Source organism: Oryctolagus cuniculus, chromosome 3 (genome assembly GCF_051225735.1).
Source record: "Oryctolagus cuniculus isolate XC-2025 breed Fujian yellow rabbit chromosome 3, ASM5122573v1, whole genome shotgun sequence".
Lineage (NCBI taxonomy): Eukaryota > Metazoa > Chordata > Mammalia > Lagomorpha > Leporidae > Oryctolagus > Oryctolagus cuniculus.
The window spans coordinates 183,840,184-184,092,500 of record NC_142869.1 but is presented as its reverse complement, the minus strand read 5'-3'; the positions used below and the strand labels follow the sequence as shown (position 1 = coordinate 184,092,500).

Genomic DNA, 252,317 nt, shown 5'->3' with positions numbered 1-252,317 from the left:
GAAGGCTGGCAGGTGGGTCTCTCTGCCCCGGCACCTGTAGTGGCCCCGGCCTTGCTACCCAGTCATTCCCTCCTGGGGCAGAGATCCCTGCGCCTAGGGGGCCTCTCCCTTCCGGAGGCTCTGAATGGAACTGAAAAGTGGCCTGGGGCCAGCGCCGGCTCAGCCGGCTCAGCTGCCGCTCCTGTGACGCCGGCGCCCTAAATCAGGACCAGGGTCCCAGCTGCTCGGCCGCTGGTCCAGTTTCCTCCTGGGAAGGTGTGGGGAGATGGCCCCTGCCACTCATGTGGGAGACCAGGATGGAGCTCCCGGCTTCCGCCTGGCCGACACCTGGCTGTTACAACCATTTGGGGAGCGAGCCAGCAGATGGAAAACCTTCCTGTGTGTCTCTCATCTTCCTGTTGCTCTTTCAAATAAAGGAGGAAAAATCTCTTAACCATCAACAGCAGAGTGGGCCAGTTCGTTGGAGTTTCATGAAAATGCACATTAAACCTTCAGCAGGCTGGAGACCGAACACAAGTCTTCACTGCACCCACAGGCCAGTTCCACTCGAAGAGACAAACTCCAGAGTGTCTGCTGCCTATGCGTCCTGAATCTCCGTGTCTACTCAGCACACTCGTCTTTAGGCAGACACAAACGGCACGCACCATGCACACTTGCACGCTGCGCTTCCTTCGCTGGCGCTGATTGTCCCAGTCAGCACACTTGCTCCTTTCCCACAGCTGTGTACTAATCCACTGTCTCGCGGGCGAGCAGCCGCCGCTCCTCCTGCCCGGCAGCCCCTCCCTGTGTGCCCGCCACGGCAGCCTGCCTCTCTCGGGGAGTCATCGCCCCACTTTCGGTCCTGTGGTCTGGGTGGGGAGGACCCGCAACTCCGCTCCGGGTCTGGACAGAGAGGGCTTCTAAAAAGGCCGTGGAAATGTGTACTATGAAAAGGCCATGCGCAGACCTTCAAATTTTGTACACCCAAATAAGCTTACTTTCTAATTCCATTTTCCCATCAACTTCCCGGAGTCCCCGTGCACGACCCAGCTCTGGCCACAGACTGGTTCAGAGGGTGGACTCTGGGCCGGTACTAGGGCAGTGGCAGCCACCGCCAGGACTCTGAGTTATTGAAGGAAGAGAAGTTCTCTCTTCCTGGAAGACAGGCCTGGAGTCCTGGCAGCCAGAGAATGAAGCCAGCCCAGAGAACCAGCCAAAGTGCGGAGGGAGAGGGTGCTTGTCCTGGGCCCTCCCTCCGCCTTGAACACCAGCCAATGAGTTTCCTTTGCCTAAGCCAAGTGGGGTGGGCTCTCCACTGCCTGATAGAGAGGCTGGCATAAAGACTGGGGAGTGCCAGGGACCCTAAAATCCAGAATGGTTGGCGATCCCCGTTACTCAGGAACGGAGCAACCCATTACACCGTGGCCACGCAGAAGAGGCCCAACGAAAGCTGGCGAATTGGGGAGGCCGAGAGACGAGAGCCGGGGGCTCTTGGTTCCACTTTCAGTTAAGATCCCATGTGACCGCTGCTGCTGGTTGCCGCTGCGTATCCCGCCATCTGGGTGCGTGGCAGGACAGGCGCCCCACGGATGTGGGGCCGAGATAAGGGGCTACGCTGAGAAGCTCACTCAACCCCGGGGAACAAGGCGACACCAACAGAGGGGCCACGCGCAAGGCTGACTTGGGGCTCCCGGAGGACTCGATCCCACAGCCGTTTCAAGTCCCGGCCCCTCGGTACCAAGATCACAATGGGGCTACACCCGAAGGCTGCAAATCCCAACCCGCAGGGAGCGGGCTCGGCTCGGGGCCAGGATGACCGCCGTGAGTGGGAGGGGAACTGCCTCCCAGCCCTGCCCGCCGCCCAGAGCCAGCGACCTCAGCCGGAACCAGCAGGGCCCTCAAACGCCAGCGACTTGCCTGGACTGAGCGCCGACAGCTCGCATCATGCAGCTCGAAGACCTGGGTGTGAGAGACGAACCCCCGTCACCTGTCCACTCTAGGACACGCTTGGACTTGGGCAGGGCAGCGGAAGCGACTTCACGAACCATCCTGCGAGACTGGGTGCCCGGGGCCAGCGCGGGCGGGTGGCTAACAGTTCCTAGCTGGCACAGCCCTCTCAACCTCTCGGCCAGTGATTCAGCCGCCCGTCACAACCTTCCCGCACTTGCTTCAGCCGTCGTGGCCACGCCTTGTTAGGAGCGCCTAAGGACCGCCAGGTGCCCGCACCCACCTGCAAGCTGTGAACGCTCACCTGTGGTCTGCTCACAGCCAAACACCTCACCTTGAAGGTGAGCCGAATGTTTAGTTCTCACGCAGGAGTCGGAGTCTGAGAGGGACCGTGGCAGTGGGGCCCAGACCCTTCTGGGGAGTCGGAAGGCTGGGCCGTGCACGCAAGATAAAGTTACTCTCGGACTGTCTACCTCCATTTCCCCTTCTCTCTCTGGGATTCCTGGAGGATGAGAACTACCGAGTGCTCAGTCCACCCAAGACAGTGAATTCATGGCGTGTATTTCTGATTTTTTTAAAAAATTTATTTGACAAGTAGAGTTATAGACAGTGAGAGAGAGAGAGAGAGAGAAAGGTCTTCCTTCCGTTGGTTCACTCCCCAAATGGCCACTACGGCCGGAACTGTGCTGATCTGAAGCCAGGAGCCAGATGCTTCCTCCTGGTCTCCCATGGGGTGCAGGGCCCAAGGACTTGGGCCATCCTCCACTGCACTCCCAGGCCACAGCAGAGAGCTGGATTGGAAGAGGAGCAACTGGGACTAGAACCCGGCACCCATATGGGATACCGGTGCCGCAGGCGGTAGATTAACCAAGTGAGCCACGGCGCCGGCCCCTGTATTTCTGATTCTTAAAAAAAAAAAAAAAAAGAAATTCTGCATGTGCCCCACGGAGGACACTATCCCAGGTGGGCCCAGCCAGTCCTAAAGGACGAATACTAAGCAGTCCCAGCTACGCATGGGAGGCTCCTGGGGGCCAGTTCAGGGATAGAAAGCTGAGTGCAGGTTGCCAGGCACTGGGGAGTGGGGCAGAGGAAGAGCAGGGCTATTTATGGCAGAGAGAGAGAGATGGATGCCAGGAGCCAGGGGCCAGGGGCCAGGGGCCTCTTCTGGGTCTCCCATGTGGGTGCAGGTGCCCAAGTACTTGGGCCATCTTCTGCTACTCTTCCAAGAGCATTAGCAGGGAGCTGGTTCGGAAGCGGAGCAGCCGGGACTTGAACCGGTGGCCGTGTGGGATGCCAGCACTGCAGGTGGAGGCTTAACCTCTGTGGTCAGTGCTGGCCCCAGAGTTTCTGTTTGGTAGATGAAAAGTGGTCAGGAGCTGGATGGCGGTGTTGGTGCGGCAAGGCCTGAGTGTACTGAATCACACTGAACTGTACACTTAAAGATGGTTAGAATGGTAAATAATAGACAAGAACTAAAACAAAAACACACAAACACATGCAGAGGGCAGGACGCGGCTTTGTTAGCGGAGGCCCCTCGGGCCTGCTGCCCACGACTCACGTGGAGTCTGGTCAAGCGATATTGGAAAGCTGAAGTTCCATGAGCAACAGCGCGGAGGCAGAGAGAGGAGACACGGCTGGAACTTAGAATCAGGGCAAGAGCCAACACCTTGATGACTCTCGTAAAGGTTTACGTGTTGAAGGATCTTTACCAACTTTATGAAAAATGCACATTAGGAAAAACCCAGGTGTGGGCATCCGGTGCGGTGACCATGTTGCCTGTCGGGATGGCCACGCTCCACATCCGAGTCCTGGCTGTTTCTGACCTGGCTTCCTGCTCACCTGCACCCCGGCAAACAGCAGGGCCTGGCTCCAGGAGCTGGGGCCCTGCTGCCCACACAGGAGCCTTGGCCTCACTCAGCCCTGCCCGTCTGGGGAGAGAAACCAGCAAAGGAAGAACTCCTCTGTCTTTGTCTCTCTACCCTTCAAATAAGAAAATAACATTAATTTTTTTTTTTTTAAGATTTACTTATTTGAAAGTCAGAGTTACACAGGGAGAGGAGTGGCGCAGAGAGAGAGAGAGAGAGAGGGAGGTCTTCCATCTGATGGTCCACTCCCCAATTGGCCGCAATGGCTGCAATGGCTGGAGCTGTGCCGATCCAAATCCAGGAGCCAGGAGCCTCCTCCGGGTCTCCCATGGGGATGCAGGGACCCAAGCACTTGGGCCATCTTCTACTGCTTTCCCAGGCCATAGCAGAGAGCTGGATAGGAAGTGGAGCAGCCGGGTCTTGAAGTGGTGCCCATATGGGATGCAGGCGCTTCAGACCAGGGCATTAACCCACTGGGCCACAGTGCCGGCCTCAACATTTATTCTTTAAAAAGGAAAAGGGATGCATGATTTCAATTGTTCTTGCACCAAAATAATCTTATATCTTAATTCCATTTTTCAATGGACTTTTTGAACTACCCTCCAATGAACTCATCTGCGTCTTACAACACCCAGTGGAGTAGGTAAGTTTTACGGCTGAGCAAAGTAGACAAACCTCCGGGGGGCAGGTGGCAGAGGCAGCGCCGGGGCGCACAGCCTGGGCTGGCCCTGAGCTCCCACAGCGTGCGCCAGGCCGGCTCTGCAGGGGCAGGGCCTTTCTCTTCTTCTAAGCACCTCCTTCCAAGTGCCTGAGGCCTGAAGGGGCCCCGAAGGGCGTCATCAGAGCTCAGAGGCCCCTTGCAAGAGCTGGCTCCTCGAACGAAGGCTGCCCATCAGCGTGGGCTCTGGCTCTGTTACAGGTCCATGGCATTGGCTGGCAGTGAACAGCTGGGCAGCACCTGCCCTTCCCGGGGGTCATGCTGTCAGAAAAAGCAGCATCCGACACACAGGCTGGGGTTGCTAACCCACGGGTGCCCTTCAGCCCTGCCGTGCCTCTGGCCTTGGCTGCAAACGGGCCGCGCCAGCATGCCCAGCCCCAGGAAGCGGCTTCCTCCCTCCGAGGCCCTCTAACTCCCCTGGACTCTCCTTCCTCCCAGGGCCAACTCTGGGGCAGCTGAGGGAAAACATCGTGCAGAATTACCTGCTGCTTGGAGCTGTCTTGGGGTGCACAGTCCCAGCAGCTCCCCATGCCCAGGCAGGAATATCATTGGTATCTGGATAGGAATTACATTAAATTTATAAAAGCTCTGGCAGGGGCAGTGCTATGGTGTAGCGGGTAAAGCTGCTGCCTGCGGTGCCGGCATCCCACATGGGCGCCTGTTCAAGTCCAGCTGCTCCACTTCCGAGCCAGCTCTCTGCTATAGCCTGGGAAGGCAGTAGAAGATGGCCCAAGTCTTTGGGTCCCTGCACCCACGTGGGAGATCCCACGCAGGAGGCTCCTGGCTCCTGGCTTCGGATCAGCACAGCTCTGTCCATTGTGGTCATCTGGGGAGTGAACCAGTGGATGGAGGACCTCTCTCTGCCTCCCCTTCTCTCTCTGTGTAACTGACTTTCAAATAAAAATAACAAATAAATCTTTTTAAAAAAAGGCTCTGGTAGCATGCGGACTTTAATAATGAGTTATTCTAGTCCTGGAACATGGCACGGCTTTTCACTGTCTGATGTTGTCTTCAACCTCTTTCGCTGGTGTTTCGTGATTTTACTGTAGAGCTCACTTACTTCCTTGGTTACGTTTACTCCGGGGGTGATTTTTGCAGCTATTTGGAATGGCATTGCTTGTCTCACTTCTCCCTCAGCAGATTCAGCAATGGCGTATACTGCTATGATGCCTGCACGTTGCTCTCGTCCTGCCTCGACTGATCACGGTCCTGATGAGTGGGTGGGGTCTCCAGGTTCTTCCATGAATGGCACCAGGTCTGCTGCAGACCAGGGCAGTCCGACTTGCTACTTCCTGACCTTTCCCGCTCTCGCCTAACTGCTCTGGCTGCACCTCCAGAGCTGTACTGAGAAAGACGGTGGAACTGGGATTAGGGGAAGTGAGTTCTACTTCCCCCCGTTCTGTATGATGTTATGGATTTGTTGTATTTGGCCATTATTGTGTTGAAAATACATTCCTTCCATTCCTAATTTTTTGAGTTTTTGTTTGAATCCCGAGGGGATCTGTATCTACTGAGATGATCCCACGGTTCAAGCTCACTCCAGTTCTGACCAAGCTCCCCCGTGAAGTCTCCCTCATCTGGGAACCCCGTGTAAGAATCTAGGAATCTGAGGGGACTTCACAGCAGAGTTTAGGACCTGGACACCCTGTGGGGCAAGGCTGGGTCCCCCCAGGTAAGCAGTGCACCCCATTTGCTGGTGCAGCTTCAGACTCCCCCTTTTCCGGGGAGGGCCGCCTTAGAAACTGCACTCAGGGGCCAGTGCTGTGGCATAGCGGGTTAAGCCTCTGTCTTTGGTGCCAGCATCCCATATGGGTGCAGACGGTGTCACCAGGACGCGGTGTGCGAGGGCGGGCAGTGGGCTCACCCTGGATGGAGCAGGAGGCAGACGGTGTCACCAGGACGCGGTGTGCGAGGGCGGGTAGTGGGCTCACCCTGGATGGAGCAGGAGGCAGACGGTGTCACCAGGACGTGGTGTGCGAGGGCGGGCAGTGGGCTCACCCTGGACAGAACAGGAGGCAGCCAGTGGTGACCAGCACGTGGTGTGTGAGGGCGGGCAGTGGGCTCCCCAGGTAGCTGGCTCCAACCTGAGACACTAGACCTGGTCTCAGCAGATGAAGCATCCCGGCGTCCACACAGCCTCGTGGCTCCCCTGCCCCCCACATTCTTCACAGGATGCATCCCAATAAAAGCCACCTGCCCTCAGCCCGGGTGGCAGGGTCTGTTTCCAGGGGACCCAGACTAGGACAGTGACCTGTGGGCTGTCTCTCACAGTGGGGAGACAGGTGGTCAGGATAATGGACTCTACATGTGAGATCCTGAAGCCCATCAAGACCCTACCTCCTACATCTGAGACAGTGCTGTCTCTTCCTTCCCTCCTTCCTTCTTCCCTCCCTCCTTCCTCCCTTCCTTCCTTCCTTCCTTCCTTCCTCCCTCCCTCCCTCCCTCCCTCCCTTCCTTCCTCCCTTCCTTCCTTCCTTCCTTCCTTGATTTTTATTTATTTGAGAGGGAGAGTTACAGACAGAGGAAGAGACAGATCTTCCAGCCAGCCAGTGGTTACCTCCCTAAATGGCCGCAATGGCCAGAACTAGTCCAGGTCAAAGCCAGGTCTCCCATGGGGTGCAGGGCCCAAGCACTTGGGCCATCCTCCACTGCCTTCCCGGGCCACAGCAGAGAGCTGGACTGGAAGAGGAGCAGCAGGGACGAGGCTGTGTGGACGCCGGGATGCTTCTTCTGCTTGTGACCAGGTCTGGTGTCTGTAGGTTGGTGCCAGATGGCTTCCAGGGTGAGCCCACTGCCCGCCCTCGCACACCGCGTCCTGGTGACACCGTCTGCCTCCTGCTCCAGGGGAGCCCACTGCCCGCCCTCGCACACCACGTCCTGGTGACACCGTCTGCCTCCTGCTCCATCCAGGGTGAGCCCACTACCCGCCCTCGCACACCGCGTCCTGGTGACACCGTCTGCCTCCTGCTCCATCCAGGGTGAGCCCACTGCCCGCCCTCGCACACCGCGTCCTGGTGACACCGTCTGCCTCCTGCTCCATCCAGGGTGAGCCCACTACCCGCCCTCGCACACCGCGTCCTGGTGACACCGTCTGCCTCCTGCTCCAGGGGAGCCCACTGCCCGCCCTCGCACACCACGTCCTGGTGACACCGTCTGCCTCCTGCTCCATCCAGGGTGAGCCCACTGCCCGCCCTCGCACACCGCGTCCTGGTGACACCGTCTGCCTCCTGCTCCATCCAGGGTGAGCCCACTGCCCGCCCTCGCACACCGCGTCCTGGTGACACCATCTGCCTCCTGCTCCCTAGCTGCCTTGCACCTGCCACCAAAGTGAGCTTCCCTAAATCATGACCTCGCCCTGCTCAGGTACATCTGGTGCTTCCTTCTGCCCACCAGACACTGTCCTGGGACAGGGGATAGAGCAGAGCCGGCTCCCATGCAGTGGACCAAGCACTGACAAGAGGGCACGGTCAGTGCCATGGGAAGGGAGGCTAAGAACTTCCTACGAGCCCCAAGAGCGGTGCCCAGCACAGCACTGGTCAGGGAGGCAGAGCCTGCCGGGCGTGCCTGGGACCCTGCTGCTCCTCCTCCTCTGTGACACCTGCGTTCCTGGCAGCAGCACCAGTTCCACCCAACACCCCTGTGCTCTCCGAGGCTCCCTGCTGACGGACGTCACTGGAGTTTCTGGGAAGGTGATTTTATTTTTGTAAAGTTTTTATGTATTTATTTATCTGTATTTATTTGACTGGCAGAGAGAGAGAGTAAGAGAGAGAGGGAGAGGGAGAGAGGGAGGGAGAGAGAGAGGCAGGGAGGGAGGGAGAGAGGGAGGGAGAGGGGGAGGGGGAGAGAGAGAGGGAGGGAGAGAGGGAGGGAGGGAGGGATGGAGAGGGAGAGAGGGAAGGAGGGAGGGAGGGAGAGAGGGAGAGAGGGAGGGATGGAGAGGGAGAGAGAGAGAGAGGGAGGGAGAGAGAGAGAGGGAGAGAGGGAGGGAGGGAGGGAGGGAGGGAGGGAGAGAGAGAGAGAGAGAGAGAGAAGTATCCCATTTACTGGTTCGTTCCCCAAATACCCACAACAGCTGGAGCCTGGCCAGCGGAAGCTGGGAGTCAGGCGCTTGGACCACGACTTCCGTGTGGGCTGTGGGACCCCAGCATTGGGAGCATCACTGGCTGCCTCGAGGGTGAGCAGACTCGGGAATGCGGGAATCGGCAGGGGAGCCCGCATCCCAGACAACGCCTGAGCTGTGGTGCCAAACGCCAGCCCTAGGGAAAGCTCTTTATTATCATTTTAAAAATATGTATTTGAAAGGGGGGGAGGGAGGGAGGGGGGGGAGGGATACCAGTCTTCCACACGCTGGTTCAGTCCTTAACCGCCTTCGCTGGTTCAGTCCTTAACCGCCTTCGGCAGCAGGAAGCAGTCTCCCGCGGGGCTGGCAGGGACCGCGGACTAGGCCATCATGTGCTGCCTCCCGGGGCATCGGGGACTGGAAGCAGAGCAGCCAGGACTCAGCCCGGCTCCCTGGTATGGGATATGGGTCCCAAGGGGTGGTTTAACTTGCAGCACACAACACCTGCCCCAGGCAAAGCTCTTCAAAGATTGCTATTGGAGACCACACCCCCTCCCCCTCTCTCCTGGGTCCTGGCTACTTGGGCAGTCTGGTACCCAGGTGTGGTGGCTGGAACTAAGGCAGCCGTGTTGTGACTATGCAGGCATTGTGAAATGTGGGCAGTTTGTGGATGGAGGAGCAAAGGAACCGGGCCCCTGATGACCTCGCAGCTCCCGACTAGCCCTGGAATGCCCACCTTCAGGTTTCTTTCACATGAGCAAAAGTAAATTTCTTTCTGGTTTAAGCCACTGTTGCTGGGGCTTTTCGTTAGAGTCTGCTGGGCCGACCCTGGATGAACGCAGTCCTGGAGAAGGTGCCAGAGACAAGGTGGGCCAACGGGGCTGCCAGGGGGCTGCAGCCAGGGGCAGGACGGCCAAGGGCCGGCTCTCCCGAGCAGAGGGGAAGAGCGGCAGCGCAGGGGCGGAAGGAGACTGTGAAGACCCTGCAGCCTTCCCAAGGGCTGCGCTCAGCCCGAGGGAGGGGGCCTGAGAGGGAGGGGCTGGGAGGCCCGCAGGGGGCTCTTCGAGCCTGGAAGACAGGCTTCCGGGGTGGCTGGCCCCAAGGGAGGGGCAGAGGAGCTGAGCCAGGAATCAGGCGGGAGGTCCAGGCCTGGAGGCCTTGAGCCTGGCCCGAGAATGGGTCCACGAAGCAGCAGCAGGGGTCAGCAAAGGCCGTGGCCGGAGCCCAGGGCGGGAGTCAGACACTTGGTCAGCCACCCACCTGCGCGGGACCCCTCGGCCTCTTTAATTCCAGTGTGCCACCTACACTGGGGGTGTTGCCAGGGCGGGTCCCTGGGGCTGAGCAGACGCTCCGCGGCCAGCTGTGCGCTCCGGGTCTTCTCTGGAGTCTAGGGACCGAGCGCCGCCCCCACCCCTCTGCTCTGGCTCCCGGGCCGCCGGCCGGAGGGAAACCACCCCTCTTCCTCGAGTCTCCTTGCGCTGCCCCGGCAAACTTGGCTCCCGTTACACAGGTGACTGCAGGAGCGGGGCAGCCGGACTCGCTACGCAGCCGCCACCTGGCTACAAGCCGGCGCTCCTGGATCCGCAGCGTCCGCCTTCCGCCCTGCGAGGGAGCGGGTGGCGGGGTCGGACCCGGACTGTCCCCGCTCTCCACGCCTCCTCCCGCCCGCCCTCGGCTCCCGCGCGCCGCCTCGCGCTCCTCCCCTGCGCCCGACTCCGCGGAGGCGGCGCGGTTCCGCCAGGGCAGGCGCGGCGCGCACGGCGGCGGCGCGGGGAGCCGGGCTCAGCCCCGGCCTACGAGCGCCGCGGCCCTCGCCCACCCCAGGCCGGCCTGGGGGGCCCGCGGGGCGCCGAGTGCGCGTCGGGCTGGGCCCCGCACCCCGGCACAGGAGCGCGGGCACGGCGCGGCGGAGCACCAGGCATGGAGCCCGCCCGGGAGCCGGCCCGCGAGCCCCCAGCGCGGACCCGGCCGCCGCCGCCCCCCGCCGCGCGCCCCGCGCCCGCCCCCGCCGCGCCCAGGCCGCGCTCGCCGGCCGAGGCCGAGGGCCGCGGGCCCGAGGGGCTGCTGCGGCGATCGGGGTCGGGCTACGAGGGCAGCACCAGCTGGAAGGCGGCCTTGGAGGGTAAGCGCGGAGCGGGGACCCTCGCCGGGTCACAGTCACCTTGGCCAGCCTCGCGGAGGGGAAGGCGCGCGGCGCAGCGCCGGGACTCGGCTAATTCATTCATTTCGGGGCAGGCGCCACTCCGTGGAGGCGACGCGGGCAGGGAGGTAACGGGAGACCGCTCCGGTCACTGCCTTGACCCTGCCTCTGCTGCTAAGTCCCTTTTTGACCTTGGGACGAGCTCCGCTTCCTCGTGCGGGAAGGGGGACCGTCCCTGCCCAGCACCCACCCTCCCCGCGCCCGGAGAAGCTGGCCTGAATCTGGCAGTGGAAATGCTACGGGCAGAGTAACAGGAGCGGGCGCCCTGCGGGCCGGTGGAGGCGGCCCTGGTGGCGCCGGGCCCCGGAGGCATCTCCGAGGGGCTCTTCCTGGCAAGGTCATGGGTTGCCCCCACCCCCTTCCACTCGGACGGGCTCCGGGCTCGCCAGGAAGCAGTAACCAACGTGGGAAGTAGGGTTCAAGTTGGAGTTCTTTCAGGAAACTTGTGTTGGCTGCTGGTGTGTGCTGTGGGAGATGGAGCTGGCAGGGAGCGCGCCAGGGCTAGCGAGCTGGCTCTCCTGAGGGCTGTCAGGGTGCGCCTTGGATCCCCAGGGGCTGAGGAGGACCTGGGCAGCACTAACTAGGGGAGCCCAGAGCCTGGGCCAGCTGTCCTTAAGGAGGGAGTGTCAGGAAAGGAGGGCTTCCTGGAGTAGGTGACCACTTAGGAGTGGAGAGAAGAGGAAACAGGGTACCAGGCCCCAGGGAGTGACATGTTCAGGGGCCTGGTGGTCACGCTGGCCTGTCCCGGGAGGGGGTGTCAGTGTTGAGCCCTGGAGTGCATGCTGGGGGCCAGGTGAGGAGGGTCCCTGAGGGACCACCTGGGCCTTGCTGGGGTTTGGACTCTGCTCTGAAGAAGCTGTAGAGGGGCTGAGACGGTGCAGCTGCCCTCGGACCACTGGTGGCGGCTCCAAGGTGGAGCCCGCCTGGAGGTCGGGGGGAGGGGAGGGCTGGCCCCAGCACCTGCACCAGGCAGCTCCGGGCTGAGGAGGGAGCGCATTGGGGGCTGTGAAGAAGGGGCAGCGGGCAGGTGGCCGGATGCTGGCTGGGGACAAAGGAGACACAGCAAGTGGAAGGACTGATGAGAGCTCTGGGCTGGGTGGAAGTGAGGCGGACAACGCCCCCTGCTGGTGGCTGGCTGGGTTTGCCCTGTGACCCCCATGCTCCCCTCCTACCCAAGCTGTTTCAGTCCCTCACTGGCATTTCTGCAAGGTCTACACTAACTGTAACCCTGACCCCCAGAGGGCCTGCTCCCTGCTTCTGCCCCGGGCTGCCCACCTGCCGTTAGGCTGGAGAAGGGGCTGCGCCCTGGACGGGCAGGTGACTCAGAGACCCCCTCGGGCTGCTTGGTGTCTACCTGCCGGCCAGCCTCGTCTCACCCGGCCTGCCTGGCTCCCTGCCTGGCCTCGCTCTGCGGCTCCCGCCCACTGCTGTTCCCTCCATCTCCTCCCCAGCCTTTGCAGGCTGTGGGTCCTGGGTGCTGGCACCTCGGGCCTGTGGATGCTCCCACAGAAGTCTCAGGGCTGGAGCCCGAGCGCCTCTGCTGGTTCCCCAAGGGACTCCGGGCCGGGACTCCCAGGCCAGGACTGGACCTTCCCAGGCAGTTACTGAGCTGCCGGTGCTGGCCTGTACGCTGGCCTCGCACACCCATTTATTCTGTAACATCGGGCACAGCCCTGCACCTGCTGAGCTCCCAGTGCAGGGCTGACACCGTGAGGGTGCAGAGCTTGCAGCAGCGTGGCTGGCAGGGTTTGAGACTTTGCGCCTCCCACGGCTACAGACAAAGGCCCTTTGACTTCTCGACTAGGCCAAGCTGTGTGCTCCTAGGGGTCTGTGCTGCTGCCTACGGTGTGCCGAGCACTTCTCCAGCACCTACGGCGTGCCGGCCCCATGCCGAGGGCCTGGACGGCAGCTGTGGTGTTGAATCGACACCTGTCCCCTTGCAGGGGGTGGGCCCATTTTCTTATAGGTGAGGGCCGCAGCGTCTGCCTAGGGACACGCCTTGGTAGCTAACACAAGAGACCGCCGTGGGGTTTGTCATGAAGCTTCAGTGACGTGGAAGGTCTCCCCTTTCCTCACTGATGGAGGACATCAGGCCCTCGGAGGCTAGCCGTGGTGATCTCGCCCCGGCTGCTAGGCAGCCTGCCACTTCTGGGATGGCCAGGTGTCCCCTCCTCCAATCAGAGAGCTGGGGTGTGCGCCCGGGGCTTTCAGACTGTCCTCAGATGGACAACTGGCTCTGTAAGCAGACAGCTGAGCAGAAGTTCCCAGGATGGAACCCCCACCCCCACCCCCAGCCTGTGGGTACAGGTGGGAGGGGTGACCCTGAGCTCCTGCCCAGGTTCTGGGTTCTGGAGGTGACCGGGACGGGGGCGGGAGAGGGGACGTGGTGACTCTGCAGACCACAGGCTATGGATTTGTCGGTGCTCACTGATTCTGAATTTTTAATGTTGAAAGTGTCCTGATTAGGCCTCAACCCACAGCTTCCTGGTCAAAACCACACACATGCATTTAGAAAGGCCTCTGAAAAACCCAGAAATGGCCAAGCTCCCCATCCGATAGTTTTTAATAGTCAAGCTTGTGCTCGCTGGGCTGTGCCCGACGGCTCCGAGACGTCAGCCAGGGGCCTTCTGGGGGTGTGGGTGTGAGGGTGACGGGACACTGTCTGGCCCTGGGAGTGAGGCTGTCCCCCGAAGCTGCTCCTTCTACTATTTGGCTACATCACCCACATTTAGGAACCTAAGCAAACTGCACCCTCAAGGCCCATCGAATACAAGCGTGGACCTCAGTACAGTGGGAATGACACCTGACCTTTCGGGAGAACTCAGATGGAGCCGTCAGAAGGATACACCAGAGTCCTGCCCCGCAGTACCTCAGGCTGTGACCCTGTATGGACACACAGTCATGGCAGGCCATGAACGGGTGTCCTGAGAGGACAGGGAGTGTCGTGTGCTGGCCGGACAGAGACCACGGGGAGCTGGGAACAGGCAGCCCCCAGAGCGAGCGTGGCTCTGCTGACACCTTGTTGTTGCACTTCCAGCCCCCAGACCCGAGGGAGCTGCTGTTGCACCCGCGTATGGCCTTGCGAGGGCACCCCTGGAAAGGCGCACACCATTGTTTAGGGTCGTCTTCTCGCTGAGGGCAGACAGCACGCAAGGAGTTGGGACTCCCTAGCATGTTCTTTCTCTCCACGGCGCGGTGTCCAGAGAACTCTTCCCCATGTTGGAGTGTCGAGTCCCAGCTGCTCCACTTCCAGTCCAGCTCCCTGCTAATGCACCTGGGAGGCAGCAGAGGATGGCCCAAGTCCTTGGGCCTCTGATAGTCACATGGGAGACCCTGATGGAGTTCCTGGCTCCTGGTTTCAGCCTGGGAAAGCCCTGAGTGTTCTGGGTATTCGGGGAATGAACCAGCAGATGGAAGATCTCTTTCTCTCCTTCTCTGCCACTCTTTCAGATAAATAAATCTTTAGAAGAAATATACAGCCTTAAAAGGAGGGGTAATGGGACCAGGGTGAGAGCAGCACATGAGCTGGCACGGGAGGAAGGAGGAGGGAGGCTGGGTACGGTGACCTGCCCCAGGCAGACGCCACGCAGCTCCGAGGGGTGAGCCTGTGACGAAGCTGCCTCCAGCAATGGTGCGGCAAGAGGAGGGCAGGCTTGCAGTCACCCACCAGGACTCCTGGGCCCCAGCAGCCCACCCCTTGCTCAGGAAGGACTGCCGTCTGTTGGACTTGCAGGCCAGGATGACAGACTGCATCCACGCCTTCACCCTCTCCCCACTCAGAAGCCCAGTAATACAACAGCACAGACTTTTAAGCCATGAAAACAACAGTGACAGGAGAGGGGGCACTGGCAACAGAACTGGGAGCCGGGAGCACATGGCTGAGTGGTGACTGGCTTCAGCGCACTGGGAGGCACGGAAGCCACACTAGTCACAGGAGAGGGCTCCAAGGCTCCGCGGCTGTCGGCAGGGGGTGAAGATGCCCAAGCACCTGGGCCGTCTTCCACTGCTTTCCCAGGTGCATTAGCAGGGAGCTGGATTGGAAGTGGAGCAGCTGGGATTCAAACCGGTGCCCATGTGGGATGCTGGTGCTGCAGGCCACGGCTTTTGAGAGGGGGTCTTCACAGAACCACGGCAACAGCAGCAGTGTGTTGGAAGTTAAAGTATGATTGCAGAAATGAAAAACCCAGTAGAAGGGTAGGAAGAGAAAGTGGAGATATCTTCCAGGAAATATAGCAAAAAGGCAGAGAAAGCAAACAAGAGAAAAGAGGTGAGAAATTTGGAGGATCCATCCAGGAGATTCAACATTTGAGTAATATGACCCCCAGAGGGAAGTTAGAACACAGAGAGGGAATCAGTGACACAAGCAAAGGAGGGTTCCTGGAACCAAAGGACGTGCCTTTCCGCACGCAAGGCCTGCTGCCTGCTCGAGTAGACGCACCATGCACGGCGGAGTGGTGTAGCATCCTGGAGATCAGGAAAGATCGGCAAGATTCCAGAGATGGGAAGATCAAGCAATTCAACTTTGAAGGATAATGGACAAGGACAGACTTAGACTTTTCTCCGACAGCAACACTGGCGCTGGTAAACAGTTATGCAGTGCGCTCCCGCTCTGTGGGAGAGCCACTGCTGACCCAGGAGACGCAGGCCTCTGAGGCCGTGAGTCCGGAGATCATGCAGCAGGGCACCTAGTGAGAGGCTTCGCTCCTTGCAGCTGTGCTGTGCTGTGCGGTGCTTCTCGGGAGTCTTGGGCAGCTGTTGGCAGATAGGCCCCACTGAAATGAGTAAGACAGGAGGAAGACATGGGCGAGAGAAGCTGCTAGAGAAGCAACCCAGGAGATGGCCAGAGAAATCCTCAGGGTGTGGGATGGGAGATCCCAGGGTGGAGCTGGGCTTGGGAAGCGACGGTCAGATTGGAGCAGGTGAGAGGGCTGCAGGGGGTCGTTCCCTGAGCAGGTGACAGACCGGCTGTCTCTTCCCCATGTCCGCATGCTGAATCCCTAACCCCATGGGATAGCATTAAGGAGGTAGGGCCTTTGGGAGGTAAACAGGGTTAGAGCGGGTCATGAGGTAACTCCTGGGGTGGGCCGAGTGCCCTTTGAGGAGGAGTAGACCAGAGCTTCCTTTCCCCCAGGGGGGAGCAGCAGCCGTCGGCAAGTAGAAGAGCCCTAGCCCAGTCCCACGAGCACCCCCAGAACTGTGAGAGAGACAGTCTACTGTTCAAGCCCGCAGCATTTGATAGCCGAACTGGCTCAGCCAAAGGCGAAATACATCCAATTCCTGATGCAGTCCTGTAATCTAAGAGGAGTTTGTGGGTTAAAATGCTGGTGAGCACACAGAAGACTAAGCAAAGGAAAAAGAAGGCCACAGTTAACTAACAGGCAAACTGGAGGTTTGTGGGAAAGAGGTTATCCTGATACCTGTGTGGCTTTTCTGGGAGTGCCCTGTAGGCCATCACACAGTAGGACACAGAGCGAGTATCACACACAGACTGAGAGAGAGAGTGGAGGTGAGCGGGCAGGCTGGGGTGGGAGTGCCCCGTAGGCCCTCATCACAGGACACAGAGCGAGTACCACACACAGACTAACAGAGAGAGAGAAAGAAAGCAGAGATGAGCAGGCAGGCTGGGGTGGGTGTGCCCTGTAGACCGTCACACAGTAGGACACAGAGCGAGAACCACACACAGACTGACAGAGTAGAGGTAAGCGTCAGGCTGGGGTAGGTGTGCCCCGTAGGCCCTCATCACAGTAGGACACAGAGCGAGAACCACACACAGACTGACAGAGAGAGCGGAGGTGAGCGGGAAGGCTGGAGTGGGAGTGCCCCGTAGGCCGTCACACGGTAGCACACAGAGCGAGAACCACACACAGACTGACAGAGAGTGTGGAGGTAAGCGTCAGGCTGGGGTGGGAGTGTGCAGAGAATTGATTCTTCATCGTTGGGGAGGAACGCAGCAAGTTATGTCTCAGCTGGGAAAGTGGCGCAGTACTGACCTGCACCTGCCATTCAGAGAACTGGAGCTGGTACCAAAGTCAGCTGCGGGAACTCCAGCGGTTGCTTGACAAGGGGCAGTGTCATTAGGAGGTCCTTACGTGGAGACTTCCAAAAGTTCTGGATGCTTTAAATCCATGCTTTTCTGACTATCCTTAACGATGGAAACAGGTTTCTTTCCCAAATCCTTGGCCAACTGCAGAGCAGATGCAGGACGACGCGTGACCATGCGCTTGGACGTCAGGGTGACACATGGCGGCGACCCCGTCCTCTCCGTGTTGGAGCTTACATCATCGCGGAGGACGGCGCCCTGGCTGCGCCCACACTCATGCACGACTTTTTTTTTTTTTTTAAGATTTTATTTATTTATTGGAGAGGTAGAGTTACAGACAGTGAGAGGGAGAGAGAGAGAGAGAGGTCTTCTATCCCCTGGTTCATTCCCCAACAGACCGCAATGGCTGGAGCTGCGCTGTTCCAAGGCCAGGAGCCAGGTGCTTCTTCCAGGTCTCCCACGTGGGTGCAGGGGCCCAAGGACTTGGGCCATCCTCCACTGCCCTCCTGGGCCACAGCAGAGAGCTGGATCAGAAGAGGAGCAGCCAGGACTGGAACCTGTGCCCATACGGGATGCTGGTGCCACAGGCGGAGGATTAACCTACTGTGCCACTGTGTCAGCCCCTCATGCACAACTTTGATTGACCTGACTAGTCAAAGAGTCCAAACAAAAACACCTTTAAAAGGGAGTTCACACCTACGAATGCCTAAGATAACAGAAAGTGAAGACCAGCAAGTGATGGTGAGGATGGGGGAGACCGCAGGCTCGCACGCGGGGACGAGGGTGGAGAGAGACCGGCCGGCTCGCACACGCAGGCGGGACTGTAAGCCGGGCCCGCCACCGTGCACGACCACTTGGCAGCTCCTCAAAAAGTGAGCAGCAAGCACTCCCAGCACCCACCCGAGAACTGAAAGCAGTCTCCGAGAGACTTCCTGCAGCTGGCTTAGGAGTGAGTGCAGGGGACTCACCGGTAAGCGCGATGCGGCACAGCCACACAGTGGGCACTCCTAAGCCGTAGAAGGGAGTGAGGTCAGACACCTGCTGCCCCATGAGGACCCTGGAAAGCACACGCTAATTGCAATCAGCCAGACTCTGAAGGGCAACGCTGTAGGAGCCCCTTATATGAAACATTGGAGCAGGCGACTTCAGAGGACAGAAAGCAGAGGCGACTGCCAGGGCTGGGGAGGGCAGTGGAGAGGAACCCATGGGTACCGGGTGCCAGTCTGGGAGGCTGGACAAGTGTGCAAGTAGACAGTGGTGATGGTTATACAATGTGGTGACCTTACCACCACCAAGTGAACACTTAAAAAATGGCTAAAGTGGCCAGCACTGTGGTACAGCTGGTTAAGCCGCTGCCTGCGATGCCGGCATCCCATAGAAGCACTGGTTTGACTCCTGGCTGTGACACTTCTGACCCAGCTCCCTGCTAATGCACCTCAGAAAGCAGCGGAGGATGGTCCAAGTGCTTGGACTCCTGCACCCACGTGGGAGACCTGGGAGAAGCTCCTGGCTCTTGGAGAACTGGATGGAGTTCCTGGCTCCTGTTTTTTTTTTTTTTTTTTTACAGGCAGAGTGGACAGTGTGAGAGAGAGACAGAGAAAAAGGTCTTCCTTTTGCTGATCCGAAGGCAGGAGCCAGGTGCTTCTCCTGGTCTCCCATGGGGTGCAGGGCCCAAGGACCTGGGCCATCCTCCTCTGCACTCCCGGGCCACAGCAGAGAGCTGGCCTGGAAGAGGGGCAACCGGGACAGAATCCAGCGCCCTGACCGGGACTAGAACCTGGTGTGCCAGCACCATAGGCGGAGGATTAGCCTATTGAGCCGCGGCACCGGCTGGCTCCTGGTTTTAGCCTGGTCCATTGTGGCCATTTGGGGTGTGAATCAGTAGCTGGAAGAGCCCCCCTGCCCCATTTCTTCCTCTCTCTGTAACTCTGCCTTTCAAATAAATACAAATCTTTTTTTAAAATGGCTAAGTACATTTTGTGTGTGTGTGTATGTATATGTGTGTGTATATATATATATATATATATATTCTACCACAATGAAAAAAAAGTCTTTGAAAAAACCCTGTGTTGAATGTTGAAAAGAGTGCCTTTGTGAAATACAAACTAGGAATGCTGAGTGATGACAGGAAGCGAGCACAGACAAAAAGGGAGGCCCACAGACCAGAAGGGTTTTACTGAGGGGAGGGGACGGATGGTGCCGGGTGGGCGGGTGTCAGGAGGTGCCTGGAGAAGAGGACATGGGGAGCAACGACGCAGGGCAGGGCACCCCGTGAGGGCACCGCAGGGCCTTGGGAGCCCGTGTGGCTGGAAGCCGGGGCGGAGCACAGGCGGGGGGCTTGCTACACCACATCACCCAGCTCCAGCCGCCAGGCTTCTCACTGTGGGGCCTGGGGTGCGCGGCCAGAGAATGACCCCTGTCTCTTCTCCTCAGACACCACCACGCGGCTCCTGCTGGGGGCCATTGCTGTGCTTCTGTTCGCCATCCTGGTGGTGATGAGCATCTTGGGTGAGCGTGCATGCCAGCCTTTGTGCCATTGCATGTAACACTCCTGTCCGAAGCATGCTAGCAGGTCACGGAGCGGTTCTGCAGGGGACAGGTAAGTAAAGTGCTGTGTCTGCCGTCGGAGATTTCTGCCTACCGTAATACACTGACGCGTGGACTGTACCTGCTCTGTCATTTTATTACTTTTCCCACCTTTTCCGTCTCCACTGATTTGCTCCTTTATTTGAGAGGGAAGGAGGGAGGAAGGCAGAGAGAGTGAGCGAGTGCCATCCACTGGTTTGCTTCCTGAATGTCCACAACGGCTGGGGCTGGGGCAGGCTGAGGCTAGGAACCTGGAATTCAGCCAGGGTCTCCCACGTGGGGGGCAGAGACCTGAGTACTCGAGCCGTCACATGCTCTTTCCTGGGGTGCACATCAGCAGGAAGCTGAACCTGGAAGCAGACCTCGGACTCAAACCCGGGCACTCTGACACGGGATGTAGGCATCCCCAGGAGGGTCTTCACTGCTAGGCCAAGAGCCTACCCCCGCATCCCTTTTATTAAGCCGTGCGGGTGAAGCAGAGGTGCTACCTAAGTATTGTTTCCTAGATGCTGTGAGAACTTGGAAGAAACCCGCAGTGCGTGGGGCAGGTGGTCTGGGAGGACTGGAGAAGACCATCTGGGGATGACAGGCTCTACAGCTCACATGTGTTCAGCAAACATTTACCGAGCCATCCTGTGTACTGGGCCATGATCTAAGGAGCCAGCAGAAGGAGAGAGGAGGGAGGGACTGACACCGTCTCTTGTGCCCAGGGCTGAGTGCAGCAGTCGAGGCAGCACTGCCTACTGTCCCAGTGAGCACCAGTGGGGACAACCAATCATTTGTATGAAAACAAAAAATATGCTTATAGAATTTGCAGCTGTCACAATCCTAAGACACAATCGCATGCAGCAGATAGGAAAAAAAATCAAGATTAGAATTAGTCTTTAAAAACTCCGATGATGAGCCAGAGCAAATGACATGCACGCTGAAGAAGTAACTGTGTTTCTGTGTTTGCGCTCCAAAAGTGCTTTCCGCGTGTGTGGGCACGAGTGAGCCCTGGCTTGCAAGCAGCTCACAGGACAGGAGGCTGAGCGTGGCTGACCTCCTCTCGGCAGGGAGGCCCTTCGAGAATCCGACGGCCGCCCCAGGCGTCTTCCCCAGGAACCCAGGGACGTGCGCAAGTGCACGGGGCTGCAGCGCGTTCACTGAAGCAGTCTGCAGACTGGAGAGGCCGTGACATCAGTGTCACTGTTGCTGCTGGCAGAGCCGCAGCTGTTATGCCCCGTCTGCCCCATTGCAGAGTTTCGGGGGCACAGTGGGGTCCAGTCGTGAGCAGGCGGGACAGAGAGCAGACCCTAGGGGAGGCGCGGGAGAAGCCAGGATGGGGGGAGCCTGGGGTCCTCCCTCAGGTGGGAGGTAGCAGATGGGACAGGTTTACTCTGGGTCTCTCCTGAGGACAGGAGCTAGACGGTAGGTCTAGGGGCAGGAGAGCAGGCTGGGATTCAGATCTGCGCTCCACGGCTGAGGTGTAGGATGGGCTGTGTAGCCAGCCAGTGAGGGAGGGCGTGGGTAATGAGGGCGCCCAACCTTCCTGCTGCAGAGAGAGGCTGCCTGGCTTCCAGTTCCCTTCCTGAGTTTCTGGGGTTCCATGCCTTGGGGAGCTCCGACAGCAAAGACTGTAACCCAGGAGTAACCTGGTGCGCTCCCTCAAGGTGATGAACCCGTGAGCCTCCCAAAGCCCCTCCTCTCCCCACTCAGTCCCCAGCCTCTCGCCTCAGCACTGTCGCTGAAGGGCCCCAAGGTCGAGGTAGGTGGAGGAGCTGCAGAGGGGGTGGGCTGGGGTGGGAGGGGCAAGGCCGTGGCTGGGCACCGCGGCTGGTCCTGAGCCCTTCCCCTCCTCCCTGCAGCTTCCAAGGGCTGTATCAAGTGTGAAGCGCCCTGCCCGGAGGACTGGCTGCTCTACGGAAGGAAATGCTACTTCTTCTCCGAGGAGCCGAGAGACTGGAACACGGGCAGGCAGTACTGCCACTCTCACGAGGCCGCCCTGGCTGTGATTCAGAGCCAGAAGGAGCTGGTGAGTGTCGTGGGGTTGAGGCTGGAGGGCTCTCAGTACCCCTGCCCTCGACTCTGGGGAAAGCCACTCCCCAAGCCTGCGGTGTGCCCCTGTGACGTGTCCCCAGAGCCCGCAGCCACTGTGCAGCCCTGGTGGGCAAGTGAGTCCCAAGGGGCTGAGCAGGTCACCTAGCAGCTATTTCCATGTCCACTGTCAAGGCCACAGACTGAGCTAAATGCAGTAAGATGCAAGAACTTGAAAATACAAGCACACTTGTGAAATGTGAAAACACATTCTGATTTTCAACTGGAAACACCCCAGATAGTCGAATCAGAAGACACGTGAGGCGGCGCTGTTGTGGCACAATGAACTAGGCTGCTGCCTGCAGTGCCGGCATCCTGTGCTGGAGCGCTGCTTCGAGTCCCGGCTGCTCCACTCTGACCCAGCTCCCTGCTAACGTGCCTGGGAAGGCAGTGGAGGGTGGCCCAAGTAGCGGGCTCCTGCCACCCATGTGGGAGACCCAGATGGAGCTCCAGGCTTCTGGCTTTGGCCTGGCCCAGCCCTGGCCATCATGGCATTTGGGAAATGAACTAGCAGATGGAAGATCTGTATCAAATTGCCTTTCAAAAAACCAAATGAAAAAAAAGTGATGGGGCAGGCATTCGGCACAGTGCTGAGGATGCTGCTAGGGAGGCCGGCATCCCAGATCACAGTGCCTGGGCTTGGTCTCGGCTCAGCCCGCTCCAGCTTCCTGCTGCTAAGGCACACCCTGGGAGGCAACAGGTCCCTGTCACCACGTGGGAGGCTCAGAGTTCCTGGGTCCTGGTTTTGCATGGCCTCCCCTGGCTGTTGGGGTCATTTGAAGAGCAGGCCGGATAGGAGATCTCTGTTTGCCTTTCATGTAAAATAATAAGAGAAACACAATTAATTCTCTCCTGGCCATTGTGGCTTTTGAACCACAGTGGTGTGGCCATCCAAACTAGCAGATTATCTAAAAATCACTGTATGTTGGCCTAAGTCCGGAAGTAGGCAGTTAGAAGTACAGTTCGTCTGAGTCCATCAGCAGGCAACCCCCAGGCCTCCTGCAGGTCAGGAGAGCCAGCACGCTGGGACCACCGAGCTCGAGAAGCAGCCCAGTGCGGCTGGGGCCCCGGCGTGCACCCCTTCAGGCTGTGGGAGACAGCTGGCGGAGCTGCGTCTCAGCAGTGTGACTGCAAGGGAGTCCGTGAGCCTGGCTCCGCCCTCTTGGGATGGGGTGGGACATCAGCCATCCTGCAGTTGTCTGTCCACCCTGGGAGCCAGGATCTTCCAAGCAGAGGTTGGCTTTGGAATGAGCGAGCGTCTGACTCCAAGTTTTCCCTCTTTCCCGGGTGCAGGAGTTTATGTTCAAGTTCACGCGGAGGGAGCCCTGGATTGGCCTGCGCAGAGTTGGGGATGAGTTCCACTGGGTCAACGGGGACCCGTTTGATCCGGACACGTGAGCTGAGGCTTCATCTTCTGGCCACCGAGCTTAGCTTGGAGCACCCCTAACTCCCCAGAGAGCAACACTTGGTTTTGTGCGAGCCGGGGACAGTGGTCTCTGGGTCCAGTGTGCGTGGCAGACACCCTTTCCCGGGAGGGGATCCCCTTCTCTGCCTCCTGGGGAGGTGGCTCTGCCCCACGCACCATCAAAGCTCCCTGGAGTCGGAGCCCAGGCTCTGCCAGCTCCTCCACAGCCCATTCAGCCTGAACCCGGGGCTGGCGAGGGGAGGGCGTGCCCGGGCCGTCCTGGCCCCACTGGCCAGAACTCCGTCCCATGACCGTGCCCAGCTGCGAGGGAGGCTGGTCGTGAGCACCTGGTCTGTTCTCTTCTGGCTGCAGATTCACCATCTCGGGCCCCGGCGAGTGCGTCTTCGTGGAACCCACCAGGCTGGTGTCGACCGAGTGCCTGATGACCCGGCCGTGGGTGTGCAGCAAGATGGCCTACACATGAGGGGGGTCGGGCCAGAGGCTGCCCCTCCGCCCAGGCCTGAGCGCGCCAGCTCTGGCTCCGAGACCTGCCTCCAGCAGAGCTGCTGGCCTCTCCGAGGTGAAGTAGCTGGGGGGATGGGGGTGGTCTCTGCCCCGGCCCCTCTCCCAGGCCCCCGAGCTCCTGGTCTCCTGTGTCCCCAGGCAGGTCCTGTGGCTCAGCAGTTAAATCCCTGATGCTAAATACTGTAGACATCTGTCCCCCATACTCACGCAGGCGCAGGCACAGTCCCCCTCTCAAGCTCAGTCCGCCTTAGCCAGCCCCCCAGGTCATTCCCTCCTTACTGCAGCTCTGGTGCTTTGGGTAGGGCAGGGCGGGGACCGATCGGGTTGCTGTGGCCCAGCAGGCCCACTGTCCCTGATGGGGTCTCTCCCACCTCGGCCAGTCCCCTGCATCCACTCTCTCTGCCTGGCTTGGGGTTCTCGGGCAGGGCCCCTGCTATGTCCGCGGTGCTGTTGTCTTGGTCACTAACGGAATAAAGAGATGACTGGCATCCCAAGAAGTCTGCTGGCATCTGTCCTAGGGGGAACAGCAGAGGGGCATGTGTCCTCTGCCGGTGCAGGGGACACCAGGCAGATGTCTCCATGCCCCAGTCTTGGTGCAGTGGGATGAGCTGCTGTGTGGGACACCCAATCCCGGATCAGAGCGCCAGTTCGAGTCCTGGCGCCTCTGCTTCTGACCCAGCTCCCTGCTAATGTGCCCTGGAGGCAGCAGATGACGGCTCCGGGGCTGAGTCCCTGCCACTCAGGGAGACCCAGATGCAGTTTTTGGCTCCTGACTTTGGCCTGACTCAGCTCCAGCTGCTGTGGTCATCAGGGGAGTGAACCAGCCAATGGAAGATCTGTTTCCCTCTCTCACTCTGCCTTTCAAATAAATAAATCTTAAAAAGTGCACTTCTTCTGGTGTGGCAGGTACAGTGTGTAGAACTGAGAATAGAAAACATATCTGTGGGCTCAGGACATCACTTAATCCTTCAAGGACACCACGTTATTTGAAGATGTTCAAGGGTTAGTTCTGGCTCCTTCATTACTGTTCAACTCGACACGACCAATGCAGTCTCACCTGTCACGTGCTGGTGCCATGCCAGGCAGTGGGATCCAGGGAGCACACAGGGAGCAGGGGACACAGAAAGCACAGAATGTTCTGGAACACAGCTGAGGGGTGGTGTGGCTGGCCTTAGGGGAGGTGAGGTGGGGTAAGTGGGAGGACCAGGTGATGATCCTCTTAGGCTGGATAAGAGTTGGCAAGGGTCTCCTGGCCTCTTCCGGATCCCCTGGGTCTCCTTGGGGCCTGTGGAGGCTCCCAGTGCCCCTCCTCTCAAACACACTCCCTCTCTGCCCGGCCTGGATGAGATGCAGACCTGGGAACTGAGTGTGGCCCATTTCCAGAAGAGTTAAGGAACCCAGGCCCTGCTGGGCTCTGCACAGTCCTTTTGCTCTCTTTTTCCAGTGTTCAGACAGCACTGCCCTCTTGGCGTCGTTAACTTTCTGCTTTACAATGTTCCATGTGAGAGGGGTAGCTTGTGGGGTCCTGTTCGGGTTTACTGGGACCCGGGATGCAGGGAAGTGTAAAATGAGGGTGGGGTGGGGTGAAGTGGGGCTCCTAGCACACTGAGGGGCCGAGCACTAAGAAGGAAGTGGTCAGCTGCTGCCTCCGGTGGGTGCCATACCTCCTACCCGTGTCCTGTCGTGTCCTCCTGTTGGAGACAGGGAGGCTGAAAAGCAGGACCACTGCTTCCCATGTGGCATCACACCGGAGTTCTTCAGAAATGACCACAGGAGAGGAAGCTGCCTTGGCGGGGCCCTGCTGTCACGGGGAGTTGGGGAGGGCACCTGGGGCCCCAGGACCTTCCCTTGGCCACACCCGGGGGTCCAGGGAAGCAGTGTGAGAAGATGGGGGCCTGGTGAACCTGCAGTTTCCGTGCAGTTAGCCAAAGCCTGCTGCCTGCAGCTGTCAGGGCCCCCTGGGAGATCAGCTGCCCTGCCCTTGATGTGTCCTGGGACCACGCAGCCACCTCGGACACTTTCAGCTCAGCACGTCCCCCCCCCCCCCCCCACCAGGGTCATCGCTGTGTTTCCCTGTCTGCTTCCAACTGAGGAAGGAAACACAAGGTAAAACACTGGCACACCCAGCTGCAGAGACGTAGAAATCCTCCTATAGTTGTACTTCAGCCAGACCGCACAGCTCAGCTCCCAGGGCTCCCTGGGGACAGCACTGAGGGTGGACGCCTGTGAGTCTGTGTCTTGACAGAGAAGTCTAGGGCCCTTCCTGAGTCTCACTCTTCACTGCCTTGAGCCGAGTGTTCTTTCTGAGGGCCTTCCTCTGGGGGTAGTGTGATGAGCTCAGAGCTCCTGGTGTAACCGCTGGAGTGGGCTCCGCCTCTGCAGACGCAGCAGCCCATTCCAGGCCAGCCTCAGACACACTGGCATGACGGGGATGGCGGGGCAGTTTTCTAAGGAGAACTTCCTAGGGTGGTAGCATCTGGCAGACTAACTAGTGTCTCAATTTTTTCTTCTTCATTTTATTTGAAAAGGAGAGGGGGAGGGGAGAGAGAGAGTTCTCTTGTCCACTGGTTTACTCCCCAAATGCCCACAACATCTGTGCCTGCATCCATGTTTGGCCAGACCAAAGCCAGGAGCCTGGAACTCAGTGCAGGACTCCCATGTGGGGGGCAGGGAGCCCAGTCCTGGAGTCATTGCTGCTGCCTCTCAGGGTGCGTCTGAGCAGGAGGCTGGGTCAGGAGTAGTGCTGGGACTCCCCAGGTACGGGATGCAGACACCCAAGAAGGGACTTCACTGTGCCAACGACTGCCCTAGTCTGTCCCTGGTTAGCTTTCCTTGCAACCGTGCAAGGCAGTACTGTCACCCCTTCTTATAGCTGAGGAAGCAGTCTGGAGAGGTTAAGAGGCCTGCTCGACAGACACAGGCAAGAGGTGCTGAAGCCATCTTTGAGCCCAGACCCAGCCCCACAGGATACTGGCAGGTGCAGCTCCTGCCCGGCTGCCAGCTCCGAGGAGGGCGGGGGCAGAGGGGTCCATTCTGGGAGAGGACACGTGTGTGACTGATCCCTTTTCTGGGGGCTTCATTCCATGCCTGTGTGAATGACCCTCAGGGAGGGGATGCCTCTGGGACAGCAACAGCCCCTGGCCCCCTACCCCCTGTCCCAGGCCTGATTTGTGAGTCACCCTTCATGGCATCCAAGCACTCCTTCCCCTGGTCGTCAGCCTCTACATGGCAGGGATCGTGTGTTGCTGGTCTCCTGGTGGTCCATGGAGAAGATGCTCAAAGATGGCCACGTGGGGCCACTAGGCTGCCGCCATCGTCTTCATCACCATCATCATCATCTCCTGACTGCTGTGGTGGTAGCTGGCCATTGTCAGACTCATCTTCTGGGCTCTGGTGGGCACAGCCTGAGTTCAGAGTCAGAGGCAAAGAGAAATCTTGATTGTTTGAGTCTGATGAGCCCACTCAGTCTCGCTAGGCAAGCATACACTGAGTGGTTGCAGGAAGGGTGCATCACATGCCAAGCCCAGCAATAAGTAGACAGCTGGTGCTGGCGCTGTGGCACAGTGGGCTAGGCCTCCGCCCGTGGCACCCACTTCCCATATGGGTGTTGATTCAAGTCCCGGCTGGTCCACTTTTGATCCAGCTCCCTGATGATGCTTCTCTCTGTGGAACTCCAAGTCGATCAGTGACCTGGACTTAACCTGGACTAGTCGGGCCACATCTGGGGGTGGCATGTGTCACCTGCAGCCATTCACTGGCTAGGACGGCTGTGAAAGACTGAGAAATACAGTCTCACTGTGTGTTTGTATACACAGACTCTTCGTGAGTCGATGGCTTTCATAAATCTTGAAAAATCCTCCACCTGCATCTCTGTAGATACTTCTCCTCCTCCAGAATCCCAATTAGGGCTGCTAGATGAGCTTACACTGGCATCTAACGTTTAGCTGTTTTCATTCTTTTTTCCTCCCTGTTCTTCAGTCTGGGCATTTTCTATCGGCAAGTTTCTTTTTTTAAAGATTTTATTTATTTATTTGAGAGGTAGAGTTACAAATAGTGAGAGGGAGAGACAGAGAAAAGTCTTCCATCCGCTGGTTCACCCCCTAAATGGCTGCAACAACCAGCCAGCTGGAGCTGTGCTGATCCGAAGCCAGGAGCTTTTTCCGGGTCTCTCACATGAGTACAGCCTTGGGCCATTTTCCACTGCTTTTCCAGGTCATAGCAGAGAGTTGGATCGGAAATGGAGCAGGTAGGACTCGAACTGTCACCCAAATGGGATGCTGGCACTGCAGGTGGTGGCTTTACCCACTATGTCACAGCGCCGGCCCCAAAGTCTGCATTTTTAGATAATGCACTTTTCAATTTCATTTTGCTCCTTTTATATGTTCCATTTCTCTGCTGAAATTCTTCATCCTTTCATCCACCAAATACATCTTTTTCTCTAACACATTCAGCACAAGTTATTTTAACATCTGTGGGTCTGCTTCTACTGATTATTTCTTCTGATCGTGGGTCACATTTTCTTGTTCCTTCCCATGTCTTATAAAACTTATTTTTAATAAAGATTTATTTATTTGGAGTCAGAGTTACAGAAAGAGAGGGAGGGAGACAGGTAGAGAGGGAGGGAGAGAGAGAGAAAGAGAGAGAATCTCCTATTCACTGGTTTACTCTCCAGGTAGTCACTATGATCAGGTTAAGCCAAGTGGAAGCAAGGGGCCAGGAACTTCACCTAGGTCTCCATGCAGACGGCAGGGGCCCAAGTACTTGGGCCATCTTCTGCTGCCTTTCACAGGCAGAGGTTTAGACTGGAAGTGAGGCAGCTGGGAGTTGAACCTACGTCCATATGGGTTGCTGGCACTGCAGACCATGGCTTTACCCACTATACCACAATGCCACTCCCATCAAGCTTATTTTTAATTGAGAAATAATGAGATTCAACACCCCTTCATGATGAAAACGAAGTCTACAAGGTTATATATATATATATATATATATATAAATCATAAGCCAACAGCTAATAACAGACTGAATGGGGAAAAGCTGAGAGCATTCCCCTCAGACCTGGAACAAGACAAGGATGTCCACTTTCTTTTTTTTTTTTTTTTTTTAATTCTTTTTTTTTTTTTTTTTTTTTGACAGGCAGAGTGGACAGTGAGAGAGAGAGACAGAGAGAAAGGTCTTCCTTTTCCGTTGGTTCACCCTCCAATGGCCACTACGGCCAGTGCACTGCGCTGATCGGAAGCCAGGAGCCAGGTGCTTCTCCTGGTCTCCCATGCGGGTGCAGGACCCAAGCACTTGGGCCATCCTCCACAGCAGAGAGCCACAGCAGAGAGCTGGACAGGAAGAGGAGAGACTGGGACAGAATCTGGTGCCCCGACTGGGACTAGAACCCAGTGTGCTGGCACCGCAGGCGGAGGATTAGCCTATTGAGCCGTGGCGCTGGCCAGGATGTCCACTTTCACACTCTGACTCAATGCAGTACTGGAAGTATCAGCAAGAGCAACTGTGCAGGAGAGAAAGATAAAAGACATCTAAACTGGAAAAAAGGAAGTCAAAATACCCATGTTTGCAGATGATGTGATGCTGTACATGGAAAACCCAAACACTCCACTCAAAAGCTGCTGGAATTGATAAACCAGTTCAGCAGGTTACAAAATAAACATACAATACTTAGGAATAAAGTTAACCGAAGTGAAAGTTATCAAACATTGATGAAAAAAATCATCAAGGACACACAAAATGCAAACACACTCCTTGCTCATGGTTTGGAAAACCAGTATCATTGAAACGCCTATACTACTGCCTATACTGCCTAAAGCACTTCACAGATTCAATGCAATCCCTATCAAAATACCAAAGGCATTCTTTACAGAGTTACAAAAAACAATCCTAAAATTCACATGGAACCACAAAACCCCTAAGTAGCCAAGGCAAGAAAAACCACGCTGAAGGCACCACAGTACCTGATTTCCAGACATACTGCAAAGCTACGGCAACTCCTGGCACAGAAACGGAGACACAGATCAGTGGAAGAGAATAGAGCCCAGAAGTTAATCCAAGCACATACAGCCAACCGATTCTTGACAAAAGCGCTCAGACCATACACTGTAAGGTGCAAGGGTAACGTCTTCAACAAACGGTGCTGGCAAGATTGGACGTGCAGATGTCGAAGAATTAAATATACTGAAACGAACAAGTTCACACACAGTTTGCACGCATGTGCGCACACAGCCCACGTTCCTGTCAACAGAGAGACCCTCTGCATCATTCCAGAAAGACAGCTCGCATTCCTCCCAGGTCAGCGCCCCTCCGAGGCAACCACTGCTGGGATTTCTCTCACTTCATTTTAGTGCTGAGCAGGTGCTCTCGAGAGCCGTGCGGGACAGCATTTCTGACTGTCGTGCGAACTGTTGCCGGTGGCAGTCTTAGTTGTATACCGCCCGTGGCCAAATCAGCTTTTAACACTTTTCTACTTCTGGTAGCCGGTGGGCTGTTAGGAATACTCTTTGTTCCTTTCTCCTGGGCGACCACCTGGAAGTGCAACTGCTGGCCACAGGGGAGAGTGTGGGCTTAACTTCAGACCAATTTGCAAGGTAGCTGTGCCACTGCCACTGCCATAGCAAAGCACGACTTTCCTGAACACTTGTCACCCGCCCAAGGGGATGCGAGGCACCTTGTTGTGTGTGAACGCACACCTCTGGACGCCAGCGCTGCTCAGGACACATCAATTCAAGCCTGACCCGTGGCACCTTCCCCTGTGAAGGGAATGCCCACAGTCACTCCCTACAACAGGCTGTGTCCTAACGAATGGTCTGCAGCTGTGAACTCACAACATTCTGCACACTTCTCCTCCCAGGGACGTGTTTCATGAACGTTTTCTCCGGGTCAGCAACTTATCCATTTTTAAAAGATTTATTTATTTATTTGAGAGGTGGAGTGAGAGAGAGACAGAGGTCTTCCATCTGCTGGTCCACTCCCCAAATGGCCGCAACAGTTGGAGCTGCGCCAATCCAAAGCCAGGAGCCAGGTGCTTCTTCCAGGTCTCCCACGTGGGTGCAGGGGCCCAAGGACCTGGGCCATCTTCCACTGCTTTCCCAGGCCACAGCAGAGAGCTGGATCAGAAGAGGAGCAGCCGGGACTTGAACCTCCGTCCACATGGGATGCCGGCACTGCAGGTGGAGGCTTAGCCCACTACGCCCCTACCTATTCATTTTCAAAATGATTCTTGATGAGATGATTTTAATTTTGATCAAGTCCGTTTTAATGTTGTTCATTTACATTTATTTGCTTTTTTTAAAAAGACTTATCTAGGGGCCTGGGGAGCCACCCCCTGCAGCGCCGGCATCAGCCGCAGCACCAGCTCCACCCCCTGCCCGTGCGCCGGGGAGAGCAGCAGAGGACGGCCACGGGAGACCTCGGGCGAGCCCAGGCTCCCGGCTGTGGCCGGCCCGGCCCTCTCCATGGTGGCCATTTGCGAGGAGAACCAGCGGACAGCGCACCTCTCAAATAAACAATCTGAGAGCGAGGCAGAGCGGATGAATGCACGTTCACGCCACGCGTGGCCGCCCCGCACTGAGACACCCACGGCAAGTCTGAGAGACCCCCATGGCCTCTGAGACCCCACGGCGAGTCTGAGAGACCCCCCCACGGCGAGTCTGAGAGACCCCCCCATGGCAAGTGAGACCCCCACGGCGAGCCTGAGAGACCCCCACTGCGAGTCTGAGACCCCCCCATGGCGAGTCTGAGACCCCCCATGGCGAGCCTGAGAGACCCCACGGTGAGACTGAGAAACCCCCCACGGCGAGCCTGCGACCCCCCACTGCTAGTCTGAGACCCCCCCCCATGGCGAGTCTGAGACCCCCCACTGCTAGTCTGAGACCCCCCCCCCATGGCGAGTCTGAGATCCCCCCACTGCGAGTCTGAGACCCCCCCCCATGGCGAGTCTGAGATCCCCCCACTGCGAGTCTGAGACCCCCCCCCATGGCGAGTCTGAGACACCCCCCCCCCCACTGCGAGTCTGAGAGACCCCACTGCGAGTCTGAGAGGACCCCCCCCCACTGCGAGTCTGAGAGACCCCACTGCGAGTCTGAGAGGCCCCACGGCGAGTCTGAGACCCCCACGGGGAGTGGCCGCCGCACCACCCGGAAGACACAGTGAAGAGCAGACCCGGTACCTGCACCCGCAGGTGGAGGCCTCCAAGCTCCCGCCCGAGCGCCCGCCTTCCGCCTCTTTTATAGGGCCGGGGGCGCACGCCCATTGGCCACGCCACGGGGCGGGGCCTGAGCATGCGCGCTGGGCCTGGCTGCCCCGGAGCGTGCTGGGGGGCGGCGAGTTACCTTGCGGGGCTCCCCGGGGCGGACGCGCTAGTTCCCGCTCGCCGCTGACCCCGGGGCAGCAGGCGGGAGGGCCGGATCCGCAGGCTGGACTCCGCGGCAGGCCCAGTTAATTTCACTGGGGCTTTGTTGATTAAAACATTTGCCCAAGCTTTTTTCTTATTAAGATTCTTTTATTTATTTGCGAGGCAGAGTTACAGAGAGAGAGAGAGAGGCCCTCCATCCGCTGGTTCACTCCCCAGATCCGAAGCCAGGAGCCGGGGCCTCCTCCGGGCCCCCCACGCGCGGGCACGGGTTAATTTACGGTTATGGAGCAGAACAAGGAATGAAACGTTGACAGCGTGGGGGTCCTCAGAACAGCCCAGGGCGTGAGGGTCGCCTGGGTGGGCTCCCCAGGGGGGCTGGGCCTGGCTGATTCTGACCCCTGCAGGGTCAGGGAGGTAGGGGCTGGCTGGGGTGCGGCCCTGCTCCTGGTGGCTGGGGACGGAGCGGGGCGGGGGAGGCCGACCCTCGGGTCTGGGAGGCGCTGGCGTTGATGACGGACTGTGGAGCTGGGCTGTGATGGGAGTGGGGGCCACCCTCAAGTCTGGGAGGGGCTGGCCATGACGACCCTGGAGCTGGGCTGTGATGGGAGTGGGGGGCAACCCTCGGGTCTGGGAGGCGCTGGCGTTGATGACGGACTGTGGAGCTGGGCTGTGATGGGAGTGGGGGCCACCCTCAGGTCTGGGAGGGGCTGGCCATGACGACCCTGGAGCTGGGCTGTGATGGGAGTGGGGGGCAACCCTCGGGTCTGGGAGGCGCTGGCGTTGATGACGGACTGTGGAGCTGGGCTGTGATGGGAGTGGGGGCCACCCTCAGGTCTGGGAGGGGCTGGCCATGACGACCCTGGAGCTGGGCTGTGATGGGAGTGGGGGGCAACCCTCGGGTCTGGGAGGCGCTGGCGTTGATGACGGACTGTGGAGCTGGGCTGTGATGGGAGTGGGGGCCACCCTCAGGTCTGGGAGGGGCTGGCCATGACGACCCTGGAGCTGGGCTGTGATGGGAGTGGGGGGCAACCCTCGGGTCTGGGAGGCGCTGGCGTTGATGACGGACTGTGGAGCTGGGCTGTGATGGGAGTGGGGGCCCACCCTCAGGTCTGGGAGGGGCTGGCATTGACGACCCTGGAGCTGGGCTGTGATGGGAGTGGGGGCCCACCCTCAGGTCTGGGAGGGGCTGGCCATGACGACCCTGGAGCTGGGCTGTGATGGGAGTGGGGGCCCACCCTCAGGTCTGGGAGGGGCTGGCCATGATGACCCTGGAGCTGGGCTGTGATGGGAGTGGGGGCCCACCCTCAGGTCTGGGAGGGGCTGGCATTGATGACAGACTGTGGAGTTGGCTATGATGGGAGTGGGGGCCACCCTCAAGTCTGGGAGGGGCTGGCCATGATGACCCTGGAGCTGGGCTGTGATGGGAGTGGGGGCCCACCCTCAGGTCCAGGAGGGGCTGGCGTTGAGGACCCTGGAGTTGGGCTGTGATGGGAGTGGGGGGCCACCCTCAGGTCCAGGAGGGGCTGGCGTTGAGAGAGCTCTGGGTTCTGCAGACAGAGGTTTGTGGAGTTGGGCTGTGATGGGAGTGGGGACAGGCCTTGCGGAGAGTGGGGTTTGCATCTGCTGCTCTCACAGGAGGCCAGGCCACGGCTGCAGGGCGGCACCTGCGGCACCTCCCGGGATCCATCCTGGGCGGCGGCCAGAGGAACTGAGGCTGGCGTGGGAAGGGGTGAGGTTAAGGGCTGTGGGGCTGAGGCTGGTTGGGAAGCAGGGAAGATATGGGGGAGCCAGGGGTTGGCGGTTGCAGGACCGGGAAAGGAAGCAGGGTGAGAATGCTGAGGGGAGAAACCGAACCCTGGCTGGCCTCCTCCGAGCCTGTGCCGCCGCACAGAGGTCGGCAGTGACAGGACCTCAAGACCACACAAACTTCCAGCGCTGGCGCGGGCGCTGGACATCTTAGGTTTCCCATCATCCGGGGAGGCCGGGCCAGAGCAGCTCTGGAAGTGGTCGTTCGTTCGTAGCCAGAACCTCTTGTCTTGTAACCCGTGGGGCTCTGGGACAAAGGAGGGTGCCAGGCGGGTACAGTGATTCCAAACAGTTTAATGTAATTCCAAGACAAAGTGTGATTACATTTCTACACATATACAATATGCATATGTGAGTTTACAAATTTTAATTAATAACTCGTTTCACCTCAGAGACCGAAAAAATGATCAGAAAGAAACTGTGAGTAACAAGCTATAACAGTTCACCACACGGGACCCCTCTCACCCTACAGTTAGTAATATTACAATTAAAATAACTATATTCTTCTATAATTTTTTTCTGTTAAAATCATCTCATAAATTTACAATGCTATTATTAGTTTCCAAGACTAATATAAATTCACTCCATTTTTCTACAACGAAAATGATTATTAATTTAGAAGCACACGACGTCAGGATGAAAAACACAAGCATTTTAGTAGCAAGGACTTGATCAGTTAAGAATTAGTTTCCTGGTAAAACATTCTAAAGCCAAGTAAAATATCCATTCTTATAACATACCTATAATATGAGACTAAGGAATAGGTTACATTTAGGTCTACAACACATTGGTTTGTCTTTAAAAAAAAGTAGACATTTATAAATAAAAAAGAAAAGAGGGACAATTCACATAGGAAAAAGAGGTACACGAGAGAATACTGTCGCACGCAATAATTTTCACACAGATTAACATGGATGAACGCTTATTACAGAAACCGTACAGTGAGGGAACACAACAGACCAGGGCTTCCAGAGGGCTACTGAGATTGGGCTGAGATGATGACCTTGAGGAGGGAGCCACGCTCCTCCGGCTGGTGCCTGGCCGTCACCAGGTCTCCTCTCTCCTGTTCTCATTCTGGGGAATGAGTCTCTCCACCCAGAGCGTCCTGAATTCACGGGCAGTTGAAAGGTAAACATTTCTACGGAGCGGTTCTTTCTATCTTAATGGATCTCATTTTTGGAAAGTTGATATAACATCAGGGGCTGCAGCTCAATACGTGTGGTCAAAGCAAAATGGGATGGAAAATTCCAGTCATTCTGATTTGCTGTCCCCTGTCTCTACACCCTTGATGCTGGGGACCGAGAGGGCCATGTGGCTCCACTGTGGGGAGGTGGGTGACAGGGCCTGGCGCCAAGCCTTGGAACAGCCTGGGACACGGCGTGCTGGCCTCACACTCCAGTGCTGCCCCAGCCTCTTCAGCCCCCACTCCCTCCTCCTCCTCCTCCTCCTCCTCCGTAAAGCTATACTTGTCCTATCAGGAATTTGGTTTGATATACACACACACACACATATGCATCAGCACCTACATCTACACAGTGACTCCACGGCACGAGAAGTTCTGCTGCCCCTGGTATGACTTTCTTGTCTACTTCATTTGGTTAAAACACACACACACACACACACACACAAAGGGGATGAAGAGATGCTTTGGGAGCCAGAAATGATTGTGCCCTGGGAAGTCCACAGAAAGCTTTAAATGAGCAAGAGCAGAAAAGCGAGGAAGTGAGATGCTGCGGGCCCCAGCAGACTGGGAGGCAGGGCAAACGCGGCGGAGGGGCAGGGTCGGAAGTCACAGAAGGCTACGAAGCATGGGCACGGTCAAGTCACTTTCCACCTCCCAAGTTCTTCCTTATAACCTGAGCCGAACTATTTAAACAACAGTACGAAATCCAGGGCCCTGCAGCCCGGCAGGCAACCATCTAACAGCGAGGCGAGACGACCCCTAGCAGAAGTGGGCCCCTGCTGCTGGCTTGTGAGCTTCCTGGGCGTCTGTGGTGGCAGCAGCGCGGAGGCAGAGGCGGCTATGGGGACAGCGACTCAACACGAGTGTGAGTGTGAGTGTGAGTGTGGTGGGGGTCACAGCATCAGGAAAGATTTGGACAGAAACTAGAGTGAGCAGTGGTAGAACCCCTTCCCAGATACATTTGTTTTTCAAAATAAAAAGGGGGGGGGGTAATTTCTATACCTCTAGGTTTAAAAATATGGGTACAGCCCCAAAGACAAGGACATAGACTTCATTTGGTTAATCAGTGCAAGGGGAAGACATGCAGGCGTGAGCACGGGAGTTGGAGCAGGGGGGCGAGATGAAGAGTGCTGAAAACGTCTGACAGCAACAATTCTAACAGGACCCTGCCACGCGAACACATCGTGGACGCGGCTCACGGGGACAAGGACACGCGTGGCTGGAATCCAGGCGTTCCCTGCTCCCAGGTGCTTGCAGCGTTCAGGCTCCCATCTGCTGCAGGAGCGCCCCCCGGATCACAGCGGGGACTCTGCAGCTCGCTTGCTTGTGGTAAAAGAGGAAGCAAAATTAAAAAAAAAAAAAAAAAAAGGAACTAGAACTCCCAGAGACCCTGGCGTGTCCTCAGTCCGTCCCTGTGTGGCACTGGGGCCGACTCCCACCTCGGAAGTCTCCTTGACACTGCCGATCTGCTGCTTAGATCGGGTGGCAGTGGGACGTCCACCCCAGCTCCTCCTGCCCACCGCCCCCCCACCCCCAGGCCTTCTGCCAATTCCTTGGTGCAGGTGTGCAGGAGTGACACCTGCTCTCACACTGATTTGTTTCACATGAGCAAACGAGATAGAAAACCTACACAATGAACAGAGGCCCAGGGGACCCAGGTGACAGCTGTGTTTTGGGTCACGGAGTCCCAGTGTCTTCTGCCTGCTGACTGGGAGTTCACGGATCTGTCAGTATCAAATCAAGGGAAAAGCCAACGGGCCAGGGGTCTGCTCTCGCTGCCTTCTGCGGCCTCTTCCCGATGTCAGAGAGGCCCTGGAGACAGAGCTGACACACGAGGCGCGAGAGCTTCGCCCCGGCTCCGGCTCCCCGCTCAGCCCCGCCTACTCTGGCCGTCCCTGCACATCCTCTCGCGTTGGGCTACGGACACACCTGCCCTGGGCAGACCTGGCCCCAGCCACAGAGGCAGCCACCGCGGTCTGAAGACATCCGTTAGAAACAGAACTTCGTATAAAAGTACCAGTTTAAATGTAAACTACAAAACACGTTAACTATGAAACATAGCCAGAAGTATGCTTACGTATCCAGGGTTATTCAGTCTGCGCGTTTCAAATGTGACTCTCTTGATACCTTAGAAGGCTAACAGCATTTCACAGTAGCTAAAAACATCTGTACTTCACACGTGCATTTGAACGTCACCTTCGACCGCAACACCTTCTCCTGGGTTTGATGAACTACTTTCCCAATTCACTTCAGCTACAGTGGTCAGGGTGTGCACGCGGCATTATTTTCAGCCCACACAGAATTAATTCATAGTCGTTGAGTTCCCAAGATCAAGCTGGCTACAGGATTTCAGAAAAGGCTAAGACCAGGCTGAATGCCCACATGTGAGGTAATTACTGGCGTCAGGCCACAGCTTGTGTAAGGTAATGTATCGAAACCTTCTGAAGAGCATCGTAGGCGTCCGGTCCGGATCCCACCACGGCCATCGACGCCGCCAGGAGCCCGACTTCGGAGGAAGAGCTGGGCTTGTTTCCGCAGAGTCCGAGTCCCAGGGAGTCCAGAACGTGTGTGAACTGCCCGAGAGTTGGGGCCGACAAGCCTGCAGCCGTCAACAGCAGGTTCCGAGAGAAAGGACACGCAGCCTCCCCGCAGCCGAGCAGGCGTCTCCTCAGAGAGAACGCTTCCTCAGAGCAGGGCTGTGCCTGCCCCCGCCGCCTCCGCCACTGCCCATCGCACACCTGGGCGAGACACCCGGACAGTCCTGCAAACTGGAGCGTGCACCCGTTCCTCCGAGAAGGGTGTCTGTCGCGACAGAACGCTGGGCTCCTCTTCCTCAAAGTCTTCTTGCCGTTCTTCTTTGTTGACTTCTAAGAAAAAAGTTCCGGGACACCAGACCCACACAAGGTATTTACACATTTGGCGTGAATCCTGCACCTGCTCTGTCCCGAGCTGAGTGGTGGATCTACTGCAGAGATCAGAGTTGCCACGGTAGTTTTCAAGTGCAGTAAAAAATAGCATTTTGAAAAAAAATATAGACCTTTAGTATTGCCTTTCTAGAATTAACTATAAGCAAGACAAAATTATTTTCTTTTTAAAAGAAGAAAAAGAACATGTTTTTTCTTCACTCTTTTTAGAGTTTGTTGTAGCAGCACTGCTAAAGCTAGTTGGTAAGCTGGAAAGAAACCTACAAGGAATTCTAAATGCAAAAGAAACTCCCCAGAGGTTTCTCACTGACCGTCTCAGCCCGCCCCTGCGCGCAGCTTGGCACCTGCTCCGCACAGACTTTCTGCTGAGGCTCGTGGCGCAGGGGTGGCCCTCCCGAGAGCTGGCAGCCGCGACCTCAGCCCTGGAGCTGCCGGCCCACGTCCCAGCCTGGCTGCGCCCCCTTCCTAGCTTGGTGGCCCCAGACAGCTCAGGAGCTGTGCAGGCCAGCTGCCTGCCTGGGAGGGGCCGCCGGTGCCAGCCTCAGAGGTGACTGTCAGACTCGACGAATGGAGACCAGCAATGAGCAATGGCTAGCACAGTGTTTGGCACAGGGGACAGGGAGCACTCACCGCTGGCCCATCAGGATTGAGGCCACTCGCCGCTGTTAGTCAGATAAAACAAACAGAAATCCCGTCCCGGGAAAGGCCGGGTTAACAGAACATTGACTAGAAACTTAACCACGTCGTCGCAGCTTCCTCATCTGTACATGGGGGTGGTGTTGGGGGCGGGGCACGGCTCTATGAGGCCTGGAGAAATGAGAGCAGCCAACGACTGCCGCTGAGACAACCAACGCAGGGCTCCGAGACGAGGGCTCGCTCGGGGCTCCGGGAGTGCAGCTGGGGGCGCGGAGGTGCCGCAGTCTGTACGGGAATCTGAAGGGAAGTGCTGGCCTACAGGCAGCTCTCTCTGGAACTTTTGGGGCCACCACACGAGCCATGACACCAAACGCCTGTGAGAGGCTGGCTTCTCTCGGGCTAAATTCCATCTCAGGGCCCAAGATTGCACTGAAGCTGGCCTGCAGGGGGACGGGGCAGGGACTAGGGCATCGCACGAGAGTCCTGCCGCTCCGAGGGCAGCACGAGGCCCCCCGAGAACCCCACGCCTTCCTTCCTGACAGCAGCAACATTCAGGACCATGCCCACAGCCTCTCAAGGGACGCGTGCAGGCTCGAAACACATGCAAGAGAGGAGAGACAAGGAGGGATGGGTGGCATCACCAGCGTTGTCATTACTGCCCGAAGAGGAGTGGGGGTGCCAGCTCGTCTGCCTCTGGGGTTCTCTGAGAAGGGGCTCTTTGGCTACAGAAAGGGATGGCTTCACCTTCCTCTCCAACTTGGTAGGGACATCTCTGGCCTGCTCAGTGCGGAGGCTTCCCCGCTGGCAATCTGCGCAACACACCAGAGAGAGCACACACACAGGGAGAAGCCCGCGACGTCCCCGCGGCTGGGACGAGCTGCGGCGGTCACTGGGCCAGCACCGCGCGTGCCCGGGCTGGGAGCTCTGCGGAGGTCTCCCCGCCAGCCGAGGGGGCCTGGCTATATCCTCCTGTTTTCTTGTCCTTGCAGCCGTATGGCAGGCCGGCCGGCCGGCAACAGCGACAGTCCCCCGTGCCCCCTGCCCTTGGCACTGACCAGGATTGGCCGGGGGACCCGTGCTGTGCCAGCCACCAGGAACCATCTGTAGTACTTCCTTAAGCCTCCTTGTCTCCTCCCTCCAGTTTCCAAGAACGACTGCTCCACTCACTCGCACACACGCACACAACCATGTCCTCTGCCACAAGTACTCACAATGAGGCTCTGCGATTCCCAGATGGAGTCGGGGGCGTCCTGCCGACAGCAACGGTGCTGACCCCCGTCTCCCACCGCCCGACACCCTGGAGCCCTCCAGGACACAGCCCAGCTGGCTTCCGCGGCCTGCGAGCGATGCAAAGACCGTCGGCTTGCCCCACCTCTTCTCTTTCCTCTGAATTACACTGACCGCTCGCTGCACGTCCCCGTATGAACCGGCATAAAGCCTCGGCTCTCTCACCCACTGGCCTGCCCCCCCCTTCTGGGAAACACCCACACGTCACAGAGACATGGGTGCCGACGCCGAGACGGGTCAGGCTCGGCAAGCAGAAGCAAACGGACCTGAGGGTTGCACGGCACCAACCAGATGCTGCTCTCGGTCTGTCCCCTCACCTCTTCCCTTCTGAACCGTCGTCTTCAGCGCGGAAAGAACTGAGTGAAGACCAGAGGATGCGCCATGTCGTTTGTGTCTGGATCGGGATGAGGCAGGCATCCCTGTGCTGGAGGGTGGGGGTGGGGGTGGGGTGCGGGGCTGGGGGTCGACGACGGGTATGGACAAGGACGCCGAAGAGCGCGCTTCTGCTGGGGCTTCCTGGGGGACTTCTCACGAGACAGCTCGGCCTGGGACTGCGGGAGCACCACTGGTGAGGCCTAGGTGCTCCCCAACATTGCTCGCACAGTGGTGGGCTGGCTGTGGGTGGCCGTCACACACAGTGCAGGGCACCAAGAGGCACAGAGGCCAGCAGGCAGCTGTGGGTCCCACCGTTGGCTTGCGACACCCAGGCAGCTGCTGTGTCTTGTTCAGGTCTTCTCTGGCCCACTGTGACTGTGTGTGGGGAGGGGCCACCCATGGGGCACGGGGCGGACAGGATGGAAGGAGTGGGTGGTGTGGTTATGGGGCGCAGGGAAGGGGCGGGAGGCTGGACGGTCCCGGGGAGGCACCACCTGCCCATCGCTCTCATCAACATCACACCCCTGGCTTCCAGGAGGGACCGGTTCCTCCTTGTGGAAGGGGATGACCGTGCTCCAGGGGTGCTGACGGGAAAGGAGCCGGGGCCCACTGTGGACACAGGGGCTGTGAGCAGCCAAGGATGCAGTCAGCAGGTGTGAGGCGCATGGAGAAGCGGGGCGGGGGAGGCGTGCAGGCGCTCAGCAGTCAGCGAGGCAGCACCCCGTCTGTGAGACGCTTCCTCAGGCACGGGGGACGGCGCAGACGCAGCAGTGATGGAGGCGGCCCGGCCTCGCGCCCAGTCGGGGCTGTGAACAGCAAGGGCTCTGCTGCTGCTCCAAGCTTCCAGCCCGGGGGAGCTTCCTCCACGGCTCTTTGTGGAACAGAGGCGACGGGAACAATTTCCCTAATTCCGGATCTTTCCTTTTTCTTCTTGTCTGACAAAACTGGACATCGGTCTGTCCCTCCAGTCTACTTACATACTCACAGATACATAATAAAATAGGTTTAAATAGTAAAGGGAGAACAAAGATACTTGGAATACATGTGCATTTAAAACCCTGACTAAAATATCAACATGATGATAATGATCATAATTACAATGGCAGTAACAAAAATAATTAGTACACTATCATCTTTATGAGCAGCATGGAACTTTCATTCCTGGTCTGGAAGAAGACGAGGAAGGAAAACAGGCGAGAGAGCAAGAAGCTTCCAACTTAAGCAGACAAAAACGTTTTCTTTAAGATGGAAAGAACATTTTGTGTTTTTCGCTAAAGATCGGACCGGGAAAGAGCTGGAGCTGCACTGTGCGGGAGGCCCAGGGTGCCAGCCGATAAGGCAAACTGAGGCTCACCCCGGGCACGCCCCGTGAGGAGCTCTGAGGGGTGCTGCTGCCCTAAGTCCTTCACAGGTGGATCTGCAGGCAGGGGGTTCTGGGAGGGCTCTGGCTCCAGGGTCCCCGCAGTCTTGGCTCCCCTCACCTCTTGGAAGCAAACATTCTCCTGCAGCCTCAGAACAGGCAGTTCCCTGCCTCTGCCGCGGCCCCCAGGGAGAACATCTCCCCGCTGGGGCCTGGCACAGGCACAGCTCCGGCGGCCGCGTGGTGATGCCACTGAGCGTGTCCAGGCTTGAGCAGGCCTCCGCATGCCTTCCAGCCCAAGGCCTGCAGCTGAGGGGTTTCCCGTCGGGGGACCATTTTCTTTAGAAGTGAGGATTTAGGGTTGGGGTGGGGGAGTTTCCAGAGTCACTTCACAGCTAAGAGCTAAGTAACGGCTTCGTTACTGAGTTAGGGCGGCTTTCACTACAAAATCGCTTTCACAGTAGCCCGCTCAGAGGGGCTGCCGGGATGGGGGAAGATCTCTCTGCACCTCGGAAACCTGGCGGAGGGGCCCCGTGAGGACTCAACAGCGACAGCCACCCTTTGGGCCGCACTCCCCACACTCCCGGATTTCACAGTCACTTACCACGACCAGAGAGGGCCCGCCCCGCGCCCTGCCGCGCCGCCAGCCAGCGGGCTCGAAGCCTGAGAAATCTCCAGAACGCATGGCCGCAGGAGCACGCGGGGCAGGGCGCGGGTTTCTTTGGAAGCGTAACTGTCCCTTGGGAGGGTCCTCCCCGGCAGAGCAGGGCCCTGGGCACTCTCGGAGGCGTCCCTCAAACCTTCTGCCCACCACTCTCCTCCAACATCAAAGCCAGGAAGGCGTCCTGGGCAGGCCCTGGTCACGCGAGGGAGGAAGCAACAGCAAATGGAGCTGGTGGTTGTCGCCGGAGGGAGCATCTGGTGAGACTGTGAGGGCAGGACACAGCCCCCCAGGAGCTGTGGGGCTTCCTGTGGGGTGGGGGCCAACGCTCCTACAGCTGAGGGCACAGGTGAAGGCTGGGGGGGGGGGTCCCTCTGGGTCTTTGCCCCGCAAGCAAAACTCAGCTGAAGCCACCCGACTGTCAGACGCGCTCCCTGGTGGCTCATCCACGACTCTGCCCCTCCAGCGGCCACCAGCTTCCCTGACACCCGCATGCGAAGAGCCCAGGAAAGACCACGGGCGTGAGAAAGAGAAAGGAAAAGAGAGAGCGGAGTGAAACGTGTGACCACGGCGGTAACAGAGGAGCTGAGGCTGGGCTGGCCTCAGCCTGGTTCTTGGAGTACCAGAGGAAGTAAACCCTCACACCGCGTCTGTCGTTCGGTAAGGCACTAGGAGGGAGCGACGAGAATGGAGACTGCGCGGCTGTGCCGGCGGCGCCCCCACGGCGGTGACTCGCCTGCGACCTATCGCTGTCTTTGTGCAATTACACGGAGGAATCGTCTATTGGTATCATTGCAAGTGAACACAGCTAGAGGACTGGGGTGCAGGGTGCTACATCCTACCAGGGCGTCTGCCCTGCACTACGGAACTAGGGGTTGATTCAAAGGGAAAAGGAATCTTCGGAAAAGAAGAGAAAAGAAAAGAAAAGAAAAAAACCCCACAAAACCGAAGTTTGCAACACATTAGTCACGACATTTGAGGCGGAACATTGTTTAGGGATTTGTCCAGAGCGCTCAGAGAGCCACCCAGCCCGTGCCCGGGGGTCTTCCCTCAGCCTGGCCCGCCCCGTCACCCCAGCCCAACCCCGAAATGTCAGCCTCCTCATTCTGGAGGGGGTGTCGACTCTTAGAGTTCTGGAAAAATCCCTAATTCGTATGTTCAGTTAATTAAAAATCTATTGGATTTGCACAGCAGGTGTCCCTGACAGCAAGTTCTTCAATGCCACTTGCCGTCGTATGAAAATAATCTTTGAAAAGTTCATAGATAAAAGTTCTCCCCACACTGGGCCCCTCTGGGATCTTCCTGTGGCTCTCTTCTCCTTTCCAGTTTGGTGCAGAGTGGGTGCATGAGCTGTGTTTTTTTGTTGCCAACATTTTTTTTTCTTTTTTCTTTTTTAAAATAAAAAGCATAGATTTCCCCCTCCTTGATCCCTTCCTTTTTAAAATGTTCTCTTCTCTGCTCTAAGTCCTCCTCACTTCCTGGTTCAAGTTTCCTTTGCGTCCGTCCCAGTCCCCGCCCCCTCCCATTTGCATTGTTTGTGTGCGGTGTCTTCAGCATAAAAAGCCAGCTCCCTCCTCGGTCCCAGGAGCTCTGGCCACCCTCCTCCCCGCCCTCTCTGGCCCTGTCTCCTCCCCCACCCCTCCTCCCGCCCTCTCCGCCGTCTCCTCCCCCACCCTCCAGTGCTTATATGTAAGGGTACTGGTTGACCTTGGCAGGGCTAAGTGGGTATCCAGTGTAGACGGTGGAGGCTGGAGAGGCGCTGATGTAGGTCTGGTGGGTGAACTGGGCTGGATACTGGCTGGGGTGGATGGTAGGAGAGGGCAGGACCCGGGGGCCCATGCTCACGGGGACCTGGTGCACGATGCTGGCCGGGTAGGCAGTGTGCTGCACGGTGTGGCGCGCCGAGCCTTGGGAGGCCACCAGGTGGGCCACGGTGCCGGTGGAGCCCAGGGCAGCAGGCGCTGTGTAGGTGTAGAGGTGGGGCTGGGCGGGCAGGTGGGCGGCAGCTGCGGCGGCGGCCAGGTGGGGGTGGACAGTGCCATGGCTGGGGCTGTTGTGCGGGAAGGAGTAGGGTGCCTGAGCCATGGTGGGAGCGATGTAGGCCTGCTGCCGTCGGTGGCTCCCGGCGCGGTCCGTGGTGACGTGCTGCTGAGCCTGCGGAGCAGAGGCACCCAGAGAGGGCGGCGTGAGGGGGTACACGGGGGAGGCCGGGAGTGGAGGAGGGACAGGGGTGCTGGCCTTGGGATATGGAGCGAGTGAAGATGAGCCTGCACTGGGTGGAGCAAGCAGGCCTGCCCCTCACCGGCTGGGGTCCCCGGGCAGGAAGCCTGCGCCCTCGGAAACGCTGCCATGGGCAGTTCCATCAACTGTCTCCTACCTGGAGAAGCTAAGCTGCTGGGACACATGGCTGAGGCTAGGACTCTCCTGCCCTAGGTTGGGTGGGTCTCTGGAGTGTGTCCCCCCCCCACCCCGCCCCGCCCCGCAGTGAGGTGCACAGCAGGGCTCTCCCTGGTTGGTGTCTTGCCTCTGCTGGGGGAGGCAGCCTTCTGTGGGCTCCTAGTCTAAGCTCGGCACCAAGTCACGAGTGCTTTGCCACGGTGAGGCAGCACTGTGCGACCCACGCACCAGTGCTGTCAGCTTCCCCACGAGCGACCCTGCCGGGGCAGCCTCCGCCCCGTGCCGCTCTCTGTGGGGTGTGAGGGTCTGCCGTGGGGGCCGCCGGCCATCAGGCAGGGACTCACCTGGCTGAGATTGAGGGGTTGCTGCTGCTGGAAGTGGGGGCCTGGCCGCTGCTGTCGGTAGGCGATGGCTCCAGAGGAGCTCCCTGAAGAGTGACCGCTGGTGGAGGTCACGTTGCTGGAGGACTTGGGCTTGTAGGAGGACGCGTGGTGACTGGTGTTTGCTGTGGCGGGAGGAAGAGGAGGTCACAGGTCAGGGCTCTCCAGGACGCCCACACTGGCCAGGCCAACCCTGGCCTCAGCTTCCCCAGACTCAGCTAGGACTTGGCCTTCACTCTGCGTGGGCAGCTGGGTTGTAGCTGTGCCCTTGGTCTAGAGGGTGGCCAAGGCTGCAAATGAGGGGATAAAGCTAAGAAAGAGGGGACAGGTGCAGGAGAAGCAGAGAGAGATGACGGTCGGGGGTGGGGGCTGATGCTGGCCCTCCCTGGCCACGTGGCCTCCAGCATCTGGGAGGCGGCTGGAGGGACTCCTGTTAGTGCCCTCGGCAGGTATTGCCCTTGTGCAGGTACTGCAGACTGTGCCTAGGAGCAACCAAGGTGAGCAACAGTGGCTGCAACGGCCCCTCGGAGCCCCCGGTCTGGTCTCTTGGATGAGACGTAGTCAGCGGGGAAAGGCATGAGGGCCGAGCATGGCCAAACACGAGGGCTCTTCCCGGGCTACACGCAAGAGGCCCCAGGTGGAAAGACGCGGGGCTCCTTGCCAGCAGGGGGCTCCACAGCTTGCACTCTAACAGGCGCCTGGGGTGCTGCTGACACTGCTGGTGGGTGGGCCCTGAGCAGCCGGGTGACACTGCAGGTAGGATGGCTCCTAGAGGTCCCGCCAGGCCCCTTCAGAGGCTGTTTTAACCCATCCCACAACTACTTCCTGAGGTCCTGCCGTGTCTCAGGAGCGGCCGAGAGAAGGCTGAGGGTGGGAATGAGGGAGCGTAGGTCATGCAGACAGGGGGCTGATGGGCCACCACACGCCGAGTTCAGAGCTAACTGCCCACTGGCAGGGTCACGTGTCCAAGAGTCAGGTGGGCCGATGTGGAGTGGCCTGCTGCTCGCCCAGTCTGCCGCCAGCACCAGCCAATGCTCACGCAGGCTTTCGGCCACAGGCCGGTCAGAGCCCTGTCTACAGGAGGGGGTCTGGAGTGAAATTTCAGATCAGTGCACCCGGAGGGCTGGCCAGAGCCCTGCACCGGAGGCCAACCACCGGGACAGCTGCAGCAACAGCACCAGGCCGACACAGGGGAGACTGCGTCTTTGCACAGGAACTTAGGGTTTTGATTTTGCGGGCCTTTTGTGGAATGACAACGAGAGGGCACAGACATTTCTGTGAAATAACTCTTGTCGGTCAGTTCTGGCATTGAGTGGTCTGTGCCTGCCGGCCCCCAGCAGCGGGGACTCCATGGGGCGGGCACAGGTGGGACCACAGCACTTGGGATGCAGAATGCTGGCCCCCTTGGAGGCATCTCTAGAAACCCAATATTCTCGAGAACCTGTGTCTAGCACAGCCAGATGAGAAACCAAGTCGAGGTCACACGGTCATGGGGCACAGGGGATCTGGGGCGCTCCCCACGCACAGACAGCTGCTGCACACTCCCCAGCTCTGACACATGCTTTTGAGGAGGGTGCCCAAGGAGGCATTCAAGAGAAGACCCTGCAAAGTGACCCGCAAGGAGAAGTGGCAAGGACGGGTCGCAGGACACCCCGAGACAGGTCACATTTCACAGCGGTGGACATGGGGCCTGAACGTCTCGGAGGAAAACAGAAGCCTAGAGCAGTGTCAGCAGATATCCCGTAGCAGTCAGCGCTAAACTGGCGATCTGGCCATTCCAGGGGCAGCGGGTGCTAAATATTAATGAGGCATGAATAATAAAGTTAAGCCCTTGATTGAAGTGGGTTGGATTAATTCCATTGCAAGTCCCATGGTGATGAAATCAAGGCAAAGAGACGAAGCCTGAGGCTGGGGCCAGGCAGGAGAGAATGCTGACTAACTACTGACTCAAAGAGACACGTGCCTTGCCAGGACAGCAAAGCCACGATGACGACCTGGGGACAGCTGACTGTGGCACACCCTGAAGGCAGCCTGGGGCCAAAGCCACAGCCTGCCCCTGAGAACAAGGAGAGGTGCCTCACCAGGGAGGGTGGCGGTGGGTCCCAATCAGAGCCCCCAGGTCTCTCTGTGCATTGGCACCTGGGAACCCTCCCAGCCACTCACTGAATTGGAATCCCTTGAGCAGGTGCCTCAGAATCTGAAGAATTCTGGGAGAGTCCAGAGCCAGCCCGGCCCTGGTGCAGCAGATCTGCACCCAACACTGGGGCCAAGCCAAACCCCATCTGGTAGATGGAGGGCCTTCTGTAGACTCAGCGTAGGGTAAAAAATAGAAAGTCACACATGTTGGCTATCAGGTGAACGTCATCTCTCTCTCACTTAGTCACCGTAACACCCTGTGGGAGGCAGCTCCTTCCTGCTCTGCAGCAGAGCTGTGCCCACTGTGCCTGCCACCTGGGCCCTGGCTGTGCCACCTGGGCCCTGGCTGTGCCCACTGTGCCTGCTGTCTGGTTCCCAGCTGTGCCCACTCTCTGGTTCCTGGCTGTGCCTGCTGTCTGGGCCCTGGCTGTGCCCGCTGTCTGGTTCCCGGCTGTGCCCGCTGTCTGGGCCCCGGCTGTGTCCGCTGTCTGGTTCCCGGCTGTGCCCGCTGTCTGGTTCCTGGCTGTGCCCGCTGTCTGGTTCCTGGCTGTGCCCGCTGTCTGGTTCCCGGCTGTGCCCGCTGTCTGGGCCCTGGCTGTGCCCGCTGTCTGGGCCCTGGCTGTGCCCGCTGTCTGGTTCCCGGCTGTGCCCGCTGTCTGGGCCCCAGCTGTGCCCGCTGTCTGGTTCCCGGCTGTGCCCGCTGTCTGGTTCCCGGCTGTGCCCGCTGTCTGGTTCCCGGCTGTGCCCGCTGTCTGGTTCCCGGCTGTGCCTGCTGTCTGGTTCCCGGCTGTGCCTGCTGTCTAGGCTCTGGCTGTGCCCGCTGTCTGGGCCCCGGCTGTGCCCGCTGTCTGGTTCCCGGCTGTGCCTGCTGTCTGGTTCCCGGCTGTGCCCGCTGTCTGGTTCCCGGCTGTGCCTGCTGTCTGGTTCCCGGCTGTGCCCGCTGTCTGGTTCCCGGCTGTGCCTGCTGTCTGGTTCCCGGCTGTGCCTGCTGTCTAGGCTCTGGCTGTGCCCGCTGTCTAGGCCCCGGCTGTGCCTGCTGTCTGGTTCCCAGCTGTGCCCGCTGTCTGGTTCCTGGCTGTGCCCGCTGTCTGGTTCCCGGCTGTGCCTGCTGTCTGGTTCCCGGCTGTGCCTGCTGTCTGGTTCCCGGCTGTGCCCGCTGTCTAGGCCCCGGCTGTGCCTGCTGTCTGGTTCCCAGCTGTGCCCGCTGTCTGGTTCCTGGCTGTGCCCGCTGTCTGGTTCCCGGCTGTGCCTGCTGTCTGGTTCTCGGCTGTGCCTGCTGTCTGGTTCCCGGCTGTGCCCGCTGTCTAGGCTCTGGCTGTGCCCGCTGTCTAGGCTCCGGCTGTGCCTGCTGTCTGGGCCCCGGATTTGGATGTCCCCTCTCTGTTCCTATTCCAACTTCCTAGGTATTTCATGGTAACTGTGATTGAGAAACACTGAGCTCAAGGGAGCGACTGCTTGGGTCTGCAAAGGGAGGAGGTTAGATTGGAGATGAAGTGAATGTGTCAGAGCGAGCCCGCATTCCACCTGCTCTCGTCATTGCGGGGAGAGGAAATGGGAGCCCTGCTTGAGGAGGAAGGTCCTGAGGGGCCCAGGTGATGGAAACAGCAGTTCCTCCTGTCAAGCTGAAGCAGCTGACAGTGGGCCGGTGACGCAGGTCACTCTCCTAATGTCTAGCCTGGCTCCCAGAGGAGGGTAGAGAATTTGCTGGTCATGCCTTGCTCAGCCACTCTCGAGGTCCCCTCTCTGAGAAAGAGCCCTCAGCTCTTGGGGGGGGGGGGCTCCAGTGCCTGTCCCATGTGAGGGGCAGAGGGGAGCACTTGGTGCACAGCCAGCCTCTGAAGCCAGACCCCTGGAAGACCCAGCCGCGTGGCCCTGGGTTCGCCTCTGTGCCTCCATGTCTTTACTGGTAAAAAGGGGAAACAGCGCAGCTGGCCACATGTGTGTTTGTTACGAGGCTCTCGTGGGCTAACACGCAGGACGCTCAGCATGTGGCATGTAACTCCTGGGAGTGAAGGACCTGGCCCCAAGACCACTGTTAGCCACGTCAGCTACTGTTGGTGCCATTACCACTGAGCTTTGCCCCTCGCAAAAGCGGCTGTTCAGGAATACGTATCTGTTCCAAGCTGGGACAACGGGTTCTGTCCTCCTGGAAACGGGAAATTAGGAGCCCGGGAGTCAGGCGCAGGCAGCTCCGGAGAGCAGGCGTCGGGCTGCAGTGGCTCTGGTCTCAGTTCTGGCTCCTGGCGGCCCAGGACTCACTGCCGAATCTCCCCTCAGCCCTCCTTCGTGCCAGTAAGTTCTTTGTCTTAAATCAGGACAGAGTTCATTCTATGGCCTTGCAAAAGAACTTCAACTAACTCAAGAGACTGAGAAGGCCAAGTGAGAAATCCCTGGATTATTCCGCGGCAGAGAGCCACAGGAAGGGTGAGCGCTGTGAGAAACAGGTGGCTACACACCCAGCCTCATCGAGCCGTGTGTGGCGCAACAGCGCTGAGCTCTGGCGCTCTGGATGCTCCAGCTGGCGCGGCTGCAATTGGCTCACACCTCTGCCTGTACGGCCACCGGGGCAGCAGGAAGCCGGGGCAGGCAGCCCTCCTGACTCTCCCAAGCCTGGGGCGATCCCGCAGTTAAAGGATCAGATTAGTAACGAGAAAGCCACAGGCCAGGGGAGGGAATGCGTCAGACACAGAGGCGTCCCCGTGTGCAGGAGGCACCGGAAACATGCGCCCTGAGCTTCATAAACATCTACTTAAATACTCAAACAGGGGCTGCTGCTGTGACACAGTAGGTTAAGCCACCACCTGTGACTCTGGCATCCCATGAGCGCTGACTGCTCCACTTCCAGTCCAGCTCCCTGCTAGTGTGCTTGGGAGTCCTTGGGCACCTGCACCCGCGAGGGAGCCCCGGAATTAGCTCTTGGTTCCTGGCTTCAGATCAGCCTAGCACTGGCCATTGCGGCCATCTGGGGAGCACATCATCAGATAGAAACTCTCTCTAACTCTGCCTTTCAAATAAATCTTTAAAAAGACAATAACATAAGTATTGCAATATACAATGTGACAGAAATTATAACTTTTACAAATATTTAAACTCCAAAACACGTCCTGCATATAGTTTTAAATAACTAGGTAAGGGGTATCTGGGCAAAATAGAGTGCAGGCCGCTGCTGTAGGGAAGCCTGTGTCCTGGAGTGAATTCCTTTGTTTGCCTCCATAGCTGCCCTATGTTACTACTGTAGAATGTTTCTTCCTGTCAGGGTTTCTGCCCAGATACTTGTCTTGGTAAAGGAAGAGTTGTTTTTTTTTGTTTGTTTGTTTTTTGTTTTTTTGGGGGGAGGGGGAGGGAGGTGAGAGTGAGTTCTCTCTATAGCCTTGTGGAAGGGCTGGCTTCATTTTCTTTTCCTTACAGGGGCATCTGTCTTGGGGGTCTGCAGCCTGGCTGCCTGGCTTTGGGTCACCAGGAGCTGGCAGTAAGTACAGCCTGGCCCATGTCAGTGCACGCCCTGGCACCTGGCACTGTGGTGGGTCCCTCTCTCCTGAAGCTACGGCCTCCTCCTTCTGGGGTCATTTGGCCACTGGGAAGAAACCATGCAGATCCCTCCAGGCAGTTCAGCAGCCGTACATTTACTTTTCCATAGCACACTGTAGGCACCACGTCCCCTGCCTACACGGTCCCCTGGCCTACAGGAGTGCTGACCCTGAAGTCAAAACCTTGGAGAGCCTGCATCTTCTGGTCAGGACCAACCAGGACGTGAAAATGGAATCCCTTCGGGGTGGGGAGTGTCCTGCCCACAAGCCACATAGGCCTGTGAAATCAGTCTGGCCCTGCCAAGGCAATGCAGGCAGGACTCAAAATCCAGCAGGCTAATTTTTAAGTTGGTAATTAGTGATGTTATAAATATCCCAACGGCCCTCGGCAGAGAAAAAGCTCCCCATGCCTGCTTCAGAGGGTGCAGGGATGGCTGCGTTTAATGAAGATTTCTTCCAAGGAAAGGTAGCTGGGGTACCTAGAAAGCCAGGGACAGAGCTGACCCAGTGCCACCATGTTGCACCTTGCCTGCTGCGGGAGACAGGAAGGGGCTTATGGCTACTCCTGTTTTCCCTGCAGACAGAGCCTCTGGGTGCATCACAGGCCTTGTGGCCAGCTTTAGGAGGGCGCCCTGGGACAGCTGCCCACACTGTGTAGGCTGGCCTGTGGCAATGGGCTGCAACAGTCCCTAGAGACCCCACTGCTGGATCCATCTTCACCCTTGGTGGTAACACTCCATGGCCTTCCAGGTGGCAACTACTCCCGGCAGATTCCGGGGCCTCTGGCAGCAACTCCAGGAGAGTCAGGAGGTCCCTCCTGAGGCCCGAGGCATCTGATGGCTAAGCTGGTCTTGTCAGCATTTGTGCCCTTCCCTTCTAACAGTGCCACATGGAGGGGCAGCCTGGCCTGGTGTGGCTGGCTATGCTGGGGACAGGGAGGCAGAAAGTGAAGACTTCTCTGGTTGGTCCCCAAGATAAACGCTGCCTGGATGCTACAGAAGCCAGGGTGAGCCTCAGGTTTATTTAGGTTAGGTTCCAGCCTTTATTCCAGGGGCTGGTTTCCGGGACAAGCCTCTCGAGGACAGTGGGAGTCCTTTATAAAGCCCAAAGAAACACGCCCGGCTCCAAGCCTCCTCCCTCAGGAGTGCCGAGGACACGGGGAGTGGGAGACTGCTTCACCCTCGCCCAGCCAGATTCGGGGAGCTGCTTCCTGCACACGGTGCCTATAGCACCCCAGAGCTGCCTTCCAGGAAAGAGGAGAGCTGTCCGACAAGATTTCTGCAGCCCAGGTCTCACCCCAGAGCAGTGGCTAGGAGCCGGGCAGCTCCTACTTCTCATTCATCAATTATGTCAGCAGCACAGCCATGGTAGCGGGCACTGACTGCAGTCCTCCCACGTGCAGGTACGTGAGACGCCACCTGGGCTCCTCGACCGAGATCCTCGGGGGGCTCGGGCACTGCCTGTTCCAGAAGCCCTCAAGTCGGCAGCAGCAGCAAAGGGGCAAAGCAGGCTCCGGACAGCCCCCCGTTACCTGGTGCCAGGCTATCGCACTCCACCAGCACCTCGCTGGCCTGGGTTTTCAGGGGCGGCACGATGATGGTCCTGGGGTTGCCAGCGCAGTGGTTCTCCACGGTCCCCTTGCTGTCGAAGGCATTGGCGTTGCTGTGCCCGGCGCGCTGCTGCACAGAGTAGGGGCTGGTGTTGCTGGAGGAATCCGAGTAGGGAGAGTCGTGGACCGTGACGCAGCTGATGACATTTTTCCTTTGCTTGGAGACAGTGCTGGCAAGGTAAAGGGAGAAGTGAGAAGCGTGAGAAGGCTGTGCAGAGGTGGCGAGCCGGCACGCCGGAGGACACACCGTGAGAAAGCCTCTTGCTGTGGCCTGGGCCAGGGAAGGAAGACTGGGCACGCAACCAGCGCAGGGACACGCGTGCCGGCAGGTGGAGACTGACGCTTCCGGGAAGGCCTGGACTCTCCCCGTGTGTGGGAGCTCAGCCGAGCTGTGGAGGAGGCACCTGCAGCCCAGAGCTGTGTACCCACCCCTTCTGGACCACCAGAAGTGGAATCCGAGCCTGTGGAGAGACCCAACAAGAACCAGGCACACTGAGAACCCAGTATGGGAGACCAGCACTGCTGGGAGGGAGCTGAGCAGGACACAGCCCACATCCAGCTGCTCAGACACCTGGGGGAGAGCCCCTGGAGCTGCACCAGACACCCTCAGCCGCTCTCCATCGAGGCTGCTCTGTGGGGTGACTGTGTGCAGGCCACCCAGGAGCTCAGGGCCCCCTCTGAGGGGAGGCCAGGTCCTCTAGCAGCTCTCCCCCTTCTTGGGCCACAGGTCAGGGGAGAGCAGCATCGCACAGGCCTTATGGGAAAGCTCTTGCGGTGCTGGTCCTGCGAGGGGTCGCTCTGAAGCCCTGGCCTTCAACTGACACCTGGAACTTTATCTGGCAACAAGGGGAACTGGCTAGGGATGGCTCTGGGCTAGCATGGTTTCTTTTTTCAGATACTAACGTTTGTCACTCTGGGAACCAATTCTGTCTGCCTCCAAGCTTAGCAAGAGATGGGCAGGATGAGAGGTGTGGAATTTATTGCTGATTGCATAAGGTTCTAAAAATAGATGCTCTTCTATTTTTATGTATTGATCATTTATTTTTAAGAAACAGCAACTGCCTAAGCAAACGGATCTGAACTAATTTGATAAGAGGCAGCTGACAGAAATAGTCTGACAGAATCACGACACACCCCGAGGGGTCTAGCCCAAGGTCACACAGCTCGGCCAGGCCGGGCTCTTCCTCAGGGATCTCTGCTGTCGCCCCGCGGCAGCAGGGCAGAGGGAGGGAGCAGGGCTGCTGACCGGCAGGAGCTGGAGGGAGTGAGGAGGAGACACACACAGGAAGGTCGGGCCCTGCTCCCGAGGCCACAGCTCCTGACATCGGGGCTGGACGATTCTTCCAGTGGCCTCATACTCCATCTTCTCTGGTTCAGAGGGGATGCTTCCCAGCTGTGTCTGCAAGTGAGAACACAGCCCGCAGCTAGACGTCGAACTTGGGGAATGCTAACTGCAGCCGGATGCCTGCTGTGTGCCGGTGACAGGGCCCTGGGTGGCTCCAGCCTCTCAGGGACCCGGCAGCCACACTGGTAAGGCGAGGAAAGACAGGACGTGCCTGCATCATGTTGGCTTGAGAACCAAGTGAGAAAATATAAGTGCTCTGGATAGTGAGTGACCCGCAGAAAGTATTTTATAAGAGCTAGCAGGTATTATTATCACAAGTTGAGCACTACGAATCCAGAAATCCAAATTCCAAAATGTTCCACAACCTGAAACCTCGTAAGTGCTACGGATGCCTCACATGGAAAAATTCCACACCTGGCCTCATGTGACAGGTCACAATCCCAACACAGGTGCACTCAAACTGCTGCTTCCAATCACCTGCAGGCTGTGTACAGGAGGCCGACATGAAGCGCAGACGAGCTCTGCGCTTACGCTTGGGCCCCACACCCGGGATATCTCCTTACATGCGAGCGAATGCTTCTAAAAAAGAGTCCAAAATACCTGGTCCCAAACGTGTCAAACATCGACACTCTAATAAGCTGTGCTACCTTATTTAACACGTGAGAACAGGTTTGCATAAAACTGATCTAGGCAGAGAGAATTCTATCAGCTTCCTCTTTCTAGTCTATGAATAAACCAGAGATGGATATGAAAGAAAATTGAAACGTATCAGTTAGAGATCTCGGAGATCTACGTGAGGTGCTACAGGGAATACCTGTACAAAGAAACACAGCACACGTCTCTGCCCTCGAGAAGATTAAAATCTCAGTGGGAGACTGTATAAAAACATGACAAGTTAAACAGTAAAAGCTTTAAAATAACAGTTAAAGAGAATAATGGATGTCACAAAGCCCTTCATGATTAACTGTCAAATGAACTGTACAGATGATAATTGCTAAGAATTCAAGAGAAAGTGAGAAGTGAACTGGCTGCATGTATTTGTGGCTTTTTTTGTTAACTTAGATAAAATAAATTTTAATTAATAAGGGCTAAAATGTCTCACCTATAACCCTTTATTTTATTTTTAAATTTTTTTATTTTATTTTATTTTATTTTTTGACAGGCAGAGTGGACAGTGAGAGAGAGAGACAGAGAGAAAGGTCTTCCTTTGCCGTTGGTTCACCCTCCAATGGCCGCTGCGGCCGGCGCGCTGCAGCCGGCGCACCGCGGCTGGCGCACCGCGCTGATCCGATGGCAGGAGCCAGGAGCCAGGTGCTTATCCTGGTCTCCCATGGGGTGCAGGGCCCAAGCACCTGGGCCATCCTCCATTGCACTCCCGGGCCACAGCAGAGAGCTGGCCTGGAAGAGGGGCAACCGGGACAGAATCTATTTTATTTTTAAAGATTTATTTATTTATTATTTGAAAGGCAGACTTAAGGAGAGGTAGAGGCAGAGAGAGACAGAAAGAGAGATCTTTCATTTGCTGGTTCACTCCCAAAATGGCCTCAATGGCCAGAGCAGGGCTGATGTGAAGTCAGGAGCCAGGAGTTTCTTCCAGGTCTCCCACGTGGGTGTAGAGGCCCAAGGATGTGGGCCATCTTCCACTGCTTTCCCAGGCCACAGCAGAGAGCTGGACTGGAAGTAGAGCAGCTGGGACTCAAACTGGTGCTCATATGGGACGCTGGCACTGCAGGTGGCAGCTTTACCTGCTACACCACAGCACTGGCTCCACCTATAACCCTTTAGATGTAAAAAGTCCACAAGCTTGTTCCTCAGCAGGCTAAACACAGAGCTACCATATAACCCAGCAAGTCCATGCCTAGGCTTGTACCCAGGGGAATTCGGCAGCGGCTCGGGTGCCAGCGTGCCAGTTCTTTCTGCAGCGGTCACAGCAGCCGAGAGGTGGAGACGACGCAGGGCCCATCCATTCTAAGAAACAAGACTGGGGCCGGGGCTGTGGCGTACGTAGCCAGTAAAGCTGCCGCCTGCAGTGCCAGCATCTCACGTGGGTGCCAGTTCAAGTCCTGCTGCTCCACTTCCCATCCAGCTCTCTGCTGTGGCCTGGGAAAGCAGTGGAAGATGGCCCAAGTGCTTGGGCCCCTGCACCCATGTGGGAGACCCAGAAGAAGCTCCTGGCTCCTGGCTTCGCATCGGCACAGCTCCGGCCACTGTGGCCAATTGGGGAATGAACCAGCAGATGGAAGACCTCTCTCTCTCTCTCTTTCTCTCTCTCTCTCTGTGTAACTCAAGTAAATACATAAATAAATCTTTTTTTTAAAGAAACAAAATTGATGTATACATGCAATAGAAAACAAATGTATTCTGATCCATGATGCAACATGGATGAATCTTGAACATGTAAGTGAAACTAGCTGGAAACAAAGAGACAAATATTATGATTGCATGTATATGAACAATCTAGAAATAGGCGAATTCATACAGATAGGCTAGAGGAAGTAGGCTAGAGGTTACGAGAGACTGGGAAGTAGGTGGGAGAGAAATGGGGAGTTCTATTTAACATGTACAGAATTTTGTGTTGCAAAAGTTCCAGAGACAGGTAGTGGTGATAAATACAATTTATGCTAATTAGTGTCACTGAGCTGTACACTTAAAAGTAATTAAAATGACAACATTTATGTTTTATGTATTTTACAAATTAATATACAAATAATTGACCGTGCTGTGTACGCATTACATCTAAAAGAAAAAGTCCACAGGTTCATTCAGAATAAAAAAGCAAACAGGACTCAGAGTCTTGGGAGGTGCAGCACCTGGAACAGGGCAGGAAAGACTGAGATCTGGAATGGAAAGCCGGGCGCCAGGAAGGGCCCCTGGGTCTAGAAAGCAGGAGAAAGAACCCAGAGCAGCAGGAGCAGGGGAAGCTGAGGGATGGGCAGGAGGGGTGGGGAGGGGGAGGCTGCACTGCTTCAGGGAGACAAAGACCGGGCGGGCGCCTGGTGCAGTGGTTAACTACTGCCTGGGACGCCTGCCTCCCACTCTGCAGCGCTCGGGTTGGAGTCCCAGCTCCTCTCTATCCCAGCCTCCTGTAAGGTGCACCCTGGGAGGCAGCAGGGTTGGCCAAGGAGCTGAGTTCCTGCCACCCACATGGGAGATCCAGACTGAGTTCTCAGCTCCTGGCTCTGGCCTGGCCCGGCCCTGGCTGTTGCAGGCATCTGGGCAGTGAGCCAGTGAACAGGAGATTTCTTTCTGTCTCTCTGCCTTTCAGATAACTAAAATAAGTACATGAGTAAAAATAACATGGAAAGATGAACAAAGCACGCAGCTGTTGTCTGTGGTGTGGGCTGGTGGACAGTCTGGTGTAATAAGGATGGCACTGGAAGATACGCCCCGCCCCTTCCCGGACAACACGCTCCCAAGGCCAAGGCAGGAGCTTGGAGCTGCTGCCCTGCTGCCCTGGCCTGCCCTGCACTCCAGGCTCCCGTCACACCACTTCCGTGTAAGTAACATGAGCACACAGGAGTCCTCCGGTCGTCCCCCCAGCCACGGACATGTTCTGTGGCAGGTGCGCATTCTGGGAACGGCAGGCCCCACCTGAAGACAGAGCCTGGTCCCCAGGTGTGTCCTTGGAGCTGGCAGCCTACTCCTGGCTCTGCTCTGATGTGACTCTGGCTGGTGGCCTGTCAACACCCATCCTGCTCCAACCTGACTACAGTCTATTAAGGAGAGAGGAGGAGATTTCTCAGAGCATTCAAGGACCCACTGCTAGGGCCCCTTAAAGATCTGTTATTAAAAGTACTTCAGATAGGATTTGGTGCCTTCCCACCATGAGGTGGCCTGCATGCTGATCTCTTGCTGCCTACTGAGGAGTGTGGGATTTAACTCCTACAAGGTCTTCACGAACTCTGTCCCCTTATCTATAGCCAGGAAACCCCTATGCCTGACGAGCAAACACAGACAACATGGTTTAATGCTGACTTACTTTCCTCTTAGGATTCACATGTGGTGAATTAATTTGATAGCTATTTTTCATCTCTTCTATTGTTAAAAATCTCTGTGCTCTACTCAAATATACTATGCAGACTAGAGAACAAATGAGAAGCTGCTAAGTGCACATCTGAGGTTATGGATTCTCCAGGCTCATATCTGTGTGGCAGTCCTACTGGGCTTCACTCCACTGTTGTGTCTAATTATTACTGAGAGCTGAGCAATCCCATTAAAAGTTGGTTACTGGAAGTGAGATGGTGATGGGAGTGGAATGAGAAATATTTGTTTGAAAGGCCTTGACAGAACACCACTTCTGAGCAAAGAACAAAGCGGCAAGAGTTCATGATTGCACTGTGTTGTCATGGCAATAGATGATTTTCATCATTTGAAAATGATGAAAAGAAGTAAGGAGCCAGGAGGTAAGGAAATAAATCCCAGTGGAGAAAACACTACCGGAGGCGCACACACAAACCTGTGACCCTCTCCTGCAGGGTGCTACCTGGAATGTGCTTCTGATTTCTATTCGCTAATCTCAGCCAATTTCATCCCTCAAGACCAGGATCAAAACTTATCTCCTCCAATAAACCTTCCATGACTCCTTCCACTGCTTGGATTTCACAGTCAATGCTATAAGTGAACAACATTCTCTATGATTATGACACTTACTATTAAATGTAAGTAACAGTTACTGGATGCACACCAACTCGTACTCAGAGTGCCTTGTGTGTATTGTCTCTCATCCTCATGGCAGGCTTACGTGGTAAACACCGTGACTGCTTTCATTTTAAAGACATCTAACTTCAGACGTGGGGAGCTGGGGTCACTTCCTTGCCTGAGGTCACAGACCAGTTGGGCAGAGTCAGGGTTGAACTAGCACCTGCACTCTTGTAGAAAAAAATTATTCATTCATTTATTTGAAAGGCACTGTGACAGGACAGGGTGGGGAGGGGAGGGGCAGAGAGAGGACTTCCATCTGCTGGTTCACTCCCCAAATGCCTGCCGAGTCAGGGCTGGGACTCCATTCAGGTCTCCCATGTGGGTAGCAAGAACCCAAGAACTCGGGCCATCGTCCACTGTCTTCCCAGGTGCACTAGCAGGCAGCTAATCAGTTATTTTTGCCAGTGACTGAGCTGGCCAGCATTTCAGGCAGTTACAGCGCCAGCTAGAAACCAGAAATGCCGGAATGGGGTGAGGAGCAAGCAGGGGTTGGGAACAAGGGTGATCTGGCCAAGGAAGCAAACTCCACTGTCCAAACCGGAACACAGCTGGGAGCAGCCGAGCAGCGCTGGGGACGCAGCCCGATTGTCCCAGGCCTGATGGCTGCTCCAGAGGCATCAGCATCTCCCAACAAAGCTGATCGCCCCACCTAAGGGGAGACCCCCGGAACCCCCTTGCATCCTGAAGTCCCTTCTGCTCACTCGCCCACTGCTGAGGCTCGGCCTGCCATCACCCTGCCAGACCTCTGGCCTAGAAAGCTCCCCCGCCCCACCGTGTCCTCAAGCTCTGCTCCCTGGGAAGCGCTGCAGAATTCCGCTGTTTTTATGGAACTGCCGTTGGTGTGCAAGGATCTGCACGTCTCTTATCTTGCTCATCGCACTGCAAACCTCAGGAGGGCCGAGCACATCTACCTTATCCATGGAAGACCCGCATTTCCCAGCAGAATGTCTTAGGCTTAGTGGGGCCAGTGCATGTTCGCTACGTTAGTCTGATTTCTAAGAACAAGTCATCGCCTTGTCCCACCCACCTCCACCCCCAAGCTGTCATTTCTCATTGCAAACTGCTGTCACAATAGTGGGATCACACACAGGGGCCTCTCCATAGACAAAAACAGCTACTGGCTTCTGTCTTACCCTACTCAGACGCAAGTACTCTTTCCTGCTCTCTCTGCCCTCGATTTCCTAGGACTCCGCCGTTTTCCCTCTCCTGTATCTATTCTGTGAGCCCCCGTCATGACCCTGGACGCCTGGAACCCTTTGTGATCACTCTCCAGTCTCAATCTGCAGCTCCCTGCTCCACGGAGGGTCCCGGGCACGGTCTCCCTGTCCCAGCCAGTCCCCTCTGCTTGCCACTCCGTGATGCCTCGGTGTGGAGCAGAGCAGCCCATGGGCCTCTGTGGGTGGCCCTCACACGGCACCTGCCCTCCCCTCCGCAGGGCCCTTCAAGTCATTTCCATCACAATCTGCCAGGAGTTCCCTTCCGCTTCCTTCCAGGGGCCTGTGGGACGGCTCTGGAAGCAGGTGTGTGCTTTGGCTTTGCGTTCTGCGCTGAGGCCTGCCAGCTGCCTGATCGGTGGAGAGACAGCTCTTTCATCCTCCCCTCCGCAGACACACCTCAGTTCTCTCCCGAGCGCGAACAGGGAGGCGATGCCAACTCAAATCTCAGACTTCAAAAGCGATATCCCAATCTCGTCGACCGTCAGAGTTTTCAATCGCTTTTGCTTTTTTGCACTTGTGGCAAAGGACTGTGCCAGGTTGTTTGCCTTCTTGGGATCCGTGCTCTCAACCTGGGAACTCACTGCTGAGCCCGTGGGAAGCCTGGGCCCACGGTTTCCTGGGTGGGGACAAGGGAGGCCCACTGGGGAAGATGGAACTTTTTTTTTTTTTTAAAGATTTATCTATTTGAAAGGCAGAGAGAGAGAGAGAGAGATGTTCTATCTTTCATCACTCCCCAAATGGCTGCAATGGCCAGGGCTGGGCCAGAGTGAAGCCAGGAACCAGGAGCTTCATCCAGGTTTCCCACGTGGGTGGCAGAGTCCTACGCACTTGGGCCATCTTCTGCTGCTTTCCCAGGTGTATCAGTGGGGAACTGGATCAGAAGTGGAGCAGCCAGGACATGAACTGGTGCTCTGATGTAGTGTGCCAGCACTGCAGGTGGCGGCTTAGCCCACTTTGTCACAACCAGGGCCCCAAGGACTGAACACCGATTCAACTTGGGGCTGGGATAAAAAAGGAAATGGAGGCCTGTCCTGAAACAGGTGATGAGGAAAAGGCAAGACTGGCTGGCAAACGCGTGCACCAGGGCTCGCACCGGAAGCGCTCTGCTATTTCCTTCTCTGGAACACACTGGAGCTTAAGCTGAGTCATTCAACAGGATAAGAGGATGCCTGAGTGAGACACACACAGCCCCGACCATGAAACAAACCTAAACCACTGCATTTCACCATAGAGACTGGAAGGGAATGCCCCTCCAGGACTAGCTATGAGGAGAGTGTTTTAATCAGTCTGTGCATTCTGTAATGATTTCAAGTACGAGAATTTATTATCTAATCAAAAGGGGCTTTGTGGTTGCTAATTAGCTACACTGTATCCAATCGAGAATTAATAAATCAGGCCTAATTCTGAGTAGTAGGCTTGGTACCCAGTCGAGGGATGCAGGCTGCCAGGCAGCGCTGGGCTGGGGAGTGGCAGGCCTCCATCCATGGCCCGTGCTTCCAATGCTAAGGAGCCAGCAGGCTGGGGTCGGGAGACTCTGGGCTCTCCAGGGCCTGGAGGCCCCCAGGGTAGAGAAGGCCAGAGGACCAGCTGTTCCCGGAGGGGCCCGTGGAGCAGCCCAGGCAAACACTGCATTGTGCGGAAGCCTGGCTGCAGCGCACAGACAAAGTGGCTCTGGCACCAGGGTTAATAGTCTTGCAAATAGAATAAATATTTCTTCCTTCTCCCCAGGAAGCGCAAAGAAAGTAAAATGAATTATTACTACTCTGCAATAAACAGTAATGCTCTCTGGGTGAAGAGCCAACTAGCAATTGGAAAGATTGGGTTAATCAGACACAGAGAAATTTCTGATTAATTGGACAATTGCTTCGAATTCTGAGTGAGCCAAGGCAGTGTTGGGGAAATATCCTGACCAACTGGGAAAAACTCAACAGCCGGAGGCAGAGAATCTCGGGCTCACAGGGGCTGAAATGCTCCGCCCTGATGGTGAGCCTGATTTAGCCTTCAGTTTCCCAAATGTATGGAGCCTATAACTGTTTATAAGACCAAAATGATTCAAAATTATGGAAAATGTGTTGGACATTCTCTTGAAATAATGCTGGGACCCTCGGGGTCTGGAGAGAGGGACTGCTATGTCTGCGATGGAGAACGGCCCAGGTTCGTGGACACCGGTCTGTGTGTGAGCTGGAACGCACGGCCACCCCCCGGGAAGGGCCCTGCCTCACCTGGTGGGGGCGTGTTTCTGCTCCTCCTCCTCGTCCGTGTCGCTGCTGATGGTGATGACGCTGACTGTGGGACTGGGGGTATCAGGAATGACAATTGTCTGCCGCTGCCGCTCCCGGGTGGTGCTGGAAGCAGCGTCGCCCCACCCACAGGTGACTGAGGTGCTGCAGGCTGGGCTGCTGCGCACCATGGCACAGCGGGGAGGGGTGTTCTCCTTGACGCGCTTGGATCGCTGCGGGGAGCTGATGGCCTGGGAGGAGGACACTTCACAGGTAGAGACATTTCTGTAACGACAAAGCCGCACACACTGACAGAGGAAGGCCACCCCAGCACATCTTCCAAGGAGCCCAGCTGTCTGGGAACATCAGCTTTCCAGCTGTGCTGCGACTGGGGAGTGAGTGGTCACCTCCAGGCGCCCCTCGTTAGTTGGCAGGCACACAGGGACAGCAGCCTGGCCTTCTCCGGGCTCTGGTTTGGCTCCATGGGCCTGCACCTGGCAGGCAGATCTGGTAAGGGCAGACTGTCCTAACCACCACGTCAGCCACATGACACTCAGAGATTCCATTAGCTAAAGGGATGGCAGTGTCATGAAAACAATTCCGTAAAGGTAGATTTATTTAATTTTCTATCTAGCTGGTGTTGAGATGTTTCTTGTTCCTGGTAATAAGCTTTACTGATAAAATGGTTCATTATTCACACTCACCATAAACCTAGGCATGTACCTCTGTATTCACTATAATTTTTAGATTAGGTTTTCACAATTCTAGCAGTTACACTGTCTCAACCTGGCACTGCTAAAACAAAAATAAAAGAAAACATGCCTGCCCGCACCGACTGACAAGGGAGAGCCTTCTGGCTTCTTCTTTGCTTTGCGTGGAGCACTGGTCTTAAAAATAGGCAATGATGAGGGGTCTTGAAAATGCATGCCATGAAAAAAACTAGGTATGGATTTCAGAGTTTTCTTTGCATCAAAATAAACTGATCTTTTAATTGCACTTTCCATGAACTTTCTGAAGTACTTTCCTATATAACTTGCAGTATAATTAGTGTTGACCTTGACCTGTACTGGCAATAAATCTTATTAAAGCCAGTTAGGTGGTGAGCAGACACCCAGCAGGGTGGGAAGGCTGGGTCTCTGGACAGCTATGCTAGGCCAAGGTGAGCCTGACCAGTGTCCTGCAGGACTGACCTCTTGGCTGCATGGAAGTGCAGGGCCATCAAACGACGGCGTGAGCGGTCATCTCAGAGCTGCCGGACTCGAGCTTCCTCCAGTGTCAGGGATGCTCCAGTGAGGACCTCAGCCCTGATGTTTTGTCTTCGTGATCTCCACGCACTGACCCCCACCCTGTTGTTCAAGTTGTACTTGGAGTAGGGTGCAACCTCTCTTCCCACTATGAAATCCCTACGGTGGTCCTGGACCATCTCAGTAGTACGGAACAAAGTCTTCTTTACCGTGCAGGGTATCAACAGGGACAGAAGCTCTCAAGGTATAACATACTGTGCTCTGTGCCCCCACACAGAGCGCTTCCTACACACCTGTGGGCTGTCTGTGTGCCTGTCGGAGGAGCACCCCCAGCCCACGCAAGCTCGGGGATTCTCCTTAATCCCAGAGGAGCGTTCGCTTCTCCTGGGGCCTGTCTCCTCCAAGGACCCCTGCCACCACTCACCTCACAGACGACTGGTGCTGCTTACTCTTCCGGGAGGACGTGGTGCTGGTGGGCTGCTGCCTCATGACATGGGCCACACCCACGTTTAAGGGCTGGGCTGCTGGAAGGGTCACATGACCCGTCAAGAGCGCAGGCTGCTGCATGATGGGATTGTAATGGCTGCCGTGAGCGTGCGTGTTCCTGAAAGGCAGAGGGAACATGGGCTCCTCAGAGACTTCAGGAAGGCAGAGTTTCTTGACAACACAAAGCTTCCTCTCCAGTGAGAAACTGACCAGGTGGGGCTTTGAAAATGTTTTTATTTACTTAACTTGAGAGAGAGAGAGAGAGAGAGAGAGAGAGAGAGAAGCAGCACTCCCGTCAGCCTCGTCACTCCACAAGTGCCTGCAACAGCCGAGGCTGAGCCAGGATGAAGCCAGGAGCCCAGAGTGCCATCCCGGTCTCCCATGGAACCCAGACATGCGAGCCATCATGCGCCCCTGGTACACGTTAGCAGGAAGCAGGGATTGCCTTGGTCAGGTCGCCAAGCTGTGAGCTCTCAGGTTTCCTGGGCACCGTCACGTTGAAATGCTGTTCTAGGGGACAGGAGGAGCCCAGCTTGTTGGCGAGAAAGATGACCAGCGAGTGGGAAGAGTGCTGAGTGCACAGGCTCAGGGCTTCTGTGTTGAGGGCACAGGAGATAAATGTTCCTCCAGCTTTAAAGGCCCTGAGCAGGCGGTTATGCTGCTCCATACGTGTGTTTTATTTTAGAATTTATAAAGTGTCTTCAGCAGGTTACTTCATTTCACTCTGTGGGGTAGGCAGGAAATCTCAGTGAAGCCATCTTATTAATGAGGAAATTGTAGTTTATGTGAAAAACAAACTTTGGAGGCCAGGAGCCATACATTTCTGGCAATCGGAAGTGTTACGTTCTTTGAACGCCCTCAGTGGCTAGCACAAGGCTCAGACATGTAGTAACTGATCAGGGACTCACATGCTTGCTGAATGAGCAGCTAGATTAACTGAAGACTGACTAGACATGTATCGAGTTTGCTACTAAAATCAAAATTAGTTGGGGGTAGTGCTGTGGCATAGTGGGTAAAGCCGCCCCCTGCAGTGCGGGCATCCCATATGGGCACTGGTTCAAGTCCCGGCTGCTCCACTTCCAATGCAGCTCTCTGCTATGGCCTGGGAAATCAGTGGAAGATGGCCCAAGTACCTGGGCACCTGCTACCACACGGGAGACTCACGAAGAAGCTCCTGACTCCTTGCTGGGGATTGGCTTAGCTCCAGCTGTTGCGGCCATTTGGGAGGTAAACCAGTGGATGGAAGACCTCTCTCTCTGCCTCTGCCTCTCTGTAACTCTGTTTTTCAAATAAATAAATTAATTAAAAAAAATCAAAGTCAGTAACAGACACATGTTGACAGAAATACTGGCAGTCTATCCTGAAAATGGTTACATTTCAAAGTTCTTACAACCTGGATGTATGGATTGCCAAGTATTTTTTCCACAGAAATGTTAAAAGTGGTGATTGATTCATAGATTTACCCATAAAAGGCCATTTAACACACACTGAAAGTAAAAGGGGAATTCATTTCAGTATTTAAAAGTTATCAGATCTGTGGACAGGCGTTTGGCATAGGGGTTGCGACACCACTCGAGAGGCAGCACCCCATTGTGCAGCCTGCGCGTTCAAGTCCTGGCTCTGCTTCTGACTCCAGGTTCTGTTAACGTGCACCTGGCAGGCAGCGGTGACGGCTTCAGTTCTTGCCATACACATGAGGCCTCTTCCTGGCTTTGGCCTGGCCCAGCCCCAGCAGTTGTGGACACTTGGGGGAGTGAACCAGTAGATGGGAGACCTCTCTGTCTGCCCCTGTTTCTCTCTGACTTTCAAATGTATGTATGTATGTATGTCTATATATATGTCTATATACATATATATCTGTATATATATAAAGAAGGGGGGGTTATAAAATTCTGTCTTGTGAGTTGGCAGAAGGGTGACTAGGGGGCTGGTGCTGCGGCTCACTAGGCTAATCCTCTGCCTTGCGGCGCCGGCACACCGGGTTCTAGTCCCGGTCAGGGCGCCGGATTCTGTCCCAGTTGCCCCTTTTCCAGGCCAGCTCTCTGCTGTGGCCAGGGAGTGCAGTGGAGGATGGCCCAAGTGCTTGGGCCCTGCACCCCATGGGAGACCAGGAGAAGCACCTGGCTCCTGCCATCGGATCAGTATGATGCGCCGGCCGCAGCGCACCGGCCGTAGCGCACTGGCTGTGGCGGCCATTGGAGGGTGAACCAACAGCAAAAAGGAAGACCTTTCTCTCTGTCTCTCTCTTGTCCACTCTGCCTGTCAAAAAAAAAAAAAAAGAAAAAAAGAAAAAAAAAAAAAAGAACGGCCTTGTAGGCAGAGAAGGAGCTGCGGGAGGGCTTCCGGTGGTATGGAGACTGTGAGGAGACTGGGGAGTGCCTGCGCTGACGTTCGTGCTGAATCTGGTACGGTTCAGGAGGCCATCAGGAGCGGGGGATAACTGAGGGCGGAGTTGCTGTTTCTGCACTGGCAAAGAGAGCGCCGCTGGTGGTGTTGGGAGAGGTGCAAGACAGAATGGCAAGTGGCCATGAGAACACTAGGAGGCCAGTGAGTCGGATGGAGTGGTGGTCTGGGAAGATGCAGGGGTGCGTGTGCAGGCGGGCAGCCAGCCGGACGCCTCTGAGGTCTGTAGACAGTGGACTCTGGTCTCGAAGACATGACTCCGGTCTGAAGAGGTGGGCTCAGAAAACGCGCCCGAGATTACCACTGCGAAAACACCCACTCCTGTCCAGCATCCCCCGGGGGGCCACACAGACGTCACGTGCCCAGGTCTCACTTGCTGGAATTGCTTGGGGCTTCAGGGACATCCTTCTGCATCCCTTTGCTGGTGACAAACCTTTGCTTCCTGAGAGTGGAATTTAATTCTGAGAAACATTTAGAAATCAACTAGGCTCAAGTCTGGTGAATTGTATCGGTGAGTACGCAGTGTAACTGAATTTCGAGTGGAGAAGCACAACTGAGTGTAAAGTAACGAAGCTTTCTCATATGCTGGTGCTTCATTTGCTTATATAATGCGTTTGGGAGGCAGAGAGAGCGAGAGTGAGAGAACCTTAGCTCCCATCAGCTGCATCCCTCCCCAAATGCCTGCAATGGCTGGGCTCGGCACGGCTGAAGCAGCAGCTGGAAACTCAGCCCAGGTCTCCCGTGTGAGTAGCAGGAATCCAATTACTTGAGCCGTCCCCACTGCCTCTCAGGCGTTGGTGGGAAGCTGGCATCAGGGGCTGGAGCCAGGAATCTAACCAAGGGACTCCAGCGCGAACCTGAGCGCCTTAACCACTAGGTTAAACACCTACTCCCTTTGGCCCATTATTTAAAAGGACGCTCTCAAGACACCTTAGACACAGTCTGCACACTATTTCACACAAACCAGCGGGTTCAGCTAGAGGCCAGCCTGGCCGCTCCGGCACCAGCACCTGCTCACCTTGCAGAGGCTTCGTGCTTACCTCCAGTCAGCCAGCTGCTGGGTGCCCGCCATGGTCTCGGGAATCACGGCCGTGTGCTGCACGGAGGTGTGGGTGGCTACTCCGGTCAGCTGCTGCCATGCTGGGGGAAGCAGGATCTGCTGGGTCCCGCTTGGCCAGGCCTGCTGTAGGACAGAGGATGCTCGCAATCACCACGTTTGTCAGCCACGTATCGACCTGTAAGAATGCAGCACCACTCTGCTGTGCTGTGCCAGGCTCTGTGCTGCGTGTGAGAGCAGAGAAATGGTCTCTGACCCCAGAACTACCAAACACGAGCAAGCTGAAGATATCTGAGTACGGGGACTGTGTTGTTAGGAAGGGTTCGTTCACACTGAAGAATGACTATAAATCTGCTCTAGCGAGCAAGTTCTAAAGTTCATTTATTGATTCATTTTGTGCAGACATTGAGGTGGCTGAGTCAGACGATGCCTTGCCCTCAAGCTTTTCTTGATTTAATATTTTACATTCTGTTTACCAATCAGAATCCAGAGTTTCAACCTGTGTTACCTTCTGAACTTAAGTTTACAGTTTTGAGATCACCAAGTATCCAGTACCACCCTACCTCTGAGAATAAACGAATTTGAAGTAATATTCATAGTCGAGACGTTTCAGCCAAAAAGAATTACCTCAACTTCTCAAAGCAAAGATGAGGGTTAGTTAGGGAGTCACTGCTTGAATCTACATAAAATTAAGATTTTTCTAAGACATCTAAAATGAGCCTTCATGATTCTTTCTTTGCAGAGAGTGAGGTCCTCCATTGCTGGTTCACTCCCCAGATGGCCACAAATGCCGGAGCTCTGCTGATCCAAAGCCAGGAGCTCCTTCCAGGTCTCCCATGGGTGCAGGGGCTCAAGGACTTGGGCCATCCTCTACTGCTTTCCCAGGCTATAACAGAGAGCTGGATTGGAAGTGAAGCAGCCAGGACTTGAACCGGTGCCCATATGGGATGCCACTGTCACAGGTGGCAGCTTTACCCACTATGGCATAGTGCTGGCCCCCTCCTGATTCTTTCTTGAACTGACTTACTGGCTGAATGTGTGTGTGTGTGTGTCGGGGTGCTGTGTTTTAAGTTTCCTGTAGCCTCAATCACTGTGCTGGCCCTTGGCCGTTAACTGATTCAGTCTGAATACAACGCTCCTAAACTAGACCCCCGGGAAACCACCACTAAGGTAAAATACCTCTTGGGCAGATGCAGGATTTAAGGCCCTGGTATTTTAGTCTCTCTCTTTCCATCTGGCAGGACATGACCAGCATGGGGTGATTCACCTAGTTCAGTGTTCCACAAGCAATGCATGTGTTAATATGTGTGTGTTGACCCCACGTACAAATACACTTCTAGAAATAGGTTACAAATCTGAGTCAAGGCTTACTGCACAGTGATGTATATAAAAATGACATAATCACATTTTAGATCTCAAATTACAGTTCACCTGGTCCACCATCCTCATGTTGCAAATGAGACCCCATGATTTTAAAGATTTATCTTACTTACTTGAAAGACAAAATTACAAAGAGAGAGAGAGACAGACAGACAGACAGACAGACAGAAAGTCTTCCATCCTGCTGGTTCACTCCCAAAGTGGCTGCAACGGCCAGAGTTGAGCCAATCCGAAGCCAGGAGCCAGGAGCTTCTTCTGGGTCTCCCATGCTGGTGCAGGGGCCCAAGCACTTGGGCCATCTTCTGTTGCTTTCTCAGGTGCATTAGCAAGGAGCTGGATCAGAAGTGGAGCAGCCGGGACTTGAACTGGTGCTCATATGGGATGCCGACACCCCAGGCAGGGGCTTTAACCCACTGTACCACAGCACTGGCTCCTCTTATGTTTGCTTATTGATCTGCTTTGATATGGCCAGAGGGCTCAGAGACCACAGCTCAGACTCTAAGTGCTTAATGAATATCTGTTGATAAAATGAAAGAAGCAACTCTACCAGAGCTATTAACTATAGTGACTTATATTTCAAATTTACTAAATTCACATTAAGCAGAATTACTAATTTAATTGATTAAAACAGTTTTAAACTCAAGCTATTAAATGATTAATATTTCCACGGGTGGTAAGACTCTACTGAGTTAGTCATCCACACCTCATTTCAGATGTCATGGAAAGCGTGGGTTTTGACCAACGTCATTTATAAAATAAGTGCTGATCTCAAGCTAACATCATTTTTTCTATTTCCCTGAAATGAACATTAACATTTTACTTCAAAAAGATGGAATAAAAGGCTATTTTAACTTTTTTTTTAACTGATTGATATACACAGCTCAACTGAGAGGATACTTCCTCAGGCATTTCTGTGATGTGTTACTGGTACTGGGAATGGAGCTAACATTTCTTGATGTGCCATGCAATGAGTTAAGTAATAAATGCATTTTCTGACTTCTTAATGCCAATTCTAGGAGGCAGAGACTCTTAATTTCTCTCAATTCTCAGATGGATAAACCCAGCACAGAGAGATTAAATAACTTGGCCAGAAATACAGTAAATTAAACATATACATTTATTGCTCTCTAAACCCAACTGAAATGATAGTGGAATTTAAAAAATACAAATTCATAAAGGCAAAGAAAGCATGAGAGAGACAGTAACAGCTAAAATTTTCAAAGGCAGAAAACAGATGGCCAATTATGAATGCGGGAATTCCAAGGTCACCTGTGAGTGTGAAGCCCTTCACTTCCCATGTCCCTGGTGTGCGGGCACAGACCTCCCCTGAGGCTGGAAGCTTCTCTGTAGGGAAACTGACGGGTCCACAGACAGGACGCCGGGGGACCCGCTGGAGCACCGGGGATCTCGGCAGTGACGGGCTGGGCTTGCCTCTCAGCAGGCCACAGAGAGCCACCGCTAGTGGCCCCCGCCACCACAGCTTTCCGGTCACTGTTGAGTGTTTTCAGGCTTCAACATGAAAGGACAGACGAGGCTCACCAGACAGGAAAGAAAGCTTCTGACAGGAACGGACTCAAACAAACAAACAAATAAAAAACAAAAGGAAACTCTGAGGAAACAAAAAACAGGTGTAGCAATAAGAAAAAAATTTGAGGCCAGTGCTGTGGTGTAGTGGCACTGGTTCTAGTCCCGGCTGCTCCACTTCTGATCCAGCTCTCTGCTATGGCCTGGGAAAGCAGTAGAAGATGGCCCAAGTGCTTGGGTCCCTGCACCTGTGTGGGAGTCTTGGAAGAAGCTCCTGGCTCCTGGCTCCTGGCTTTGGACCAGTATAGCTCTGGCCATTGTGGCCATTTGGGGAGTGAACCAGTGGATGGAAAACCTCTTCCTCTCTCTCTGCCTCTGCCTCTCTGTAACTCTTTTAACTAAAAAACAAAAACAAAAACAAAAACAAAAACAAAAACAAAAACTTTTTTTTTAATGGAAGATCAGTTTAGAAGTAGCAATACCTAATTGGTCAGAATTCTACAAAGAAGAAACAGGAAACTGAGGAGAAGAAATTATCATAGGCAAAATACAAGTTTCCAGACTGAAAGGGCAAACAGGCGCCGGGGGCGTGCAGGCATGGACTCTGGGAGCGCAGTGGGCGAGGGGAGGTCCTGAAAGCTTCCTGAGAGAGAAGGAAATAAGACGCTGAGCGCGCTGTGCTTCAAGGTCAGCACATCAGACACACTCCCAGCTCCTAGCTCTCGGAGGGTCCGGGGCCCCTGAGAACTGGTACGTAAACAGCCGACCCGGCGACAGAACAAGGCCGTCATTAGCTCCGGGAAGAACAAGGAGCTGTGCCACAGAGGAAACACACTTGCAGCACAGGCCGAGACCCAGCTGAGAATAATGTTATATAATACTGATGATAATTATGTGCATTTTATGAAGTAGTTGAATAAAAAAATTATGCAGGAGAGAGACTGTGTGTGGCCACAGAGCCAAGTCTTCAGCTTTCATTAGAGGAAGTCAGTTGGTAATGCCTAAAATGGAAAAATCAATAAAAAGCAGTCTAGCATGTTATTTTAGAAATATAGGTTAAATAACAGATTTAGCAGTGAGGTTAAACATTGCTATTTTGGGGTGGTAGAAATTAAAGGCAGGAAAAAACAGGAGACTGTGACTTTCTTATAAGGTTGTGGTGTTTTAACTTAAGAATTAAATTTAAACTTTAAAAATAACTGCCTCAGAGTCACAGGGCCAGTAAGTGGCGAGGCTGGCATGTGAGCACTGGCAGCCGAACCCTGGTGCCTGTGCCCCAGCTGCTTCACCTCTCTCTACCGATGACACACAAGAGTGACGGCCCTATTGGTGGTCACTGCATAAAGAGGGGACAGCCAGGCCCCCCTTATTCATTAACAATATCATGGGCTTGCAAAGCAGAAGCTGACGGCAAGACAATGGGCTGGAAAGACTGGCTGCTGAAAATGGTATCGGAGGAGATTTGCAGGCGGAAGCACTGAAGTTTTGTGGCGATCAAGCCAACAGTTTGTCCTTAGGGAAAGATTTAAAGGAGTTCAGATGATATGATCTGATTGGCTAGAAGAATGCAAAAAAAAAAAAAATTCCTCATGGAGGGGTGGCATCTACAAGGATGCACCATTTCTGACTTTCTGAGAGAGCCCAGCTAGTCAAAGTGTAAATGAGATAAACTCAACACTGTCTCTGTTAAGAACTCTACTTCCTGTCTCCTCACCTGTACCTAGTCCTTCACAGCTTCTGTTGGTGGCCAAGGTGCTAGGGTGTGGGAGGACGCAGGTGGCAGCTCCCTGGAGGCAGCACCAAGATGTTCTTTGCAAGGCAGTCCTTAAACACCATACCCATGTCTCTGAGCTGAGACATGTGTGATGACCGCCACCCCACCCCCACCACGCACATGTCCCCAGCACTCCCCACACGGGCCAGTGTCCCACTAGAGGACACGCAATGCTGGCAGAGGGAGAGGAAAGGGGCAAACGCAACGAAACGATTCAAAGACTCCACTTCTAATTTTTTATAAGTAAAAGTCTTGAAAAGATGTGAGAACTTTTGCACACATTTAAAGCAAGAATAGTCTTTGCAACGCTCTGTATAATACCCAGAAGTATACCTACAGAAGCATGGAGGATGGGGCCAGCATTGTGGCGTAGTGGGTTAAGCCACTGCTTGGGATGCTAGTTTCCCATATGGGTACCTGCTTGAGATCTGGCTGCTCCACTTCCAATCCAGCTCCTGGTTAATGCGCCTGGGAAAGTGGCAGAGGATGGCCAAGTAGTTAGGCCCCTGCACCCACATGGGAGACCCGATGAAACTCCTGGCTCCTGGCTTCGGTTTGGCCTAGTACTGACCACTGTGGTTATCTGGGAAGTGAACCAGCGGATGGAAGATCTCTTTCTCTCAGTAACTCTGCCTTTCAAATAAATAGTTTTTTTAAATGCAGACTTTAATTTAAATGTTTAATTATCGCTTTAAAAAAATAGCTATCATGCCAGTTTTATAAGTTAAATTAAAAGAGTCATTTAAAAATATCCTGGAGAGAATGAATCTTAAAAGCCTAACACAGTGGCCTGGATTTTGTGACGAGCAAAGACAGAAAGAAAGACCAGACAACAAGGAGGCCACATGCTGCTGGACAGGGCCTACCTCAGAAGTCTACAGGTGTGAAGACACAGAGCCTGCTTGTCCGCTCTCCTGGCTGCATGGTGTCCCTTTTAGGAGTGCATCAGTTTATTTAGCGAGTTCCCTACTGATGAACACTCAGCTTGTCTCCAACAGCTCCCTGTTATAAACACTGAAGCAATTAAGATCTTTATACACACGGTTTTTGCTCACTCTCTCAGTTACAGCTCCAGGTTAAAATCCACTTAGAGATTTACAACCCTCTAGGGATTCTTTCATAAGTAAGTAAAAATAAAAAGTAAATCTCCCCCCTACTAGGATTAAAGGAGAAATTCAGAAATGCTGGGCTTAGAGTCCACCAAAGTGAACAATGAATAATGTCTATTTTAGTGAATAAGAGGTGCTAATTATTATTTCAGAGATGGTTGCTGGCTTACTAGGGTTAAGTGTGAAAACACTAAAAAGGATCTGTAATTACCTTTTTTAAAAAAGATTTATTTTATTTATTTGAAAGGCAGAGTTACAGAGGGAGCTAGAAACAGAGAGAGAGAGGTCTTCTGTCCACTGGTTCACTCCCCAAATGGCCGCAATGACTGGGGCTGGGCAGGCCGAAGTCAGGAGCCAGGAGCTTCTTCCAGGTCTCCCACATGGATGCAGGGCCCCGAGCACTTGAGCCATCTTCTGTTGCTTTCCCAGGCCATAGAGAGAGCGGAATAGGAAGTGGAACAGCCGAGACTCGAACTGGCACCCATATGGGATGCTGGCATTGCACACCACAGTATCGGCCCCCGTAATCACCTTTTAAGGCACAAATGAATTCTATAGACCTCGGGCCCCAGGGGAGGAACAGGATGCTGGCCAGGACTTCTGCCACTAATATGAAGTAGGAATCACCTTCCCTGCCCTGGACTGAGCTGACTGAGCCCTCTCTTGATTTATCGGGGCCTTTCCTGCTACTGAACTCTACAAATAAAAGGAAGCTACCAGGACTGGTGACAGAATAGAATAGAACTGTTTTAATTGCATGAGACTAAAAAAAATTCATGGAAAATACATGTTATTATTTAATTCAAACTTTTTGAAGTCCCGTACACAGAAGGTTCTGTTTACAAACTTTGAGCAAGAGAAAACTGTGTATGCCAACAGTCATGGGTGTTAGGGTCACCTGCACAGTGTGAGTCTGGATGGGAGAAAGAAGAGGCAAGAATGGCTTTGCAGCAATCTGAAACAAGATGTCCCAACAAACAGAAGATAATAAGATCTAAGATACGGTATGAGACTGGTATAACCTTGAAATGCAAATTATATGCCATTCTCACTCATAAACATAGAAACAAAAATACAAACTACAGTATCTACAAACTGTGATATCAGAATACTACAATATTAGAACATATCATATCAAACATGACATGATCAAATAAAGCTTACCTCATAAATATAAGGATAGGTGAGCACTACCAACTCTATGAATGGAACTTATCACATTAACAGATTAAGGAACAACAACAAGAAACCACATGAGTACGCCAACAGACGTGGAAAGAACATTTGATAAAATTCAATGTTCAAGGGCTGGCGCTGTGGCTTAGCGGGTAAAGTCACCACCTGCAGCACTGGCATCCCATATGGGCGCCAGTTTGAGGACAGGCTGCTCCACTTCCAATCCAGTTCCCTTCTTCTGTGCCTGGGAAAGCGGCAGAATATGGCCCAAGTGCTTGAGCCCCTGCACCCACGTGGGAGACTGAAAGAAGCTCCTGGCTCTTGATTGGCCCAGCTCTGGCTGTTGCAGCCATTTGGGGAGTGACCCAGTAGATGGAACATCTTTCTCTCTTTCTCCCTGTGCCCCCCCGCCCCTCCGCCATAACTCTGACTTTCAAATAAACAAATAAATAAAACTTTAAGTAAAAAAAAATTCAATGTTCATTTAAAAAATTCAACCATAAAGTATCTCCATCAGATATTTATAGTAAATAGAACATGTGATTGTAAACAGAAGAATTTCCTTTAAAGTTAAGTACAAGTTAAGGATGACCAATATTAAACATTGTTTTGGAATTCCTACTCAGCTCATTGATGTCAGAATATTAAATAAGGGCCAGTGTTGTGGGGCGGCAGGTTAAGGTGCAACCTATGATGCCAGGATCCCAAATAGGCACTGGTTCGAGTCCTAGCTGCTCCACTTCCCATCCAGCCCCCTGCTAATGTGTCTGGGAGGGCAGTAGAGACTACCTATGAAGGAGACCTGGATGGATTTTCAGGCTCCTGGCTTCAGCCTGGTGCAGCCCTAGCCATTGTGGCCATCTGGGAAGTGAACTAGTCGATGGAAGATCTCGGTCTTTCTCTCCCCTCCCTCCCTCCTTCTCACTCTATAACTCTGCCTCTCGAATAAATAATCTTAAAAATACATTAAATAAAAGGCATAGGGGGCTGGCATTGTGGCACAGGTCACCACCTGTGATGCTGGCATCCCATATGGGCAACAGATTGAATTCTGGTTGGTTCACTTCCAATCTAGCTCCTTACTAATGACATTTGGGGAGTGAACGAATGGATGGAAGCTCTCTCTCTTCCCCTCTCATTGTAACTCTGCCTTTCAAATAAGTAAACAACTCTTTTTTAAAAAAAGTATTAGAATTGTAAAGGAAGAAACAAAAGTATATCATTCACAAATGAGAAGACTGTCTTCAGAGCAAATCCAAGAGGATTCACAGAAACAATCAGAACTAATCAGAGCTGAGTTTAGAAGGATTGCTAGATAACAAATTCAATAAACTAGAATCAGTTACAATTCTTGCAAACCAAGGATAATTAGAATATGTAATAAAATTATTAAAACAAAAATTACAAAAAACCTTAGGAATTATTCCAACAAAGGAAATACTATATAAAGTTATACCATGTTCATGGATCACATAGTTGTCACTTGTTCCTGAAGTAAATACAAACGGGATTTTGTTTTGTTTTTGAAACTAAAGTTCTTATGGAAGAGTGGTGTTAAATCTATACGGGTGAGTGAAGGAATAAGAACAGACTAGGCAATTCTGAAGACTATTTGGGAGCAGGGCTTTCCCTAACAGATACCAAAACATATATTCAAGTTATAATGGTGAAGACAATAGGATATTACAAAAGCCAATTAAAACAACAGCCAACAACTTCCATTTAGTAAAATACCACTAACGTGTCTTTGGGAACACTCTGGGAAAAGCCTTTGGGATCCTATGTTATTTAAAAATCAAGGTGTTTTAAGCTAACATTTGGGTGGAATTGTCCTTGATGCCCCGTAGTAAAAATGATTATATAGAAATAAAGTATGGTATTTGTTTTGGTTTGCACAGGATTTGTCTCCCTAAACTCAGGCAGATGTCTAAATCCCCCAAATGTTACAGTAACAGTTGGTGTATTAATGCTAATGCATTGAGGGTGGAGACTTTATCTGGGAGTTGGCCTAGGGGCTGGTCCTCAGGTCCCTGGGGACTTGTTCTTGGAAGGCAATTCTCATGAGAGGGTTGGCTATACAAGCCAAGTGTGCTTTCTGTCCCGCTGCTTCCTGGCTTGCCACGTGACTGTCCCTTTGCCATCTTCTGGCCTCACCAGATACCTAAACCAATAGGGACCCCCAGTCTTGGATAGGAAACCTCCAAAACTGTAAGTGAATACAGAGCTTCTTCCCTCCTAAATCGCTCCTCTCAGGTAGTTTGGTTACAGTCCCTAAAGCTGACTAACATGGTGGTTAAAATACAGATGCTGGTGCCAAGCTTCATGGAATTCTGCCCTGGTTCTGTCACCTAACTGCTGTGTGACACTAAGTAAGCCTCTGCGCTTCAGGGTCCCTATTTGTTAAACAGAGACAAATACCTTACTCTGTTGTTAGGGGATTAAATCACTTAACAGTCATAAAGTGCCTGGCATAATAATGGAATATTTGTTATTAGGGTTCAAGTATCATTAAGGATTTATAACTGTTATCACTGTAGCACAACTGTTACCTTACACTTCTATAACACTTTATAAACTCTCACCATTTCCTGTCTTTGTGATCTCATTCTACCATTAGAGAACCTACATGGAGGTACCTGTAGGGATACAGACGGTTCCAGCTCTTGGCTTCCATGAGTCTGGTGTTTCAACTGTAAAATGAAGGGTTAATCTCCAGGGCTCCTTTTGGCTTAAAAAAATCTTTTCTATTTTATAAGAAAGAAAGTTAAGGCAAAGAGATGTTAACTGTCTTGCCTTAGGTCAAAGAGAGATACTAGCATAGTTAATTTGCATTCCAAAAATACAGTAATAATTTCTCTAGACTCTCTGTGTATCTAAATCTCTCCCTGGAACTATAAGCAGATATTGAGGAAGGAATTCACTTGGGGACCATTTTGAGTATTATAGATACAGTCCAATGGCTGGCAGAACCTAACTGCTTCCCAGGGAGGCAGTTCTTGTGAGAACACTGATATGGATGATGGCAATACCAGCAGTAGTACAGACGCAGACCTTTACCTGGGCGAGCAGACCTGGTTGGATTTGGAGTGGCTGAGCTCCTGGGGCTTGAGTGACGATGGGCACTGCATTCTCCATCCTCACTGAGTAGCCAGCATGCTTGGAGGGAGAGGCCTGCAAGCCTAGCCAGGCACGGGTGAGGGAAAGACAGGTGGGTGAGTGATTCAAACTGCTGCACCCAGAGCCCCTGCCTAGCCAGTCTTTCAACTCCCAGTCTCCACCCACCAACCGAGCACTTTCTAGTCCTGGAGAGGTCCCCCTTTAGTTTCTAACTTAAATTAGAGTCCCCCCACCCCCTGGCAAAACAGAAACATCCTGAAATGAAGGCTACAAGTAGAAATTCAGGAACCTGGAGGGCCAAAAGTGGAACCGTTAGGCAGCAAAGTTAGAGCCAGAAAACAAGGGCTTCTGACTATCAGAATGTATCAAGATAGGGTTGTCAGGGAGAGCACATGTGACTCCCATCTGCAATTGCATTGGTTGAAAGTGAGCAATTACACATGTGTGTACACCATGAGGTTTGCAAAAATAAATCCTTAAGCTTGTCTATGTGAATTGTAACAGGCACACAGACAAGTTTAGCTTCCTAGCATCCACAGGAGAGGAGTGTGCAGCCGTGGCCAAAGCCTGGTTTGGGGTGGGGGCCCTGGGACGTGCATGTGAACTGGGACTGTGTTGGCTGTCAGAGATGGGCAATTTTCTATAGATAACCCACAGAGGAAAAGCAAGAGCTGACATCAGCATAACAATAGGAGCACAAACAATGTGCATATTAACAGACAGCTGGCAGGGACCACACTCCCTGGCAGGTGGTGAGAAGAACAACAATTGACTTGGTGCTGAAGCACAGATCCTTTTGTTTCTAGGCTGGCTACAGTAGGCTGGGAGCCCGCAAGTCCAGCAGGGCAAGAAACAGGCAGGGTTTTGTACCGTGAGAGTGAGCGTCATGGGACGTAGCAGGTGCCACAGCCCCAGAGGCTGTCCCGTGAGAAGTAGGCAAGAGGCTGAGCCTGCCTCTCCTTCTTACCTTGGAAGCCGGGGGGACACACGATGAGGGCTTGCTGGAAGGGGTCGGGCCGGGCGCAGATCTGGGCTGTTCCCGTCTGCAGGGGCATGCTCCGCTGGGCCACGGCAGCCATGGATGCCGCTGAGGGCTGGTAGAGTGTAGATTGGTAGTTTAGTATGGAGACTTCGGGATTGGCTAAGGAAATAGTGGCACTGGTGGAGGTGGGAGCCTAAAGGAATGATGGGGATTAAACAAAAATAAACAAAAATAAAAAATGAGGGAGGTGGTATGTCGGGAGACATGAATCTAAATCAAATAAAGGAACTCAAAGAAGAACGAACGAACAAATAAAAACCAAGAGCAAAAAGCGAAGTCGGGGAGGAGAGGACACCCAGCTGAAAGGCCCGGGGAAGAGAGGGCACCTGAAGCCACAGCAGACAGAGTCCCTTTGATGTTGCTAGCCAAGCCTGCTCCTAACGCTCTGGGGCCTGCACAAGAACACAGTGATAGCGGGCTGGAAGACTGTTTGATAAAATGCCCCACTCTTCCTCCTCGCCCTGAGCTCAGGCGCTCACATTGCACCTCTGCAGGAGCATGGTGACAGGGAGCTGCACCCTGCCTTCACCCCCTGTCCTAGATCTGTCCCACAACCGAAGGGCTTTGGTGCACACACAAAGGTGCCTCAAGAAGTCTACAGGGCTGGTAATCGAAAGATGAGTTTATTTCCGTACAAAACACGCATCCTTTTCCATGACGTGCGTTGTCCGTGAACGTTTTGGAGTTCTCTGGTATTCTGTGCTACCAGCCTGCGTGTCCAGCTTTGCTCACGTTCCCCGCCCCTCGGGCCTGATGATGCAGCCCACGTCTGGGAGGCAAATCCAGGAAGGGGTTCCTGCAGGCCTTGAAGACCCTGGCTTCCAGGCACCCAGAGCCTTCCCCAGAAGGGAGCCAAGAGCAGGGCCTGGAGCTCTCGCTGAGGGGAGGGCGGCACTGCTCTTAGGGACTCAGGTGGCTGCAGAGAAGGCAGTGACGGAAACACCCAGAGGCAGAGAGGGCACGCTGAGCCTGGGGCTCCTCATCTGAGTTCCTTCAGTTGTGGGGCTCCTCATCTGAGTTCCAAGAACCCGTGCCCGTGTTCAGTCACAGCAGGCAGAGGGAAAGATGCCAGGTCAACGAGTCGAGGGATTTTAAATTGACAACAAGTCCTTGAAAAGACGTCATCCTTTCCTGTCTTTAGGAAATGCAGACATCATTGGAGATTAAGCTGCTAGTGAAGCAAGGCCAGAGCGCAAATGCCAACTGGGGAACGCTCCATTTCTCTCCATCTTAACCTTCACACTCATCCAAGGCAAGCTGGGGCCAGTACTGAGGTGAGAAGGCTGAGCTGCCATCATGACTCCAGCATTGCACAGCAGGGCCCCAGCTGCCCTGCTTCCAATCCAGCTCCCTGCTAATGCACCCGGGAAAGCAATGGAAGACGGCCCAAGTACTTGGCTCCGGCTGCTCATGTGGGAGACACAGATGGAGTTTAGAGTACCTGGATTCAGTCTGGCCCAGCCCCAGCCATTGTGGCCATTTAGGGGAATGAACCAGTGGATAGCGGATCTCTTTCTCTCTTCCTCTCTCTGCCACTCTGCCTTTCAAATAAACAAGATAATAATAAGATATGTGGAGGTCATGCATGGCTTCTTCATTGTCTACAAGTCTCTGCCTCTAGAAGTTACCAGGATCAGGGAAAAGGGGGAGAAGAGTTACAGGGATATCTTGGACACACAACAGATTAAGTAGGGTCCATGTATGTGCCACATTTGATAGAAAAGACAAAGTCTCATGTATGTTTTCTAATCCTTAGAAAGGTTTTGTGCTGCATTTCAGTGCAAAGCAAGCTGATTTGAAAAGAACCACTAGATAGGTGGCACCCATATTTGGGTGTTCAGACACACACATACACAGGTGTGGGATTTTGTAGCATCACCTGCTCTGTGTGTGCACATGGAGGGCCAGCGTCCCTGCTCAGTCCCTGACGACGTGATTTGTGTTTCCTGCTTTCTCCATACCACCATGGCTTCCCATGTAGAAATTCCCCACTGTCTGCTCAGGTTCTGTGTGCCAAAGTCCAGGTTCCTCAGCCTTGGCACCCATGGGCTTCCTGCGGGGGCTCCTGGCACCAGTGTCCTCCAGGCTCCCAGGCTTGGCCTTAGTTGCCCCACCAGGCAGTTACTGCTCCTGCCACTTCTGCCTTCCAAGTGTCCTGGAACACACTGACTCTTTAGTTGCTGCCTCCTGGAGCCTGGGAGCTGCAAGGCCTGCCTTCTACTCTTGCTCCTCCAATGCTTCTTGCACACAGAGGCTAGACCATCCTTTCCCAAACACTACTCTGCCTATCAGCACGCTGCTCAAGAAGTCCCAGTGCTCCCTCACGAACGCGGCTGTGCAGCTGCACTTCTTGTTGCCCACGGTCTGGCCAGCCTTCCCTCGCCAGGGAGACGAGTCAGTGCAGTGCTGTGAGCACAGGCCTTCAGGCACACAAGTCTTTTGGTCCCCAGCCTTCTCCCTAAGCCTTGGGCTTCCAGGCCCAGCCTTGGTGCCCTGCCCTGCACAGGGAACCCTGCCTTTCAGCAGAGTGCAGCCTCTGGCCCCGCCCTGGTGACTCTGTCCTACAGTACGGCCGGCCTCCAGGATGAGCTCTCCTTTGGTGTTTGACTCCAGCCTGCCATGAGCTCTGCACCACAACCTGCTCATTTCACCCAGCCCTTAGGATGCCATTCTGCATTCTGTCTCCCTGTTTTCGCTCATGGCCTGGTCTCCCCACCTTAGGATGCCATTCTGCATTCTGTCTCCCTGTTTTCGCTCATGGCCTGTCTCCCCATGGAGCCCACGAGCACTTTGAGAGGTTGAACGTCTCAGCTCTTTGTAGACTCGAGGACAGAGCTTGTGTCCTGACACGGGCCACAGTCTCCAGTGTGACCACTGTGAATGCAGATGGTTCTCTCCCAGCTTCTAATCCTGCTTAAGAAGCACACGTGCAGGTGACAAAGCCTCCTGCTTCTCTACACCCTCCACAGCTCTCAGGGGGCACAGGAAGAATTTGCAAGAGCTGATGCAGCTCACAGAAATGAGAAGACAAGTTTATTGGCAACACAGGTTTTCCAAACATGCAAGTGATTCCTGGAAGCCTTGTAACAGATGTTTCAATGATTTGACATCTAGAATGGGATTTGAGCTTGGTTTATACATTTTGATGAAAATTCCTGGTGGAAGGCTAGGTGCACAGAAATTTTAAGAGAAATGGCTGAACCATGGGATTAAACAAGAAACAGTCAAGACAGGAGTCCTCTACCTGCTGAGCCACTTCAAAGTCTCAGAACGTACAGAGGCAGCTTCCTTCACACTTACAGGGTTAAAACATTGGGGGAATGTCCTTTAGTTACTCTACGTGGATATATGCTGAGGGCTGCAAGGAACTTGTCCAGACAGTTTAATATCCTTTATTTCAAACATAACTATCAGTGTATTTTACTGCTGGTAAAGGCAACCACCACCAAAGAACTCATGCGGAAAGCAAAGTACCAGACGCATGAATGCACACAGAAAGCCTTGTTGGAGCTAAAGAGCAGAGGCCACCTAGGATGGGCATTTGTGGACCTCCATAGACTCAGCTGGCACTATGTGTGTGTCCGTGTGTGTTATAAGTGTTCAGACTCTAAAGTCCCAGGCCCAGGGAACAAAAATAACAACATCCGTCCTCAGTGTTGCTGGGAGGACTAAGGGTTATGGCATGCTTAGAAGAGTCTGGCACACAAGGAACGGTAGCCGTCTGTAGTGTTATTATCTATAACAACACGAACAGAGGAGGGACAGTATACTTCAGTACCAGGCTAGCGGTCTCCCCAGTAATTTCTTTTATATATTCAAAACATAGTAGAATTCAGTGCAGGAGAACAGAGATCTGTTCTCAGAAGCCTGGCCGTTGAAGGCTGCCCTTTCCCTGAACCTAATACTCTGGCCCAAGCATTGTACTAAGTCAGCAGCCACTGCTACTTCACCCCAGTCCCGAGCCACATCGGGATCGTGTCAGGGCTTGCAGAAGGGTGTTATTCCGTAACTGCCTTCTTGATAGGGAGTGGAATAGATGGGCCAGCTGTCACGCCGTGGGTAGGATGGAGGTGGCCCTTGCTGGGAAGGTCGGGGACCCAGGCCTCTAATCTAGGGGAACACATACATGGAAAGGACAGCTCGACACAGGTGCACCTCGGAGGGACACCTGTCCCTCTGCCACCTCTGACTGCCTGGGGCAGATAGATGGCAGTTACCGATAGGGAGCCTGGACTAGAATTGATATCAGCTATCTCATGAAGACTGAAAAGCAAAGCTCTTCAAGAAGGCAGGGGGTTGAGGGCCTGGTGACACTCTGTCAAGAAGCCCGCAGGCCTGGCTGGGGACGCCTGCGCCTTGGTGTTGGGTTCTGTAGACTCAGCACTGGCGAGCCTGGAGAACACCATGGCCCCCAGGGAACAGCAGTGCCAGGTACCGGGCAGAGGGGGAGACGACGGGGGCAGTGAGGCTTGATCTTACGTGAACGGCCCAGGTGAGCAGGGCGGGCAGGGGCAGAGACTCTTCAGTGATGGGGAGCTGTCGATAATGGGAGACCCCTGAGGCTTAGGACATCTGTGCTCCTCTCCCCTGGAGGGACATGTGTGCACACACACAGCAGACTGACACACAACTGCAAAACCGGGGGCCACCTCCTGGAGCGAGCTGGTGAGACTGCAGGTGGGAGTCCAGTGAAGAGGCCCCGGGCTCTCGTGCCAGCCTGGGCCTTCTGTTTGCAGCTGCTGGGGTCCTGGCGACATTTCCCCCATGGCTCGGAGAAAGGACGGGTTTTACCTGTCCTGAAAGGAGACCCTGTGGGGTCCGGTCCCAGGCCCAGCGAGGGCACATGCTGAAACGGAGGCTGCCTGAGTCTCTTCCAGCCCCAGGACTGTTAGGCATGGACAGGTCAGCCCATTGCTCTCCCTGCTCCTGCATCGGCACTGAGGGGAGCTGGAAGAGGCACCAGCTCAGAGAGAAGTCCCTAACGAGTCCTTTCTGGAAGCTTTCAGTGAGGCCAGTGCTCAGCACAGAGGGCCAGGATCTCTCACAAGCCCTTCCTTTCAGAGTGGACTATGGCAATAGCGCACTTCTGTCTCTACTGCCGTGGTGGGCAAATAGGAGTGCTGATCCCAGGCTGTGTGGCCCGGCCCATCCCCACCCCGGTCCCTGCTTACCTGGTTGTGGACAGTGGTCAGCTGGTTGTTAAAGGTCATGGTCAAGTTGGTGGATGTGCTGGGGGCCACATGTGTGATGAAAGGGGTTTTGCTCTGGTTCACTGTATCATACATATTCACCCGACGTTTGCAAATCTCCATGTTCTGGAAACAGGATTTGACACTGTCCACGTAAAAGGCAGAGGCAGACAGGGACGCAGGGGGAAGGGGGGAGGGTCACATGGAGACAGGGAAGAAAGTTGGGGAGAAAGAGAGAACAGTTAATCTAGGAAACAAGACGACCAGGGAAACTCGTCTAAGCCTCCTAGATTTTTGCAGGCTGTGCCTGCGTGACAGTCAATGTTAGGATTATTTAGCTGAATTTCCCACATGTCCTACTAACACTCTCTCCTCATCCTACTCACACACACCAGAGATCTAACTGTTCTCGCTGCACTCCCCTCACACGGCTGATCAGCCTACAACTTCACTTTCACTCTCAGCTCTCCTTGAGGTTTCCGGTTCATTAGTGTGTGATCTCTGATTGGGAAAAGCTCTCCTAAGACAACCCCAGTGTTCATCTTCTCCTGCTCCCCTGGGTGACCAGCACCATCTAGGGGACAGACAGGGAACTCTACAACCCAGTGTCCAGCGTCATGGCTGCCACCACCCCTTCTTCCCTCTGGAAAGAAAACAGTAATAGCTACTGTTCACTGAGAGCAGTAGAAGGGGTTGCAACCTCTCCCCCTTCCTGACACCCTCCAGGGAGAGACTGAATTGCTGTCCCTACTGCCCAAGCACAGCTGACACACGGGGTCAGGTACTTGGTGCTCTGGCGGTCCGCACACGCACAAGTGGTACATATCCTCTTTAGTTCCTGCATCATTCATTTTTATTTTCTAATTCTTGTTTAGTTACCTAAAATAGAATTTTGTGCCCCGTTTTCTTCACTGCATTTGTGGATCAAAAACAAAACCCTGGGGCTGGCACTGTGGTGTAGTAGGTTAAACCTCCGCCTACAGAGCCTGTAAGGGCGCTGGTTCAAGTCCCAGCTGCTCCACTTCTGATCAAGCTCCCTGCTTATGCACCTGGGAATGCAGCAGAAGATGGTCCACATGCTTGGGCCCCTGCACCCACATGGGAGACCTGCAAGAAGCTCCTGGCTCCTGGCTTTGGATTGGCCCAGCTCTGGCTAATGCAGCCATTTGGGGAGTGAACTAGTGGATGGAAGACATCTCTCTGTCTCTCTCTCTGTCTGTAACTTTGCCTCTCAAACAAGTTAATAAATCTTAACAAAAAAAAAAAAAAAAAAACAACAAAAAAAACAAAACCCTAATTACAAGTGCTGATACCAGCAGCAAAGAAAAGGAAAGCCACAGCGACCTCAACCGTTCAAGTTCTTGGAATGCACCATGAAGGGTCCTTTGGGATGTATATTCTGCTCCTCGTTCACTTCTGTGTTTTCTAAGTAAACTTACTTTCTTTCCAATGCTAATACTCAAGATAATGAAATCCCACTTATCTTCAGTTCAGAATGTCTATCTTAATTATAAATAATGTAATAATAACTGAGTGTAGTAAGATAATGGTTTTCTACTATTAAGATTACAAGTGTCTATTTCTTTTTTTTTATACTTCTAAAAAATATTTATTTTATGCATTTGAAAGAGTTACAGAGGTAAAGACACACAGAGAGGTCTTCCATCCTCTGGTCCACTCCCCAAATGGCCACAACAGCTGGAGCTGAGATGATCCGAAGCCAAGAGCTTCTTTCGGGTCTCCCATGTGGGTGCTGAGGCCCGAGCACTTGGCCCATCCTCCAGTGCTTTCCCAGGCACATTAGTGGGGAGCTGGATGCTAATGGAGCAACCGGGACTTGAACCAGTGCCCACATGGAATGCTGGAGCTGCAGGCTGGGGCTTTAACGTACTGTACCAAGTGCCAGCCCCAAGTGTCTGCTATTTCTGGATGCTGTGGGTATGCTCTATTGTGGGCCAAGCAGATGCCTGTGAGCTATGAGAAACACATTCTAAGTTTCAAGCCACCAACCCAGACATGATGCAGAGAATCTGACTTCTTTCTCAGTTAATGACTACTTACACTGGCCATGTAAAATGACTCACGACACTGAAGAGAAAACACATTCCCCAGTAGTCATCTAAAACACTGCTATTAATACTGCTGATGGTGCTGCTAGCGTCAGTGCTCTGAGTCTCTACTACGCGCCAAGCACACTGTCACATGCTTCTCACGGAAGCTGGAGCCATGAAACAATGCATTCTGTATTCTTTTTGGAAAGCACGTGATGTCTTGTGACAATTCAATATGGTTTCCAGGCTCCTTCAGAACCTCTTAACTGAAATGGGTGGCCTTTCAGGAAGAGGCAGCTCCTTTCCCTCCGAATCAGGAAGACTGGTTTGTAGAGAATCCGCAGAGTGGAATCCTGGCATGCAGCAGTGAGGGGGGCTCTTCCGCAGAGCCGCCCAGATGTCGGAGGAGCTGTGGCTCAGTCGCAAGGGTAGGGGTCTGCAGCAGGATGAGCCTGGGCATACTCTCCCCTCCCCGCCCCAGTTCCCCGAGATCTCCCCAGGGAGCTCTAGGGACCCTGAGGGATTAGGTCGACTCTCAGGCAAGACTACGTGTTCTCAGGGACCTGCCTTTCCTTCTTCAGCCATGTCTGACTTCTCTTTCTGGGTCCCATGACAAGTTCTGAGTTTGCTGCTGAAGCTCCGCGTGGTCACGTGAGCTCCCGTGAGCAAGCACAGTGAGGCATTCCATTGAGGCCTCCTTCTAGAACCTAGAGATGGACAGCGTCTATCACTCAAGCAAGCTCTGGCTTCCTGGGGCTGACTGTCTCCCCACTTTGGTGCAGACGGCTAACAGGAGAGCTCTGAGAGCATCTCCCATCTCCCCTCCAGGGCTGCTCCTCACTGCTCCAACCCTACCCTTGCATGTGAAGACAGCTCTTCCGGGAGCCTTCTCTCCGAGTCTGGCTTTTCTTCTCGAGCTACCTCCTTGGCTGACTCCTAACCACATTCAGGAACAGGATAAATCCTACAAGAGTTTGGAAAAGATAGGTCCAAACTCCTTCTGTGTGCTGGAGTTTGGCTGTTTCGAACTTGCTCCTTAAAGAGGCACTATGTGGTTGTCAAAATGTGATTTGACTTGCTTCACTGACAGCTAAGAGAACTGGAGTGGAGGAAGCACCCTGCGGTGGGGGCCATCCACCCACTTCCTGTGGGTTGCCTAAGGTCAGGTATGGTCTGAGACGCAGCCCAATCTTATCTTAGCACACCTCCCCAGGCTCCTCCCCAGCCCCACCGTCTCCCTCTCCCTGCTGACCTGGGGCTTCCCGCTTCCTCCTTCCTCCTGAAGACGTGTGGGGATGTGATTAGTTACTCTTTGTTTCCAGCAGCTCCAGTGACAACATCCTGCACTGCTCCTCACCCACCAACGACCTCTTCTCTCCCCTCCTTCGCTGGGGCCTTTGCCACGGGCTCGGTTTTCCTCCAGCCATTTGCCGCCTGCCCGGGAGGACTTTGGAAGCCACATGCCCTAACTTCTCGGTTCTTCCTCATCTCAGTGACCTTGTCCTCAATTCCAGGCACTGTCAAACCCGGAGGAGGCCCTGACTCCAGAAACCACAAACCAATCGTCCTGTTTCCCGGCCACATTCTCCACCACCCGTGCTCACTCACGACTCCGTGCCAAGCACTGCCCGAGTTGACCAACAAACCTGTTTCATTTGACCCCTCCCACCTTCACTTCTCTTCCCTTCCACTGAGCTTCCAACGGCCACCATTTTGGATGACAATTACTCTGTTGCCAGTATCAACTTCCTTGTCAGTATGGCAAAATTCCAGCTCACAGAGTACCAACTTCTCTGTTTCCTCTCCGCCTTCACCCATGGGGGATCCGTTACACTAGACTGTGCACAGCCAACCCCAGCACTCGGTAAGTCCACCGTATTTCTCTGGTCAGTTTGCTCTGCTCCTTTTGCTCCAGCTACTTCCTTCCCTTCCTAAACCAACTGCCTTGTTCTCAGCAGATAACCTCATTGCCTGGTTCCTACCTGAGCTCCCTCAACTCCGGTCCACTGAGTCAGTGCACCTGCCAGCACCCACACACTTCTTGGCCCCTCGCTACCTGTGCCCTGAGTGCCAGCCCCCACACCGCTAAGGAGACTTATCCTGAGTGTCTCTTATCCAGATCCCGCCTCCCAGCACCTGACACTGCTCGTCTCCTCTGCCTTCAAAACAGTCCCTCCTCAACTCCTCCCGGTCACTGCCTCCCTTCTTCAAAGGCTGCTACCCTCTCTCACTGACCTTCTGCCTGCTACCCTGTTTTCTGCTTCTTCTACTCCATTGCAATGGCTGTCACGAAGCTACCAACAACTCCTGGGCTGCTAAATCCAATGGACATTTTCCCCAGACTTGTTCTATATGTGTGGCACATAGATCTGTTTCAACATTCCCTTGCTAAAAAATCATCTTTTAATGGCTTCCCAGGGCTCTTGGGATAAAGATGAGATCCTCCCCAGGTAGGGATTGCCCCCCAGCTTACCCTGGTGGCCTCAGCACCCCGCCCACCGACCCCCAGGTCTGGAGCTTGACCCTGCCCATGCAGGAGTGATGCAGGCATGTGTAGTGCCCACACCTCTCCTCACCCCCAGGTCTGGGGCTTGACCCTGCCCATGCAGGAGTGACACAGGCACGTGTAGTGCCCATACCTCTCCTCACCCCCAGGTCTGGGGCTTGACCCTGCCCATGCAGGAGTGACACAGGCACGTGTAGTGCCCACACCTCTCCTCACCCCCAGGTCTGGGGCTTGACCCTGCCCATGCAGGAGTGACACAGGCACGTGTAGTGCCCACGCCCCTCCTCACCCTCAGAGGTCAGGTGCCCAGAGTCTTCTGTGGCCTGCCCCAGGCCAGGCTCCCTCGTTATATGCTCACGTTGCACCCTGTCCCTTTCCCGATGACAGCCTGGTGATGTGGCTGCCACTGGTCTTACACCTTTCTCTGTCTTATAAACCAGAATCTCCAGGAGGCGGGGGCTTCCTCCACTATGCTCACCTAGCACCTACCCCAGCACCTAGCAAAGCACACAGCACACGGCATCCAAATGAATGAGCAAATCCAAGTGCAAACTAGACTGAGTCACTCCAGGCTGGTCTGGGAGCACCTCTGGGTGCTGACACTGGGTTTGCTCGGTGGATACTGCCGCCGGGGGCACTGCCCTTGAAGCAGATGCCTGAGCCTGTTCACCCAACCTTGCATTCTCCTGTGCTCCACTCTCCAGAGTGTGGCCCAGGTCCCGATCCGGCCACTACCTGTTCTTACAAACGTACTGGAATGCAGCCTTACGCGTCTGTCCACGCGTGGCATCTAGGGTTGTTTTCATCAGTAACGCCAGAGTTGAGTTGCTGCAACAGAGACTAGATGGCTGCAAACCCTATCTGGGCCTTTAAGAAAACGCACGTGCTGTGAGCTCTGAAAAAACATGGAACAAGACACCTACTGTGTACTATGGGGAAAATCGAGTAGGTGCGTCATGGTGACAAAGGGGTGGTTCAGGGTTTCGATCGGAGTGATTCTCTTATCCGCATCTATGGTCAGCATCTTCTTCAACAGGTCAATGAACTCCCGCCGGTCTGCCTTTTCCACTAACATGTCGCTCCCTTCCAGATCTGTCGTCATGTTCACCTGCAAGCAAGCAGGGACCGGTTACCGAGAGCCCAGGGTGCTGCCCCTCTTGAAGCAACGTCCTCTCTCCCTGCAGGGGCCTCCAGATCCCTCACGCCAGCTTTCCAGCCCAGGATGCTGCGCTGTGCTGGGGACGGCATCAGCCCACACGCGGTTGTTGCCAAAGGACGCAGCCCGGCAAGGGAAGAGTGGGAGGGGAGCAGGCTGCTTGCAGGACCTAAAATACACCTCCTCGGCAGGACACAAACCACATCTGCTCTATCAGTTAAGATGCAGCTCTTATCACACCTCATTAAAAACAGCCACAAGGGGCCGGCGCCGTGGCTCACTAGGTTAATCCTCCGCCTGCGGCGCCAGCATGCCACATGGGCGCAGGGTTCTAGTCCCAGTTGCTCCTCTTCCAGTCCAGCTCTCTGCTGTGGCCCAGGAAGGCAGTGGAGGATGGCCCAAGTGCTTGGGCCCCTGCACCCGCATGGGAGACCAGGAGGAAGCACCTGGCTCCTGGCTTCGGATCGGTGTAGCTCTGGCCGTGGCGGCCATTTTGGGGGTGAACCAACGGAAGGAAGACCTTTCTCTCTGTCTCTCTCACTGTCTAACTCTATCTGTCAAATAATAATAATAATAATAATAATAATAATAATAAAACAGCCACAAGACAAACAGAGTTCTGGAGACTGGTTGCATGACAATGTGAATGTACTTAATGCCACTGAACCGTATGCTTAAAAAATGGCAAGATGGTAAATTTTATGCTATGTGTTTTAGTGCAATTAAAAAATTACAACCAAACAGTAAAAAATAAGACGCAAAAAAGGGTTATTTGTTTAACCTCTGGAAGGAAGTGGAAGGGCTGAAGTGACTTCTTCCCCCGTCTCCAACACAATACCCTTCTCACGCTTCCCGAGTTCAGGCCAGAACCTTTCAGTCCCTGTGTTTACTGTGGTCTCCTCTGGCCGAGATGGGCAGGGTATCTGAACACAGTTTCCAAGATAAGTCTACACTGGGGTAGCCTTTCTATTTTCTCTAAGACATGCTCTGGAAACCAATTTCAGTTTTCTCAGACAATCTAAGCTGCTCATCAACTGACAAGTATGCTTCATTCAGAATCCTGATTTTTGGTTATACTCATCTGCAGAAAGAGATGTGCTAAGTGATTATTGGTCTATGGCTTTTATTTCTCATGCTTTAAAGAAAAACTCACTTTGCTTGCCCTGAGTTTTAGACTAGTCTTCACAGTAAAAGTAGCTGAAGTTCTAGAATCTTCTCCAAGGCACAAAAATGAGTCTGGGAACCCTACCTGTGAGCTGAGGGAGACTGAGTGTGGAGGCTTGAGTTGTGTCTCTCCAAAACTACGTGGTCAAGTGCTAATTCCTGGTGACTGTGGTATGACCTTATTTGGGAAGAAGGTCTTTGCAGATGTAATCAAGTGAAGATGTGGCTATACAGGATGAGGGGGGCATACACCCGACAGCTAGTGTCTTCTGATGAGAAGAGAGGTGGGCTCTGAGACAGAGGTGAGGGCCGTGTGGAGAGCAGGCTGACGCTACAGCACTGCGGCTGCACACCGCGGGACGCCGAGGACTGCCAGGATGCTCTGGTGCGGGGACACGGCGGCTTTTCCCTGGGGCCTTGAGAGGAAGCACGGCCCTGCACGTGCCATCTTTACAGACTTCCTGAACTCCGAGAAAACACACACCTCTTGTCTTAAGCCACCCAGTTCTCCGTATCTGGTTAGAGCGATCCTGGGAAACTAATAGGCTGCATCAGGGGCCCAAATACAGATGTGCTAATGGGCTGGAATTCCTCTCATGGAAAAAAGTCTCCTAATTTGGCCAGCACTGTTTTGCTAATGAGAACCAATGGATGGAAACTATTTTAAGCATTTTTATGCAAGAGACCTGCAACAGCTGGGGGTCAGGGGCAGGGCTGGGGACTCACCCCGGGTCTCCCACGGGGTGGCGGGCACCCAGCCACCGCAGCCATCACTGCTGTCTCCCAGGGTCCATGTTGGTTGGGGCTGGAACCAGCAGTGGTGTCAGGTGCTGAACCCGGCACCCCAGGGTGGGACCCTGGCCCGAGGCTTGACTATGTGGCCAGACGCCTGCCTGGGAAGCTGCTGCTGAAGAGCTGGGGTACACAGAGCAAACGGGCATCTGGCCAAGGCTGCCTGGGGTCGCTCAGGACAGTCACCTGAGAGAAGACGTCCGCCCCCCCCCCCCCCCCAGCCTCCTGCCGCACCGGAGAGAGAGTGAAGGGGCTTTCCTTGCGTACTCACGCACAGAGCTCACCTGGGCCATGTCATCTAAACAGTTGAAAATGTACTTTCTGGCTTCTTTCGACTTAATCCCCGTCTCTGCTTCATGGTCATCCGGTGTCTACCAAGAGAGGCAAAGGCCAGTCAGCCCTGGGCTTGTCCTCAGTGACCGCGGCTCGGCTCGGCTTGTGCTCGGCCCTCAGTGACCAGGGCTCAGCCCACGCTTGGGCCTGGGCTCGGCCTTCAGTGACCGTGGCTCGGCCCGTGCTCGGCCCCGGGCTCATCCTTAGTGACCAGGGCTCGGCCTGCATTCGGCCCCGGGCTCGTCCTCCGTGACCGCGGCCCGCGTCAGCAGCCCTCTTACAGAGGGTCCCCTCCCGACTCAGAGAAGGAGAATGGTTGCTCTCGGAGTGACCTGCACACTCATTTCTTTCTCTAGTCATCCACACTAACTCATGCCTCCTCCCCAGGGACACCTGTCGTGGCCTGTTCCGAGTCTGGGACCCAGCCCTGGTCACCCTCAGCCTTCCCAAGGTGGACACTTTGTTGTGGAACAGCAGAAGCCTTTTCCCACATGCTGCTACATTTTAAAAATTATCTAATTTATTAAGTCCTTATTCACACAGCCCTAACTGTGTGCCAGACACTGCTCTACAGCACATGAACTCCCTCAGCGTCTGCACATGCATGTCACGCAGGGTTACCATCCCCATTTTCCGGACGGAAGGCCAGGGACACACCCACGTTTCAGGGCCACGAGGTGGCAGGTGGGTCTGGAGTCAGTGCTCAGAGACACCATTTCCTCGCTGGCTTGGGAAACTGCTGTTCCAATTGTTGTGGGTTTTCTGGGTTATCCATGGGTCAGGGGTCATTAATCCTCCAAAGGACAGCACACCTGGCCCAGCTTAAACCCTGGGAACAGCTGGACTTGCAGGGATGCCCCCTGCCCATTCCACTCAAGGACTTTTCACTGGACACGACCTTGACGTTCATCCTCCCACAACAGCCTGAGTGTGCTTGTTTCTCCTTTCACAGTCTTTGCAACTACTGGCCACATACTCTCTTTAAACTACCTAAAGTTGACAGTTTAGGCCGGCGCCGCGGCTCACTAGGCTAATCCTCCGCCTAGTGGCGCCGGCACACCGGGTTCTAGTCCCGGTCGGGGCGCCGGATTCTGTCCCGGTTGCCCCTCTTCCAGGCCAGCCCTCTGCTGTGGCCAGGGAGTGCAGTGGAGGATGGCCCAGGTGCTTGGGCCCTGCACCCCATGGGAGACCAGGAAAAGCACCTGGCTCCTGGCTCCTGCCATTGGATCAGCGCGGTGTGCCGGCTGCAGCGCGCCGGCCACGGCGGCCATTGGAGGGTGAACCAACGGCAAAAGGAAGACCTTTCTCTCTGTCTCTCTCTCTCACTGTCCACTCTGCCTGTCAAAAAAAATAAATAAATAAATAATAAAAAAAAGTTGACAGTTTATACTGGCTGTGGTTCTGTCAGAAAGAAAGAAAAAAAAATCATCCACCCAGTCTCCCTCTAAAAAAAAACACCTAAAGTGAATATAAAATATATTTAGAGATTTAAAATTTTTTTTCCTTCCCAGAAAAATGTATTAATTTTAGTTACCAGGCACAGATCAACGTAGACTGTTTCTGTCAAAGTAAATCCCCAGAGAAGTTCTGGTGAGCAGTGGTGCACCCACCACCTGCCGGCCTGGGACCAATCAGACCCCTCACGGGCCTTGTAACACTTGAGATGCTTGGGTAACTTCCCCCACTTCTCAACTGGGCCATGCTGAAACGTGCCCTCCCGGCCCCTGATCCTGGGAGAACTCAGCCCGTGTGTTCCTCGGCTCCCACATTCTTTTCCTTTGAGGGAGAGGACACTTATTTGGGTGGGCCCTGGTCCCATCTCCCTCCACACCACGGGCTCCTGCTGCATTTCTGTTCCTGTCGAACATCAGACAGCTAACCTGGCGTAGAAGATGACGTCACAGGAGCTCGAGCTCCACAGGGTCCGACAGCCAAGGGGAAGAGGTGTTCTGCGCGCTCAGACTCAGCACCCGTGCGTCCCCAGCCCCTGCCCACCTGCCACTGTGCCGGCCGAACAAGCTGAGATCCCGGGCCCCCTGCCAAGGTTCAAAGCTCCCCACCACGGGAGGCGCCCTCCCTCCCGCGCGCTGGGCCACTGGTGAGGAACGGAGGGGACGCTCTTCCTACCTTTAGCCTCCACAAAGGATACGGAGAGTCCGTGTCACGGTTGAAGAACCTGGTTGTCTTTGTCCCTGCGCTTAATAAATATTCAGCTGGCAAACCCTGCGTTTGTGAAATATACCGAATCTGCAAGAAAAGATGGGAAGGAGGTCAGGCTTCTCCCGTCACTGTACACACGGTATACTAATGACTCTGGTGGCTTTGAGGAGATTCAAAATGACAGTCTTATAGAGAAAGGAAGGAGTAAAGAAAAAAGGAATAAAGAAAAACCCAGCAAGGGTGAGGGAAGCAAGGTTTGGGAGACAATGTCACACTCACACCCCCTGCCTGTGTCACGTTATAAATTAAATACCAACTCAGGCTGCTTGCCCGGCAAAGGATGAGGTGTTTCCGTGGCTACCTGTGTCACCTGGACCCACCTACCTGGTCATACTCTGAAGCTCCCGGGTACAACGGCCAGCCCAGGAAGAGTTCCGCGATGACACAGCCCAACGACCACATGTCGATCGCTTCACAGAACGGTAACCCGAGGATGATCTCAGGCGCCCTGCACGGAAGAGTGGAGGAAGCGGTCAGCGATGCTGTGTCTAGATGAGTCCCCTGCACACCCAGAGGCCACTATGGACATGGCCTGCAAAGGGCCTGTGGTTCTCAGGACAAGTGCTGCCTTGCAGCGACCCCTCCAGCCCCTGGCCTGGTCTTTCCCAACTTGCAAAGACCAGTAAAGTGGTGGCCAAGATGAGGGGTGGGTCTGAGCCCAGAACGACTCCAGGGAACCCTGTCTGCTGGCTTCGGTACCACTACACTCCAACCAAACGTGCTGATGATACCTTAGAAACACTGCAGTGACCTTTTGTAGCTGAAAACCTGGAAAACAACTTCCAGAGACTGCCTGATTTTTGCAAAGCAATTCTGAAATGCTGGTATTCTATTTCCAGGAATACATAAAACAAGCTGCCTCCACCCAAAATAATGGGATTAAATCTAACATCCATTCATGTCCATGACCTCTTTCTTAGGAATTTGCATTCCATTTTTCTAAGGGGACTATTTTTCCCCCCATCAGCTTCTGAACAGTTGATCTCAGAAGTTCTCTAATGCTGTCACGTTAGAACCCTGCTCGTGAATGCATGGTCTGGGTACCAAGCGGAATTCTGCTTTACACAAACAGCCTACTGTCCTTGGAGACAACATCACCCTGGTTGGGAATCACAGCCAGGGTGTACCCAGAGCACATCTTCCTTTCTAAGAAACTGACAGGACTGGGTAGGAGCAGGTTTTGGGGAAAGCCAGGCTCAAAGTTTGAGAGATGAACACAGTTTCTGTTTTTTGAAAGCGTGGCTCCAGGCACTTAGCTGATTATCAGCTGCAGTATCTCAACTTCTGTGTTCTCCATAGATTTCCCACTTGATACTGGAAGAGGCGCCTCGGGGACCCTGCACCTGCTGGAGTCAGAGTGGAGGGGCTGGGGAGTGGAGGGGCTTCCATCATGGCCGCCTTCCACGACTTAGCACAGGGGGAGTCGGCGGGTGACCAGAAACACCTCCACTGTCCTTGGATCACCCAGTGAATATTTCTCCATTTAAAAAGCACCCCACACCTCACCTCTTTAAACTTCCTCTCACAGCTAATCTTTTTCCTGTCTGTAACAGTATTGTAAAAACAAAATTACACAAGACTCAGAAATGTTGGTTACAAAGTTATACTTCACAAGTACAAGGGGGTTTCTTCACTCCCCAAGGCTGGAGGAGGCTGGTCTGGCCGCGGGAGCCGGGCGCCTCGGGCCATTCAGCGAGTCTTCCCTCGCCCGGAGGCCGGCATTCTCCCCAGCCCTTCCCCATCTCTTTGGATTTTTCAAAAGTAATGTTTACTTATTTTTAATTCTACTTGAAAGGCAGAGAGAGAGAGAGAAAGAAATCTTTCCACTGCTGGTTCACCCCTCAAATGCTTGCAACAGCCAGGGCTGGGCCAGGCTGGAGCCAGGAGCCAGGAGCTCTAGGGGTGGTTCGGCAAGACACGGCAGACGCAGACTGCGATGACTGGCGTTCCATGAACAGGGCCTGGGAGGTCCTCTTAGTGCACCAAGGAATGAGGCAGCCATCGGTGGTGTGACCACGGTGCATAGAGCAGTGCTTTCTCGTGGTGACCATAAGAACAGCGCTCCTGCAGCCGGCTGGATGGTTGGCAGGCCAAAGAAACAGAAGCACGGCCCTGTCCATGAAGGACCTTCAAAGCACACAGGACAACTAACGTTGGATACAAACGTGTACAATAAAAACACACAGACAGGAAAATGTAGGTGACACAAGCACAGAGCGAGCTCCCAGAGCCCCTGTGTTAGAAAACAAAGCGGCACCCAAGAAGAAAACAGACACAAATCCAACCCAAGCCCCGGACTTCCCTTAACGGCAGCAGAGGCGGTGCTGGTGCCATTGTACTGCTGCCTTCTAAGCCGCCTCCCTGCCGGGTCGTCAGTTAGCTTCTCCTCTCTGCACATTATCTCCTCAACCTCTTCCAGCAGCACCGGGACACTTTCCGCTGGACGCTGCACTTGCTAAGACGGGCAGTGGTCTCCACACCCTCACACGCATGGGTCACTTCCCGGCTGTGCGACCTACGAGCCACTCTTCCTTCCCACAGCTGACCCGCCCTCCTGTTCTGAGATGCTTGGTTGTCAACACGGCCCCTTGCCTCTGCGTGGCTTGGTGGCTTGTCCTTGTCCATTTGACTGCGGCATGTTGGCAAGGTCCTAGGCCTTTGCTCCTCTGTCTTTTCCCGGGGTGACTGCTACAGGTTGAACTGGGTACCCCTCAGTGCCTCGGGGGGGGGGGTGTTAGTTAAGATGAGGTCTCACGGGAGCAGGTGGGTCCTGTTCAATGTGACCAGTGTCCTCCTCTTAAGGGAAATTTGGACACGGCAGCCACACAGACGTGTGGAGGCAGAGGCGGAGCCTGGAGTTACATTGCACACGCCCAGGCATGCCGACTGAGGCCCCCAGAAGCTGGAAGAGGCCAGAGGACGGCCCTGCTGACACCTTGCTCACAGCCTTCCAAACAGCTGTTGTTTTCAACGCGCACTTTGTGGTTCTCGTGACAACCACTCTGGGAAGCCAACAGAGCCACACACAGCTCCCATGGGTCCAACCTCTATTCCTAGTTCTGATCCCGGAATTCTCCTTTCTGTCTGCATTCACATCTTGACAGCCTGCTATTCCCATGGCAGTGCGCCCTGCAGCCACCTCAAGGGCCGCCCATTTAAAAGGGAGCACACCTCCCCTGACGTCCTCCTCCTCTGCCCTCCTCATGTTGCTAAATGGAATTACTGCCTCCAGCTACATGGCCAGAAGACTGGGAATGGGCTTGGACTGCTCTCTCCCTTCCTCTGCACCACTGACACCATCAGTACTGCTGGTCCCACAGAAAAGCCCTTCCTCTGCACCACTGACACCGTCAGTACTGCTGGTCCCACAGTCCAGCCCTTCCTCTGCACCACTGACACCGTCAATACTGCTGGTCCCACAGAAAGCCCTTCCTCTGCACCACTGACACCATCAATGTTACTGGTCCCACAGTCCAGCCCTTCCTCTGCACCACTGACACCGTCAGTACTGCTGGTCCCACAGTCCAGCCCTTCCTCTGCACCACTGACACCGTCAGTACTGCTGGTCCCACAGTCCAGCTCAAATTGGTCTTGCTCTCCATCACTGCTGCCGCTGCTCTGCCCCGGCAGCTCTGCGTCACCCTGAGCGCCCCATCCAGGATTTCCTCCCTCCAAAGCAGCCAGGCGTCATGGCTCACACCTCTCCTGCTGAAGCCCGCGGCTCCCCACTGCACTTAGAATGAACTCAGAACCCCTTCACGGCCCACAGGACCTGCCCGATGGAACCCTGCAGGCCTCTCCACTGTCCCTGCAAACCGCTCAGCAGCCTCCGCGCCCACCGGCCTCATCTCCGTTTCCAGAATGCCCCAAGCTCCTTCTGCTTCCAAGGCCCTCACTGTTGGCTCCCCAATGGCCGCCACCTTCTCACCCTGCATATCTCGGCTTCACTGCCCCTGCCACAGACAGGCCTCCCTTGACACCAGTACGTCTCCATATACAGTGCCATGAATGCCGCTGTATGCTCCGTCCCAGGAACTGGCTCACTGCTGCCCCCTGCCACGTCCATGGGGGCAGCATGGTGCCTGGCGTTGCAGCCACACGCTCGTGTTTGTTCATCAAATAAAGCTTGATCACAGGGAAGAAAGTGCTCGGCTATGTGGCTCAGATGGAAATTCCCACGGCAGCACAAAGGGAGCGGAAGGAGCAAATCTTGGCGCAGGAATCAAAGCTTGGGCACACCTGCCACACTCAGGGACAGCTACCTGCCGGTGCCGCTCAGGGAACCACAGCAAAATAAAATACGATAAAAAAGCAGTAGTAGCAGGGGTTTTGGAGGTGGTCCCAGGATCACAAGGGCATCGGAGACCCCGTCCAGAGCCCTCGCAGGATGGAGCCTATCTCCACTCTGTCTTGAAGCCATTTCCCTCCTCAGCTCCCACTGTTACCAAGTGGAGAGACCCTGACCACCACCTCCTGCTCGCTCACCTTCGGTTGCAGCCTGCACCAAGCCACCCTGAACGCCTCTCCCACCTCGAGGGGTGCACTTATCTCTGCCTGCAAGGAACCCACTTCCGAAAGAGCCTCCCCCCGGCCCCCCAGGCCTCCCGGACTGCAGCACACACGCACTGGCTCTGTGGATGAAGATGCCGACGCGGATGACAATGGAAGAGTCTCCTCATCACTATTTAGAGACAGCAAAAGTGCTGTAACATACAGCAAGTGTCAGACAAAATTTGCACCTGGGAGAGAGGGACCACTCATCCCCAGCACTTCCAGAGCGAGGCACTGAAAATTCTGTGTGTGTGTGTGTGTGTGTGTGTGTGTGTGTTTTAATAGAGAAAGAAGCTAAGCTACTACCTTTGACCTATAAATACCTGTTTGCGTATCTGTCCCCTACTCAGGTTTCTGAAGGGCAGGGTGTGTGTCCCGGTCTTTGGTCTGCAGTCGCCAGGTGAGGCAGGCTCTTCTCTCTCTGGCCCCCAGTGAGCCTTGGATCACACCCTGTGCTGGGGGCCTGTGGACGCCTGGCCCCGAGCCCCTGGTCTCTAAGGCCCTGCACCCCTGGAGCTGTTTCCTGTTGCTCGGCTCACCGGAAGCATGTGTGATGGCTGCTGATGTGTGTTTAGTCTTCAGTGAGGCCCCCCCTCTCCCACGGTCCCGGTCCCGCTGAGCCTGAATCTGGTGGGAGCTCCATTCATGCACTCACTGATGTGAGCACTCACTCACCTTTCAGAAGTGTCCCTAGGCACCAGGTGTTGTGTGGGTGCTGAAGACGAAAACCAAACCAGAGCCTTGGCTCCTCTAGCACAGCCACACCCCGAGAGCTCACACCCCACGTGCAGAGTGCGGGCACAGTGCACAGGGGAGTGGCACGGGGCGGGCTCCCCAAGTGCAGAGTGCGGGCACAGTGCACAGGGGAGTGGCATGGGGCGGGCTCCCCGCCAAGTGCAGAGTGCGGGCACAGTACACGGGGGAGTGGCGCAGGGCGGGCTCCCCAAGTGCGCAGTGTGGGCGCAGTACACGGGGGAGTGGCGCAGGGCGGGCTCCCCAAGTGCGCAGTGTGGGCGCAGTACACGGGGGAGTGGCGCAGGGCGGGCTCCCCAAGTGCGCAGTGTGGGCGCAGTACACGGGGGAGTGGCGCAGGGCGGGCTCCCCAAGTGCGCAGTGTAGGCGCAGTACACGGGGGAGTGGCGCAGGGCGGGCTCCCCAAGTGCGCAGTGTGGGCGCAGTACACGGGGGAGTGGCGCAGGGCGGGCTCCCCACCACGTGGCCAGGAAGGGATGGCTTCCAGGTAGAGGGCAGTGCGCATGCGTGCAGGCGCCTCCTCCCGTGCCCCGCTCGGCCCGGGTGCCCTGTGCAGTGCCTGGGGCATGGCAGGAGTGCAAGCACATTTCCAGGGAGCAGGAAGGAGTCTGTGCCAGCCGCACACCTCAGGCAGTCCCCAGTTTTCTTTGAAACTGTCAACATCACCCTGGCAACACCGCCCGTGACAAGAGACTGACAGCTTGGCTTTTCTGTTTCAGAGTTCAGTTTTCTGGGCTGATCGTCATGTTCCAGTTTCTTCCGCGGGGCATTTCCCCTCTTGGTTCAGTTCCAGAGCAGGTAGGACCGCTGGCTCCTGAACTCGGTGAGCAAGGACCTTCCGGGTTCTGTAAACAGCTCCTCCCCATCTGCTGCTCCTCACCTGCCCTGCCTAAGCGCACGCCCCCAACCCCCACCTTGGAACCATCGGAAAGAATCTCCCTATCACTATTTTGGGACATCAAAATTACTTAAACACACAGGAAGTGTCAGACAAAATTTGCACCTAAGAAAGAAAGGGATTGTTCCTTTCCAAAACTCCTATAGCAGGACACGGACAATTCTATTTTTCTATAGAATGAGAGAGGGAAAAAAAACCAGCTGTCATTTCCAACACCTCCGTATTGAAGCTTTGATATTTGGCTCCATCAGCTCTCGCGACAGCGTACTTAACTGACAGGCTCCTACTAGATCATGTCCAGATCACGTGTCCCTGCAGGGAAACTAAGCAACAGCGGCACGGGGCCTCCGATGAGAGCCCAGCGCAGGCAGCACTGTCCACACACCTACTTCCTGATGCTGGTAAAGCCTCACGGGACGCACAGGGCCGACCGCTGCTCTACAATGTGTCTGAGTCAGTCGGCGCGACAGCACTGCAGTAAACAGAGCACCCCTTTTCCTCGCTCTCAAAGCCCACTTCCCTTCTTACGCACTGCAGCATCAGGAAAACGAACATTTAAACACGTTAAAGCCTACACATGAAATTCCTTGTGGCATTTATCAACACCAAGAAGGTGTAGAGATGAATACAAGCCACCACCAATACCTGCTGTGAGGCGTCGGAAATAACGCTGCTTCCCAACAGCTCTCGGCTGCTGCGAGCACAGGGAAGCCTGCCCTGTCTTCCCAGCCCAGGTCGGCACTGGCTGCAGCCACACAGGGCCCTAGGCAGTGAGGACAGAGAGAGCCCACGCTCTCGGGCTGCTTGGGGTCCTTGCCTAATAGAATGGGGTCTTGAGGGCAGTGGGATGTTCAGGCAACGTGGCCCTGGGAGGGGTTTGGGAGAGGGCTCCTACAGGCCGGAGGCCCCGGATGGGCAGAGCCCACAGTGCCATGGTGTCTGCACCTCTGGTTCACGAGATACAGGACACAGCAGCATGACCGCCGGCTCACCCCAACCGATGCTGCCAGTCACCCGGAACATGAATGACACACGGCAAGGATCAGGGCCACTCCCGACTTGGGGGTAAATCTGCAACACTAATCAGACAGCACGGGAGAGGCGTGTGTTTCTGGAAAAACGTGACTCGCTTTCTCCGAGTTTTTATTTCGCTGTGTATAAAATGTGATTATTAATCTTGCTTTTTCTCTTGTCTCTGTGGCAGCTTATGAAGATAAATTATGGTCAGCAGAATTATAAAGCAGTCTGAACTCCTTGGAAGCAAGACACTCTATTAGTCCGTGGTATTTCAGAATCACTGATTTTATAAGGTGTACCTGAATTGAACTGCAGGGAAAAAGCCCGTTCCCACAAATACATGTAGATTGAAAGTAGCCTCAGTATGGCCGGGGCAGAAGCAATCAAAATGTAAAATCGTATTTCAGATGGGTTGTTAAATCGTGTGATCCCACTGCGGAAATGAGAAGGCTTGGCAGTGCTATCACGGCTGAGCCGCTGTCTGAGCTGCTGACCTGGAGTGAGGGGCGAGGGAGTACACGGAAGCAGCCCGGGCCTGAAACAGGCAGAAACAGCCAGGGGGGAGGGAGGGGCCGCAGCCCGAGATCCGTGGGGAGGACAGCGGGGCGGGGGAGGGCGCCTGGGGCGCCCACGTGCAGGGAGGACAGACCACAGACCCCTGCTCACAGGCAAGCCTGCCAGGAGAGCAAGGAGCAGCCCCGGCCGAGAGGAGCCGTGTTGTGCAGGGAACGCACAAGGACCGGGGAGAGACGTGAACAGCAAGGCCCCGGCCAAGCTGGGATTCGGTTTTTGAGAGCTTCCTGGGCAAACAGGAGGTGAGAGAGAACGTGTGCTGTCTTTGATCAGGGTGCTAGAGAGATGAGCAGAAGGGAAGACACCCAGGGGACAGAGCGTGGGAGTAAAGCCGGCGGGGTGACAGGACGCGCCCCACCGCGATAGCTTGCACTGTGGACCCCAGCGCTCCAGCGCGCTCTGGGGCACAGTTCCCTGCTGCGCAGGGACAGAGCACTGTGCAGGGGAAACAGGGCGGGCTGGGAGGACACTCCGCTCACGCCACGGCCGGCAAAATGGCTGCAGACGTTCTAGGAGTTCTACCTGGGGGCACCACTGATGCCCACACAACTGTCTGCTGATGAGGTCGTTTTGAGACCTTGACCAGCGATTCTGTCCAGATTGAATGGCCTTTGGCTATCACCAGTAGAAATGTTCAAGACCTTGGAACGAGGCATTGTCTCATTCTCGGGACACACTCCAGTCCACTGGTCATTTCCAGTGTAATGTTAGGGACAGGGTGGCCGTTCTTTCGATTTGCATTGGCAGTGAACATCTTGGCTCTGAGATTTTCCTGGTGCGCACTATACATACACACACACACCACACACACACCCCCGCACACACATACACACACACCACACACATATGCCACACACACACCACACATACACACACAACACACACCACACATACCACATATCACACACCATACATCATACCACACACACACCCCCCACACATACACACACATCACACACCCCACACACACCCCACACATATACACCCCACACCACACATACACACACCACACATACACACACACACCCCACACCACACATACATCACACACCACATATCACACACCACACATACACATACACACCACACCACACATACCACACACACACCCCACACATACACACACATCACACACCACACACCCCCCACACCCCACACATATACACACCACACATACACACACATCACACACCCCACACACACCCCACACATATACACACCACACATACACACACACACCCCACACATACACACACATCACACACCCCACACACACCCCACACATATACACACCACACATACACACACACACCCCACACATACACACACATCACACACCCCACACATATACACACCACACATACACACACATCACACACCCCACACACACCCCACACATATACACACCACACATACACACACACACCCCCCACACACACCCCGCACATATACACACCACACATACACACACATCACACACCCCACACACACCCCACACATATACACACCACACATACACACACATCACACACACACCCCACACATATACACCCCACACATATACACACATATCACACACCCCCCACACATACACACACATCACACACTCCACACATATACACACCACACATACACACCCCACACACACCCCATACATATACACACCACACATACACACACATCACACACACACCCCACACATATACACCCCACACATATACACACACATCACACACCCCACACATACACAGATCACACACACCCCACACATATACACACCACACACACACACACCACACACACCCCACACATATACACACACATCACACACCCCACACATATACACACCACACATACACAGATCACACACACCCCACACATATACACACCACACATACACACACCACACACACACCCCACACATATACACACCACACATACACAGATCACACACACCCCACACATATACACACCACACATATACACACACACACACACCCCACACATATACACACCACACATACACACACCACACACACACCCCACACATATACACACCACACATACACAGATCACACACACCCCACACATATACACACCACACATACACACACATACACACACCACACCACACATACACACCATACCATACATACCACACACACACCCCACACATACACACACCACACATACACACACATCACACACACACAAACCGCACACACATTTTCATGCTCAGTACTCAAATCTAACTCTGCTGCTTATATACCAGAAGAAAAGACTGCATCTGGACCTAAAACTGCATAGACTCCAAAAACTTGGGATGACACTGGTGAGAACTGGAAACCAGTTCTCAGGCGGAGGCCTCTAAATTCGCTGTGACGTGCTTGTGCACATATAACACAGTAAGGAGAACACAGCTGGAGCCGTGCAGCTACCCGGATGATACTGCCTCCGCTTGGTGACGTGAGAAGAGCAGGAAGGGCAGGCAAGAAGAGAAGGAAACAACAGTCAGCTACAGCTCAGTGAGAAATGCTCCAGGCACTTCTGGGAAGAACAACGTCATCTCAGACACCCGCCATGGCTCTGTAATTCCCACCAGCCTCACCCTCCAGCATCTCCCAGGAAGCCAAAGTGGCTGGCGAGGCTAGGCTGGCCTCCCGGTACCCCCAGGACCACAGCACACCACACATGTTTTATCCTGGTGCCTTTGCCAAAGTATGTGCTCAATAAGTCTCCAGAAATGGGGCCGGCACTGTGGTGTAGTGGGTAAAGTCACCGCCTGCAGTGCCGGCACCCCGTATGGGCGCTGGTTCAAGTCCTGGCTGCTCCACTTCCAATCCGGCTCCCTGCTGTGGCCTGGGAAAGCAGTGGGAGATGGCCCAGGTGCTTGGGCCCCTGCACCCACGTGGGAGACCTGAAAGAAGCTCTTGGCTTTGCAGATCAGCGCAGCTCTGGCCATTGTGGCCATCTGGGGAGTGAACCAGCGGATGAAAGATCTCTCTCTCTCCCTCTCAAGCAAATAAATACATAAATATTAAAAAAAAAAGTTGGCCAAAAAAAAAAAAAAAAAAAGTCTAAGGAGCACCTGTCACCCAGAAACGGAATTAGGACTTTCTGCAAGGTATTTACTCGTGGTGAGTCTCTTCACAGTTACACTGCCTCACATTCTTTTAAAAAGCTTTTAAGTCTTTTTGTTAATTGTGAGAGAAAGCACATATACAAATTAGTGCACAACAAAACCTGTGTAAGTCAGTGAGTTATCAGGAAGCGAAGACCAGTGTCACTGCCGGCCGAGTGGAGGAACCGCATCCTCAGGACATAAAGTCCCTCTTCGTGGTTCTCCCAAGGGGGCCTGGGAACCAGTGCCCGGGTGGGGACAGGCAGGCTGGGCACAGGGGCCAGGCTGTGGGTGTGGACCCAGGCTCAGCTGTGCTCTGAACAGGCCAGCACGAAGCCGGGAAAGATGACAGGCTGTGCCGAGAAGGGAGACAAAGCCTCAGGCGTTCTTTCACATGGTCCTTATCACAGCTCCTCTTGTTGATTGTTTTTCTTGTGCTTTGTTCTTCTGTTGGCTGAAGCTGAGGGTTGATAATGCATTGGAGCTTCTCAGCGAAGCCTGAGATTCTGGGAGGGCCTCCCCCAACTGCACTGTCACCTGCTGTCACCTTCCAGCTTGCTCTGGGGCTACTGCTCTTTGCTTTGCTCTGGGAGGGAATCTGCAATTTCTGTGGGTCAATTGCACACGCAGTGTCTCAGCCCGACAATACGTTCCTCCCCAGTAGAGTGAAAACAAGACGGAAGGCCAGGGAGAAGGCTGGCCTCTTTCACGAGAGCCTATTAATTCAAGGTTCACCCTCTGCCCCAGATAAAAGCGTACTAGGAAAGTAATATTACTTATGTGCAATGCTATTGATTCGAATGTAAAAGCTCTCATTGCCTTAGCATTTAGCTCTGACTGGTTCAGAGTGAGTGCCTGCTAAACGCTTGTAGATGCATGAATGAACCAGCCCAGGGCAGAAGAATCACAACACCTTCCTTCCCAGGGCTCCCCGTGCACACCCGGGAGAGGCCCCCGGATTCCCTTTCAGATGGGGGACTGTGCCACAGACAGGGCTCTCTGGGGCAGCCGCTTTCCTTACCACGCCCTCTGATCATGGGCTGGTGGGCTGACAGCGGGCTGAGGACAGAGACGGGCTCCTTCTCTGAAGGGGAGACACAGCCAGTGCCACCAACCCAGAGGGCAGGAGCCAAAACCTGAGCTTCGAGAACAAGTCCATTGGGGAAGGGGCCTGGGCTTGTCAGAAGGTGAGTTTCCACTGCAGCCTCGTGCATTCTCTGCACTGGACCCCGGCCCTGGTGTCATCGGGACCCCGGTGTCATCGAGGCCCCAGTGTCATCGGGACCCTGGTGTCATTGGGACCCTGGTGTCATCAGCACCCTGGAGTCATCGGAGCAGGCCTCCCTCCTGGGGCTTTCGGTAAGTACTGCAAAAGAGGCGCTAAGATTCCACCTCCGCAAGCTCTCCAAGAAAGCCAGCGTCTATCCCGGCTGGTGGAGGAGGTTCGGCAGTAGCAAGCATAGGACGTGGCCTGTCTCCAAGCAGGCAGGGGTGCACAGGGTACGAGGAGCTGGCGGATGAGGCTGGCCTTGCTCCCTGGGGAAGTGCACAAGGCCCTGGCTTTGCCAGGAGACGACACCAGCCAAAGAGGACGCAGCCCGCCCATGCTCTGCACCCAGCTCTTTAGCAGGAAACAGCCCAGAACCGACTTGCCCACAGCCTATCGTCTCATGGTCAAGACAGCGACAGGGCTCCCCTGGTGGCTGGCTATTTTGGTGGAGCAGGAATTAGGAGCAGGAGAACTTTGCCAAACAAAATGGGAATAAACTCTAGGTTTCCAGCCAAGGGAAGCTTATTTAGAGAAAGCCTTCCAGCTCAACTTGTCCTAAAGGAGCAGAAGCAAAACAAAACAAAACAAAACAAACAAAACAAAAACCTGAAGTTTGCTTTTCTATCTTTGAGTCACAGAAGAAAAACGAGGCTGGCTCTTTACATCGCCCACTAGGGGGTGCTAGTATGCAGCAGACACACCCGATCTGGATCTGAAAACCACCTGGAGGGGACAGGCGGGGAGCTACTGGGAGCGGCTACTGGACCTGACTGTGAGACATCCCTGGCGGACAGAGCGGGGCACAGAAGATGCTTCTGTGTGTAGGAGGGGAGCAGGCTGCTCCCCTAGATGACACCATCGCCCCACGTCCTCATAACTGCTTTTCTCATCCCAGCCGCGACCTAAGAGCTGGGACGCGCACACCTGCTTTTGGAAGGGAGCAGGGCAATGTTCGTTCTGTCCTTGGAGCACTGAGCACTCCTCCAGCAAAGTGAGCGCCCCAGCCTGGGAGTCACGGAGCCGCCCATCAGCGGGGGCTCAGAGAAGAGACGGGGGAAGGGGAGAGGGAGGAAGAGTGAGAGGCAGAGGGCGGGCCTGTGAGGCGGATGCCAGGGCCGCAGGAGACCCTCTGCAGCCCCACCAGCCAGTCTCCTGGGAGAGCGGCCGACGGCGCCTCAAGCCTTCCACTCAGCCTGCCCCTCTGGAACGCAGCTCCGACGGGTGCTGTCTCTAGGCTGCGGTCGCACAACCCCAAGCAGACCTACGGCTGCCTCTGCTTTTTAATATAAACATTTGTTTGTTTACTGGAGAGGCATTAGAATTAGAGAGAGGAAGAGACGGAGACACACACGCACATCTTCCATCTGCTGGTTCACTCCCTAAATGGCCACAACAGCCAGGGCTGGGCCAGGCCGAAGCCAGGAGCTCCACCTGGGACTCCCACATGAGTGGCAGAGGCCCAAGTACTTGAGCTGTCCTCCACTGCTTTCCCAGGTGCACTAGCATGGAACTGGACAGCAAGGAGTAGCTGGGACTTGAACCAGTGCCCATATAGGATGCCAGTGTCACAGGCGGCAGCTTAACCCATTCCACCACAACGCCAGCCCTCCCTTCAGCTCATCAGCAGGAAGCCGGATCAGAAGCAGAGCAACCTGGACTTGAATTAGTGTTCTGCTATGGGATGCCAGCATCGCAGGTGGTGGTTCAACCTGCTGCACCCACTACAATGGCCACTTTTTTCCCCAATGAGACAAAATTACTATGAACTTCTCACTTGGACTGGAGAAATCTTGAGGCCTTGGACTGTGCATTTTTAATCTTCTTACACCTGTGACACCCAGCACAGAGCTGTGGATACTGGAGGAAGGGGAAGTAGCCACAGGTATTGGCGTCACTGCACAGGCTCAAGACTAGGAAATGCCAAGACTGGTTTCACTACACCCCACCAAGCCTTTTGCCAAGAGCATAAAAAATGCTCAACAGGGGCTGGCGCTGTGGCATAGCAGATAAAGTGTACAGCGGGTAAAGCCGCCACCTGCAGCACCAGTATTCGAACAGGTGCTGGTTTAAGTCCTGACTGCTCCACTTCCGATCTAGCTCTCTGCTATGGCCTGGGAAAGCAGTGGAAGATGGCCCAAGTGCTTGGGCCCCTGCACCCACATGGGAGAGCCGGAAGAAGCTCCTGGCTCCTGACTTCCGATCGGCCCATCTCTGGCCATTGCAGCCATCTGGGTAGTGAACCAGCAGATGGAAGACCTCTCTCTCTCTCTGCCTCTCTGTAACTCTGCTTTTCAATAAATAAATAAATCTTTTTTTTTTTTTTTTGACAGGCAGAGTGGACAGTGAGAGAGAGAGACAGAGAGAAAGGTCTTCCTTTGCCGTTGGTTCACCCTCCAATGGCCGCCGCGGTCGGCGCGCTGCGGCCGGCGCACCGCGCTGATCCGATGGCAGGAGCCAGGAGCCAGGTGCTTTTCCTGGTCTCCCATGGGGTGCAGGGCCCAAGCACCTGGGCCATCCTCCACTGCACTCCCTGGCCACAGCAGAGGGCTGGCCTGGAAGAGGGGCAACCGGGACAGAATCCGGCACCCCAACCGGGACTAGAACCCGGTGTGCCGGCGCCGCTAGGCGGAGGATTAGCCTAGTGAGCCGCGGCGCCGGCTTAAATAAATAAATCTTTAAAACACACACACACACACACACACACACGAAAAAAAAATGCTCTACAGACAGGTGTTTGCTGAGCTGGAGTGAGTGCCCGAGTATGTGAAGAGGACGTGAAAACGGATTCTCACTGTGTAAGGAAAGAAGGGGCAGGGAGCAAGCACACTCTTTGTTCTTCTCTGATAATGGGGATTTCAACAGAGAAATCTGAATACAAACCTATAGTTAGCAGGACAAGCTTGGCATAGCGAGTTTGTATCTTTAAAAGACATGTAAGCTGAGAAGGAGTATCTGAAAAAGGAGACTATTTTTTATCTGGATGGGAAGAAAGATGGGGAGAGATGAGGCAGCCAAGGAATTTTTTTAGAAATTCAATCAAGGGACTAGCACTGTGGTGTGACAGGCTAAGTGGCCGCCTGCAGTGCCAACATCCCATACGGCACTAGTTCGAGCCCAGCTGCTCGACTTCTGATCCAGTTTCCTGCTAATGAGCCTGGGAAAGCAGCGGAAGATGGCCCAAGTGCTTGGGTTCCTCCTGCACCTACGTGGGAGGCCCGGAGGAAGCTCCTGGCTCCTGGCTTCAGATCGGCCCAGCTCTGACAGTTTTGACCATTCAGGGACTCAAGCAGCGGAAGGAAGACCTCTCTGTCTCTCCCTCCCCCGCCCCCCACCCGGTAACTCTGCCTTTCATATAAATAAATAAATCTTGTTTTTAAAAGAAAGTCAACCAAAATTGATCATTTTTAAACATTTTTAAGATTTGGTTATTTATTTGAAAGGCAGAGTTACAGAGGAGAGGGAGAGAGACAGAGATGGAGAGGGAGAGGGAGAGGGAAAGAGAGATTTTCCATCTGCTGGTTCACTCCCCAAATGGCCACAAGAGCCAGGGCTGAGGCAGCCTGAAGCCAGGAGCTCGTCGCTCTACCCAGATCTCCAACATGTGTGGCAGAGGCCCAGGTACTGCTGCCTTCCCAGGCACATTAGCAGAGAGCTGGGTTGGAAGTGGAGCAGCCGGGACTAGAACCGGCCCCCATATGGGATGCTGGCACCGCAGGGGGCAGCTTAATCCAGTGAACTGCCACGCTGCCCCTCAGCCAAAATTTAAGACAAGCAATTAAATGCCTGTTCCGGAGCGCCGTGCTCATCGGTGTAAGGGCTGTTTCTTTTCTGCCAAAGCATAGAAGTTTTGTGAGTCATTCAAACCCAGGGAGCAGCAGCTCTGGAAGTAGGTCTTTGCGTGAGTAGATTGAGGCTGTCCTGGATTCCCCCAGGAGATCAAGAGCTCCTTGAGGAGAAAGAACCTAGATTTGCTTCCTAAGGAAGCGCTCAGCTGCACACAGCAGCTGTTCAATCAGCATTAACCGACTAAATGGAGCTAACTAAATTCTGTCCCCAGTCTGAAAGGCTCTGACACACAACTGTCTACTTCCTTTTCACTCAGCCTCCAAAGGAGTGTGTTTTTCAGAAGAAAAAAAAAAACAAACCCAAAACAAACAAACAAAACCAGAACAAGCTCAAATACTCCAACGACTCGGCTCCAGATTCGATCTTGAGGCTGAGTGAAACAATCTGCCTCACTCGCTAGCAATCCTTGCTTGTGTGAAAAGTCACCGGAAGTCTTCCCTCTTCCCTGACTGAGCCCGGAGTCACGGCCCTCACTGTGGAGCCACAGCTCCGGCCAGGCAATGGCCGACAGCGGCGAGGAGAGTGACGGGCAGCGACGCGAGTCTTCGGGGGCACAGTGCACCGTGCCCAGCCTTGTCACTCTTTCTCCCCTGGGATGGCATCCACAGCTTAATGAGAGCGCATCATTCCTGCTGGCAGCTTCCCATGCGGTGACAACGGCTCCATGCTGCAAGTCACGGTCCCCCTCGGCTGCCATTGCCCGGGGCTGGGGGGTTGAGGGCGGAGCAGAGGCAGGGAAAGGCTGCTGCTGGTTTTTCCCGTTCCCCACATGAACTGTGTTCAGTGTGGACAAATACTGGAGTGGCCTCTGTATTTATCATTAGCAATTAGGTTTCTCTTTGGGAAGCAGTGAAGTACGGGGGAGAAGGCAAAACCCAAAGCGGAAGACCAGAAACACGAAGAGCTGGCATCTGAAGGTATTGTTCACAAACAACATGGGAAAAGGCAGGACTGTATTTCCTCTGTTCTCCGAAGGGGAAGTTCAGAAGGTCAGGAGGAGGACAATGCGGGCCCTCTATCGCAGAGAGCTCCCGCACACGCCGCAGCCGCATTTCTCAATTCTGCAATGACCACCCCTCCCACGGATCGCACGCCACCGCGGCCTGATGAATTATACATTTCATTTCCATTCGCCGACACCCGAACTCGGTGGCCACAGCCTCGCGGGCGGCTGCAGGGGCTGGGCCCCTTCCTCTGGGGTACACACGCAAATGCTGTGGGGTTCAGAGCACGGGCGCACACGGCTCGTGTTGACATTGAACAAATAAGCACTAGCTACCAGCAGGGATTTTCTGGGGGAAATCACACTGGCTGCGGTCCTTCCCCCTTCCGAGTTGTCTTCAGGCAGAATCTGGTTAAGATGAGTGCTAAGGAGGTCTCCAAGTGCAGAGTCCAGGGGGCATGTGCAGGGGAGTTGGGGGAGCCCAGGGAAGCACCCCGGGGGCTGCCAGGCCTCACATGTGCTATGAACATGTTAAAGGGGCGCTATCTGTTTGCCATGACTGTCCTCTCAGTAGACAAGTGCCATCAGGCATCTGTGACTATGCTGCCCAGGCACACCTGCACCTAGCACTCTCGGGAAGGGGACAACGTCAAGACTTACTTGAAAAATGATTTTTTTTTTTTTTTTTTTTGACAGGCAGAGTGGACAGTGAGAGAGAGAGACAGAGAGAGAAAGGTCTTCCTTTTTGCCGTTGGTTCACCCTCCAATGGCCGCCGCTGCAGCCGGCGCACCGCGCTGATCCTGGCAGGAGCCAGGAGCCAGGTGCTTTTCCTGGTCTCCCATGGGGTGCAGGGCCCAAGCACCTGGGCCATCCTCCACTGCACTCCCTGGCCATAGCAGAGAGCTGGCCTGGAAGAGGGGCAACCGGGACAGAATCCAGCGCCCCAACCGGGACTAGAACCCGGTGTGCCGGCGCCGCAAGGTGGAGGATTAGCCTAGTGAGCCACGGCGCCGGCTCTGAAAAATGATTTTTGATACATCCAGGGAAGACAGGTCTAAGATGAGCCACAGCAATACAGCACTTAATTTCTGAGACGATTTCAAGAACACAACGTAAGTGGGATGACATTCGGTGTGAGCCACTGTGATACAAATGTTACCCCCTTGGGTCTCTCAGTAGTGGATCACGTGTTTAAAGAGGATTGACCGGGGATCCACGACGAGCCCGCTGTGACGGCCTCTCAGACGGGCCCCTGATGACCCACACTTTCTGGTGTAGTTCCCCCACGGTGCGAAGGGAAATCCCGTGTAACCAGCGAGCACTGCAGAGAGGATGACATGGGACACTGCGCTGCTGCGAGCTCCGCCCTTACTCACTGTCTCCGGAGGAAGCCAGCTGCCATGCTGTGAGGGCGCTCTGACAGCCCCACAGGGAGGTGTCCCGCCCACAGCCCCCACCGGCTCTCCAGCCACCAGAGGCAGCCACCACGGAGGAGCTCCCAGCCCAGCCACGCCCTCAGGCATCTGCAGCCCCAAGAGATCGCTGTAACCTCCTACGAGGACATGCGCCGGCACTCACCAGCCAGCCTGCTCCCAAGCTCCTGACCCATGGAAGAGGCGAGATGGCACATGTCTACGGGGTAAGCCACCACGTTTTGAGGTAGTTGGTTGGGCAGCGAAAGCTAAGTCATGCGCACGTGTGGGTCCGTCCCTAGTAACAGGAGGCATCACTCAGCAGAAGCGCAAGGCTCGTTCCGGCCCCGAGCGTCTCCCTGGGCAGCAGCTGCCTGGCGTCTGGCACTGCACCGGTCTCTGTCTCGACGGCTTTACTTAGTTTAACTGTGAACGCTGGCACAGTGAATTCGATGCCCGAGGGGGCTCCAAGGCATCCAGACGCCGCAGGATGGAAGGGTCCAAGGGCCCGAGGAAGCTGCCCCACAGGTCTCTGACGTGCAGACGTCAGCTGTCCAGCCTGCACAGGAATTAGGAGAACTCAGGGGCTACTTCCTGAAAAGTTTGGGCTTCCAGCTTTTTTTGAAAGTCAAAAGCTCAGGCAACTCTGGGCCACATGTGAAAGTTCACGGCAGCAATGAACTCGGGCTGCCCTCTGTGCCACCTGCTACAATCTGCCACTGCTCACCGACTGTACCTGCCTGGGCCAACGACACCTGATTTGCAACCTGTAAGACACAGACCAGAGGTAGGGGAGACAAGAGGAGTATTTCACAAAACTGCTGGTTTTGGTCCTACGCTGGGGCACTTTCCAGGAGTATAAAACGAGCTTTCTTTTGTTAAACAAACACACACACACAAAGTTTAGTCCAGAGCCGTTCCAGAGGCAAGGGACCTCAAAACTTAAAGGAACGCAGAATAGCGAGCCCATTTCCCACTCAACAGCGTGAGTGTCTGTTTACGAAGCTCTTCGTCATATCAGACCTCTGCTGGGAGGAAGTGCAACGCTGGAGTCGCTGCTGACTTGGCTTTCTCCTAGGACAATAATTTACGGGAACAGAAGAGAGGGAGGCTCTGAGGCCGTAACTCAGGGAATATCTGCCAGATGCTTTCCTCCTGCAAGATACAATAATATGCCCTTTTCTGGCCTTCTCCCAACTCTTTATTTCAAATAGGATTATAATCAGTTTTCAGAACGGCTTACTCAGGAACTAACTAGCCAACCACTGGATAACTCACTCTTGAACAACTCCACGCAGTCTTTTCCAAACTCCTGGAAGAAGACTGTGATGTTAACAGCATTATGCTCTCCTGATTAGCCTGCCTGTGTAAGGCAGGGCTGGGTGAAGGCAGCAGGGCCTAGTGTCGGCCTAACGTGCTGCTCAGGGGTGGTCTTACATGATGAAGAAAGCTGTGCACCCCCGCCCCAGAGCTCAGGGAACATAGTAAAGTCAATCACCAATACAGAGGGTGCGTTCAAGACTCTGCCGGGGGGGGTGTGTGTGTGTGTGTGATGGGGCATCTCGGCTTCTGTACTGACACGACACCTCACCTGGTGCAGGTGCACAGAGAGAGGAGTACAAAGCTATGCAGGTGCAGGCCCGCCATGCATAATTCCTTTCCTTTGGTCAATATTTACTGGACATCTACGGCGTGCTGGGCTCTGGGCACCTGGCAACGAACCAAGAAGGCAGCTTCAGCTCCAGTGGGCCCACTCCAGACTGGGAAGACCAGGCCTGGCCTCGGCCTCCAAGAGGAACAGGTGACAAGGGAGCCACGGCTTCAAGAGCAGGGCCCAGGTTGGGGAAATCTCCAGGTGTCGGCTGCATCAGCAAAGCATCCCCTCTTCCACAAGTCGGGGGAGAAGCGCCCACTCTCCTGGCCCCCAAGCCCATTTCTTAGCTGGAGACAGTGCTGCCCTGGCGTGGAGAAGGCCGGGCCCACGCTCCCCACACTGCCACACGGGTGAGGCGCTTCAGGTTACAGGTTCTGCAAACACGCCTCGGAGCTGCTCGCCACATGCAGGAAGGCTGGGTGGAGTCCTCCGAGCAGCTCTGTTGGGGACCTGCGGCTTCAGAGAATGTGTCATGGGGTCCCGGGGCCCCTCCATGAGGGCGCTGAGTGCTATCTCCAGGGGAGGTGGGAGGGACTGCCGAGAGGGGACTCAGACCGGAAAGACGGAGGGCAGGCGGGTGCTCACCAGTCCAGCAAGTCTCATTTTTATAAAAAACTGTTCATCTTGAAAGTCCTGGCGAGATCAACGTTCGCACTACTGCTAGATCAGCCGGCCGAGGCTTATTCCGGGGAACATTTGAAATCCAGGGAAAGGCTGTTAGTAAGTGATGTCCACGCTGTGGCAGGGATTCCTGTGAGTGGGAGGCTGCCTGGGGGGTTTCCACGGCCCTGCCAACACACGATGCTAGCAGCCTGCTCGTGCGTCCCTCCTGGTCACACGCAGCCACACAGAGAGCACTGGCAAGCAGTGAATTCCCACGAAGGGCTGCTGGGCCTGGGGGAGGGATCCACTTGAATGAGAAAGTGGCTCTGGGAACGGCTCCTAGGCCTGGAGCTGAGGCACTGGTGGCAGCTCTGCTGAATTCCAAGTACCCACAAGGTGCCCGATTAACGCCAACGACCACCCTCAGTCAAGGGGCCAGAGGGAAGCAGTGGAGGCGCTGGGGAGGCACATGCAGCAAGGCATGGAGACCAAGCAAAATGCCAATCTTCCCTTTGGAACAAAGGAGGCCTGGCAGGGAGTTCACGGGGGACCCGTTCAGCCAGCATCCGTGGCGGAGGGTGCTGAGGGTCTGCAGCTGGCAGGCGTGTGGGGACCCCACGAGCGGCTCTCTCTGCCTCTGCAGTGCTGCAGCCTGTCCTGCACTGCAGGGTCCCTTCTTTTTCTCAAACCCGCTCTCTCCTCCTGCTGTTGAAACAGAACTTGCTGGTCTCCCCGCCCCCAACACACACTGCTCCAGGGCCGTCTACACAGCCTTCCTTCACCAGGTTATTAAGTGAACCAAGAGTTTTCAGTTCCACGGGATATTCTCATGGAGGAAGTGAGAATTCACGGATCCAACCAGAGGCCTCTGTTTAGATTTGTATTTGGGGAAGGCCACTGTTAACGGATTACGATTACGATTTTAACCAGACAACCCTCCTCCCAGGTGCCTGGGGAAGGCATGGGGGCCAGCGGGAGGGGTCGCGTGGTGGACATTGCGGGTCGTGCTCCTGGCCACAGGCCGCCCCCGTGGGAGCGCCACGGCCTTCCCCGGAGCCCGTTCTTAGCCTCCTCTCTCTTTCAGGACGACCCTGCTGACCCCGCCGCTCCCTCCAATCCCTCTGGGGTTTCTCGGGTACCTCTCCTTCTCTGCTGCTTTCTGCCACCACTCCCCCCTCTCCTCGGCTGCCTCCGCCTCTTACTCTGGCTTCTTCACTCTGGACTCCTGCACTGGCTCCACCCCCATTCCAACCCTCAAATACTCCTTTAAGGACCCCTGTCCGAATGTCTCAAGTTGAACCCACACTCTCCTCCCTCCAAAATGGGGTTCCTTTGCAACCCCGCCCAGTCCTCTGGGGAGAACCAGTATTTTCCCATCTCTGAAGCTGGGCTGCTTCGTGCTCCACATTGGCCCCCTGCCCCAGCTTCCCAGAATGCACCTCAGTCCCTGAGCCACTACTGCCTTGGCCTCTGCCACACTGCTCAGTGTCTCTGCCCCTAATCTTCCCCTCTTGAAACCCAGTTTACAGCCTCCTGTCAAACCTGCTCTCCTAAAACTGCTTTTCTCATTCTGTTTCTTTTACCAAGAACCAGCTTGCTCATCACATGCCAACCCAAATTCCAGGTGCTTCCAGGTCCCCGGAACTCCATGACAGTTTCCCTGCAGGTGCGACTGCCAACATCCTCCTCTCTCATCCTCTCAGGTCAGAACCGTCACGGTCATCCGTGCACATCGGGGCAACACCCTTCTTCCTCCCTGCTCTCAAGCTTCGGAGGTGTGCTTGTTCTGTCTAAGATGCGTTCTCCCTCTTCTCTTCACCTTCTGCACATCCGCAGCGTGCACGGTGCACTGTGCTTCAGCTCTGATCAGGAGCTCCTGGGGCCGACACTCCGCAGCAGTACTGCGCCGCCTATGTCCTGACCGTGCTGCTGGGGTGGCTGGTAGTGACCCACATGTCCCCTCTGAGTTCGTCATTCCACCTTTCACAGGGCTGGCACGTCACCAGGACTCACCTCCAGGTAGACAGGACCTACACATTCTGCCTTCAGCCAAACGATCCCTGCCACGGCCCCCTGCTCTCGTTGGGCCTGGACTTTTCTCAGTCCTATCTCTGCCCAAGATTCAGCTCCAGTTCTTCCCCTGGGAACCTTCTGAAGCATTCTAGACCTTTCTTCCTTGCACTAAGGGTCCCATGAAGCAGTGTTTGTGCATGTAGCAGCATTGACCTCTTCAACCAAGCCGTGAGTGTCCTGATGAATGACGATGCGTCTTCTCTTCTTGGGCCCACGACTGGACAGGGCTGGCCGCCACTCTTGCATGTGCCCTTTAGGAAGTCTGTATCAGGAGACCTGGGGCCTTTACCCAACTTTGCCAGCTGCCTGCTCTGTGTTCCCGGCTGAGTCCCTTGAATGCATGAGCCCAAGTGTCCTCGCGTGTAAGACGGCAAGAGCCACTGCGGCCCGATCACCGTACCACTGGGGTACGGAGCGCCTGAGGGACACTACATGTGAGAATAATGCTCATTTTAAGTTCACTCGCTCCTTGCAGGCCATCTCAATGGCAGGTTACTAATTAATGATGAACCAAGAGTTTTCCATCCCACTGGATGTTTTCATGGCATAGTTTCCACAAGAAGTTGGAAAGCAAAAACAGTGCTTTCCTCTAAGAAACCACATTTATTTTACAAACCAAATGCTATGAAGTTCAGTGAGGAGAGTTTCCAGGAGCACAAACTGGGCCTTCTGATAAAGGACATGGCCCTGGCGAGGCCTGGAGACACGGAGAGTTCCGACGGGAGGCTGGCGAAGTGAGGACATGAGCCTGTTCTCCGCCTCTGAACTCCGCGTGCCGTCAGGACCGTGCTGCCGCGGCCGCCTTGAGGCAGGAGCCCAGGAGGGTGCCGGGAAGCTGGCTGAGTTTACACTGCAAGGCTCAGTTCAGGTCGCTGCACTGCTGCATCTCCTCAACCAGGGCTCTGGCATTCCGGACATGATCCCAGTAGCCGTGGCCTTCCTGCGTGCCACCCTCAGTGTCCAGGGGAAGTCGCTCATTAATACAGGGTGGTTTAGGGCAGTGGGGCTTAATTCTCTCTGGGAGCCCCAGATGGGGAGGCTGGATGCTGAGTGATGGGCGTACTTCTCACTAAGGCCAACAGCATGTGGCGCTGGTACTGGCTGACCAAGAACAATAGGGCTCTGTCCTGGCTGCAAGGGGGCCGGAGGGATTTTCTCTTCCAACGAGCACTACCTTAATGAACCTAGTTGCTTTTCTATGCCCCTTGTGTCCACAGTTCCCTCGCTGCCCTACTTCGCTCCTGAGTGTCCCTTTTCTTAACCTTTTGCCTGCCATGTACCACAATCAGGCCGTTGCAACCACACTTGGTCTTCTAACAACACACACAGGTATGCATTTCACGCAGCTGAAGATTTAACAGCCACGAGTTATTGGCATTCAATTCCTTCTGTGCCCTCCAAGTCAAAGCAATCCTTTTCATGTCCATGCTTCTGCTGCGTTCTGAGGCCCTGAGCCCGGGGGTCACAGTTCCTGCCAGTAAACCCAGTTCAAAGCCCCGGTCGGAGCTGCAGCTTCTGTACGGCCAGAGAGTGTTCTCTGGGCTCCTACTGTTTCCGGTTTGGCCTGTGGCTAAGATGACTGTCACTGTCACTCGGCTGCCATTCTGCGGCTTCTGCAGTAGGAACACCATTTTCTCCTCATTCCTTGTCCTTGACCTGCATCACAAGCCCTTCCTTCAAAAGCTGCGTCTTCAGCCTGTGAACTTCAGCTGGTTACAACTGCATTCGGTCTCTTTCTCAGGCCTCGCCTTCATTCCTTTATTCAATTCTACCTGACCTCCCTTCACATTCTACCACCGTATGGAGATACACCGGTTTCCTCTCTTAGAAACAGACCTACTGGGGCTATGTTGGGGCACGCGGGTTAAGCTGTGCCTGCGACACTGGCATCCTACATTGGAGCTCCAGTGCAAGTCCCAGTTGCTCTGCTTCTGATTCAGCTGCCTGCTAATGCACCTGGGGAAGCAGGGGAGGATGACCCAAGCGTTTGGGCCTTTGCCACCCTTGTACAAGACCAGGATGGAGTTTATGGCTGCAGGGTTGAGTCTGGCTGAGTGCTGGTTGTTGCAGCCATTTGAGGAATGACCAGTGGGTGAAAGATCTCTCTCTCTCTCTCTCATTACTGCATATTTAAAGTAGCACCTATACTTAACTCTCCTATTTACAATAGCAGTTGAATACTGAGATTCAGGATTGTTCCAAAATTAAAACAAAACTAAACAAAAACACCTCTGAAAGGGTTATTTGCCAAGAAAACTCTCGTCAAGTGCAAAGCGTTCATTGGCTGGAAATACACACTTTGCTGCAAGGTTTCCCACAGCTTTCAGTTTTTATACCTGACAGTGTAGCCCAACCAGTCATGCACACGCGAGTGGGAAGGAGACATTGCTGGGGAAAACGGAAAAGTCTTTGAGGTTTCGAATGCAACATGTAGGTATCTCTAAAATTAAAAATAAGCAGCATTTTGATTTAGAGCCTCAGGACAAAGTTAAAGGAATCTGCATGACCATAGCTGAATCTATCGCGTCCACCACAGGACACTGGCTTCGTCTGCACACATCACCATTAAGATTTTATTTAAATCCGAAATGAGGGCGATAAATAAACAACACAATCAAAATAATTGTTTGCTCTCTATCTAGGCAGAGGAGGCTGGGAGGTCGGCCCAGAGCCCCCAGCACGTGGGCTGTTGCTGCCCAGGGCCTGCAGGGCTGTGTCGTGTTCAGGTTGGGCCTGGCACCCGTAATCACAAGCCCCATTTCAACGGCTGAGTTCACGTGACAGTCGCAGTCCTGCAGGTCAGGGCAGAGCAAGGGCGGGAGGCAGCTCTTGCAGAGAGTTAGCCAATCTAGATACATAACAAGGAAGGAATTATTCCAAGAAACAGAGGCTATTTGAGTTTCCATGGCATATCCAGTGACAGGGAAACTCACCGGCCCCAGGTCTTGGCAAGAGATAGGAAGTGTTGGAGCACCAGCACGGGGAGCTATGCACAATTAAGAAGGGAAAAAGAACCTGGAAAGTGCACGGACCGTGAACAGGGACGTCCCCTCTCCCTGGTCTGCTCTTCCCCAGTCCAGAGTCCTGGTTCCTAGCGGACAATGGGGTGGTCTGTTGGCACACTGACACCACAGGGTGGGGCGCGGCACAGCTGACCTGTAGGTTTGCCACCTCTGTAGGATAAGTTCTGCCTTCACGGCCTAGTTCAAGCAACCAATTAGGTAAGCACTGGCTTACAAAATTCCCAGTGATTTACATCCAGCCCGTTCGCTGGCACAAACTGGCTCCACTTACACCAGTGGGGAAGCCCTGGGGAAGAAGCCTGGCCCTAAGGCAAGTGTCTCCTACAGAATCCCAACAGCCCCTCTTCAGGCCTCTCTCCTCCTCCCTTGACGAGCTGGGCTAACCTAGGCAGCCCTGAGTGTGCGCCCCGAGGAGCCCAGGGGAAACCCTCCATCTGTGGTGTCTTCAACGCAGCTGCAGATGACTGTCACTGGCCACTGCCCCCCTGAAGTCTTCTAATATGCTCGATGCTCGACAAGCCTTCAGGTTTCTCCCAGTAATAGATTTTTGCAAGCCAAGCACGTGTCATTCTCAGCTAGCTTGGCTCTGCTTCCAGTCTATCGAGATCTTTCTCAGTCATGATTCCATCACCCACCTATTCCTCCAGAGGCGTGCTACCCGGACTTGATAGAGCAGGTCTTGGTGTCTGCGTTCTGAGAACGCTGCCGGGGCCGAGCTCTAGAGCTGGCGACGCTCAGGCTCGTTGAATACCACCTTCAGCTGTGCCACTCTGCAGACCAAACTTCTGCATCGTGCTCACAGACTTGCAGGCACTTGGAAGTGCCAGGCTCGGATGTCCTTTTAGCAGGAAACACCGCGTAAAGGTAGGGATCTCCACGTCATTTCCCTGCCACATCGTGCTCTCCAAGAACGTCATGAAGAGAATAAAGAGGATTCGTCTGCTGTGGTCATGCGGGCGCTCTGGGATCACTCTAGAATTACTCGAAAACCACGCTGCAGATAGTCCCCATTAGAATCTTCCTGGGAGTCACCGACAAGCTCCCCACACAGGTCCTCACACCTGGCTGCCCAGGTCTCCCCTAGCTCTGTCTCCTTACCACTGCCGGCTCAGCTTTGGCACGCTGCCCACGTTGCCACACTCCTGGTGCCCCTGGCTGTCTTTGGGCCCCGCCTTCCCACTGGCTGCCCACCACAGAGACCCGCTTCTGCCTGCTGCTCACCACACCGGCTGCTGCTCACGCCTCTCAGTCCACCAGCTCGGCCCCCGCCCCTGCTTTCCTACTTCCTACAGGCTCCTCAAAGTGCACCTCGAGGGCCCTCATCCAGGATGCTTTTCCTCACACTCTGGTCCCAGCTGACCTCTGCCTTCTGCCTCACCCAGGAGGCTGGGCTGGAGATCACCAGGCTCCGATCTCCTTTTTAGCTATGAAGGGAGCTTTCAGTACAGGGGCACAGTGCAACAGGACAGCCAAAAAGCCCTGGTCTGAATAAGAGCTTTGTCACTCAGGTAAGGGCAGGGTGACCCTGTGGGCTTCCCCAGCTGTCCTGAGAAGTGGAGAGAGCCAGGCAGCTGTGGTTGGCTGTGTTGTTATTACTGCTATTTCCAAACTGCAGGGTGCAACCCCAGAGGCAACTGGTGGGCTTTAGGCTGGAGCCTCTTCATGCTACGCACATGCAGGAGAGACCAGCCAGCCAAACACAACATGCCACGCACATGCAGGAGACCAGCCAGCCAATCACAACATACTATGCACATGCAGGAGACCAGCCAGCCAAACACAACATGCCACGCACATGCAGGAGAGACCAGCCAGCCAAACACAACGTGCCACGCACATGCAGGAGACCAGCCAGCCAATCACAACATACTATGCACATGCAGGAGACCAGCCAGCCAAACACAACATGCCACGCACATGCAGGAGACCAGCCAGCCAATCACAACATACTATGCACATGCAGGAGACCAGCCAGCCAAACACAACATGCCACGCACATGCAGGAGAGACCAGCCAGCCAAACACAACGTGCCACGCACATGCAGGAGACCAGCCAGCCAATCACAACATACTATGCACATGCAGGAGACCAGCCAGCCAAACACAACATGCCACGCACATGCAGGAGAGACCAGCCAGCCAAACACAACGTGCCACGCACATGCAGGAGACCAGCCAGCCAATCACAACATACTATGCACATGCAGGAGACCAGCCAGCCAAACACAACATGCCACGCACATGCAGGAGACCAGCCAGCCAAACACAACATGCCACGCACATGCAGGAGACCAGCCAAACACAACATGCCATGCACATGCAGGAGAGACCAGCCAGCCAAACACAGCATGCCACGCACATGCAGGAGACCAGCCAGCCAAACACAACATGCCACGCACATGCAGGAGACCAGCCAGCCAAACACAACGTGCCACACACATGCAGGAGAGACCAGCCAGCCAAACACAACATGCCACGCACATGCAGGAGACCAGCCAGCCAAACACAACGTGCCACGCACATGCAGGAGACCAGCCAGCCAAACACAACATGCCACGCACATGCAGGAGACCAGCCAGCCAAACACAACACTGTAAATGGGTTCCTGAGACACTAGAAACACAATGCAAAAGTTAAATTCACGTACATTCCAGGGTAAAACTGAGCCTCGAGGCATTAGCATTTCCCAAGCTTGAAGCTACAGAGTAACTGAGGAGGAGTACGTCCGAGGTGCCCTCGGTTTTATCTCCAGCTCGCTCTCAAGCTCACTCCGATCCCTGCTCAACAGCTCCCTCCTGACTCCCAGAAACCTGCTCTTCCAGGTCTCCTACGCCAGCATCCTCACCGAGGCTGCCCGCTTCTCCCCTGCCCCCACCACCCTGCCGAGGCTGCCCGCTTCTCCCCTGCCCCCACCACCCTGCCGAGGCTGCCCGCTTCTCCCCTGCCCCCACCACCCTGGCCTCGTCTCCACGAGGACCCTCCCTCACGCATGGGTCACCCCTTCCTAATGCCAAACAATTAAATCTGAAAAAAAGAACCCCCCTTCATCCAACGCTGCTTCCCCGTTCCTCTGTCTGCCGCCACCTGCACCGTCCTCTGCTTTCTGCAGACCGTCACCTGGTTTCCTGAAGGATGTCCATCCTGACTGCCGAGACAAACACCCATTCCTGTCTGAGCACACACAGAGCCACGTCTTCCGGTGAGTGCGGGACCAAGGCCACACGGTGGCCCTGACCTTCTCTCTGTCTGCTCGCTCCCTCTCCACCGTTCACTCGGGTGTCCCTTGACTTCAAAGCACAAATGACTGAAAGACCTCACCTCTACTCCTAAGGGTTCCACGACCCTATCATACTCTCATGGCCTGCAGGGACGTCCTCCTGAAACCAGATGGTTCACACCGCCGAACCCGGCCCGGCCTTCCTCCGACCTGACTGTGGGTTCCACAGCCCTGTGTGTCAACACCACCCCGTGACAATGGTATCCAAGGTTTACCGTTCTTTTCAGGGGAAGGTTTGGCTTAGTGGTTAAGACGCCAGTGAAGACATCTCATCCCATGTCACTCTGCCTGGGTCCAATCCCCAGCTCCAGCTCCTGATTCCAGCTTCCTGCTAATATAAACTTTGGGAGGCAGCGGTGACGGTTCAGGCTGGACAGCTGATTCCAGACCCCACGTGGGAGGCCTGGATTGGTTTCCCTGCTCATGGCTTTGACCTTGCTGCAGATGTCTGGGGAGTGAACTAGCAGATGGGAGTTCTCTCTGCCCCTCAAATGGATAAAATTAAACCAAACCAAACCAAAGCCTGCCATCCTTCTAGCTCTTTTCCTTGGTTGCCCTTCTTCCTTCTTCTGTCACATTCAACACTTTAAAACACATGGAGCCCAGCAGAATCCTTTCATGTAAACTATTTAGAATTTGCGAAGTTTCTCTTTGTCTCACTGGTGACCCAGTTCTCCTGGCTGGGGTCCTGCTTCAGCCTCCTGGCCTCACCAGTCAATCCACTCATGCATCCATGCAGAGCTTAGTCACATTTCTCACCCCAGAAATAGGCAAGTGATCTTTAGTCTTGTCACATTACCAAACTCATCTCCTTTAAATGAATACCTGGCACTTAACTTTGTCTTCCAGGCATGCTCACCCCACTGGGCACCCTGTGCCATCTGCTCAGCGAATCCGGCCCGGCTGCTCACTTGTTTCAGCTCATCTCTGGCTCTCCAGGTCTGAAAGCCTTCTTGAGTTGTTCACGTCCTCCCTTTCCAACTAGACTGTAAGCTCTCCAAAGTCGGTAAGCAGGTCTACTGGTGTTTTTTTGTTTTTCCCTCCCCACTGAGAAGCTGCCCAGATGGTATTTTCAATACATCAGTTACACAATAGGCCCTGCCCATGGGCAAGGTGCTGGGAGCCAAAAGCCAATTTCCGTAAGGGCCGGCAATGGCAAAGCCTCAAGAACACATCAGAGAAATGTGAGCATGCCTCTGGAGATGTCACTTCCCAGACAACTGAGTGGCTCACCAGAAGAGCCGTGTTTTGCCTGCTTTGTCCCTCCTGCAAAGAACAGGTCAAGAAGAGGACTTGCACTCAGACAGCATGAACTGTAGCGGGGATGCCACCTGTTCCCCTCTCTAAGCCCGGGTGGCACACGTCCTCGCGGAGAGCATCACTGACACAGATGCCCCCGGCTCGCTGCAGCCACTGCGGACCTCTGTCTCTTCCTAGATCAAAGGCCAGCGCATGGACTGGCAAACGCATCTCCTTCCTGGAGGCTTGCACTCAGCAGGTAAGACACTATGGGACAAGCTGTCCGGGGGTAGCTGGCCTTCTAGGACAGCAAGGGGCTCTCAGAAAAGCAGTCCCTCCTCCAGGATGCCACAGATGGTTTTCGTCACTTGTTAAATGGCACCAAATACCAGGGACACCTAATACCTGGTGATACGACGGGAATTATTTATAGATCCCTTCTATTCCTCAGCTAATAAAACAAAAAACAGGTTAGAGAATGTATTCAACAGCTTTGTAACAATTCATTAAAATTAGAAAATCCATATTCCAACTCTAGCACAATAGTTTTCATTTAAACCTTTAAATACATAGCTGTAATCACAGCACACACAATTTTTATTTTTGTTATTTCATCTTCTGTAATTACTTTTGCACACTTTTGAGCTTTCTACTTATAATCTAGAATATTCACTAATATTCACTAATATTCAGTCTTTCAAACTTTCACTCATCATTGCTTAGTCATCAATTTGGGTTGTCTTTAATATTCAATTTTCAGGTTCAACAGCTGGATAATATATTCACACACAGCTTTTAGAAATCAATCACCTATACTCTGTGCAAAGATGCTGTAGGTGAAAGGATATAAAAGTGTTTCTGGCTGCCGATAGGATTCACCAATTGACTCCTAGCAGGGCTGCACGTGATGTCTGACCCAGCCCACTTGATGCCTGGCAACCCTGCAGCGTGGCACTGACCGAGTGCTCAGTCGCTCTGTAGGGTCCTAGCGTAGAGAGCGCCACTTCAGAAATGGCATTGCCTTGCTGGCTCTTACAGCCAGAAAACGAGGAATGAGCTCCTTGGGCTGGCGTTTGGCCTAGCGGCTACTTTGGATGCATCCGCATCAGAGTGCCAGACTTCAAGCCCCAGCTCTGCTCCTGACCCCAGACCCCAGAGGACAGCAGGTGATGGCTCAAGCAGTTGGGTCCCTGCCTTCCGTGTGGAGACCAGGACTGAGTTTGAGCTCCTGGCTTTGGCCTGGCCCAGTCGCTGCTGCCGCCTGCATCTGGGGCGTGACCCGGAAGATGGGAGACCTGTTTGTCTCTATGCCTCTCAAAAAAAGGGAAAAAGAGGAGTAAGCTCCACATTGCCGTATTCCAGGGAAGACGCCTGCATGACTACTTAACTCACCAGGAACGCTGGCTACTCTCTTCTGCACATCAGGACAATCTGGTTTCAAACGCAGCAAGCAGTGAATGCATTTGTTGTACTCTGGGTTATCTTTCACATGCATTCATTGCATGGGATGCACATCAATTAAAATCAACAGCATTCCAGGCAATAATAGCTGATAACCTCAGTATCAACCAAAAAAGCCTGATGACGGTGAGATGTCACAGAAAACAGATGTCCCACTTAGCTGAGTGCACACCTAAGGCAGTATTCAACGTCTGAAGACTGATTTGAAGAAACTAACAAATAAAACACATTCTGTTAGAGTGCAATACCATTAATGTTTTGGCTAAATGCTGCAAATGTTACTCAAAATTTTTGGGACTGCTTAATGTTAAAATTGCATATTAAAATGGATATTGGCTCCTCTACTTAGTTGAGACAAAATCCAGCCATTTGATTCCAAATGGTTAAAAATGGAGAAGTAAAAACAAACGGCCCATGACTATCTCTTATTTCTCTAAGTGTAATTATTTACATGATTGGCTATTGGCTATTTATTTTATTTACATAATATTTTGAAAATCATCAAACGACCATGGGAGAATTCAAGTGGCAAGAACACTTTAACCCTTGCCTTATGTAACAGAGTCCATTGACAGAAGGGCCAATTCAATTTTCATATCAAAAATGACAAAATCAATGCCTTGGTCTTGAAATCTTCCTTTGGGTTAACCCCTGTAGCTAACAACTGCATCATAAAAATTAGGGGCTGACTGTATACGCAGGACTTTCCAGAAGCTTCAGAGTCCTCCTCCCTTCTAGAAGACCGGGGGTGGGGTGGGGTGGGTGCGTCACTGTGTACTCAGCTCGCTTTTAAGTCATTTCAGAGGAGGAACAATAAACAGAAGCCATGTTCTCTCAGAGGCTGGCGATCTGGCACAAAGGCGATAGCTGTATTGCGATCCCACATAATTAAAGACTAATAAGCCCATTCCTCCTTTGAGGACTGAGAGATCCTAAGAAAAGATAGTCCTCTTCTCTCTGTCTCCACTTCTCTCTATGTAACTCTTTCAAATAAATAAAATAAATCTTAAAAAAAAGATAGTCCTGGCCGGTGCCGTGGCTCACTAGGCTAATCCTCCGCCTTGCGGCACCAGCACACCGGGTTCTAGTCCCAGTCAGGGTGCCGGATTCTGTCCCGGTTGCCCCTCTTCCAGGCCAGGGAGTGCAGTGGAGGATGGCCCAAGTGTTTGGGCCCTGCACCCCATGGGAGACCAGGATAAGTACCTGGCTCCTGCCATCGGATCAGCGTGGTGCGCCGGCCGCGGCAGCCATTGGAGGGTGAACCAATGACAAAAGGAAGACCTTTCTCTCTCTCTCTCTCTCTCTCACTGTCCACTCTGCCTGTCAAAAAAAAAAAAAAAAAAAAAAAAAAGATAATCCTCTTAAAAATCCAGCCTTTCAAGGCTCATCTGTGAATGAGAAAATAAGATTGTAACAGGTTCTCCAAAAATTATCTGTTGGTTCTCACATCCGTGAAATCTGGCAAAAGGGGAGATGTCCATGCGACTGCACACTTGCACACACAGCAGGAGGTCCCTGTCCCCCTGCTGTCCCAGCCAGGGAAAAAGACAACTCAGTGAGAAAATAAAAAGTCCTCAAGCCTAGAATGACCAGCCTGATTACACCCTACCCCAAACCCCCACAAAAATGCTAAGCTCCATCAATTATAATGGGAAAAAAGGGCTGCAAACATTATGTGTCCCGATGGCTTTTAGACGCAATTGATGAAATAGAAAGAGCTATTGATGGCAGTCAGATGGCAATGAGGTCGACGGGAAAGCCAGGCACTAGAGCACCCACAGCTGAATTCGAAACTGGAGTGATTAAGCTTTATTTCCTTCTGTGTCACCCATTATTTTAACCTTTTATTTATTCAGAGGAGACAAAGCAAAACAGAGTACAATTAACAGGTTAAATTTATTTTTCACTAGGTCTGCTAAGAGATTTGGTTGAAAGTACTCAAATTGCTTGTGGACATTTGGCCAGTGAGAATTGATACAACAGAAATAAAACCTTTTCAACTCTCATTGTTGGTTTCAGAGGTGAGCCCGAGAAGGCTCCAGCCCTACAAGAAAGTTGTTTCCCTGCACGGGGCGATGTGTAAGGAGGTGGAGGGCAGCCTAGGCGGGAGTGTCCCCTAGACCTGTATTCTGAATTGAGTTTCTAGATGCCCCTGCCCAGCTCTTTACAGAGCAAAGGAAACACCATGCAGTTACTGATCGTTCCTGCTGGCTACAGACAACACACACACACACACACACACACACACACACTGCACTTCTGCATTTCTGAGACTCAAAACAGATTTATTTAAGCCATATTTAAATATCTTCTAGTTCTGATTACAACTTGAAAAATAACACTTTTGAAACCCACAATTTGAAACAAAGATCCAAAGGAGTGATTTGCCACAAAAGGAACATTAAGATCTTTTTATAATACTTGAAAACAAAGTATTACACCTGGAATTTAGTGAACTGAAATTGGCCTGTCAAACAATAATAGAAGATTATAAAGGTAAAAAGTAGAAAAACTAAGAGAAATAGTAATTACACCAAAGACAGGTTTATAGAAAACAACCCTGGGGAATTCTGTATTTGTAGACCTATTTCAAGAGAACTGCTAACGTGACATTTTCCCGAACATTGTGATTGCCCCGCACCCACCTATGCCAATCTCTGTAAACACTGCGGAATGCAGATCAGAAAACTGAAGCCGATTAAGAACTATTTATATGAGCTGGGTGCCAAAACGGATTAGGCTTCTTCTGGTACAAAGTTCTAATGAAGCCACTTCAATGAACTTGTTAGGAACAGGCACTACTGAAATCTACACATTGACTGCTACAGGAGTTTCAATTACCCACCTCTCTTGTTCACTATTAAACACCTGCTTTAGAAAGAGGCATTTGAAGCGTAACACACTGCTCTGTGTTTCTATCAACTTAGTGTAGCTCAGGTCTAGCTCATTCAGTGTTCACCTCGGAACACAATGTGCACTGGGTGCCGATTTAAATGCCGCAGACCACAGAGCACAGCAGACCAGCTCCTCTGCAAATCCTGCCCTCACGGAACCGATATTCACTTGCGAACGTTTGAATATGAAAAGAATTACTACCGACTTCGTGGTTTGAGAATAAAATACTGCATGTATTAAAGTTGGCATGAATTATGTAGTCTCTGAAGAGGAAGACCAGTCGGGACCATGGAAACCGCCGGGAAAGTTCTAGATACTCTGGATCAGCTCCCCAGTAGCTGCTGTTCACAAGGTCAGGTTGAGTTGTGACTTCGAGGCCCTCACAGAAAATAATGAAAAGGAACATTTTTACAGATTCTGGAGGTCACTTAAAGACCACTGTCGCAGAAGCACAATTTACGGCACTGCTCTGCTTGTCTTCCACTCGACCGCTCGTCTTCCACTCGCATTAGTATTGCATGGATTTACATTTTTACTGCTCTCAGCCTTGGTGTGATCCGTGTTTTTATAACTCGCTCAGTATCCTCCTTGCAAAAGTTACGCAAGTTGGAATGAAATCCACAAGGCAAAATTTACTACCTGCAACAATTAGAACAAATATTTTAATAGCAATAAATCTATGCCAAACAGCAAGTCCTGGCGGTTAGAACCGTGGTGATTTAAAAAGCAGTGGTTAGGGGGCTTTTTATGTGAAGAGGGGGTGGGTGGCAGACATGGTCGCCCCTGCCCTGGGTCCCTGGAGGGGAGAGGACAGTGGAACCACGCACTGAGAATGCAGAGGACCGGAGATGGTGCGTGCGAAGCCCACCCGAGGAGCAGGCCGGCCGGCAGCGCTTAGGTGAGCGACCAGGTCTCGCTCGCATTCCCATGCTGTCAGTTCTCCCCCTCACAGAGGAAACGGGCTCTCCGGGAAAACATCAGCCGGGGCCCAGGGCTTCTGGGGGCACTGCCAAATTCCTCCGTCGCCTGCTTCCCACTCAGAGGCTATGAGGAAGGCAGGGCTGGGACACCCCTGGAGGCTGAGGTCTGCCACAGGCCATCTGAGCGAGGGCTCCCAGGGCTGGGGGAGCCCTGCTGGCCTGCTCTAGGGACACACAGGCTGGGCCCTGCCCACTTAGACTCAGCTGTTCCATGTGGGGTCTCCCTCACCCTTCCGCCTGCACTAGCAGGAGGGAACGGGATAGGGGCCTGACTGTTCTTCCATTCCCAGCACACTATCTAGCACACGGCAAAGCCCATTCATAAGCGGCGTCCAAAAACCCGCTGGCTCTTGGTGTGGAGACCTCGGTGCGGTGCAGCAGGGAAGCTAAGAGGCGGGGCACAGCAGCGCTAACGACCCCGGCAGCTTGAGCCCCCCTCCCCCCCACGTGATCTCAGCTGCTCTTGGGGCCGTACAGGTGAACGTCCTCCCAGGGGCTCAGCGAGCTCCGACTTCACACAACCCACACAGAGGAGTGGGGCTGTTGTTTCTCTAGCCTGTCAATTCTTTCCCGTTGTGCCACACATACAGCAATAGTAAAAAGCAAACGCTACGTGTATGGTGCTTCTTGGGTAAAATGGTGACCTGAGAAAGCAGAGGCCCATAGTCCCGGGATGGGGTTGGGACGGGAGCTGGCCTCACTAAAGGACGGCCTTCCATTTGTGCATCGAGCAGGCGCAGAAGCACACAGATGGAGTCAGACAAGCTATGTGGGGAAAAAAATCAAAAACCACCATTTCCAGGCAGAGAGGTTCCAGTCCAGCCCCAGGCAGCAAACCTGGCAAGGACCCAACATTGGCTCCTTCCCATGAACGGAAGAGAAATGAACTCAGTGATCATACAAATCAATTAGTCTTCTGCTTTCAACTTCAATCCCCAGAGCTAATTAATTACTTCATTAAGTAGGGGATTCTCTCTTGATTTAGGTCATTAATGAATATTACTAAATAAAACCCAATCTAGCGGCCGGCACTGTGGCGTAGTGGGCTAAGCCTCCGCCTGTGGCGCCAGCATCCCATGTGGGCCCTGGTTCGTGTCATGGCTGCTCCACTTCTGATCCAGCTCTCTGCTTATGGCAGCAGAAAATGGCCCAAGTACCTGGGCCTCTGCACCCATGTGGGAGACCCGGAAGAAGCTCCTGGCTCCTGACTTTAGACTGGCCCAGCTCCGGCTGTTGTGGCCATCTGGGGAGTGAACCAGAGGATCGAAGACCTTTCTCTCTGTCTCTCACTCTCTGTCTGTAACTCTACCTCTCAAATAAATAAAAGTCAAAATCATTGCCAAAAAAAAAAAGTCACCCTAATCTATATTTCCAAAACTTTTGCATTTCAAGCCTTGATAAGGCTTGGGATTGAGATGAGAAACAGGACCAGATACGGGCTTGGGACGGCCCTGGCCCTCGGCGTGCCTCCACCGCCCTCCTCTGGAACACCACCCACTGAACTGTGCCGAGGCTGGAGGCTTCGGCAGCTGCTTCCACCAGTCCTAAAACCCAGGCTAGGATAAACGCCCTCATCTTGACTGCATTTCTGTGGCATCTAATTCTAGTTTCATTGTACCAAGATGGCTGACTTGGGTTTAATTGCTTTGTCTGATAGACGCTGGTGCGTCAGACCGACAGACGTTTGCTCTTCCCGTTATTAGGCTCATTCAGTCTGACTAATTCACGGAATGACACAGGGTGTGCTCTCTTCTACAACACATCCTGCTCGGGGGCTGTATCAGCACCAACATTTAGAAAGGCCCAGCTGTGTTAACAGTGTTATGCTAACCACTGAGCACACACAGGTGTGGGCCCGACACACATGCGCACCTAGATGACGCAAGGGTGGTGAGCGAGAGCTCGGGCACGGAGGACTAGAGTCCAGAGGTCTGGCTTCAGTGTACAGTGTCCCGAGTCATCCAACAACGCCCATGTGTAAAAGGAGTTCACAGACTCGACTCGGCACTGGGACAACCGGGGAGAGGGGAGAGCAGCAAGAATGCACACAGCTGCAGACCTCAGAGAGCCCGAAATATGAGTGTGAAGCAAAGAAGAAATGATCAGAGCATCTAAGGAACCAAGTAGCATGAGTGCCTTAAGTATGTCTGTGCGGAGACCAACGAGGAAGCGGGTTGACTGACGAGCTGGCTGCTGCTGACTTGAGGGGTCTGGAAGGAGCTCTGCGCTGGCCCCCAAGTCAGTGACATCAACTGGGAGAAGGGCAGAAGTTCCCAGTGCAGAGGTGACACGCGCCAGCCAACGTTCAGACGAAGCTCAGAACAATGTTCTTTCTTTCACGGTGCCTGCTGGCTGCAAAGCTCCGTCCCACTGAGTCATTCTCACAGTAACTGGACTCGAGTAGGAAAATCTCCAGTCAGGTCAGCCTCCTGAGCAAGAGGACCAAGCAAACACTGTCGCTTTACCACACTCATCTACTCCTCCATAGCAGAGTTCAGCCGACTCTTCCTGCAGAGGACAGTCATATTTTCTGCTTAGCAGCCCCTCTGTTGCAACTCCTCTCTGTTGCAGCACCTCTCTCTGCAACACAGCCCAAAAGTCGCCACCGCCTCAGATAGACAAATGGACATAGCCGGCCCAGGGCCATGGGCTGCTGACCCGCAGCATGAGGATCTCGGCGCAGGCTCCCTGGCCTCGAAGCGGTCTCTATCCTCCCGCTCACACCGACTCAGCGTCCCACACGCCCTTCTGCCCGCTGCAGCCTCCTGTTCCACTGACCAGCTCCTTCAACAGACTGGTGCCCACTGTGTGCCGTGCATTGCCAGGTGCTGGGCATGCAAAGTGAGGGCCAGGCCTCACTTCGAGGTGTGCTTACAACCTGGGGTGACAGAGGCCGTGTGTACGTTCAACAGGCTGCGGAAGCCTGATCCAAGTGTCCCCTGCTCTGACGCACAGCAACTCTTGTCGTGCAAAGAAAGCCCTGCCGAGAGGTGAGGGGTCTGGAAGACGTCCACACAGGTCCTTGCACATGACGAGCACTGCAAATAGTGTCCTCCACGTAACTGACACAGCAATGTGCACTTCGGAACCTCATCGTGTCGTGTATATCTCCATGTGGAAACCACCACCCTGAGACGCGAAGACAGACTTCTAAAAACCAGGAGCTCGAGGAAACGGACTCGTGGAGCTGGAGGCCGAGATCTATCTGTTTCCCCACAAACCAGCAATCCTGTGAGCGCGTGTAGGGGGGAAAGCACCTACAGCGAGAGGACGGTTGTGAAGATCGGGCTGGCAGACACGGCTGCCGCGAGTCCACAGAGCAGTGAGCGTTGACGGGGCTGTGGAACTGCACTCGCAACCTTCACCAATCATCAGACTACCTTTGCGTGTGCTGCTGGTTAGAAATGTGCTGTACCTGTCAGGGACAGAATTCCAAGCTTGCCAGAAGCACTAAGGACTCCTGGCCATTTCACGATTTGTCATCCAGCAAATGTTAATGTTTATTTTTGTATTCCTACCGAAGCCTGAAATTAATGCGGCTTGTTGTTTATTTATTCATTTCTGCGCTCTGGGCAGCGCATCTCAGGAACGCAGTCTGTTACCCTGCTGCTGCGGAGCTGCACACAAAAGCCTGGAGAGCCTCGACCACAACCAGCGGGAGGCTCGGCGTGACCAGACGTGCGGTTTTTAACCTTGCAGAAGTGGAGCATTTAGCTTAAGATAAATATTTAACACTCCAGATGCTTCTATCAAGCATCATTTTAATGTGGACACTGGTCTTTCTCCACCCCGGGGCCAGAGACCCCGGGGAGCAGAGCCCGCTGCAGAAGCCTACCGGGAGTGGCTGCTACTGGGCACGTGAAAGGGGGAAACAGTGCACAGCGAGTGGTCTAAGGTAAAACAGCCTCCTTAAGAATGCCTCTCCTGCCCCAAACAATCATTAAACCGAATGTAGCACAAGTTTGTTATTTTCAAATTGCTCAGGGACACGGGTCCCTAGGAATGTCCCTCTGCCCCTGAACTGTTTGTGTTGGAGCGCAGCCCGGGTCTCCTGGGGCTCCCGCAGCTCCCGCAGGGTGAGGGGCCTGGTACCAGACAGCATGCCCCTGGGCTGCAGGCACTGGTGGGAGCCCAAGCCAGAGAAGGAGGTTCTCTAGGGAGGAACACTCAGTGTAGGGTGCTAACTCCAGTGCCTTCCTCACAAGGTGCCCTGGGTCTGGGAGGGGCCAGGGAGCTCTGGAAAACCACAGTGCTGGACAAGGCATGGGCATTGGCTGTCCCCAGACACACAGCGGTCAGGCATCGTTTCCAAAGCTGTCTGGAAGGGACACCTCTAAAGTGTCAAGTGACTTTTGAACACTTGTGAGAAGACAAGGGCCTCAGCGAACAGGGCCTTCCTCGCATTGTGGGCACTGTGGGCACGTGTCTCTTCACCTGCGCCCTGTGTCTTCCTGCCAGTGGCCTCCCTCCTGGGGGCCCGCAACTTTGCGCAGGACTATACCACCACGCTCTGCTCACTTTGCCTCTGGGAAAACACTGACTCACCGGTTGCTAACGCTGCGCTGAGTCACGACAGGATAAAGCCACTCGTGGGTCTCTATTCTGGGTGCACTTCACACTCTGTGGAGCTGGTGGAGCACCTCTCCTGACACAGAGCCGTCCCTACGGAGCCTGGAGGTTTCAACTGGGTCAGCGTCTTCCCTGCTGCCCCCACTGAACCACTCCTTACTGTTTCAGGTTTCCCTGTTTTGAACGAAGTCTTTCCTTCCTTGGCAGTTTTTGAGAATGGAAGCATCCCAGCTCCGGCCCGGGGCAGGATGGTGGTGAGTGGGCAGAGGGACCCTTCTGGCCATCTTTACCAGGGAGTTCAGTGTTTTGTGGTGAATTTTCAGAACACCGTCTACACCACCCAATTAAATCTCCAAAGCCCAGAGATTTCTGGATTCCTGCTGTTTCACATCATCACCCCAACACTGCACCCTCACACACACACACCCTCCCCCACCAGTGTGGGCAGCTGAGAGGCGATTGAGAGGACCACAGGAAAAAGTCTCATCTTCTAGAAACCCACAGGAAGCGTGTGTGTCCTGTGTGCAGACTAAGCGTGTATGGCCACACCAGCAAGCACACGGGAAGCTCCTCCCAGGACAAACGGAAACCCTCACTTTGGGGGGAGCCACAGGACACAGCCTGCCCTTTCCCTCGCCCAGCCCCAAGGCCACCGCAGCAGCCACTGCTCCCTGGAGCCAAAGGCTTCAGTTCTCCGAGTTGGCGCCTTCCAGTGTCTCCTGGCCCAGCGACTGGGGGCTCTGCTCCCAGGGCAGTCCGTACCCTGAGCTGCAGCTGCTCAGACCAGCACAGGCTGGCCCGGTGGGCTCCGAGGGCTTAGCGCAGCCCCCTCCCCCACGTTGACACTGCTGCTGGGAGTACACGGCGGATGCCACTCGGGGACGGGTCAACGCTGAGGCACTCTCGCGTGCACAGTTCATTGGCAGTTAGCACACACTGTTGCCCAACCTCACGTCCATGTCCAGTGCTTCTTTCATCCGGCACGCCTCAAACTGTCCCCATCAGACACGAACCACCGAGCCCTTCCTCCCCCAGTCCCTGGCTTCTCCCATTTTTACCGTCCGTCTCTACGAATCTGACAAGTTAGCAGCTTCCTAAGTGGAACCATGCAGTATTTATCTTTTTGTGACAGGCTTATTTCGCTTAATGTAAGGACTCAGGTTCCACCGCGTCCTAGCAGGTGTCAGCGTCCCCTCCTCGTAAAGGCTGGGTGACACCACACGCCGGTACGCACGGCCGCACTGTTTGCAGATTCAGCCGCTGATGACCACTTGGGTTGCTTCACTGTCCAGTTACTGTGAAGGAGGCTGCTGCGAACATGGCTGTGCAGGGACTTCCTTCACATGCAAAATATGCAGACACGTTTGAAACATTTTCAGCAACTCACCACCCTGACAGCATCATTTCAAGACCTTAGCTGGCAGTCTCCTGGCCATTGGATTGGAGTCAAGGCTGGGAGAGTTCAAGGATGGAAGCCAGCGCCTCCCCAGACTCGGCTGGGCTTGGTGGCCCCCAACCTGCCTCAGGCAGGGACAGGCACCTTTGGCGAGTGCTGGTGTCTGAAAGGAAACTCACTTGAACCCCACTCAAAAATGCTGCTACGTGCTTGCTTTAACTCTTGAAAAAACAATGCTCTGTAATAAAATATACATGTTCTTTCAAAACCCAAACAGCTCTGCTGAGACAAGCTGATAACAGATCCTGCGTTGGAGCTGCCACGAAGGAAACACTTACAACCAAATGTTGGCGCTTCTAAAGCCCAGCTCGTGCAACAGTTGGGTGTTTAAAATTAAACAGACAGACAGAAAGCATACGAAGACAAAAGTTCCTCCCTCCTCTCTAAAAGGCCAAACACAGCACGTGGCCCGTGAACTTTCCTTTAGTTGGCCCCTACCTTTAAACTATCCTTTAGCTGGTTGCCTGCCAGTCTCAGGTGAGCTTCTGAGAGGTGAAAGATCTGTGACCCGAAGAAGCTTTGGGAACCAAACTGTTCCCCGTGCTGGGGCTGCTCCATGGGAGGGGGCGCCCAGCCAGTGGTGTCCCCTCCTCAGGGTTTAGCCAAGTGTGGGCGACAAGGACTGAGGGTGAGTGACGGACACCACCGTGAGCCTCCACACACATTCCAAGACGCCAAAGGCCTGTCGCTCTTCCAATTAAGCAATATCATCCAGGAAAATAGTTATCATTTATAATATGCCAGGCATCCTTAGCTGCTGGGGACACAGGATACAGAACACTGCACGTGGCCTAAGAACTCCAGTTTCCAGCAGAGGGAAGAGCTGCATTCGTCGACGCCTGTCTTTCTGCATTTCAGCAGTAAGCACAGGCCCTACCAGGTTGTACAGGAGGATTCCAGCTTCAGCTGAACAGAGAATATGCATGGTAAACTGTCTGTGCCCTCCCCGAGCCTTCGTGGCAATCTGTCCCATCCATGTCTGTAGGACACTGCCAAGCACCCTCACCAGGATCAGCGTGCCAGGCACAGGGGAAGAAATTCTAGCACACAGCCCCTCCCGCCCCGAGCTAGCACAGTCAGGGCTCAAACAGCTCAGATCTGGCTTTAACAATATCCTGAGGCATTCTGGGAGCTGGCTCTCAAATAGCAGGGACTCCTGTCATATCCAGCCATCAGGGTCAGCAAACCCACTGAGACCACGCCAGTCCACCAGTGCAGCACACACCCCTCGTCCTGTCACTGCCGAGTGAGGCCTCGCCAGGTCTGGCCTGTGCGAGCTCCTGCTCCCAGACCGCAAGCCTCACCCGAGACACGCTCCCTCCTTCCTCCTGGCCCTGCTCTCATCGCGTGCTTGTCCACACGCCTGCCCCCTGAGGGAGATTATCAAGTACGTGGCGACCTGGCCTCGGAGCGTGTGCCGGCAGCGGATGCACCCGCAGCGTGGTCCGCACTTCTCAGCTGAGAGCCAGAGCTCTCAGAAGTCAGAACTGGCTTCTCGCGCTCCCACCCGAGCCTGGGTCAGTGTCCAGGGCCGGGCAGTGGGAGCGGCTGGCTGCCCAGCTAAAGGTCAGCATCTGAGCAGCCAGCCTCCTTTTCCACCCACAGCCTACAATGTTAGCATCCCCGCCTTCCCTGGATGACGTTTTACAGGACAATGTTTGTGTATCAATCACATGTCTCCAGTGCCTATTTTTAACACCAGAGATGAGTCCCCTGTAAACTCCTTTTCCCTCTCCCCACCTCCAGACCACCCATTCATTAGAAGGCGAATTCTGCCTGCATGCAGATTTAACGTCAGCAGTGCAGAATCTGAAAAAAATTAGTGAAAATGACCATTTACTCCAGATTTTTTGGGTATACTAAGGAGCTTACGTATAGTAAAACATATCCCCATATCATTTCCAGTCCAAGAGCTCATATCTTATGGTGCTACTGCAAATCAAACCACACTATGAACACGGCAGATGAAGGGAAACTCTCTAAATGAACACTTCACTAATTGCCAGTCGGTGACCCAAAGCAAAAGCTGGAAAGATTAGCGCTGGTACAGCCCGGGGGCGCCTGCCGAGGGCTGCATTCTGCTGTGGTGTACTGCAGCCACGAGCCCAGTCCTGCCCAAGAGCTGGGCACGTGCACTTCTGACAGGGGCCTGCTCTGCATGGGGACAACTTGTAAGTCGGGCACAAGCAAGCAGAGAGTGGTAACGGGCGGCCCGATTCCATGACCGCACCAATCCATCCCTAAAGAGAACGCGGCAGCACCAGGACTATCGGCCAGCGCAGGACACTGTCTGGAGGCTATGCAGCCAAATGCTCTCTTATGAGAAGGAACTGGTTGCTACCCAACTTAGAATGAGAACAAATATTTCTCCTGAAATTATTTTTTAATAATTATTTTCACAAGACATCATTTGTACGTATTAGTTATCCTGCAAGTCCTTGGAGGTAGACTTTCTGTCCTAATTGGCTCACGGCTGTGAATGGCACCCAGTGCTGTCTCCTGCAGAGCAGGGCTGTCCCCGCCGACACGACCTCCCACTGCACGGAGGCAGTGCTGGGCGCCACAGGGACTCCACAGTTCCGGCCTGCACTCTGTTAGAAGAGTCAGGGCTCATGGGGGTCCAGAGGTCGCCAAGTCTAACCCTGGAACCAGAGGAGGGATGGGACAGGACAATCCAGGAAGAGAGCACAGGAGGCAGCCTCCCTGGCAGGGGGCTGTCACTCACCACCCAGGGGAGAGCTCCTACGTGCATGGCACAGGCCACCTGGGGCACACACGAGGCTTCAGCCGGGGACCCAGTCAATGCAGGTCCACAGGAACAGGGAGCCGCTGGTACCCCAGGTCTAAAGGGACAACAGGAACAGTGCTTGGGAAACGAGCCATGCTCAGAGGAAGTTCACACCACTCCGGCCTCAGTCAGGTTAGAGGGCGGTGAGGGCATCCACAAAGGCCCGCTTACCAGAAAGGATGTGGACACGGGGTCAGGCGGGGGTGAAGAGCCAAGAACAGGGACACGCCGGCCCTTCCACAGCCCAGCTCTCCTGCCAACCACGCACTCCATCCCACTCATCTGCCCCACAAACCTTACAAATCTGCAATCTACCCGTCTTCAACACCAGGCTGAGGACTTCAAACCTATTAAGGACTGGTTGAACAGGAATTTGTCATGAGGCAGGTAGGCTTAGATAATTGCCAAGATCACTTCCGGGGCTACAATGTGGGGATTCTTTGGGAAACTCCTTCTCGTTTGATTAATTCATTTATAAGACAGAGAGAGAGAAAGCAGGACAGAGATCTTCCACCTGCTGCCTCACACTCCCCAAGCTGGCAAGGACCAGGACTGGGCTGCGCCAGGGCTAAGAACCGGAAACACAATCCAGGTCTCCCACGTGAGTGGCAGGGACCTAAGGACATGAGCCATCACCTGCTGCCTCCCAGGTGTGCATTAGCAGGGAGGTGGATCAGAAGGAGGGCTGGGCCTCTAACCTAGGCCCTCTGACCTGGGAATGCAGGCGTCACAAGCAGCCTCTTAACTGTGGTGCCAAATGCCTCTCCCTTTCTCAATAAAATGAAAACTCCCTTCCTTGTTGACACACCAGTATCAGCTACAACTGTGGGGCTGCAGAGCCGGCTGAGTTCCTACTGCACTAACATCTGGCACCACGGAAGTCACTGGTAACTCAGCACTCGGATGAACCTTTACTGCTATAGTTAACGAAGTTCAGTGTTCAACCTGTAGAAAGGGGGAATAAAGCCATGCTCTCTCTGTATACCAAGACAACATACCAGACAGCCAAAGTAATTAAGGTTTGCTCTTTTGAGTTCCCCTCCTAGTGGTAATATGTTGCTTGGGATCATTTAAGTCTAGACCTGGCACCACTGTGTGGAACATGATTTATGTACGAGAAGCTGTCTGGGCGAAAATGGAAGCTCGACCTTAACCTCATGAACTCTCCCAGACCACGTGTGACAAGCGCGGCACCGCGGGTGCCCGAGAGCAGCAGAACCCAGTAGGCAAGGCCCTGAAGTCCGGTGCTGGGAGAGCTGGCTGAGGCTGGGGACCGCTGGCTCAGTTCCCACATCTATACGTGGGGATGAAATGGAGTTGCTGTAATGAAGAAACGCAATCCTACATGTGATGGTGCTTTGTCAAGCGTAAAATACACTTATACCTTAACAATACTTAAGAACTGTGTCTTATGGAAAAAAAAATCTCAATTTGCTTTTGATATAGAAATACAGTATGTGTTATACTTATTTCCCCTTTCAAGGAGGTATTAAATCTACCAAAACCAGGACATAAATGTAAAAAGAGAATATTTTTAAAAAACTCATTAAAAATAAAATTTAAGGAAGGAAAAAAGGGTTTAATGTAACAACCTGCATAGATCTTTGTTTATAGTTAAAAATTTTTTTTTAAACTTGGGAGAGAGACAGCTATCTTCCATCTGCTGGTTCACATTCCAAATGCTGCCACGAGCCAGGAGTGAGCTGGGCCAAGACCAAGAGTTGGAAACTCAATCCAGGTCTTCCTCGTGAGTGGTGAGCCACGGCCGCTGCCTCCCAGGGTCTCCGTGTGCAGTGAGGGACCCTTGTGAGTGAGCTACGGCCGCTGCCTCCCAGGGTCTCTGTGAGCAGTGAGGGACCCTTGTAAGTGAGCTACGGCCGCTGCCTCCCAGGGTCTTCGTGAGCAGTGAGGGACCCTCGTAAGTGAGCCACGGCCGCTGCCTCCCAGGGTCTCCAAGCAGGAAGCTGGAACAAGGAGCCGCAGCTCAGTGCTGAACTCAGTACTTCACCCTGGGCACAGTGTGTCTCAGTCCAGGATTAAGATAATCACTAAATACCAGCTCCTGTTTATAGCTTCAAACAGTGCAGTGCTAAAAAAAAACAAAAACAAAAACAAAAAAAAGTACCTAACTGGTGAAATGTGCTTTTAAATATTAATTTATTTATTTGAAAGTCAGTTACACAGGGGTGGGAGGAGAGAAAGAGAGAGAGAGAGAGGTCTTCCATCCAATGGTTCACTCCGCAATTGGCTGCAATGGCTGGAGCTGAGCTGATCTGAAGCCAGGAGCCAGGAGCTTCTTCCAGGTCTCCTACGTGGGCGCAGGGGCCCAAGGACTTGGGCCTTCCTCCACTGCTTTTTCAGGCCATAGCAGAGAGCTGGATAGGAAGTGGAGCAGCCAGGACTAGAACTGGCACCCATATGGGACGCCAGCACTGCAGGCACCAGCTCCCTGGTGAAATTTTTAATTATGACATATCCCATACAGCATTTTCTCTTCAGAAGAAATATTTTAATAGCATTTGGAGCTCATCTTTGGTACCAGTGACCACCGAGAACATAATCCAGGACCTAGAATAAACTCAAATGGCTTTTGAGCACCACAAAACGGATGTCGTAACTCAGACACTAAGTCTATACATACTGGTTACAGAGAGACAGAGAGAGCAGCAGGCCCTCCCAGAGGTCCTGTCTCACGCCAACGCCACTTTGCAAGGTCAGAGTCACAGAGCCAGCTCAGAATACAGCACACACTGTTTCACACCCTAGACCTGCACAGCCACTGAGGGTGTAGACTGGGGCTTTCCCTACGGTACAGAACAGGGGACTGTGGCTCCTTGACAGGAAGTGGAACTCTGTCATCATCTGCAGAATAGGTTTGGGGGCAGTTAGAGTACTTTTAGTATTTTCCAATTGAGAATACACAAATGCCAAAAAGCCATGGTCGCTGAGTGACATTTTAAGCTCTATAGTAGCTGCGTGCATCAGAAAGAGATGTGCACGTCTGTACCCAATACAATTTAGTCAGCCCACATCATGGGACCAGAGCACATGATGAGTCCCAGCCCCAGTGGGAGGCAGGGCCCAAGCGCTTCTGGTTCTAAATCCCAGTGTCAAGGACTTGCTCAAGGTCACATGCCTGGCTGAAAGGTAGAACCCACGCCCTTCGACTCCTACACTCATATGTCTCCATCACCTCCAACAAATCCAGTTACTTGGATCTGCAGTGATAAAGACAACACTAAAAGACGACAGGGGTTTGGACTGGGGTTAAGCCACTGCCTGCAATGCCAGATCCCATATCGGAGCACTGCTTTGAGTCCCAGCGGCTCCACTTCTGATCCGCTCCCTGCTGGTGTGCCTGGAAAGGTGCGGAAGATGGCCCAAGTGCTTGGCCCTCGTCGCCCATGTGACAGACCCAGATGAAGTTCCAGCTTCTAGCTTTGGCTTGGCCATAGTGGCCATTTGGCTAGTAAACCAGCAGGTAGAAGATCTTTCTTTCTCTCGCTCTCTGTCATTCTACCCTTCAAATAAAGATATAAATCTTAAACACACACACACACACGCACACACCAAAAAACCAGAGGAGCGGCCATTGCAGGAGGGGCCAGTACACTGTCAACAGTGGGACAAGCTGGCAAGGAGACCAACCACTATGAGAAAATGAAATACTTGCAGACAGAGACCTGGCCAATGCTCAGTGCTCACAGACAGAGACTTGGTCCTACTGCTCAGTGCTCACAGGGTCCTGTTCCATTTACTCAGCCTTCTTGTGTCCCACAGGATCCACCTGCCAGAGTTATTTAGCCTACAGGTTGTACAGAAAGGTCCTGGCACATTTTAGGCACTTAACAAATGGCAGCTACAATTCTTAGAATACAAACACCAAGAGCAAAGAGACCTAAATGTCTATGTGGACTGTTTAAGTGCATCTCTGTTTGAATTTCCTCACAGGGATAATGACAACCCTGAGGGATTATGCAAAGATTCCGGGGGAGGGAAGACACCATTGGGTGCAGGGAACAGAAGCAGAAGGTGTCAGCCTTGTGCTACTTGGTTACTGGTTTTCTGAGACCCAGTTTTCCCATCTACGGAATGTGGATGACAGCGGTTGTCACTAGGACTGAATGTCCCTCTGCCTGTAGCAGGAGCCTGTTAATCGTCAGATCCATTTCCTCTTTGTCCTCGCATTTGTATGAGCAGGCAGGGGATGCTATGGTGTTTTATTGTTAAATTTCTACCCAGAAAAATGAAATGAAAGCCCCTTAAGTATGGCATTGAAATGAGTAAGTTTCAGTCACTTGGAAAACTCACACACCTGGGATTATCTTTATTCCCCAGTGGTGTGACACATGGAAGCGTTTCTGAAAAACACTCGCCGTCACCGGAACACTGAAGCAGTGTCTCGCATGTGGTAGGCACTCAACAAACACTTGCTGAAGCGGAATACATGAAAGGAACGATAAGCCATTTGTATGTGCATGAAGGCTGCACTCTCCCCTGAAGTAATTAATTCTAAACTGAAATAAAAAAAACCCTCCCACAGCCTGGAACTGGAAAAGCAGGAACATTTTTTCTCGTATTCAATAATTAATCAAGAATGGTTAAGTCTGAGTGGTCTGCATGACGCAGTACTCAAGGATTCGCATTTGATCTGGTGGAAATAGGCGCATTTGGAGTCAGCAAAAATTCATTTGATCTCCCTGGCTCTGGAAATAAATGTATTAAGTTCAATCAGTGCCCTTACAAGGCGCTCACAACCCCTGCGAGAAGTCACGCTCTACTCTGCCGAGACACGTGTGTCCTCACCTGCCTAGTGACAGACACCCATCACCATCACAGGGAGCTCACCCTGCCATAGCCCAGCAGCACACGGCGTGGAGCGCCACAGGGGACCCCTTCCGAAGGCAGGGTGTGTGCACACCAAGGGGCACGCCCACGCAGGGGGTCACACACATGCCAAGGGACACGCCCACGCAGGGGGGGCACACAAACACAGGTGGACACACACACACCGAGGGGCACGCGCACACGGGGGGCAGATACACGCCGAGGGGCATGCCCAGGCAGGGGGGGTTACATGCCGCCAAAGGGCGTGCCCAGGCAGGGGGGGCACACAAACACAGGGGGGCACACACATGCCGAGGGGCACGCGCACACGGGGGGGCAGATACACGCCAAGGGGCACGCGCACACGGGGGGCAGATACACGCCAAGGGGCACGCGCACACAGGGGGCAGATACACGCCGAGGGGCACGCCCATGCTGGGGGGGCACACAAACACAGGGGGACACACACACGCCGAGGGGCACGCGCACACGGGGGGCAGATACATGCTGTAGGGCACGCCCATGCAGGGGGGGCATGCACACACAGGGGGGCACACACATGCCGAGGGGCACGCGCACACGGGGGGCAGATACACGCCGAGGGGCATGCCCAGGCAGGGGGGGTTACATGCCGCCAAAGGGCGTGCCCGTGCAGGGGGGGCACACGCACACCAATGGGCATGCCCAGAGTCACGCAAAAACACAGGCACTGAGAAATGCTAGATGGAGAGGTGGGAAGAGGTTGGAGGAGAGCAGGGAGGCAGGGGCGCAGGGCTGGCAGGTGTACAGCACGTGGGGATGGAGGTGAGTGGCCGGGAGGCACCCCGGCCAGGGCAGGCGGCTACCACAAGGGGGCTCACACACTCCCGAGGGGCATGCCCAGGCAGGGGGGCATGCACACACAGGGGGTCCTGTGTGCTCACAGCCCCGTCTCGGGATGGAGGTGAGAGGCCGGGAGGTACCCCGGCCAGGGCAGGCGGCTACCACAGGGGGGCTCACACACTCCTGAGGGGCATGCCCAGGCAGGGGGGCATGCACACACAGGGGCTCCTGTGTGCTCACAGCCCCGTCTCGGGATGGAGGTGAGAGGCCGGGAGGCACCCCGGCCAGGGCAAGCGGCTACCACAAGGGGGGCTCACACACTCCCGAGGGGCATGCCCAGGCAGGGGGGCATGCCCAGGCAGGGGGGCATGCGCACACAGGGGCTCCTGTGTGCTCACAGCCCCGTCTCGCCAGGCCTGCTGATGCTCACTCTAAAGCGCACCCTCGCCCCTGGTGGCCATGAAAACAAAACTGCGGCTTGGCGCACGGACCTCACTCACAAACACCGTCTCCATGAAAAAGTAATAAAAGTGAAATACAGCCGACTGATCGTCATGCTGGCTCCCTCCGGTAGAGGCGGCGGCGGCGGCTGGCAGCCGGGTTCTCGGGGAGCCGCGCTCTCTGCTGTCCCCATTACCTGATACCCACTGCAGAGAAACACATGGCTTGGAGTCTGAGGACGTGAGTATTCCAAGGGGCCAGAGGACAAAGAATCGGAGCTGTTCTAGAGAGGGAATAGCAGGATGAGCGGTTCGTGAAAACCAACGTGAACTTCCAGGAAGAGAGAGGACACATGCGCCAAGAGAAAGCTTAGTGAGGGAGACTCACATCTCGTCACTAGACACACGGTGCCGAAAGCACTTCAGAACAACATGGCGGGGACGAAAACAGCTGTGAAAACCGGTGCAGTGTCCCACTGAACAGAGCGGAACGCTGACCTGCTGACCTCCACTTTCCTCCCCGGCCCCCCTGAGGCCAGCTCTGGTTGTGGTGCAGCAGTGCCTGGCACAGGTGCCCGGGGGGAAGGAGAAGCAGCGACACATCGGGATTTGGGGAAGAGCCTGCGGACGGGGCATGATCAGGACTTGCGAGCGTCGGCCACAAGGGGAAAAGTGTGTCACTGACAAGCAGGAACAGAGGAGGTGCTCGGAAAGCCAGATTCCTGGAGACCTGCCGCTGGGTTTGTTGACGGAAGTAGGGAAAGAAGCAGGTAAAGGCACAGTGCTAACGTGCAAACTCTTTCTTAAGGCCTCTGAGATGAAATGTAATTATTTATGCGGCAGGGGTGGGGAGAGAGAAGTGCACTCCTTTTTTAAAGATAAATCTTACTTGGGGGATGGGGTGGAGAGTGCTCCCGTCCGTCCGCTGGTTCATGCCGCCAATGCCTGCAAAGGTCAAGGCTGGGAAGCCAATGCAGGTCCCCAGCGTGGGTGGCAGGAACCAACGACTTGAGCCGCTGCTGCTGTCTGCTGGGGTCTGAGTGGGTGGGAAGCTAGGGTCAGGATCCGGAGCCAAGACCTGAACCAGGGCACTGCTATGTGGGCTGCAGGCGTCCCAACCCCGGCACCGATGATGCAGAAATGAAAACCAAAAGCCCCAGGTACTTCTCACTTCCTCTAAACGACAGCACACGAGGGCCACAAACGTACAGGAAGGTGGAAGACGGTAACGGGCGAGGAGTCCGAGGTGAAAGGGGCACGCACACCTCCCGAGAGCCAGCGCCGACGGCGGCACATCTTCCTGCACTGCTTCCTGGAGAGGTGACTGCCTCTGTGCACTTCCCCGGGCCAGGCACGGCCTGTGTGGACTTCACTTCACCCTCAGCCCTTTCTATGACAGCCTCGGGCGGAGGGATCAGAAGGCTGAGGTGCAGGGAAGGTAAAGCAACTTGCTCAAGAACACACAGACAGTGCGCGGCAGGAGAGGCATGCTATTTTTGGCTTGCCAACTCTAAAACCAACCACGTACTTTAGAAATACGAAAACAGCCTCAGTAAGACCTCTTTTCCCCAGGACCACTCCTGTGAGGCAGAGACAGAGGTGCACCAATGCAGCTGGCCGGCTCCGGCAACACCTGCGCCTGTGCCTCAGGTGAGCATCCACCAAGGCCGCACCCATCTTTGTGTTGACACACGGCTCAGGGGCTCCAAGGGAGCTCCAAGAAAGCTTCCTTTTCTCTCCAAATCAGCAAAGAACAAAATACTAACCTGAGTGTCCCAGCCTAGACTGAAAGTGTCAATCATCTCCAAAGGTTAGCTTTTGTAAGGATTTTAAAAATCAGTTCCTATAGCTATTGCACAAATGCAGCTCTCAAGAAACACACATTCCACTTAGGATTGCTTCCTTTTTTTTTTTTTTTTAAGATTTATTGAAAGGCAGAGTTACAGAGGGAGAGGGAGAGGGGAGGGGGAGGGGGAGGAGGAGGGGAAGAAGGAGAGGGAGAGAGAGAGAGAATCTTCCATCTGCTGGTTCACTCCCCCAGCGGCCGCAATGGCAAGAGCTGGGCCGATCTGAAGCCAGGAGGAAGGAGCCTCTGAGTCTGCCATGCAGGTGCACGGGCCCAGGGACTTGGGCCATCTTCCACTGCTTTTCCAGGTGCGTCAACAAGGAGCTGGATCAGAAGTGGAGCAGCCAGGACTCGAACTGGCACCCATATGGGAGGCCGGCACTGTAGGTGGAGGCTTAACCTACCCCGTCACAGCGCCAGCCCCTCCTTTCTTTTTTAAGAACTTTGTTTAGTTGAGAGGCAGACTGGATTACTCCGCCAGTGCCCACTGGCTCCACACCAGGAGCTGGGCCTCAATGCCGGTCTCCCCCGGGCAGCAGGGAGAGTCACTGCGCTACCAGCACCGCCCCCCAGTGCACGCTCCCAGGAGGCTGGGGTTGGGAACGGGGCTGCACATGGCACCAGCACTGAGGCACGGGGCAAGGGCGTCCCACCTGCTGAGTCAGGCCCTGGCCTGTAGCTGGTGTTTCCAACAACGCTAAGTCCATGCCCAAATACACCAAAATGGGCCTAGACCTCAGCTCCAGGTAGACTCCTCTCATTCAAGCCTGAAAATGTCCCCTTTTTTCTGTTTAAAAGTAATCTGAGGGGAAATTCATGTAACACAAATTAGTCATTTTAAAGTGGACAACTCAGTGGCCTTGAGTACATTCACAATACTGTGCGAATCACCCCAATCTAGTTCCACGACATTTTCATCACGTGGAAGTAACACCGTCATGCATCAGGCAGTTTCTGTCTACTCTCCTCCACCCCAGCCCCCAGCAACCACCACTTTGTGGTCTGTCCTTTGAGTTCTCCACTCTGGGTATTTCCTATGGAGAGGGCCATGTGACACGCGACCTCAGGTGTCAGGCCTCTGCTACTTAGCACAGTGTTTCAGACACCCCTCCATGCTGTGGCGCATACAGCAGGCTGTGGTGGTATGCCACTCCACTGTGGGGACACAGCCCCCCCCACCGTAGTGTATACAGCAGGCTGCGGTAGTGTGCCACTCCACTGTGGGGACACAGCCTCCCCCCACCATAGTGTATACAGCAGGCTGCAGTGGTGTGCCACTCCACTGTGGGGACACAGCCCCCCACACCGTAGTGTATACAGCAGGCTGCGGTAGTGTGCCACTCCACTGTGGGGACACAGCCCCCCCCCCACCGTAGTGTATACAGCAGGCTGCAGTGGTGTGCCACTCCACTGTGGGGACACAGCCCCCCACACCGTAGTGTATACAGCAGGCTGTGGTGGTATGCCACTCCACTGTGGGGACACAGCCCCCCCCCACCGTAGTGTATACAGCAGGCTGCGGTAGTGTGCCACTCCACTGTGGGGACACAGCCTCCCCCCACCATAGTGTATACAGCAGGCTGCAGTGGTGTGCCACTCCACTGTGGGGACACAGCCCCCCACACCATAGTGTATACAGCAGGCTGCGGTAGTGTGCCACTCCACTGTGGGGACACAGCCTCCCCCCACCATAGTGTATACAGCAGGCTGCAGTGGTGTGCCACTCCACTGTGGGGACACAGCCCCCCACACCGTAGTGTATACAGCAGGCTGCGGTAGTGTGCCACTCCACTGTGGGGACACAGCCCCCCCCCACCGTAGTGTATACAGCAGGCTGCAGTGGTGTGCCACTCCACTGTGGGGACACAGCCCCCCCCCCCACCGTAGTGTATACAGCAGGCTACAGTGGTGTGCCACTCCACTGTGGGGACACAGCCCCCCCCCCCACCGTAGTGTATACAGCAGGCTGCGGTGGTATGCCACTCCACTGTGGGGACACAGCCCCCCCCCACCATAGTGTATACAGCAGGCTGTGGTGGTATGCCACTCCACTGTGGGGACACAGCCCCCCCCACCGTAGTGTATACAGCAGGCTGCAGTGGTGTGCCACTCCACTGTGGGGACACAGCCCCCCCCCACCGTAGTGTATACAGCAGGCTGCAGTGGTGTGCCACTCCACTGTGGGGACACAGCCCCCCCACCGTAGTGTATACAGCAGGCTGCGGTAGTGTGCCACTCCACTGTGGGGACACAGCCCCCCCCACCGTAGTGTATACAGCAGGCTGCAGTGGTGTGCCGCTCCACTGTGGGGACACAGCACAGTCTGTTTCACAGTCTCCCCCATGGCCATTTGTGCTGTTCTGTGTCTGGCCACTGGGAACAGTACTGTTGGGTTGTGTGTGGACAAGTGTCTGCTGAGTTCTTGCTTTCAGTAATTTTGGGGGTGCACTCAGGAGTGGCATTGTGAGGATCACAGATGAAAATTCTGCATTTAACTCTCTGAGGAACTGCAAAGCTGCTTTCCATGTGGCCACACCATGGTACATTCCCACCAGCCATGGAGGAGGGGTCCTAGAAACGTTATCTTAAACACAACGTATGCAGAAAAAAATTCCTGAAATGATTTTCATTAATGCTGACCTCTGCAGCTCATCAGAGACTTAGGGGATTTATTGAGCAGCTTTTCTTTAACAGGCCTTGTGAAATCTCTAATCCCTGCCTCCCCCTTCAAGTGCAGACAATATGCTAATCACCTAACAGACACCCAGCCCCGTTACAATCTAGCTGGTTGCCTAGGACCAACACATGGGACACAATTATGAAACAAACGTGTCTGGCAGTCCCGTCAAATGCAAGGGGCGTACAATGCCGGCTGCAAGTGCAGCGTGAGTTTACATACAGCAGGGAAGGGGGAGCCGATGGAGGACAGCCCGGCCCAGGAAAGGTGGAGGAGGGCAACCTGAGTGCGTGTGGAGGGACGGGCATGGCAAACACAGCCGAGCGGCCCGCACAGCGACTGGGCACTGCCTCGCCAAGGGGGCCGGCCACACCGCTAACGCCTGGGAGTGTGGGCAGCAAGGACCCAGGGAGGCACTCTCAGGAGTGGGACCCTCCATCTCCCCTGCTGGCACAGGGCAGTATCTCATTTCCCAAGGGCCGCGGGGTGTGCGTCTCCTGACTAAGAACTCCCTCCTACCTGCTAGGAAAGGTAATGTTGGCATGTTTCCTTACAAATGTTCAATTTCTGTGCCAAAACAAACCCAGCAATCCTCATGCTGTGCGGGCAAAATTGAAAATATTTAAGTGCAGCGAGTCTCGCTTGCTGGAGGGAAGCAGAGTAACATGAATATGTACACGGTCTCTCCCCGCCGCCTCTTCATCACCTGGGAACACGACCGCATCTAACCACGCATGGACACAGCAAGAAGGCACATTCCACCCAGGCGAGTTGGCCAAAGGGCTGGGCAGCATGGGTGCCTCAGGCACACCCGGCCATCAGAAGGCAGGCAGGGCCCCTCTGCACCGGGCCTGGGTGACATCTCCCAGCGCTCAGATCTGCAGCCCCTACCTTGAGCAAGCCACTGCAGGCACGTACCCGATGTGCACCCTATCTTAAGGCTACACCCCTGCGGCCAAAGCTGCCCCAGACTGAACCTATCACGGCACCGGACAGTAGCGTGTGCACACTGGGGTGTGCAGAATGAGTGCACACGTGTGTGTGGTGGAGGCTGCCACACCCCCGAGCCTGGGTCTCTGACATGGACTCGGGTGCAGAAGCTGGGGTCAGCGCTGTTTGCCATCCCGGCCACAGACGGAACAGAGCGATAATGCTGATGCACAGAACGCTGTGAGAACAGGGCACGCCCTCCAACGCGGCGGTAAACAAGCTCAGCGGCGTTCTCGGGGGGGAGGGGGGCTTAGCAGGCTGCTGAACTCAAAGGCCCTGCTGCAGGGGCTAGGGGCTGTCCCACTCTGTCCCCCATGCCTGGGCCCCTGCGTTCTGTGAGGGCGGCGGACACTGACAGTATTCTGAGATGAGGACAGTAAGGCGCCCGAGCTACCCGCAGAGCTGTGCTGATCACCAAGAGCCCTGCTCCTGCGAAACACTCGGAAAATGTGACCAAAGGCCTGGCCAGACACTGACAGAGCTGTGCACCCGGCTTCGCAGAGGGCCAGTTCCTGCAGGTACACAGTCATCTCACTCCCTGACTTCGCATTCTTACAGGCAACCCTGCCAGCTCTGTGGCCCAACAGAAACGCCCAGCCCGTTTCTCTCGGGAGACTTTCTCCAAGTGCCCCCCTTGGTTCCACCCGGGAGCGAGTCTGGGCTCACACCCTGGCATTCTCAAGACTTCCCCAGGTGGGGCTGTCGCCTGCCCGGAGGAGCCGGAGCACCTGCCCATGCCAGGGGCAGCTCGGCACCCTCTCCGCATGTGCAGTGCCCCGCGTGTCGTGGGTGAGCCACTGCTGAGCGAAGCAAAGTGGGGAGGGATGACGTGGACTCTGCCCTACTCACCAGGCCATGGAACGGAAATGGCAAGCTGGGGAAAATGAAAAATGGCCCGTTTCTCAGAGAGAAATCTCTCCCCAGCCTTCCAGTTCCTGTCAGTGCCAGCAGCGACCCAGCGTGGATTTGCACGCTCCACAGGGACTCACGAACATCCTTCCTGCAGGGCAGCCCTGCCTTGACGGAGAGCAAGCACCCGCAGCCCTCCGGAAGCCGACACTTCTCCCCGGGGCTGGCTGGCACACCGGCCGCCCGCCTATCCACACAGACTTGTTTGCAGAACATCAGGAACACCAACAGGACGGGGAGGGAGGAAAGAGGGGTCAAGGTGAGGCATCCGCACATACTCAGACTCGGGTGGGGCTGGGACCTAACGCAAGGCTTCAGGATGCACCGACATCGGCAGGTGCCCACGGTGGGGAGCCCGGGCCTGCCTCCACCTCACTTCCCTGGCCTCAACTGACGGCCACAAGTCATTTGCTTTCACCATCAAACTGGGGGACAAAAGCAGGCTTGGTTCTCCCCCAGGGTCTCAGAGCAACGGACGGACGAATGCCTAAGAAGATGGATTTGACTAAGCAGCAGCTATTTAGAGGAGGGAGGAATTTCTTCTGGCCATGGTGAATTTGGCACTAGAGTTTCACACTGGGCGTGGAGCAGGGTGAGGGCGGGGAAGGCGATCCATGCTGGACCAAGGCTGTGCCGAGGCCACGTGGGGCGGAGGGCGGCGCTGGGCCCACTCAACAGGACTTTGAACCGCACAGCTTCAACACCAAGCTTCGGAATCTGGAGCAGCAGCAGGAGAGAGGATCAAGGCACGTGCTGCAGGCATCGACTTCCGAGCAAGAAAAAGCAGCGTCAGAGTGGGAAGGCAGGCCCGACGCTGCTCGCAACCCCAGGGGCACCCGCTGCCATGGGGAGCAGGGGCGCACACAGCAGCGAGGCGCACAGCCGCTCCCCGGGCCCACGGACCGCCCACGTGCAGGAGCACCTGGCTGCTCCGAGCTGCAGAGGACACCGTGGGACGAGACTTACATGCTGCTGCCCCTCACTTCTTCCAACAAACAAGTGAAAGCCCCTGCTGGTGGGCAGAGAAGGCAGAGAACCCGGATCGACGCCCAGCACGTGGCCCAGGCTTCAGAACTGGACAGGAGGGCACGCAGAGGTGCTCTCTTCCTTCCCCGCAAAACCAGCACCTCAGAGGGGAGGGGCCTCGCTGTGTGGAGTGACCTGTCCCACACGCGGGCGTGTAGGCCGCAGCCACAGTAATGGCAGAACCGAGGGCAGGACTCCGGGCACGAGCATCAGACTCCACGGATACTTAATTAAATCTGCTGTTGACTCCAAAGGCTTGGCATTCAGCAGTAACAGCTGGTCACTTCCGTTTCTCGTGGTCACTGTCCTTAGCTTCGAGAGGACGAGAGCATGACCCACAACCAGAAGAGCGCAGAAAGAAACCGCGCGCCATCAGCGCTTCCGGCGCCGGCAGCCGTGGATTCCTCAGAACTGTTTTCCTATGCGCCCCGGCAGCCGCTTCCAGAAGCGACTGTGACCCTGCTCCCCACCACAGGGCAGGATGAACACGCTTCTGCCCAGACGCAGCAAAACAAAGGCAGGGAGGGAAGCGAGGCGCGGTGAGGCTCCCAGGCTCAACACCACCAAGCATTCCTTCAGACGGCGTAGGGGAGGTAGACCTCACACTTCCATCTCAGAAACTGAACTTACGAGGATTACTTTTGACACATAGCTGCACGAGTTTGAGCCCCTGTGCGGACTCGCGTTGCCACGCCCACACTCCAGGTGCGGAACGGCTCCATCTGCAATCGCCCGCTGCTGCTCACGGGGCCTGACTGACTTTCACAGGTGAGAGCGGCACCTGACACTGTTTACATTCTGGGACTCACACTTAGTGCACTTCTATTCCAATTTAAGTTCTGAGTCACCAAATGGAGAGGACTAGAGATCCTTCACTGGAGGTCAGTGGATGACAAGGGAGTGACACTAACTGTCCCTCATGTTCTGGCCAAAGAACTTTTATTTTATTTTATGTCCAACAGCTACATAAATATGGTTGTGATGGGACACACTTTTCCAGGCAGGAGAGTTAGGACTAGGAAGTAGCTCCAAATAGTGGGAGCAGCATGGACCTGCCTACACACATGCATGCATACACACACATACACACACACACACCCATGCCTTATCCAACACATCCCACAGCCCTACATACACCAGTACATTCAACTCACACACATGTGCAACCGTACCATACACAAACTTACCCTCCACAGATCCCAACATACACCTAACACATACCACATGCTGCCTACAAGGCAGTGTTGGAACAGGGTCTCTGGCAACACTGCAGTCTTGGGGCTGTCAGCGTCGACGGGACTGGGTGTGGGGAGCACGGGAAGTGTGAAATGGTGCCTGACATCCCAAGGCTCCTGGGACCCCACCCCAGCACTTCTTCTGAGGCCTCCAGGTCCAGCTTAGACTCGGGATGCCTGCATCACTTCAGGTGCAGCGGCACAGCAATACAGCCCGCGCCTCAAGTCACGACTGGTGCACCCACCTCCCTCCCCAGGCTGACCAGGGTCTGTCCCCACCCTCCCCAAACACTAGCCCCTTCATTGCTGCACTGGACCCAGCCCTCTGGACGCCAGAGAAGTCAACGTTCAGGTACTGTTCCTTCAGTTTCCACTGGTAGGATCTGCAGGACTGGCCCTCCACGTATGTGTACAGAGAAGAACCAGAAATGATGCCCAACCCCAGAGACCTGAATAAGGCAGTGTTGGGCTCACAGACAGCGAATGAGGACATCAGCTGAGGTCAAATAGATGCCATCACAGAGGTGTGTAAACAGGGAAAGCACAGGACTAGTGAGCTAGAGCTGCCAGCGCCAGGTATGGTGGGACACGAGCCACGTGCCTACAGCTGCTTCCTTCAGCAATAACCCTGTGAACTGTGATGTTTCTCCTCAAAATGGAAACGGAAAATGAGCCTCAAAGATTGGAACTTGCCTAAAATCACACAGAAGATCTGGAATTCAAACCCTGGCCTGTCTGTCACATATAATGATGATGAGAAAAATAATAAAGTGATAACAGCAGTAGTAGGAAAAACAAACAGAGCAGCTAGTCTTCACCGGTGCTTACTACGCACCAGGTGCACGATTCGTCTCATACTCTGTAGGAAATCTTTGCTGATTCAGCTTTTTAATGTTTTTAATTTATTTACTTGAAAGGCAGAGTGACAGAGAGAGGGAGGGAGAGATTGATCTTCCATCTGCTGGTTCACTCCCTACAAGGCCACAACAGCCAGGGCTGGGCCAGGTCAAAACCATGAGCCTGGAAGTCCGACTGGGTCTCCCAGGTGGGTGTAGGGGCCCAAGGACTTGGATCCTCTCCCTCTGCTTTCAGGCACACCAGCGGGGAGCTGGGCCTCAGCCTGGGGCTCTGGCACGCATCGCCAGCAACAGAGGCTGCGGCTTAGCCTGCACCACAAGGCTGGCCCTGTCATTCAGCTCTAAAGGAGGACAGAGTCGCAGGGCACGCGAGGAGGGTGCCCACGAAGCCTCACCACAGAACGGCAGAGCCGTGGCTACAGGGCCAGAGGGTGACAGGCAGGCCTTGCGGTGCTGGGCCTGCTCCATGCGTGGAAGTCATTTCTAATTTTCCGTGAAGGAATAATGGCACAAGACAGATGTTGGCTCACTACAGGGAAATGAACTGTTAGAAGCTGAGTCAGCTGTCTTCAGCTTTAAATTTAAATTTCACAGGTGGAAAGACAAGATGAGAATAAAATTTTGGTGAGATGCAATTGCCTCACAAGATGCCGATTCTGGGAGTCCCTCCGATCCAGGGCTAGTCAACAGTGAAAGACAAGAAACTGGGCCCGGGTTTCTGCACGCACGATGGAGCGAGCCTTTTTAAAGCACACGAGGTCACTGGCACTGTTCACTGATCCATTGGGGCAGTCGGCCATTAGCCCATTCCACAGCTGAGCTTGGGGAGTGGTAGCCGCAGCCTCTGACAAGCACGGGTGCAGGAAACACGGGAGAAGAGCACTCCAGCCCCACCCAATCCACTGGTGCTCCGACAGGCGCCTCCCTGGCAGGGTCCTAGCTCAGGGCCTGCCCGGCCCCTGCCGCAGCTGCTCAGCTGGCAGGCCAGCTGGCAGAGAGCATTTCCCAAGCCATTTAAGGGAGTTGGATGGGAAGTGGAGCGGCCGGGACCCCATGAACCGGTGCCCACATGGGATGCCGCACCGCAGGTGGTCCTCAGGTTACCGTGTTTCGTTTCAGATCCCCAGTGCCCCAAAGGCCAAAGGTAGAGCTCAACTCTAGGCTCTTGTACTTGCTTTTAAAGCCATCTCCCCTTTACTCCCTTTCCATTTGCCAGTGCCACACTCATGACTGCCGGGGAGGACGATGACTGCCGGCCCACTTGTGCCACCGCAGTCAGCACTGGGGCACGGGTCACACACTCTGCCGGCTCGGCACCACGGTGCCATCCTGTGCTCCACACTTGGCTTGGCTTTTCTGCCTCAGAGCTCTGTGAGGACTTGCTCAAGCCCACTCAGTCCTTGCATAAGCTCAGCCCAAACAAAGGCACAGGCCGGGGCTAGCGTTCTGGCGCAGCAGGCGGAGTTGTCGTTAGACACCTGGTGGGGAGTGCTGCTTTGTGTCCCAGTGCTCTGCTTCTGCTCCAGCTCCTGGCCAACGCACCTCGGAAGCAGCAGGTGATGGCTCTGCCGACGTGGGGGGACGCAGACGTAGTCCGTGGCTCCTGGCTTCAGCCTTGCTCAGCCATCTTGGAAGTGAACCAACGTATGAAAGATCTGTTTCTCCCCCTTCTCTCTCATACATATGTCACGGGAGAGTTACCGTTGCTGAGGGCAGCCCTCAACCCAGGGCCCAGAGCCCCAGGCTCTCGCCCTTTCATGTGCAGTTCTGGGGTGGGGGACCTTTTCAGGCTCCACAGAGGTGCATGGAGCCCTGTGGTCATCAGCACCCCTAATAATGCTGCCTCTCCTTCCTGCATCACTCTCTACCCCTCACTCCTGCCTCCTGGGATCAGCTCCCAAGTGGACGAACTGCACCCGAGCCCTTCCCTCACGTTCTGCTTCTGGGGAAACCCAAATAAGGCATTTGCTAACATCTCCATCTCAACCTCTACCCAAGGACAGGAGCCACAAGAGCCCCAACCAGCTCCCGACAATGCCTGTGGGTTGCTTGTCTCAGCCACCTCTGAAAGGCCCTGTAGGAGCCGGCAGCTGATGGGAGCAGGGATGAGAGGGGAAACTCCAGGCTCACCTTGCACTGGTGGTGTCTGGGAGCCTGAGAAGTGCACGGAAGATTCAGAACATGCAGCAGCCCCAAAGCCAGCAAGAGCAGCAAAATGACTCCAGGATGCTATGAGCTCTGGCTTCTGTTTAATGAGAGGTGCTTCTGCTGGGCAGACCACGGAGGCCCAGGGCACTGAAGCCTGGCACAGCCAGCCCTGGCTACCCAAGGACAGTTCATTCCATTATGGGTTAGAGGTGAACACTGCAGTAGCTGAGGGCACGCCTACTCTTGAAATCTCAGCACAAAACATAATGTCTGAGACATCTCAGGAATTCAAAAATTACCTGTTGGATACACAGATGAGGATTAAAACTATAAATCTAGCCATAGCCACAGGGAGAGTCCAGGGGCTGCTTAATCGCAAGTAACATGTCTGCTGTCAGGCCAAAGTCACGTACATTGAGCCTCTGCCGAGCACTGGCCATCTCACTGCCACCCCGACTCTGGACACTCTCCTCTGAGCCACTCACTTTTCCAGCCCCCCAATCCCTACGACCTCTCCTGTTGCATTCACCAACATTTCTGGATTCTCACTGTCATCATCATAGGGGCAGAAAGGTTTGGCCACAAGTCAGCCAGCAATTACAGGCCATTCAGAAGGGCCACCAGCCACTCTGAGGAGTGGGCATCAGCCTGGGGCCATCTTGGTGGGGGGGACACAGCACACCTGGAGCCCAAGCCACTCGGAAAAGCAATTCTCCAAGGATGATAACGAGGTTGATAAGGAATAGGGAGGGAACATATGGAGGCTACAGAACATTTATGACATAGACCGACAGTCTCACGGATGTATACTCATTCCCAAACTTAACTAAGTTGTAGACAACAATTTACAGCATTTTGTGTCAATCATACCTCAGTGAAGTAGTGTGTGTTTTTCAGAAAGGAAATTGCTACAGATCTCATCCAGGTGTATCACCTGGCCCCGTCCCCAGAGGGTGTGTTCATCAGGTTTATTTTGCAGCCCAGGAGTCTTTTTTTTTTTTTTCCCCTTTTTAAGATTTTTTTTTTTTTTTTTTGAGAGGTAGAGTTGCAGACAGTGAGAGGGAGAGAGAGAGAGAAAGATCTATCCACTGGTTCACTCCTCAAATGGCCGATCCGAAGCCAGGAGCTTCCTCTGGATCTCCCATGCATGTGTAGGGACCCAAGGACTTGGGCCATCCTCCACTGCTTTCCCAGGCCATAGCAGAGAGCTGGATGGAAGGGGAGCAGCTGGGACTCGAGCCGGCACTCTATGGGATGCTGGCGCCACAGTTAGAGGATTAACCTCCTGCGCCACAGCGCTGGTCCCCCAAGAATTCTTTGTTTCTAACAGGTACCCTGGGTGATTCTGGTGTAGAAGAGTCCTTGGACCCCACTTTAGAAAATGAGTGGTTGATGCCTCGAACCCAACAGTGGACCCAGGTTTAGGGGCACATGGTAGGCAGTGCTGCAGCAGGGCAGAAAACTGGGCCAAGTTCCCAGGGTATGAATACCACTTCTGCACCTGGTCTGCAGACACACCCAGGTGGGCTCAGGTGTGTGAGTGCCACTTCTCCTGGTCACAGGCACACCCAGGTAGGCTCAGGTGTGTGAGTGCCACTTCTCCTGGTCACAGGCACACTCAGGTGGGCTCAGGTGTGTGAATACCACTTCTCCTGCTCACAGGCACGCTCAGGTAGGCTCAGGTGTATGAGTGCCACTTCTCCTGGTCACAGGCACGCTCAGGTGGGCTCAGGTGTATGAGTGCCACTTCTCCTGGTCACAGGCACGCCCAGGTGGGCTCAGGTGTGTGAGTGCCACTTCTCCTGGTCACAGGCATGCCCAGGTGGGCTCAGGTGGGCTCAGGTGGGCTCAGGTGTGTGAGTGCCACTTCTCCTGGTCACAGGCACACTCAGGTGGGCTCAGGTGTGTGAGTGCCACTTCTCCTGGTCACAGGCACACTCAGGTAGGCTCAGGTGTGTGAGTGCCACTTCTCCCGGTCACAGGCACGCTCAGGTAGGCTCAGGTGTATGAGTGCCACTTCTCCTGGTCACAGGCAGGCCCAGGTGGGCTCAGGTGTGTGAATACCACTTCTCCTGGTCACAGGCACGCTCAGGTGTGTGAATACCACTTCTCCTGGACACAGGCACACCCAGGTAGGCTCAGGTGTGTGAGTGCCACTTCTCCTGGTCACAGGCACGCCCAGGTAGGCTCAGGTGTGTAGGTGCCATTTCTCTTGGTCACAGGTACGCCCAGGTAGGCTCAGGTGTGTAGGTGCCACTTCTCCTGGTCACAGGTACGCCCAGGTAGGCTCAGGTGAGTGAATACCACTTCTCCTGGACACAGGCACACCCAGGTAGGCTCAGGTGTGTGAATACCACTTCTCCTGGTCACAGGCACACTCAGGTAGGCTCAGGTGTGTAGGTGCCATTTCTCCTGGTCACAGGTACGCCCAGGTAGGCTCAGGTGTGTAGGTGCCACTTCTCCTGGACACAGGCACACCCAGGTAGGCTCAGGTGTGTGAATACCACTTCTCCTGGTCACAGGCACGCTCAGGTAAGGCTCAGGTGTGTGAATACCACTTCTCCTGCTCACAGGCACGCTCAGGTAGGCTCAGGTGTGTGAGTGCCACTTCTCCTGGTCACAGACACGCCCAGGTAGGCTCAGGTGTGTGAGTGCCACCTCTCCTGGTTATAGGCACACCCAGGTAGGCTCAGGCGGTCCAAGGAGGGGCCTGGCATCTCAGTGTCTCTGCATGTGTGTCCCAGCATGTGCTGCACCTGCATGCTCTCTGCAAGCGTCTGTTTTCCTCCACGTGGTGGGATCTGAGCGTCAGCCTCTCTGTCACCAAGGTGCTCAAAAGCATGCCTATGTCCCACGCCCTTAAGTTGTGTTATGTGTGTGTGTGAGATGTATTTGTGCATGTGTGTGTGAGTGTGCGTGTGTGAGTGTGCATGTGTGTGTGCAGGGGAACTGTGGAACGTGGGCAGAGAGTTACTCAAACACAGGTAGAGCTTTTCACTTTACTTATTTCTTATACTTATTACAATATTTTAATAAGGATTTAAAATGTTTTTAAGTTCAAAGTGGTTTTTTTTTTTTTTTTTTTTTTTGACAGGCAGAGTGGACAGTGAGAGAGAGAGAGAGAGAGAGAAAGGTCTTCCTTTGCTGTTGGTTCACCCTCCAATGGCCGCCACAGCTGGCGCGCTGCAGCTGGGGCACCACGCTGATCCGAAGGCAGGAGCCAGGTGCTTCTCCGGGTCTCCCATGGGGTGCAGGGCCCAAGCACTTGGGCCATCCTCCACTGCACTCCCTGGCCACAGCAGAGAGCTGGCCTGGAAGAGGGGCAACCGGGACAGAATCCGGCGCCCTGACTGGGACTAGAACCCGGTGTACCGGCGCCGCAAGGCGGAGGATTAGCCTATTGAGCCGCAGCGCCGGCCTCAAAGTGTTTTACCGTGTAACTGAAGGTCCCAGAGACGAATGAGGGAGAAAGGAAGACAAGCTAACAGCCTAGTAGCTTATCACCTGAGCTCAGTCTCCACACTTCCTGTCCCCCTGAGATTTAAGTGGCTTGGCCACTTCACGTCCCACCTCAGCTGTGGCCCAGCACTTCCTCCTGTTGCTCCTGGTAGGAATAAAGACGGATTAGTTTAAGAAGCTCACACTACCTGCACCTGCTTCCAGGGCTGCTCTTCTCAGGTAACCACACACGTGGTCACTTTTCATGCACTACAGCCTGCATGAGCTGTGCCATTTCGGAAACAAGCCATGCTCACGGCCTTATAAAGTGATTCCCCCTTCTTGAGTAGCTTATGTTTTCAGTCTGGAGCATCAATGTTGGAACCTGCTTGACCTCTGTGACGGGGAGATCCAGCAGAATCTGAGTTTGGGCTGATGAGGCCGTGGTCAACCTGCTGGACAGAAAACTGCTTCCTGGCCAGAGACTCAACCACCAACTCTGGCTGTCTGGGAAACACAGGCCCTGGTCAATGGGATCCAAATGGAGGAGCGCGGGCCCCAGAGCCGATGTCCTGCTGATCACGATGCAGTGGGACCCTTGGGCACGGGCAGGACTGGAGCTGACGTCTCTTGTCTCAGACTTCACAGCCACGGCGCAGTTTGAAACCAGGTTCTGAAAGAGCCAAGCTTCAGAACTGTGCCTTAAAGACAGCACAGTCATGTGACAGAAGCAAGCGAAACAGGCAGATATCTATTCCATCTACGTCGACCCAGCAATCAAAGCATCAGAAACGCTAAGTGCACTGAGATGCCCACACTCACGAGGGAGTGGGCAGCCCCTCATACTCCAGGGCCCCTTCCTTCTACTCCTGAGTAAATGCCATCTCCTAGCTTCTGGGTCTCCCCGGGTAACACTCCCACACTCGCTTATTCAGTCACATGTCACTTAACAGGGCTATGTTCTGAGAAACCTCTCACTGCACAATATCAGCACTGTGTGGACACCAAAGAGGGTACTGTGCCACCTGGCCCGGCCACAACATCACTAAGTGAAAGGATCGTGTGTGACCACCATCGTACACGTCCTCTGCTGTTGATTAAAATGGCACTACGCAACACCTGACTTCACACCAGTCTCCCGCAGCTGGACCAGGCCTCCTCTCCTATTCCATTGAAAGCTCGCATTTCCTTTAAGACCTACCTCATTATAGTTCTTGGCCTATAAATTTCCCCTAATAAACATTTAGTTTTTAGATGAAGAGACAGAGAGTGTTCCAATCTACTGGTTCACACCCCAAGTGTGTGCGATGGCCCCAGTCCAGGTCTGGGTGGCAGGAACCCAACTACCTGCCCTCCAGGTTGCACATCAGCAGTCAGCTGGAGTGGGACACTGGTGTGGGAGTGGGCATCTCACCAGCAGGCTAAATGCCTGTGCTCCCACTCACCCATTTATAAAACCTCTCACTGAATGACTTCTAATGTCTTGCACTAGTTTTGCTCAGGTCAGTTCCCGAGAGTCTGCCCACAGGTTTAGTTAAATATCTGTTGAATGAGCAAACATTTGCAATACCAAAACACCAGCAGTAAGCCCTGGGCAGTTTGTGTTTCTCACTCCTCAAAGATTAGAGGCTACGCCTTACCTCCCATACCCCTGAATGCACGTGTAACACAGGATACCTGGGAGGTACCCAGCGAATGTCTGATGGAGCAAACTGAATGAAAATTCATCTCCACCTCCTGTTTAAAACCACTATGGGATCAACTTGAACACAGTGCGCCCAAGGGAACCAGACAGAAAAGTCAGTTTATTCTGGCTATTTTTATATCCTAACTGTTATGCCTATTTTGCGGGTCCAAGCAATGGTCACAAGGGTCTTAGAAAGTCTGCGCAGGAACATTTCGACTGCCCCAGAGCAGAAGCAGAGGCTCGGTGCGTCTCAGTCACCGCTGAGTGGCAAGTCTGTCTGTCTGTGCTTCCTGAGACTGGGCTCTAACGTCTGGTCTTGCTTTAGCTTGCTGGTCACACTGACAGCGCGAAGGGAGGGCGATCCCCTGTGGACGCCAGTGCAGGACGCCAGTGCAGGGCTGGGGAGGAACTGGCAGAAGGCTGCTGAGAACAAGCTCCCCAAAGCAGAGGACCAGCGCTGGTGACGTTTAACCACGTGACTGACCTTCAAGTTGGAGACTCTGCATCAGACTCAAAAAACTAGAAAAGCAACCTGTTCCCTTGACGAACACAGCACCGGCTTTGCCTTGCAGAATTCCAGTACAGTATGGTCCCAACCTCGGTCGTGCCTCACACTGTGGACAACGTTGGCTCCCAGGACACCATGTCCTTTCCCAGGCCCCCCAGTCTGAGGACAGGAGCCTCTCTTCATCTTGCTGCTTCCACGTCGCTGGGCAGCAATGCTGGTGGCAAGACAGTTAACACAGTCCCATTTACAAGGAGGGAGGGCCATGTGAGTGTTTCTAGTCGATAACGTGCTCAGCTCAGTACAAGGACCCGGGGCTGGGGGTGGGGGGAACAGGCAGAACTGACAGGCCCAGCCAGGAGGCTGACTGCAGCAAGGGCTGGCCTCTCTGTCCCAGGGAGCTCAGACAACTTTCCCGAGGTCCCCGAAGCTGCTTCCTTCTCGGACAGCTAGAGAGCTTTCCTTCTTCCCTCTGCTTCTCCCAAGCAGGAAGATCAAGTTGGCAGCGCGGCCTGGACGGCGAGGACTGCAAAGACCAGGAGCTACAGAAACGTGCCGACTGACACGCGGCAGACTGCTCCGGAAACAGGCGAGGCCGGGGAGGAGCAGGACGCTCTGGCCACCCTGGAACTGTGCCATCGTTTCCGGCGGAGCAGCCACGCTGCCTACCTGCTGACCGTGCCCTCGACACCAGGGCTGTGCTCAGAGAGGACAGGCGTGAGGCCAAGGCCAAAGTGACCACAGAGAGGAAGGGTCACCGTGCTCCGAATTTCAGGCAGTGGTAGAGGCTAAAGCAAGGGGGAACTGGCCCACCCGAAGGCAGGCCTCAGAAAAAACGAGATTCCAGGCCAGACGTGACCGTGCCTGCCTGGGAAGTGCAAGGATGGCCGGGAAGAGCTCCCGGGGGCCCAGGGTGGGCGCAAAGCTGCCTTCAACACAAACCACAGGTGTCCACGCAAGGCTCGCCCGTGTCACTAGTGACTGGTGTCCAGCCCGCCCCCGAGCCTCACAGCACAGACCCCCTGAGCTGGGCTCCCCAGCTCTGTGAGCCCAGCTCCTCGGGACCAGGGACACCAGGGAAAGCAAAGGCAAAGCAGAGCTGCGGAGTTCGCGGCAGGGGAAGCCGGGGGCAGGAGCTGTCCGCACGGGCACAAGAGGGTCAGGACACAGAAGGGGCTAAGGATCCCAAAGGCAGCTTGCTAGATTCATAGGGTATACTTTAAATATAGTTTTTTTTTTTTTAAAGTGTACTTATTCTATGTGAGCGGGAGGGAGAGGAGAAGAGAGCGAGAGCTTCCATCTGCTGGATGCACCCCAGTGCCCACAGCTGGGAACTCAGTCATGTCTCCCACATGGATGGCAGGGAACGGGGACCTGAGTCAGCACCTGCTGCCTCTCAGGCTGCAGAAGCAGGAAGCTGGTCGAGGAGGCAGAACTGGGACTTGAACCCAGGGTGCGGGCACCCACCTGGCACCCTAACCGTGCACCGAATGCCTGCCCCCAAACACGTCACCACACAAAACTTTGAATGAACTTGAAGAAAACTGGGTATCCAGCTACAAAAGAGAAGCTGGGAAGCCCCTGGGTTGCTCCAGCTCACCCTGCATCAGGCTAACACCTAGGAAGAAGTAGCCGTTGGTGGGCTGAACTCACACGCTGCAGCACAAAGCTGGGAGCGGAGGGCCAGCCCTGGCCCAGCTCCTGCTCGCGTGGGCTGGGACGGACCCACGATGGCGCCACAGAGCTGGCTTCCAAAGAGGATACGTGCTGCCGGCTGCTGCTACCCTCCCCTCCAGGTCCGCCCCGGCCACCATGCTTCTGCCGCTGCTTCCCTCAGGGCTTACTTCTCCCCTCTGCCTGGCTCCACCGAGAAGCACCTGGCTCTGGAGCCAGCGGAACCGTATCTACAGAGCAGCAGGGCCACCCAGCAGACTGCACAGCTCAGGAGGGGCGAGTGGAAAGCAGCCTGGCATCAGAGGGGACCAGGCGGAGACCCTCGCCAAGATGGGGGAGCTGCACGCACACCGGCAGCTAGTGCGGGAGAAAGTGGCTGGACCTGAGCTGCTGCAGTCCATAGAATGCCTCCTCACGGGAGAAACGGCCCGGCGGCGGCAGGGTTGGGGGGTCCTTAATGCCTCATCCTGAGTCAGTGTCAGGACGAACAGAGGCCGGGAGGAAGGTGAGGGGCCTGCAGCTCCTGCCATGTGACCACTGCTCTTCCCAGCAGGCGGGGGAAGCTGGGAGGAGACTTGCGACAGCGCTGTGGGCAGTCAGGGGGCCAGGAATGGGTGAGGATCAGCTGTGTCGACGCAGCTGTAGCACATTCTCCAGCTTTTTCTCCATGGCCTTGAAGCCCCCGGGCAGAGGGTCTCAGGCAGCAGTCTTAGGGACCTCTTCCATGTCATCGGGCTGTCTTCTCGCAGGAGTCTGTCATTTCTTACCACTTGCCTGGTCCCTGCGCCCTCAAGGACAACCCATCACTATTGCCCCAAACCACCTCTCTCTCTGTCTTCAGCCAGCTCCTCCCTGTGCCCCTCTCGGGCTGGCTGCTGCTTGCAGCACCTACGATGTGTTAACCACGGCGAGCGATCAGCCCAGCAAGCGCAGAGGCCGGCTTCTCCCAGGTCATGGGTTAGGAGATGAATGTCTAGGGAAATGAGGCAACTGGCCCAAGCCACACAGCTTTTGAGCGGAGGAATCAGGTCCAACCCTGGGTCCTCCTGACTCGGAAGGCAGCAGAGAGCAGCTCTCAGCCTGACTGGCCCTGGGGCCCAGGAAAGCTGGTAGAGGTCATTCAGCCGGCCCGTGGGTTCTGTCTGCGGAGGGCACTTTGGAAGCGCCCCAGGAGTCTTGCAGGTGCAGCCAGGGCTGAGAATCAGTATGCAGGAGACTCCAGGACGGTGAGTGCCTCGTCCACGACCCTGCACTTAGCACGGCGCCGGGTTGGAAGTAAATGCTTGTTGAATGACTGACTGTACGGAGGAATGGTTGCCTAATTCACACTTCCCAGAGGCTCCACAATTCTCCCCTCGCCCAGACCCGAGGCTTGCTCACCACAGGAGTGAGCAGCCGGCTCCCTGACTTCTCTCTTCCTCAGCCTCCTCCACACGGGAGGTGAGAGGAGCAGCCTTCCCAGCCTTCACCTTTGGCTGTTCAAATCTCAGGACACAGTTGCCAAGCTTTAGCCTGCTACTCAAGACCCCCAGCAACCTGGTCCCACTCTGTACTGGCTCGCAACCACACCTCCCTCAGAACTCTGCCGGCAGGTGGCTGACCTGTCTCGCACATTCCTACGGCAGGATTTTGGACAGCACGGCCCGCCCTCTTCTCCACCGTGAGGACCCAGTTCCTCCACCTTGTCTGGACCTTCATTCCAGCTCCCACGGATCCCTTCCAGCTCTGAACAACTAGACTAAGCCTCCTCCTTGGCTCTGCTCTTACCTGGCTCCTCACCGTCATGTCAATGTGCGCCAATAGGACCATAATTTCCCAGCTGCATTAAGATCACTGGCGGGCAGCAACTGTTCACACGCGCTCCTATCTCGCCCTGGGTGACGGCCACCACCGGGCCCCTCACGGCCCCTGTCATCTTGGTGCGGTCTTACCTGTAATACCGGGACTGCAGGTAGGTGGAGCACACGGCCTTGGACACGTGACTGGCTGACCCAAAGTCGATGACCTTCACCCTGTACGGCTGCCTGGACGGATCCACCAGCATGATGTTCTCCGGTTTGAGGTCAGCGTGGATGAGCCCGAGGCTCTTGAGCTTCATCAGGGCCGTGGCTACCTGCTGGAGGACCGGGCGGATGTATTTCAGGGGCAAGGGGCTGAACTTGTTCTGCTTCAGAAAGTCATAGAGGTTCTGCTCCAGCATCTCGAAGACCAAGCAGGTGTGATTCTTGTGCTGGAAGCACTCGTAGGCCCGCACGAAGTTGTAGTCGTCGGCACTCTCTGTGCTCAGCCGGGCCAGGATGCTCACTTCAATCTGGCCCTGTCGGGCATAGGACGGGTGGTTCTTGAGGATCTTGATGGCTACGATTTCATTGGTGCCCCGCTTCCAGCACTTGACCACTTGCCCGAACGTCCCTCGGCCCAGGAACTCCAACACCTCGTAAGTGTTGGTCATGGAGCACAGCACTTCATGCTGGACCAGCTGGTAGTCACCCTCGCTGTTGGAGCCGCTGTTCTTGGAGGTGGCAGTGGACGTGGTGGCAGTGGCGACCGTGGCCCCGCTGGCATTATTCTGAATCATGGGTGGATGCTCTTCGATGATCTGCACGCTGCTCGTGTTCTCGATCTCCTCGCTCTTACGCTTGAGTCCGCATTTCTGGTAGGTGTCAAGGAGGCTGACGGTGCTGCGCCGCATCAGGTTATGTGGTCCGCCGAGGACGGGCCCAGGGACAGACGTGCTGCTTGCGGACGTGACCACTATGTGCCCGGTGCTTCCTGGGAAGATGATGGTCTGCTCGTAAGGTAGGCTGGGGTTTGGGATTGGCAAGGAGGTGCTGACGGTTGTGGTGGCTGGCTGAGAAGGTGCTGTGTTCTTGCTCTGGCTGTACACTCTGCTGTGGGAGCCGTACCCAGTCATGTCCCAGCTGGAACTCGGCTCTACTTTGAGTTTCTTCACACTACAGAAGGCACTTGATTGGAGGGTGTGAGGGGAGAAAACTTGCACATGTGAGGCCATACCTGTGAGGAGAGAAGAGGAGAAATAAATTCTGAGCCACCTCTGCATGAATAAACCCCAGAGATCCGCTGCAGCTCTGAGATGGCCTGGAGTCAACAGCATTTCCCTCCCACTTCAAAATAAGGCCGGGAACAGGAATCTACTGCACTCAGAAGCGGACCTGTTACTCAGTGTGTGGGTCACCCTGCCACCAGCAGGGGGAAGGAGGCTTGGAACACAGAATGAGAACAGGGACTCCACTCATCTTTTTAAATATCAATAGTGTTTGTGAAAGAAACTGCTATCAGGTGGCCCCTGGTTAACTGTTACAAGCTTAGCTACTCCATGTGGTCAGCCAGCTCAGTTCTGTCAACAGGCCCCAGCGGTCAGGTGGCCCCGTGGGGGGCTCCTCTGGTCTTCTGGCTGAACAAGTGCTGCCTGGCATCTGAGCCGTCTTAACCAAATTCTGCAGGGCTCTATCACAGTTGTTCCCAGAGCAACTGTCCAGCTTAGCAGTTGACGCCCGCGTCCCCAACCTGGGTTCAACACCCACCTGCAGCTTCCAACTTCAGCTCCCTGTTGGTGCACCCCCCAGGGGGCGGTGGTTCTGGCCCACCCACGTAAGGGACCTGACCTGAGTTCCTGGCTCCCGGGTTTGGCCTGGCCCAGCCCTGATGGTTCCAGGCATCTGGGGAGTGAACCATCAGACTGGAGCTTCCTTTCTCTCTCTCTGCCTCTCAAGTTTAAAAAAAGAAAAATTATAAATAAAAGAGTCTGACATTTTCATTTAGATTGACTAAAACATGATTATCAGCCTCTTCGCCGGGGAGTGGGAAGCACAGATTATGGACTCGATTCACTCATTTTCCATGCTAAATTCTTACATCGATAAATTTTTCTAGAAAGTACTACTATTTCATATTAGCACTTTGCCCACAATTTAGCTAACTTCAGAAATTTGTAAGATGATTGCTTGGGAAGAGTTGTACAATTTATAATCACGGCGATACCGGAAACATAAAAACCCACAGAAAAGAAATTAAGGAAAAATAACAAGGAGATGAGGAAGGGTAAGTAGCTGCAGTGGGTAAAGGCTTCTTCGAGGAGCAGAGCGGGCGCAGCTTCGCCAGACACTGCTGGGGCTCAGCCACCCGGCGCCCGTGCGTCTGGGAGCGCTCGGCCTCAGGCGGAGTGGGTGGTCCACACCTTCCTCTTCACCCCGTCTCAGCACCCACCCTTCACTTTGCTCCCAAGCTGGAGGCCCGCCTTACTCTGCTCTCCTGCCTGGTTCTCTCACGACTCTCCATCCCCCGGCCCCTCTCCCCCGTCTCAGAGGAAGGGGTGTCTGTCCTCCAACATGGAAACTGCCCTTTCTGGAGGCCCACGGTCCCCCGTTTCCTCTCGAACTCTGTGTCCAGCACTTTCCCTTGCAGCTTTCAGTTTCCCTGCTTAACTGGAGCCAGTCCTTAGCAGACACTTCCTGCAGGTCGGCCAGTCCTGCTGTGCACACACAGACTCCCAGCTGGAGGGCAGGAGGAGCGACGGCCGCCCCCCACTCTCCCCTTCTTCTCCCCGTAATCCGCGCTTGACCCTCCCTTTTCTTAAGTGTTCACTTAGTAATCTTCCCATTCACTTTCAAACACTATACGACTGTAATTTTTTAATAAAGATTTGCTTATTTATTTGAGAGTCAGAGTTACACAGAGAGAGGAAGAGACAGCGAGAGAGAGATGGTCCATCCATTGGTTCACTCCCCAAATGGCCAGACTGAAATCAGGAGCCAGGAGCTTCTTCTGGGTCTCCCACGTGGGTGCAGGGCCCAAACGCTTGGGCCGTCTTCCACTGCTTTCCCAGGGCATTAGCAGGGAGCTGGAATAGAAGTGGAGCGGCCGGGGCTTGAACCAGCGCCCAGATGGGATGCCAGCATTGCAGGCAGCAGCCTTACCCACTACACCCAACGCTGGCCCGAGGCCTGCACTCTTAGAGGTAGATGACTTTCTAGCAGACCAATCCACTGGCCGTTTCAGCCTCTATCATTGTCTCTGTGACATCTGACACTGCAACCACGACTTCCTTCTAGAAGCTCTTATCAGGATTCTCTGCAATCTCTTCCTCCCACTGTGCTTGGGGGTGGGGGCGGTTCCTCTTCCTCTTCTTCCTGTAAAGTGTTTGCATTTACCACATTTGGACTCTCTTCTCCCGGCAATACACCACCCATCCAAACAGTTTAAGCCATCATCTCCACGCAGGCAACTCCCACGTATTTATCACAGGTTGGGTTCTCCCTCATAGTTCCAGCGATACAGTTTTGCCTCCCACTACGTAAAAATGATCTTCCCCAGTGACCTCCTTATCCTTTCCTAAAAATCCAGCCACCTCACCCTCCTTCCTGACACCTCCATATCTGTTCATAAAATATTCTACTGGCCGTTTGGTTCCCAGACCTTGGAGGATTCTTTTCCTCCATGAACAGGAAGATATGAGGCACTCATAATCTCTCCTCCTCCAACATGTCTCCTGCACCCAACTCATTGTTTCTGTTCTTGCTGTCCCTTCCACAGTTGAAGCATTTATCACTCCTGGTAGGGCAATGCAAATACAGACATCTGGTCTACCTGAATGCTCTTGCTCTTTAATTTGTCTATTTTGGGCCACCAGCTTAATCTTCCTGAGCACGTCACTGGTGTTCTGAACAAAAATTTTCAATGGACTCCTTGGTGTCAAGTTGATCCCAAGTGACTTGCTGGCTGCAGCTCCAGTGAGTAACCTTTCTGAACTCTTAGCTCTGATCAACCCTGTCTAGTCACCCTTCGAAGGACCACCTCCTACACCCCCCACCCCCGTCTACTCTTAGCCCATGCCCGTCCAGCATGCCTTCACCACTCCTCTCCCCTCCTCCAAAGACCAGACCGTTATGCCCCTCCCCTTCCCAGACCACCACAACCTCTGTTTGGTCACAGGTTGTGTTTCTGCCTGTCAAACCATTCCCTGTGGGGTTACTATCTCTGTGCCTCACATTTAGGTCCTGAGGACAAAACCCACTGTCTACACTTCACACTTGCTTTTCTTTCCCACAATGTTATAATAACTGAGTTCAGCACACACGGTGGGCACCTGGCTGACGGAACACAGCACTCTAGCCAGCCAGACCTCCAGGAGCACTTAGCTCTCCGATCACACACAGTGACCAGCTGGAACCCGGAATTCTAGAGATCAGAGAGAAGTCTGCAGTACTTCCCATCTGAACCACAGAGCAAGGCAGCTCCTGTCCTGGACCGGGCAGCCACGTCTGTCTGCACTTCAGATGTGCTCTGACTGCCCAGGAGCTGACCCTGACCTGACCCACGACACCCGGCACATGACTTGAGCCCCACTTTTACCCTGATCCCAGGGGTATACGAGGCTTCCCTTCTTGCTTGAATCCAGACCTTGACCACACGGCTCTGCACAGCCTTGTGCCTTGACAACACTACTCTCACTCACCCATGCAGAACCCAAGAGACTGGTCAGGTTTTTTTTTTTTTTTTAAGATTTATTTATTTATTTGAAAGGCAGAATTAGAGATGGGAGAGAGAGTAGAGAGAGAGGAGAGAGACAGAGAGATAGATGGGGTGGGGGGAAGACAGACAGGAAGAGAGGGGGAGAGAGGGAGAGAGAGAGAAAGAGAGAGGAGAGAGATCAATCTTCTATCTGCTGGTTCACTCCCCAAATAGCTACAATGGCTGGAGCTGTGCTGGGCCAAAGCTGGAGCTTCATCTAGGTCTCCCATCTGGGCACAGGCACTTGGGCTGTCTTCTGCTGCCTTCCCAGGTGCATTAGCAGGGACCTGGATCAGAAGTGGAGCAGCTGGGACTTGAACTGGCTCCCATATGGGATGCTGGCATAGCAGGTGGTGGCTTTACCCTCTGCACCACATGCCAGTCTGTCACCTGTTTCTTCCTTCTGTTCTTCTTGTTCAAGTCGACCACCCCCTAGTTCTTTTTTTTTTTTTTTTTTTTTTTTTTTTTTGACAGGCAGAGTGGACAGTGAGAGAGAGAGACAGAGAGAAAGGTCTTCCTTTGCCGTTGGTTCACCCTCCAATGGCCGCCGCTGCAGCCGGCGCACCGCGCTGATCCGATGGCAGGAGCCAGGATCCAGGTGCTTTTCCTGGTCTCCCATGGGGTGCAGGGCCCAAGCACCTGGGCCATCCTCCACTGCACTCCCTGGCCATAGCAGAGAGCTGGCCTGGAAGACAGGCAACCGGGACAGAATCCGGCGCCCTGACCGGGACTAGAACCCGGTGTGCCGGCGCTGCAAGGTGGAGGATTAGCCTATTGAGCCACGGCGCCGGCCCTACCCCCTAGTTCTATAACAACACAAAAAACGGCTGTTCTCTGTTTATTACTATTATGTACGCCTATTGTTCTAGATGCTGTATACGATACAGAAATAACCATTCCTTGTCTTCCAGTCGCTTATCCACTCAAGAGACAAAGGAAACACTGCCTTCATCCCTGTCTCTAACTTGCCCCATACTCTCACTGCATGAGCCCTGAGTGGGGGTGGGGCTGGCCCAAGGAGGCAGGACGGTAACATGACGGTCACACACAGGGCAGTGAGGCTTTATTCTCTATTTTCACTGTTTCAAAAAAGATTTTGGTAGAAAAGCCAGGGTACTGAAGTGGAATTTTACAGAGGGAAAAAAGGGTGGCTTATGACTGACTTGTTATTGGGATGACAGCCAAGGGTCATAAAACTGTGACAGTCCTCACTGGCAGTGTCTGATGACAGATGCCCGGGATCAGAGCAGAGACCTTCCTCGCAGCAGCTGCCTCTGACTGGCCAGGCCTGGGGTGGCCACTGCTGCCCCTCGACAGGGTCAGCAGCCACCATCCAAGAACTGGGTGCGTGCCCAGACAGCCTGGTTACCTCTGCTCTGCAGCAGAGGCCATTTTGCTCTGGGAAGCAGACTGTTCAAACAAGGAGTCACCAGTAACGTTTTATTCCTTATAAAGGTATTCTAGGGATTTTAAAAGTAGTGGTTTCACAGCTTAATTTTAAAATAGTCTCAGGGCTACAATCAAGCTTTGGTCCCAATTTTTCTCCTTGAGAGTATTTTTTCTGGAACAGCCTTCTTGATGAGCTCAGCCATCAGAGAGTTCACCAACTTTAACCACGGGTTTATCCAGATCCTCAGAGCTGGGTGGGGCGCTCATGCTTCCCTCTCTAAGGAGAGCGAAACATTTCCCCCCACTTGCCTCTGCTCCCAGGGCCTGCCTTCCTCCCTATGTGTCAATCTTCTTTCAGCAAAGGCAGGGGCTTCATGCGCACTGCAGCTTGATCCTACAGCAGAATCTCAATAGTTTTGGAAGTCGTCTCTGCCTTCCTAACTGGCCCTTGGAAGAGAAAGTGGATTTTGGTCCTGCTGAGTGGGAGGCTGGGGAGTGGGTCTTCAGTCCAGGGGGGTTGGTATGAGGAACCCAGGAAAAAACAGTAAGAGAAATCTGCAATAATCGCACCTGCTCCCAGAGGGGAGACCCAAGTCAGACCTGTCCACAAAAGCCTCAGTGGCCTCGAGCATAAACCACCAAATGAGCACACGCAGAGCAAGCCTCTGTGACCTGCAGCCCTGCAGCTACGGCTTCTGGACAGCAGGGTTCCCACCCCGCTCTCCTGTGCCTCCTGGACAGGCCAGAGACATGAGCACTGCCAGAGGCACCCGCAGGCCTCGCAGGCCTTTAATGGTACAGGCAGTGTGGATGCGCAGTAAAAGTACTTAAAAATGAACTTACTGGGGCTGGTGATGTGGTTCGGGGGTAAAGCTGCTGCCTGCAGTGCCGGCTTCCCATTTGGGCGCTGGTTTGAGTCCCAGCTGCTCCACTTTGATCCAGCTCTCTGCTATAGCCTGGGAAAGCAGTAGAAGATGGCCCAAGTGCTTGGGCCCCTGCACCCACGTGGGAGACCCAGAGGAAGCTCCTGGCTTTGGATCAGCCCAGCTTTGGCCATTGTGGCCATTTAGGGAGTAAACCAGCAGATGGAAGACCTCTCTCTCTCTCTCTCTCTCTCTGCTTCTGCCTCTCTGTAACTCTGCCTTTCAAATAAATAAATAAATCTTTAAATAAATGAATTTATTAGAATTTAAGACATTTTTGTCAAACGACTGTATGTGACAAATTCTTCACTGAAGGTGGTACCTATAAGGTTGACATTAAAACATATCCCATGGTCAGCAGAATTAAAGTCTATCATTTATAAGAAGTCCTTCCTTAATACCACAAAGATATGGAATGTTTAGTTCCCCCCAAATAAACCCCCGTCACCCAGATTTAGGGTACATCTGGATAGCCCATATGCTAAAAGAACGGAAGGCTCCGACCCACCGACAGCTTCACTCAAATGTTCAGTCTCCATTTTAAAGAAATGCACACAGGTGTGCATTTCAAAATGTTATTTTTAAAAACATTTGCCTTCTAGTCTTTATTACAGATATCATCGCACTCACAAAATGCTACCAGACTTGCTTTCAACCCCTATTCCTCAGGATTCTCACAACACACAGGATTCTCTGGGTTTTAAGTGCATACCGGCTCTGGGATGATGTTCCAGGGCAGGGTGAGTGCTTCGGTTTGGTACGGCTTGGATGGGTCCCTAGAAGCTTGGCATGGTGATGTTGGGAGGTGTGACCTTTAAGAGGTGGGGCCTGGTGGGAGATCCTTGGGGGAGTTGTTCTCAGACAGGAATCCCGAGCTCTTTCTAGAGTGAGTGGCTGTGAGTCCAACCGCATTGGCTTCCTGCTGGAGATGTGACCTCTCACGCCCACACGTGCTCCCACTGTTTGCCATGGGACCCTTGCAGAGCCTGTGCTGTGCTGTCTGGACAGTCACCCTCTAAAACTGTGGACAAACCTCTTTTCTTTATGAAGTTAGCCTCCAGCATCTTACTTTAATGGCAGAAAAAACAGAGAAAGCACACATCAGATTTTGTCTGAACAGTCCAAATTACCCTGGCCATGCTATGCCAATTCAGTTAGTAAAAGCACCCTCCCCACTTTATTTCCCTAAAAAAATAGGAAGTCCCATAGCTCCTACGGGAAGTGGGACAAACAGATTCCTGAGGTTTAAACCTAGGTAATTCTATGTGCCACTTGGTCTCTATTTACCTTAAATTTATTTATTTTTTTAATGGTAACTTTAAAAATTACTTATTTACTATATTTATTTGAAAGGCAGAGAGAGAGAGAGAGAGAGAGAGGGAGGGATGAGGAGAGGGAGAGGGATGAGGAGAGAGAGGGCGGGAGGGAGGGAGGGAGGGATGAGGAGAGGGAGAGAGAGGGAGGGAGGGAGGGAGGGATGAGGAGAGGGACGAGGAGAGGGAGAGAGAGAGAGGGAGGAGGGGAGGGAGGGATGAGGAGAGGAATGAGGAGAGGGAGAGGGATGAGGAGAGGGGGAGAGGGAGAGAGAGAGGGAGGGATGAGGAGAGGGATGAGGAGAGGGATGAGGAGAGGGAGAGAGAGAGAGAGAGGGAGGAGGGGAGGGAGGGATGAGGAGAGGGATGAGGAGAGGGAGGGGGGAGGGAGGGATGAGGAGAGGGATGAGGAGAGGGAGAGGGAGAGAGAGAGGGAGGGATGAGGAGAGGGAGAGGGGGGGAGAGAGAGGGGGGGAGGGAGGGGGAGAGAGAGAGGGAGGGGGGGAGGGAGGGATGAGGAGAGGGAGAGGGAGGGGGAGGGAGGAAGGGAGGGATGAGGAGAGGGAGAGGGAGGGCGGGAGGGAGGGAGGGATGAGGAGAGGGATGAGGAGGGGGGGGGGGAGGGACAGACAGAGGGCTCCCACCCACTGGTTCACTCCCCAGATGACAGCAGGAGCTGGGCCAGGCCAGGCTGAGGCTAGGACCTGAGAACTCAGCCAGGTGTCCCACATGGGTGGCAGGAGCCGACTACTTGAGTCAGCACCTGCAGCCTCCCAGGATGAGCAACAGCAGGACGCTGGAATCGAGACAGAGCTGACTCAAACCCAGGCATTCCAATATGCCATGGAAACCTACAAGGAACGCTTTAACCGCTACGCCAAAGATACACTCCCACGCCACAAAGGGCTAATGAGAAACTTATTTTTCTAAAGTTCTGGATAATTTTTTTCGGTCCAGTAAAAAGAATATCTAAAAATCTTCACAATCTTCTTGAGGTCATAACTCACATGATTGTTAAAATTCACATCTGTTAAGGGATTGGCTCATTTAGTGTATTTTCCCCTACTTAACTGCTTAGTTTCTTCATAACTTTATATTTCATAATTAGAGAAACTGAAAAGTTGCTTCACATCTGAGTACACTTCCTTTTCACTTCACCACCCTCAAGTTATCTACTGGAAGATCAGATTTTGCTGAAACTACAGGCATGAGCCAGGGTATGCTGTGATAAAAATAATCAAATTGAATTTGATTTCACTGAATTCACCCGAGCCCCGGAGAAGGAATGATTAGTAATACAGTGGCATGTTTTTTTTTTTTTTAATCGGTACAAGCATATAAGATTTAATTTGGGTTTGGCAGATGTTAAATAGATTATCACTTAGAATCCAGTTACATTATTAAAGAGAACAAAATCAAGAGCACCTTGTTTTAAGAGGTACCAAATTTCTCACTTACTAAAATCTTTTGGGCACATACCTGGACTGAGTAACGAGTATTTGATGGACACTACAACTTTTTTTCTTAAACTGAAATCAAAAACTCCAAGAAAGGATCAATTCTCATACCTAATGGAATGCCAAACCATATTACATATTTTGCACACAAGAAATAATAAAAATTATAGAACATGGGCCGGCGCCACAGTTCACTAGGCTAGTCCTCCACCTGCGGTGCTGGCACCCCAGGTTCTAGTCCCGGTTGGGGCGCCGGATTCTGTCCCAGTTGCTCCTCTTCCAGTCCAGCTCTCTGCTGTGGCCCGGGAGTGCAGTGGAGGATGGCCCCAGGGCTTGGGCCCTGTGCCCACATGGGAGACCAGGAGGAAGCACCTGGCTCCTGGCTTCAGATCGGTGCAGCATGCCAACTGTTGCAGCCATTTGGGGGGGTGAACCAACAGAAGGAAGATCTTTCTGTCTCTCTCTCTCACTGTCTAACTCTGCCTGTCAAAAAATAAATAAATAAATAAAAATTTAAAAATAAAAAAAATTATAGAACATGCCAGAAGAATCACATTAAAAAAGTATGAATGCTAGAAAGACGCACCTGAATGGATGCTGTTAAACACCTAGAAAGAGGTTAATCTGTATATTCTTGGATAGCAAGGTGATCTGATGCCTCAAGGGGTTGAAAAGTACTAGAATAATTTCCTCATTGACTGCAAAATAATATTCCTAAAATCTTAATAATTATTCTGCTGAATTATCAAGTTTGTATTTCACTAGTACAAAGGTCATTTCAGACTAGCCCATTTCTAAATGATGGATTTCAAAAGAGTGCATTTAAATGTCTATGGGGCTTCTACACTGCTTTCAGTCTGCCTCTCCACCAGCGATCCAATGTGAACTCTACAGCATCTGCCTCTCCACCAGTGATCCAATGCTAACGCTACAGCTACAGCGTCTGCCTCTCCACCAGTGATCCAGTGTGAACGCTACAGCGTCTGCCTCTCCACCAGCGATCCAATGTGAACGCTACAGTGTCTGCCTCTCCACCAGCGATCCAATGTGAACGCTACAGCGTCTGCCTCTCCACCAGCGATCCAGTGTGAACTCTACAGCGTCTGCCTCTCCACCAGTGATCCAATGTGAACGCTACAGCGTCTGCCTCTCCACCAGTGATCCAATGCTAACGCTACAGCTACAGCGTCTGCCTCTCCACCAGTGATCCAGTGTGAACGCTACAGTGTCTGCCTCTCCACCAGTGATCCAGTGTGAACGCTACAGCTACAGCGTCTGCCTCTCCACCAGTGATCCAGTGTGAACGCTACAGTGTCTGCCTCTCCACCAGTGATCCAGTGTGAACGCTACAGCTACAGCGTCTGCCTCTCCACCAGTGATCCAGTGTGAACGCTACAGCGTCTGCCTCTCCACCAGCGATCCAATGTGAACGCTACAGCGTCTGCCTCTCCACCAGCGATCCAATGTGAACGCTACAGCGTCTGCCTCTCCACCAGCGATCCAATGTGAACGCTACAGTGTCTGCCTCTCCACCAGCGATCCAATGTGAACGCTACAGCGTCTGCCTCTCCACCAGTGATCCAATGTGAACGCTACAGCGTCTGCCTCTCCACCAGTGATCCAGTGTGAACGCTACAGCGTCTGCCTCTCCACCAGCGATCCAGTGTGAACGCTACAGCGTCTGCCTCTCCACCAGCGATCCAATGCTAACTCTACAGCGTCTGCCTCTCCACCAGCGATCCAGTGTGAACTCTACAGCATCTGCCTCTCCACCAGCGATCCAATGTGAACGCTACAGCGTCTGCCTCTCCACCAGCGATCCAGTGTGAACTCTACAGCGTCTGCCTCTCCACCAGTGATCCAATGTGAACGCTACAGCGTCTGCCTCTCCACCAGTGATCCAATGCTAACGCTACAGCTACAGCGTCTGCCTCTCCACCAGTGATCCAGTGTGAACGCTACAGTGTCTGCCTCTCCACCAGTGATCCAGTGTGAACGCTACAGCTACAGCGTCTGCCTCTCCACCAGTGATCCAGTGTGAACGCTACAGTGTCTGCCTCTCCACCAGTGATCCAGTGTGAACGCTACAGCTACAGCGTCTGCCTCTCCACCAGTGATCCAGTGTGAACGCTACAGCGTCTGCCTCTCCACCAGCGATCCAATGTGAACGCTACAGCTACAGCGTCTGCCTCTCCACCAGTGATCCAGTGTGAACGCTACAGCTACAGCGTCTGCCTCTCCACCAGTGATCCAGTGTGAACGCTACAGTGTCTGCCTCTCCACCAGTGATCCAGTGTGAACGCTACAGCTACAGCGTCTGCCTCTCCACCAGTGATCCAGTGTGAACGCTACAGCGTCTGCCTCTCCACCAGCGATCCAGTGTGAACTCTACAGCGTCTGCCTCTCCACCAGCGATCCAGTGTGAACTCTACAGCGTCTGCCTCTCCACCAGCGATCCAATGTGAATGCTACAGCGTCTGCCTCTCCACCAGCGATCCAATGCTAACTCTACAGCTACAGCGTCTGCCTCTCCACCAGTGATCCAGTGTGAACGCTACAGCGTCTGCCTCTCCACCAGCGATCCAATGTGAACGCTACAGCGTCTGCCTCTCCACCAGCGATCCAATGTGAACGCTACAGCGTCTGCCTCTCCACCAGCGATCCAGTGTGAACTCTACAGCGTCTGCCTCTCCACCAGCGATCCAGTGTGAACTCTACAGCGTCTGCCTCTCCACCAACGATCCAGTGTGAACTCTACAGCGTCTGCCTCTCCACCAGTGATCCAATGTGAACGCTACAGCGTCTGCCTCTCCACCAGCGATCCAATGCTAACTCTACAGCGTCTGCCTCTCCACCAGCGATCCAGTGTGAACGCTACAGCGTCTGCCTCTCCACCAGCGATCCAGTGTGAACTCTACAGCGTCTGCCTCTCCACCAGCGATCCAGTGTGAACGCTACAGCGTCTGCCTCTCCACCAGCGATCCAGTGTGAACGCTACAGCATGTCCCACCAGAGCACAGCACAGTCAACAGGAGCTCTGCTGAGTTCCTCGCCAGCAGTGCCGGTAACAATGCCAGTTACTGCAGCTCTGGGAAAGCACTGAAATAAACTCCATCGTTCAATCTGCATTAAGGGTCCTCTGTGTAAGACTGGGGCTGGGCACGACAGGAAATGCAGACATCTGAGTTATCATTACTTGATGTAAAGGGGCTTGAAATCTCCGGGGTTGTGGAGTTCAGTGCAAATTTAAAAGGCCAACTGGCAGTTCTAGCCAACGTACGCAACTGCCAAAGTAAATGCTGTCGGCGTTCAGAGGCAGGAGTCACCGTGGGCTGTGGTCAGACAAGGTCTCGCCACAGACAGAAGATCCAGGCTACGCTAGAAAGACGGGGTGTCTTCTGAAAGCAAAAGGATGGTGTTCCAGGTCCTTCTAACTGGCCTACGTCAGTGGGTCCTCCAGGGACAAGTCTCCGCAAGGCAGCAGCTAGCTCTGTGGTCTCTGCCCGCAGGAAACTTTGGCTTTGCTTGGAGATAACTGAGGCACACGGCATAGAGGTGATATATACCTGCAAATGCGAAAGCTGGAAATAACCACCAGTGAACACCTAGCTATCCAGCACTGTCACCTCCAGATAGCTTAGGCCTGCAAGAAGTGATTTTAACTACTAAAAAGAGCTAGTGGGGCCGGCGCTGTGGCGCAGCGGGTTAACGCCCTGGCCTAAAGCGCCGGCATCCCATATGGGTGCCAGTTCTAGTCCCAGCTGCTCCTCTTCCGACCCAACTCTCTGCCATGGCCTGGGAAAGCAGTAGAAGATAGCCCAAGGCCTTGGGCCTCTGCACCCATGCGGGAGACCCGGAAGAAGCTCCTGGCTTCAGATCAGCACAGCTCCGGCAGTTGTGGCCAACTGGGGAGTGAACCATCAGATGAAAAACCTCTCTCTCTGTCTCTGCCTCTCCTCTCTGTGTGTAACTCTGATTTTATATATATATATATATATATATATATATATATATATATTTTTAAGAGCTAGTATGAAGGCCATTTCTTTCAGCCGTCACTGTCACTCTCACTGGCGCATCGTTAGCAAGCTGTAGGGGACCGGCATGACTGCCTCTGCTCTGTGTATGTGAGACTCCAGGTCTTTCCTCCCCTCTAAGGTCCAGTGTGTTTCCCCTCTTTGACAGCTGAGGAAATGGAGTTCAGGGAGGCGACCTAACTTGTCCGAAGTCTCTCTGCTACTGCTAGTATGGCTAGGCTTGGAAATGCAGCTTGCCTGACTCCCAAGTCTACGCTGTTAACCGTGCTTCTTCCTCTTGAGGTTCTTAGACTAGAAGCACCAAATAAGGATCCAGGAACAGCAACAGCTGAAGGAAAGACGAAAGCTGATGGTGAGAGAAGACAGATCTCAGCTCTGGGAGGTACCTGACTGGTCAAACGATGGACACTCACAACAATGATCTCTGACAGTCATCCGTCATTTCCATATCCCCCGGCAGATATGACATTTGAGAAATATAACCCTTAAAAACGACTAAAATGAGTGGATCTCTTTGAAGAGGTACGTGTCACTCATCTGATGCACAGTGGCGCAGTGGGGAGAGAGCTGGTCTTGAGAGGGAAGATCTGCGCTAAGGGACCTTGGACAGGCCGCTTAGCCGAGGGGAGGGCTGTCGCAGCAGTCCAGAGGGGAGGTGGGAAGGATGTGGAGAAGGACGTGCCCGAGGACATGGAAAGCAGGAGAGAGATACGAGGCCCTGCAGAGGAGAGGAGGTAAGACGTTCTGACGGGATGTGAGGGCCCAGGAGAGAGCTCAGGCATTCGGGGGACCATGCACGGCACTGGGGAAGGCGGCAGTGGCGTGGAAGCATTATTCTTCGAGGCAGGGAGAGGGTGGAACCAGTTTTCAACAAGCTGAGTTCTAAGTACTCAGAGTAGACCCGGGTTGAAGCGCCCAGCACTCAGCTCTGCATATGGAACTCTGAGGGAAGGAGCTGTTTACTTCTCTGAAGTGAAGAGGGGTCTCTGACATGAGCATCTGGTTCCTACTCCTGGGCGGAATCCTGTATGAAGATGGACCACTCTGAAAGGAAGGGGAAGTCAATAGGATGGGCTAAGCCTGTGCAATCAGTCCTTCCCCTTAACGAAAGCCAAGAGGATCAGGTGGTCCTGAACCAGTTCACAGACAAGGCCAAAGCCGAAAATATTCCCAAGCAAAGGACAGGACGACCCTTGTCAACAGAGGAGAAGCGGAAACGGAAGGTCTACACCCCTAGTATCCAGGGGAGAATGGAGCTGCCCACTGCGAGAACACAGCACGCTGGAGAGCTCCATTTGACAACAAAGAAGAAGTGTTCTATATGGACCAGGAAGGAAAAATCAGGTCAGGAACACAGGTGAGGCCGGGGCTGGAGGTGTTGACCTGGGGCTGCCAGAGTGCCCTGTGCGTAAGCTGCTTCCCAGGAGAATGGTGCAGAGAGTGGAGCAGATGGCACAGGGCTCCTCGGGGGCAGAGACGCCGTCAAACAGCACGGAGAGGACAGAGAGAGTCACAGGGAGAAGTCAAGGATAAAGGGATAAGGAGCACAATTAGGGGACTGATCCAGGACAGTGAGAGCTGAGAGAGAGGGTCTGGGCTGGCTGGGAACAGGCCAAGAACATTCTCGTCCCACAGGGGTCAGAAGGAGACAGGAGTGCTCCCCTGGGAACTAAACCGAACACACCACCCACAGGGAGCAGGAGAGACGGGAGTGCTCCCCTGGGAACTAAACCGAACACACCACCCACAGGGAGCAGGAGGAGACAGGAGTGCTCCCCGGGAACTAAACCAAACACATCACCCACAGGGAGCAGGAGGAGAGACGGGAGTGCTCCCCTGGGAACTGAACCAAACACACCACCCACAGGGGTCAGGAGGAGAGACGGGAGTGCTCCCCTGGAACAGAACTGAACACACCACCCACAGGGGTCAGGAGGAGAGACGGGAGTGTTCCCCTGGAACAGAACTGAACACACCACCCACAGGGAGCAGGAGGAGAGACGGGAGTGCTCCCCCGGGAACAGAACCAAACACATCACCCACAGGGGTCAGGAGGAGAGACGGGAGTGCTCCCCTGGAACAGAACTGAACACACCACCCACAGGGAGCAGGAGGAGACAGGAGTGCTCCCCTGGAACAGAACTGAACACACCACCCACAGGGGTCAGGAGGAGAGACAGGAGTGCTCCCCTGGAACAGAACTGAACACACCACCCACAGGGAGCAGGAGGAGAGACGGGAGTGCTCCCCTGGAACAGAACCAAACACACCACCCACAGGGAGCAGGAGCAGACAGGAGTGCTCCCTGGGAACAGAACTGAACACACCACCCACAGGGGTCAGGAGGAGAGACGGGAGTGCTCCCCCGGGAACAGAACCAAACACACCACCCACCGGGAGCAGGAGGAGAGACGGGAGTGCTCCCCCGGGAACAGAACCAAACACACCACCCACCGGGAGCAGGAGGAGAGACAGGAGTGCTCCCCTGGAACAGAACTGAACACACCACCCACAGGGAGCAGGAGGAGAGACGGGAGTGCTCCCTGGGAACAGAACTGAACACACCACCCACAGGGGTCAGGAGGAGAGACAGGAGTGCTCCCCTGGGAACTAAACCAAACACATCACCCACAGGGGTCAGGAGATAGGACTGCTCCCCCTGGGGACAGAACCAAACACACCACGTTATGCTCCTTGTTTGTCCAAGAAATGTGATTTTCCTAAGAACATTCAAAATCTTTACATCATCTGCCTTAAAGTTGCAAATTATACCATAGCTGTGCTTCCTCAGCTGGGAACGCATCTATCCCGACTATTTGCAAACTGCCCATGTATCTGTCTAGTCACTGGCTGTTTGTCGAAACCCACCGCTCCCTGCATTCACACTCACTTCTTTTTCTGAAAGACCTCGCTCACAACTCCAAGTGTCTCTCCCCACACCTTTCTGGAGCTCTGTCACGTTGTGTTGGCCGCACCATAAACTGCCATGGATGCACCAGCCCTTCAGGGCAGTGGGCGCGTACGCAGGGCTCATGACGGTTATCTGTAGGCCACCGGATGAAGTGTTCATAAGCAGTAGGAAAATCCCTAAGCCAGTCCGACGCTGGGGCAAGGAGGAATGACACTAGGACAATATGCTTCCAAGTTTATTTGTCCATGGAATCAGTGGAAGGAAAACAAGTATGTCCAAAAAATGCAAAGAATCTTTTCAAAATAAATAAGAGTTCATTAAGAATTACAATTATCTAAAAAAGCCAAAAATCACCACTTCCAAACACAGACGTATTAGTCTGTTAGGGCTCCCAGAATAGAGTACCAGCCCGAGCCACCTAGTAGAAATCTGCTGCTGCACATTTCTGGATGCTGGGAATTCAAAATCAAGGGGCTGGCAGGGTTGGCTCCTCTGAGGCCTGTGAGAGAAGGAGCTGTCCCAGGCCTCTCTCCTCAGCTTGCACATGGGCATCTTGCCTGTGGGTGACTGTGTCCACACTTCCCTTTTCATAAAGACACCAGTTGGCTAGGACCCACACTGATGACCTCGTTTTAGCTCGATTATCTCTGTAGAGATGGTGCTTGGGACACCTGCACCCATACGAGGGTACCAGTTTGGGTCCCCGCTACTCTGCTTCCAGTCCAGCTTCATTCTGATGCATCCTGGGAGGCAGTGGACGACGGCTCAAATACCTGGGCCCCAGCCACCCAGGTGGGAGACCTGGACGCAGTTCCAGGTGCCTGGCTCCAGCCTGCCCTGCACTTCAGTCTCCCAGCCCTGAGTCTGAGGACATCTGGGGAGTGAACCAGCATATTTAAGATCTCTATGTCTGTCACTCTGCTGTTCTGCCTTTCAAGTGAGTGAAAATAAACTGTTTTTAATATTTATTTATTTGAGAGGTAGAGTTACAGACAGTGAGAAAGAGAGAGAAATGTCTTCCTTCCGCTGGTTCACTCCCCAGATGGCCGCAATGGCTGGAGCTATGCTGATCCGAAGCCAGGAGCCAGGTCGCCCATGCGGGTACAGGGGGCCCAAGTACCTGGGCCATTTTCTACTGCTTTCCCAGGTCATAGCAGAGAGCTGGATCAGAAGAGCAGCAGCCAGGTCTTGAACTGGCGCCCATATGGGATGCTGGCACTGCAGGTGGAGGATTAACCTACCGCGCAACAGCGCTGGTCCCAAAACTGTTTTTTAAAAGAAAAAAAAGACCTGTCTCCAAATAAACTTATATTCTGAAGTATTAGGGGTCCAGAAGTCACCATATGAATGGGGGCTCGAGTGGGAGTACAATTCAGCTCACAACAATAGGGTTAAGAAAACGAAAAGCGTTTTACCACGATTATAATTTTCCTAAGGATAAGTCACGATATTACAGAAGAGCTGTCTGCTTCCCCCCCTTGGAGATAAGGCACTTTACTGAATGCTTCCCTTATATCTTGCTCTAAAGGGCCTCGGAGTGCATTTCAGCAGTTAGACACTGGATGTGGAAACGGGAAGGCAAAGGGAGGGATTGCTTGAGGTCAAGTTCTGCATGAGTAGATGACAGTGCTTCTGGAGAGGCCACACGGGAACGCACCTCTGCGCAGACGCTGCTGGAGGCGCGTGGGCAGCGCCATCACCAGAACCGCATTCTGGCTCTAGTTCTGAGGGCGTCAAGCGTTTCTGAAGTGACCTGGTGGGCTCGGGAGGAAAGCTCAGGTTCGGCTGTGCACGCGTGGGTAAGGGTTAGTAAGGGCCCTCCTCGGTTCCAGCCGAGTGCGACAAGGAGCAGCGGAGAGCCCTCCTTTCTCATCTGCCCTCGAATTCTCCCACTACCAAATCTGTAGACTTCACATTTCCAACCCTGCACTTTCTTTCCATTGAGGAGCTCCCCAAGATAACCTTTATACAAACTTGGTGGGATGAAAAGGGCAAATATCCACAAACTAGTAAAACAAAATCAGCTACTCTTCCACTTTCAGCCCAGTTGAATTCCAGTGAAGTACTCCCCCCACCCCCCAAAGATCTAGAAGGCTGCTCATTTTGCCCCTGAAATGTTCTAAGAATAGGACGGTTAACGTTTCAGCAGCACTGGTTTTCAGGTGTTTGAGTCACAAATCTACAACCGCATGTGTCCCTGAGCTGTCACCATTCCCCGCACTCACGGACCAGTCTTCCCCGCTCGCTGCTGGCCCCGCGTCAGGACCTACCAGCCCAGGAGAGCAGTCTTGAAGCAGGAACAGCCGAGACTGGATACACATCTGACAATGCAAGGGGAACTCAACTCTTCTACACTTTGGAAGTGTTTAATAAAGTCTAAATCAGGACTTAATGTAGTAGGCTTTTTTTTTTCTCTTTTGTATGAATAAGAATCAATTATCTTCAACCGTCTGGCCCCACCTTGGTAAGGACACATGAGGGTTTCACTTAGCTAACTCCCCCACGTTGTGCCCAGCCCCCAGCTGAGCTGTCTTGATGAGCTCACTCAAGCTCTGCTGCAGGAGCACTGGGCACACTCAGAACGAGACTTGGAAACTTAGTCTGCTCTCTCCCGTTTCAGCATTCTCATTACTATATGCTGCCATCCTCTTTAAAAATATGCACTCCCATGTGACCGGTGCATTATGAAGAGAGACACGGACACACAGAGGCAGACCCTGGAGTGAACCAAGGAACTAAGGACTGCTGGGGCCCAGACACAGCAAGAGGCCAGGAAGGAGCCCACATGGTCTCCGAGGCACCTGCCGATGACCCTGACTGCTCTCTTCTGGTCTCCAGAAGCGAGGAAGCATGTTTCTGGTGTTCTAAGGCACCCCATTTGTGGCATTTTGCTCCATTGGCCACAGGAAACTAACACACTCTGTAATATAACTTAGGCTGTATTTCATTGAAAAAAACATGTCTGAACTGAAAGCTATGCGAAACTATTTATAGCAATCGCAAAGTCACGCAGGCCAAGTGGCAGGTGCCTGCACAGCCTTACGGCCGAGCCTGCGGCCTCTGGGTCGAAAAGAAGCAACCACAGCGTCACTCCCACGTTCTAGTTCCCATTCCTGCCAGGGTGCTAAACACCTCTTCTCTTTATGCAAATACATTTGTTCACGGGCCGGGAGCCGACTTCAAACAACCAGACGGGTACAGAAGTCCTCACTGGCGGCAGCATCGGCAGCTCAGCCCTGCCTTGCCCAACTTGAGCTGCTTGTTGCTGTGTCACGCAAAGAGACAAGGACAAAGGACCAGCACCTGGGCTCCGCTCTCCCTGCAACACCTGTCCGCTGCCTTCTGCACTCACGTCTGTGTGTCTCTCACAGGCTGTCACCTAACTGTGGAGACGTCAGACTCCAGGATGCTTGTGGTCTCAGGCAGGACATTTTCACATTGTGGGTCACTGTCATCAAAACAGTCGTGGTGTGGTGTCCAGAGCTCCGCAGTGCCGGGCGCAGGTGCGCTCTGCTGTGAGGGGTCAGGTTGCCCTCCGCCGCTCTGCTTCACGAGAGGCAGGATGCATTCGGCCACACAGGCCACTGTCTCCAGCCTAACAAGGGCTCGTTTTCAGACTGTTTCCGAGTTTCCAGCCACCAAGTCAGCTGCGGCTCTGTGCTCACTAGATGGATGAGCTCAGCAACTTAACTTCTCTGTGCCGCAATCCCTTCATCCAGGACTGGAGAGTCACGGCATCTCACGGGGCCCCGGATGAAATGTTCAGTTCCACACTCACAGACAACTGCGCCTGACGCACTGCGAGCCCTAAATAAGTGTTTGCAGAGCAGACAGAGGTCCGCGAGGTCACCATGGCCCAGCACAACGTAGCCAACACCGCTTACCAGGAAGAGGAGCACCCATGGGGCCCAGCACACAGGACGCTGGACAGACAATGGAAACAGACCTCGAAACGGTCTCATTCGTTCTTTATCTCAACTGCTGTTCCTCAAGCAAAGCCAAGTTTAACCAGGAAGACAGAACTTCCAAGTCTTGAAGAGGATGCCTGGGAAACCTCAAGGGATTCAAAAGATCCAAATACCAGTCTGTGTTTTATCTAATTTACTTTCAAAACTTGTATTTCGGCTGGCACCACGGCTCACTAGGCTAATCCTCCGCCTGCAGCACCGACACCCCGGGGTTCTAGTCCCAGTCGGGGCGCCGGATTCTGTCCCGGTTGCCCCTCTTCCAGTCCAGCTCTCTACTGTGGCCCGGGAGGGCAGTGGAGGATGGCCCAAGTGCTTGGGCCTGCACCCACATGGGAGACCAGGAGGAAGCACCTGGCTCCTGGCTTCGGATCAACGTGGTGCGCCGGCCACAGCGGCCATTGGGGGGTGAACCAACGGAAAAGGAAGACCTTTCTCTCTGTCTCTCTCTCTCACTGTCCAGTCTGCCTGTCAAAAACAAAAACAAAAACAAAAACACACTTGTAGTTCTTTTCCAGGTAGCATTTTCACCACGAGCACTAACCTCTGTCATAACCAAACACAGTTCCTAGGTACACCTTCTGCGCATCTGTATCTATTGTATAATTGATGATGTCAACTTTTTGATTGAGCACTGAAAAACCGCACACTCACTTTTAATATATGTGATATTTATTTTATTTAGAATATGTATATTATATATATGGCCTACTAGTATATTTACTAAAAGCATAAAAATAGAAAATGTTAAAGAAAAAAATACACATAGTCAAATACTTCCTTCCATATCTTTATAAATTTTCTTGAACACTTCAACTTTGAAAACGGCTGCTAAAACTTGGGCAACCCAAATGATGTAACCCAGGGTTGGTCTTGGCCAGTGAGAAGGACAGAAGTTACGGCTTCTGGGTCAAAGCTTCTCAAGCCAGCATGCAGCCTGCCAGCTGGACCCTCTAACTTGCACAATAATCAGCCATGATCCAGGGAGGAGCCTCCTGGGCCTGGGACCTGAAGATAAGGACGCAGAGACTCAGGCTGAGTCAAAGCGAAGGTGTGGCATGCCTGTGAAACAAACCTTTATTAAGCCCCCGAGATATGGGAGTTGCTGTTGCCAGACGGAATTTAGCCCAGAAGTGCTAACTTGGCCCTGAGTGCTGCCATCCCTAATGAATCTGAATTAATGAGGTTTAATGCAATTACACTGGGGTGCACAGCATACTCACCCATCAAAACCAGACCACCCATTTTTTATGTCAACTTTACATTTTTTATTTTTGCATAGTTTTGCACTGCTTCCAGCCCTTACGAAAATACTTCATGCAATCAATGTGTCAAATGATGGAAGAGCCCAGAACATCACAACTACCAGTGATTTGAAGTGTGCGCATACTAATGACCACCTATAACTTTTCTGAACAACCAGAAGGCACTGGATCATCAACCGCAAATGACTCCAGTTGGGAAACTCTGTGGTAACTAAAATGGGAAAATGGCCCTCAAACTGGCCACAGGAGTCTGGCACTGTTGAGTAAATGGCCCTGATGGGAGAACCAGCTTTCCCCTTGCTGGGGTCTTTCTTGGGAAAATGCATGTTGCACACCACGTTCCCAGGTGCATTCTCAAGTCCCGTGAAGCAATGATTATGATCTTGATGAAGAGCATCCAAGTTCTGACACCAAAATGGCATAATGTGGTATTACTCCTGGGAAACCTGGGAGCCCAGCAAGGCACATCCTGTACCCTCTTTATCCCTGAAGTCAGCACTGAATTCAAAAATAGCATTGCTTATACACCCAAGGTACCGTGGATTCATTAATGGACCAAGAAACGCTATTCTGGATGCCTAACTCACATGGTATTTTAGATTGCAATTTCTAGAATTGAGGCACAAGCAATTGTCATTTCCCTAGTGGAAGTCTTATATTGTGTTAATCATAATAATTTAATTCACAGACTTGCAGATCCTAAAAGGATTCATCAAAAATTACAAAATGATCAACCTAAAATGCGATTAATGAGAATATCTATAAACTTGAAGCTCTAATACGATGAATGTCACAAAATAAGGAGGCAGGGGTGTCATTCATTGGCTGGCACCGGTCTCAGTGAAGTCTGAGGATTCTTACGTTAAGAAGAGAAGAGGGCTTGATTTTAAATGTCTCTTTCGTGTTCTTCAAAGGGAAACACACCCAGAGCTGAGAATGTTTTCATAATTCACAGATCCGCTTGAAAGTACATAATGCCTTTTGCTTAAATCCTGTGCTGAATCAGCAGCCCTCTGCTCCCTCAGCCCTGAGCGAGGAGGAACGTCCTCACAGAGACCTGCTTAGCCTCTCTGGATGCAGCGCTCTCTCTCAGTGACTCCAGCTCATCATTCAACCTCTTACAAAATGAGTCAAATGGGGTGAGTGTTTGGTGCAGCAGTGAACACGCTGCTTGAGAAACCTGCACCAGTATCAGAACACCTGGGTTCAAGTCCCAGCTTCCTGTGAATGTCCCTGGGAGGCAGCTCAAGTAGCCGGGTTCCTGCCACCATGGTGGGAAACCCAGGCCGAGTCCCCAGCTCCTAGCTTTGGCCTGACCCACTCGCAGTTGCTGTAGGCATTTGGAGGGTGAACCAGAGGATGGAAGATCTGTTTATCTCTCTCTTTCTGTGCCTTTTGAATGACACAACAACAAAAGAGGCTGACTCAGTCCTTGAGACTCTAGTAATTCTTAAATGTATGAAGTCCAATTTCCAGAATTCTAGAGACCCTGGTGAGCACCCAGCCAGACCCACTGCTGCCGGTACCGCACGTGCGAGTACTGCCCCAGGAGCTCCGGGCGTCGTACAGAAAGGCGAGAGACAACATGATGAGTGAGGCAGCAAGGCAGTCGCGGCCATCACCGATGGAAGGCCATGGGTTCGAGGAAGGACAGTGAGTGCCCCTGTGCACAGCAGAGGTCGCCCCAAGGGAAAGAAGAGGGATCCTAAGCACACAGGTCAGTGAGCACCAGGGTAGGGGACAGAGGCGTCTGCTTCCCAGGGGACCGGGGTAGTTTGCAGGTACAATATGGAGAACAGGGGAGAAGCAAGATCAGATAAAACAGGACCAAAGCCATCTACAGGGGACACAAAGGGGAGTGAAGATGCTGACCACTGAGAGCTCTTGCAGGACAGGAGCAAACAGGCTTGGAAAGACAGGTTAGAGTCAGAGGATAGCAGGCCTTTGGCACCTGGTTTTGGTTTTATTCTGCAGGCATCACGGAGTGGCAGGAGGTGTTTCTAAGAAGGAAGAGAGGGATGGTTAGACCTCTGGATGGAGCCCAGGCTGGGGCCTACCTTGGAGGTGTGCCTGTGAGACAAGGGGAACCTGAAGGAAAGGCAGCATCCACAGCAAAGTAAGGCCAGGCCCGAGACAAGAGACTCTGGGCAGAGCAGAGGATCCACGCTGGCATGGAGGGCACAGGCCCAGCAGAGGGGGACCAAGGAGAAGTGCGCTCTGGGGTCATGGGCCAGGCTGGCGGGCAGTGATCCCCGGCCCTGAACAAGGCTGTGCCATTCTGCGGCTAGAAAGAACCCAGACACCTCAGCGTCCAGCAGAGTCCTCCAAGGACCCAGACAGCCTGGCCCCAGGGGCACACGCTCCTGGCAAAGCTGGCTCCAGCCTGCCGCGATTCTCGGCAGACCACTGGAAATGCAGTCGGAGCTGGCAGGGCCTCCTCAGGTGCACAAAACTCCTCCCCCGGGTCAGGGGAGGGGAGCGAGCGCACCGACAACCCTAGTGCCAAACACGGTGTCCCTCGGGGAAGCACGGGGTCAATCAAAGCAATTTTGCCAACAGGGGGTTTACGGAGTTAATGGAGAACACGGAATTCATGTTTCCCTGTTGATGGCTGCAGGCAGTCAGCTCTCCGGTTCTCCGGCCAGCATCAGTACACTCAGGTCCCTCCTCCAAACAAGCTGGGCAGACACAGGCTCCAAGTCTTCTCAGTCAGTCCTCAAAAGGTGGGGAGGGGCAGAAACTTCGGCGCTGCCCTGCCCCATGTGGCTCTCGGCCGCTCGCCTAACGGTGCCGCCCCTGCCAGCCAAGCCTTTTCACTCTCTCGTAGTTAAGCACAAAATGAAGTTAGCGGCTCTGTTCCCACCCCTACTGCATGAATCCGTTTCCCTGTTCCGACTTGGCTCAAACTGTACGGCTCATATAGGATTCCCACCGAGTCCTTCAGGGGTTTTTACAGTGTCCTCGTCTAAGAGCTGCTGAATCAAAACGCAACGTGGGGAAGGCATAAGAACACACTTTAAGGGCAAATGGGAATATGGGAAAGGATGAAGAAGCAAGCCTGTGTTGCAGCTTTTACACCCACCACAATGCTGTGGATTTTTTGCGATGAGGAACCTCTACGGACATGAAGTCAGCAACCCTGCAGTCTGTTTTCCACGCTTGCTCACGTCACAAAGCCCCGTTAAATCACCAGGAATCCCTCAGAGGGGGAGCCCTGACGCCAGCGAGCTCAGGGGCAGAAACCACTCTGGAATTCGCTCTTCAGGCAAGCCGTGCAGTAGGACAGCGGCGGTGCGGGAGTCCGCCTTTCCCAGGGCTGCAGGAGGCGAGCCAGCGGGCTGCCCTGGGCCTCTGCTCCCCATGGAGTCTGGCAGGAAGCTCCCCATGCCCACCGTCTGGGGCCACATGGAGCCATTCACTGCCACAGACCCATGACTTAGCGGAAACAGAAAACAAACCCGGAGCACAGCGAGCCCTTGCCTGGTTTCAGGCTAACATTTGGGAAAGTTATTAGAAAAGAGAGCCAGTACTGTTGCCGGGGAGGCCGATTTCCTCTTCACAGGAAACCTCTCCTGCTGCCCTAAGACAGGGCTGCACCTGCTCGGAGACCAAGCACCAGCAGAGGAGGCGGCAGCACGTGCTTCACGCCAGTGACAAGGGCAGTGAAGCCATCCTGAGCTGGAAACCCAAGCTGGGCTCCAGCCTCAGACCAGCCCGGTCTACACTACACGGGGTTAGAGGAGGCACTCAGCTTCGTGGGAAGACGGGCCGTGAGAGACAACACCCTCAGCTCCAGCCGTCGCAAACTTACTCCACGCACACGCGCTGGGCTCTGGGCTCACAAGGCCTAAGAGCTACATTCTCGAGGAGATGAGAACACAACTGGGCTGACCCGTAGCACTGGACGGGGAACAGTGGAACAGACAACCACGTCTCCAGGTTGAGCTACTGTATCGTATCTCTCCGTGAGAGCAGTCCTCAGGAAACACAAATGTAAGCACGCGGGGTAAAGCAGCACCATGAACCGACAGGAATTGTCCTATGGTCTGCTGTCCCACTCGCCACACCTGTGGCCACTGAGCTCCTGAAAATGAGGCTAATCACCCGAGGAACTGAATTAAACATTTTATCTCACTTGAATAGTCACTTGCAGGCTAGTGGTTACTGTATTGGATGAACAGGAATAAAAGGCTGATATTTGTAACTTACCCTCAAATCATTCAGAAATATCATCTGTGCTGTAGAACAGCAGACTGAGCTGCCAACTGCGAGGCTGGCATCCCTGGCACCCCTGGCATGAGTTCAAGCCCCAGCTGCTCCCCTTCTGATCCAACTCCCTGCTGATGCACCTGGGAAAGTGGTGGAAAATGGCCCACGTGCTTGGGCCCCTGCCAACCACGTGGGAGACCTACATGGAGTTCCTGGCTCCTGGCTTTGTGGTCATCTGGGGGAGTGAACGAGCAGACAGAAGATTTTCCCCTCCCCTGCCCTCTCTCCCTGTAATTCTACCTTTCAAATTAGCAGAAAGCTGGAGTGAGGAGTGGAGCCGGCATCAAACCCAGACACTGGGATATGGGATGTGGGGATCCCAGGTGTCATAACCACAGTGCCAGTCACTGGCCTTCACTTTCCCCCTTTTAGTTGTCAACTTGTCTGTCTGTACAGGGTACTTCGAAACACTGGTGAAAAGCAGAATTAAAGATAAAATTACAAAAAATGTTGAAATCCCCACACATCTCATAATAGGCATTTTCCATGAACTTTTTGAAGACCCTCTGTATGAGTACATGGTTGGTTTTGAGTGTCTGTGAATTGTGCATTCTTGGGATCAACCAACCACAGATGGAAAATATTCAGGAAAAAAATTGCATCTGAACTTAGGAAGTGCAGACTTTGGCCATTATTCCCTAAACAATACAGTGTAACAGCTATGGATACAGCACTTACAATGTATCAGGTATTGTATGATCCAAAGTATTCAGAAGATGTGAGTCAATTGTATGCAAAGACCACACCACTTTATGTAACCAACTTGAGAATCTGCATTTTGTTATCTTCTGGGGTTCTTGGAACCAATCCTGCATGAATACTGAGATGTAACTCTACCTACATATACAGGCACTTTTAACAATTTTATTTTTATTTGGAATCTGAGAGGCAGCAGTGATGGCTCGAGTGCCTGGGTCTGGGTGGCACCCGAGAGGGCAAGCCTGGGTTAAGTTCCTGGCTCCTGGCTTTGGCCCCAGTAGGGGGTTGCTGCCAGCACTTGAGGAGTAAACCAGAAGGGTGAGCTTGCTTGCGCGCGCGCTCTCTCTCTCTGCCTCTCAAAATTTTTTTAAAAATACAAAGTGAGAAACAGTAAACACAAGTACATAATAAAGCAAACGCAATAAAATGGCAACAGGTGAACCTGGGAAAAGGGTATGGTGGATGTCTTTGTACTGTTTTTAGTTTTGAAATTTTCAGCCAATTTGAAGTTATTTCCAAACACAATTGTTTTTAAAGTGGATGAGGATGTGTATTTACTCATCAGCCACTGGAAGCCAGCAGGAACTGTTCCCCTGGCAGAGGCTAGTGGTCAAGATCCTCCCGAATTTAGCGTCAACATCATCTCACAGAACACCCCATGCACCCTCCAAGGCTCTGCTCTTCCAAACCACCACCTGGCATCTCTTTGCAGTGCCAGGATTAACACGCACCCTGTGCCAGGATGCGTGCCTACCTCACCTGCTCCTAATCTGCACATGTTCACGAAGGACTGGGCTGCAATGCCAAGTAGGGGCAGTCTGTAGAGAATAGTTTTCTTGACGCTCAAACACCACCAAGGGCACTTTTCTGAAGCGTGCAGTTTGGGGCAGGCCTTTGGCCCGGTGGTTAGGGTGGTGTTTGGAGTGCCTGACTTGAGTCCCAGCTCCACTCCTGATTCCAGCTTCCGGCTAATGCACACCCTGGGAGGCAGCAGTTGATGGTCCCCGCCACCCCCACGGGACACTTGAGATGGGTTTCTGGCTCCCAGCTGTGGCCTGTTGTGGGCATCTGGGGAGTGACCCAGCAGATGGGAGCTCTCTCTGTCCATCTCTGTCCCCTGAATGAACAAAATCATAATACACTAAATATAAAAAGCGCACAGTGCAGTGGTTCTGAATAGAGTTATGCAGCCATCATCACTGTCTAATTCCAGGACATTTTCCTTGCAAATTTCACATGCACTAGAGGTCACTTCCCATCTTCCCTTCCTGCCTCCCATGGCAACGACTGATCTACTTTCTGTCTCTATGGATTTGCCTATCTAGGCATTTCATATAAAAGGCATCACACAATAAAAGGATTCTGTGTCTGGCTTCCTTCATGTAACATAAATTTTCAAATTTCATTTGTGCTATAGCATGTATTTCATTCCTTTTTATTGCCACATAATACTCCTCTGAGCAGGTACAGCACCTTCTGCTTACCGACTTCTCTGGACCCTGTTTAGAGCTGTTAGGCGTAATATGCTGTCATGGCCAAGTGTTTTCACTCCTCCTGGGTGTTACCTACGGTGGAATTCCTGGATCACGAGGTAACTGTTGAACCTTTTGGGGAACTTCCCACCTGTTTTATCAGGAATCGCGCACACAGTGGTCCCAGTGCAGGCCTACCCAAAGCAATGCTATAGAAATGTCTGCCCTTCTGCCATTCTGTAAAACACCACAGTCTACATTCAAAGCAGGAGTCAGGGTCTGTTTGATTCGAGGTGAGTAAATGAGAGAAGCTGTGATTCGCACGGTGCCAGCAGCATGCTCGGCCTTGCCTGGTGCTGGAGAACGAGCCCGCACCTGGCACGGCAGACAAGGGCTGGTTGCCAGATGAAGAGGCGCTCTGTGCACGGTGCAGCAGGATGCAGACTGGCACTGTCTCTCTCACTGTGCCCCTCGCCAGGGCCTCGGGGGGCACGATTCACTGTCACCCACAGACCGTGCTCCTGAGAGTGCCTACCGAGAAAACCTGGAGGGGCTGAGGGCACTGAGGACTGAGAGAGCACTCAGAAAAGGAAGGTTTCAAAGAGACCGGTCCTGTGGGGCCTGCAGGTCCGCTGGGCCTGATAAATCCCAGAGCAAGGGAAAAGAACGCACGTGGCCTGAGCCCAAGGAAGAGGCCAAGTCCACCAGCAACGCAACCGGTGACTCAGGATCAGGCACGTGTCCTCTGCAGGCTGACGGAGCTTCGTGTTTGGGCACCAGATGAAACGCCTAGGCAGGAGCGCAAATCCCAGTTACCAAGCAGGCTCTGGGCGGGGGTGCCGGCTGGCTCAGAGAGGAAAGGGGGGCTTCTGCAGAGAAGACCACCAGAGAGCTCCTGTCGCGGCTGCCCTATGCTCTGCCCTTGCAAAGCCCCTTCTCCCCGACGCCCACCCCGGGGAGACGCACTGCTCCGTCGCACTCACTGTGCCATGCCCCAGGGGCCCCTCGGGCCATCGTGAGCCCTGGGCTTTGCCTCATCCAGTTCTCCCTGCTTTGTCCTTCACAAGTCTCCCTTTGGGACAATTCTGTTGGCAAAGCTGGCATTATTTTGCCTTTTTAAAGAAGCTGTATTCCAAAGGCAAACTGCTATCTATTTAATAAGGAAACCACAACCACAGTTTTCCATTAGGGAGTGGAGGAGGGGAAGGCAGGTAGCTTGAGGTACTGGACACATCCGCCCACATGCACGCAGTCTGTCCACCTGGCCCAGCCTATGCCCACGCTCGAGCCCGTCTCCCCTTCAGTTTTTCCCTACAATCCCATGAGGATTTAGCAGCACTGCAGAGCTCTGAATTTCCATACGTAATTACTCCTATCTCACGTGCATTCATTCAATAAATCCCCGTTATGATCACCATCGTGAATGTCTGGATATCTGTAGTATGTTCAGTCTTGTAAAATCATAGATAACTGGGACCAAACCCTGGTGTGATGACAAAAAGTCAGAAGACACAAAGATAAGAATCCAGGCTTAATCCTCCCCTAAGCTCTCTCATCTAATCCTCACCACGGCTCTGTGAGGTCGTCTTTGTCACCCTTACTTGACAGGAGACAGGCTTGGACGGATGAGCAGCCTTAGCTGACCCAGGTCAGAAGCTAGGAAAAACGTTCAGATGAGTGCCAACGTGACTCAAGGTCTGCATGGGTTTTTTATTAGTAGTAGTAATGTAAATATCACGTTTTTAAAATCATAAACCCTTACTCGAGCAAGATATGGTTTATAATCTGTGCAAGAAGGATGGAGCAGGAGGTGGAAGCTTCGGTTTCCAACTGGCTTCGTGTTGACACTGGGCAAGGCACTGAGCAGTTCTGCACACTCGTGTCCTCTCAGACACAGGGGGCATCGCTTCCCAAAACGTGCTCACTGTCCTGTGAGGCGCTAACGCCTACCATGAGAAAAGAAGATAAAGAACCGAGAGCAAAACCATTTAAGAAATGCCACCTGCAGTGCCAGCCTCCCACTACTGCACTTCCAATCGGCTCCCTGCTTTGGCCTGGGAAAGCCTCAAGGATGGCCCAGGTACTCGGGCCCCTGCACCCATGTGGGAGACCAGAAGAATCTCTGGGTTCCTGGCTTTAGTCTGGCCCAGCCCAGGCTGCTGGAGCCATTTGGGGAGTGAACCAGCAGATCGAAGACCTCTCTCTGTCTTTCCCTCTCCGTCTGTAACTCTGCCTTTCAAACAAACAAATAAAATAATAATAATAAAAAGAAGAAGAAACACCAAGTTAACAACTGAAGCTACTTTCCCTAGCGCCAGCCTCGAAGCAGCCACATTCAGGATGCGGCACACATTCGCAGTCTCCACGGTGACCAGTGCAGCCTGGGACTCCTGTTTGTTTATGAAAGGAAAACTTTTCTCCACGCGCCATGCTTGACATTCTTGGTCAGGAGAGGAGATTGGAAAGTAATGGGCTGGTTAATCCCCAAGCTGTGCTCCAGCTCCAACGCTGGCAAAGCCCGGACTCACCCTATCCTCCAGCTGGAGTAGCATCAGGACGATGGCAGGGAGGCAGCAGCAGCCGTGGTTCCACCTCGGGAGCCGCCCATCTGCGGCGCTGTGCGCACCCCGAGGCCATCCTGAAACAGGGGAGCTTCCGCCAAATGCTGTTGGGCTGGCTTTGTCCTCCACAGCAAATGTCTGGGCATCAGAGAGATTTTAAACTGCCTTGACTGACTGAAGAGAGGGAATCGATAACGTCTGTCCATACACTGGCGAATCCACCACTAAGGAAAGGCCAGCCCGGCTGGGCAGCTGCACAAACGGCGGGGCTGGCTCTGGGAGCGGTGCAGCAGTGTGCTCTGCTCATCACGGCAGGCGCAGGGAAAGGCTCTGGGGGAGGGACAGGAGACCCCACTGGGCCTGGAGACAGAGGCTGGCTTGGGGTCAGCGGTGTGGGGAGGGGACGGCCAGTGGCCAGTGGGCACCAAAGCCAAGGGTGGTAAAGCAGAAAACACGTCTCAGGGACAGAGACAGAGTTCTCAGAATAAGGTCCATGTCCTCCAAGCAGCTTGAAGGGTTTCTGCTCTCTTTAAAACAGACCCATGATCTTCCTCGGGACATTTCATACGACTTTCAATTACCAGGTCACTACTACTCACGATTCATCCTGGCAGCAGCACTGCGGACAGAGCCAACGTCCTCAGCTCCACCTCTTGGTGGTCCCCAGCCCCAGCGGCCAGATGCCCACAGCACAGGAGGGAGGGTATTTCAGAGCTGCAGAATTACCCAAGTCCTCCATACAGAACAAGCTGAGCGAAGAGCCACTGCCCCAGAGATTCAGCCAGAGCTCGTCTCGGGATCTAGGTATCCTCGCTGCTCCAAGTTCCAGATGTGGAGTGACCTGAAAGGCTCTGCAAAGCAGAGTTACAGAGAGAGAGGGAAAGACAGACGAAGAGGTCTTCCACCTGCTGGTTCACGCCCCAGATGTGGCCTCCTGGGTCAGAAGGGCTCAGGGCTCTGTGCTAGGACCCTGGATCCAGGGGACTCAGCAGCTGGGCACTTAGTTCTAGAGGTGACCAAGAAGACAGACTTCTCTGGGAACCATGAATGAGGAACTAACACTGATGATCTGCCTACATACAAGCTCAGCTCAGGGGCTGGCACTGTGGCACAGATGCTGGCATCTCACATGAGCACTAGTTCACGTCTTGGCTGCTCCACTTCTGATCTGGATCCCTGCTAATGTGCCTGGGAAAGCAGCAGATGCCCAAGTACTTGGACCCGTGGGGGAGACCCAGATGGAGTTTCGGGCTCCTGGCTTTGACCTGGTCCTGTCCTAGCCATGGTGGCCACTTTGAGAGTGAACCAGCAGACAGAAGAACTCTCTCTCGCTCTCTCTGTCTCTGTCTCTCCCTCTGCCTTTAAAATAAATAAATAAATAAATAAATCTTTTTTTTAAAGGTAAGCACAGTATCCAGAATATATAAAGAATCTTTCCAACTCAACAATAAAAAGACAAAAAACAATTTTTAAGGATAAAGAATTTGCATACACACTTCTCCAAAGGTGGCATATAAACAGCCACTAAGCACTCGTTCATTATATCAGTAGTCATTAGGGAAATACAAATCAAAAGCACACTGAGACACCAACTGAAAACATATATCCTGGGGCCAGCGCCGTGATGCAGTGGGTAAGACTACCGTATGCAGTGCCAGCATCCCATATGGGTGCCGGTTTAAGTCCCAGCTGCTCCACTTCTGATCCAGCTCTCTGCTATGGCTTCGGAAAGCAGTAGAAGATGGCCCAGGTCCTTGGGCCTCTGCACCTGTGTGGGAGACCCGGGGGAAGCTCCTGGCTCCTGGCTTCGGATTGGCGCAGCTCCAGCCATTGAGGCCATCTGGGGAGTGAACCAGCTGATGGAAGATCGATCGATCGATCGATCAATCTCTCTCTCTCTCTCTCTCTCTCTGCCTCTGCCTCTGCCTCTCTGTAACTCTACCTTTCAAACAAATAAATCTTTAAAAAAAAAAAAAGAGAGAGAGAGAAAGAAAACATATCCACAACTGACACACAACTGCTCATAGCAGCATTATTCATAATAACTGAAAAGTGGCAATCACCCAGATGTTCATCAAGTGATTCATGGATACGCAAAACACAGTACATCCATACAATGGACTATTATCTGGCAATAAAAAGCAATGAAGTACTGGTCCATGCTACAACATGGATGAAACTTGAAAAAATGTTCCAAGCACAAGAAGTCAGCGGTACACCAGACAACATGTTGTATGATTCCATTGATGTGAAATGAGCAGAACAGGCAAGTCCACAGAGACGGAAAGTGGATGAGTGCTTGCCAGGGACTAGGAAAAGAAGTGAATGAGGAGTGACTGCTAATGGGGATGGGATTCCCTTTGGGGCGATGCAAAGGTTCCAGAATTAGATAATGGTGGCTGATGTACAACTCTGAGAACACACTGAAAAGCCAATGAACTGTACGCTTCAGGAGACTGAACTTTATGATACGTGAATATTACAATAAAGCCGCTTAAAAACAGGCACCAGGGCACAGTGCTCCGCCGCACCCCCACTGCCGCCCTGTCCACCGTGGTCTGCCATCACCAAGTCCCAGAAATAGCCACACACTTTGGATGGTGGGCCACTCTGAGCAGTGTGGCCTCGTGCCTCTGTCCAGCATGCCCACTCTCTGTACAGTCCTGCCCGCGGGTCCCCTGGTGGATGTCCTGGCCACGACAGCAGCTGCCGCAGGACTGCCGCTTGCACTCAGGTCATCTGCAAGCAGTATCCCAGCACTGCTTCACAGTTCCACCCGTCACCTCACGTCATCTCAGCAGGCAGGCACCGTGCCAACTCACGTCGCCCTCATCAAGAGGAAGGGTGAGTACAGTACAATAAAGAGATTCGGAGACAGAGACCACACTCACATTAGTACTTATCATAGCATATTGTTACGATCGTTCTACTGCTGTTGTTAATCTTATTGTTCCGAACTTACAAATTAAACTTTATCACAGATATGTATGTGTGTATAGGAAAAGACAGTAACCACAGACTCTGGCACTGTCTAGTTCCAGGCAACCACTGGGGTCTTGGTATGTATTTCCAGGGACAAGGGGGCCCACTGTAGATGCCTGATACACATTATCCTTCAATGAACCTGAAGTTTCCCACACCCCATTTCCCAGGTGAGGAACAGCCAACAGCCAGGAGTCACGCTGCTGGCTGTGTGAAGATCGGCAGAGTGAACTTAAACCAAGTCTGCCGACTCCCCGGCCGCGCTGTTCCCACGCCACACAGCTCTCCTCAAGGTGATGTGCCAGCCAGCAACTGCACAACGTCCCTAGAGAGAAGATGGTGCCCTCGACACAGGGCCACTGAGCCAGCGCTGGAAGTCACATTCAAGGGCAGCTCGCCAAACACCTTCATTTTCCAGATGAATAAGTAGACTTCAGGGCACTAAACTGACCTGCCCAACCAAAGCAGCAAGCTGGTGGGCACACTCACCCTCTCATTCCACGGAGACAGCCGGTGCGCGCTTCCCTGCAATTAGTCAGCAATCGAAAGCTAGATGGAGTTCACCACGTTGGGGCAGGCAGGTCAACAGGCATTCAGCAACCTTCAAACATGCCGGCCTCATATCCAGGTCCCAGCTGGAAGATCACTCAAGCTGGTTATAGCTCACACTATTCTGCAGTTACCCCAGAATTCCTCTTGTAACCCCGGGAGTGCTCTGAAAAGTCCCACCAGGGTGCGAGTGTTCCAAGGATCCCTTGGCGCTTTTGAACTACTTAGCAGGAATGGGGAGTTCTGGATTTAGCGTTCAAACATGAGGATAAAGGCCAGGGAGACTGAAGAAGAAACTTCCCTCCCCTGATCTAAAATGACTCAAAGGGGAACCACTTGAGAAGCACAGGGAAGAAAAGCTAAAGCCGAACGAATTCACACGCAAAGCAGGGGCCTGGAGCACTCCAATTGGGGGTCTTTTTACTGCCTGCTTACGTCTCCATGGGGATGTCCTACCTCAAACCTAGAATGTCCCCACTCAAGCCCATTAGCCCATGTTCTCCATCCCACAGTCCTACTCCTTCTGTTTTCCCATTCTCCTTCCTCGGGTGGCCCGAGCTGAGCACCCTGGCTTACCTTTCCTGTCTTGCTCCCCTCACCTTGCAGGCAGAGGCTGATGCCTGCTGGCTCTCACTCCTCATCCCCTTGGCTGCTAGAACCATCCTCCTGCACTGGAGACCCGTAAACGTGTGCTGAATCAGAGATCGACCCTGCCCTCCCTAGTTGGGCCTCTCGCAGCAAGCAATAGCCATGACTAGCTAGACACAGGGAGGGAAAGGTGAGGATGACCTCCTGCGAACAGGTGACAGAGAGCTTATTAAAGCAAAACCTGTGGCAGGAAGAGCCGAGCCGGTGGGGCTGGAAGCCGCCCTCTGCGTGTACTCTGCTAGAACAGAAAGGTGCACCGAGACACCAGGGCTACTGACTGCACCTGCAGATTATTCATTATTTCCTACAGTCCCCGTGAACTCTCCCAACTGCTGACGGCTACCAGTCACAGAGTCTCACTCAGATGGAGAGAGCCCATGACCTCTAACTTGTTTCAGTAAGTCAGACACCCACGGTCCTCTAGCCACCGCATCCCTACCTGGAACAACCTCCGACTCCTCCACGGCCTGCCCACTTCAACAGCCCCCTGCAAAGCCCAGATCACACAAGGCGTCCCCAGTCACTCGGGCCCTCGGAGGCTGCTCCTCACATATTACCTTACAAGCCTTCATGTCTTCTGTTGCCTTGTTTAGTCCCATTGTCAACAAGTGTATAAACTCTTAAAGAGACAGCCCGTGCTTAAGCCGAAGTGGTAACAGGAGCACACGTAATGTGTTAGGCTCCGAACCTCTCGTAACTGACGTCCCCCAGGCCTGAGCTTGCTGCCCTGCACGTGGCCCAAGCAAGCTCCCAAAGCTGCTGACACCAACAATGGGCTTCCTGCACCTTTTCCCCTCCTTAACTTGTCTCAGATTAAAACTCCTGAGACCCCAGACTCGCGGCTGGATCTCCACCTGTCTCAGCGTCCTTCTAGGCCAGCCCCTCGCTGTTCAGGGTCTGGTCGGCCACGGAGAGGCAGCTCCTGGGGAGCAGCAGGCCCCGCTCCGACACGCAGCGTCTCTGCACGGCACCTCCTGATTATCTCAGGCTTTAGAGAAATTATAAAAGATGCCATTTGCTTCTCTCTGAAATCAGAATGATAACTAATTAGAGCTGGAAAGAGAAGACATTTTTAAATTATACCAGGCACAGAGCCAAGCCAGTGGTGATACAATGACCACACTTATTTGTCCAGGACCAGCCAAAATAGTCACAGGGACTCATTCTTTTTCAGTGTGAAACTGCATCGAATGGTGCCCAGTTTGGGGTTCTATTTGGATTCTGAAATGTCCCTCACACACATACTCTTCCAAACAGCATCCACAGTCCCACACTGCATGTAGCAACATCAGTTCAGAGGGTGCCTAAGCTCTGCGGGCCATCATCAGGCAGGCACCTGCCTGACAGATCTCCTGCACACACTCTGACATCCCACCCTCCTAATGTTTACCCTGGAAGGTCCCTCAGGCACACCAGCAGCTGGCACACACAGCCTCCCTAGCCCAGAGTCCAGCCTCTCGCTTCTCTTCTCCAGTCTGTTCATCCTCCCTGCCTCTTCAGAGTACTACGCCAGCCTGAGACTGTGGACGGCAATGCTGGCCTACAATAATCTGGCTCAGAGAGGGAACAGAAGAACAAAGCTGGAGACAGTGCTGTGGCACAACGTGTTAATGCCCTGGCCTGAAGCACCAGCACCCCATATGGGCACAGATTCAAGACCCAGCTGCTCCATTTCCAATCCAGCTCTCTGCTATGGCCTGGGAAAGCAGTAGAAGATGGCCCAGGTCCTTGGGCCCCTGCACCCTTGCGGGAGACCTGGAGGAAGCTCTTGGCACCTGGCTCCAGATCAGCGCAGCTCTGGCCATTGCAGCCAACTGGGGAGTGAACCAATGGAAGGCAGATCTCTCGATCTCTCTCTCTCTCTCTCTCTCACACACACCCTCTCCCCCTCTCCCTCTCTCTCTGTGTAACTCTGACTTTCAAATAAATAAATCTTAAAAAAAAAAAAAAAGCCTTGTATGAGCATCTTTTTAGTAAAGCATCTAGAAAATTCTGCCTGTATTCCTAACTTTTACCCCTGCCAGAGTCCCTGTGGCTGAGAACAGGACCACAGGTGAGGGCACCAAGTGGCCCCAACATTTCCACTACAACCCACACATCCAGCCCCACTGCTAACTTTATGCTGGAGCTTATATACAAAATACCGTGGCCATTCACATCTAATTAACTAAAAGAAAACATTCCGTTCCTCAGCCCCACTAGCTGCATTCCACGGGCTCAACAGTCCCATGTGTGCATGTGCTATGTTGGAGCACACGGATCTAGAACATTAACATCAGCACAGAGCTGTGCTAGATGGTAAAACTTGAACTTGGAGGTGGTATATGAGAAGACCAAACACAGCAACACTTGTATCCTTCCAGCCCCGATGGACAGAACTGCTGTCCCTAAGGCATCCAATGGAGCGAAAGGCTGCCCAGCAGTGGCCTTCGCAGGACAAAGGCTCTCAGTCCGCAGAAGCTGGGCTGCCTGTCAGGACAGCGCCCTTCCTTCTACCACCGGAACCTCCTTTCTACCACCGGAACCTCGACCCTGCTTGCAACTCCCACCCTCCAGTGGAAACTCTGGCCAGAGCACGTGCAGTCTCGCGTGGCCCTCCTGAAGTGGACGAGTCACTGGTTCTGCATGGGGCCTGCCAGGGCTGCAATGACAGCACAAGCGAGAGGCTTAACCGGCAGTTCTGGGGACCAGAAGTTCGGAAGGCAGGTGTGGATGTGCGGGCTGCTTCCGGATCTCGGGGCGCGGGAGGGTAACGAGCTCCAGGTCTCTTTCCTGGCTTCCGGTGGTGAGTTGGCACTCTTCGGGGTTCCCGGGCTTCTGCACCTACTACCCTCCCCAATCCCCCAATCTCTGCCTTCTTGCTCACATGCCTTCTCCCTGTGGGCGAGGCCCTGACCACATTTCCGTTCTGTTGGATCAGAAGCCCACCCCATGCCAGTGCGACACTATCTCCACTTAACTGCATCTGCAGTGACTATTTCCAAGTCAGCTCACACTCTGCGGTAGCAGGGTTAGGACTTAAACACGGGAGTTTGAGGGGGAGGGAGTACAGCCCCCCAAGCCTCAAAGCGAAGGCATCCCCCCAGCGCCAGCTGCCTTGCAAGACTCCACTAGTACCCAGAGGCCTGGGAGCGATTACTGGCTGCTCAGCCTTGTGGGGGCAGGTGGTGACCTGGGCATAAGGCCATCTCCGTGACACATCAATGTCAGGCTTAACCAGGCCCCACAATAAAACAATAAACCTGGACCTGCACAGAGGTGCACAGGAGAGTGGTCACAGACAAGTGTGGTGCTGACGTGCACGCCCAAGTCCATCTAGTCCAAGCACCTCCTTGTACAGGAGTCTTCCCCAGGCAAGGGTGGCAAACAAACAAAGCAAATCTCTCCTGACCCAGTTCATAACACAGCGCTCGACTGTCACTGTCGCCACACAAGCAAGTCACTGCCCAGGTTCATCTGTGTGATCACAAAGGACAGAAACTCATCCTGGTGGACCCAGGAAAGACTGGGTCTATGGCCCACACACTTGTGTTTTCTGGCGGCATGGAAGAGAAAACCACCAGGCATTACTCAGTGCTAGAAAACCCAGTCTGAACCCTAGCTTCAACATTAGATGACAGAGCTTGGGTGAGCTAATTTGCCTCCTTAAGCCTCAGTTTATCCATCTTTGCAATGGGGAGCATGCGAGCTGTTTCACGTGATGCTGAGGCAAACCTGCTGCTGACTGGTGTTAGGATGCAAGTGCTCCCTGAGCTCTGACAATGCGTTCACCACAGATAGGCACCACCATTATCTATTTCCTTCTGGACAACGCTCTCTGGGCTAGAGCCTAGAGCCAGGTCTCTGACTGCACCTTTGCCGGATACTGTCTCTCAAAAGAGGCCAACAGGTGGACAGTGGTGAGGACAGGCATCCCAGCAGTGCCTGGCACTGACCACTCCTGAAATCTGCACAATGACACGATGATACAAAGTTACTTATAGTAACGATCACCTCTCTCAGGTGATATGTCAGGTGATATTGAATGTCTCGATGACATTCTCCGAAACCCAGTTCTACAGCCTTTGTCCACATCCTTCCTGGCCGGCAGAGGCACCTCAGTGACTGCCCGCCCCACTCCCGGCCAACCTGCCTCCACCTACCTGCTCACTCTCCCCCTCTGCTCACCCATGGAGCCCACATGCCTGCCTGCGGACTTGCACACTCCTTCTAAACTCTCCAGAATGGCTCTGGTATCCTGGTTGTGGCCTAACGGTCTAAGTTGTCAGGCTTTGTCCCTGAGAGTGGTTAAATAAAGACAGATATTAGCACAGCTTCCCACCCAATTATCCTATTTACAAAAATAGAACTCTCCTCTGTGAGCATTTCAAATAGAGGTCTTCATTTCTACAGATGTCAACGTTACCAGGTTGGCTCCTAAAGCCTCAATCAGTGAGCTAGAACACACCATGGCAGGCAATGGGGTGTAATCTCCAACTGCCTCTAGTATGAGTGTTACAGTATTTACTCTCATTGCACACACGCACGGTCTTTATACGTCTGAAGGGAGCACACAGCAATTCCTCAGGGTATTCTGTCACAGCACTGCATCAAACTCACCAGTAGGAGACAAAGCACGAGGACTCAGACCTGTGACGTTGACCTTTTAGTGAAACAGATTGGCTGAGCTCCGCTCCTGCTATTCCTTGAGCTCCCAATGAGGACTGCACATCAGAGATCTGTGAGGACCTGGTTTCCACCTGCTGAACACCCTGCTCCTGAGACCGTGCAGTGCTTCCCAGACAGAAGCCCACAGCGAAATGTAGCTGAAAGAACTCAAAGAACCACTGCTTCTCTGGAGGACTGCACGTCTTCCCTGACGAGCAGTGAGTGCCACACCTCCCTGCTCTCTCTCATGCTCGGAGCTCAGAGATGAGTGAGGCTCAGCTAAGCAGGAAAGTGAGGGCCTTAGGTCTGACAGCTGCGAGTCTTTCCGCTCCTGTCTCTGGACTTCTGTATTTATTGATATTTACCCTCAGCCTGTTCCTAAGTTCTTTGCATCACATCATTATAGTATACATATTTATACTTAAATCAAAATTTGTAGGATGAGGTGAAATATAAATAATTAATGGAACAGAATTCCACTAAAATAATTACCATAGAAAACTTGGCCAAATTTATTGAATGCTATTATTAAAAATAATTATACAATCAGAATAAAATGTGAAAAACATGTTGAAAACAGACTCGCTAAGTTGCCTCAAATGTCTTTCCTTCTTTCTCCTCTGGTGGAAGTGTGTTTTGGTTCTGACGTTGTCTTCCCATCACCTCCCAACTTCCCCTGGTGATGCAAGAGCCAACCCTGGCTGGTTCAAATTTAGTCACTTCCTGGACCTGGAATTATCTGATCTGGGCTATGGCATGCTAACCAGAAGGGAAAAGAAAATAGCTAGAGACAGACTGATGGATGGACGGACAGATGGATGGATAAATGAATCAACAGGGATTTCTTCTGGGTCAGCCATGCATACTAATTTCTACCATCACAAAGTGCACCTTTCATGCCTTGAGAGAGAAGGATAAATGAGAAATGACCAAGGGCGACAGGAGACACATTCTGTAAGCACCGCTACACTGCTACAATGCTTTCTAGACTCTTCCTTGAATCACAGATGGGGTGGGGCAGGGCAGGGATAACAAGGAAGTCTCTGACCAACGCCTGGAGAACTGTTTAGAAGTCCCAAATGTCGCCCCCACTGCAGAAGAGGAAGCTCCCTCTTCCACAAAGGAACACAAAACAAAGGCAGGTGGGCGGGCCAGAAAAGCTTACTGGCCCATTTCAAAAGTATACTTTGCATATGCTGTCGATTAGATACAATTCTTCCCATATTTCATTGCAACTGCTCGCAGGCCACCAGCAACCTTGTATTTTCCAACTGCCTCTTCTCTCTGAGGCTGTGCAGGTGAGAATGGATGCGGGCTTGCCAGCCATCCAGACGCTCCACAAGCCCCACCATGCAGCCCACCCCCACAGACACATCTTCTCTGGCTGGACAGGGGCTGAACTCTGTGCTGTCTGGGCCTATCCCGCCTCCACTGTGGCCAGGACGTCAGGGACGACCCCCGGGCTCTGCCTCCTCCCGCTGGATGATAGCTGTGGGGAGCAACTGGGAGCAACTCGGACTAGACTAAGTTACTGGAATTAAGACTTATTCTATGCATCTGCTTTCCCACAATATGGCGCTGAGAAGGGAAACAGCTTCTACAGATGCCTCCAGTTCAACCAATAGACTGTGGGACCTGCTCCTGATTGGAGGAGAGCAGCGTACTCGGCGTGTGGGTAGCAGAGTTGGGATTGGCGGAGGAGGACCATAAAGGAGGAGAGAGACGGCATGCACCAGGAACATCTAAGGGGAACACCTGTGCAGCCCCCGAGAGAGCCGGCCGGCGGTGTGCCGCTCCCCCGCGGAAGTGGGGAATGTGGCAGGGGGAACCGCCCTTCCACGGAGGTGGAAGGGTCGGTAGCCAACCCAGGAAGAACCAGCAGCAAACCCGGGGAGGGCCGAGCAGACGAAAGAACAGCGCAGGGTCCTGTGTCGTTCCTCCATGAAGACGGGGAGCGACAGATAGCCATTTCCGTGGGCGCCCCAGAAACACCTGGAATGTGATGCAGCATACAGCTCTTCTCCACTCTCCACGCCACCCTGCACGTGGCAAAATAAAATGACAGTTGGGGCGGGCACTGTGTTGTAGCAGGTAAAGCCACCGCCTGCAGTGCCGGCACCCCATATGGGCACCGGTTTGAGTCCCAGCTTCTCCACTTCCGATCCAGCTCTCTCCTATGGCTTGAGAAAATGCTGGAAGATGGCCCAAGCCCTTGGGCCCCTGCATCCATGTGGGAGACCCAGAAGAAGCTCTTGGCTCCTGGCTTCGGATGGGCACAGCGCCATCCATTGTGGCCATCTGGGGAGTGAACCAGCGGATGGAAGACCCCTCTCTCTCTCGCTGCTTCTTCTCTCCTCTCTCTGTGTATAACTCTGACTTTCAAATAAATAAATAAATAAATAAGTCTGTAAAAACAATAAAGCAATAGTCACCCTCACTCCCGCACTCTGCGTGCCCTCTGCCTCCTGCCTCCTCATTGCTAGGGTGCCCGTGTGCGAGCCTCACACTCACCCCGCTCCCACCCGCTCCCACCCGCACCCTTCCGACAGCCTCCGCAGCAGTCGCTCCCCCTCTTCGTGGAGGAACGACACAGGACCCTGCGCTGTTCTTTCGTCTGCTCGGCCCTCCCCGGGTTTGCTGCTGGTTCTTCCCGGGTTGGCTGCTGTCCCTTCCACCTCCGTGGAAGGGCGGTTCCCCCTGGCCACATTCCCCACTTCCGCAGGGGAGCGGCACACCGCCGGCCGGCTCTCTCGGGGGCTGCACAGGTGTTCCTTCAGATAGATGTTCCCCTTAGATGTTCCTTCAGATATTCCTGGTGCATGTTCTCTCTCTCCTCCTTTATAGTCCTCCTCCGCCAATCCCAACTCGGCTGCCCACACGCCGAGTACGCTGCTCTCCTCCAATCAGGAGCAAGTCCTACAGTTTATTGGTTGAACTGGAGGCAGCTGTGTAGAAGCTGCTTCTCCCTTCTCAGCGCCATATTGTGGGCGAGCAGATGCATAGAATAAGTCTTAATTCCAGTAACTCAGTCTAGTCCGAGTCGCTCCCCACACTATCCTTACTTCTGATGACATGATTCTCCGAAGTCAACTTCTGTGAAGCAAAATGCATTTCTCCCTGGTCCGTATTTTATTAAAGGGTTGACACTGCTTTTTCACAGCAGAAAGAATCCCCAACAATCAACACTGCTGAAACACAGGCAGAAGCAGCCACATGGGACCCACTGCCACGCGAGGGCTTCCCTTCGCTGGATTTCCCAGGCTCAAAATTCCTTCGCCTCCCACGTGAGTGCCATGGGCGCACAGAGTCCCAGGTGAGAAACCAGGCAGAAATGAGCACAAGTCCGGTCCCACCACCAGGAAATCACTCCAAGTGTGTGTCCCACAAGAGGGCGGTCTCTCTCCAGGTCTGGGAGAACACAGGTGTACATCGGCCCCAGGGTTCTGTGCTGCATGGCTGGAGGCCTGTTCTGTGTCTGCTGCACCACCCAGTGTACCCAGTGGGCCCTCAACATGGCCACAAGACTGACTTTGGAAAGTGAAGTGATGGGACAGGAGTGCCTCACGGAACACAGGGCGGCGGCAGTTCAGGCACGCCCCTGGAGAGGCCGGGCAGCTGTTAGGACCCAAGTTCCAAAGAGCTTAGCTGCAGGGGCTGGTCTGGCCACTGAGCTGGAAATCAGGGAGTAACCATGGCGATGTGGTAGCCTGTTCACCGAGACCAGCACCGACTCGGACCCCCTGCAGCTGAGAGTTGAAGAGGAGGAGGAAACACTGACGGAGAAAGATACGGAACATCACAACTGATGAAGCAAATGTGACTTGGGACCATGCAGAGAGAAGAATCTTTCAGCAATGCACCAGAAGCTTCCTGAACCGTAATCAGCAACTTACATTCAAAACAAAACAAATACCACCTGGATTGAGAACAATAGGAAGAATGCAAAAGTAAAGCTTACACATTGCTAATGACTCTTAACACTTCTGCGACCACTTGGAGGGCAAAGGAGAGGATGTTTGTGCATAAATGCAGGCATGTGTGCACACACACACACACACACACAAATAGGGCATCACCCACCCCCAGCCCCACCTCGGCCTAGCACAGTACTAGCAGTTCAAAAGGTGAAACTGTTCCTTTAATTATGCCAATTGTGAGATGGGGAAGGCGTCAGTGGAGAAGGCATGTAAAGCAGATTGCCCCATTTGGAGAGATGATTCTTGGAAATGAAGGCTGGCACCCTTCCTGGACTAAAGGTTGCACTGAATAACCAAAGAGCAGGAGGGCCGGGCTCCGCCTGCTTCAAAGGCAGGCGCCACGCCGGAGCCAGCCGTGGGAACACAGAGGAAGCAGGGAGAGCACAGGGCCTCAGGCTGCTATCTGCCCCAATTTAGGAAAGAGTCCTGGTTACCTTGGAGTCTGCTTCCCAGAGAGCCACCCTTAGCAAGGGCGGAAAAGCCGCTCAACAGTCGGGCCCAACGGGAGGGCTGCAGCGAGGAGACCCTGCCCTGCCATCCGGACCACGTCCGGCAGGTGGATTTTTAATCTGCGTCTTGTCCTAGAAGAGCACGCAGGGTGGATGCTCAGGAAAGGGCACTGAGCTGTGGGTCAGAACACTCGACTCCACTTCCATTCTGCGATACGGGACCACTCTGTGGAAGCCACGAGGGAAAGAGCTAGAACCACAGGCTTTAGACACAATCTATCACAGCAGGACTGAGAGAATTGGCAGGAAGCGGTCTGTGAACAGAGCAAGAAAACAAGAAAGCTTTGGCTCCACCAAAAGCCAGGTCAGAATGCAGATACAGACACGGAGACACACGGTGTGTGCGTGTGCAGGCATGTGTGAGTATGTATATTAACAAAATCTATAGCTAGTCCTCTCCTCCACAGCCGCCCACAAAGTTCCACAACCACATTCTGAACAATAATGGGTTTATGGAACCAGGAAACATCATCTCTACACAGAAGCCACCGTGGTTCCACAAAAGCAGCCTCTGCCGCGGGGTGTGTGTGTGTGTGTGTGTGTGTGCTGGGAAAGGCAGCAGGGGGAGGCAATGACGGATTCCAAAGCCGGAGGGGCCACCCCACACACAGCGCTACACAGGAAACAGAGGAGACACAGCTTCTGGAAGATCGCACAGCGAGTCTGCAATCCTCTGACAACAGCAGAGATGACATACACACTCGGGGAAAAACAGCCTAAACTGGTGGCCTCCCTGAGGCAAGCCGACCTTGTTCCCGGCATAGAGCTACACACATTCTGACCAGTTTAACTCAGCTGAGGTTAACTCCACTCTGTCGATGATAGGACCTCAGTCCTGCCACGTGACACCTCTCGGCCAATGAGATGCAGAGAGATCTCTAGGCAATTTCCGGGACAGGTTTCCTTGTTCTCTACAAAAAAGAAGTCAACTAGAAAGAGCTGATCTTTTCTCCAGGCACTGCTGAGTTTGGATGTGAAGCCGCCTAACCAACACACCGCGGGCAGGGGGACAACAACAGAAAAGACGCTGGCTCTGTACAGCCCAGCCCAGAACTGCTGCTTAAACACACCGAGCTTCCCTTTCTGTCGAAGTACTTCTGTCCCTGGAAGCCACGAATGTCCTTGCCAACGGTCTACTAATAACTAGTCCTTAAAAAAGAAAGCGATTCGTTTTCCACCATCCTGCTGTCTCTAAGAAGTGAGTTCGGCTGAGGCCCCAGAGGGACACCCCCCCAACTCTTCCTGACGGCTTCCTTCCTTTCACCGTAAACCTTCTCAGGACCACTCACAGCTGTCAGGAGAAACCCCCACCCCTCTGTGATACACTGGACCCCACTCTCCTGCAGTGCCCCCCAGAGAGATCACCTTTTCCCAAGGCTGTCTGCGCAGAAATTTCAGAATTATGTTCCTCTATTTCCCGTAGCTTTCAAAACTTTGGTTAAAGTTGGACCCACAACAAAGTTTTCTTTATCCACCTGCCTTTCAGATACTGCTTCTATCTCTCATAGATTCTCTACTGATTCTCAATTAATTCCTTTCAGACAACTGTGTTCTTACAGGCTATGCATATCCTTTGAGCCTTGTTCTACCTTGCCCGTTTCTCAGGCCCAGATACTTCAAAGAAATCAGTGTCATTTAGCCAATGAATGAAGCAATCAATTAGTGTCTGTCCCCCCCCAAACAAACATGCCTAATCATACAAAAGTAGTAATCATGTTAAAGGTCACATATTCAGGGGGTGGACACTGTGGCACAGTGGCTTAAGCAGCCACTTTGGATGCCTACGTCCCATATTGAGAGAGCTGATTCAAGTTCTGCCTGCTTCACATGCAGTCCAGCTCCCTGCTAATGCACTTTGGTAAGCAGCGGACGGTGGCTCAAATACTTGGGTTCTCGCCACCCATGAAGTGGACAGAATTCCTGGACAGAATTCCTGGCTCCTGATTTTCACATGGCCCAGCCCTAGCTGTTGTGGCCATTTAGGGAATGGGCAAGTGGACGGAAGACCTCTCTCTCTGTCACTCCATCTCTCAAATAAACCAACATATCCTTTAAAAAAAAAAAAAGTCATATATATTTATGGATAGATCTGGACAGAATTCCTGGCTCCTGATTTTGAAATGGCCCAGCCCCAGCTGCTGTGGTAATTTTGGGAATGAACCAGTGGATGGAAGATCTCTCTCTCTCTCTCTCTCTGTCACTCTCTCTCTCAAACAAATCAGTACATCTTTAAAAAAAAAAAAAAAAGTCACATATTTTAAAAGAAAACTGGGGGGCCGGCGCCGTGGCTCAAAAGGCTAATCCTCCGCCTTGCGGTGCCAGCACAGCGGGTTCTAGTCCCAGTCGGGGTGCTGGATTCTGTCCCAGTTGCCCCTCTTCCAGGCCAGCTCTCTGCTGTGGCCTGGGAGTGCAGTGGAGGATGGCCCAGGTGCTTGGGCCCTGCACCCGCATGGGAGACCAGGAGAAGCACCTGGCTCCTGGCTTCGGATCAGCGCGGTGCGCCGGCCGCAGCGCACCGGCCACAGAGGCCATTGGAGGGTGAACCAACGGTAAAGGAAGACCTTTCTCTCTGTCTCTCTCTCATTGTCCACTCTGCCTGTCAAAAAGAAAGAAAGAAAGAAAGAAAACTGGGGTAATTCAATACCGTCAACCTCTCAGTATCCAAAATGTCCTGCAAACACACATCATACATATGATGTGACCTAATTAAAATACCTTTCTTTAAACACTGACATTAAAATGACCTATTCTTCAATATTATTTTTGTGACATTTAATGTTTCCCTTTTCCTATAAAATATATATATATTTCAGCAATATTTTCTTTAAAAATTTTCATATTAGGTTTTAGAGCAGTTTTAGGCTCACAGCAAAACTGAGTGTTAAGTACAGAGACCTCCCGTACCCTTCCGGGCCCTCACGTGCGTGGAAGCCACGGATGTTCTCTTCCAAACATGGAACACTCTAAGGCGACCTTGCAACCCAGATCCTCACCGATTATCTCTCTGTTGTTAACTGTACTCGGTGTCCACACAATCACCTTACAAAACACGTAATGGAACACAACTCTAAACTTAAGACTTCTTAAACGTATGAACTGATGGATCTCACGCAGATCCAGAAAAACAACTTCACCCAGCTTCTCACTTCTTTTTTTGCGACCATGAAGGTCAAACAACAACAGAATCCAGGGCTGAAAATCGTGGAAAGACAATGAGGCTTTTGGACGTCTACCAGCAACTCTCAGTCACTCATTTTAATCTAACGAAAAGTAATGCTGATCATAGCCACGTATCATACAAAATGGCTTTACCAGACTATTGGACACAACGCGACTTTCCCATATGGAAAACCCACCTTCTGATTACATCTTCCCTAGGGAAAACAAAAATTCTATGTGCCAAACCACAGTTTAACTTTAAATAGTGGGGCTGACACTGTGGTGCAGCAGGTTAAGCCACTGCTTATGACATTGGCATCTTATACCGGAGCGCTGGTTCGAGTCTCAGCTCCTCTGCTTCTGATCCAGCTCCCTGCTAATGCACCTGGGAAGCCTGAAGACAATGGCCCAAGCACTTGGGCCCCTGCACCCATGTGGAAGACGGGGATGAAGTTCTTGCTCCTGGCTTTGGCCCTGTCTCGCCCTGGCTGTTGAGGGCATTTGGAGAATGAACCAGCAGATAGGAGGTCTCTGTGTCTGCCTCTGTCTCTCCTCTTCTCTCTGTCACTGCCTTTTGAATAAAATCTTTTTAAAAAGAGTAGATGTGGTATAGAAATATAATACAAATAATCATTCAATCAATAAACAGCTATTGGTCATCCAATAGTTGCCAAACGCTATGGCAGGCACTGGGGATTCTGAACTATAAACCCATTCCCTGCCTTCAAGATAGCTCACTAAAGTCAGGGGCTGGCGCTGTGGCTAGAGAGTGAACACCCCATGAGATGCTGGCACACCGTACATGTGCTGGTTTGTGTCCCTGCTGCTTCACTTCCAACCCAACTCCATCCAAATGGCCTGAGGAAAGCAGCGAAAGATGGCCCAGGTGCCTGCGGGAGACCTGGGTGAATTCCTGACTCCTAGCTTCAGTCTGGCTCACCCTTAGCCAGTGCAGCCACTGGGGGAGTGAACCTGTGGATGGAAGTTTCTCTCTCTCTCTCTCTCTCTCTCTCTCTCTCTTTCTCCTTCTCTTTGTAACTTTCATATAAATAAATAAATCTTTAAAAAAAAAAAAAAACCTCACTAAAGTGGGGGGTGTCAAAAGAGATCAATGTACACACAGAAATCAGTAAATCAAAGCCGCAATTGAGATCACACTTCATGTTCTGGAGGATGGCTGTCCTAAAAAAGACATACATTTGCTACAACACTCTTGAATCTCAAAAATATCATGCTAAGTGAAAGAAGCTAGCTGCAAAAGGCCATAACATGTATGTTTCCATTTATGTGAAATGCCCAGAATAGAACAGTGGACTAGTAGTTGCTGGCAGCCGGGGGTGGGGGGGTGGGGTGGGGGCGTGGGTACAGTTACGAGAAATGACTGCTAATGGGTACGGGGTTTCTCTTTGGAGTGATGAAAATGTAAAACTACATAGCAGTGATGGCTGCACAGTTCTATGCATGTAATAAAAACCATCGAACTGTACACTTTAAATGTGATGTGCTTAAAGCGGTCAAAATGCATATGGAAATGGGGCTGGCATTGTGTCTCAGCAGGTTAAGTCACCACCTGCAACACCCGCATCCCATTTGGGTGCCAGTTCAAGTGCTGGCTGCTTCCTTTCCAATCCAGCTTCCAGCTAAGGTGCCTGGGAGAGCAGTGGAGGACGGCCCAAATCCTCCGGCCCCCGCACCCATGTGGGAGACCCTGATGGAGTTCCAGGCTCCCGGCTTCGGCCTGGCCCAGCTCTGGCTGCTGTGGCCATTTGGGGAGTGAACCAGTGGCAGTGGATGGAAGACCTCTCTCTCCCTCCCCTGTCTTTCCTTCTCTTTCTACCTTTCAAATAAGTAAATAGGTCTTAAAAAAAATACACATGGAAATCAAAATCTTCAGACATTCAAACAATCAGCTGGAAGGTAATAACACAACCAATCAGTTGGAAAGAAATTATTTACAAGAGTTAATAACGGAAGAGATAAGAGATGTATATAACCTATACATAGAACACTTTTAAACATTACTAAAAATGCATAGAAAAACAATACATGGGAAGAAAACCTTATAAAGATGTTAATTCCCCCTAAGTAATTTATAAATATAATGTGATCTCCATGGAAATACCAATAGGCTTTCTCGATTCTAAAGTTCATATGGAAAAGCAAACATGCAGAATAACCAGGAAACCACTTAAGAGGAAAAGCAATGAGAGAGTTGGCCCTTTAAAATATTAGAAGAGAATATAAGCTGTAAAATAATTAACAGAACCAATGGAAAAATACACACAGTCCAGAAATAAGCCTCCAAACCTGTAGAATTTAGTGTAGGATAAAGCAAACATTATGATACCATGGGGGAAATACAACTTTTATACAGATGTTGATATAAAGTTATATCCAAACCTCAAAACAGCAACCAAATGAACCAACATAAGAATGGGAAAAAGTGAAATTACTGAAGTACACAAAGCAACTTGCACATATGAAGTAGGACTAACTCTGACTCAAAACACAGAAGCCATCAAAAAAGATCAATTTGATTGCATAAACCTAAAGACACTTTCAAAGGAGAAAACTTCAAACTTCATAACTCATATCAAAGATAATATACAGAGAATTTTAGAAATTAAAGAAAAGGTTGGAGCCAGCACTGTGGTGCAGCAGGTTAATCCTCTGCCTGCAGCACTGGCATCCCATATGGGCGCCAGTTCTAGTTCCAGCTGCTTCTCTTCCAATCCAACTCTCTGCTATGACCTGGGAAAGCACTGGAAGATGGCCCAAGCACTTGCACCCCCACACCTGTGTGGGAGACCTGAAAGAAGTTCCTGGATCCTGGCTTTGGATCACTCAGCTCCGGCCATTGCAGCCATTTGAGGAGTGAACCAGTGGATGCAAGACTTTTCTCTGTCTCTCCTCTCACTGTCTATAACTCTACCTCTCAAATAAATAAAATCTTTTTAAAAAATTAAAGAAAAGGTTAGGAACATAGTGAGAAATGTGTAAAGTTCAAAACACAATTCATAAAAACAATGTTAAATGATATTAAATAAATAAAAGGATGTTGAACCTCACTTATAACAAAATAAATTTAAATTAAAACTTGAATGAAATACCACTTCTCACCTATCAGCAATAATTTAAAAGTCCGACAACAGATTCTGTGAACAGGGTTCTAAGGGACCAGGCACTTTTATATATTGCTTGTGGGAGTGAAATATGGTACAAACCCTACAGGAAGAATTTGTCAGTATCTTCTAAAAGTTACAGATATTCTTATCCTTTGACAAAAACCTGAATTCTAGAATATTCCATGCTGCAGATGTGCCTGCAAGAATGAGAGCTGACACGTCTGTCAGAGGATCTATTACGAATGACTTGTAAGTAGCAGAGAGTTGCAGTGTTTGTGGCTGTAAAAAGACTGAAGACGATCTACATGTAGCAGCAGGGAGAGAGTTCCAGAACGTATTAGTAGGAGGAAAATTTAAGATGTAGAACAATATGTATGGTAGGTTACCTTTTAAATAAAATAAGAGTACACACACACATACACACACACACACATACACACTCTGTACAAAGACTCAAGGGTTAAGGTACCACAATGAAAACAGTTGCCCATGAAGACACAAAGCACAGAGGTCATGAATTCACTGTGTATGCGTTTCTGCATAGTTTAATTATTTTAACTTTCAAACATAAAGAAATGTAGACAGAATAATCCAACAAAGTCCTATATACCCATCATCTAGCTTTAACATCTTTATAGTTGGGAACTTTAAGTCATATAAATCCATTATTTACCGTGAAAAAGCTCAATTAAAAGTTTTCTTAAACTGAAAAGAAACTATATGCTATGGCCCTAACCTTCAGTATCACACTAGTGATACAGTCTCTCTGGGTAAGAATTTATTCCTAGGGACTTCAGAACATATTTTAAATACATATCCTTCATGGGATATATTCTAAGAATAAAACAAAAATACAGAGAAATGTTAAAGCTTAATTTTTATAATATAAGTGTTGGCATTTCAGAACTATATTCCTTATAGGTTGAAGAAATAAAGATTTTCTGTATAAGAAACAAGAATTACAATAATAGAGCTGAGGATAACATGTCAGCCTGAACTCTTGATTCTGAACACTGTTTCCTGGCTGTGTCTACTGAAATACCCTGAGAGCCGGTCACCTCCACGACGGGAACCACCCTGACGCCCGCCGTGGTCTCAGCACAGATGCCATCGTCCAGCAGCTCTGGAAGGCACAGGATGAGACGGGGGCATTCTGCGCCAGGAGGCAAGGAAGCTTTTCCAGAGTGCAGAAGCCCAGCTGAGAGACTGCAGAGGCTTGCTGAAGGGGCCCGACTCCTGAAGTTATAATAAGGACGGATGCTGAACACACCACACCCAGTCAGGGAGCACTCACGGCTGCACAGCGAAACAGAAAAGCAGAAAACCCACCCATCACTATTTGAAGTAGTTATTACAAAACTCCTAACTTTGAAAAACAGTAATTAGAAGGAAAGTATTATCAGAGATCCAGCCTTCCCAGTGGAACTCTGTGGGGAGCAACTCGGACTAGACTGTTACTGGAATTAAGACTTATTCTATGCATCTGCTCTCCCACAATATGGTGCTGAGAAGGGAGTAATAGCTTCTACGCAGCTGCCTCCAGTTCAACCAATAAGCAGCAGGACCTGCTCCTGATTGGAGGAGAGCAGCGTACTCGGCGTGTGGGTAGCAGAGTTGGGATTGGTGGAAGAGGACTATAAAGGAGGAGAGAGACAACATGCACCAGGAACATCTATCTGAAGGAACACCTGAGCAGCCCCCGAGAGAGCCGGCCGGCGGTATGCTGCTCCCCCGCAGAAGTGGGGAAAGTGGCAGGGGGAACCGCCCTTCCACGGAGGTGGAAGGGTCGGTAGCCAACCCGGGAAGAACCAGCAGCAAACCCGGGGAGGGCCGAGCAGACAAAAGAACAGCGCAGGGTCCTGTGTCGTTCCTCCACGAAGACGGGGAGCGACAGAACTCACATCACGGTCACCGGAAAGCCCCACCTGATGGGGGAAGCCCTACTGTAGAAGTCAAAGAGTCAGGAAAGCATGGCACCAAACCCAGGGAGAGTATGAATTCAGGGAAGAATGATCATCTGATGCCGATACCATTAAGTAAATAGTCTACACCACACGGATCACTTTCTGTTAACAAGGAGAACGAGGCGGACAGCGCCGGGTTGTCACAGCCCCCATGCAGGGATCAATCTTAGCATCTCTAATAGTGGTCTTTTCCAGTAACAGACAGTGCAGGAGGCAGAATCACCTCTGGTGTAGCCTAGTCAGAACAATGAACTTGACTCCAGCATGCCTTAGATACAGGAAATCAGAGGATGGAGAAATCAACCCCACGCAGCCAGCAGGAGACAGGTTCTTTGAGCAGCAAGTGCCTCTCTCCGCTAAGGGCCTGTATGGATAAAAGACTAAGAGGAAGTCACAAACACAGGGCATGGTCCTGGATCAGATATTCATTTCAACAAACCAGCTTCAAAGGCTATCTGTGGGCTAATTATAGGAATTTGCATATGAACTTGACATTAAATGATATGAACTTTACTACTGAAACACAAAGTTGGAAACTGTTAGCAGAAACAAGCAGATTAGAAAGCAGTAACAACCGGCGCCGCGGCTCACTAGGCTAATCCTCCACCTGTGGCGCCGGCACCCCAGGTTCTAGTCCTGGTTGGGGCACCGGATTCTGTCCCGGTTGCTCCTCTTCCAGTCCAGCTCTCTGCTGTGGCCCGGGAGTGCAGTGGAGGACGGCCCAAGTGCTTGGGCCCTGCACCTGCATGGGAGACCAGGAGAAGCACCTGGCTCCTGGCTTCGGATTGGCACAGCGCACCAGCCGCAACATGCTGGTCCTAGTGGCCACTTGGGGGCTGAACCAATGGAAAAGGAAGACCTTTCTCTCTGTTTCTCCCTAACTCTGCCTGTAAAAAAAAAAAAAAAAAAAAAAAAAAAAAAAAAAAAAAAAGGCAGTAATACATATCATTTTTATTTTTTAAAAACTGCATATATCTATATATAGAAAAAGAGTATATGGGGGGGAGGTAGGGAGGGGTTTACTTGCCTTTATGTTCTAATTTCCTATAATGCACAAATGTTTCTGTAATAAATACATGAAGAAAAAATAAGTTAAATAAGGTTTTAAATTCCGCCACTAATCTACAAAAGGCCATCAAAGAGGTGACATGTCACCTTTCTAATATGCCAAGTGGCCTGTCCATCAATGGCTTGCAGGGTTTCTGGAGTGACTCAGGAACAATCTCCAAGTTGTAACTTTGCTGTCTGGCTGATCCCCAAACAGCAGCAATACTATTAACAAACAAACAAACAAATACAAACTAGTGTGACAGCTCAGGTCTTGAGAGCAGGAATGAGAGCAAAGGCAACTGTAAATGGGCACCGAAATGCCTCCTCGAGCACACTTCACCTCCACTTCCTGGCTTGAATACCTTACCAGCAACATCCCAAAAAGCTCTAGGAGAAAACAGAGGCCAGCAGGAGTTCACACAGCATCCAAGACTCAGAGAGAAAGCCTGGGTCCACTGTTGGCAGAGCACCTACCTCAGAGTCACCCAGTGACACCTGTTCACAATGGTGACTTCTGTTCTAGGCATCACTGTCCATTCCAGAAGACACACTGCACACTCTAAAAGGTGCTGGGTTCCTCTAGTATGACGTCACACACAAAAACCTGTATCACCAAGATGATGCTGTACAATCACTGATTATAAGCTGGAGGCCATGTCCACAGTATGTGTGACAGCAACACAGCAGGGAACACAAACACCCACAGACGCGCCCCTGTCTTCACGAAGCTAGGCAGGCAGAGAACGAACACACCCAGACAGAGGGGTAGCTGGAAACTGTAAGTTCAGGAAGGATAAGGACAGGTGCTCTGAGGTTAGAAGAGGGGTCATGGATTTGCACGCCAGGGCCAGAGGCGGCCTCCTGCAGGAAGCAATGCTTTCAGTTTGACTGCACAATGAGAACAGCCAGACAAGTGGAAGAGCATCGCACATGGGGAAGCCTGTGTGTGTACAAGGACCCTTGAGTGGGAAATGGCTGGGAGCCGTCACCCTACTCAAAGAGGCCAGGATGTGGCAAAGAGAGAGGATGACTAGTATCAAACGGGAATGAGAAGTAAAAGGGACTGTGACGTCACCAATGCTGAACAGGCCCGGGGACTGCGTCGGAGCATGCTGGGAAGCAGCTGGACACCTCAAGTGGGAGAGCGATGAGATCTACTCTACACTTGGTATCACCCGGGAATCAGGGAGGAGGCTCAACTCAGGCTGGACAAGAGGTCCAAACGGCAGCCTGGGGGCCTCACTGGGCTCAGAGTCTGGTTTCACTGAAACACAACCCTGGCTACTGTGTGCTTTCACTGGACAGCTGAAGAGTTAAGTACATGTACCCAAAACCACTTGGCCTGTATCTTTGTAGAAGTTTGTCATGGTGCCGACACTGTGGCATAGCCAGTAAAGCTGCCAATTGCAAAACCAGCATCTTGTGTGCAGCCCTGGCTGTTCCTGTTCCAATCCAGCTCCCTGCTAATGTGCCAGGGAAAGCAATGCAGGATGGTCAAAGTGCTTGGACCCCTGCACCCACATGGGAGGCCCAGAAGAAACTCCTGACTCCAGTTTTGGCCTGGCCCAGCCCCAGCCATTGTGGCCATTTGGGGACTGAACCAGTAGATGGGAGACTGTGCGCATGCGTGTGTGTGTGTGTCCCTCTCTAACTCTTTCAAATAAATAAATCTTTAAAAAAAAAAAAAAGTTTGCCACCCCTCAGGCTGAGGCTGGCAGTGGAGACACAAATGGAGGGGGGGTTTGTGTTAACATAGTCCACCTTCACTTCTCACCAATTCTGTGACTGTGAATTCACCCACTTAGAAAACTTGTTTGCAAGCGCATGGTCAATATGCAGGGCACTTGCAGCCATTCCCACACCTGCAGAGCAGGAGAAGGTCAGCTGTGCTGCCCACCTGCACACACGACCCTGCGCCCCTGCTTCAGCTGATACCACCAGCATCCTTTAAGCAACCTATTCAGTGCCACATTGTTTTACATTTTTGTTTAAAATGGCCCCAAGCCCAGGCCAGGCTGGTGCTGTGGCATAGCAGGTAAAGCCACCACCTGCAGTGCCGACATCCCATATGGGTGCCAGTTCAAGTCCCAGCTGCTCTACTTCCGATCCAGCTCCCTGGGAGAGCAGTAGAAGATGGCCCAAGTCCTTGGGTCCCTGCACTCAAATGAGAGACTTAAAGGAAGCTCCAGACTCCTGGCTTCGGATCAGTGCAGCTCCAGCCGTTGCGGCCATCTGGTGAGTGAACCAGTGGATGGAAGACTCTCTCTCTCTCTCTGCAATTCTGCTTTTTAAATAAATAAACAAATAAGTCTTGAAAATATAATAGCCCCAAGCCCACAAATACAGTCTGTGTCCCTAAGCAGAAGGCTGTGCTGTGCCTTCCAAGAAAACATGCGTGCTAGACAAGCTCACGAGGGCTCCTGGCTGAGCTCAGTGTCAGTGAGTCAACGACATATATTAAAATAAATTGTCCTGCAGAAATAAAAAAATAAATAAATAGTCTTGGGGCTGGAGCTGTAGCGCAGAGGGTGAAGCTGCTGCCTGTGACGCCCGCAGCCCAGTCGGAGAGCCAGTCCAAGTCCCAGCCGCTCTGCTTTCAGTTCAGCTCCTAGGTACTGCGCCTGGGAAAGCAGAGGATGATGGCCCCAGTGCTCAGGCCTCGGCATCCGTGTGGGAGACCAGAGTGGAGTTCTTGGCTCCTGGCTATGGCCTGGCCCAGTTCTATTACAGCCATTTGGGGAGTGAACTGCTTGGGTGCCTCTCTCTCTCTCCGTCATTCTGCCCTTCAAATAAATAAGTCAAAGAGAAAGAGAAAGAGAGATGGCAAGAGAGAGAGAGGGAGGGAGGGAAGGGAGCGGGAGGAGGAGACACAAACACAACATGTGAACGGAGCTGTCAGGCACACTGCTGGCTCAGGGAAGTCCAGGCACAGACACAGCCTGCAGAGTCATTGAAAGCTTGGCGGTGACGTTGCCCAAGGAGAAGTAGAACGAGAGCGGAACCTAGGCGTGAGCTCAGCCAGGAACTCTGTCGCTTCCCTCGTGAGCAGGTGGTTACTTTAAATCTGTATTTGGTGGTATGCATCCAGAACCCACCAGTGTGCAAACTCCTCAAACTAGTAAATCTACTTGGGAGAAACTGTCTGAGAATTCAGATAAACCTTAATGCCACGCAACAGTACCCTGAGGAATAAAATTAGATGTAAAATTAGAAATAACCTAAACATTCGAGGACTGTTTACACTGATGCTATTTCTCACCACATGTTCTAATCTTAGAAATTTTAACCTCTCCAGAAGGCTGATAAACATCCACTTCTTTTTCCTTCAAGCTTTTTTTAAACTGATATATAAAAACTGTATGTATCTATGGGATACCATGAAATGTTTCAATTTACGTTCACAATGTATAATGTTCAAATCAGGGTAAACTTAACCTATCTTCTCAAACATTTCTTTCTTTTTTTTTTTTTTTAAGGTTTAATTATTTATTTGAAGGGCAGAGTCAGAGAGAGAGAGAGAGGGAGACAGGTATCTTTCGTCAGCTGGTTCATTCCCCAAATGGTTACTACAGCTGCGGCTGGGCCATCAGACTCCAGGAGCCCGGAATTTCACCCAGGTCTCCCATGTGGATGGCAGGGGCCCAAGAACTCGGGCCATCCTCCACTGCCTTCCCAAGTGGATGTTCAGGGAGCTGGATTGGGTACCAGTGCTGCAGGCAGAGGCTTAACCCACTGCACCACAATGCCAACCCCAGTTCTTTCTTTATGATGAGCACTGAAATCCTTTTTTCTAGATACAGTAGAGCACCATTATCTATGGTCACCCTACGGAACACCAGAACTTCCTCCTCCTAACTGCAACTTAGCAGCCATTAACCAACCTGTCTCCAGCTCTCACTCTCCCTTCAAGCCCTTTTTTTTTTTTTAAAGAATTATTTATTTATTTGTTTGGGGCTGGTGCTGTGGCATAGTGGGTAAAGCCGCCACCTGTGGCACAGCATCCCATGTGGGCATCGGTTCTAGTCCTGACTGCTCCTCTTCTGATCTAGCTCTCTGCTATGGCCCGAGAAAGCACTAGCAGATGGTCCAAGTGCTTGGGCCCCTGCACCCACGTGGAAGACCTGGGAGAAGCTCCTGGCTTCTGGCTTCAGAGCAGCCCAGCCCCTAAGCATTGTGGCCATTGGGAGTGAACTCTGGATGGAAGACCTCTTTCTCTCTGTTTCTACCTCTCTCTGTATCTCTTTCAAATAAATAACCTTTTAAAAAATTCATTTATTTATTTATTTGAAAGGCAGAGTTAGAGAGGGAAAGACAAAGATACCTTCCATCCGCTGGTTCACTCCCCAAATGGCCACAACGGCAAGGGCTGGGCCAGGCTGCAGTCACGTGCCAGGAGCTTCTTCTGGGTCTCCCACACGGGTAGCAGGGACCCAAGCACTTGGGCCATCCTCTGCTGCTTTCCCAGACGCACTCTCAGGGAGCTGGAGGAAGAGAGCCAGGCCGTGTCCTGGCACCCCTATGGGGTGTGGGCATTGCAGGTGGAGACTTAACCTGGTATGCCACAATGCTGGCCCCTCAAGCTTTTTTAAAAAGTGGATTATTTGCCTTTATCTACTAAAACATAAGCTGCTCCAGGGCAGGGATTTTATGCATTTTATTCATTGCTATACACTCAGTACCTGGGACAGTCCCTGGCATGTTGAACATGCTCAGTAGATTTTTGTTGAATTTCATGTTTTGCTTGAGTAGAGTTTATGTGCCGGTGTGTGATGAGACGCCCGGAGCGTTTTCACATTGCTGTCACGCTCTCCCATCACTGTCTGTCTGACCAGCTCTCCTTCCCCCTGCACCACCTGCCGAATGCTCAGACCACAGGGCCTCGGTTCTGGCTCACCTGCTTGGCCCCACGAGGGGTCTGTCAGCTTCCAGATCTGAAGCTCTGGTTAGTTTTGGGAGAGGGGCCTGTTCGCTGCTCTCAGCTTTCAGGCCTGACTGTGCTATGCCCACCACTTTACCTTTCAAGGAAAGCAGCAGAAAGCAGCTTCTCAAATTTTAGAATGCTTATCTAGATTTTGACAGAAACAAAGTCCATTCATATTTAGGAGAAAACAGACAAATTTATAATTGCATTTCCTTACCCAGGAAGGGACTGGGAAGACTCCACGATGCGGCTGTGACCAGGAGGTCGCCGCTGTGAGCTCTGGATCCAGGATGCCAGGGGGGACCCCGACCTGCGATGACTGGGCTGCCTGCCCGTCCTGGCCTCTCTGGATCCAGGCTGCCGGGGGGGACCCCGACCTGCGATGACCGGGCTGCCTACCCATCCTGGCCTCTCTGGATCCAGGATGCCGGGGTGGACCCCGACCTGCGATGACTGGGCTGCCTGCCCGTCCTGGCCTCTCTGGATCCGGCTACCGGGGTGGACCCCGACCTGCGATGACTGGGCTGCCTGCCCGTCCTGGCCTCTCTGGATCCGGCTACCGGGGTGGACCCCGACCTGCGATGACTGGGCTGCCTGCCCGTCCTGGCCTCTCTGGATCCAGGCTGCTGAGTTCTGGCTAGTCTGCACTTCTGATCCAGCCTCCTGCCAATGCTCCTGGGAGGCAGCAGATGGTGGCCGAAGTATATTCCGGCCACCTACGTGGGAGTCCTGGGTGGAATTCCAGGCTCCTGGGTTAGCCTGGCCCAGCCCCAGCCCCAGCCCCAGCTGTTTGGGTGTTTGGGGACTGAACCAGCAGACAGAAGATCTGTATGTGTTTCTCTTCCTCTCTCTGTCACCCTGCCTTTCAACGAAATAAATAAATCTTTGAAAAACAACAACAACAACAACAACAACAAAAGAGGGCTTGTGGCTTGGCTGTCCATCACCAGACCCCTCCCACAATGCCAGCTCTTAGACTCCCTCCCTCCTCTGACCCTGTCTGATGACAAGAGGGCAGGCAGATGGGGCCACAGAGTGTCAGGGACATTTATGTCTGGGTTACTTACACCCTAGCATTATAGGTCTCCAGCTTGGTTGCCTCTTCTCCAGAACGGATCCTAGATGTGTCTTACAGGGATTGGGGGGGTGGGGTGGGATGTCAGTCTTGCACCTTACGCTGCATGGTGCGTGGACTGCTCTAAGTAGGAAGCAGGCAGCCTGCCCGTCAATACAAGAGCATGCTCTGGCCTCAGGTGAACTCGGGTTCAAGCTCTGGCTCTACCAATTACTGGTTAGGAGACTTTGGAAATATCTCTAAGCCTCAATTTCCTCTTCGGTAAATGAAGAAAATCACAGAGCGCTTAACTGTGGCTAATACTAAGACGCTACTGGGAGAATGGAGTCTGGGCCCGGGCCCCCTGGAGAACTGCAGACCGCCGGCTCTGGAAGAGCCAAGAAAGCAGCTCCTGCACTGACTGGCCTGCCCCAGACACTGGCCGGGGGGGCTGGACCTGCGCGCTCCTGTGGCTCTGGAAGCCAGGGACGAAGGGCACCGGGGCTGTGAATAATGCTAATGCCAGGCCTCTGACTCTCACGTGCCCAGGAAAAGCTGATTTAAAACCATCTGATGTTCAATATTTGGTGGCTGTTTCCTTCTGAACTCAGTCCTCAGGAAACAGGCCTCCTGAGCTGGGAACCAGGGATGGGGCCCAGCACGCCTCTTTCTTAAAGATTTATTTATTCATTTGAAAGGCCGAGTGACAGCGAGAAGGAGAGACAGATTTTCCCTCCCTGGATGGCCATCACGGCTGGGGTTGGCCAGGCAGGGCTGAAGCCAGGAGCCAGGAATGCCATCCAGGCCTCTGCCGTGGGTGGCAGGGACCCACACACTCGGGCCATTTTCTGCTGTTCCCCAGCCGTCATTAGTAAGCAGTCGGACTGGAAGTAGACCAGCCGACTCAAACCGGTGCTCCCGTGTGGGATACAGGTGTCCCAAGCCAGGGCTTAACCCTCTGTACCATAATGCCAGCCTTGTCCAGCATGTTTTAATAAGCCCTCTAGGTGACTAAGGGTCAAAAAAAGTTGGTGAATCATTTCTCCAGAAAATTTCCCTACACAAATATCCCCCCAGAGAGTTCCAGGTGTACATCCACGTGGACCCTCATACCTGCAAGTACAGCAAGGCAAATTACACACCGAGTCAAAGGAATGAATAGGTGGGGAATGAGATCTGCCCTTGTAGGGAGATAACCAGTGGGTGTGAGCAGACAGGAAAGAGGCCATTCAGGATGAACGGCAAAAGCCATTTCCACCATGGCCCAGACCCACACAGAGGCAGGAGAAGCCACGTCCACCACGGTCGAGCCCACAGAGAGGCAGGATAAGCCACGTCCACCTCGGCCCAGACCCACACAGAGGCAGGAGAAGCCACGTCCACCATGGCCGAGCCCACACAGACGACAGCAGTCAGGTGTACCAGGTCCTCTGTGAGGCTTCCCAAGTGGGAGGAAAGACCAGCGATGGAGCACCTTAACAGGCAGAGTCAGTTTCATCAACTGTGCCCCACTAGGCAACCATAAACACAAGGCCAAGGTAGGAGGGAGAAATGGAGAGCAGCCATGATGCCATCGGTGGCCATCGCCTGTACAGACAACAAACATGCAAGCTGCCCCTCACGAGGGCCCCAGTCCTGGACCTCACTTTGTCAAGACCCCAGCCACACCCTTCCCCAGGAGAGGAGAGTCCAAGGATGGGCACCCACTCTTCCAGACCAGGCTCCGCGTCCCTGGGGCTGTGGGATTCCCTGTCCCGAAGGCCTCACACCTGCAGCCAGGCGCTTTCCCAGGGCCTGTAGGTACAAACACAGATCTGGCAGGTGGCAGAAAGCACCTGTAGGTCCAAGGAAAGGCGGGGGTGGTCATGGTTTGGACATGAAGCACAGAAAGAATGGGACAGGTGGCAGGCTGGGGGACTTGTATTACACTCCTGCCCCAGGACCCCAAGTCAAGGGAAGCCTGCCCCCAGCTTGTGTGAAAGTGTTGCGTGCTAAGGCTTCTAAAGGACACGCACCTCAACTGAAACGGGGCCAACACCACATTGAGAATGCATCAGCAGGATCCTATCTGGGCTCAGAATGCCAGGCCTGAAGAGAGGGGGCCTCCAGGGTCAGAATGCCAGGCCTGCAAACAGAGGGGGATCTCAAGGATCAGAATGCCAGGCCTGCAAACAGAGGGGGGCCTCCAGGGTCAGAATGCCAGGCCTGCAAACAGAGGGGGACCTCCAGGGTCAGAATGCCAGGACTGAAGACAGAGGGGAGGCTCCAGGGTCAGAATGCCAGGCCTGCAAACAGAGGGGGATCTCAAGGATCAGAATGCCAGGCCTGCAAACAGAGGGGGACCTCCAGGGTCAGAATGCCAGGACTGAAGACAGAGGGGAAGCTCCAGGGTCAGAATGCCAGGCCTGAAGACAGAGGGGGGCCTCCAGGATTAGAATGCCAGGACTGAAGACAGAGGGGGGCCTCCAGGGTCAGAATGCCAGGCCTGCAAACAGAGGGGGACCTCCAGGGTCAGAATGCCAGGACTGAAGACAGAGGGGAGGCTCCAGGGTCAGAATGCCAGGCCTGAAGACAGAGGGGGGCCTCCAGGGTCAGAATGCCAGGACTGAAGACAGAGGGGGATCTCAAGTTCTGGTTCTGCCAAAGCAAAGAATGACTTCACTGTACTTTGGGAAGTCAGTTTTTTGAATCCATGAGATGCCCTAGACTGTGAAGCTCATCAGTTTTACTGGTTTCTCTCCTGTGTTGTTGTCGTTGTTAATGAGTAGCTCAGGTGACAAGCTGTGAACTTTCTCAGGGAAACATAAGGAACAACTTCTTAGCAGAGACTAAATGCTGGAGCCAAGGGCACTGCGGCCCTGCTCTCCTTCGGAAAGAGGGAAGTAGGCCCTCAGGATGGGCTCAGCCCTGCTCCACAGGCTGTGAGGGGCCCCGGGAGGACCAACACTCAGCAGCTCCCTTAGGGGTCTGGGCAAAAGGGGAAGTGGCTCTGGCAGCATCCCAGAAATCACCGACACCTGGAGCTCCACCGGGCCGTGCGGTCCAGTAAGCTCCACACGTGTGTTCTAGAGGGTTCCGAGAATTCCATGCACACTGCCTGGGGGGCAGGGGTTTGGGAGAACCCTGCTCGCACTCCACCTCTGTGCAACACCGGGCAGCCTCGTCCCTGCTCTGCACCGGGGCTTCCTCTGCGGCAGAGGCTGGACAGTAACACGTAAAGCCCCCCAGGGTTCTGCCGCGACCCTGTAAGAGGCAGTGGGACGTGAGCAAGCCTACACAAGGCAAAGACGCTGTAGGAAACAGAGGACAGCCCTCCACAGCCAGACTGACCCAGCAGCACCCTGAGGACACTCAGGAAAATGCAGCGGGACTCAGCCTTTCTTCTCATGGTCATTCCCTGAACCATACAGAGTAACAAGCACTTACACAGCCCTTTAGGATCAGGCATTGTAAGGAATCTGGAGGTGATTTAAAGCTCGTAGGTACTGCCTCATTTTATATAACAGACTCGAGCACAGAGTCCGGTATCTGTGGGTCTTCCTCATGGATACTAAGAGACGATCGTAACTATCCTTGTACTGTCAATGCCAGCAAGTTCTCCTGATCCTCAACCACTGCCGTAGCGTATGGAGAGGAAAGAGAAAAGGAGAAACACTGACCGACCCCTGGACCAGACGTGCTGACAAGAGCCCTCTGGCACCCTTGGCGGCGTGACAGCGGCCCAACCGGCTCCCTGGTGCCCGACTCCCCCACACTACCCAGCCTCCCCACAGGGCTCCCTCCACCTGCCTCCTTCCTTCTACCATACCAAGGCCTGTAAAAATTGCCTTGTTCAAGTAGCATTTTGATGTTATCGGTCCCTTCTCCACACCATAAAATGTCTCTTGAATTAGAACCCCTTTTAAACCTTTCAACAACTGATCCCAAACACTCACCATTCTCATCTGCTGGTCTATTTTGTGCCTTACCACTCCAGCCAAGCAAAAATTACTTCGCAAATGAATTCCATTATGCACTCTCCTTACTCACCTTGTTAATCCCGCACTAGAGCTCTGACTGTGCCCGCTGTCTCTCTACACAGGAATATCTCATTTACCCAGCTTCCCTGGAAATAAGCCGATCCGCAAAACTAATCTATATCAACGAGTTCCCCCTTCTACCAGAAACTTAACCCTTTATGCAGCCTGGAGTCAAGGTGTAGTCATACAAAAGAGTTTGTTTTATGCACTTTCGCTTTTGTAGTACATGAGAGACTTCTCGTTCAGTTAACGAACGTGGTGAACACTGACAAGGCTCCCTGATGGTGCAGGTCCTTAATGAGCACCAGAGTCACACGGTGCTGTGGCTGCAGTACAGGCGCTTAGGGGACATGGCCTGGCCCAAGTGTTTCCTCCGCATGCTCTCTTTCTCTCAGTCAACTTCTTGCTCTCTCACTGTCACAAGTCCCTCTGAAACTCACTTTCCTCCCAAAGACCCTCCTATCAGCTTGGATCCTGGTGAGTGGATGCACTTACATAGAACTCAGGAGGGTGTATGTAGCTCGCTATCTTTCTGCAAATTTGCAAGAATGCCCATGCTGGTTTTTGTCAGAGCCTAGAAAGTCTTCATAAGATTTGAAAAAAAAAAAGAAAAGAAAAAACTGGGGTTGACATTGTGGTGTGGAGTGTTAAGCCACGGCCTGCAACACTCACATGCCATACAAGCACCAGTCTGGTCCCAGTGCTCCACTTCTGATCCAGCTCCTCACTAACGCACCTGGAAAAGCAGTGGAAGACGGCTCAAGTGCTTGGGTCCCTGCACCCAGTGGCAGACCCAGATGGAGCTCCAGGCTCTCAGCTTCAGCCTTCCCACACAGAACCCAGGAGCCAGGCATCTCATCTGGGTTTCCCAAGTGAGTGTAAGGGCCTAAGCACTTGGGCCATCTTCCACTGCTTTCCCCGGAACATTAGCAGGGAGCTGGATCAGTACTGGAGCAGCTGGGGCTCGAACCAGTGCCCATAAAGGATGCTGGCATAGCAGGCAGCTTTACTCACTATGCCACAACACCAGGCCCATACATAAATCTTAAAAACAAAACAAAAAAAATTTAAAAGAACATGCTTCCAGGGGCCGGCACTGTAGCGTAGTGGGTTAAGCTGCTGCCTGAAGTGCCCAGCATCCCATATGGGCTCCAGTTCGAGTCGCGGCTGCTCCACTTCCAATCCAGCTCTCTGCTATAGCCTGCGAAGGCAGCGGAGGATGGCCCAAGTGCTTGGGCCCCTGCACACATGTGGGAGACCTGGAAGAAGCTCCTGGCTCCTGGCTTCAGATCCTCACAGCTCTGGCCGTTGCAGCCAACTAGGGAGTGAACCAGTAGATGGAAGACCTCTCTCTCCCTCCCTCTCTCCCTCTCTCTCTCTCTCTGCCTCTCCTTCATTCTCTAATTCTTTCAAATAAATAAATAAATCTAAAAAAAAAAAAAAAAGAACATGCTGCAATCTATAACTGTGCACCAGAAATACTTCCCCATGCAATGTTTCTAAAGGTTCTACAGCCATCTCTCACTGCAGGTAGACAGAACTGCATGGGGGAATGCCCGTCAGCTCACACATTACAGCACATGCTTTCTGTGACAAAGGTTTTATAAAGTCCACAGCACCAGCACATGCAGAACAGTCAGTCAATCTTAATTTTGGTGGCACTTAATTAATCAGAATATCTCTCTCTCTCTCTCTCTCTCTCTCTCTGCCTCTCCTTCATTCTCTGTGTAACTCTTTCAAATAAATAAATAAAGCTTAAAAAAAAAAAAAAAAAAAGACCATGCTTCCACAACTAGCAAACTAGGGCAAAAGTAGTTAGGGAAGAACTGCTAAAACAGACTGCTTTGAAAAACCCTACAAGTTTGTTAACTGTTGACTTCAGAAATAAGTGGCTTGTAAAACCACAAAATTACTTTGCAGTTTTGAAGGTTTGCTGCTTTTTTTTTGGGGGGGGGGGGTGACTTTACTAGTCTGCTCTCTGATGGAAAAGTTACCCATCAAGAAATACACAGGTAGGGGCTGGCTCTGTGGTCTACTAGGATGATTCTCTGCCTGCAGTGCTGGCGTCCCAAATGCAAACTGGTTCAAGTCCCAGCTCCTCCTCTCCCGATCCAGCTCTCTGCTGTGGCCTGGGAAAGCAGTGGAGGATGGCCCAAGTGCTTGGGCCCTGCACCCATGTGGGAGACCAGGAGAAGCACCTGGCTCCTGGCTTCCATCGGCACAGCTCTGGCAGTTGTGGCCATTTGGAGAATGAACCAGTGGATGGTCTCTCCATCTCTGTCTGTAACTCTGCCTCTCAAATAATAAATAAATCTAAAAAAAGAAAGAAAAGAAAAGAAAACACAGGTTGCCACAAGGCTGTCCACTGCTTCCTCTGCCTCTTCCATGGACTCCGGACCAAAGAGAGGAAGGACCGCCCCTGAAAGTCTGACTTGTAACTGCTCTCCTAACCACCCAGCTCACTCACCCGCGGGAACCTGGGAGAACAGGTATGGATTCTGCTGACTCCGAATCTGTAAGGAAGTTGACAAACTGCCCTCTGTAAAGCTGGACAGACCGATACTGCCCTGAATCATCAGGATGCACCTGCACTCTCTCAAGGCTCTCACACTTCTGTCCTCTGCATCCAGTCTGTCAGATCTGCGGTCGCGAAGACTCGGGAGCGGGGAAGCAGGGGGGTGAAAGTCAGAGTGCCCAGCAGAGGCAAGCAGGGCTGGCTTTGCCGGCTGAGGGTGCCACAAGGGCTGCAAGAGAAACGAAGACTTGAGGCTGAGGCGAGTGCAAGCAAACCAGGGGTGCGGGGAGCAAGTCACTCCTCAGACGTAGTAAAAGGACAGCCAACTCACCACAGATTTACGAAGCGCCCCCAGGTTTAAGGAACCGCACAGCTGTTGTGGGGGACACAAGATGAATCAGAGACGGTTCTTGCCCTCCAGGGGCTCCCGATGATGCAAGAACCCTGCAGTCTCTCTCCTGCATGAGCTGCACTGACGAGAACTTTACTGAGGAGCTGTACTCAGTTTTGTTTTCTGAGAGGAGCTGGAGAGTTCACAGGCGATGCTCTCAGGAACACAGAACAGGGGCTGTAAGCAGAGGCTGTGGAAACCCAGTCAGCATCTGCAAGTCCACAAAGGGTCCAGGGAAAGGCAGTGAGCGAAAGAAAGCAAGCTCCAACGACGCAGGCGAGCCCGCAGCCAGGGCTGGGAATCTTGCCGACTGGTCAGCGCAACACTGGAACTGGTCACTGAGGGAGTTCTAGGGTCCTTTCCCGGGGAAAATGTTGTAATGAACCAAAGGTTTCAAGTCCCAGACAGGCACCCTCCTGAAGGCAGGCATAAGCCACCTCTCCCCTGAGGTCGCCTCCTGCTCTGGGGCTCCACGCTCCCGGGGCAGAGCCGGCTCCTCTTCTCCCACAACTTCTTGAATGAGCCACTCTGGGTAAGCAGCCCCTGTACGCTGCTGGGTGACCACTCGATCTCTGTCCCCACCAGGAGGAGCCACACCGCCACCTACCAAGAACACAAGACCTCAGCCGGGCGGCAAAGCCAACAGCCATGTGTGGGTGCCAGCGGCCCGTGTGCAAGAGAGCCGGTAACAGTAAACACGGAAAACACCAAGTCTCCGAGCCACAGCCAGTGCGTGCAAATGAGAAACGTATTTGCATTGACAAGGATGCAAAATTTAAGTCATAAAAAGAGGAAGACAGAATCATCTGCAAATGAAAAATAGCAACACCTAAGAAATTTCTAAGGAAATTCATGAGTACTTTCTACTTACAGAAATACCTTTCTGAGTCCAAATAAAGAAAATATTTCAAGAGAAAACGGGGAAATGGAATCTTTCTTTTACACCTTAAGAAAATATAAGCATATAAAAAGAACTGTCACAAAAAAAAAAAAAGAAAGAAACAAACAAACCCCACTTTGAGTCAGACCCATGGCCCAGTAAGTCCAGGGCTCAAAGTCCTATTTTCACCACCCACAGTCCCTGAGCTCCCGGAGGACAGCGGCCACGGCCACGGCCACGGCCACACCTTGGTCACTTCTTCAAGCCAAGAGCCTACCACGGGGCCTGCACACAGCAACCCTCCAATGTTTGCCGAATGAAGGCATTAAAGACACACCCTTATCCGCGAGGCCGGGGAACAAGGGAGTCCATGTGGGGCTGGAGGGGGCACAAGCGCAGCCCGCAGTGGGGTCCCGTCACAACCACCACCATGAAGCTCAGCGGGAGGAAGGAACCGCCTCCCGTCCAGCCTGCAGCCTCCTCTTCTTCCCCCAACAGCGTACTGCTATGTGAAACGGAGCTGTTACGGGCCTGGCCCTTCCTAGTCCACTCCGTACAGGTGGTTCTATAAAGTCTGCTGACATCTTTGATAGCAATCCCCAGTGCTATAAGACTTGCAGAAAGCACCGGCAAATCGCATGTGCAGAGAGCCAGAAAAACGCTCGCATATCACACCGTCTCGATCCTCACTGCGTGGTTCCACACAGACCTCCAAGGTGGTTCCCCCAGACAGGTCTCCGTGGGAGGAAGGGAGAGAGAAATGAGGAAACAGAAAACCTAAAGCATGAAGAACAGGGGCAGCTGTAACTTGCATGAAGCTCCCAACCTCCTTGTGTGGGAAAGTGATGTTTTATGCATGAGGACGCAGACCCTGGCTGGTGCCTGGCAGGGGGCCTTGGGGAGCCCCTCCTGGGCTCCCTCGCAGGGCCTGCCGCCTTGTTTAGGAGCGGATCCTGGTGCAGGGCGAAGGTTCTCTTTCCTCCCTGGGGATGCCTCCCAGGGCACAGCTGCTGCTCCTGAAACTCTGCTCTAGCGGTTTGCTGCCACGTTTTGTAAATGAGATAGAAAGTGCCATTGCAGAAGGGAAATTCTCTACCTGAAACCAGCAGAAACTCAGCGGGAATAAAGAACCTGGAAAGGTCACAGAGGAGTAAAAAAAAAAAAAAGGTTCTTTCTTCTGTGGCTATAGGGGGTTATTGTCGCCGGTGCCCAAACTGGAAAGGGAATAGCAGGAGATTAATAATTGAAATGTTGCTATTATTGGTTTTCTAAACTATTTGTTGGTTATTCTTTCCCTGGAGTCATCATGCCTGTCAGCAGCTCAGAAGATAGAGGGATTTAACACACACCGAGAAAGCCTGCGACCGCCGACTTCACACACACACACACACACACACACACACTTGTTTCTAACGGAGTCCACACACAGGCCAGTGTGGCTTTCCAAAAATCTCAGAGAAGTTAAGTAGCATGCCCAAAAATCACACAGCTAGATCCAAACCAGTTTCCTCTGGTTTAAGTATCATACCACTCTATCTAGAATCAAGGAAAACAGTATTTATGTTTACTCATTTTTAAAAATATATAAAACACAGGAACAGATATTCTGGAGCTTGTGTTACCAAATTCTCCTTTTTAAAATCTTTATTTATTTTTATTTGAGAGACAGAGAGAGGAAGACACAGACAGACACAGAGAGGTCCTCCACCTGCTGGTTCACTCCCCAAGGGCCAGCGACCACCAGGGCTGGACCAGGCCAAAGTCAGGAGACTGGAAGTCAACTCAGGTCTGTCACGTAGGTAGCCAGGACCCAAGTACTTGAGTCGTCCAGGGGCCATGTTAGCCAGAAGATGGAAGCAAAGGCAGTTTGGAACTTGAACCCAGGCACTCCAGCAAGTTACGCAGGTGTCCCAGGCAGCACCTTAACCACTGTGCCAAATGCCCACCCTCAAATTATCATTAACGGAAGACGACTCAGAATCTCAGTTCCTGTTAGGCACTGTGGTAGACACCTGTCTACCAGGCCTGTATGATGATGGGTTTCAGCAGGACAGTTCCTGGAAGTCTAACTGTTTACACTTCAGTGTCCCTCACATAAGCTAATTCCTACAGACACCACACTGCAGATAGGGTAAGACATCACTAATGGGGCCAGCGCTGTGGCGTAGCGGGTAAAGGCCCCACCTGCAGTGCCAGCATCCCACATGGGCGCCGGTTCAAGTCCAGCTGCTCCACTTCCGATCCAGCTCTCGGCTACGGCCTGGGAAGGCAGTGGGAGATGGCCCAAGTCCTTGGGCCTCTGCACCCAACTGGGAGACCCAGAGGAGTCTCCTGGCTCCTGGCTTTGGATCGGCACAGCTCCTGCCATTGTGGCCATTTGGGGAGGGAACCAGCGGATGGAAGCTCTCTCTCCTTCTCTTTGCCTCTGCCTCTCTGTAACTCTGTCTTTCAAATAAATAAATAAGTCTTAAACAAAAATAAAAATAAAAAGACATCATTAGCTGGGAATTTAGGTCCCTGTAACTCTGAACTCACAGCGATACAGAACTTTGTGATTGGCCTTTGGACTACATATTTAAAAAGCCTTGCTAAGCAAGTTGATGGAGTAAATACAATTGCAAGGCAAATGTTTAACCTTCTAAAGAAAATAAACCTTTTTAAAAGAAGTTTAACTTAATCAGCACCAAACCAGGCCACAGAAAACTGATGTGCTATTTATAAACCTATCCTTAAAGCAAGTCCTGGAAGATCAATCACACTTCGCCACTCATTAATTCATATTGTCAAATCCACCTTGTTGGCACAGCCGCTCAGCCTAGCAGTTAGGACACCCAAGTGCCTGGGTTTCCTTCCATTCCCCGCTCTGACTCCTGACTCCAGCTTCCCGCTAATGCAGATCCCAGGAGGCTGCAGCGATGGCAAAGCAATCAGGTCCCAGCCACACACGCGGGGCGGGGCGGGGCGGGACGCCTGCACTGCATTCCCTGGCTTCAGCCCCAGCCCTGGCCTCGCCTGGAAGTGGCAGGCATCTGGGAATGAACGAGTGGATAGGAGCGCTCTCTCTCTCTGCCTCTCAAATAAAAAAAATTGAATATTCTTTTGTTTCAGAAACAGCATTTCTGTCTAAATGTGGCAGTTCGGCATGCTCCACTGAGCATCCAGGCCTTCCCCGGGTATCCCGACCTGGCGTGGTCGCGCCCGTTTCAGCAGTCCCGCTGAAGGGCCTCGTGTGCCATACTTCTCTGGAGAAGACTGCGATTTGATTTTTAGAAGCTCGAACCCCTTAGAAGCCACGTTCCTGGAGAATTCCACAGGAAAAGCCCTGCTCGCTCGGACGCACACAGGGAGGTGTGTGTGCTGGGACTGGGATCTGGTAACAACCAGGTTCACTGAACGCAGGGACTGCCAGGGTGAGCAGAGGCGGCCGCCCAAGCACTCCCCGGCGCAGGTCCCAGCAGCCCAGCCCCTGTCTCTCTCCCGCAGACCCCGGCCTGGGCTTCTGGCAGAGTGAGGCTGGGCTGGTGGGACCAGAAGACTAGGCAAAGAATGGGAAAGACGCCCAGAGCCGGCCAGTACGGCAGAGGAGTAACTAAGAGCACACGGGGACTGACGGAAACCTCCCTGCAGAGAGGTGATCCGGAGGCCACGGGGCCAGGGAGCTGAGCCCCTGGGCAGCCCGCTGACCCTCAAGGCGGACCACCCCCACGCCCACGGCGCGGCATCTGGTGCCAGGCACCGCAAGAACCGCGCGGGAAGAGGGGCCCGCGCTCCACGTGCAGGCACGGGCTCCACCAGGCTGGGGATACAGGGGCGGTGTGCTCCCGCTCGAGTCCAAGGCCAGGTTCCTTCTCCGGGGCTCCCGCGGAGCGCCCAGCAGAGGGAGTCTGACCGAGGTGCTCCGCCCGGAGAGAGCTGCTCCGTTCGAACCCCGGAGACAGCGGCAGCATTCACGGAGCCGGCCCTGGGCGCCGACGGACAATGAATGCCCGACCCGGGTCCCCCCAGCGTCCGCGCGCCCAGCGCGGCGCAGCGATCAGAACCCGCGTCTTGTTTTGTCCCGCGGTTAAATGGACCTTGTGTTCCCCGGAATCAAAGAGGAAAGCCCCTGGAATAACATCTCTCTGTTGCCTTCTAAACAGCCCCTTTGTTTCTAAGAGAGTCCGAAAAAAAATATTTACAGTTGATAGGTTATTTACAGCCTCGCTCTCCAGGGCCTGACGGGTAACTTTATTCCACCCAGAAACCCAATTCACTCGGGGCCCTGGAGCTAACAGCAGATTTTCTTCCCAGATAAGTTTCTTTTTAACCCCCCTCTCCTCGGAGAGAGAAAACCGCTAGTGCGACCCGTGTGTCGCTCAGCACGGCCGCGGCCGGGGCCATGCAGACCCCCGCCCCTCCGATTTGCCATTTCATCCGCAGGCCACCGAACACCACCGGCCGGACTCTCGCTCCAAGTGCGCAGAGGCTGCCCCGGCCACGACCCCGCCAGAGGCACCGGGAGCGCCGGGCGCACGCCGGCCCCGGTCCCTCCTCCCGGCGGCACACGAAAACACCTCCAAGTGCAAAAACTTAGTTGCTCCGGGTCTGCCTTCCGGCCGGGAGCTGACAGCGCGCAGGCGGCCGCGGCGCGAGCGGGGGCGCGGCCCAGGCAGCGCTCGCGCCGCGCGCGCCCTCCTTTCTTCCCGCAGCCGGCGGGGTCGCCGGGCCCGCGCCACGCCAGGTGAGGCGCACAATGCGGGCGCCCCCCGGGCCGCCCCCTCCCCGCGCGCCCGGCCCGGCTCATTGTTCTGCCCGGGGCCGGCGTGGACTTTCCCCTCGGTGCCCCCGCTCGCCGCCCCGCCGCACGCATCCCGCCCCGGGCCGGGGGCTCGCGGAGAATAAAGGGACGCGGGGTGGGCGTGAGAGCGCCGCGCAGGGCCGCCGCCGGGGCAGGGGAGGGGAAGGGAGAGCCTCCGGGAGGTAGCGCTCTCCGCAGGGGCAGGCCGAGCCGCAGCACCTCCGCCGGCCGCCGGCCCAGAGCGCCGCACCGATCCGCCGAGCCGGCGCCCCCTCCCATCCCTTTTCTCTGGGCAGGAGCCCACCCGCGCACCCCCCGCCCCACCCCCCGCCCCGGCTCTTTCTCCTCCCTGGAAACAGGATCCCGGCAAATGCCGGATCCCGGTCATTTGCTGGGCAGGGGCGGGGGTCCGCGCGCCGGGGCCCGGGGAGCCCACCCCCAGCAGTCCGCGGAGGGGGCGGGGGGAGGGGCTGGAGAGCCGGCGCCCCCGGGGGGCCGCGGGCTGCCCGGCGCGGGGCCGCGGGCAGAACAAAGCTGCGGGGGCCGCGGCGGCGGGCGAGCGGGGTCGGCGCGGCCGGGCGCCCCCTTACCTTCGTACACGGGGGCCATCGGGGCCGGGGTGTCCGCGATTCATGGCAACGGAGCAGGGAAAGCGGCGCGCGAGCTCGGCCCCCTCAGCCTCAGTCGGAATCTGCCATCTTGAGCCTGTGTCTCCGCTCTCGGCGCAGCCGAGGCCGCCAGCGCCCGCATCACCGCCTCACTTGGCCGGCGCCGGGGGAGGGGGCCGGGCGGGCGCGCCGCCGCCGCCGCCGCCGCCGCCGCCGCCGCCGCGGCCCGGGCCCTGCGTGAGGGGCGCGGGCGGCCCGCGGCCGGGCGGGCTGAGGGGCCGAGCGGCCGCGGCCCCCGAGCGGGTCCGCGGAGGGGCGGGAGCCGGGGCGGGCTGCGCGCGGCCAGGGCCCGGCCGGAGCTCAGCTCAGCATGGCTGTGCGCGGGGGCTTCGGCAAAAGTTGCACGGGCGGCGGAGGCGGGGCGGGGGCGGCGGGCGGCGGAGGCGGGGCGGCGCGGCCGAGCGCGAGCGAGCGAGCGAGCGAGCGAGCCGGGAAGAGCCACAGGGAGTCCGCGCGCAATCGAGCGCCGATGGCACGGATGCGAGGCGGGGACGGCCGAGCCGAGGGCAGGCCGGGCGGGCACGGCGCGGGCGGGGCGGGCCGCGGGGCCGGCGCCGGGAGCCGCGGGGCCGGGGCCGGCGCGGCCGCCAGAACTTCGCGTGCGTGCGGCCGGCCGCCGGCCGGGGGCGTCGCCGCCGGGGCGCCCCCCGCGCCCGCGGGATCGGCTCCGTCCGCCTCTGCCAGCCCGGAGCCCGCCCGCGCGTCCCGCCCCGCGCCGCCGCAACTCGGGAGGACTTGTTGAGCCTCCTCTTGGGCGGCGTGTGGGTCGTGACACACCGGTGGATCCCGAGATACGTCCAGCGGATGGCGACCAAGCCTTCTTGTTTAAAGAAGCCCCTGGAAACCGCGAGAGGCCGTCGGCCTTGGCAAGGGCTAGGAACGCTTCGTAGGCCTTTTGTGTCGGCTGCTGGCGCCGGACGAGTGCGCTGGGCCGTAATGGAGTCGTATGGCCCGCTACGCCGTGCAAGGTGCTTACGAGCAAGCCCAGTGTTTCCTCAGCGCGTGGGAACCCCCGCGGCCAGGGCTCCGCCGGAAGGCGGGCGCGCGCCCTGCTCACCTGCTGCCCCCTGAACCTCTGGCGCCCTGGCCCACGGGCTCCCGGCCTCCTGGCCGGATGCGGCTGCGAGGGACCTTTCAGAGTTGAGAGGAGGCCTGAAGAAGGCAGGGGTATGGCCCACGGCCGCCCGGTGCCGGGCCGGCGGGATTCGACCTCAGCTCCCGCTCCATTCCTGCAGCCCTTAACTGGCCTCCGGCGTTGGGGACCTGGCCGCGCGCCTCCTCGGCACCTCCATCTGCATCCGGCTCGGACCCTGCCGTCCAGGCTCCTGCGTGCAGGGCTGTTTCCCAGCTCCTTGGCTGTTAACCAAGGCAGGCAGGTCCCGACTTACCTCTCCCGGGCACCCGAGTTCAGCGAGTCCCTGCCCCTCCGGCCAGACTGGTTTCCTTGTGGTCCTCTGCCAGCCTTGCCCATCTGCCTTTGCCCAAACTGTCACTTTTCCACCAGGAATGCCCTCTCTCTGTAACCAGAGTCTACCTAGGCCTGCCTCACTTGCTCCAGAGGGCAGCCTGAGGCAGCACGAGACAGGGCTGGGCTAGGATTCCAGCTCTTGGTAGCTGTGAGCGCCTGGCCGCACTGCCTGACTTCTCTCAGGCCCTGTTTCAGCATCTTGAACGTAGAGAGCGTAGCAATGGCACAGTTCTCTCCTAGCACCTGTGCTTCTCCATCGCAGCTGTTACCATCACAAGCGTGTGCCCACCTATTTCTCTGCGCTTTTCCAGTGCCCATCGACAGAACTTTCTAGTCAGGGCAGTGTAGCCGCGTTGGCTGTTGAGCACATGAAATGTCACTGATGGTCTAAATTCTAAGTTCTAGTGGCTGCTTGTGGCTACCATATCAGGCACTGCACCTGTAGCCCATGAGCTCAGTGAGAGCAAAAGCCATGTGTACCTGGCTTGTATTGTCTCCCTGGCAACTACACACTGGACAGCACAGGCAGAGGCTGCACAACTGTTGGGTAAGTGACACATGCTCACCTGTGTCAGTCACAGTCCTAGGAACCTGATGAAGACATCATCTACTCCTTCCGGTGGGTCCTGGGCTGGGCTCACGTTGGAGAGGGTTTGTGTAGTCCTGTACTATACAAACGGGGGTTCAGTGAGGGGGGTTACTTGTACACCTCTTTGTGACCAGCCCCATGGATCTGTGTCTCTTCTCCCCCTGTGGCTGACCCCACCCCAGATGGCTGACTTTCTCTTCCGTGCAGGGACTCTGGGTTGGCAGCCTCTCGGGGCAGGGCCCAGGGCGTGCTCTCTTGGGTGCCCCTCAGCTCCGCATTGATCCGTGTCCAGTAACTGCCTCTAACTCTGTCCCAGCTGCTGTCTACCTGGGAGTGATTCTGAGCCGTCTCACTTTCTGGAACACCCTCAGCTCCTGCTCCAGAAACGTACATGACAATGGAGATGACTTTGTCGGCTGAAAAAGCCAAGGGTGGTCCCCTTCCCACGGGCAGGAGTCCCGCGCTGGGGAACAAGATGGAGCCACACGGGTGGACGCCGCAGTCCTCTTCAGCCCACCGTGACTAACGTGATCTCTGTGATGCAGTGCTTCGGTGAAACAACACTGAGCAAGCAAACTTGGTGTCAAATAGATGGAAAAAATATTACGGAAATGAATTTAGATTTTTCTTTCAGTTCTTGGCAGCCTGAGCACACCAATTGTCTCCCTTTCCTGTTGGTAAGGCAATCAGGTGGGCGCAAAGTCCGACCCTAACGGTGAATTCCCTGGAGGAGGGGCAGACACTGTGCTGCTGCAGGCTGAACCGCTGCCCCGAGGGCTGCCCACAGCCCACATCAGAGTGCCTGGTTGGGTTCTGGCTGCTCTGCTTCTGACCCGGCTTTCTGCTGATGCGCCTGGGAAGACAGAGGAAGATGGCTCAAGTATCGTGGGAGACCAGACGGAGTTGCAGGCTTCCGTCTTCAGCCTTGCCCAGCCCTGGTCGATGCAGGCATTGGGAGGGTGAACCAGCACCCTGTCTCTGTCTCTGTCTCTCTGTCTCTCTCTCTCTGTCTCTCTCTCTCTGTTACTATGTCTTTCAGATAAATAAATCTTAGAGACAAGAAGAAATGCACTGACGAGAAGGTATGAAAGCAGGTCAGTGAGAGGACCCCAGACAGCCCTGGGGCTCGGCAGGAATCGGACTGGGGAGAGGGAGAAAGCTTGGAGAGGCAGAGGGCAGAGGAGGAGAGCAGCTGGGACAGGGTGGGACCCCGATATCCCAGGGCAAGGAGCGTTGCAGGAATGGCCAACCGTGCTGTGAACCACTGAGCAATCACATGGGATAAATACGGAAAAGCATATAGCAGCAAGAGGTACATTAGTGACTTTGATGAGACTGATTTCAAGGGAACCCTAGGGCTCTTCAATTCTGCCTTTTGATAGGGGAACACAGAGTGGGACGGGGAGGGCTGCGCAGGCACCAGCAGAGGGCACTGGCGAGCATTCCGGGTAGAGGGAGCAAAGCCAAGCCAAGGCACTGATGTGGGTCCCCACGCTCTCCCATTTGGCTACGATACTATGCGTTATATTTTATTCATCTAATAACACATTAGAACTTAGTATTCTGAAGAAGTTTCCGGGGCCAGTGCTATAGCGTGGCGGGTAAAGCCGGCACCTGTAGCGCCGGCATCCCACATGGGCGCCGGTTCGAGTTCCAGCTGCTCCACTTCTGATCCAGCTCTCTGCCGTGGCCTGCGAAAGCAGCAGAAGATGGCACAAGTGCTTGGGCCCCTGCACCCATGTGGGAGATCCAGAAGAAGCTCCAGGCTTCTGGCTTCAACCTGGCCCAGCTCCAGCCATTGCGGCCATCTGGAGAGTGAACCAGTGGATGGAAGACCTCTCTCTCTCTCTCTGCCTCTGCCTCTTCTCTCTCTGTGTAACTCTTTCAAGTAAAATAAATAAATCTTAAAAAAAAAAGTTTGTAGCTGGCACCGCGGCTCACTAGGCTAATCCTCCGCCTAGCGGCGCCGGCACACCGGGTTCTAATCCCGGTTGGGACGCCGGATTCTTTCCTGGTTGCCCCTCTTCCAGGCCAGCTCTCTGCTGTGGCCAGGGAGTGCAGTGGAGGATGGCCCAGGTGCTTGGGCCCTGCACCCCGTGGGAGACCAGGAAAAGCACCTGGCTCCTGGCTCCTGCCATCGGATCAGCGCGGTGTGCCGGCCGCACGCAGTGCGCCGGCTGCGGCAGCCATTGGAGGGTGAACCAACGGCAAAGGAAGACCTTTCTCTCTGTCTCTCTCTCTCACTGTCCACTCTGCCTGTTAAAAAAAAAAAGTTTGTAAGCAATTTAATAGGCCAGCTTTTTTGTGGTCTATAGAATGCTAGATTGCTAAAATCCTATTTGGCTTCAGGGTGCTTTGAGAGACAAGGATAATGCAAGATAACTAGAAAGGATTTGGTGAACACCTATGCACGTTACCTCTTCTTAGTCTGTCTCCACAGAAGGGCACAAGTCGCACCTTTCCCAGGAGTCGGTCAGCAGACGTGGGAGAACTTTGATCTTGTTTCCAATTAGCTTTGCATACAGGGCAGGCAACAAAGCCTTTTCTTCATGAAAGCCGAGGGTTGTGAAAATGCACATTACACTGTCTTCAGGGTCAAAGATGGAGATCTTTCTCTTTCTGGTGCAGAGAGCTGTGTGTGTCTTGCTGTTAGTCTTGGCATGTTCACAGCACAGGGACTGAGCAGGTGCATGTTATTTTGGTGTGGTATCTGTTGCTCCTGTTTTCCTGACAGATCCAGACTTCTCTGTCTGGGCCTGTAGTCTCTTGAGGCTATGCCTGGCGAGGCAGTTCTCTGTCTGAAATTCTGGCTTCCCAGGCTCCGTCTCTTTTGATCCCTTACATTGTCTCTGTCTTCTCTTTCTGATCATGTGTGTGCCTCATTTCCTTTTCCTCTCTATCTTTTCATCTTTCCCACACATTCTTTTTTTAAAAAAGATTTATTTATGTATTTGAAAGTCAGCGTTACACAGAGAGAGGGGGAGAGAGGGAGAGGAGAGGGAGAGGGGGAGGTGAGGGAGAGGGAGAGGTGAGGGAGAGGTGAGGAAGAGGGAGAGGGAGAGGGAGCGGTCTTCCATCTGAGGGTTCACTCCCCAGACAGCTGCAATGGCTGGAGCTGGGCAGATCCAAAGCCAAGAGCCAGGAGCCAGGAGCTTTCTCTGGGTCTCCCATGCGGTGCAGGAGCCTAGGGACTTGCACCATCTTCTACTGCTTTCCCAGGCCACAGCAGAGAGCTGGATCAGAAGTGGAGCAGCTGGGACTCGAACTGGTGACCGTATGGGATGCCGGCACTGCATTCTGCGGCTTTACCCGCTACACCACAGCACCGACCCCTTCCACACATTATTTCTCTTCGCCTTCTCCTTTGCTTTTTTCTGTTTCTTAACAAGTCATAATACTGGCCTCTTTTGTGTGAGTTATTCTTAAGAAATTACTTCATATTTCTGCTTTAAGCCTTTGATTGGTTTCGGTGATATATTTTGCAACAGAGTGGCGCTTAATAACTGCAGAGCTCCTTAACCGAAGTCTGCAGTGATAAGATGTGTCACGCACAGGGAATTTGAAAAGAGGAGACATTGCATTCAGATGAGGAACAATAGGAGCTATGGCTTTAAGAGCAAAGGGTAGAGCGAGGCTTGGCAGGGCAAAGGGAACGAGTGTGGAGATGGCAGGCTTGGAGAAACTGCATTGGCAACATCAGGGGAAGAAGAACATACCCTTTTCTGTTTCTGCTTCTCAAAGCAGACACCTCGCCAGGGGTGTAGGAGCAGCACAGCGCCGCTCCGGCAGCACTCGGCAGAAAGCAGTCACGGCCAGGCCAGCACAGAGCCCACGGCCCCGTGAGTCTGTGTGAAGAGGAAACTGCACTGGAGATGTGCAGGAGGCAGGGCGGTTTTGCTGGCGGCTGGGGGTGTGGATGTGCACAGGAGAAACTGGTTAGCGACGCGCCCCTGCCCTGCAGAGAACTCTCCGGGCACTGGGGAGATGGGTAATCGCGTGATGTGCCTGACATGTGGCCCAGGCTGAACCTGGCCCAGCCAGGCAGGAATGGCACAGAGAGGCCTGGGGTTGGTGGTAGGAGGGAAGGTAGAGAGGGTGCTGTTAAAAGCCTCCTACAAGTCCTGTTAAGCCAAGTTAAGCCTCGCTCAGTGATTAAACAGTGGGCTTGAGCACTTGGGTGCGCGGAAAGCTTGTATTATAAGATTCCCTCCCAGCGACGTGAAAGAGCTTGCCCCTGTGTGGCAACTCCGGAGGGGTTGACCCTCGTGACACAAGACCTGTTAACCCTGGCTCTTTGCTCCGAGGTTGCCAGGGGCCTCCGAGATGCCAAGTCCAGTGCCCCTCCCCAGCCTGATCTCTGAGCAAACATTACTTGGACACTGGTAATCGCTTCATTCTTCAGTCTCTCCCCTCCCTGCACATCCTTTCTCAGTTTCCCTGCAACCGTTCTGGTCGTTCCCCTTCCTTTTCTCTCCCCTCCCCTCCCCTCCCCTCCCCTCCCCTCCCCTCCCCTCCCCTCCCCTCCCCTCTCCTCTCTTCCCCCTCCTCTCCTCCCCTTCTCTTTTTCTCTCTTTCTCACCGAGAAACTCAATTCATTGTATTTTCAGTGACAGCTTCCTGTGCACCAGATCCTGTAGCAGGAGCTGGGAGTATTAAAATGAATAGGCTGGGGCCAGCGCCATGGGACAGTGGGTTAAGCTGCCGTCTGCAGCACCAGCATCCCATATGGGCGCCGGTTTGAGTCCCAGCTGCTCCACTTCTGATCCAGCTCCTGCCAGTGTGCCTGGGAAGGCAGTGGAGGATGACCCAAGTGCTTGGGCCCCTGCACCCACATGGGAGACCTGCATGAAGGTCCTGGCTCCTGGCTTCGGCTTGGCGCAGCCCTGGTCATTGCGGCCATTTGGGGAGTGAACCAGCAGATGGAAGACCTTTCTCTCTGTCTCTCCCCCTCTCTCTGTGTGTAATTGTGCCCTTCATATATATATATGAACGCCACAGCCCTGGTTTTCAAGGAGCCCAAGCTCACAGGAAAACCAGCAGGTAAAGAGCACACTGTGATATGATGAGTGACACAATAAAAAGGAGCCATACCGAGGGACAAGTGGCAAGGAGTGTGTTTGGGGGCACTGAATTCTGATAAGGGACAGAAAATAAAAGGACATGTGGGTCCAGAATCTGTAAGAAGTTTTGCTAAACACAAAAAGTTAAGGTAAAAGCGTAGTGAGGACACCGACGACTGTGTGCCAGGTGGGGGAACTTGTATTTCATTCTTGTAACCTTATTCCGTATGCACCAGGTGTTGGGGATGAGTTCTGTTGTCAGCATGTTGAGTTTAAGTTTCCTAGGAGCTTTTCAGATAGGGACGCTCAGCCAGCAGGTGGATACACGGGGATGGAGCTCAGCCAAGAGTTGTTAATGGAGACAGAGAATGTTTTGAGTCAGAGTGTATAATGGGTGGCTAATCCACAGGAGGAGGTGGGAGCACTCAGGGTGCATTTCTCAAAGTGTGGTCCCCGGGCTACCTGCATCAAAACTCCATGGCAGCGGAGGCGGGTGGGCATGGCCTTGTGGCACAGCAGGTTAAGCTGCTGCCTGCGATGCCAGCATCCCATATTGAAGTGCTGGGTTCTACTTGTGATCCAACTCCCTCTGAAGTGCCTGGGAAAGCAGCGAAAGGTGGCCCAAGAGCTTGAGCCTCTGCACCCTGTGGGAGACCTGGAAGAAGATCCAGGTTCCTGGCTTTAGCCTAGCCCTGCCCCTCTTACCCTCAGCTGCCTTGGCCATTTAGGGAGTGAACCAGTACATGGAAGATTTCTTGCTCTGTGTCTCCTTTCACTGTCACTCTGTCTTTCAAATAAATAAAAAATGAATCTTCACACACACACACACACACACACACTGCAGCATGAGTGTGGCGGCACAATGGGTGGCACTGCTTGGGACACCCTCATTCAATATCAGAGTGCCTGTTTGAGTCCTGGCTACTCTGCTTCCAGTCCAGCTCCCTGCCAACGCACTTGGGAAGCAGGGATAATGGCTCAGGTGCTTGAGCCTGTGGCCCCCACGTGGGAGACCTGGATGGAGTTCTGGCTCCTGGCTTTGGCCTGTCCAGCCCTGGCTATTGCAGGCATTTGGCAGAGCAAAACAGCGGTTGGATGATCTCTCTCCCTCTCCCTCTTCCTCTCCCTCTTTCTAACTCTCTGAGTCATTCTGCCTTTCAAATAAATACATCTTTAAAAAAAAAAAGAAGAAGAAGAAAAGGCAAGAAAACCCACAGGGACTTTCTAAAGGTGCTTTTAAATTTACTCCCAGGGCTGGCATGTGGCGGAGCAAGTTAGGGCATGGCCTGCAGCACCAGCATCCCATATGGGCAGCAGTTCAAGTCCCAGCTGCTCCACTTCTGAGCCAGCTCCCTGCTAATGCACCTGGGAAAACAGCAGAGAGTGGCCCAAGCTTGGGCTACTGTACCCATGAAGGAGACCTGGATGAAGCTTCTGGCTCCTGCCTTCAGCTTGGCCTAGACCCCACTGTTGAGGCCATTTGAAGAGTGAACCAGCAGATGGAAGATCCCTTTCTCTCCCTCTCAACTCCGCCTTTCAAATAAATAAAATGAATATTTAATAAATAAGTAAGTAAATGTACTCCTCAGGGGATATGGTGTAGAAGGAGAAGCTAAGAGTCAAAGGACTCAGTCATTTAAGGGGCTGTACCCTTCTCCCCTCCCCTCTGTGACAGCCTGGATCTAAACTCTTCTTTCTTCTTCTCTTGACAAGCTCATCTCTGGGATGGCAAGGCTGATCTTTGAATTGACAGAGTCTCCCTAGCTCAGGTCCCATATTTCACCTGTCTTCTAGAAACTTCTACCAAAAAGAACTCCTCTCATCCCAAGCTGGCCTCTGTTAAAGAACCAGCATCCTCAAAGAAGTCCAGCTCTCCTAACCATTCTTTTGTTTTGTTTTTCATGGTCACGTCCACCAACTTCCCATTCCTCTGAAATACCTGGGTCATCCCCTCCCAACCTTCTTCTTGGACAGCTGAACTAGTTTTTGTTTGTTTGGTTGGTTGGTTGTTTTTAAGATTTATTTATTTATTTGAAAGGCAGAGTTACAGAGAGGTAGAGGCAGAGAGAGAGAGAGAAAGTCTTCTGTTCATTGGTTCACTCCCCAAATGGCCACAATGGTGGAGCTGAGCTGATCCAAAGACAGGAGCCAGGAGCTTCTTCCGGGTCTCTCATGCTGGTGCAGGGGCCCAAGGACTTCAGCCATCTTCCACTGCTTTCCCAGGCCATAGCAGAGAGCTGGATCAGAAGTGGAGCAGCCAGGACTTGAACTGGCGCCCATGTGGGATGCCGGTGCTGCAGGCAGTGGCTTTATCCACTATGCCACAGAGCTGGCCCTGGCACTAGTTTTTAACAGGCATCCCTGACCCTGCTGTCTCTCCTTTCATTCATGTAACTCATTAGTGACAAAACTGTCTTCCTGGGCACACCACTGAGTAGAGATGTTTGGGGGCACCATGTTACCTGCACAGTAAACCTTAATCTCCTTAACTCAGCACTCAAGTCCTGCCTTGATCTGCCCCCAAATTATCTTTCCGAATCCATTTCCCACTCTTGCCTCTCATGTCTCCTGAGCAAGAGCTGCGCATCCTTGTCTGTGTGCATGGCCGCCTCCCTGCCCAGGGTACCCTGAGCTCTGTGTGCTCTTTCCTTGATGTAGGCTCTCCTCCCACCTCCCCTCGCCCCAACATCCTCCTAAGTATTTATCCTTTCATCTCCTCAAAGCACATTTTAGATCCATTTTGCTGCACATATTTCTCCCTATCTAGTATCAGAAGGTTTTTTTGTTTTCCTTTAAGAAAACACATTTATTTAGAGAGAGATGGAGAGGCAGAGAGACAGAGCATGCGCAATATCTTACATTTGCTGGATCACTCCAGAGACGGCTGCAACAGCAGGGCTGGGCCAGGCCACAGGCAGGAGTGAGGAGCTTCCTCTGGGTCGTCCACACGGGTGGCAGGGGCCCAAGCACTTGAGCCATCCTCCAATACTTTTCCCGGGCTGTTCCAGGGACTGGATTGGAAGCAGAGCAGCCGGGACATGAACAGGCACCCATATGGGATGCCTGGCGGCGGCTTCACCCGCTAAGCCACAAAGCTTCCCTTCTATGGGAGCAGTGGAACAAGGCCTGAATATCAGGAAATGTAGATCCAAATCTTGGTTATTTCACTTCTAACTGGGTGACAAAAGGGATATTATTTAGCTTCTCCACTCTTGGAGTTTTCTTATCTGTAGGGTGGGATAAAAGGGAAGGCGGAATACACAGGCCATGGCCAGTAAGGGAGGCGCTAGGTTGCGGAGGCAAAGAAGGCATTTGGTGAAGGAGTTTCTGATCAGAGAGAAAGGGTGCGTTTCCAGCCAGCCTTTCAATAGTTGTGGGAGTATAAGCAGTAAATGAAAACAGTGGAAGGAAGAACTAATTTGGGGGTTACCTGTTTTATTTTAGCTAAGGTTTACACATAGGTGTTTTACTTGCAACAGTTTCAAAGTTTAAGTTTCCTGTTAAGCCCAGGGCTCTTCTTCCAGAGAATTCTGAAACGTCCTGCTCTGTGTGGCCAGCACACGTGGTTGCCTCCTCCACAGCTGTTGTCCCAACTCTTGTGTTATTTGAGAAGGAAGGTGCCCCTCTGGAGGTGCGTCATGAGTGGTCTGAATCATTCGTGACACAGCAACCCCAGTCCCAGAGGTGGACACGCAACCCAGTGCTAGCCAGCGAGTTAGAAAGTGGAAACTGGACGGGGTGGGGGGGTGGGTGGCGTCTGCAAAAGTCCTTTTTGGTAAGAGTGCTCCCCTGGAAGAGGTGCCCATCCCGTCCCTGTCCTGCCACTTCAGCTGACATGGCAGATGGACGCTTCCAGTGACTGCTGAGGGCTCCCAGGGGTCAGACGACACCCTGACCGTGAGGGGAGCTGACCTCGGAACCCCTGGCCTCCAGTCATCTCATCACCTGCAGCTAGCAGCACCCACAGTAATTTCAGGAAGAATTTAATTTTGTGGTTTTCTGATACTGCTTTATCACACTACACATGTAGCTCTTTTCAAAGTACTTCTACAGCCTCGATGTGTAATTTTTGAGAAACAAGGGATCTTTATCATAGAATTCTGAGGATCTTCCCTGCATGTGTGAGGTGCGCGTGAATTTTTAAAGACTTTCTTTTGGAATACAGCAGCACCTTCAGCTGGCACTCCATTGGCCCGAGGTGATGCACTTAGTCAACATGAGAAGCTGCTGATCTGCTCATCTTTCCTTGACAAGAGCTCTACTGCCTGGCTGATTCGAGCTGTTTGTCTGCTTGAGTTAGATGTTTAAATAGAAGGCAGAACAACAACAAAAAGCAACGTTTTGGGTATTCTTGAATTTTCTTGCGTTGTAAAACATTATTTGAAATGTAGAGCAAGGGGGGGGGAGAGAGGGAGAGAGGGAGAGAAGGAGGGAGAGAGAGAGGGAGAGGGAGAAGGAGAGAGGGAGAGGGAAAGGGAGAGAGGGAGAGGGAGAGAGGGGGAGAGAGAGAGAGAGAGAGAGGGAGAGAGAGAGAGAGAGAGAGAATATCTTCCATCTTCCAGTTCACTCCCCAAATGCAAATGGTTGCCAAGGCCTGGGCTGGTCCAGGCCGAAGCCAGGAGCCCAGAACTCCACCAGTTCTCCCGTGTGGGTGCCTGGGGTCCAAGCGTGTGAGGCACCCTCTGCTGTCTTCCCGGGTGAATCAGGAGGGAGCTGGCTTGGAAGCAGAGCAGCCAGGACTTGAACCTGCACTATGATGTGGATGCTGGTGTCGCAGCGGTGGCTCAGCCTCCTGAACCACGAAGGCCCTTCCTTGGGCTATCATTGATTCCACACTTCTGAATGCTAAACCCTGTGTTAAAAAGCCCCTCCGAGCTACGGGAGGGCTGAAACAGGCTGGTAAGTAACAAGACGGCACTTCAGGCAAAGCCAGGGCAGTGACGGGATGGCGGAGGCAGCACGTGCTGCAAACCCAGTGCAACGGGGCACTCAGGGTGAGACCTCACTGTCCGCCCTGCTTCCGCCCACTGCTGCGCTCTATTTTCCCTTACGGAGGGGAGGAGGGAGAGAGAGAGAGAGAGAGAATAAGAATCTTCCACCTGCTGGTTCATTCCCTAAATGGTTGAAACAGGCAGTGCTGGGCCAGGCTTGAGCCAGGAGCCAGGAGCTCCATGGGGGACTCCCATGTGGGTGCAGGGGTCCAAGTTCTTGGGGCATCTTCTGCTGATTTCCCAGGTGCATCAGCAGGGAGCTACATTGGAAGGGGAGCAGCTGGCATTGCAAGCAGTGGCCTAACCCACTGCACCACATGCCAGTCCCCCTGACAGGTTATGTGTAAACTTTTTTTATTTGGTGCAGTCCTTTGGCAAACTGGCATCTCTTTGGGACCCCTTCTTAGAACAATGTTTTTAAATGTAGTGAACAAAATACCAAAGGTTACAAAAGTAACTACATTGAGATAGTTACTGAACAAAAGTTTCTTTATTGATACCTTATATAACAAGGTCTAACCACAGGTCCAATAGCCACAAGTGACAGTGAGGGTAAACAACAGTTGAAGATATCTTCATCAGCTATCAACAGGATAGAAAGTGTCTGTGATTTTCTCTGGTAGCACAGTCACAGGCATTTCCCTCACTGCTGTGACGGTTTCCCTATAGTCAGATTGAAAGGTTTGACTCTCTTGAGAAGGAAGGTGTCAACTTCCCCCATTCCACCCCACAGATTCCTGGAATTCTATGAATGAACCTCTTGTGGGTCTGGGGCTCCAAGATAAGAGTCTCTACCTTCATCCTATTGTCCTATTTTTGCATAAAATTTCTCATCTTCTAACAGAACATAAATAGATGATAGATTGATGATAGATAGATAGATAGATAGATAGAGGACAGACAGATAAATGGATCACACTCTAGCTTGCATCCACTGGCTCACTCCCCAAATGTCGGCAATGACAGGAACAGAAGCAGATCTGGGAGCCCAATCTAGGTCTCCCATGTGGGTGGGGAGGGACCCGACCGCTTGGACCATCCCCTTCTGATCCCAGGGTGTGCATTCGAGGGGAGCAGGAATCGGGAGCACCGTCACAAGCTCTGATAGAGGCTGCAGCGTCCCAGCTTGGAGTCCTAACTGCTATGCTGAATGCCCACCCCTAGGTCTGATGATCTGGTTCTCCCTGTTAGATGTGAGGCCCATGAAATCTCTATATTGCGTTCAGTGTTACATCCTGTGGATCTGAGTTGGTGTCTGGCACTCTAAAGACTCAGTAAAGACGGATAACATGAATAAGGCTGGTGTGCACCAGTATCTAAGGCTAGGTGGCAAAGTGTTCTCTCGCCTTCTCTTTTATTTCTTTTTTCCTTCTCTGTGCTTTTTTTTTTTTTTTTGCATTCAAAATCTCTATCCCCTTCTATTTCTCTTTCTATTTCCCTCTATTCATTTCTCTCATTGAAAATATTCATTCAACAAGTATTCACTGAGAATACAGCTGTGACAAGACCGACTCAGACTTTGGGCTCCTAAGCTTTGCCATTCCCTAGACAGTTGCTAGGGACCCGGCCTCTGGACTTAAAGCAGCCCCAGCTCAACATCTAGGTGGTTCTTGCTCACTGACCAGGAGCAAGTCTCTACCTCTCTGTCACTCAGTTTTGTTTTACATCATTCATGCATCAGTCAATCATTAGAGGCCTTATGGGGTGCTAGGTGCCGTGCTCAGTGCTGGTCATCAAGTGTGGAGGGAGTCAAGAAGACACAGTGCTGATAGACAACATCCGTGCTCTAAAGCAGGGTGGGCATATGGCCCGTGGGCCATATGGGCCTGCGAAATCATGGGCTCTGGCCCTGCCAAGGCAGCCACAGGCAGGACTCAGAATTCAGGAAGTCCATAGCAGGCTGATTTTAAGTTGGTAAGTATATATGGCCCACGAATGATGCTGTAAATACCCAAATAGCCCTTGGCAGAAAAAGGGATCCCCTCCCCCACTGCTGTAAAGGACCAAGGACACAGTGTGATAGGAGAGTGCCTCTTGAAATTGTGAATCCGTGGGATTCGGTCCCGGAGTCGAGCCTCGGTCAGAGAGGACAGGCTCTTGGCTCCGAGTCATTTCCCGTGTGTTCTGCTAGGTTCTTGCATGTACAGAATGGCACTAAGGGGGAGATTCAAGTTCATAGCGCAGGCCAAGGATTGCCTGAGCTTTTACTTCATTCCTGGGGACGCTGGGCTCACTTGAACTCCTCCTTCTGGCAGTGAATGAAATGCGGGAGGCTGGAGTTTCAGTGCTGATGATTTTAGGGTTTCTTCGGTGGACAGCGGGAATGAAAGGCCTACAGCTGCCCCCTTCCTGCTAGCCTTGTCCGCAGGAGTGCGAGGGATGGTGGGCAGTCCAGAGGAAGTGCTACGAAAGCCAGACCCCGAGTGTCCCGGGCAGTGACGCGGTCATGGCCATAACTAAGGAAACTCACTCTTCCTGGAGCATAAGGGACAAATGGGAGGCCACAAGAGGAAGACTTAGGGGGCCAGCCCTGTGGAGCAGCGGGTCAAGTGGCAGCCAGCGATGTCCAGCATCCCACATGGGTGCTGGTTCAAGTCCCTGCTGCTCCACCACCCGTCCAGCCTCACGCTCATGGTCCTGGGAAAGCAGCAGATGCCCCAAGCTCTTGGGTCCCTGCCACTCAATTGGAGGGCCCAGGTGGGGTTCCAGGCTCCCTCAGCCTGGCCCAGCCTCAGCTGTTGAGTCTCTGGGGAGTGAACCAGCAGAAGGAAGATCTTTCTTTACTCTTCCTCTCTGTAACTTTGCCTTTCAAATGAATTTTTTTCAAACTTAAAAAAAAATGAGGGGGTGAATAA

At 53.7% G+C, this 252,317-nt stretch overlaps 3 protein-coding genes across 12 annotated transcripts; 2 read left to right on the top strand and 1 right to left on the bottom strand.

The window, feature by feature from the left end:
• Window positions 1–10,236: 10,236 nt before the first annotated feature.
• CLEC2L (C-type lectin domain family 2 member L) lies at window positions 10,237–23,894 on the top strand. 2 transcript variants are annotated; one of them, XM_008249283.5, is made up of 5 exons: window positions 10,237–10,691; window positions 19,243–19,317; window positions 21,243–21,409; window positions 22,765–22,865; window positions 23,249–23,894. In XM_008249283.5, exons 1-5 carry the CDS (start codon window positions 10,490–10,492, stop codon window positions 23,358–23,360), a joined length of 657 nt encoding a protein of 218 aa, XP_008247505.3. In that variant the 5' UTR covers window positions 10,237–10,489; the 3' UTR covers window positions 23,361–23,894. The 2 variants fall into 2 exon arrangements, with proteins under 2 accessions (XP_008247505.3, XP_089184843.1); XM_089328717.1 differs by lacking the exon at window positions 10,237–10,691 and having other exon boundaries at window positions 19,267–19,408.
• A 19,046-nt stretch (window positions 23,895–42,940) lies between these two features.
• Window positions 42,941–238,456, bottom strand: HIPK2 (homeodomain interacting protein kinase 2). 8 transcript variants are annotated; one of them, XM_070071416.2, is made up of 15 exons: window positions 238,412–238,456; window positions 164,659–165,742; window positions 93,568–93,691; window positions 93,151–93,270; window positions 90,975–91,061; window positions 88,502–88,686; window positions 83,004–83,166; window positions 77,758–77,965; window positions 76,731–76,852; window positions 66,694–66,836; window positions 63,189–63,368; window positions 61,524–61,805; window positions 51,961–52,208; window positions 44,731–44,891; window positions 42,941–44,143 (listed from the first exon to the last, which is right to left on the bottom strand). In XM_070071416.2, the coding sequence occupies exons 2-15, from the start codon at window positions 165,738–165,740 to the stop codon at window positions 43,673–43,675; spliced, it is 3,576 nt and encodes a 1,191-aa protein (XP_069927517.1). In that variant the 5' UTR covers window positions 165,741–165,742; window positions 238,412–238,456; the 3' UTR covers window positions 42,941–43,672. The 8 variants fall into 8 exon arrangements, with proteins under 8 accessions (XP_069927517.1, XP_051691614.1, XP_051691615.1 ...); XM_051835654.3 differs by lacking the exon at window positions 238,412–238,456 and adding an exon at window positions 237,277–237,819; XM_051835655.3 differs by lacking the exon at window positions 238,412–238,456 and adding an exon at window positions 237,277–237,819 and having other exon boundaries at window positions 66,694–66,833.
• On the top strand, window positions 237,319–240,027 carry LOC149127652 (uncharacterized). Of its 2 annotated transcripts, none has more exons than XR_016231158.1 (2): window positions 237,319–239,369; window positions 239,728–240,027. XR_016231158.1 is itself a non-coding variant. In XM_089328716.1 (2 exons), exons 1-2 carry the CDS (start codon window positions 237,319–237,321, stop codon window positions 239,804–239,806), a joined length of 1,083 nt encoding a protein of 360 aa, XP_089184842.1. In that variant the 3' UTR covers window positions 239,807–240,027. The 2 variants fall into 2 exon arrangements, 1 of the variants encoding a protein (XP_089184842.1); XM_089328716.1 differs by having other exon boundaries at window positions 237,319–238,322.
• Window positions 240,028–252,317: the final 12,290 nt, after the last annotated feature.

Excerpts from the sequence above, each read along its gene's own strand:
- CLEC2L (XM_008249283.5), top strand. The coding sequence starts at position 10,490 with ATGGAGCCCGCCCGGGAGCCGGCCCGCGAGCCCCCAGCGCGGACCCGG. Across the intron at positions 10,692-19,242 it reads CTGGAAGGCGGCCTTGGAGG|ACACCACCACGCGGCTCCTG; the intron begins GTAAGCGCGGAG and ends TCTTCTCCTCAG. Across the intron at positions 21,410-22,764 it reads TTCAGAGCCAGAAGGAGCTG|GAGTTTATGTTCAAGTTCAC; the intron begins GTGAGTGTCGTG and ends TCCCGGGTGCAG.
- HIPK2 (XM_051835654.3), bottom strand. Across the intron at positions 93,271-93,567 it reads GAGCTTCAGAGTATGACCAG|ATTCGGTATATTTCACAAAC; the intron begins GTAGGTGGGTCC and ends CTTTTCTTGCAG. Across the intron at positions 44,144-44,730 it reads AACCCCTCAATCTCAGCCAG|GCTCAGCAGCACGTCACCAC; the intron begins GTGAGTCCCTGC and ends TCTGCTCCGCAG.
- LOC149127652 (XM_089328716.1), top strand. The coding sequence starts at position 237,319 with ATGGCAACGGAGCAGGGAAAGCGGCGCGCGAGCTCGGCCCCCTCAGCC. Across the intron at positions 238,323-239,727 it reads GGCCCGCTACGCCGTGCAAG|CTGCTGTCTACCTGGGAGTG; the intron begins GTGCTTACGAGC and ends ACTCTGTCCCAG.